Raw genomic sequence first — 288358 nt, forward strand, 5'->3', positions numbered from 1 at the left:
AGTCGACAAAGACGTAGTTCTACGTCAAAAGACAACAAATTATCGCCGACTTCGGTCATTGTTACCGAAATCTCAATAGCTGAAGTGTTCGGTAAAATTTAGGCAGATCAGTGACAAGATTTGATCATTTGAATAAGGTTGAACATGGGGCCTCCCTTAACTCAGTCGGTAAAGGTGCAGCTACAAATCAAGACCATGCAGGAGCCGACTGGATTCGATTCCCGATCCGGTTTAGGAAATGTCCCGGTCAAAAAATGTCTCGACTTCCCTGGGCATTGAGTATGATTGTACACACTGACCACACAATTATAAATCAGTCAGTCTTGTGTGTTAATCAAATGGAAGTGATCCAGAATTGTGAGGTGTACTTGTCACACAATAATACTAATGCAAAAATGGTACTGGTTTAGACTGATAGAAGTTTGCTGTCCTAGTTCTGAATGACAAGACTTTTTGTATCTAGCTCAAAAAAATAACTAACCACTAGTGCCTTTTTACACTAATGGCTTGCTTAAGTCGACATCTCGACTAGATAGAAGGTTGCTGTCAACAAGATCTGTTGTATAGTGGACAGCTCAGTTCTAAATTCTCACGCCAGGCCCGGCGAGTATACGATTTGACTTATAATTACTTGCTTTAAGTCGAAACCTCAACTAGCTAGATGGTTGCTGTTTTTGGCAAAGTTGATTTATTGTATGGTAACTAATTTAGTTGAAAATTTCTTAACCAGTCTACAAACTGACTTGCTACCTTTTTCCAAGTTGTTCTGATGTAAGAGACCTATTGGATGGTGCACAGTTTATTTCAGACTTCTGTCACCAAGTACAGGTGTCTTTGAAATAATAATTCTTTAAATCGAAATTGGTTTGTCTTTAACTTTTATTTCATCTGCTGTTTTGGGACTGCAGTCGTTACTTGTGGAAAGATTTATTTAAAAGATTACACAAATGTAACGTATTGGCTTGTAACGTATTGATTTGTCAGTATACGATTTCATGGTATCCATCAGCGAAAGCAAGCCGGACAAAGACTTATCAAAATGGTACCATAATTCAAATATAACCCTATGTCTTGTGTAAACGTGGATGGATCAGCTCAAACTCACAAAAATATGTTAATATGAAACAAATTAATTTACGTTAAATTTATTGAATTACAGCGTTCGCTATTTGATAGATGTTTGTTTGAACACATATAGAGGAAAAACTCAAATGAGATTCAGTTTATCTGTCATAATTTTGCAACATTGAAATTTAATAATGTGGTGTGACGTACTTATATGTATTATAAACCGGTTTGTTATGTGAAATGCATTTTAGATAGCGAATTTTCACTCCGGTTACTTTACAGAAGGACCTGAAAATCGGTTGTACATGTTTGGAACCTAATTTTGAATGGGATAGGAACTGTATTTTGAAATATAAAAATTCAATTCAATCATAATGAATGTCCTCTAATTTCAAAAATTTTGATTTGAATGTTTGTTTATTTATCCAAATCAATAATTTTGTCATTATTAATTAAATTAATTAGCAACAAAAACAAACTCGTAGTTCTACGTGCTTGAGACACAACCCTTAATTTTTTCAGTTCAAAATCTTTCAGTAGGGGGACCTTCAAGGGTAATATCTAAAATATATATTAAAAAAACCGTTTTTCGGAATTGATGTAGCATACCATAGATTTGATTGATTTTAAGAATTTCGTTCTACAACAAACTTTGCATGTTAGTATATTGCATTCGTTAAAAATCCCTATATTTTTACTTTTCTCTGAAGCTCGTCGAAAAAACTCCCCCCCATCATCGTCCATTGCGCTGAGGAAAAATGGCCTGCTATTCCAACTTGTATCCCAAGCAACAACTATTCCCATCGGGAAACCATACAATCTATCTCGGTCTCTGTTCGGTAGTCGGTTGCTTGCTTGCTTGGTTGGGCGTCTTCATCGCCATTGCTGAGTTGCAATGTAGCCAGACCCAGCAGAAGATGAATGGCAGAAGTTATTTTGAGTCAATTAGGTTTTTCCATTGTTGTTGCAGGCGCTTTTTTTTTTCGATCCAAAACCTTCCCCACCATCGCCGCAGTCAGTCAGTCAGTCGATAATTAATCCACGGAAGGAACCTCTCCATCTCCATGACGAAGCGCTAGTGCTGCGGCCGAGTGCCGAGTGGATAACAGTAATAAAGTGATTTGGTTTTTTCCTGCTTCTTCTGTCGCTCCAATAGTGAACTATGTATTGCGTATCGATTCTGAGATGAGCCGAGGCAAAATTGATCGTTAACCATGACAATGGAATTAACCCCTCCAATCTAACGCTGGCTTTAATGGGTAATGGGCTGCTGGTTCCCCCTTTTTTTCTAGTCCTATCGAAAACTGCTGTGACGTTGTTTGTTCGCTCCAGTGGAGCGTCATCCAACCTTCCCACTACCATGTTTTGCGCCGCGCGTAACTATGGATGCTGGATGTGGATAATATAGCAACCCCGGAGGATGATGAGGCACCGTAAACAAAGCCAGCGTTAAATGATACCAATAAAGAAGTCACCTCCGGTATTGTACGACGGTCGGACGGACGAAGGCACCCAGACAAACCAGAAAAAGGCTTTGACTAAAAGGTCTGAGTGCGAACAAAAAATAAATAAATAGGAAGGCAGAATAAACACAATAAACGTTAACCTTTCTTTCGTTTGAGAAAACAACAACTATATGTAGTAGGCGCTGAGAGGAAACACGTTCACATGTGACAGGCCCCAAAGTTTGCATTGAACCTACAACAACAACAACAACAACACGGCAAGCTCGCGCAAAAGTTGTGCTGTGCTCATTTGAAACCCATCTCGCCGGAGAACGAAGAAGAGAGAAAGAGGAAGAACAGGCAAAAAGCCACCACAACACACAGCTCTAATGCCAACTAAGATGAATGTTAGCTACATATAACGCTTCATACCTGCCTCGTGGATCATTGGATGGATGTGTGCCGCCGAGATATAAAGGCATAATAAAATCGCATTTGTTTAAACACACACCTCATGTTACTGACGTTGGTTGGTTGGTGGTGGTGATTTGTTGACGTTCGGCTTTCAGTTATTAACATTTTACCTTCCTTGTACCTGTGTGCACAATTATTGTGGCTGTGAGCCTATTTTTCTCGGTTGTTTTGAAAAATGTGAACATCTCTAGCTGCGTGTGCGAAAGGTTGACTGTTTGCAAACGGAAAGTGCGGTTCTTGATGTTGTTAAGTGGGGTGGGTAGGTAAGCGAATCATGGATCTGTTTGTTTGCATAGTAGGTAGTTGGATGGTCGAACACTTTTGGAGCACATGAAGGTGTTCACAGCACTTGGTTATGGAATTTTTGAGTTTAAGACTGCCGAAGAGAGACGCATTAGCCTTCCGAACAGCTCTGGCACTCTAGGCTGACCTAGACTGGTGATTGTAGAAAACCGAAGGATTTAATTTTGAGGTTTAGACAAAAATAACCTCAAGTATTTGAGGTAATGTAATGATGATAACAAATCTCAAAATGCCATTGAGAGAATCTTTTGGAATTTTCTTGGGATTATCATAAAACTCTCCTTAGAACACTTCAATTAACAAATTCGCAAGTATAAGGAGTCGTAAACAGGGTTAGTGTATTCAGTTTAAATGTGTGTTAACATAAAAGCAGGTTAGGCTATTCTCTCTTCGCTCCGTCGCTTCATTGGTCTTTCTTTCAAGCTTCGGTGAAGCGGACGAGTGGAAAAACGCTTGACTTTGATAAAGCCCGATTCAAAGTAAATTTGGACGCATTCAAGTGATCATAACTCAAGATTCAAACAACATACACGGTTGATCAAAACGTCAAACAAAAGGGTATTTATTCAGCTTTCAAACGATATATAACAAGTTATTACATTTTACCGTTTCGAACGAACTGTCGCACTTTACTTGTGATCGATGCCATCATGATCTGCACAGTCGCTTGACACTGTACCAGCGAACTTATTCCACTTTAAACGTATTTGTTGTGCATAGCATTTGTCACTTCTTCCTCAAAGTTTTCGCTTGACAATTGCCCTATATTTTTCGATCGGTCTAAACTCAGGGCAATTCGGAGGATTAATCTCTTTGGCGACGAAATTACCATTGTTTGCAGCATACCATTCTAGTACCTCCTTAGAGTAGTGGCAGCTGGCTAGATCCGGCCAAAACATAACGTTGGTCTTGTGTTGCCGAATGAAGGGTAAAATCCGGTTTTCCAGACACTCTTTAATGTAAACCTTCGACGTCATTGTGTGAGATGTGATGAAAACCTTGGTTTTAAGGCCACAACTGCAGATTCCTTGCCAAATCATTACTTTCCGAGCAAACTTATCAGCAAAAACAAATTTATACCTGGAAGGGACATCCCCACGACCAGTTGGCAGGTAAAATTTTCGTCCGTGGATTTGTTTATAATCCATTTTGACATATGTTTCGTCATCCATTAAAATACAGCCATCAAATTTCGTCAAAACTCGTTCGTATAGTAATCGTGCTCGCTTTTTGGCCACTGAATTTTGTTGCAGGGAGCGATTCGGATGTTTACTGGCACAAAAAGACTTATATCCTTCTCTTGAATCTTGATCGTACCTGTTACGCACGGTGGAAAAGTTGGAATCGTATTTCTTTGCCAAATCCCGTATGGAGACACCTGGGTTGCTTTTCACGTACCTCAATACCTTTCTCCTCAGCTCTTTGTCCCTAGTGCCACTTTTATGATAGATGCAACGTTTGATTACAAGACTCACCGTTGACTTTGGGAATTTTAACACTTTTGCTATTTTTGAGGCAGACCTCGAAGGGTTCTCTAGATGTTTGTGCACAAATAATTTTCTTTTCTCAAGTTCCATGATCCGTAATTTCGGGATGCGTCGATCAATCGAGAAAAATTTCACCAATTTCTTCGTCAATAAAACATCAACAAATGCCTGTCAAACGTTTTTTGCTCCAACCAACAGGGGCGCGCGGTGGTGTATTAAACCGTGCGTCCAGATTTACTTTGAATCGAGATTTAGCTTCGTCTTTCGTGAAACACATCAACAGAAGTTTCATGACGTAGGGGAAATGGCTCTAATGTTGGCCTATGGATCTAAGATTGGGCCCATCGCTAAAAATCTGCTATTTATCAATTTTATCTCGTAAACGCGCCATTGGGTCGGTACTATTTTTTGGTCGCTATTGAAAATTTAGTCGATTGCTGAATTTATGTATGGGCCCAAATTAGGGGCACTTAGGCCGACATTACATCTATTTCCCCTATATGGCGGAAAATGAAAATATATATTTAAAGCATTTCTCACATGAAAACACTTGAAGACTACACGATGTTTGTTTAATTTATCTTCCATCCACACATTTACGTAAGAAAAATAGTAACGATAACGAGACATAACGCATATTAAACAAATTGAAAGAGCGGTGATAGAGTGTCGGTGAAAGGGATTGAAAGCCATAATGAGGTTTCGTTGCAATTCGATAATCGACGTTACTTTCATTGAAAGTGATGAGCAAAGCAACGACGCGAAAATCCACAACCAGCTTTTCGTTCTAAGCGTGCTTCTTTTTCATTTTCGTTTCGTGCTGATAGCCTAGCTAGGCGTTATAGAAATGATGGGTTGAACACGTTGTATTTAAGATACAAAACTCCGGTTCATTGTAAAGCTTCGGCAGAGCACTGGACGCAAATACCTAGTTTTATTTCATGTGTTCTAGAATCCGAAGATTGATGTCAAATCATAGGGGACCAAGGGTTGTTAAGACGGCCCTGGTGTACTTATTTTTAGAGCAGGAGTCCTACCAGGTGCGAATCTCTTGCAATAACTCTGTAGTCTGAACTAACTAGACTAGATCCCGGTGAAAACAAATCATCTCTCAAATCGCACAACACTGCCATTGTTCAAAACTTCGCTTGACTTTCGGTTTGAACACGTTTGTTGTTATTCGAGGAAAATTATTCAGCGTTTTTGTTTTTACGGTGAATGGATTTTGAGTTGGTAATCAATTTACATCAAACGAATTTATAATTTCATTGCGCTTGGTGCTGTTAGAGATCGTACCTGTAAATACTTGAAAAACTTGATGGAGCAATACTTCTCCGATTACCACCTCGTGTTTGATTGAACTAATTTAGGTACACTTATTCTGTTATATCTTGGTATTTTTAAAGATAAATAGATAAATTGAACTATACATTCAAATATTGTAGAAATCATCTACCTTTGCCATTGATCAATAAAATATGTTTTAAACCAATTTGATCTTCAAATTTATCAAGTTGCATCACAAGTATTTGAGTACATTTTGTAAAAATTTCAGCCTTTTTTATGAAGGTATTCTGATATATCCGAATATTTTTAAAGACAATTAGATAAATTATACGATTTATGAAATCACCCACCTTTGCCATTGCTAAATAAAATATTGTTTAAATCAAATTGATCCTGAGTGGTGCCGGTTGTGTAGTGGTAAGCGTGATCAAATTTCACCCCAACAGGCCTGAGTTCAGTCCCAGTTGACGCCACCGGGATGTTCTGAGGCATAACATCTCTGAAGGGAAGTAAAGCCGTTGGTCCCCGGCTCATGAGTTGATGGGTCAATAGGTAGGGTCCAGGTGTGGGAGCTGCCTCCCTGGCGTCGGAAGCATTGGTGCTCAGCACGGAAAACAAGATCGACGGAAAACAAATCAAGAACAAAATATGATGCTTGATTTTCACAAGTATTTCATGATGTTCTGTGAAAATTTCAGCCTTTTTGATGAAGATATTCTGATATATCGTGGTATTTTTAAAGATAATTAGATAAATCCACGAACTTCGGCAGAACTTCCCTGAACTTCGCAGGACTTCGCAGGACTTCGCTGAACTTCAGCAGGAGTTCCCTGAACTTTGACGGGCCTTTCCTGAACTACGGCAGGACTTCCCTGAGGTTCGGCAGGCCTTCCCTGAACTTCATCAGGACTTCCCTGATTTCCAAGATTTTTTTTTTTAACTTTATTAGTAGAGGGGTTCTGCCAACAAATTTTGTTACGGAGTTGGCTTACAATTCACATGTACTCAAATAGAAGCAATTAAAACAGATTCCAGTAAAAAGACTAACAATACAGGCAACGAGAAAAAAAAAACAATCTGGTACATCAAAGTTAGGTAGGGTTTTGAAAGAGTTCGGAGCTCCACCGTAGGAGGGGTAATCCCCCGTCCGGTAGAGATGTACCGTCAGCCAAAAGAAAGTTAAAAGGACCTAAATGTTGTTGTATAACCCAGCGTCCTTGAGGAAATAAATAACTGTCGCTAAAGTGGAAGGTTCGTCGCCCAGTATGAGCCTAATGCTGTTGAGAAGTGCGTACTGCTCCCGTAGTTGTTTGTATTGCGGGCACAGGCATAGGATGTGTTCTACCGATGCAGTGGTTCCGCAAACGTAGCACATTCTGTGGAACTGCGTCCCACCAAAACTATGTGAGATCCTTGTATGGCCTGTCCTAAGACGAGAAACCACCTTCTGGTCCCGTAGTTTCGACATATCCATCCACTTGCTCGTCGTTCCTTTGATTCTTCGGATGAAGAGGGATTGGGATTGGCACCATTCAGCTTCCCAGGCTTCCCACATTTTGCTGACTATCCATCGCTTTATGTCCTGTAGTGGCACTTCGTCGGTGTAACGGGGGCCAGCTGGTCCAGACCCTGCAAGACTGTCGGCTTCGCTGTTTCCTGGGATACCGCAGTGCCCAGGGATCCAGGAAAACACCGTGTTCGGAGGTGTGGCCTCCACAATACCCTGTATCCAGGGGTGAGTCATGGTCTCCGATGTAAGGGCTTGTATCACTCTGTACGAATCGAATAGCACCAGTATGGGCCGGTCCGAGGGTGTTGTAACGGCAACAAAGATGGCCGCAGCTTCGGCGGAGAAAACCGAGCATTGTGGTGGTAGGCTGCTACTCATCGGTGCTGAAATTCCAGCTACTCCAATTCCGACGCCGGCTCGGGAAAGTGATCCGTCTGTGTATATGTGGGCATGGGTTGGGTGTTCTCTTCAGCGCTGCAGAGTTATCTCCAGCCTTGAAACAGCTTTTTATCCGACTATCGATTTTTGGTGGAGGTATGCGCCAACTTTTGTCTCCGTACCAGTGGACCTTGGCCACTGGGGGGAGCTCCGAATTGGCAGTCATGCGGAGAAGTCTGTTCCCCTCATCGAGGAGAAAGATCCTGTCATTTCCGGAGATCATTGCGGTAAAGGCAGCGGCTTTCGTTGCAATTGCTGTGGTTATACGATGGCGGAAGGGCAGAATACCCGCTTTGATGCATGCGGCATCGGCGGGCGTTGACGGAAGAAGACCGGAGACAATCCGAACGTAGGTGTTAAAAGTTGGTGCTAGTATCTGCACGAGCTTTTCGGTGGCGATGCACGTCATCTCAAGACCGTACAGTAGGCGACTATCGATGACGGCTCTTGCAACCCGGAAACGAGTGTCACGATTGTTAGACTGGTGGGGGCGATAGATAGTGCGGATCAAGTTGATCCTACTGCGGCAGTCGTTCTTGATCGCCTTAAAGTGCTGCTCGAAGTTGAGGGACCGGTCAACAAGTAACCCCAGAATACGGACCGTTTTCTTCAGTGGTATGGGCTGGCTTTGAACTTTAATAGGTGGCCCGCTGACACGGTGCCGGGATGGACACACGTGGCACCTGACGCTTTTGGTGGCCGAAAGCTGGAAACCTACCGCGCTGGCCCACCTGGCTACAGCAGAGACTGCTGCCTGGGCCTTGATCCTGTTGCGTGCTGCTGTTGGGCTGGTAGTTACGATAAGTACATCGTCTGCATACACGAAAATGTAAACATTTTTCGGCAGTCCTCCGAAAACTCCGTTCATGGCCACAAGGAAGAGGGTAACGGCAATAACTGAACCTTGTGGGACGCCCGTCTCTTCTCTGAAAAGCTGGGACCTCGTGTTGCCCACTGCGACTCTGAAAGAGCGATCGGTCAGGAAATTTTTGATGAAGTGGACCATGGGTCCACACAGCCCCCAGTTGACAAGCTGCTCTAAGACGAGGGGCGTCCACGTCCTGTTGAAGGCCTTCGATATATCCAGCGAGACGATCTCGGTGTGGAGACCGCTATCGTTGGCACTCTTGAGGACCTCCCCTAATGTTGCAAAATAAGATGACGTTCCGTACCCTTGACGGAAGGCGTGCTGTCGATGGTCTAGCAGGTTTTCGGCTTCAAGGAAATGCTTTAGTCTCCTATTGACCATTCGCTCCAGGACCTTGGCCATACAGCATGTCAAGGCTATTGGCCGGAACTTGCTAGCTTCACGGGTTGTTTCATTGGCTTTTGGGATGGGAATGACTAAGCTCTGAGACGCTGGATACGAGTTGGTGAGCCAGAGCTTGTTCAAAAGCTCCAGCATCCGTAGCTGGCCTGGCGTTGGTAACGTCTTGAGTAGAGGGTACCCGATTTCGTCGGGACCCGCTGACTTTCCGTTGCTGCAGCGGAGGGCATGCTGCAATTCCTGCCAGGAGAATGCCTGGTTGATGTCCGAGTTTCCAGCGTCAGAAGAAACAGAAAAACTTGCAATGGATGACGTCGAAGGCTTAGCTTTCCGCTTGAATTCGTCTTCGTACCTCTCGATGGCTGCGAGATCGGCAAAGTACGAGCCGAGTTCGTCCGCTACAATTGCAGGGTCAGAAACAGCTTCACCGTTAATCTGTACGTGGAGCGGTGTCATGCGCCGTTTCCCACTGAGGGCATAAGTCGGCCGAAGACTGTGACGAATTCATTCCTTCCAGAAAGTCCATCCAGCTGGTTCGTTTGGCGGCACGGATTTCTTGCCGGCATTGATTGTGCGATTCATGGTAGTGACGGAGCGCGTCCTCGCGGTCGGGATGTCCGATAGGAAGGCGCTTTACACGGCGAAGTGCTTTACGCCGGGCTTTAACGGCTTTCGTATCTTCATTCCACCAGCGTAGCGCTTTTCGCCCCAATTTCAAGAATTGAAATGAAAAGACTTCCCTGAACTTCACAAAGACTTCCCTGAACTTCGGCAGAACTTCCCTGAACTTCGGTAAAACTTCTCTGAACTTCGGCAGGAGTTCTCTGAACATTCGTAGGACTTCCCTATAGTTCGGAAAAACTTCCCTGAACATCGGCAGAACTTCCCTGAACTTCACAAAGACTTCCCTGAACTTCGGAAGCACTTTCCTGAACTTCGGCAGGGCTTACCTGGACTTCATCAAGACTACGCTGAAGTTCGGCAGGCCTTCCCTGAACTACGGCAAGACTTCCCTGAGCATTAGTCAGACTACCCTGAACTTGGAATCTTGGGATTGAAGTTGTCATTTCAGTAGTAGAATTATTATAATTATACAATAATATTGTGTTTACGAATATGTTCAAAATTTCAATACTTTCCAATACTTGTTGGTATTGGTGCATTTCGAATTTGGATGTGGTTTGAACGGGTGTGGATTCAGTGTCAATGGAAAGTATTAACTTCCACCTTAAGCGGCAGATGACGCGATTGTACCGGTCTCATAGCGTTCGTATGAGAAAATGGAAGAGTTGTAAGTCTTCTTGATTTGTTGTCTTCGCTTATATCTAAATATGTAATGTATTATACATACATTTGTATCAGTTTTATGGCTATCAGAAAAATCGCCTATTCACTTTGGTTTTAACATCTTTAAAAGATTTAATTCTTAATCTGTTGACACAAATATCATCACCGATTTTTTTTAAAGTCCGTGCATTTCGTAGTTGCTCCTCCGTGATTGATCAGAACCACGTAGATGGTGCATGGGATTAGTTTCTTCGATGTACAAGCTCACTAATTCAATCTATTTATAGATCAATCACAGCGCCGGCCACGTCCTTACGGTCTTTTGGGGAGGAAATGATGATTAGTTCGATGTCCGTTGTTAGTTGTTACATCGAATACAACTCTTCATCTCCACGGCTTTCACGGGGAGGATAGTTGTGTTAGTGAGGTGGGTTATTTTTAGACCAGGATTCAACTGTGGTAAGTGATGCGATCGGTTGGTTAAAGCAGAATTCGTTTTTCATTTAAATCTAGTGGGGATAGAATAAGGCAAAGTGAAAAATTGCAAGGAAGGGGACGGGTCTGGGATTGAACTCCCGACCTTCTGCTCAGTAATCAGAAACGGTAACCACTGTGATGTTGACGTAGGACTACGTCTGTGATTTCTATATGGGGGTACACTTTGTGAAAGTCGAAAATGGAACATGTAGCAAAATTATGAAAGATTTTGAACGTTAATAACTCAGCTGCCTCTGGACCAATTTCAATAATGTTATCACCAATCTATCAGAAACATTTCCACGCATCTGTTAAATTTAAGGTTTTATCATTTTTCAAAATGTCACTACTGAAAATTGCATGAATGTGTAACTGTTTCTATGATAATTAAAATTATCATCGATTGCCTGCGAAAATCGATTTCCCTAACACAGATTTCAAAGCTGAATCCCATCCATTCTCACCAAACGGTGTTTATTCAATCACCGCGTGGTGAGTAGTGGTGTTCTCCAGTACACAACGAAAGGCTGCCTGCAAGCAACGATCTGCAGCTCACATGAGCATCCACAGAAGGAGGAAGAAGCCGCACCGCTATTGATCGGAATCAGTAGCTCTTCGTGAGTTGCTGTGAGCCAGCTATGTCATACTAAAGAGTATAAACATGGACAGACCGCTGACAAAACCGACATGAAACTTAAACTTAACTGTTGTTCGAGAATCCATAACGGCCGATTCAAATATGCAGCGATCCCATCTGTCAAAACCATAGAATTCTTTTATCTAAATCATAATAATTTGTCCGCGAAAGATTAGACACGAACCAACTCATACATTTGTACGCCTGCTCGTGGCTAGGATACACATTTTTCGCGAACACGGCGGCAGATGTCAGTTTTGTGCTTTGATCAGAAATGTCATGGTAATTTTAAAGGTTATTCATGTCGGTTTGGCGGTGAGAGAACCCCGCTCAAATTCCTATTCCTACACAAAACGCAAGATCCTGCTGCAGTTAACATTACTTATTGGAGCTTTGAATAGATTTTTCTCCTTTACTTAAATCTTGGGTTATTAATAGTTAGGTAGGTCCCGATTCTACACGTTGCAGTTTCATTTTTATACCTGTAATCTTGACATTTTTACCTAGGGGATGAGTACTTAAAGGGGTTAGGTTTTTGATAAGTCTTTGGTGAGAATGACACTGACAGCACATTGTAGTCGAAATACGCATCCGTCATGGATTCCAAAATTAATTAAGTGGAATTTAATGTAAGATAACCATTTTTTGCTGTTTTAAAACAAATAAGATTTATTATATATTAAGACCACGTAGCCCTACGTCACCATAGCGTACAACCTCATAGGGCTGTCCCTTGTAGTTTTTTGAAACACTGTAGGCCGTGCGTTGATCTTCTAATTCATCTAATGATTTTTGGTAAAGCGAACAGAGAACTGTATTGACAAACATTCACAGGTCACTATGGAATAAAAATAATTTTTAAAATCAATGCTCAATTCTCATCAAAGCCTACTGCTGCTTGTTGCTCGGGTGACTTGACCAACAAAAAAAAAACACCGATCCAATCGTTTATTGGTAGCGATCCGTAACGGATTGAATATGGTATTGCGCAATACGCGAACTTTTTTTGCCACGGTGACCGCGTTGACAACTCTTTTTTTCTATGCTAATCACATACTTTTTTTTTTGCTCCTCCTCCACAGGTCTCCTTCCAAACTAGTGCCGATCCACCATCTGTGCAGAAAAAATAAAAATATAAATCCCCATGACAGTAGTAGTGGTAGTGTACTTTCAACCCCTAATCGAAGCAGAGCCACTACGTGAGTGCGTGTGTCCACCTGGAAATTAAAGCAGTGAAACAACGAAAAATGCAATTTGTCGTTTGATCGATGTGTGACAGGAATAAGCGATGACCAAAAGCGACGCGATTATTAGCTCTTGAGTTGACAGGCACCAACCAAAACACAACGACAACAAAGAAGAAGAAAAATGCCCGTTTCTGTGTGAACGTCCAAAAGTGAAAGACCGCGCGCGGCTCGCTTTCACTGTCCATTTAAGTTGTGCATAATATTCTGGCCATCGGAATCGGTCGTCGGTTGGTTCACAGGTTTTTCGGTTTTTGATATTTGCCGTGTGACAGGTCGTTTTCCCGGTGAGAAGAAGAAGAAGAGGAAAAGTGAAGGGCGCGGCGCAGACCGTGGAAATTGTTAAATCGCTTCGAGCGCGAGGGCGCACACTTTGTCATCATCTCAGTGACAACTTAATCGTGCACTAATCGCAATATAGCAAGGAGTGACGTAATAATCCCAGGAAGGGGTTGCGTGGTGAAGAAGATAAAGGAAGAAGAGTTTCGAAACAACGGAGCATTGATTAGTTTGGGCGCCTGTGTGCGTACGCGTGTGTGTGTGGTTTGTTTGTGACCGACGGTCGTGGTGGTAGTGGTGAGCAACATTGAAGAAGACCAAGAGGAAAAGTTCAGGAAGTGTGTTGAATGTAAGTGCGACAGGAATATCGAACGCAAATGGGTTTCTCGTCGGCGCTGCAAGGGCGGGCGGCGCACGAAGCGCTGCTCAACCGCCAGGAAGCCGAGCTGAAGTTGCTGGAGACGATGAAACGCTGCATGATACAGAAGAGCAAGTGCGACAAAGAGTATGCAGCATCCCTGGTTGCCGTGACCCAGCAGGGTCTCAAGATCGACCGGACCGATGATCTCCAGGGTTAGTACACAAAAGCATGCATTTGTTGCGTAATCTAATGTGTCTGGGCGTGATTAGTGAACCAGCTGGTCTGGTCATTAGTGCGGCTTAGTTCCGTCGTCAACGGGTTTGCCCAAAACCGGTCAATTTTTTGCAGCCAATTTCAAACCAAAAACAACCTGTTATTCAATAACTAAACTCAACTTCGTCGTGGCAGCTTTGGATGCGATCCACTAACAACAACAACAACAGCAGTGCGACGGACCACCTCGACAACCTGTTTCATCTAAAGCGCATACACAATCATATTATGTTGACTGGGTTCGCACATGTGGCAGCCCTCAAAAGTCGAAATCGGATGTGTGTAGTGTAAACAAAAACAAAAGAAAGCTATGAGGGCACGATGAATTACAACCCGCTCGCTGTCGCTGTGGCACTGATTTGTTGTTTTTAATTTTTGATTTTTTTTTCAAGTTCTAAACCGGAAAAGTGGACGCGATTAAAATTAGCTCAACTGGTTGTAGAATGCCAAATGCTGCGCTGTTTGACTCTGCATCGGGTGTTGATTTTTGTTTACCTTTCAATTCTGATGTAACTTTAAACAAATTATTTAAATCACATTTAATTATTCAACAAAAGAGTACACTACCCATGATGGCATAACAGTCTCATTAGAATAGGAAATCAATCAAAGATGTGATGTGCTTTCATGGGCAGTAAGCCTATCCTTAATTATTTTGTCTATCCTTTGTGGTGGAAAAATGCTAGCGTTGAGACCAGCATGACAGCAAATCGAAATCAAATTTAGACATCAACATCGAACTGAAATCATAATTTGACTTCAATTTACGCGATTGACAAATTTTATAACAAATTTTGTTTTCATTTTGCTGAACATTTGCTCTTCAAAAATATGTTGTTGCAGCTTTGTTTTGATTCCATTAAATTCAGGGCGGGTAGCGAGTCACTTTTTTCAAGCAAGTCACTAAAAAGTCTCCTCCCTTTATTTAAAACTTTTTTTTAACATGAATTTAGGTCAAGATTGATCATTTTTCTTGCAGTGTGTAGGCCTACATTTTTGAACAATTCGTAGTTGACGACCTTGTATAGAATATTTTGACGTTTAATCGTCTTTCTTTATCTACAGGGTGTCCACTCATTTGACTAAATAAAGTTCCCTGAGTTTTCCAGATTTTTCCATAACTTTGGCGGATAATCTCCAGGTTTATAATAAGAAAGCTATTTATGAAATGCGTTAAAAATATCGAGTTAAAATCTCGAACCCTTAAGATGTTCCGAAGGATTAAGTACAGAGACCTTCAGAAAATTTATGAAAACTTAAAGGTGAGAACCGAGATCTTCATTAGAATTGAGAGCTTTAGGGAAGCTCGGAGAACATCAAGACAGATCATAGAATTAAAGGGCATGTGGCATCGCCCGGCAACACTGGTCAGCCTGGCTTCCATCGGGTCGTCGTCGAAGAAAAAGAACTCAAGCTGTCAATCTTTGCTACGCAGCTATCAACGCGCGAATGTGGTTGTTTTTCTATTGAAAGTAAAAATAAAGATTTTAAGTATTTCGTAACTAATCGTTCTTTATTCCGTGTCCGATCACTACATTGGTGACCCGCGACGTCGCGAATCTAAAAGTTTCGGTCCGATTTCACGGTTATTCGCCGATATTCGATCTCAAAGCCGAAACTAGCCTCAAAATGCCGGACGATAACGGGAGCAACGCAGCAGCATCTGTCGCAGTAAAACTACCGGATTTTTGGAAAACTGATCCGGCTATGTGGTTTGCGCAATCGGAAGCGCAATTCCACCTTGCGAAAATCGTCAATGATGAAACCAAGTTTTACCACATCGTGGCCAAAGTGGATCAATCGGTTATATGTCACATAGCCGATTTGGTAGCTGCTCCTCCAGCGGAAAATAAATACAAAACAGTGAAAGATCGCCTAATTGCTCGCTTCGCCCTGTCTGCTGAAAGCCGCTTCGAACAGCTGCTGGGGGCCCACGATCTTGGCGATATGCGCCCAACGCATCTGTTAGCAAAGATGAGAGAGTTGTCGACGGGTTTGGGCGTGGATAACAATCTGCTCAAAATGATTTTCATTCAACGCCTCCCGGCAAACATTCGACCAATTCTCACATGCCACGATGGTACCATCGAGAAGTTGGCTGAAATGGCAGACAAGATCACCGACGCCTCCAACGGTCAGTCCTCCGCAGTTGCCATGGTGCACAACAAACCAACGTACAGCAACAGTGGTGAAAGGAAGCTAGCAGAGCAGATCGAACTTCTCACAGTGGAAATCCGACGCCTGAAGGCTCCCAACCCTGAGCGAGGCCGTTCGTTTTCGCGAAACCGAAGTGGTTCTCGTTCGTCATCACGATCCGGACTGTGCTGGTACCATAGGAAATATGGAAACGATGCTCAGCGGTGCCGAGAACCGTGTTCATGGAGCTCAAAAAACTAGCATCCTCCCCACCATCATCGGCGGTGGTGGCCGGAGTGTCGGAAAGTCGCCGAATGGTAATTTTTGACAGGACGAACAATACACGCTTTCTAATCGACACTGGATCGGACGTCACAATATTGCCTGCCTCCAGGAGAGATCGATTGAACGGTACCGTTATACAACAGCTCCACGCAGCCAACGGAAGTAGAATTCGGACATTTGGAACGAAATTTATTCCTGTTGACCTAGGATTGAGACGAAGATTCACCTGGAATTTCCTCGTTGCTGAAGTGACGATGCCAATAATCGGTGCTGATTTTTTGGCGCACTTCGGCATACTCGTCGATTTGAAAAACCAAAAACTGATAGATGGCCAGACAGGATTGAAGTCTTCTGGAGGTATGATGACTGCTGCTCTGCACAGTGTAACACTTGTTGGTGCCGATCATCCGTTCCACGATTTGTTAATGGAGTACCGGGAAATAACTCTGCCATCGACGCTTCGTTCTGTCACGCAGTGTGACGTAACCCATCACATAGTTACTCGTGGACCACCCGTGGCGTCTAGAGTTCGACGAATGCATCCGGACAAAGTTAAAGCTGCTAAGGAAGAGTTTCGCCTTATGTGTGACCTAGGAATATGCAGACCATCGAGTAGCAGTTGGGCAAGTCCTTTGCATTGTGTGCTGAAAAAGAACGGGAAATGGCGTTTCGTTGGTGACTACCGTCGCTTAAATCATATCACTACACCTGACCGTTATCCGGTACCGCACATCCACGATTTGCTGCATTCGCTTCATGGTAAGTCCGTTTTCACAACTCTTGATCTGGAGCGAGCGTATCATAAGGTTGCGGTGGAGGAAGCAGACATTCCCAAAACGGCGGTCATCACATCGTTTGGCTTGTTTGAGTTCACCCGCATGCAATTTGGGTTATCCCCGGGCAGGATCTGAAGAAGTGGGTCACCAAGACCGTAGACCAATCCTGGAGCCGGGACTGGCTCGCCGGAAGTATACTGTTTATACGGAAGATAAAAGGGGACACCAGCAGATGGGAGGATCCACCCCTCCACCGTGAGCAGGTTGTTTTATCGCGACTCCGGTCCGGCCACACAAACGTCTCCCACAACTATAAGGGGGACGGACCCTTCCGGAGGATATGCGACCACTGCCGCATCCCACAGACCGTCGAGCACTTCATCTGCATATGCCCGAAATACGATGGAACCAGGAGAAGCTACGACATTTCCGGCAGCATCCGGGATGTCCTCTCCGATGATCCCGTTCGGACTGCTACGCTGTTTATCTTCCTGAAGGAAACCGGACTCTTCAATATGATCTAAACTACTCGACCCACGCAACCCTCAATGACTAGCTCCAACTACCGGCATACACGATACGTTTCAACCCTGAACCCTGATGACAACTTACCGCAATCCAATTGGAAGTCCAACTGAATTAACGCAGATGTACCACGCCAGTTCTTATTTTAATATGTCCTTTATGTTTATACTGATTTGTGTTTTATGTTAATGGTGTTAATGGTTATACAAACACTGTAGCAGCTCTTACAAACCTTTTGGAACTCCCTTCTGGAGTTCCCAAGGCGAACCAGCCAATGGCTGAAAGCCTTGTAAATAAAGGAAAAAAAAAAAAAAAAAAAAAATTTGGGTTATGTAACGCAAGTCAGACGTTCCAGCGCTACATGAACCGAATCTTTGGTGATCTTGATTTCGTTGTTGTCTTTATAGATGACATATGCATCGCTTCTGAATCCCTTGCTCAACACCAGGAGCATCTACGCATAGTGTTTGACCGCCTACGCCAGCACGGACTCGTTCTAAATTTGGGTAAGAGCGTGTTTGCCCAAAAGGAAGTGGAATTTTTAGGATACCTGATCAGCAGTGATGGAGTGCGGCCGCTCCCGTCACGCGTCCAAGCCATTATGGACTACGAGAAACCGACAACAGTCAAGGAACTCCGTCGCTTTCTGGCACTCGCCAACGGCTACAAACGCTTCGTTCGTCATGCATCCGACATCCAAGCTGAGTTGCAGAAGCTTATTCCCGGGAACAGGAAAAACGACATACGTAAACTACAGTGGACAGATGCAGCTTCATCAAGCTTCGAGCGTTGTAAAAAATCATTAGCGGAGACAGCACTGCTTCACTATCCTGACTCGTCGAAACCATTAGCTCTGATGATCGATGCCTCAAATATTGCTGCGGGGGCTGTCTTGCAGCAGCTAAATGGTCAGAATTGGGAACCACTCGGATTTTATTCCGAAAAATTTTCGATGTCCCAAACGAAATACTCTACTTTTGGCCGTGAACTGACTGCGATGAAAATGTCTGTGAAATATTTTCGGCACTTCCTTGAAGGACGCAACTTCACGATCTTCACTGACCATCGCCCACTAACATACGCGCTAACAACCGATTCCAGCTCTCGGCTACCGCATGAAGAACGATACCTACGTTTCATTTCGGAATTTACTACGGATATACAACATGTCAGTGGAAGTGAAAATTACGTCGCCGATGCATTGTCTCGTGTGTAGAGTATACTAGCGCCTACTTCGGTGGACTATGAAGAAATCGGACGAAAGCAGAAAAACGACGCGGAGCTTCAGCAGTTGATGCAATCCAAATCTACTTCGCTGAAATTTGAAGCAAAACGGATGAGTGGTTGTTCTCAACCGATCTACTGTGACGTCTCGACCGGAAAACCACGACCTTTCGTTCCAAGTACTCAACGGAGAACCATCATGGAATGCCTACACGGAATTTCTCACCCAGGAGCTCGAGGCAGCAGGAAGGTAATCTCCGAGCGATTCGTTTGGCCAGCTATGAACCGTGAAATAAATGAGTTTGCCAAAGACTGCGTCGACTGCCAACGGTCGAAGGTGCATCGACATACCGTCTCTCCGTTGGGAAAATTTGACCTATCAATTTGCCGGAACATTTGATAAATTTAGAGAAATTAAGGTAAGCATAGAAACTGGCAAATGACTGGGATAATGCGTACCACCGGTAGTTCGCGTACTTGAAGGTTATAAAATAGACCCGTCACGCAAGTGAAAGTGGTCCTTAGCCTCTTGCCCAGTAACTCCTATCCCTTCCTCCCCGCGGCGCCGGCTGGGGTACGAGTAAACTAAGGGAAGATCGGATAACCAACCCCGGTGGGAACTTTGGTCGTATGCTGACAGGGAAGGGGGAGCTGCATCCTTTTCGGAGGACGTGGCTTACAAAACCCGAGCGACTGTTCTCCATGTTAAGGGCGGCTCAAACAGCGTCTGACTGGCATCCAGTGGCTGAATACGAAAGCTATACCGAAGATGACAGTCCCATCACGGCGGATAGGAGACCACCTACTATCTCCGAAACCTTCAAATTGTTACAGAAACCTGTAGTGAAAGATTACGAACTGATTTTATGGCAACGACTTTTAGCGCTGTAAATTGGTAAACTGGCACAACTCGCCAGTGAGGCCCGCCGTATGAAGCTAGAAATCCTGGGACTTAGTGACGTCCGGTGGCCGAACTTTGGAGAACACAAGCTGCCTTCGGGACAGGTACTTTTATATTCTGGTATGCGAGGTGAAAACGCTCCGCGACATCGTGGAGTTGGCTTTCTGCTTAGCGCCCAAACACAAGCTGCGCTCATCAAGTGGGAACCTATCAATGGATTATTCTCTCATTCAGAACACAGGTTCGAAACCTTACCATAATCCAATGTTATGCGCCAACCGATGCTGCCGAATTGCAGGAAAAAGAGAACTTTTACAGTCAACTGAATGCTGTCGTGGATAAGACTCCAAGAGATGATATCAAGATCTACACAGGCGACTTCAATGCGAAGATCGGCTCCGACAACTCGGACTATGAGCGCATTATGGGACGCCATGGTCTCGGAGATATGAGCTGGAACGGCGAGCTGCTTGCAGAGTTTTGTGGCAACAACGACATGGTGATCGGGGGTTCGCTCTTCCCCCATCGCCAGTACATAAAACCACATGGGTCTCCCGTGATGGATATACAGAGAACCAAATCGACCACATCTGCATCAGCCGAAAATAGAGACGGAGCCTTCTTGATGTTCGGAATAAACGCAGCGCTGACATCGCGTCCGACCACCATCTCTTGGTCGGTGAGATCGGCCTACGCATTGCGCGGGTTCTACGGCGGGAGGAGAGACTCGGGCGGCGATTCAACACACGGCGACTGGAAGACCCAGCAGTGAAGAGATCGTTCGTCGAAGAACTCGAGGCTCGCGCAGCTAATATTCTGGAAGGTGGCAGCGTAGTAGAACAGTGGATGCCTTTATTGAAACAAGCGAGAACAACCTGGGTGAGCTGCGCACTCACAGGAAGGATCACCGATGATACCTGGAGGAAGATCGAGGAGCGGAGAGAAGCAAAAGCCGCTATAGAGCGAGCAAGGACCCGAGGAGCCAAGAACGAGGCCCGTCAGCGGTATTCGGCTCTAGAGAGGGAAGTTAAGCGTTCCTGTACACGGGACAACGAATGGTGCAGACCTTTGTGAGTTCATACGTTAAAAAAGCTCGTTTTTTTTCTTGGTTTCCTCGGTAATTCGTACGTTTTTAATCTATGTTTTTTGTGTAATTGGAAGCTCTGGCTCTGTAAAATACGGACATTGTGAAGATTTATGGACTGCTTCAGTTTCCATAGTGCTATATCGTAAAAACTAGTTTCCAGATATTTTCTAACAGTGAAACAAAACAAAAGCGATCGTATAATCAACCTACCACATCTTCACGCCCGTCCCAGGGCTAAAGGGGAAGAGAGTGTATACTATCATGACGTCAGTTGTTTGCAGTGTGCGAACAAATACTCCATACGCGCTGCTCTGATATCTCTACAGCTGCAGCTACCGCAATAAAGGAGAATGTGGCTGTGAAGTATTTCTGTTTTGAATGCAGGAAAAAACAAATCTCGTTGAACGATGTCAACAAGAAATGCACAGAGCTATCCCAAAGATTTGATGCGATGCACCAGCTCCTGGTAAATCTAGAATCAAGTGTTTCTGCTGTGGTTGAGGCTAAATTCAATGTACTGACGAATGAGCTTCTACCTTCGAGTGATACGAAGGCAAAGGACACCTATGCTGATGTAGTTGGAGGTAAAAAGAAGCGAATAGAGAGTGAGTCAGGTAATAACAGACCCAAACAGAAAGACAACAATAAAGATAGCGACGATGAAGATGGTGGTCTATTGAGATCCGATAAACGTAGAATCAAGAAAAAAACGGAACCGACCCGTCCTGACGTGCCGGGAAAGAAGCCTGCAAAAATATTGAAAATTGAGAAAACAGTTGTATTTCAACCAAAACGAAGCCAAACAGCTGATATCACCCAAGCTGACATTCGCAGTAACTTGGATCCCGTCACATTCTCCGTGAAAGAAGTGCACAAGAAAGCAAACGGGGAAGTTGCGGTGAGATGTGAAACACACGAAAAAGCAGCACAGCTATTATCCTCTGCAAACCAGTCGTTGTCGGACAGGTACTCGATTGAAGTTCTCAAGCCTCTCAGACCTAGGATGAAAATCATTGGCTTTTCGGATACGATTGACGAGCAGCAACTAATCGACAAGCTCAGAAAGCAGAATGATCTCGCAGATACGGTTTCGCTCGAGGTCATTCGACTGATGAAAAATGTGAATAGACCATCAAATCCAATGAGTGCGCTGATCGAAACTGATTCTGGGATGTTTGACACTCTGATGAAACGGCAGAAAGTTAAAGTTGGATGGGATCGCTGTAAGGTTTTGGAGGCAGTTGATGTTCTCCGGTGTTTCAAGTGCTCCGAATACGGACACAAAGCTTCTTCATGTCCAAATCCGTCCTGCTGCCCAAGATGTGCGGATGTCACCAAGCCAATGAATGCATCTCGGATTACGAAAAATGTGTTAACTGCGATAAACTTAATAAGCGTCAACGACTGCCAGCTGATGATGCGTTGGAAATCTCCCACGCGTCTTAGAGTTCAGACTGCCCCATCTACCAGAAAAGGTTGAAGAATGCGAAGCAGCGAATTGATTACTCCAGCTAGCAATCATCAGCGAATGGTGCATACATTACACCACATGAGCTTCCTGTTTCTCCAGGTGAGCTTACGAATGGTATATGTCCCGCCGAAGTCCGGCAGGATACTGCACCAAATTTGAATGAGCCTTCTTGGTTACAGTGCAATGAAGATATCAACCTTTGCCGCACATCTCTTAACGACAACGCAATCATCACCTCGGCCGATGACGTCAACCACTCAGGAGCGGCCTTCCCTGTTCTTCCAGGTAAGGCAAACAGTGGTATATGTCTCGCCGAAGCCGGGCAAGATGCTATCACGAAATTGAATATTGTTCCCACGTTCCAGCCCGCTGTCGACTCAGTACAAACCTCTGCTAACACAACGCCCTCTGATGGCATTGAAGATATCAACATCACTGTAAACACCGCGCCTTTCGGCACTGGGGATTTTTGTGCATATCACTCGGTTGCACTTCCTGTTTCACCAGGTAAGCTAAACAGTGGTATATGTCCCGCCGAAGCCGGAAAGGATACTGCACAATCTCTGAATAGTAACCACCTATTTCAGCCTGTCCGAGAAGAGTCCACCTGGTCCTCACAAGTTCCTACTTCACGCCTCCTCGAGTCATATGATAACAAAAGACTACCAGCTGAAACATGGACACAGCTGGTTGGCGTAGCCTGGGCAATGTTGCCAGTCCGGCAATAGCAAAGTGAAGAGGTGCGACGCGAACACTGGCGCGGTAACCATAGTACGGTGATAGAGGAAATGCTTCACCAAACCTGAGCGTCTGCTCACCATGGAGGTGCGGCTCAAAACGGCGTCTGTTCTCCATGTTAGGAGCGGCTGATCACCGTCCTAGTGCCAGCGTGGGACTCTAAACAGAGCTGTGCACGATGGTCCCCCGGCGAGACAGGGGGTTGGGGCAGGCCCAACAAGCCGCCCTGGAAAAAAAACAAAGTTGCAAATACCGAAGAAAGAAATACGGATCGGAACAATCGGCACAGACCTACGCGACGAAATAAGGACTACGATTGGAAACTCGGAACATGGAACTGCAAATCGCTCGGCTTCCCGGGTTGCGATAGGTTAATCTATGACGAACTTCAACCACGCAACTTCGAAGTCGTAGCACTGCAGGAACTTTGCTGGACGGGACAAAAGGTATGGAAAAGCGGGCATCGAGCGGCTACTTTCTACCAGAGCTGTGGCACCACCAACGAGCTGGGAACCGGCTTTGTAGTGCTGGGTAAGATGCGCCAACGCGTGATTGGTTGGCAGCCGATCAACGCGAGGATGTGCAAGTTGAGGATTAAGGGCCGTTTCTTCAACTACAGCATCATCAACGTGCACTGCCCACACGAAGGGAGACCCGACGACGAGAAAGAAGCGTTCTATGCGCAGCTGGAGCAGGTGTACGACGGCTGTTCGCAACGGGACGTCAAAATCGTCATCGGCGACATGAACGCTCAGGTAGGACGGGAGGCAATGTATAGACCGGCAATCGGGCCAAACAGCCTGCATGCCGTATCGAACGATAACGGCCAACGATGCGTGAACTTTGCAGCCTCCCGAGGAATGGTAGTTCGAAGTACCTTTTTCCCCCGCAAGGATATCCACAAAGCCACCTGGAGATCACCTGACCAACACACAGAAAACCAAATCGATCACGTTCTAATCGACGGGAAATTCTTCTCCGACATTATCAACGTCCGCACGTACCGCAGTGCGAACATAGATTCGGACCACTACCTAGTTGCAGTATGCATGCGCTCAAAACTCTCGACGGTGCATAACACACGTCGAAGTCGAACGCCACGACCCAACATTGAGCAACTACGGAACACCGGAGTTGCCCAGGACTACGCGCAGCAGCTGGAAGTTGCACTACCCACGGAAGAGCAGCTTGGCGCAGCTTCTCTTGAAGATGGCTGGAGGGACATCCGTTCAGCCATAGGTAGTACTGCTGTAGCGGCACTAGGTACTGCAATCCCGGACCGAAGAAATGACTGGTTTGACGGCGAATGCAAACTGTTAGTAGAGGAGAAGAATGCAGCACGGGCGAGAATGCTGCAACACCGCACGAGATTGAATGTGGAGCGATCTAGACAAGCGCGGAAAAGACAAAACTCGGTTTTCCGAAGGAAGAAGCGTCAGCAGGAAGATCGAGATCGCGAGGCGATGGAAAATCTGTACCGCGTAAACGACACACGGAAGTTCTACGAGAAGCTAAATAGTTCGCGCAAAGGCTACGTGCCGCAAGCCGATATGTGCAAGGACTTGGACGGTAACCTTCTCACGAACGAGTGTGAGGTGATTGAGAGGTGGAAGCAGTACTATGACGAGCACCTCAACGGTGAAGCAGCAGAAAACGAAGGTGGCACGGCAACAGACCTTGGAGCACGCGCAGAAGACGACAGGCTACCGGCCCCTGATCTTCAAGAAGTTGAGGAGGAGATCGGTCGGCTGAAGAACAACAAAGCAACTGGTGTAGATCAACTACCAAGTGAGCTATTGAAATACGGTGGTGAAGCACTGGCTAGAGCGCTGCACTGGGTAATTGCCAAGATTTGGGAGGAGGAGATATTACCGGATGGAAGGTGTCGTATGCCCAATCTACAAAAAGGGCGACAAGTTGGATTGCTGCAACTACCGCGCGATCACACTGCTGAGCGCCGCCTACAAGGTACTCTCCCAAATTCTATGCCGCCGTCTGTCACCATATGCAAGAGAGTTCGTGGGGCAATACCAGGCGGGATTCATGGGTGCCCGCGCTACCACGGACCAAATTTTCGCGATTCGGCAGGTTCTGCAGAAATGCCGCGAATACAACGTGCCCACACATCATTTGTTCATCGATTTCAAATCCGCATACGACACAATCGATCGAGATCAGCTATGGCAGATTATGCACGAGTACGGATTTCCGGATAAACTGACGCGATTGGTCAAGGCGACGATGGTGACGTGCGTTGTTCGAGTATCGGGGACACTCTCGAGTCCCTTTGAATCTCGAAGGGGGTTACGGCAGGGTGATGGACTTTCGTGTCTGCTGTTCAACATCGCGTTAGAAGGTGTGATCAGAAGAGCCGGGATAGACACGAGTGGCACGATATTCAGGAAGTCCATCCAGCTCCTTGGTTTCGCCGATGACATTGACATTATGGCACGGAACTTTGAGATGATGGCGGAAACGTACATCAGACTGAAGGCTGAAGCTAGACGGATTGGACTTGCCATCAACGCATCAAAGACAAAATATATGAAAGCAAGAGGTTCTAGGGAAGACAATGTTAGCCTCCCACCCCGAGTTCAGATTGACGGTGACGAAATCGAGGTGGTCGATGAGTTCGTGTATTTGGGCTCACTGGTGACCGCCGAAAATGATACCAGCAGAGAAATTCAAAGACGCATTATGGCAGGGAATCGTGCCTACTTTGGACTCCGGAGGACGCTTCGGTCGAATAAAATTCGCCGCCGCACGAAGTTGACTGTCTACAAGACGCTGATTAGACCGGTGGTCCTTTACGGCCACGAGACCTGGACTATGCTCGTGGAGGACCAACGCGCCCTTGGTGTTTTCGAACGGAAGGTGTTGCGTACCATCTACGGTGGAGTGCAGATGAATGACGGAACGTGGAGGAGGCGAATGAACCACGAATTGCACCAGCTGCTGGGAGAACCATCCATCGTCCACATTGCAAAAATTGGGCGACTACGGTGGGCTGGGCACGTCGTAAGAATGCCGCACGACGACCCAGTGAAAATGGTTCTAGAAAACGACCCAACAGGAACAAGAAGAAGAGGCGCGCAGCGGGCAAGGTGGATCGACCAAGTAGAAGGTGACCTGCGGACCCTTCGCAGACTACGGAGGCGCGCAGCGGGCAAGGTGGATCGACCAAGTAGAAGGTGACCTGCGGACCCTTCGCAGACTACGAGGCTGGCGAACTGTGGCCATGGATCGAGTAGAGTGGAGACGACTTCTTCGGACAGCAGAGGACAACAAGGCCTTAGCCTGATTGGTAAGGTAAGTAAGAGAAGAGTCCACCATCTCTTTGCTTCAGCCTACTACTACCACCTGCGACGTCGAAACCCACGAAACTGGTCGCCCACGCTGTGTTATTCGTTCCGACAATATCGTAAGCTTCTACTACCAGAACGTTAGGGGCCTCAGAACCAAAATAGAAGACTTCTTTCTCGCTGTCTCGGAGATGGACAAATCTTTGGGCCACAGTATCAAGTGTACCGTAAGGATCGCGATCCCATACGATCTGGTAAGACAAGAGGTGGTGGGGTACTAGTAGCTGTGCATACTCGATTGAGCTCCAGCATTTGTTCTGTCGCAGTGGATGCAGATATAGAACAGATTTGGGTAGTTATAGATGCAAGAGCTAGACATATTTACGTAGGGTCCGCTTACATTCCTCCTGATCTGGCAGGCAACGTGAACATTATTAGTAAGTTCGTTGAATCAGCTGATAGAGTTCTAAACTCGGCTCAAGAGCTGGATTTGCAAATGGTATTTGGAGATTTTAATCAACCTTCACTTGTATGGTACCCAACCCCGGATAGATTTGCCCTTACGGATCCCCACGAATCTTCGTTTCCACAATCCAGTATTGCTCTACTTTGTACTTTGTACAAAGCAGTTGATTTCGATCAAAAATGTAGGAAACAAAACCTTAGACCTTTTGTTCGTTAACGCAGACACCAGACCATTATGTGACGTCTCTGAGCCCCCTGAACCACTAACAAGCGTGGATCAATTACATCCGCCATTCCAAGTTCTACTGCAGTGTTCTCCGCCCACCAGGTTTGAAGAATTAAACGACGACAGAGAGTTCAACTTCAGTAAAACTGACTTTGCCGCTCTGAATCTGGCTCTCTCTTCCATCGACTGGTCCCGACTGTATGAGTCTGTTGACGTTAATGAAGCAGTTGATGTGTTCACCATCATCTTGCACCAGTTGTTCCGTGAACATGTCCCTCCACCACGTTCTCGCCCATCACCGCTATGGTCAAATAGCCATCTCCGACAACTCAAACGTGAGAGAGCAGCAGCACTGAGGAAATACTCGAGGGACAAGAACCCCTTCTCCAAGAGAAATTTCTGTGTTGCTAGTAACAGATACAAAAAGTATAATCGCTTTTTGTATGCAAGACATGTTCGTCGGCTTCAATCAGATCTCAAAGAAAACCCGAAAAGATTCTGGACGTTTGTTAACAACAAAAGAAAGGAAAATGGCCTTCCAACGAACATGTTCCTGGGAGACGAATCCTCTGACTCTATTGATGGTGTATGTAACCTGTTCGCTGAAAACTTTGCAAGCGTATTTGACGAACTTATGGTGGACGAAGATCAAATAAGAATTGCTCTTTCGGATGTTCCAGCGAATGCTCTCAACTTCCGCGTAGGTGACATCGCAGATACGGATGTGCCGGAAAATGAAGCCTTCGCTGTCAGCTGGACCAGATGGAATTCCTGCTACCGTTCTGAAAAAATGTGCTGAGAATGTCTGTGGGCCCTTGAGATTTATCTGCAATAAATCACTTTCAGACTCTGTATTTCCCGATAAATGGAAGGAAAGACAAAAGAGATATCGCAAATTACCGTGGAGTATTGTGTGCTGGGTCGAAGCTGTTGGAGATACTGGTGTACAACATGCTAATTCGTGCTGCTAAGATGTACATATCCCCGGATCAACATGGTTTTTTTTTCAGGGAGATCCACTGCCACTAACTTGATTCAGTTCACATCTAGCTGCCTTCTAAGTATGCACGATGGTCATCAAATGGATTCCATGTATACGGACTTAAATGCCGCATTCGATCGTGTCAATCACCGAATCCTGCTCGCAAAACTCGAACGCTTAGGAGTTGAAACTCGGTTTGTCAAATGGATGGAATCTTACCTTGTGAACCGTCGTCTTTGCGTGAAACTTGGCACTTTTGAGTCGCACACTTTCAGCAACAGCTCAGGAGTTCCACTAGGAAGCAATCTTGGACCACTGTTATTTTCCCTGTTTTTCAACGATGTCTGCTCTCTCCTACCAGACGGATGAAAAATCTTGTATGCAGATGATCTAAAATTGTACTTGATAATACGATCTATAGAAGACTGCCAGAAGCTTCAACAGTATATTGATCTCTTCGAAGGCTGGTGTGTCAGGAATCATCTCGTTATAAGTGTGAAAAAATGTGCCGTGATATCTTTCACCCGTAAGAAATCTCCAATCTGCTGGCCATACACGATTCGTGGAGAAGCATTGGAAAGAGTCACAAGCATCAGGGATCTTGGAGTGGAGCTTGATTGCTTCTGTCGTGTGGAGTCCTCACCACGAGGTCTGGATAAAAAGGATAGAAGCAGTTCAATCACGATTCGTAAGATACGCGCTCCGGTTCCTGTCTTGGAATAACCCAAACGATTTACCACCGTACGAGAGTCGCTGTCGCCTGCTAGGAATGACAACTCTGGAAAGCAGGCGAAGCCAACAGAAAGCAGTCCCCCTTATTCTGCGAGTAACGTGACTCTCTGTCACCGGTGAGGTGACAATTGTCACCTCACCGGTGAGAGAGAGTCACGTGACTCGCAGAATAGGGGGGAGTATTTGTTGCGAAGCTGCTGTTAGGAGAAATTGACGCTCCCTACATACTCTCTCGAATAAACCTTGGTATTACACCCAGACAACTCCGTCAACTTTATAAAACTTAAGGAAAATTGTAGAACTCAAAGGCAATTCAATCAATTCCAGTAAAATTGTGGGTTCTTTTAAAAAAATCCTAAGATATTCAGGGCAGTCTAGAGAATTTTAAGGAAATTGGGAAATATTTTGGGCGGTTTTGAAAACATCAGGAAACTCTAGACTATTGAAGAAGGTATGAATTAGTTTCGAAAAATTGACAAAGTTCTCAAAGTGAAAATCTATACTATATTAATTATTTCGTCGAAATTTCAGAATAACTTCGAAATCTTCAAAGAAGTACAGGGATCTTCAGGAACATTTCGAGAACTTCATAAAAGTCTATGGAACCCTAGGGAAGATCCGAGAACTTCAGGAACTTATATCGACATTTCGGAAGCATTTCAAATAAGTTTAGTAAAGCTCCAAAAACAAGGCTAATTTCAGGGGAGTTCAGTTCCATTAGTTTCACTAAATTAGCGGAAAATTTCAAGAAGTTCCCAAATTTTCAGAGAACTTAAGAGTTTTCACATAAGTCTAAAAGTTCACGGGAGCTTAAATTTTGTTTAGAACAATTCAATTAAATTCAGGGTAATACAACAAGCTTCATGAAAACTGCAAACACTTTAGAAAAGTTTCGAGAACTTCAAGAAAGATATTGATCTCGCTGAAAAAAAAGAACAGATATCCTCAGAGCAGAGATATTCCAGAGCAGCGAAATTACATAAATTTTAAAGAAGTTTAGAGAAATTCAGTGAATTGTTAAAACTTAAGAGAAGATTCATGACTGTTAGGAAAATCGTGGAAACTTTAGAAGGTCCGAAAAAGTTTAGAGAAGTTAACAACAAAGCTGAGAAGTATTTTGAGCATCGGGCTTGTTTCTCAAACTACAAAAGAGCTTCAAGGCAGTTTCATTAACTTCAGGAATATTTTGGGAACTTTCAAGTTGTTCTGCAGACTTCAGAATAGTCCATTACATATTCAACGGAGATTTCTCATGAAAATTTGCTTGGAGTTCTCCTCATCATTCGCTCGTATTCTCCCGAAACTCTTATGGAATTATTTCAGAAATTAACTTGAAACGCATCTCTGAATTCTCTAAAAAATATCATTAGAATATAGTTAGAATACTTCTCGCAATTATCCTCCGAATCAATTTTATTAATTTTTTCTAGGAATTGCCTTGAAATTCTCCTTATTAAGAAATCCCTTTCCATGGGATTTCTTAATGAGGATAATTTCAAAGCAATTCCCAGAATTTTCAATAAATTCATTTCAGATTTCTCAGAATTTTCATTAAATTCATTTCAGGTTTCTTTTTGAATCTCACTCCTTCCCTTGGAATTCTACTCACATTGAAAGCGTCCTAAGAATTCATTTACAGTCTCCTCATAAATTCCTTAGATTTCTCCCCTTAATTTGTTTGGCAATCTCTTCTGGAATTACTTTTTGGAATCTGTTTGAAGATCTCCTGGAGTTATTCTCAGATTTAATTGTAATCCTCCTTTTAGCATCCCCTTCACCCCCTAATTATTCTCAAAAAAAAACAATACGAGGACTTATGCTCCGATTTCAAATGTGTGAATGAAAATAACTATGAATATTGAGTAATAATAAGATTCCCTGAGACTTCCAGGTATTTTCAGGAGAAATTGAATTCCCTGAGAATTCCCGGTTTTCTGTTTTTTTTTTTTTCAGGCAGTAGACACTTGGAGGTTTAGTCTTTCTATAGAATCTTTCGCTTTAAAGGTTCCTATCGTACATATTTATATGTTTTTGAGGTTCTAATTGAATTAGTCTAAAACATCAAACATTCATTTGGTATGCCATCAGAACGACTAGTTTTATAAAATCACTATTTTTGACAGAATACTGTAAATTGAATACTCGTTTTGTGATCAAGTAGAAAAATGTAGTTGAGTTTTCAGTTTCCTTTTCAGTGTGATGTCACATCGGGCCTATCGAGCAGAAAACATTAAGTAGATCCACGATTTCTGCGTTAACAAGTAAATTAAGCGTTTGGAATCATACTTTAGTTCAAAAACTACCGAACGAAGACAATAAGAACACGAGATATGTTTTTCAGGCCTCCTTTAGCTCAGTCGGTAAAGGTGCAGCTTCAAAGCAAGACCATGCTGGAGGTGGCTGGGTTCGATTCCCGGTCCGGTCTACGATTTTTTCGGGTGACAGTAGCTGCAAACGAGCTTACAAACGGTCAAAATGCTGCGAGCTTGCCAAATCCATCAAATTAATACGTTTAGATTTAAAAATTCCAACGACATTCTTTTCTGGAAATAATCTTCCGACACTGGCAATGCCACGAACCATTAATGAGCGTGAAAACTAATTCCATCCTTTTGACCGTATACTCCAATCACACAGGCAGCCACATCACCCGGGCCTGGCGGACCTTCATGGAGGAACTGGAGCACACGGCCAAGCAGATCAAAGCCAACGCCGAACAGCTGGAGTCGGTCTGTCTGGACAAGTTGGCCCATTTGTACCAGGACAAACGGCGGGTGCGAAAGCAGTACCAGGAAGAGCACACCAAGATTGCAACGAAATTCAGCCATGTAAGTACTTTCTTCTCCTACTATACCGTAGAACCCCGTTGGTTTGAAATTAAATGGCGCTCTGGGTTCTAGCGTAGTGCATTTTTACCCAAAGCAACAAACATGTGATTCTGCTGATAAGGCACGTGTGTGATCAACGATTAGATTAAAGATGCATATTTGATGTTAAATATTGGAGAGATCCACGAACCACGGGAATTGCGTGCCTCTATTGAATTACTACCGCGCAGTGAATCACTGCGTATGGAAGCTATTAGTGTGGGTACGGAGATATGGGTATGACTAATTTGCTGTAAATTGCCGATTTAAACGAGTTTTCGCTTTCGCGCGAGGAAACAAGCAAAAACGCACTGTGCGATGAGATTTGCACAAATTCGCACGATGAGCTGTCATGCGTGGAATTCAGCGAACGGGAAGTAATTAGGGTCAATGAGGTCTCTGAAATTGCTGAGAACGTCATTTTCCAGAATGCTTCTGGATCTTCGGCAGCAGGTTCCGGACAGGTCCCTCTCCAAAAAAAAAATCCCAAATTGATAAATTCTTCGGTCGATCGCTTGTCAGCACTCTACGTACACCACCCCAAAGTAGTTATGACGACGGACGGATGTTTGCCCTTTCTGGCTGTGCGTGTGTGGAGCTAGCAGCTGGGCATGTGAGAATGAGAAAACAGTGCGCCATCAGTTCAAGTGTCCAGCACTCACAACATGCAACATTTATAGCTTTGTTGGTGCCGGAGCCAGAGCCAGCCAGGTCGTGTTTGTCGTCGTTGGAACAGAACTCACATCGACGGCGATATTTACCGTTAGTGGTGGGGAAAAACGATGGGATAATTCACCTACTAGTACCAGTAGTAATGACACTAAGTTGGCTCTATGCTTGTCGGACAATTAGGACAAGATTCATCATGGAGAATTTGGGAATATCTCAGATACGGTATAACCGATTGCAGTAACTTTCATAGCATTTGTGCTTATTTTAAAGCAAACTTTGATACCCTTCCCACAACGTCAAAGAATCATACAAACAAGCGTTGAACAACACTACTCTTTACTGCAAACAGCGAAAGCGCAATGCGCCCATTCATGCTGCCGAAAAAAGAAGCTAGAGCAAAACATTCAACTCCTGTAGGGTGACAGCGGCAATTTTCGGCATATGGTTGGTTGTTAATTACTGTCCCACTCGAACGATGCGGAAGATTTTCCGTATACATATCTATATCTATGTGAGTCACTGTCCTGCCGCGGAGGGAACAACTGCAACCCGGTGACAACGATGGCGACGACGCTCACAATATGACATTAGTAGGTAGCAAATAAATATACGTCGACCCATTTTACTACACCCGGTATTATTTGCTGTCCGGATCGGTCGGCGGACAGACAGACACGCGAAATCCACCAAGCGACGGCGACGGTGCCAAACAGTCCTCGGCGCTGCACACGGTTTGAATTCAAAGGCCGGGAGTGTTCACAGAGACACTGGTGGAAGATTGGACATTGGGTTCTGCTACAAGGGGGTTGTCAACGTCGGGCATTGCAAGCAATAATTGCACTTTTTTGTTGTTGAAAAGTGAAATGGGTCGCTCTTTGAAGTTTGTTTTTGGTCTACTTCGGTCACAGGTTGTGTACATTGGAATCAAAACACTGTTTTGGTGTATGCATAATCGTTCCTAATATATCTAATATTGAATATAAAGTATGCATGCTGATTACTGGAACTGAGTCCACGAACTGCTGCTCAGTAATCAAAAACAGTCGCCATTATGGCACCGAGCCCTTCTCATTGCGACACACCACTTATCATCGAGTTGAAAGAGTTTACCATTGGAGGGAAGTGATATGACCATAATGAAATAATGTGAAGAAGCCTGGGACTAAAAGCACAATCTTGTGTGCATTGAGAAATCGAGTAGAGGAGAGTTTAAGATTTGATAGAGAACTGACTTTGACTCTACTGATTTGGATCATTTATGATCTCCAGAATAAAACCTAATAAACCAGAAATCATAAAAATATAAAACAAAATCCAGCGGGCGAAGATTATTGATTAGATGGAAAAGTTTATGAGAATTCTGGTAACATGTGAGAAGATTTAAGCATTGAGATTTCAATTGTTGATACACCTGATCCAAGGCCTTGCAATATCCAGTCAAATTGATGAAAAACTTTGATCTTCCAACGTGGCATGACGGACAGTTAAAATTCATAAAAAAAATCCTGACCAACCTGAAGTCTTGAACAAATATCTAGACCTCTAAGAAGTCGTCAGGTTATTTGTTCAAGATTTCAGCTTGATCACGTATTATTCTGAAGATCTTTAACTGCACAACAATTCAACTCACATTTTCCAGCTATTCTCCTAAACACCAGGTTGCTCAGAAATTATTCCAAAGATCCCCAGGTGATCATAGATCGCCAAAAATTCCTCAAAATATTTGATCAAGACTTCAGCTTGATTAGGTTGATCATTTTAACGATTTACAACTGCTCATCAATTCAAATCACATATCCCAGCTATTCTCTCAAATACCAGATTGCTCAGAAATTATTTCAAAGACTTTTAGAGATTAGAGATTTCCAAAAGGTTCTCAGGATATTTGTTCAAGGCTTCAGCTTGATCATGTATGATTTTGAAGATCTTAATCTGCCCAACATTTCAAATCACATATCTCAGTTATTCTCCCCAAAAGCAGGTTGCCTAGAAATTATTCCAAAGAGCTTCAGGTGATCAGACATCTCCGAAAGTCCGCAAATATTTGTTTAATACTTCAGTTTGATCAGGTATCATTCTCAAGATCTTCAACTGCACAACAATTCAAATCATATCTCCCAGCCCAGCCAGGATTTGGTCAACCGTCCCAGAGCAGTATCTGAAGAAGGCTTCAGAAACCAGTTTCCTACCTAGCTCCTTCCAATCGAAATTGTTACCCATTAACCTCGAGCCCGCCACGAGTAATTGGTACCCAATACTAACCTAGAACTACTGCTATTTGAAATGTAAATTCAAATATTACTGATTTTGGCTCCGCAAAGTGTCACATACGACTGAGCCTAGTAAAAAAAAATATCTCCCACATATCCTTTCAAGATACCGGGTTTCTTAGCATTTATTACAAAGATCTCCAGGTGATCATAGATCTCCAAAATATCCTCAAAACATTTGTATAAGACTTCAGCTTGATCAGACATCATTCTGAAGATCTTCAACTACCCAACAAATCAAATCACATCTCCACCTCAGGTTTTTTCAAGATTTCAGATTGATTAATTATCATTTTAAACATATCCAGGTATTCCGTAGTCCATATCGCATTTTTCAGATTTTCTCTCATATGAAACACGGCAGCTTAGAAATTATTCCAAAGTCCTTCATGTGTTTTAAGATATCCATACAGTCGTCTGGATATTTTTTTCAAGATTTCAGGTTAATCAGAAGATCTCAAACTGTTCATCAATTCAAATCACATCTCTTGAAAATTCTCTCATGACGCAAGGGGGCTCTGAAAATATTTCAAAGACCATCAGGTGATCAGAAATCTTTGTCTATCCAATAAGTCACCTCATAGCTCAGAATGGTGTGGTATGGACGCATAACCTTTCTATATCACTTTGTTTATCTCTATCAAGTACAAATTGGCTCAATGTGGTTAGAATGCATCAATAGTTATTGCTTCTTGCTTTCACTTACTCTTACTCTTACTACTTACTTTACTACAGAGAAAAAAATATGACTCCGGATAATCTAGCCATTTCCTCTGCATAATTCAGCCCCGGATAATCGAACCCTCGGCTAATCGAACCCCTGGATAATCGAGTCCGACCTGTATAGCATTTCCTCCCAACGCTGAGTTTTTTGACGAAGGACTACGTCTGTAATTTCTATATGGGGGTACACTTTGTGAAAGCCGAAAATGGAACATGTAACAAAATTATGAAAGAATTTGAACGTTAATAACTCAGCTGCCCCTGGACCAATTTCAATAATTTTATCACCAATCGATCAGAAATATTTCTACGCATCAGCTAAATTTAAGGCTTCATAATTTTTCAGAGCGTCACTACTGAAAATTGCACAAATGTGTAACTGTTGCTATGATAATTAAAATTATCACCGATTGCCTGCGAAAAGCGATTTCCCTAACACAGATTTCAAAGTTGAATTACATCCGGTCTCACCAAACGGTGTTTATTCAATCACCGCGTGGTGAGTGGTGGTGTTCTCCAGTACACAACTAAAGGCTCCCCGCAAGCAGCGAGCTGCAGCCCACATGTGCATCCATAGAAGGAGGAAGAAGCCACATTGATCGGAATCAGTAGCTCTTCGTGAGTCGCTGTGGGCCATCTATGTCATCCTAAAAAGTATAAACAGAGAGAACCACCGACAAACCGACATGAAACTTAAACTCAACTCTTGATCGAGAATTCGTAACGGCCGATTCAAATATCTGTCGAAACCATAGAATTCTTTTATCTACATAAAAAATAATTTGTCCGCGATAGATTAGACACGAACCAACTCATACATTTGTACGCGTGCTCGTGGCTAGGATACACATTTTTCTCGAACACGGTGGCAGATGTCAGTTTAGTGCTTTGATCAGAAATGTCATGGTAATTTGTAAGGTCATTCATGTCGGTTTGTCGATGAGAGAACCCCGTTCAAATTCCTATTCCTACACAAAACGCAAGATCCTGCTGCAGTTAACATTCCTTATTAGAGATTTGAATAGATTTTTCTCCTTTACTTAAATCTTGGATTATTATTAGTTAGGTAGGTTCCGATTCTACACGCTGCAGTTTCATTTTTATACCTGTGGTCTTGACATTTTTACCTACGGGATGAGTACTTAAGGGGGTTAGGTTTTTGATAAGTCTTCCCAAGCAACATTGCCAGTTTTATTGAAGTTTTATAGCATACTACAAGTCTAAATCATGGTATACAGAACCCTCATAAAACCCAAATTGTTACTTGGGTTTAGTGAGAATGACACTGACTGCACATTGTAGTCGAAAAACATATCTGTCATGGATTCCAAAATTAATTAAGTGGAATTTAATGTTAGATAACTTTTTTTGCTGTTTAAAAACAAATAAGATTTATTATATATTAAGACCACGTAGTCCTACGTCACCATTGTACAACCCTTGTAGGTTTTTCTTAAACCGATGACCGCCATCTTGGATTTCAAATTGTCAGTGGCATAGATTTTTAACCTGTACATGTCGTCCCCGTTCCCACAATTTCTATATTGTAGAGTATTTGAAAGCTCTTTATTCAAAAACTGATGTCCAGCATCTTAAGTAATTTTATAATCTAAAAAATGAATACAGGCTCCGCAAAGCTACAGCAAATGAGCCTTGAAAAATAAACGCATTATATAAAAAAATCCAGATTCCAAAATGACACGGGACGTTCCGAAAATTGGGTATTTGACAGTTTTTCTAAAACCAGTGGCCACCATCTTGGATTTCAAAATGGTGTCCAAAATCGATATTTGACATCTACACACGCCATCACCGTTCCGGAAATACCCATATTTTTTGGGAATTTGGCAGAATTTTAAAACTGATGGCCGCCATCTTGCATTCTAAAATGGTGTCCAACATCGACGTTCGACCTTTACAAGTCGTCCTAGTTTCAGAAATTCCCATATTGTAGCGTATATGGCAGTTTTTTTTTTCAAAAACCGACGGATTTAAAAATGGTGGTGGACATCGTATTTTAACATCTACAAGTCATCCTCGTTCCGAAGATACCCATATTGTTGTGTATTTGACATTTTTTTCTAAAACCGATGGCCGCCATCTTGGATTTCAAAATGGCAGTGGGCATAGAATTTTGACATCTACACGTCGGTCTCTTTACGAAAATACCCATATTGTAGGGTAGTATTTCTAAAACGGATGGCCGCCATTTTGGATTACAAAATGGCATCTTGCATCAATTTTCAACCGCAAATCGTCGTCCCCGTTCGGAAAATACCCATATTGTAAGGTATTTGACAGTATTTCTAAAACAGATGACCACCATATTGGAATCCAAAATGGCGTTTTGCATCGATATCCGCCCCATGTTCCGGAAATATTCACATTGCACAGCAACATCCTATATGAGCAGGCTTTCGAGACATAGCATATTCAGGAAGTTCACATGTACACTAGTGCCTCGTAGTGGGAGATTTCTGAACTAATATGAACCCCATCCGGAAGACCGTTGGCATCTGAGCAACTTTGCTAAAGACAGTAACCTTCTATATGGAAACGATCTAGATAAACAGGTTGTACAGGAAGTTCACGTGCACAACAGCGCCGCGTAGTGAGTGAGTTCTGAACCACCACCCGAAAGGACTTGGTCACTTGAACAACTTTTCTGCAGACAGCAACTTTCTACATGACCAGGATCGAGAGATATTCTATTTTGGACCCAAATTCCATGTAATATACCGCCCTTGATAAATAATATGAAAGTGAAGCGCCTCTGAATCGAATGAGACAGGCTTGTTGATCTACCCCAGTACAACAACTATGTCGAAGACAGCTATATTGAAACAAATGACCACAGCCCCTATTAGTGAAAATCCCATAATCTGTGAGTATCCTTATTCGCGGTTCCTTATTCACGTCCCCATTACCTATTACCAATAAGGATTCCTGACTGAACCTCCCTCCCTGATTCCCTCTTAAAATATCTATTCAGTATTTTGAAAAATTCCTGATCCTGAATTTTGACTAAGGGGCGGTCCTTCAAGTACCGTAGATAGCTTGGGTGTGAGGTGGATGTGTTCTAAGGTCCATACAAGCTATATTTTGTTTGATAATCTGTATACGTAGTTTATGGACAGCCCAGAAGATTGCAACAAATTATTCGAATTTAATTGCAAAGCTTTTCATATTTAGTCTCTAAAATTTTAATTTTGGGATTTTTCGTAAGCTTTTGAACGGTATTGACCTTTTTGGGTCATTTGTGTGTATTTGGGGCATAGAAATTATTTTAGAAAATGTTTTGATTAATTTACATCTAAAGACATCTCACAGACAAGGATGAATCTTAAAGACTGGGGAACTCTAAAAAAAAATCGGATGTGTAGTTAGAAATTTCGACAATTTTCCACGATCACAGATTTAAAAACAAACAAAAATAATTGGAAAATTCTCAAGGTTCTTGAACTCAAAAGTATTTCGATGATAATTTTCATAGAATATTTAGACTATTGTGCGACTTATTTAGAGAATTCTAAAGAAACTCTAAGAAGTATACAAATGTAAATAAGGAGAACTACAAGAAAAATCTGTGGATTACTTTCAAAGCTGTTAAAAAATCATCCTAATTCCTCCTTAGAATAATTCCAAGGAATATGCAAGGAGAGCATGAATACTAAGGGGAATTTCAAGGTAGAACTGAGAAGAATTCCAAAAGTATCCTGAAGAGAATTCTAGCAGTATTCAAATGGAATTCTGCAAAGAAATACCACGGGAGTTCAAAACATGATTTAGCGGGAATTTCAGAAAAATTAAAAACATTTAGGGAATGTTTAGAAAATTTAGTAGGAGCTATAAGGTGAATTTTATGGATAATTTTAAAAGAATTCTGAAATGTTGTTTATTAATTTATTTGATAAAGCTCTAACGAATTAACTTTACAGAGCCGAGGATTCTAGGTCACAATACAATACATCTTAAAACTATAGTCAAAATGTACAACACATTACATTACATTTTTACGATTGAGCAATCCTGTTATGCCACATTTTTCTTCAATTTAAATATACGCTCTACAAAATGCAGCTGATGTCGAGTTGCCAATAGTAGAACATGATAATTCCATGTGAATTTAGAGGAACATTTCACAGAACTCTTGAGCAGAAATCAAAGGTATTTCACAAATAAATTACATTTAAGTTTTGGGAAAATACTCTTAAAACGCTGGGAAATATTCCAAGAGAATTTTCGGGAGAATTCGAAGGAGAGTTTGTAGTCAATACCTAGAGTGTATGCAAAAATATGAATGGAATACTAGAGAAAGTAGAAAGTGACTAGAGAAGAGTAACGAAGTAACGAAAGATTCAGATTTGAGAAAGTTCTCAAGATTTCGAGGCTTCGAAAGCTTTGTGAATTATCATGATAACAAAAGATTTCAGGTCATCAAGACTCTGTGACTGATATTTGAAATGCCGGACTTTTTAATTTCTAGCTTAAAATAAATCAAATGTCTGAGACTAAAGATTTCAAAAAATTTCAAAATCTTGGACTCAAACAAAATTTTGAAACCAAAAGACATTCATTTGCGGTACTTTGAACTGAGAAAAATTTAATAAATGTGGCCTTCAATTTTTTTTTACGTGCAATGCGACCGTCACGAAAAGGTGTTCGGTTTTGAACGATTATAACTTTGTCCTTGATAGATGAAATTTAAATCAAAATATACCAATCGATAGGGAATAACTCTACAAAACTGCTGAATTAGAACCAGTCAAGCTTTTGATTTGATTTTGAAGTTGAATAACTGAGCCTCCCTAATGTCTCCCTCTTTTCAATCACTGTCATTATTGGTCACCTTTTTTTTCATTTAAAGTCACTATTTGGTTACTATTTTTGTTATTTTAGTCACTAAAATCATTACTATTATGTCACATACCTACTACCGGCTCTGTTTTCTTTGCTTCAGAGACCTAAATTAAAACTAGTGATGGAGCTACTGGTATTTTTTGGGAATTGTTTCGTGAAGCCACATCCTACATTTCATTAGACATTTTCTCTGCGGCCGGACCTTCCAGGTCCTAATCGGGAACCACCACTCCTCAATTGGAGCGGAAGATGTGGTCACTATTTTCCTGGTCGCAATAAACGGGACCTATGAGGCTCCTTTTCCAAAGGAGATTTATATTTTCGTTTATGCAGACGACGTAACTCTCTTGGCAATTGGCCGTACCCTCAAAGCCCTTCATAGGAAACTTCAGGCAGCTGTATCGGTCACACAAAGATGGCCGTCCCAGGTGGGATTCGTGCTCTCAACCGACAAAAGCGTAGTCTCTCACATCTGCCGGTCCTCACACCGTCCATTACAATCAGCCATTAAGTGTGATGGTATCACAATACCTTTCCGGAAGACGGTCACTTGGGGTGCTCTTGGACCGGACGTTAAGCTTCGCTCCCCATTTTAACTATGTACGGAACAGCTGCCGCACAAGACTTAGGTTATTGCGGACACTTTCCAGCCCTCATCTTAGTAACAACAGGAACATTATGCTTAGACTTGAGCTTGAGCTTGAGCTTGATTGACCGCAAACGGTTGCTACTCTGTTACTGCCAGATCAGCTGTAATTACACAGAGAACCAATAGACGATACTTGGGACTAGCAATCATCCTCAATGTGTAAAAACTGGTGATCTTGAATTAGGCAATACCAGCGCTGGCCGCGCCCGAACACAGGTCAAGAAAGGAATGGGAAGGATTGTGTTGACATGACACTCGCTTTGATGGAAGCCGAGAACACCTCTGCACTTCCACGAGGAATCACTGGGATGTTGGATAAGAGGGTTGGGTTTGCAGCAGGGTTCGTTTTGGTAAACGATAAGCGGAATTGATGTCCTAACGATCATATAACGCGAAGGAGCTTGGGACTAAACCCACGGTCTACTGCTCAGTAAGCTAAAACGTTTGCCACTAGGCAGACGAGCACCTTTTTAATCACCGAGTTGCTGTTATTACCATGTAGTCATATTAACAAATAAAACGATTGACGAATCTTGAATGTGGATGGGCCTGAGATTAGACTCATGATGTTCTGCTCAGTAAGCAAAAACGGTTGCTCTAAGGCCACCGAGACCCTCATATCACATAATACCGTTGCTCAAATTTGTGTATCCACTCAAACCCGGAACCAACGACAACAACGAGTTTCGCAAAATACACGATACACAAGCGATTTTACCATAAATCTCTTTGATATGTAAGGACCTGGGACCGCGTTTTTCTGCTCAGTAAGCAAGCCACTGTAACCGACGATCTTTCAAATCCGAAAACTAAAACCTACGAAAAAGTACTTAGGCCTTCATTAAGTTCCACTTTCACGCGACGTTCAATGACAGGGTCCTATCCAGGATTACATCTGAAAAATCCAAATCTGGCCAACGCCCACCTAAACCTGTTCTAATCCACCTGAAATGACTAACGAATAGAAGACTTTGACTACCCAGCCATGCAATAGTCTCATTCCGTGCCTTATGGCAACTTGATGATTCTATTGCGCTCATCTTTTGGCACCACCCAGGGGTGACTTGGTCCTGTACCCAATGCTTAACTTATCTCCATTCCACTCAGCTACTCGCAATTTCTTGTGATATGCAGACGTCTTTCCAAATTTGGTAGATCGACAGGTAATCGGTGAGTTACCACGATAGTTGCTATTCAACAACTCGACAACGTCCCATCGTCAACGCCTGCTATGAGAATTCCCCATTGCAGACGCCAACGAAATGACGTCATCGAGCTATCGATCAACTACCCTGGTTATCGCCTGGTACCTTATAGCACGATGCTAGGAGGCGAACCGGAAGAATCGATGAGCTACCTCTCCCCCCAACAGGAACCAACAGAGCCATCGTCAACAGTAAAATCTTCTTCATTGTGCGGCTAAGTCCCACTTATAATCAAGCCATCCGTATTGCAGCTGGGCTCCTACCGTCCACTCCTGCGGACTCGGCATGTGTTGATTTCGGTGTCCTGCCTTTTCGGTACCAAGTTGCCGAGACCCTGGTAAGTCTGTCTCTTCAGAGAGGGGAACAGAGCTCTAAGGAACCTGGCCCATCAGGAGCTCCCCCCAGTGTCGAGACTACATTGAACCGGAACAAAAGGATGGGCAGAACCAAGCCTTCACGTTGACCTCTCGGTTGCTAGACGATTCCAGGATGGTAACACTACCTTCCTATGGATCCCCGGGTATTGCGACATCCGGGGGAATTATGAAGCAGACCATCTTGCGGCTACGGGTCGATCTGGAAGGCTCGCTACTAAAACCGTTCCAGGACCTGATATCAAGACTTGGATGAAGTTCAAACTTCGGAATGCTTGGGCCCAGAAGTGGACCAGAAAAAGAGAACCGTTCCTCCGTAAAATCAAAGGGGAACCACCAAGTGGCAAGATTCCCCAAACCGTAATGACCAACTGATTCTTTCTCGTCTCCGCTCAGGACATACTCGTACTACTCACAATATGCGAAGTGCGACTTCGTTCCGAAAACACTGTGATATTTGCAACACAACGATGACGGCAGAGCACCTCTTAGTGAATTGCCCAGGTTTCCAGGGAATTAGGGATCTTTATGGGATCCCGACGAACATTAGAAACGCCTTGGCCAATGACCCTTTAACCGAAGCAGCTGTTATATGTTTCATCAAGGACGCCAACATGTATAAGAACATCTGACCTAACTCACTGACAAGAACCTAGGGAGGTCTTTTCTGGACTGTCAATTTCTCTTAATTAGTGGGTTCCTTCTGGATACCCCACCTCATTAACTCTATAACTAGGGGGCCCCTTCTGGCTCCCCACCGCTATTTAAAACTCTGTCACTAGTGGGGACCTCTTCTGGGTTCCCCAATATTCGTCAAGAGATGAACCAGCCTCTGGCTGAAAGTCTCGCTAATAAAGATAACCTAACCTAACTTTCGTCAAAAAGCCTCCACAAATCAAAAAACTAAGGTAGGGAACTTGTTTAAATTTCGTCATATGTTCCTAGTCTAATATTCATATCTGATTGAAATTTGGGGACGAAATGTAAAAGAATAAATATGCACTGTTTCTGAATTTGGTCAAGTTTAACTAAGTACGATCCAAAATGATAGGTTAATATCAATGTCTAGAAAATTCACTAAAAGTTCACTAAACAGCTTAACGTAGTCTACGTCAACGATAAGGTCGAGTAATAAGTGCTAAATACGAGCTCCTAGAAGTTCGCTTTATCGCACTATGCACGGGTTCCAGTACTGTAGCCATATTTCTTGATAATTTTATGAAACTAATTTCATTTGCAATCAAGTTTCTGCAACTTTTTTTCTGACCTACGAGGAGTGTTTTGTATTTAATCACTTGCGTTGCAGCCAAGTCACCGAATTATCTTACACTGATTTACGATTATTCAGCAAAAAAAAGGCAAAGTTCCCTCTCGCAGTCAGTAACTCACAACCCATCGTATGAAGAGAGCATGATAATGGCGTTGAAGTATTCGAACGAACTTATGAGCACAAAAAATAGTTTCATGACGCACGTTGTGATATTTAAAACCGCAGAACGAAGTGCCTCCTACTCTCCGATAGGGAAGTTATTTTCCCATCAGTTGATATGCCCTTTAAGAAAACCTATGCCGGCATATCAACACCTACCTCAACGGAAAAAAAAGAGTCCGGAAATGGGTGCACTGGGGGAAAAACTTTTCACATTAAGTTTTTATCAGTTGTTCAAGGCATTTTACTCGGACGAAAACGATCGATGCTGCTTTTTTGTTGCAAGTGACGACAACGCCGACGACAACGGACGAGCTTAGTAGGGTTTTGGTCATTTTCTGCCCCGATATGGTGGAACGGAAAATTGCATACATTCCAGTGCAGTGCAGAGCCATCAGCATCTGCATCTTCTTCTTCCGTCTGGGTGTTTCCCTTTTTCTTCGTCGATTTGAATTTTTACAACCATCCGGTTCATCATCCGGTTCGTTCGCCAGATGACTGCCGGTGCGACGAGGGATCTTCTCAGCGTGGCCTGTTGTTCAGGTATTGAAAATTTTCGAACATTGACCAACCCCTCGCTCGGAGTCGAGACCCATAAACTCTTCCACTTTACCAGACTGGCACACGTATGGCACGCTGGAAAATCTTTTATAGTTCGGAAGGACTTGTTTTCATTCCTCCCATCCTCCTGGCTGCTAAGGAAATTCCCATTTGGGTTCGAAATAACCGGAACACCCAGACTGATACCATTCTTCTTCTTCTTCTCCGCCGTCGTCTGGAATGCAGCAAGTACTCCTGTAGCACCACTTGACTCTCTCTCTCTCTCTCTCTCACCATTGGAAGCAACGAGAAAGATGGAGCAGTTCTATTAGGAAATCGTAAAATCTTACACCCCCTCCCCCGAACATACTCCGACGATCCGGCAGTGGAAAGATATTTCTTAATTCCGGTGGAATGATTCCCGACCTCGCCAACCGACGCGCACTGGTGCAACTACAGTGCTGATGTAATTTCCACTTTTCTGGGTAGACAAAGACCAGATTCGAGACACGAGTCACTACCGTCGTCGTCTCTATCGTGGCAGGGGGGGGGGGGGGGGGTGTAGTTTTATCTATAGCAGTCCAGAATTTCTGTTCGTCTCCGGAAAGGAATCCAAGCGAAAGGGACGTCAGCTTTTCATTCGAGACGAGCGCACATCGGTGTAATCTGTCTGGCTTTCGTCGTCCCTGATCTGGTCGGTCGAGGAAAATATATGGGGACACACCGACAGCGAACCGACGGAGATTGAGACTGATGCATGATGGTAGAAATAACTACTACTGGGCTGCTGGTCGCCTGTGATCTAATGCTGTAAATCGGACGAGACAAAAGGCGAATTAAGCTTTCGGAAAGTGAATCATGATGGTGATGTCCCGGGAGGATTTTTGTCGAAAGCTACTCGCTTGGAAGTGCTCAGAATTGCGGATTTCCGTTCCGAATTAACGGCACGTCTCGTTACGTTCTAGGATTTGCCAAAGTCCGAAAATCTCATCAGACATCCGGTTTTTCGATTGGATTTCGGAGCATTAATACCGCAGAGATATCTTAACCTGAAATTGTAAAGGATTCAATAGATAGTAGATGATTGGTATTAGTTATCAGCACTGAATCATGAGTTTTTAAACCCTTCGTTCTCAAAAACAAAAGAAGTACTGCAAGCGAATCCATTTTTCCATTCCATCTTTGTCTTCATCCCGTATGACGAAGTAAATTCAATTGTGATACTCCTATGAGTTTGTACGAAATTGAAACCCTTAGGCCGAATTTGGAATCAAGATGCAGTGACTATTTATCAAATCCAACGGTTCATATGGAAAGGTAAATAAATTTAGAAGCCATCAGTAGTAGAAACAATTAATTTTGTGTGAAAATTCGATCGGGGGACAGCCCTACAAGGGTTGTACGCAATGGTGACGTAGGGCTACGTGGTCTTAATATATAATAAATCTTATTTGTTTTAAAACAGCAAAAAAGGGCTATCTTACAATAAATTACACTTAATTAATTTTGGTATCCATGACAGATGCGTTTTTCGACTACAATGTGCAGTCAGTGTCATTCTCACTAAAGACTTATCAAAAACCTAACCCGCTTAAGTACTCATCCCCTTGGTAAAAATGTCAAAATCACAGGTATTAAAATGAAACTGCAACGTGTACAATTGGAACCTACCTAACTAATAATAACCCAAGATTTAAGTAAAGGAGAAAAATCCATTCAAATCTCTAATAAGGAATGTTAACTGCAGCAGGATCTTGTGTTTTGTGTAGGAATAGGAATTTGAGTGGGGTTCTCTCACCGACAAACCGACATGAATGACCTTACAAAGTACCATGACAATTCTGATCAAAACATAAAACTGACATCTGCATATTTGAATCGGCCGTTATGGATTCTCGATCAACAGTTAAGTTTAAGTTTCATGTCGGTTTCGGTGAAGCTACTGATTCCGATCAATAGCGGTGCGGCTTCTTCCTCCTGCTATGGATGCACATGTGGGCTGCAGCTCGCTGCCTGCGGGGAGCCTTTAGTTGTATACTGGAGAACTCACCACGCGGTGATTGAATAAACACTGTTTGCTGAGACCGGATGGAATTCAACTTTGAAATCTGTGCAAGGGAAATCGCTTTTCGCAGGCAATCGGTGATAATTTTAACTATCATAGCAACAGTTGCACATTCGTGTAATTTTCAATAGTAACATTTTGGAAAATGATAAAGTCTTAAATTCAACAGATGCGTAGAAATATTTCTGATCGATTGGTGATAAAATCATTGAAATTGGCCCAGGTCCAGCTGAGTTATTAACGTTCAAAATCTTTCATAATTTTGTTACATGTTCCATTTTTGGCTTTCACAAAGTGTACCCCCATATAGAAATCACAGACGTAGTCCTACATCAAAAAAAAAATTCAAAGTGCGGGTTGCGCTTAGCAGGCCGGAAATAAGATCTAAACCCTATGTGGATTAAATATTGTGGAATCTATGACAAAAGGTCAAATAAATTTTCTTAGGAACTAAATTGGATTGAATTCAAATAGACTTTCAAGCATTTTAAGTTTAAGCGTTCAGTAGCTTTTATCTGTTAAAGAGCTGCTCATGCTTTAAAGACGATTGTGAAGTGATTGAATAAACACCGTTCGGCGAGACCGGATGGAACTCGATTTTGAAATATGTTTTAGGAAAAGCGCTTTTCACAGGCAATCGGTGATAATTTTAATTATCATAGCAACAGTTGCACATTCGTAGCCTTAAAAATACAGGGTATGTTAGATTTAAATTGATGGGCACTGACATTCGATTGATGACCTTGACAAATGTCCAGAAAATGCTCTTCCACAAGTTGATGGTGCCCCTGAAAAGGACCGTTTTGTCGTGTTGCTTGAGTAATGCTGAGCTGTTAGGGTGTTCTTCACGGTCACGGATGAGGCTGGAACGAGGGTGACGCGTTTGGCATAGATGGCCCACAGCGACTCACCAAGAGCGACTGAATCCGATCAGTAGTGGTGTGGCTTCGTCCTCGTTCTTCGGTGAATGGACGCTCATGTGTACTGCAGCTCGCTGCTTGCGGGAGCCTTTCGTTGTGTACTGGAGAACAATGTTCAACGCCACATGCCGAAAGCACTGCTGCTGCTGCTGCTGCTGCTGCTGCTGATAATGATGACATCCGACCGGACACCACAATACACGGTGATTGAATAGGCACCGTTCGGCGAGACCGTATGGAGTTCGATTTTGAAATCTGTGTTAGGGAAAGCGCTTTTTGCAGGCAATCGGTGATAATTTTGATCACACATGGATGCGATAATTTTGATCACATCTCATTTTTTTCTACAAAATATGCGTATCGTAGAGCATAAAATTATATGATTTACTCTAAACGGTTATTTTTAAACAACTTTTTTGTATAAGACAGGGGTGATGTTTGAGTTTGTTTTATTATTAAATAACCGGGAAAAAACCGGGAATTGAAAAATTAGATTTGAATGGACACCCTGTTTGATGCCATGCAGCGTGCTTCATAAGATGGAAGAGGGAATATAACCTAATTTACGACGAGCAAATAATAGACATTGCTTTTGTACTGATTCTAGTCGTTCTTCGTGCGTCCCGTAATTTCATTTGAATAGTTTTATGCCGGGCTTGACCGATCGTCAATCGTAGTGGATTGTTGCGGTGTAAGGGGCTCGATGACCTGGTGGTGACCGTTTTTGTGAGGCCTTCTCCACATCCGTGAGATGATAGTTATTTCTTCAGGCTATTTAACAATTTCTTCTTCTTATTCGCATTTCAAGCTTATTGCATATCGCAAATTAGTATAATTGTGTGGCAAGTACAATCATACCCAGGGGAATCGAGAAATTTTCCTTCCCGAAAAATTCCTAGACCGAACCGGGAATCGAACCCAGCCACCTCCAGCATAGTCTTGCTTTGTAGCTGCGCCTTTACCGACTGAGCTAAGGGAGGCTTCCAATTTTTATTTAACAATTTAAAATTATGGGATATTTTTGAAGATAATAAGATAAAGGAAAAATTCAACGAAATCCAAATTTGATGTTTAGAGATAAAGTATTTGACATTCAAACTAAATATCAACTCTCATGAGTTGGTTCAGAAGAATTAAAGTGGACATTTTTTTAAATAGGGGAAATGGCTCTAATGTTGGCCTATGGATCTAAGATTGGGCCCATCGCTAAAAATCTGCTATTTATCAATTTTAACTAGATGAACGCGTCATTGGGACGGTACTAATGGATGTTTTTGGTTGCTATTGAAAATTTAGTCGATTGCTGAAATTATGTATGGGCCCAAATTAGGGACACTTAGGCCGACATTACATGCATTTCCCCTATATGAGTAGGAGTCACTATGGAAATCAACCGGGATGTACGTTTTCAGGACAAACTATGTATCCGCTGTTTGTGGGAACCCCAGAAAAGTTCTGCAAGCTTCAAAAGCCTTCTACGTCAGGCCTAGCGCAGGGCCCCACAAAGTCACTTTCAATCGAAAATCGTCAAGCGACAACGAAGCTGTCAACCATCACTTTCAATTGAAAGCCATTCTGTCTTCTCTTCGAGCAGATCCCCCTCAACATCAACAGAACCACTTTCGATCAGTTTTCATGCTGTTTGTTTTGGCTTGACTCGTGTTCACTTCTTCTTTCATTGCCAAATGAACTTACTTTTGCATGCTTTGAAGCAAAGCTGTTCGATCCAAATTCGTGCAGTTTTTATGACTTTTGTGGCTTGTTCACTCGGTTCATTTCGGTTCAGATCTGTGCACGTGGATGTAAAAAATAAATCATTGTTTGTTTACCCATCAATATGGGTATTTTTAATCGGGGTGACGTCTAGAGATCGAAAATTGAAATGCTTCCACTTTAAGAAAACGTGGGAAATGCTGTCAAATACTTATCAATAAAGGTATTTTGGGAATCGGGATGATATCTAGAGGATGAAAATCGATATCCGGCGCCATTTTGAATTTGAAGATGGCGGCTTCCAATTTACGAAAAAGTGGAAATACAGTCACATACACATCAATATTAGTTTTTTTTTTGTAATCGGTATGAAGTCAACTGAACGAAAATGGATATGCGACGCCATTTGGAAATCCATATGGGTATTTTTGGAATCGGGGTAACGTCTGGAGATTGGAAATCAATATCCGACGCCATTTTGAAATCCATGATGGTGGCTTCCGGTTTGAGAAAAAGTTTTAAATTCTATCAAATACCCATACAAACGGTTTTTTTTTTAGCATCAGGATGACGTCTAGAAGCCAGAAATCAATGTCCAACGCCGAAATTCAAGATGGTGGCTTCCGATTACAGAAGAAGTGTCAAATAGCATGATGGGCAAAACACCGGTACAGCACCGGTACGGATTTCTAAATCATAACCAATGTGCTGATCTGTTGTATCGAGAGTTTTGGTGTTGAAAACATAGTATCTCAAAACATAGAACCTCAGTAACGACATCTCTCGGGCTTCTCGCGGAAAACAAGCTTGTTCGCCAACTCGCAAACAATATTGCATTAAAGTTCTATAGAATGTATAGAAACGTCAAAGTGATCCGATGCCAGCGCTGCGGCGAGTAGTTCGCGGAACTCATAATATTCAAATCAACCGTTAAAGGCGTGCACGAATATACACGATGAAGAGTTACGTCTGTTTGTCTGTGGTTTGGTGCTGCTTTCGGTTCGGTTTGGTAGTTGCAAGCAACACCGCACCGTGTTCACCAGTTCGCTGCACACGGTGCGGTTCTGATTTTCCAGTAGCGGTGTTCTGTGTTCACAAGGATGATGTTTTGAATTCAAGAACCGATCCGGTACTGTTGTATGTTTATATGCGTGGTGCGCATTATTCAGAATTGCCAGTGATGGCAGATAACTAAACAGAATTTGTATTTGATGAATAAAATTTTGCAGTGTCAAGTCGAAATTGCGGTTTTTGAATACAGAAAAACTGTGAATTCAAATGATGTATTACGCAATGTGGGTATTTCCAGAATCAGGGTGACGTGGAGAACGGATATCGTCGACCAACGCCATCTTGAAATCCAATATCCTTCAATATGGTTATTTTTGGAATAAGGATGACGTATTTATACCGGAAATCAATGCCTGACGCAATTTTGAAATCCAAGATGGCGGCTTCCGGTTAAATAAAAAACTGGGAAATACTGTCAAATACCCTTCAATATGGGTGTTTCCGGAATCGGGGTGATGTCTAGAGACCAGAAATCAAGGTCTGACGCCATTTTTAAATCCAATATGGTGGCTTCCGGTTAGAAAAAAAAACTGGATAATAATCCCAATATCCTTGCATATGGGTATTTTTGGAATCAGGATGACGTATATATCCCGGAAATTAATATCTGGCGCCATTTGCAATCCAAGATGATGGCTTCGGGTTGAAGAAAAAATGGGAAGTCTGACAAAAAACCTTCGATATGGGTATTTTTGGATTCCGGGTGACGCCTATAGCCTGAAAATCGATAACCGATACCTTGAAATCCAATATGGCGGCTTCCGGTTGCAGATAAACTGAGAAATATTGTCAAATACCCTTCAATATGGGTATTTTTGGAATCGGGATGACGTATAAAGACCGGAAATCAATGTCTGACGCCATCTTGAAATCCAAGATGGCGGCTTCTGGTTGTAGGAAAACTGGGGAATACTAGCAAATACCCTTCAATATGGGTATTTTCGGAACCGGGATCGAGATGGGGATGACGTATAAAGAGCGGAAATCAATGTCTGGCGCCATTCTGAAATCCAAGATTGCGGCTTCCGGTTGTAAGAAAACTGGGAAATACTAGCAAATATCCTTCAATATGAGTATTTTTGCAATCGGGATGACGTATATAGGCCGGATATCAATGTCAAACGCCATCTTGAAATCCAATATGGCGGCTTCCGGTTATCGAAAAACTGGGAAATATTGTCAATTACCCTTCTATATGGGTATTTTCGGAATCGGGGTGACGTATTGAGACCGGAAATCAGTTTCAGATGCCATATTGAAATCCAAGATGGTGGCTTCCGGTTGTAGGAAAACTGGAAAATACTAGCAAATACTGTTCAATATGGGTATTTCTGGAATCGGGATCGAGATCGGGATGACGTATAAAGACCGGAAATCAATGTCTGGCGCCATTCTGAAATCCAAGATTGCAGCTTCCGGTTGTAAGAAAACTGGGAAATACCAGCAAATATCCTTCAATATGAGTATTTTCGGAATCGGGGTGACGTATAGAGACCGGAAATCAGTTTCAGATGCCATATTGAAATCCAAGATGGTGGCTTCCGGTTGTAGGAAAACTGGAAAATACTAGCAAATACTGTTCAATATGGGTATTTCTGGAATCGGGGCGACGTATAGAGACCGGAAATCAGTTTCAAATGCCATCTTGAAATCCAATATGGCGGCTTCCAGATGCAGAAAAACGGGGAAATAACTTTTGCTGGAGTTCAACATAGCATCGGATATCGTTTTTCGGCAGCCACGCGTTGTCTCCGTTCCGAAAATATCCATATCTTAGGGTATTTGACACCAGTGGCGTCGCGCGTCCACATGTGCAACCTGTGCACGACACAGGTGTAAATAATTTTAAAAAATACGTTTAGATTTTTATAGATTTTAATTGTCACATTATAGCTGTACTTCTTTACTCCAGACCACAAGTGACCATGAATACACTATTTTATAGTGTGGTTCAATTAAATCTTCGACCTTGGTTTGCTACAAAAAGGGTTAAATTCAGTTCGGATGGTCTGCCTAATCCCTAATGCATTGATTTCTCAGCATGTCGATATCACTACCATGGAAAAACTCGTTAAATAGTGCACCTAAAAGCGAGCTTTTTTGGGTGGTGGGTGGCAAGTTTGTGAATGGTCAAATGTCTGATGTAAGCCAAGCAGACCTTCTATCACTTCTTGAGACATACCAACATTTTTCCACAATATATGGCGGTTTGCACCACTAATTGTAATTGAAACTTTCAGCAGTCACGTGTCAAACGGGAGCAACACGGAAACAGCAGTCTGGTACGCTTTGGACGTTATCATACTTGCAGACCGGTTTGAATGTGTGAGTTTAAATTAGAAGAACATTTGTGATGTATGGGTGCCCAAAGTGTGCATTTCTCGCTGTGCACTTGGATATCTGATTGCAGACAAAGAGAGTAATGGAGAAAGAGAGCGCAAAAGCCGCTCTCACTCTCTTGTCAGCTGTGAATCTCTCAATTACCGATAGTTGCGCCGGTGCGCCTGTCAAAACTTATGAGCTTCCCCTGGTTTATTCTGATAGTGTTATTCTGATGAATAAAGAGTTGATTAATTCAAGTTTGCTACCCAGGGGACCATGAATTTTCTCTAGATTTTGACACTGTTTTGTATCAAAAAATGTTTTCGGAACTGTTTGACGGATATTCTTTATTACACTTCAGTCGAAAGAGTTAGCATTGTGATAAAAACGAGAATTCAAGCTAAACATTGCATTAGTTCCTAAGTAACATTGACAGATTATTTCCGTCGACTTTCTCTTTGTATATCCACGGCCATGTAAATACATTCCCAGGTAGTTTCAGCACACCAATCGATAAAAGAAGCTTTTATCAAGCATCTAATACGACAAACACAACAAGAAATGGTTATGTGCTCAAGTTATTAACGAAATAGAAAGTCGACGAAGAAAATCGATCAATATTACTTAGAACCTAATGCAATGTTCAGCTGGAATTAGTTAAGTTTTGCAATTCCTCCTACTTCGGTTAGCGCGAAAAGGGCCATAGAAGTTTTGTTTATACAAGATGATAGGCCCTTCAAATGTTACGTTGATTACCCAAGTAACATTGCAAGCTTTAAAGAGGTTTTATAGCATTCTACGAACCTAAATCGTAGTCTACAGAACCCTCATAAAACCAAAATTGTTACTTGGGTAATATAGTAATGGAGAATATGTCCCTTGAATTCATGGAGCATTGAAAAATAAAACAAAAACTAATAAGTGGTGGAATACTATAACGAACAAAGCTTGGTGCACAGGTAAACAAATGAGGCACGCGACGCCTCTGTTTGACACGATTTATGAAACTTGATGGCCACCATCTTGGATTCCAAAATGGTGTCGAATATCGATTGTCGGCATCTACGCGTCGTCCCCGTTCCGAAAATACCCATGTTGTAGGATAGATGACACTTTCTGAATCCTGATGGCTGCCGTATTGGTTCCGAAAATACCCATATCTTAGGGTATTTGATACTTCATAAAACCAATAGCCACTATCTTGAATTTCAAAATGGCGTCGGATACCGATTTTCAGCATCTACGCGTCGTCCCGTTCCGAAAATACCCGTATTGTAGGGTATTTGAGACTTTCCCTGACCCCGATGGCTGCCATCTTGGACTCCAGAATGGCCTCGTTAATTTAATTTTTGTTTAATATAAAATAATATATTATTACTACATATAATCCGGATGCCATCCCTATCGGTCGTCAGGTCGTGACAAGTCGAGTGAGCCCGAATTGAAGTGAAAGTGCACAAAACGGAGGAAGCAGTTTTCGAGTCATTCATTGTGTCAATTGAAACAAGTCTTTGCTTCAAAGGAAATGATTCGAAGCACTTGACGAACGAAACAAGTGATAGTCCAGTCATGTTTGAAAAGAGCAATGTTCATCGTGACTCGATAACAAGAAACACGATGACTTACACGAAAATGATATTGCTCGAAATGAAGCGATTCTGCGGAGAGTTCATTTTCCTTTCTTTGTTTCGAAAATGCAGAATCCTGGACCTAGGCAGTTAACCAATCTTTCTAAACTTGATTTTTTTTAAAGTGGCTGTATCTTTGATCGATCAACATGTTTCAAGATGCATTTTGCTTATCTCATTCATTCTAGACTAAAATTCATAATGATGGATAAAATTGGGCTAGAATGATATTCTTGCTGAGATCCAGAGACCACGTTCGGCCCGTGGGCCGCACGTTGGGCAGCGCTGTTCTACGTGCTTCAGAGAAATCGTGCGAACATCAAAGAGTTTTTCGAACTTCAGAAAAAAAATGTTGACTTGTGTGAGCTCTGCTAACTTCAGAAAAAATAGCAATTTTTGAAGAAATTCTGCAAACTCCAAGAAAGATCTGCGAAATGGCTATTCCTGAGTTTCGAAAATATTTTTTTTTAATTTCTAGCCGGTCATGCAATAATATAAGAGTTGAAATATCCATAATTTCTTCTTAAGGAAATTTTGAAATTCGCAATTTCAGAAACTCAAAGAAATATTTCCGGAACACTACAATGGCCATAGGAACCAGTGTTGGCAAAATCGTCAATGAAATGATATTTCTCCGCTCTCATACACTCTCAATATCACGCGTGATATTGGAACAAAATATCATGCTTGATATTGATTTTACAAGCTCCTTTGATATTGCGAGACTATTCACAACGTGCAAAAATCAAGCGGAGAGTTGACTCGATACAAAAATGATTCCGTTGCACATCGTTTTCTTTGAAAGAGAAAGTATAATTTGCTATCTCTTTTTACTATTCACCGATGGCAGACACGAAGTGACTGCTGCCAGCCGTTAAGGAAGTTTCGGTTGCGCTCGGGTGTAAAACAAAAATCATGAAACTCAATCTCACCGCAGTTTGTTGAGATTTGCAGCTGGTGAGTTTTGTTAGCTTGATATTCCGAGCTGCGATATTACAGCTTGCAAAATCAACCACAGTTGTTTGCTTGTTGATTTTTGTCTACGAAAAAATCAAGCGTGATCTTGAGGATTCGTGAGATTTGATTTTTTGATATTTTTCCAACACTGATAGGAACCATCAAATACTTTTTCGGAACTTCTCATGAGAATTGAGGTTCATGTTGACTTGCATCACTATTTTCAAAAATGCCAAATATGCTGAAATCGGTTGTAAACTATTTCAAAGATGGCGGATTCTGATCATTGCACATGTTGAGAACCACTGCACTAGATTGTTTGAAGTTTGAGAGTTTCAGTTTGGAGTAATTAGAAAGGAATTGCAAATCGTGACTTGCCTTGCCAGCTTGTACATTGAATAGTATGCAGCATCCCACCATTCGCACTTGATTGGAAATGTTTGTTCCCTACGCTCATTGGCGCATGCTAAATGCTTTTTGATTGGAACACACAAATTGGCCGGCCGGAGATGGAAAATAACAACACATCGATTCAATGTGGCAGAGGAGGCACGAGAAGAAAAAAAAGCCGGTGGCGCTCCATTTTGTTCGGTGTAAATTAATTATTGATTTGTTTATGCTCGCATGCGGGTGTTGGTCATTGTTGTCGTCGTCATCATCATCATCATCATCATCGGTAATAAATTGACGATCAAAACGAGACGTACCAATTGGATGTATATTTTCCAATCGATCGATTTTTCGTTTTTTGAATGATTGAAGTTTTGCCTCACGGATCCGAACGCCGGCAGCTAGCTGCTCTTGGTAATGACCGTTGCTGGTTCAGTTCGATAGAGGAGGTGGATTATTATCAATACTCATTGATTGTATGGCGTGTGTGTGTGTGTGTGTGTGCCGGTAATTGGAAAGTCAATTATTGATGATGTGTCAGGAAACAATTTCCTTTTGCGTGTCAAGGTTGCCACTGTAGATAATCGAACAGACAGAGTCGTAAATTTGAACTGCCACATTCCTTTAGATATACAACAATTCAACAATTGAATAGGGCGGATCAACCATTTGAAATTTCTCGAGAAGCAAAACACACCTACGCCAACTAACAAAACCATTCGATAAAGAAAGTTTGCTCTTTCAGATGCTGGAGCTATATTTGCGTTTGAAACCATTGTTTACTAATGGTTGATCTGCCTTTTTCAATTGTTGATGCGGAATAAGCATTAAATCAGCATTTCCCTAATGCTACTATATGTTCTATTCACGTGGAATTGTGATAAAATTCATGCTACTTAGAAATTCGATGTAATGAACTGTCCTTTGAAATCACTTTAATAAAGTTTTTAAATAAAAGCTTCGAAATTCATCGTTGCTCTATGTGCTTTATAGAAGCATTTTGGCCGAGAAAACAAAAACGATTTAGAGCTGAATTTGGCACAAACGATGACTGCATGTCTCTGTACAGGCGAGTCAAGATGGCCAGTCGAAATCCACACACAAAGAGCTCCGCTTACAATGTAAATAAACACCTCTCGTGAATTCATGTTGCAAAATCCAACACCGACCCGATTCTGCCATAACCACGTGTACACGTTGCTTACGTTCTGTGCAGATGTTTATTTTTTTTCTTCGGAAGTAACGCCAACACATACATATATGACCTGTAGGCTGTGCAAACTTAGTTCCCAGTCGAATATTCAAAACTGTACGTCGTACATGTGTAGGAACATTGTTTGAGTAAATATTTGATTTTTCCCTGGCACATAGATAACTCTTGGAGAGCTCCCGTCACGGAACACGGGGTAAACAGAAGTGGTGTAGCTTCTGGGAACTATCCTACCGTGTGTGTGTGTGTGTGTGTGTATAGCCAGGCTAATTCACTCACGAAGATGGGTTACTTTACTAACGCCTTTTAAACGAGTGACGAAACGAAAACAGGTGGCAATTTAACTCTGTTTGATCGATATCGCAACAACTTTAACCCCGCACCAAATCGATGTGTGTTTGTTTACTTGAGTTCAGTTTTTGAAAAATTAATTGAAACTGCATTCGAAATTCATTTCAAGTACCGATCTTAAGGAGAAAGCTGCGTTGAAACAAATTATTCCTCAGGCAGACTCTTGAAGTACGTTTCTCCATCCGTTCTTCAAGTGGCCTTTAATTTGATGAAAGCAATCTAAATTATCTATACATGTAGGATAGTGCTGCATGTATCCGACGAAGAAGCAAGGTAAACCTTTTTCCCTGGGTGGTGTGAGATGTTCCCAATTCGATACTGCTGCTGCCCCTTCATTCCTCACATAAATAATACCGCCATACCCATAAATAGCAGCTCGATGTCTGGCTAAGCTGCTGTGTGTATCAATCCGCCCATATATCTGTGCCGTGTTTATTTGTAGCACTCTTGTCCGAGTACAACAGCGGCAACAAACCGGGCTTGAAACAATTAGGGTAAAATCCGGTTAAGCGCACCTAGCAAAACCGTTTTTCCGCATCAGCTCTCACCAATACCTACCGACTACGTACTGCGTTTGGTCTAAGAGAAAAATGGTGCTGAAATTGAGAAGCCCATTTCCATTAAATCATAGATCCAGATAAACGCCGATGTTGAAACATGAAGATTACGAGGAAAAATTAAGGGAAGCTTTTAGCAGGGTGGCATCTCTCCCAGTAAAACCATTTTGCAGCAAAATAATTGAAATTAGATCAGTTGGTATAAGTGCTCAAGCAAACCCAATTTCAAATTGTAACAAACCAAGATTAAATGACTAATTTCTATCACATTTTAGTTGTTGTTGAAACCATTTGAAACGATAGCTAAGTATATGTATTATTTACATAGATTGTGCACAAACTGCGCATTAGACTCGGTGGCCACCCAATTGGGAAAGTCGGGAAATAATCGGGAATTCGAAAAGTAGCCAGGAGAACCGAGAAGAACCACTAAACCTTAACATATTCCAACAAACATTGAAAGTTGAATAGTTATTTTTTGACGTCAAAATATTAGGGGTGTAATCTAAAAAAAACCAGAATAATTCTAAACAAGCCACAAATGTCCAACTGTTGCAATGGTGATCAAAATTATCACCGATTGTCTGCAAAAAGCGCTTTCTTTAACACAGATTTCAAAATCGAACTCCATCCGGTCTCGCCGAACGGTACAATCACCGTGTGTGGTGGTGTTCGGTCGGTCGTCATCAGCAGCAGCATTGAACATTGTTCTCCTGTACACAACGAAAGACTGCCCGCATTCCGCAAGCAGCAGTGGGCTGCAGCCAACATGAGCGTCCATTCAACGAAGAAGGAGGAAGAAGCCGCACCGCTACTGATCGGATTCAGTAGTTCTTCGTGAGTCGCTGTGGGCCGTCTATGCCAAGCGCGTCACCCTCGTTCCAAACAACCTTCATACAGGGTGGCCAGCGAACCGGGAAATATCCGGGAATTTGAAAAGTAACCGGGAAAAATCCGGGAGTTCGATTAGAGAACCGGGAAAAATAAATTAATCACACCATAGGAATAAATTTTTCACACCAGAATTTCAGAATTAACCATTAAAACAGAGTGGTTTTTTACCAAATGAATGTCTTTCTTTATATGCTGCATAATTTTCTTCAGATTCCCGCCTTATTGTTTTAGAATTTAATCACGCAGCAATATTTCAAATTGATTTTTGCGATTCAATTTCAGATGTAAAGTGCATGGGCCTTAACACAAAATATTGAAGATACTTACGAAACAAATATTTGTAAAAACTAAAAATGAACTATTCTTTTCCCGAGTTTTAATTTTATTAAAAATTCTCATGATATGATTTTCGGAATGAACTTTGAATTCTGCGCTGAATTATTAATTAATCAGAAAACACTCTGCGTAATAATTACCAGTGAATTCTTTTTGGAATTTCCTTGAAACCCCTTCTAAGAAATTGTTTAGAATCCGTCTTAGAATTTCCTTAAACATATTCGGAGACTTTGATTTCATTGAAATCCTTTTCAAAATTTTCCTCTAACTCTAGCATAAATCTTTCGAAATTTGGAATTATTTAGAAATCCCTTGGAGTATTTTAAAAAATGTCTTCCTAATTATTAGCATTTTTTTTTAAATAAATTTTGTTGGAGCTCTTTCATGAATCATTCACACTAGGGTTGAAATTATCGCCAGAACACTCTGTTCACACACACTAGAACTCTGTTTCTTGTTGAATTCTCATCATATATCTCTTGGGATTCTTCAAAAATTACCTAACAATTTAATTTAGAACTTGCAATCTTCTCCACAGAAATCCCTCCAAATTCTTCTAACAACTTCTAAGGACTTCATGTCAGAATAATTCTGGAATTCTGCTCAGAACTTCTCCTTCGAAAACTATGTGGGATCCTCCTCAATAGTTTTTTGAAATCAACACTTTTAATACTTTTAAATTTTACTGAAAATTCCAGGGTTTGTCCGCAAGATTCTATCGATTGTTCTGTAATTTGTTTTAACTCTTAAAATACTTCCAAGTCTCAGAACCTTGACAATTATGACTGCACGACTATTTAATAAATATGATTTTTTTTTTCAAATCTGTGATCTTGGAAAAAAATTTAAACTCTCATATTTTAACTATTTTTTCTCCAAATCTTGCATCATGAAGATTGTTATTAATTCCAAATTTTGAAGAAACTCTTAGACCCTACACAAATTTCAAGCCCCAGAATCTTGGGACTCTATCTTTTTAGTAAATAATCTTTCAGTGATTTCAGTGATCACATCTTCTTTATCCGACATCACTATCAATTTGTTCTTATTCATTTTTTTTAAATGAAATCTCTTATTCTTCACAATTCACCTATTAAATAACCTATTCATCCAAATAGCATTTAGCCCGGTAATCTTTATCTCTGTCACTCAATAAATTCTAGAACTTGAATCATAAGATGTATCGATCATAAAAAGAGGTAGAATTCGATTTATCAAAGTATCTCGAAAGATCAATAAATTGTTTTGAATACATTAAGTGACACATAGAGTTAAATTTTTCCTATAGCTTTAGAAAACACTTCCTGTAATTTGGCTTTCATTTTTCCCACAAATAACCACTGAAAATTTACAGTTGGTCACGTTTTAAAAAATGCGTACAGTTTCGTTTTTTGTTGATTATCAACAACCGGGAAATTTTTAAGATTTGAACCGGGAAAACCGGGAAAAAACCGGGAATTTCAAAATGAAAAGTTACTGGCCACCCTGTTACTAGCTCAGCATTACTCAACCATCACGACAAAACGGTTCTTTTGTTTAGGAGTTAATTTTAATTGAACGTTCGCTCGCCTTGCTGCCAGCCACATCACTCTCAAAGCTCATTGATTATGTACTCAGCAACCAAACTTTTATGGTCAAATGCGTAACAGTATTGAAGTGGTACATAAATATTCTCGCAATGACCGAATACCACATGACCTTGTCAATTAACCAGAAACACTTCGAATTAAAATAAGGTTTTCTCCAAGACGCTAGAAAAAAGAAGAAAAAAAATCTCGAATTTAAATGATTTAGAAAATTTTAGCAAGAAATTCCTCCAATCAAAATGCGTGATTTTGTCATCAGAAAACGAGGCGTTTCCGTGACGGGAAAAAGTGGTTTCCCCAACACAGTCGCCGAATATTGATACCAAGCACGTAATCCAGGATTGGGCGATCTTCAGAGAAAGATCGATCTTGAAATATCGATCTTATATTTGGCTCCAGAATCGATCCACTGATTAAATCTTTGGTATGGTTTTTATTTTAATTGATCTTTCTGACGTTTATAACTCGTACACTTGCATAATCGCATTTCCAAGTGCTCAGTTAACTATCCTCACTTTCACTCTAGCCAAAAATGTTGGTTTGTTATTGTTATCATCACTTTCGAAGCATCAATACTCTTGCATATAGACTGGACGATATGCTTGTTTACCTTGTTGATACCTCAAGAAATTATTTCCTATATAATATTCAATTAAATGTTGTCGTGACGGTTATGAGAAATGAGCACAGGATGGAGGTAGCGAAAACCTTCAAATGTTAAATATCGGAAACGCAAATAGTGACATCATTGTAGGGAGCGATGGTGATGTTGAAGTTACATTCGTTAAATTTACCACGCAGTCTGGGGTGAGAGTAAATCGTTTTTTTAATGTAAACATAATTACAAAATTTAACACCTAGGGGAAATGGCTCTAATGTTGTCCTCTGGATCTACGATTGGGCCCATCGCTAAAAATCTACTATTGATCAATTTTATCTAGATGAACGCGTCATTGGGACGGTACTAGTGGATATTTTAAGACGCTATTGAAAATTTAATCGATTTCTGAATTTATTTATGGGCCCACATTAGGGGCATTTAGGCCGACATTACATCCTTTTCCCTATTTTTTTAAATATCGAAAAGATCAAAATAAGAGATCGATTTTTTGATCTTTCTGTGGACAAAGAATCGATCCGAAAAATCGGAGATCGGTATGAAAAAGATCGATCTTCCAAAGATCGATCCATGATCGCCCAATCTTAAATCCTACGTTAAATCTACGGTCGTTTCCAGAGCTGGTAAATATCATGGCCCGACTTGAGCTTTGTGCTTGCGTATTTGCTGCGCATCTGTATCACCGCATCAATGAGTCAATCAACGTCCACGTGTCAGCATTGTATTTCTGGTCAGATTCTTCAATCTGCATATACTGGTTTCGCGCACCTCCTAGCTCGTGGAAGACATTCGTGGCGAACAGGGTATCGGAAATCCAACATTACACTCATGGTGGCAGGTGGAACCACATATCTGGCTCAGAGAACCCTGCAGATCTCGTCTCACGTGGGATGTCAGTTGAGGAATTTGTGAAGAACGAGGCGTGGAAGCATGGTCCATCCTGGTTGGCCGACCCGCAGCAGTCCTGGCCGATTTCGAATACGTCTACCGTTGCTGAAGTAGATCTGGAAGCAAAAACCGTCGTTGTGTCCGTCCAAACGATGCCCAGCATCAACCCATGGTTCCTTCGGTGGTCGTCATACAATCGCTTGCTCCACACCATCGGATACTGCCTGAGTTTCGCTACTAAAGCTCGATCAAAGACTAGAACCCAGCCACTTGCAACTCCAGAGAATGAACTCAGCCGACAGTCGCTTACCGTCAAGGAACTTACCAATGCCAATGCCCTTCTAGTCCGCTTCGCCCAGCAGGATGCCTTTCGTGAAGAAATCAGGGAGCTTCAGCGAGGAAATCCAGTTCCAAAAGGTTCACCAGAGCGCCGTTTGTTCCCGTTCATGGACCCAGAGAGAATCTTGCGAGTTGGAGGTCGGCTTAATCTTTCTCAGCTTCCCTACCAGTCAAAACACCCTGCCCTCCTCCCAAAGAACCATCCGTTTACTCGGCTAATCGGCGAGCACTACCATCGGAAACTTGTCCACGGCGGCGGGCGTCTCCTCTTGTCCACGATTCGCGAAGAGTACTGGCCTTTGAATGGTCGTCATTTGGTCAAAGGCATCGTACGAAATTGCTTCCGTTGCTCCCGGCAGCATCCGATACTCGAACAGCAGCAAATCGGTCAGCTACCTGCTTCAAGGATCGTTCCAAGTCGTCCGTTCTCCAACACAGGCGTGGATTACTCTGGTCCGTTGTACATCAAGCCTATTCACAAGCGCGCCACGCCCGCAAAAGCTTACCTGTGCGTATTTGTATGCTTTGTGACAAAGGCCGTTCATTTGGAATTGGTTGGGGACCTTTCTACCCAAGGATTTCTAGCGGCTTTGCGACGGTTCACCTCAAGGCGGGGAGTCCCAACCCACCTATATTCCGATAATGGGAAAAATTTCGAAGGAGCAAAGCGCGAACTGGTTGAGCTATTCGCCAGATTTAGGAGCAACAACGAGCAGAGCATAATCGTTTCAGCCTGTTCCGAGCAAGGGATAATGTGGCACTTGACTCCTCCTAAGGCACCACACTTTGGTGGCCTATGGGAAGCAGCGGTCAAGACTGCCAAGCGGCATTTATTTCGCCAATTAGGTAGTACACGCCTCTCGTTCGAAGCTTACTACACTATTTTACATCAAATCGAAGCAGTAATGAATTCTCGACCATTGCTCCCGATGTCCGACGATCCAAACGATCTTGCTGCACTGATGACGCCGGCACGCTTCCTCATCGGAACGTCTCTTCAAGCCCTGCCCGACCCAGACCTCCAGCACACATCGGTGGGCACCCTCGATCACCTCCAAAAGCTCCAGCAACACATCCAGAAATTTTGGAGTCACTGGCGATCAGAGTACCTGCAGGAGTTAACGAAGGACACCAAGCTTGCTGCACGAAACGACGAGTTTCAACCCGGACGAATGGTCATCTTAATCGACGAAATGTTGCCGACGACCCGTTGGCCGCTTGCCCGCATTACGGAGTGTGCAACTTACCTTGTGAAGAGCTGGTCCGAAAGTCAGTGGAGAGTTGCCCGTGTGTGTTTATGAAGCGTTGCCATAGATACCTCTGTTTACCAGCATTGAACTGCTGCGCTTACAACGGAGGGCTGCACATATGGCTTGCTGACTCGTTAAGCGTCAAGTTAAGACCTGCTTACACTAGCGCTAATATATGCCACACACGGAGGTGCACCCTGGAAGCGATAAGTTAATTCGAGTTGTTAGCCTACGAACTGCGAAGGGTAAGAGACCAATCACCAAAATTTGTCTGCTGCCGCATCCAGAACCGATTCCCGAAGAAGAACGACGCGACGATCCCACCGCTGATTTGCATGCCAGCTCACCAGGAGTAATTCTCACCTAGAAATATAAGAAAAACCAAATAGTTAGGAGGAAATTACTTACCTGTAGATTATGTTCACGCTCCTTCAATGTTACTCAAAAGTGAGTAAAAATCTACTCTCTTTCGGTAAAAGTGGAACTACTCTAAAGTGAGTAAACCTATAGTTACTAACTTTTGAGTAATGCTAACATTTGTCAAAATCAGAGTAACTTGTACTCAGTTCTGAGTTGCGGTAAAAAAGCATATCTGAGTAAATATTACTCAGTTCATATATAATTGAACGTTTTTCGAAATGAGTAATTAATTCATTTTATATTGATAAAATATGAAAAATTAAAACGATAGAACAAACAATTTTATTAAAATATAAAAGAGAAGACGTACATTTATATTTAAAAACAATGTTTTCGGTGTCTTATGTGGCTTCTCTAAATGCAACGACGAGGCTGGTGACGGACGCTCTTCAGCGATGTCTAAAAATGTTGCATGGCATTATCATGGCAATATGAGTGAGCACAGGGATCCCAATAACCTTCAGAAAACGCAGATGTTCCATCTGCATTTCTATGCTGTCCACTACGTCCGATGTAACTACGTCCCACATCAACATTTCCTAGATAAACCAATTGTTTTTTTGATAGGATTGAATAAGGTGCTTTTATTTTCAAATACTTCATTTTTCTTACCCTTCCAATTTACGAAACGAATCCTTATCTACCTCTGCAGTCACTTGATGATCATTCCTTTATTATAAATTTTCAAAACTTCAAAGGGAAATCGGAAGTTTAATCACCAACAAAAAAATTCACTTTTGTTACAAGTATTTGACATAAGCATGGTGAGTAGCATTTGTGCAGGATTACTCAGAAATGAGTAAACAATGTTTTTAAACAAACAGAGGAGAAGTTACTCACTTTGCTCAATCAATGTTACTCAGATTTTGACATTTTGTACAAAAATACCAAACTGAGTAGAAGTTACTCACTTTTGAGTAACATTGAGCGAGCGTGTTGATCATTCGTTTTGTTTTTGTTTGCGTTGACGTTTGTTTGTTGATAGTTAATCAAGGCGGCGGGTATGTTGGTTCTGGCCGCACGGAATGCAATTTCCTTCACCCCCCCCCCCCCCCCCCGCGATCAGCTAGTGGTATAGCAGACGCCAATTTAGACCAGTTTCTCTAACCATTCTGGCAACCGCGGTTGCACAGCTGATTGTGTGTGAGGTAAAAACGAATATTGTAACCGAACCAACGATCAGATTTATTTGAACACCCGAGCAGTGAAGTACAATAAAGTGCAATTGTAAAGATTGTGAAAGTTGTCTTCAATAAAGTTCTTTTTGACTTACCACTTAACGTGAGTTTGCTGTCCGTCCTGTTAAAGAAAGTGAAGTGAGTGAACTTACCTGTGCATCTGCTGTGCTGCTTCCTGCCGGTGTCATCTGCTGTAAGTGGCGGCTATCCACTGTCACTGCCCACCACCAAGTGAAAGTATAAAAACACAACGTAGGATAACTATTTTCGTGGTAAGCGCCTACAATACTTTTTAAAATGATCAATGTTACCCCGTTTTACGGTATTTATTTTCCACCAAAAAGCTCAAAACTACCACTCACTCATCTGGTTATATCTCAAAAACTATTTGTCCAAACCATTTGCCCTTGGAAACACATCAAGTGGAAGATTTTTCCAAAGTGTGGTGAAAATTTGAGCCCAAAATATTAAGAAATAAAAAATCCCGCCCTTGGTGAAAATAGGCCATTTTTCGACAATTTGGATACCTGCTGGTAATCAGTCTGTTTACTGTAGTTAACTGACGTTCTAAGATCACGAATAGCTTATTTGGTTGTGGAGTAATCTCTTCTCCAAGTTGAAATGTTTAAAAATCTCGAAAATACAGGGTTGTAGCCCAGAAGGATCTAGGCACTTTAGAGCAAAATCAAAAAAGGCATTTGCTCAGAATGCTAAAATAAGCGTTTTGGTCAAGTTTGCCTCAAATCCATGACATCGACCACAACTTTTTTAAATTCTGTACCCACTTGAGCTGGAATGACCCATAATGTATGTGTTTGTTTGTTTACATTTGCTTGCTGTGTTGGCTGCTCTATCCATTCCAATCGATGAAATTGCCAAAAACTACAGTGAAACGTTTCTACAACGCTGCAAACATCTCAGCTGGGTGTGACTATTGTCGGCAACCAGTTTATATTGGGAAACCTTTCCATTTAAACTGCGTGTTGGACAGCTAACCGGGAAAAATTTGTTTAAGCCAAAAAGCAATTGCAGTTTCTTCATACATCTGAAAATGTATAACTTTACACGCGTAACAATTGCAAACTAACTTGCAGCTGCTGCTGTTGCTGCATCATCTTGATCATTGCCCAACAGATCCAACAGACACTTGAATACCTTTTATGCCGACACGATTCCGACCGCATGCGGCAGCCATCTTCGATCAGTTTTTCCGGGCCAGGGACCAAGCTTACGTCTCTCTTGATTCCTCACTTACATTGTATTTACTCAGGCAAAGCGGCAAGCTGCACGCAAGTGCTATCTACGTGTGCACGATGGTCAGTGTGCCGTGAGGTGCGGTAAGCACGAATGAAAATCCTAATAAGAACCGACCACCAAAGAATGCTTAATGCCCATCCCAGCGATCCCCACGAGACGAGAGTACCTCGGTCGGACAGCAGACGCAAATTCAATTAATATCAATTCACTGTTAATTGATCGTAATTGTTTTGGAAGCGTCCGTCCGCGCCGGTTGAGCTCCCCCCGACCGCAGCGCATCGCTGCCGCCCCAATCGGTCGATCTGCCGTGGTGAGTTTTTCGGGTCCAGTGAACATCGGCGATTAGTTTTCATTTTCGATGTTTGATTCGATGGAAATCCCCGCCACAAGCAGTGATGCCACATGTACAGATTTATCTGTAATGGTACAGATTTTACGGAAAATGTTCCATGCAGAAATCTGAAACTGTGACATCACTGGTCTCAAGCATTGTTTCGATTTATTTCGGTTTTGTTCGCAAACAACACCTGACATTTATTGGCCAAAAGTTCCCATAAAACAACGCACCGCTTCACTGCGTCGCAGCAGCCCGCCCGGGGGCGGATATGAAAATTCATAAAAACCAGCCTCCATTTTTGCGGACGGACAAACAGCAATAAAATAAAAGTCACAAATTTCTCTCCTCCCGGCCGGCGGCTGCTGGCGGCTACTGGGGGGAAAAAGGAACGAGTGCACTTTTAAGTGAATTTTTTTACGGCTCACCTTGCCCCGTTTGCCGTCTAGGGAGGAGCGTTGCGTGTCGTAAAAATCAAAGCAACACGTGCAAATTCGTTTGATAGCGCGCTAGCTGCAAACGGCCCACTAGGATCGGTTTCACATGTCACCGAGCAGGGCACAAAGAGCACTCCGACAAGAGGATGGCAATTTTCCTCTGCGTGCGAAATGGCTATATCGCATCGTCTGCGAGTGTTGTTTGACCTAATTGGCGCTAATAAATTCGAATATATGTTCTCATTTGCGTTCCAATTTTATGCGAACGCTTTCATTCTCCCTGGGTGAGTCTGGCGAGTCTTCCCCGAACGGGTCTCGTTGGTGTTGTGGAGGTTGTTCAAAAATAACTTCATGCTCGTACGATGAGAGCTCGCCTATAGGGAGAGATAGCTACCCAAGACGTATCATAGAATTTAGGGTAATGGGTGAACGGACAATTCTTGTCAGCTATTGAATTGATATGGCAGCGAGAATATGGTTATGGGATTTCTATTTCCTTGGACGGTGAAGTTTCATCTGGATTTATGGTAATGGAAAACATGTCACTTTGCCAGATTGCTGCTGAATATTATCGATGATACTCTTGAAATGGCTGAAGAAATTAGATTAGTTTAATTTTTATTTAAAACAAATACCGTCCATCTTGAATTAATCTTCAAAACGGCGTTATCTTGGTTGGTAGAATTCATTGAAATGCTGGATCATTCTAAAAATCATACTGGTGTTTAAAAGTTCTTTAAGAATTCTTTGGCAACACATTTTAACAGTGGCGTCGCGTCCACATGTGCAACCTGTGCATTTTTGAATCTTGTACAATTTTCAAATGTCTCCCTTGAAATTTTTCTAAAACTTGTGGCGCGAAAACGGCATTTCTGATCGAATGATGTCTGAGACTAGGTTTTTGAAAAAAATAATGTCTTTCTGGAAAAAATATTTTATTTACTTTAAGTAAAAATTCAATAATATGTTAGAAACCCACATTTCTCAAAATATCCTTGTCCAACTGTTGATAAAAAAGTTTATTAAAATAGCTTATGTAAATGCAAACTTTTGACATGTGAAGCTTTTGGAATGATTAAAATTATGAACACTTAAAAATTCACAAAAATCGTATAACAAGAACTTTTGGTTAAATTTTTGAACTTTTTGTGAAAATGATTCAGAAAATTACCAAAAGTTCTTGTTATACGATTTTTGTAAATTTTTAAGTGTTCATAATTTTAATCTTTGCAAAAGCTTGCATTTTTCATAAGATTATTTAAAAAAAAAAAATCGGACAAGGACATTTTGAAATATTTAAGTTTTGACATGTTTTTTTTTAAATTGTTACTTAAAATTACTAAAAACAGTTTTTTGTATATTTTCCCAAAAAACACTATTTTCTTCTACAACTTTGTATCTTCCGTGCTACAATTTTTTGAAAAAAAAAATCAAAGACGCCATTTTGAAAATTTTACTAGATCAAAAATTACCGAATTTTAGCACAAATGTGAACCATTGTCCGTAGCAAACAATTATGCAAATCGGAGAAGGTCGAGTTTCGTCTTTTAGCGTGGAACTGCTCAGTAGAAATATCTAAAATCTCGCAATCCAAACCTTGCACCTTGCAATGAAAGTTTGGGTGTCTAATAAGATCCTCTGAAAATGTCTGCTCATTCGGTCCACGGGAAGTAGTGCCGCAAATGGCTCAAAGTTTGTATGACTAGAGTTGGCCAAATATATGGAGAAAAGTGACAGTTTCACAGCTCTAGGTGGCGATGTATCGGATGTATCGATGAAGACCCTTTTTGTAATAAGGGAGGGGCCCGTAAAGACCGCAAATAAATCCGTTAAGAAATGACAAAGTTATAATTGAAGGCTTTCCTCCCTTTAGCACAGTGCGGTCATTCGAAGCAAATGTTCGCTTTTTTGTTTTTGTCTTTGGTGAGATTGTAACCCTAAAGCGAAGACAACAAATCAAGAAGACTGGCAACTCTTCCATTTTCTCATACGAACGCTATGAGACAGGTACAATCGCGTCATCTGCCGCTCAAAGGCAAATGCTTCGAACGACTTTGATAGCAAAGATAACATCCTCAGAAGAAAGGTTTGTATATTTGCTCATTTTCCTATGCGTTGGTTCCACCTTCACTCAAGCGCAGCGCTATTGTATCTGTCGCTTGGATTCTGGCAAAGTTGCAAGTTGATGTCTTCGCCTAAAGGCAAATGTTCGCGTGGTAGGCGCACTTGCACGTTTGGAAGGGTATTGTCTACGGAAGTTAAGGAGATCCAGAGCTTTCAGATGGTGGTCAGATTATCTCGGAATTCTCTCCCCAGGTGGCGCTAGTGAGTATTAAAGTTCCTAAATTATTCAAAATTTATCAAAGCAAAGTTGTTCAGGAGGCAAAGGACTTCCTATTAGTTTGGAATTCTCTCAGTATGCGGCGCTAGAGAACATACAATTCTAGTATATTTAATTTATCTCGTGACCCTCATCGCCTACATGAACGGCTTTTTCAGCAAAGTTGTTCAGGGAGCAAATAACTTCCGGATGGTGATCCGATTAGTTTGAAATTCTCTCAGTAGGCGGCGCTAGAGAACATAGAATTTTAGTATATTTAATTTATCTCGACATCATCGCCTACATAAATGGCATTTTCAGCAAAGTTGTTCAGGGGGCAAATAACCGATTAGTTTGAAATTCTCTCAGTAGGCGGCGCTAGAGAACATAGAATTTTAGTATATTTCATTTATCTCGAGACCCTCATCGCCTATATGAACGGTATCTTCCGCAAAGTTGTTCAGGAGACAAAGGGCTTCCAGATGGTGATCCAGATAGTTTGAAATTTTCTCTGTAGGCGGCGCTTGAGAACATACCATTTTAGGGCATTTAAACCTTAACCGATCCGGATGGATTTTGATTTACTCGGATGGCTCGTTCGCGACGACTACGTATCTAATTTGAAATCTGCTTCATGTGTCATCAAGGGGAATAGTATAAGAGGAACATAGCATAACGCACGTCTCTTTACGACCCTCCCCTTTTTTGTGGATATGAGTGTGACGTTTGTCATATTTCTTACTAACTGCATGCAGTCTGCAGTAGATGAAATTTGTACCATAAATCATTTAACTTGTAATATGCCGTCAAAACCAAATATTACATGATCAGTACATCATATTACAACTCATTAGACATTTGATGGCCCCGGAACATGTTCTAGAAGCCCTGGAGGAAGTGGCCTGTTTTTCACAACAACAGAAACCTATTGAGTAACATACACCGTTCGAAAAATTCATGTAAATTTCTGCAAGAAATAGCACACATAAAATTTACGCTAGATTTGGCATAAATTTACGCGATATTTCGTGTAAATTTAAGCGCAATGTCGCATAAATTAGCAATATTGTATGCAACCTTGTAAACGATTTTGCGGTTTTTGCCAAGTATAGCTCAAAATTAAACGAAGGGAGATTTTACCCGGTAGTTAAAATTCAGATTTTTTCTGTGTATCATTGTTCTCAGAATTTTGTGAGTAATCCAGAAGAGGCCATATCATCTTCAATGGATCACATTGGCCATCTGGTGGCCACAGAACTGGTTCCTAAAACCCTCGGGAAGTGCCCAGTATTGCATTACATCAGAATCCTTTCGAGAGACAAAATTGTGTGAACAATCCGTAAGAGGTCATATAATCTCTTCTGGATCACATTGCCATCTGGTGGCTCCGGAACAGGTTCTGGAAGCCCTGGAAGAAGTAGCCATTTTTTCACTACAACAGAAACCTATCGAGCGACATATATCATTATTCTCAGAATTGTGTGAGCAATCCGGAAGAGGTCATATAATCTCTTCTGAGTCACATTGGCCATCTGGTGGCCCCGGAAAAGGTATCAGAAACCCTGGGGGAAGTGTGTAATTTTTCACTACGTCAGAAACATAGCGAGCAACATATCATTGTTCTCAGAATTTTGGTGACAATCTAGATGAGGCCATATCACCTTTAATCGACCGCATTAGTCATCTGGTGGTTCCGAAACAGGTTCCGGAAGTCCTGGTGAAGTGCCCAATTTTTCACAACAACAGAAATCTATCGAGCGACATATCAATGTTCTCAGAATTTTGTGAGCAATTGAGAAGAGGCCATATCACCTTTTCTGGATCACTTTGACCATCTAGTGGCCTTAGAAAAGGTTCCAGTAGAGGCCATATAATCTTTTATTTACATTAGCCATCTGGTGGTTCCAGAATTGGTCCTGAAAGGCCTGGGGGAAGTGGCCAGTATTGCATTACATCAGAAACCTTTCGAGCGTCAGAGTTGTCAGAGCATCTCTAATAGATCACATTGGCCATCTGGTGGCCTCGGTACAGGTTTCGGAAGCCCTGGGGGAAGTGAACAATTCTTCACTACAATAGAAACCTATCGAGCGACATATCATTGTTCTCAGAATTTTAGAAACAACCTAGAAGAGGCCATATAATCTTTTTTTGGATCACATTGGCCATCTGGTGGCCCTGGAACTGATTCCGAAAGCCCTGGAGGAAGTGGTCAGAAATCTATCGAGTGACATACCATTGTTCTCAGAACTTTGTAGACAATCCAGAAGAGGCCAAATAATCGTTTCTGGATCACATTGGTCATCTGGTGGCCCCAGAACAGTTTCCGGAAACCCTGAAGGAAGCGGCTATTTTAAGTAAGTAGTTAATGAACAGCCCCTAAGTAGTTTGCAATCCAGTTTTGTACAACTTTGTCTCAGACATGAATTCGATTAGATCAGTCGTTTTCTTGCTATGATTTATCTAAAATATCGATTGTGCTATTTTGATAAACTAGGCGAATTCCGGCAAAAAATTGGTTAATTCCCCCAATTCTGCGAAGTTTCAGGGAATTCAAAATAAAATCAATTCGTCAGTTGCTGTGGAACTGCTCAGATGTCGTATTACATTAGTGAACAACTATCTCCATGTCGGCTCAATGAGCCATTCGGCCTAGTGACCCATCAACGGCATCAATAGGCATGGTCGCTTTTACAACCGTTTTTTACCCTTCTTACAGAGAAGGGTAGACATATCGCTTGAAAACCCCACTTTCGATCCGAGGTTGGGAGGGCCTAGTGTCATATTCCAACCGACTCAACTCGACGAGATCGGAAAATGTCTGTGTGTTTCTCAACATCCACATGAAAGATATTGTTTAATAATAAATATTTTCGGAATCGGTCAAACCGATATAGCCGGAACATGTTCCGGTCAGTATGGGTTCCGAGAGCTTAGCTAAAACGTGCAAACCCGTCATGCGATACCTCTAATCACATGGGAATTCAATAACAAGTTCATTGGTGATCATATCGAGTGCGGAGGACCACATCCGGCCATGTTCAGGGTAGTGGCCAGTATCTGACTTGACTCAATCCCATCATATGACACCTCAAATCACATGAGAACTCCAAAAAAATGATCCGCGTTCCCTCGAAGAAGTCATCATTTTCCGACTAGGATCATATGCGCATATCAAACTACATCAGAATTTTAAAACAAGATGAACACAGCCAAATCGAGCGCCTTCAACCCTTCGTCTGTACCAAAAAAAGCTTACGTTGTCTGTACCTTGTAAATTCAAATTGTTATACTTAAGCGAGCTGTTGCCGCGGGTATTGTGAGTGTCCCAGGTACCCGGTTCGAGCTTCAGTTGGGGCCCTTCCATGAATAGATTGTGCGAATAAGGGCGTCTATGTGATGTTTTGCTGTACCTGTAGTGGACATTAGTGCATCTTTTTCCTTAAACTTGTTGAGGTCACCTTGTCTTGCCTTGTTATCCTACTGTACTGATCTTCACGACATAAACGGCACCATTACGGAGCATTAGATTTGATCAAATTATTCGCAGTTCTATTTGTTAAACGCCTCCAGCTGGGATAGAGGATGACACAAAAACACACCTCAGCGAAGGTTCAACGGATTTTTTAAGTTTCAAATGTTTTGTAAAGTAAGTTTATTTTACGGGGCGGATCTCTGATGTTAGAGATGTTCAGGAATACACGGTCTTCAAAACTATGGATAGTGTATGACAGAATATACTTACTAGATGGCGTTAAAATGAAAATGATCAAGTTGCGTCCTTCTTAAATACACATTATATAACTCTATCTACAGATCCTGCTCATAATGATGGCTCCCGTCTTTAGCCAAGTTGTTAAAATGTACAAGATCTATCTTAAGGAAACGAGTTTATTTCAGAATTCACTCACCATGCGGCGCTAGTGCGACATTCATTTTTCATTGCTTGAACTCAGATGGACTAGATAGAAGGTTTCCGTCTTCGGTAAAGTTGTTCAAATGGGCCAGACCAATCCAAAGGTATAGAGTTTATTTCATAATTCACTCACCAGGCGGCGCTAGTGTTACATTCATTTCGTATTGTTTGCCCTAACTTAACATCTTGACTAGATAGAAGGTTTCCGTCTTCAGTAAAGTTGATCAGATGCTCAAGACGTATCCTAAGGTTCAGAATTCACTTACCAGGTGGCGCTACTGTGACATTCATTTTGAAGTTGTTACCCTAACTTGGCATATGGACTAGATAGACGGTTTCCATCTTGCGTATTTCTTTCTAAATATGGATGACAGGAATCTTCTGAGCAGAGTTGGCAACTAATTGATTTTTTGTTGACCAAGATTGCTGAAGAGAGCGATGTTATAATTAGTTAAATGTCAAATAAAAGGGTGCCTCAACAAGTTAAGGGAACAGGATGCACTAGATGTCCACAACAGGTACAGCAAAACATCACATAGACGCCCTTATTCACACTAACTACTCAGAGGGTAGAAGGTCAAGAAGAGCCACCACCGCCAACTAAAGCTTGAACCGGGTACCTGGGACTCCCACGATATACCCGCGGCAATGGTCAGCAGACGATGCCCTGTGCGTATTTAGTATGTAATATGTTTTATTTGGAATACAAACTGTATGAAGCCATGCGTCATCTAAACCATAATTTGCATCACCATAAATACACTTTTCAACAATCTTGAACTGGAACGTACTCACCAAATCACTACACCCGGAAACGCATTCCCGATGCTTCGACGCATATTTTTCTCTAGTCATTTTTAAACAATTCCTCCTCCAGCGATTCCAACCACACAATAACTGTGCACAAAAGCAATGCACATCGCAAAACCCTAACAATAGATCAACGCCGTTCAAATCAAATTATCGCACCCGAGACACAAAACAAACGTAGATGACGACATTTCTTCTGATGCTTGCAGACACGTTTTCTTTCTAAAACTTCCACCAATCACACACGTATAACCGTCCGTCCGGGAGACAGAGTACCAGCGCTAATCAGACAAAAGCACCCGAAAACTATGGAAGCAAACGCACGCACAAAACAGAGAGCAAATTTACAACACAACCGTGTCCGAAGGGGTTCGAAACAGGACTCAAATTAAGTGGGGAGTGAATTCTAAACTATGATGATTACCATATAATTATGTTAGTTCATCTTAAAACCCTTCTAAGTAGGCAAGGTGTGTGTGTGAAACCAAAAAAAAAATCGAAACAACGTGAAGTAACAGTGCGAAGTAAATTCTGAGCTAAACTGAATACCAAGAGACCAATAGTTCATCTGAACAACTTTACCCAAGAGGGGAGCCTTCTATCTAGTCAAGAGGATAAGTTAGGGCAATCAATTCAAAATTAATGACACACGAGCGCTAGCTGATGAGTGAATTCTGAGCTGAACTTTCTATGACAAAATATATCTTGTACATCTGAACAACTTGGCTGAACACGAAAGCCTTCTATCTAGTCCATCTGAGGGCAAACAATTCAAAATGATTGTCACACTAGCGCTGCCCGGTGAGTGAATTCTGAGCCTAACTATTTACCTTAAGATAGGTCTTGTCCATCTGAACAACTTTACCCAAGACGGGAACCTTCTATCTAGTCAAGATGTTAAGTTAGGACAAACAATTCATAATGAATGTCACACTAGTGTTGCCTGGTGAGTTAAATTTGAACTTAACTCTTTACCTTAGTATAGGCCTTGTCCATCTAAACAACTATACTCAAGACGAAAACCTTCTATCTAGTCCATATGTTATGTTAAGGCCAGGCTTGATGGAGCCTCGCTCGCGAGTTTGAAATGAGCCGAGCGTAGCATTTTTCTGAGGAGTAGAATGCCTACTTCCAAATCATTCCACTGAGCTTCAGAGCTTGTGAGCGAAGGGGGATAAAATGAAAGTGAGGTTTGCTGCCATTCTGGGAGATCTCTGAGCTTCTTGAATTGAACAAAAAAGTCATCCGAAGTCTCGAAAAGCGCACCTCACGTCAAATCATTATCTCGCTGAAGTTCACTCTCCCTCTCTCTCGAGGAGTTTTTGTTTACTTCTTTCATATTCCTGCCACAACTCACTCGAGGTGAGGGCTGGCTAAACTCGCAGGGCAAGAGTGTTTTAAAACCTCCAGTGAGTTTGAGGAGTTTCAGCAAGCCTGGTTAAGGCAATCAATGAAACATGAATGTCACACTAGCGCTGTCTAGTGAATGAATTATGGCCTGAATTCTTTACCATAATATAGCTCTAGTCCATCTGAACAACTTTGCCCACGACGGGAACCTTCTACCTAGTCAAGATGATAAATTATGGCACACATATAAAATCATTGGGTAGGGATGGGACCATCAGGGTGCTTGATTGAAGCGATTTTGATGGGGAGAGTGGAATTGCCAACTCTCTGTTGTTAACATTTCGTGAATTGAAGGTGGGCTCTTTACCACACTCATTGGGACATCCCCTCGTATGATGACTTGTTCTGTATCGGGTTGGAACATTTTTATCATTGGAAGGAGATTCTTCTTGCTGCCGTAGATCACGCGTAAGTGTCTCTGCTTACGGCTCCACCCTCCGTTTTTGGCCCTTCATACAATGGTAAATAGAATACAACGAGGTATCGTACTTGATCAAGTCATAAGAGGTGGTCAGTTCACTGTCTAATGGCTGCAACAATGAGTGATATCCTTTACATGCATGCATACATACATACAAGATAGGTCTTGTCCATCTAAACAACTTTGCTCTAGACGTGAACCATTAGACTGATGCAAAATTTGACCTTTTCACTCCACAGTGCTTAAATGGTTTCAAATCGGGTCCTGATTAGCCTCCCAAAGTTACATCTCATCTGGTTAGAAACAGACTTCGCACAAGCCATTTGAAGTTTACATGTAAATTACTATGGGAAATCTCAACTTTTTGTTCATTGCCTTCTAGTCTTTTTCCATATTAAGCTGCGAAACAGTTCGATAGCCATTCTTATAGAAAATTTTCTCAGCTACAACTTTGCTGAAGATCGTTTCTATGTAAAACGAGACAGGAAAAAGTTATTAATTATTTAAGAGGTTGGTAAACTTTGGACATGATCAAGCAGCTACTCTGTAGGCAACACTGTATTTTGCAGTGTGACATAGTAGCCATGATTTTTGTGTCCTATTCAACGCCCCAGAAACACCAATGCATGAGCAGTTGATTGAGCATGATCATAAGACATCAGCGCATTGAACCATTGATAACTTTCGATCCTTGCATTTAATCAAAAAACGGTCTTGGGCAAAGTTGTAGCTGGGAAAATTTCCTACAAGTACAGTTGAAAGCTTTTGAAGCAGACCGATATGGTGAATTATTAGATAGACATGAACAAAAATCTTGGTTTTACCATAGTAATTCCCATACAAACTTCAAATGGTTTGTGCCATCTCAGGTTCTCACCAAATTGGTTCAAATTTTGAGAGGTTAGTCAGGGTCCGATTTGGAATCGTTTAAGTATTGTGGAGCGAAAATTTCAAATTTTGCATCACTCTAGTGAACCATCTGCATTGAATTCTTAAATATCTTTGCAGAAGGAAGCAACATCCTATTGGAATTTCGTGATATAAACATGTCTAACAACCTCGGAGACGAACCAACCCAGGGTTGAAAGTCTCCTTAATAAAGATATAAAAAAATGTCTAACACAGGGCTGGTAGCAGGTCACTTTTTAGCGACTTGGTCACTATTTTGAAGCCAGTCACTAAAAAGTCACTTTTTCGCTAAAAATAGTCACTAAAGTCACTTTTTCACTACTAAAATAGAGTGAAATTTGAAAATATCAACAAAATGTTTAAATTGAGTACTTGGCACTAAGAAAGTCTACAGTAGTTTTAACAAAATATACATATCTGTTAAAAAATTGAACATTTTAACCAGGGTGACCGGTGAACCGCAAAATTTTAGAACACCAGGAAAACTATTGGGACATGCCTACATTTTCGATTAAAAATCGAGGAAAATATACCTTCTTTCCCAGAAAATAAATTTTACAAAACTTTTCAAAGGCATTTGTCTGTGATAGATTTTCAAAAGTCTTTTAACGATGATCAAGAACTTTAAAAAATCCAAAGTAAATTTTAAGAGAATTTTAGAGGATTCTAGGGATGACAGCAAGATATATCAGAGAAGAATACCAAAGTACAGACTACGAAAGTCTCATGTAAAATTAAGTGCACTGCAGTGTTCGGAAAAACTCAAAAACTCAAATCTCATGCATGAGTTTATGCGCCTATGAGTTTTGCCTTCCAAAATTCAACATCGCAAAAATCAGCGATGAGTTTTCAGGTTCAAAAATTCATTTTTGTATATGTTGCCGCTATTAATTGTTATTACTATTGTTTGTGCAGAGGATTTTATGAGTTTAAAGCTGGAATGATTTTTCGGCGTTGTGAGTGTGAGTGAGTGAATATGCATGAGGCTCAATGAATGGGATTTGAGAATGATGTTCCGAACAGTGGCACTGAGGACCGATTTCTTCTTCTCCGCTTAAATCTTAAGCCAGGTTTGCCTACATAGTTAATCTTGGCTTAACACATACGAGCGTCGCTTTTGAGTATTGTTTAAATTATTAGAGACGCAAAATTCAGCTTCGAAACAATTTTGGAAATAATTGAGTGCATTTTAACGAGAGTTCTGGGAAGAATTCTATGATGATTGGATGAGGATTATATGCCCAATTCTAATAAGAATTCAAAATTAGTTTTGAAATTTTGCTTAAGGGGGCTCTGATGAAAATTCCATGAACATCCCGTTAACTCCAAAGATGGTCTCTGCGGATGGTTCTAAAAGAATGCTGGGGTAATTTCTGACGGTACTTCCAAGAGAATTCTAAAGAGTTCGAAATAAATTCCGAGAAGAATTCAAATGGAATCGAATTTTGAGGGTTCAATCTCAAAGGAATTCTAAGAATAGTTTCAAAGTCTGTGATGGACTTTTGTTTTGAGAATTCTGAGGAAATACTATGGGGATTCTAAGGAGAATACGAATTGAATTTCCGATTGAATGTAGGGGAGAAGTCCAAGAATATTCTAAGCAGAAATTTTTATGAAATTTCTGAGGTTAATTGCATGGAAATTCTAAGGATGAATTTATGGAAAGAGCCTTCTGGGAGTTCCTAGAAGAATCAATAAAAAATCGAAAATAATCTACTTCAACTAATCATGTGTTATTACTTCATGCGTGAATTTAACGATTTACACAGTCGGAGATGCGTAACGTCTCAAATATCAGACTTAAAGTGGACATTTTATACGATATATGAGGAGATTCAATTATAGAGTTATTATCAGTTCCGTTATAGTACGGCAGTGTCAGAGCTGGTAGCAGGTCACTTTTTAGTGCTTTGGTCACTATTTTCAAGTCAGTCACTAAAAAGTCACTTTTTTCACCAAAAAATCACTATAGTCACTATTTCTTAAAATTTAGTCACTAAAGTCACTTTTTTACGACTATTAATGTCAAGAGTAAATAATTTTCCTTTAAAAAATCACATCAAATAACAGCTCGATTTGGTAAAAAAAAAATTTGTTAAAAAGTTTTATTAAAAATCAACGTGTAAAGTCCGACAACGAAGAGTTGCGAACAGACCAGCACTGTCCAATTGGTGCTGATGGAATCACTAATATTTTTTATTTATTTTTTCATCCGTGATTTATACATTCAGATCCGTTCTCTTCGATTTTTTTTTCCAGACAAAATTATAAAATTTCTAAGGAAAATTTAATCGCAAATTTTCTGAGGTTTCGATAAAAAAATCTGATTTCAACATCCTGACTTCTTTACTTCGTGATTCCAAGTCTTAGATATTTCAAAAAATGGTCTAGGAAAATTTACAAATTTAAATTTTTCAAGGACTGTGAACTTACATTCCCTATATTCAAAATATGAAAATTATTCCGGGCCGCACAAGTTTCTTAGCTTGTTTGTCTTAGAGATTTCGATATCCCGGAATGTTTCAATTTTTTTTTTCGATTTCCAGATTGTTAAGTTCGAGACGCATGCAAACTGTTTTACACAGCAAATAAATCTGACTCATATAAAAGTCCCGTTCACTAAAATTCGCATTAGAGTAAATATTTGAATGCCATTTATTCATATATGATTGAAAATTACGCATCTTTGAGTAAAAATTTACTCATTTCTGTGACTTACGTTTTTGCGAATTTAAGTGAACTTGACTCAAATATGAGTTAGATTAATTTGCCGTGTGTATTCACGATCTCTCCATCTTGGAAAATTTTCCTCGTTCCAGAATAATGAGATTTTTTCTTGGACCGCTATATAGAAAAGTTGTGTAGCTGCTAGAGCATACAAATCTGAGGTGTTTCAAAAGTTTCTATATCCGAGGTCTTTGAAATTTATTGTCTAAAAATTGTCAACATTTGCCTTGTTATTATTATTTGATTACCTAATAAGGCATAAGGCAGATGCAAATAAAATTTTCATTTTTTTGTCCGACATCACTCAAATAAACGGCGCCGGTGGTGTAGTGGTAAGCGTGATTACCTCTCACCCCAGCAGGCCTGGGTTAAATCCCAGTCGGCACCGCCGGGATGTTCTGAGGCATAACATCTCTGATCACGCCTTCCTTCGGATGGGAAGTAAAGCCGTTGGTCCCCGGTTGAGTTGATGGGTCGATAGGTAGGGTCCAGGTGTGGGAGCTGCCTTCCTGGCATGTCGGTAGCATTGGTGCTCAGCACGGAAAACAAGATCGACGGAAAAAAACAAACCAAAGGAAAAAAAAATCACACAAATAGGACGAGTAAGTAACTCATGTAATGATAAATTCATAAATCAATAACGAAAAAAAAAATGTGTGCTTTAAGGATAAAGCGTAGAGTGGAAAATAATTTTAAAAAGAGCTAAATTTTCAAATTTTGAGTGACATAAAACAAAAATCAAATTAGCATTTGTCATAATCATGGTGACCAGCAAATCCCAATTTGTAATTTCCCGGGGCTTTCCCAAAATTTTGGTAATTTTCCCGGTTGATTTGAGCCAGGGAAATTTTTGATAACTAAATTATAACCCATTTAGCTTAGTGATCTCTTCGGCTCAATCGCATATATGCTTAATTTAAATGTATATTTCACAACAGGGAAATACCCAATTTTAGGAATTCTCATAAAACTTTAGAATTGGAATTCCCAAGTAACCACCAAACCCGCTAACTACGCTCTTTTTGCGATATAAGGTAAATATAGGGTTTCCGAACTTTATATCAGTCGTATACTGCCGCTATTCGCATAACAGTCCTATGTAGATAGGAAATCCCTAGGACATGCAGGGCTGTTACAACAGGCGCGGATTTCGCGAATTTCGCGGATTTGTCACGGATTTGAACTTTCAGCCGTGAAAATCGCGGAAACATTAAATGATGTCGCAAAAATCGCGAAGGGACTGATGTGCTGTCACAAAAATTGTGGAATTCATTGTAACTGTTCCGTCCCGTATTATAATTCCCTGAGGTCTGTCAAATGTGAGACATTTTCCTTTTTTCCAATATGAACATAACAATTTTCGTTGTCAAATCATAAACGAATCGTATAAATGCAAGTAATTGCCATGTATACCGGATATTCTAGGTTCTCCAAATCGTCCTGGAGTTCAGTTGATTTGTTCTACTATATCAACCAAGACTCCAATAATGTCTGTAGTATCGAAATATGTCCAAACCGATTCAAAATGTCTATGTGGATTGTAGCCGACCTATTGCTACGTATTCAAGATGTTATATAGGTTCTGAAATCATTCTGGAGATCAGATTATTTTTCTACTAGATCACATAAGACTAATCCAATATCTGTAGTATCGAAATATGCCCAAACAAAATGGCAGTGTCTATGTGGATCATGCCAACCTATTTCCGTGTATGCCAAATGTTCTAGGATTTCCCAATCGATATTTCGATACTACAGATATTATCCTAGCCTTTGGTGATCTAGTAAAACAAATCATCTGAACTGCAGGACGATTTGGAGAACCTAGTTCATCTGGTATACGTGGAAATAATTAAACATTATCCATATAGACACTATGAATCTGTTTGGACATATTTCGATACTACAGACTTTATCCCAGTCATGGTAGATCTAGTAGAATAAATCATCTGAACTCCAGAACGATTTGGAGAACCTAAAACATCTGGTATACATGACATAGACACTGTGCATCTGTCTGGAAATATTTCGATACTAAAGACATTATCTGAACTCCACGACGATTTGAAGAACCTAAAACATCTGGATTACTCGGAAATAGATCATGCATGATCCACATAGACGTTTTGTATCTGATTGGACATTTTTCGATACTACAGACATTATTGCAGTCTTGGTTGATCTAGTAGAACAAATCAACTGATGTCCTGGACGATTTGGAAAACCTATAATTTCCGGTATAGGTACATAGTAATAAGTCGTACATGATTCACAAAGTCACATATATACGATTCGAATATGATTTGACACCGAAAAGTGCTAGGTTCGTATTAGAAATAAAAAAAATATGAAAATGTCTCACCATTGGACAGAACCCAAGGAATATCCGTGTAAATACACAACCGCGACGTAACCAACAAGTGTGACTTACGAATCTCTGATAATTTCTCGATTGTGTGCAGGGTGTTTGGTTTGAATCAGAAACAAAGTGAGAAAACTAGAGCCAAATTAACTACAACATTTAGGACAGCAAAATACGTCAGGACGTAAAGGTTAATTTTCAAGAAAATTTTGCATTTCAAATTAATATGCATTATTTAAAAAAAAAAATGTTTCATCAAATCTAGCCCGATATTATTCAATAGAATCTCATAATGTAAGGGTGTTTTATTATTTTCACTAATTACTAAGAATTTAAACTATACCTAAATAACTGAAGATGATACAATGCTATTAAAAAAAAAAATCAAAAGTTACAAAAGGCGCAGCTACAAAGCAAGTCCATGCTGGAGACGACTGAGTTCGATTCCCGTCCGGTCTATTAATTTTTCGGGTTGGAACATTTCTCTACTTTCCTGGGCATAGGATGGTATAGGCATAGAAGGCTCTCAATTAAAATGTGCAAGTACTTCAAAGAACACTAACTTGAGAGCAGGCAAAAATCTAATATGCTATAAGCACTAAGCTTGTAATGCTATTTTTTGGCAATGAAAACACTTTTTTTTGTCGCGGATTAGTACTTGAAGTCGCGGATTTCTTTTAAAAAATCGCGGATTTCGCGGATCAAATTTAGAAAATCTTGTAACAGCCCTGGACATGGGACTGTTATGCGAATAGCGGCAGTATAGCAGCCTTATATACCAAAAAGGGCTTGTTGGTTACTTGGCTTGTTCCCTCAAAATTCGACTCCCTTGGTTTTTATTGTGAGATCCATGAAACTCTCTTCAGAATTCGCTTTTTTCTTTAAATTTTCTAATAATTTCCTTTGAATTTCCATCCCAATTCTTCTAAGAACTTATTTCGAATATTCATTTGAAATGGACCTGGAATCCGCTTCACAAGCGTCATGAATTTTCCAAAAGAACTACCTAAATATTCTACTCTGAACGTTTGAAGTCCCAAAACAAATGATTTGGAGTTCTAGTGAAGTCTTTCTTAGAGTCCTTAAAAAAATCTATTGTTATTTTTCTCTGAAAAACATTGTTGTTATCTGCAGAATTCATCCTAAAATCTTTTAAAAATCTCATAAAATTTAGTTCATTAAAGTGACTGTATCCTGGAAATATTTTCCGGTCTAGGGGCCTTGCAATTGTTTAACGGTCCAGAATCTTATTTTTCCCGGTTTGTCATCGAAATTCGCGGACTTTTCCCGATTTTTTTCCGAGTGATTTCGAATTTGCGCCTTTTTCCCGGTTTTCCTGAATTCCTGGTTCCTGTAAAATAAATAAATGATAATTTTTCGAGGCAAATTTATGGGATCGGTAAACCATTATTTGTTTTATTTTAAAGGAGCATGAAAAATGTTCAGGATGGGTTGTGATTGTGAGTTTATAAAATTTCACGAAGTAGGTGTAGGTCGCAGTCAACGAAATACTGTAACCATTTTTTTTTTTCGATTAATAAATGTCACTATTAGTTACTTTTTTATTGCTTTAAAGTCACTATTTGGTCACTATTTTCATTATTTTAGTCACTAAAGTCACTACTATTATATTACATATCCACTACCTGCCCTGCAGTGTGAAAATTGTATATACAAAGTAAAAAGCGAGCAAAGGACAATTTTTAGGAAAGTACGAATCGTTTAGTTGTTTACGTCAGATGGCGACTTGAGTGTGAAGCAATCTATAGAACTGTTTCCGCACATCAGAGGTACATGAGCAAATCGGCGATCATCCTTTTTGCCAGTGGTGGCAGGTGGAAACACCCCTAACCATCCCTCATCAACGGATGAGCTTGGTAAAGGAGATGCTCCACCCTATTCGTACCTTCCTCAAATGGGTGACGATTTATTTCCTCCTGTGTCCGAAACTTCCTTAATCCTTCCGAACCGCTGAAGCCTTGGAAATCCTGTAAAATGCAGGCATTTGATAAAAAATTTCCTTTACATCCATATAATATCGTATTAAGTAGCAACACATGCCCCAATATAACTCCATTTCGTTAAACTGTAATTTATTCTGGATTATCTATCGAACCATACGCCGCCGATCGCATCGAGTGAGATCCCGACAAACGGGCGTGCAACGTGAAAATTGATTACATGTAATGTCTGTTATTGCAGCGCACATAATCCTACCGGCAGCCCTCTCCTGTATAATCCCCGTCCCGGTGTCTCTCGTTCCCTCTGGTGTGATGTAAATGAGTTTAAAATTTAATTATTGTGCTTTTGCTTATTCCCACTCGAACCCGAACTCGTCACGTCGGTATCGGTTGCAGCATCATCGGAGCAAACAGAAGAAAAACCCCGTCACTTCAATCTGTTGCGTGATTTGCATTGGAAATTTTTCCCCGACGAAAGTACTCCAGAACTATAGCAAAACTTTTGAATAACGCCGAAACTGAAAGCAGCAGCACATTTATCGCATTTACTTCCTCCCACGCGCAATTATTCTCTACACCTTTCAAGTCGGCACCGCGGATAGTCCGTAATCAATGATAATTGAATAATTTTCGGCGGAGAACATTACTTCATCGCACACAACAAACAAAAGCCACACTTTCCGCACGGGTAGCAACTTGCAGTTTCGCACACCTGCCTCTGCGCTTGCCAATGCCAAATGCGACCGAAAGAAAAAATTTCCTCTCGGTGTCTGGGTGATGCATTCGAAAGAAAATTGCATTGCATTCAAATGCAGCCACTCGCCCACAATCGATGCTCTAATGATGGGTACAGTAACCACTTCCTTGTGCAATTTTTGAATGGCACACATTATTTCTAAGTTGCGAAGGATGTGCGTGTGTGCGTCATGAGTCCGTTGTATGCGAGGGTGTTTTTTGTTGTTGTCTATGGTAAGGGGTCACACGAGCTCAACTCATTTGGAAGATTTCGCCATGGGTGCAGCGAGCTCCGATAGAGCATTGTCGCTTCTGGAAGGTCAAGTGTGACATTTCCTTCGTGGTTATATGAGCAATTTGAATGATAATGACAATTTTCGGTTGAGTTTTAACGAGGCTCTGCGAATATTCACCGCGATGACGATATGGTATGAAATACGCGAACGACAAGGTCAGTGTACCGTGGGAACGTGAGTTCTAGCTTGGTTGTAATAATTGGTTTGTATCTAGCTTAACCGTCGAGACAGGCTACGATAGACACGCTGATGAAGGTACGTGTAAGTCTTAATTTCATCAGCAGCAGCAGCAGCAGCAGATCCTGACAGACTAGTTGATGATGGTGTTCGCTGGAAGCAGTGCATCATGAGCTGACGAGAACTTCTCCTCACTCGTGCCTCGGCGAAGAAGAACATGAGTCTGGCAATTATCCGTCCCGTCCGTAAGCCGTGACTAAGCACACAGGTAGCTCTAATTGATGCTGCTCGCGCTCATCTGCATCATCCCGCTTGGTCGTGCTCCGTGTGGGATGCATCTTCCCATGTTTTAAAGTGTTTGCATTGATCGGCGAAGTATTTTTAAATTGTACATTGGAGCAACCTTCGGGTGATTGGCCGGACAGTTATTAAAAATGATGTTTTACAAGATGGCGTTGCTGTTTTCTCAAATGAATATCATTAAAATCAGTTAAATCTGCATTAATTACTGCTTGCCATCTACCATCGAGGGTAAGTGACAAGTAATTAAGATAAAGCACGACTTCGTCATATCATTACAGCAGATCAATGTCATGTCTTATTAACAGGCTGACAAAAGATGTGCATTGTTATTGAGTACGAACTTGCATTTTAATTTTACTTCATTTGTTATGACGTATTTTTTCATCTCAAAGCTACACACCTAAAATTGTGGTGACAAAATTTTCAGTACAGAAATCTGACTTAGTTTACACAATGATCATTCCTATGAGAAGTAGAAATAGTTGCCTGCAATCAGATGTGGGTCTCCGCGCCAAGTGTCGCAGGCAAGTGAAATTGACCTCTTTCGATTCGGACCAAATTTGCAGGAAACATTTATTCCAGACCAAATTTAAAAAAATCCAAATTTTTTGGCGATCGGAGCCCCCTCTCGCACAGTGGGACGAAATCAAAAATAGTGGGACATGGCTATTGGAGATGAAACTAGTGTAGCATTTTGATGACCTTTAGAAAGTTGATTAATTTTTCAGTACTTTAATTGAGTAGTGAACTTTTTTGATTAAGGGGGGTATACACTAAGATAAAAAAAATAACTTTTTTATGTCTTATTGAAATTGATGATCATCTATGGAAACTTTGTAGATGAAGTCATTTTAAGAAACTTTGTGCAAGACGTCAATTTGCTATCTCTCAAGTGGACGAAGATATAGGGTAAAAATGGAATATAGTTGCATATGCAACTATAGAGTAGAAGATGCTGAACAAAATAACGTTGAGATTAGCTGCTAATAACTGCTAACCTAGAAGACACACCCCCTTACAGATGGTGTTAAAAAATTATAAAAAGGGACTTAAATCCTTAAACCAAAAAGATAGCAGCAGTGTGCAGTTTTAGAGCACTTACAACTTTGTAGAACATTGAAAAAATTGAAAAATTCAAACTAAAAAGTTATGATAAAAAAAACCGTTTTTAAGGGGGTACTACCGTTTGTACTTTATTTTCACCCTATAACTTCATCCTCTTGAGAGATGGAAAATTGATGTCTTGGACAAATTTTCTTAAAATGACTTCATCTACAATGTTCCTATAGATGATTATCAATTTTAACAAGACATAAAAAGTTATTTTTTTTATCTTAGTGTATAGCCCCCTTAAGCAAAAAATTTCACCGGTAAAGTATTTTAAAATTGAAGAAACATTTTAGAAAACATCAAAATGCTACACTCAATAGTTTCGTCGCAAATGGCCTTGTCCTTCTTTTTTTGATTTCGTCCCACTGCACAATGGTGCAGAATGCAGATTTAGGTGGAATGATATGTTTTGAGCCTGAAAGTCTCTTCTACAAAGTTGTTCCTTATAGTTAGGCCCTCATTTTTATGACAATGAACTCTAGGGTGGTTCCTACTATCATTACAATGAAAAATCTAACTTTTTTGTTTGAATAAATTAAGATATACATTCTTCGGCAAAGTTATAGCTGAGCTAATTTCAAGCAACTTTGTTGGAAATAACTTTTTTGTATCTCTTAAATTGGCTGATTTAGAGCTATTTTCTTGAATTGAGTTAGGGTGGCTCTTAAAAAAAACAGTTGTTTTGCTCTAGTTTTCTTACTTCGAATTTCTTAGCAAAGGAGTCTTGGAATGACTTTTAGATCTTAAGAAGACGCAAATTTTTGCTGAACAAAGCTTGTCAATATCTTTCGCCGATCAAGAGTTATTGACGTTTTTATACTAAAAATATGCACTTTTCAAATGTTAATATCTCTGGTTGGGGCAAAAAAAAAAGTTTTTTTACGGCATTTGAAAGGACGTATGTTCTTCTCAATAATATGAAAAAATTGGAGGTATGTTATTTTTAAACTCGTATCTCTTCCAATAAAAAGATATACCCAAATATAGTAAAAAATATGAATAATTTCAAATTTATTTTATACGAGTTTAAAAATAACATACCTTTAATTTTTTCATATTATTGAGAAGAACATACGTCCTTTCAAAAGCCGTAAAAAAACTTTTTTTTTTTGCCCCAACCAGAGATATTAACATTTGAAAAGTTCATATTTTTAGTATAAAAACGTCCATAACTCTTGATCGGCGAAAGATATTGACAAGCTTTGTGCAGCAAAAATTTGCGCCTTCTTAAGATCTAAAAGTTATTTCAGGACACCTTATCTGAGAAATTCGACGTAAGAAAACTAGAGCAAAACAACTGTTTTTTTTAAGAGCCACCCTAACTCAATTCAAGAAAATAGCTCTAAATCGGCCAAAAACAAAAAAGTTATTTTCAACAAAGTTGCTTGAAATTAGCTGAGCTATAACAATGCCCAAGAATGTATACCTTAATTTATTCAAACAAAAAAGTTAGATTTTTCATTTTAATGATAATAGGAACCACTCTAGAATTCAAGGGTGCGAAGGCCGGCAAAAAGGGGACTACCCAGTGCAAGAGTACTGGGGTTGGTGCTAGTCCACCCGCCGGTCTTACGCAAGTTGCCACCAAGAGTGGAAATACTACTGGTAGGCACCGACCCCTTGCCTGATGCCGAAACACCAACCGATAAGGACAAACAGCTCCTGGAAAAGTTGGTGGAAAGTCTACGTAAGGAGGTCGCCCTTGGCAAGGGGAAGATCAAACAGCTCAAGGAGTCCAAGACTCGCCTTGAGATGGAATGTGCTTCCCTTGTTGGACAACTCGAAAGAGTTGGCGTTAACCTCGACTCTGATGAGAGCGAGGTTACTGCTCCCGTGACCCGTAGGAAACGGAAGCAGACCGCCGGCCTCGAGGACACTCGAGGTAAGAAAAGCCGGAAAAAAGGAGAAAATACAGCACCTTCTCCCCCTATTGACTCGGTATCGGAGCGCGAAAGCGATGCTGTTGCCGGTAAAAAGTAGTTACCATGTCTGATGTCCCACAACAGAATGGTAAAGAGCCATCGAACGTAATACTGCAATGGAATGTCCATGGGTTGCGATCAAAGTTATCTGAGATCCAGCTATTGACAAAGAAACTGAACCCTTGTGTCGTCGCTCTCCAAGAAACGATGGCCAAGGTAACAGATCTACCTCCAAACTATCTCGGTGGTAGATATAAGTGGTATATTAAGCCTCACATTAATGCCTACATCCACGGCACTGGATTGGCTATTAGAGAAGATATACCACATAAGGTAGAGCAGTTGGATACTGAACTGGAGGCCACCGCGGTCACCATTCAGTTTCCGTATAAGCTGACTGTTGTTAGCTTATACATGGCTCCGAGGAATAGGGTTGGCAAGGAAGTGAACGTCATCGGAAAACTGCAAGATCTCATCTCGCAGCTGCCTGTCCCTTATGTGATAGTGGGCGATCTGAATGCGCATCACCCCTCCTGGGGATCACATAAGACTGACGTTCGTGGTGAGAGGTTGTATCAGCTACTGGACACGTTGGGTTGTTCAGTGCTGAACGATGGCAGACCGACTTGGTTCGATCCCACCACCGGGGTAGAGTCCGTGATTGATCTGGCCATAGCCTCTTGGGATGTAGCCAGCCAGTTGGCGGGTTGACGATGACTTACACGGAAGTGATCATTTTCCTATCTCATTGTCACAGGCTGTAGACCTCCCGTCTACTGTGACAAGGCTGAGTCTGTGACAAGAAGTCTGTCGCCAACTGCCTGGTGATGACAGGATATTGAGACCAGGTGACTGGACCCAAATTTTGAGTAAGGCCGCTCATCGTCACATCCCAAAGGCTGGAGGGATAGGAGGTATGAAAACTGTCCCTTGGTGGGGGACAGAAGTTCATACAGCGATTAAGGCTAGACGTAAATGTCTAAGGGCGCTGCGTAGGTTGCAGCTTGATGATCCTTCTAGGGCCGATAGATTGAGGGAGTTTCAGCTTGCTCGATCTAAATCTAGAAGCGTAATCAAAGCTGCAAAGCGGGATACATGGTCTGCTTTCACCGCAGACATATCGGAAACCACTAGCTCTGGTGAGCTATGGCGAAAGGTAAAGTCTGTCGGTGGTAAGAACAGACATGTTGAGAGGGTTATTAAGTTGGATGGCGATTACACGAAAGACCCAGGATCAATTTGCCAAGGTGTCGGCAAACAGCAATCACAGTGATGAGTTCCTGCGTGTAAAGTCATTGGCTGAGGGGGAGTACCGCTACTCCCGTGACAGGCAGTGTAGTCTAGTTAAAGACTACAACAGGGTAGTCGTGCTTGAAGAGCTCAACTGGGCCCTGCGCCGCGGCCTTGGTAAGGCTGCGGGCCCTGACGACATCGGGTATCCCTTGCTTAGGAGATTACCCCTTGTCGGCCGATTGGCTCTTCTTGCTGCTACTATGAACGAAGTCTGGCTTTCTGGCCAGATACCGGACGAGTGGAAAGAAGGGTTGGTTATTCCTATTCCCAAACCTGGGAAGGATAAAACCCTAACAGAGGGTTATCGACCGATAACCCTGCTGAGCTGCATGGGAAAAACACTCGAGCGGATGGTTAACCGTCGTCTGTCAACCGAGCTGGAGAGGCAAGGACGGATCCACCCACGGCAACACGCATTTCGATGCGGCTATGGGTCGGAGACGTTCTTCTCTGAGCTCGATCATTTATTGGACAAGGCCTCGTCGGAAGATTTGCATGTAGATGTAGTCTCCCTCGATTTGTCCAAGGCATATGATATGACATGGAAGCTTCCTATCTTGACTTCCCTCAAGAGCTGGGACTTCCAAGGATGTATGTTTAACTACGTAGAAAACTTTCTACAGAACCGTAGGTTCCGAGTATTGAACGCTGGCGCAACCTCTACCTCGAGGTTGCTGGAGAATGGCATCCCGCAAGGGTCTATCCTCTCGGTTGCACTGTTTCTCATTGCGATGAACTCAGTGTTTGAACGCATTCCCAAGGAAGTATACATCATTGTATACGCCGATGATATTACCCTTATCGTGTTAGGTAAATACGGTAGGGTGGTTAGGCACAAGATGCAGGATGCAGTTCAGTCTGTCGTTGACTGGGCAGATGGTGTTGGGTTTGTGATCTCCCCCGAGAAGTCCAAACTGCTGCACGTCTGCTTTGGTCATCATCACAGATCGAACCTGCCTTATGTTAGTATGGGTGAGCATGCGGTCAAGGCCGTACGCGAGATGAAACTGCTTGGTGTGACTATTGATAACAAACTCAGATTTGTTAAGCACGCCAAGTTGGTGAAGGATAACGTCAACAACAAGTTGAATATCCTTCGGACCTTAAATGGTCGCTTCTCTGAAGCCCATCGTAGTACATTGACCAAAGTTGCTAGGGCTCTGGTTGTCCCTAGGGCCGGAACTGTGGAGCAGGGGTGGTGTCTCCCTGCTCAAGATTCTGGAACCTCAGTACAATGAGGCGTACAGAATTTGTAGCGGAGCGCTGAGGTCTTCACCAATAGCTTCTCTGTTGGTGGAGAATGGAAAGGTTCCTTTGGTGAATGTTGTCACCGAAGACCTGGCCACCAAGGCGCTAAGGCTCCTAGAAAGGGATCCCATTCTCAATGACAGGCCCACGGTTGCAAGGGCGAGAGACTGGTGGAGCGACTTGACGGGAGTAGATCTTCCCACGTTAGCCCAGCGAGCTAGGCTGTGGCAACGGGCATGGGATGCTACTGCCCCGAAAGTTGATTGGAGGGTTAAAGCTATGTGCGGGGCGGGGGTTAGCTCTAGTGTGGCGAAAGCTGCATTTAGGGAGGTCGCTGCCTCATACGAGGGAAGGCTCAAGCTATTTACGGACGGTTCATTAATCGAAGAGGAGGTTGGTTATGGGGTGTCTGGGGAGGACATAAGCCGCTGCGGCCGGTTACCCGGTCTCTGTGGTATCTTCTCAGCTGAGGCCTATGCTCTCCTGCAAGCTTGTAGGCTAGCAAATGGGTCTCAGGCTGTTGTATTTTCTGACTCTGCGAGTTGTCTCTCTGCCCTTGAGCATGGGCAGGTTGGACACCCGTGGCTGCTAGAGGTGCAACGGTACGCTAACATAACCTTTGTATGGGTACCTGGACACGCAGGTATACCAGGGAATGAGGCTGCTGATAAACTAGCTAACCAGGGTCGTCTTGCTCGACTAGAGGCCACTCCGGTGCCCTATAGTGACGCTACCCGCTGGGTGAAGCAGACCTCGCGATACGCATGGAATGTGTCTTGGCATAACAACCGTGATGCATTCCTGCGTCGTATCAAGAACACTACACGAGAGTGGAAGGATGCACCTAATTCTCGAGATCAGAAAGTTCTGACTCGGCTGAGGATTGGTCATACACGGCTCACTCATGGACCTCGTTTTAGCGGCAGTGTGGCCTACTGCCAGGGATGCGGAGCGGTATTAGATGTAAATCATCTATTGGTGGAGTGCCCGGCATGAGCATGAGCATTGACGACCATACATTTCAGTAGTTGCTACTCCGCGATTGACCAGATTTGCACAAAGAACCATATGAATGGGGCTTGGGACTAGCAATCCATTCTCAGTGTACAAAATCCGGAGAATCCTTATTGTTGAGGTCAATAACGGCGCCGGCCATTTGGGAGGGAAAGGATTGTTATTTCAACAACCGTTGTTACTAGAAACCGAGTATACCTTCTCTGCATCTCCACGGTTGTCACGGGAAGGACGTTTTTGTTAGTGGGAAGGGAAAGTTAGATCTGGATTCACATTGGGAAGTGATGCGATCTTTTAAAGCCTGTTACCAAATGACGCGACCCTATCAACTCAGTAATGTAAAGAGGCGATCTTCTGCTCAGTAAGCAAAAACGGTCGCTCTAAGGCCACGGTGCCCCTTACATCACAACAAGCTACGACCGACGATCGTTCATTATCAGTTACAAGAAGCTATTACAATGAAATGAAGAATTTAAAAATGTCTTCCGAACCGGATCAGGCGTACGTCTTAATATACTTATTACTTTTCTGAATCGTTCCTCCAATTTCTGTTATTAAAAATTTTCTACAATAGTGGCCTGGATGATAGATCAACTCAGTAATGTAATGAGGCTCGGGTTTTAACCCATGATCTTCTACTCATTAGGGGTCGTCCATTAATTATGTCACACATTTAGCCATCCCTTAAGCAAAAACGGTTTCTCTATAACCACCGAACCCCTTACATTACCACAATCTACGACCGACTTAACAAACAGCTATTCAAATGAAGCGACGTCTCTGAAAGCAGCCAACAATGTCTTTCAAACTAGATCACGCATACACACTTTCCAAAACTCATGGTTTAAACAATTCAACTATTGGTTATTAACTGCGCTTCATGCTCTCGGAACTCAACGATGGCGGTTTATTATGTTGTGGGAGAGCTTGGGATTAAACCCATGATATTCTGCTCATTAAGCAAAACCGATCCCTCTAGGGTTATCGAGCATCTCAAAACCACAACACTCCACTGAAACATATGATTAAGTTTTCACTTGGTATGTAGTGAACAACAGAAATACGCGACAATTCATATAGTTTCATACTAGTTTCGACTACGACGACGACAACAGCGAATTTGTAACATACCATTTGTCACTTAAGCTTCATGTCTGCTATCTGTCACTGTTTGCAAAAATATCTTATAGCAATTATCTTTGTTGTAATACTTCCTTCAACGGAAACTAATTTTCTTGCATTGCCATGGTCGTCTGGGAGGAGGTTCGCGTTTAGTACTTTCCCCAGGAACCGTTCACGGCCACCAGCTACCGCCCGTTGAGTCTTGGGCGTATCCAGCGAGGCATCCTTCAGCTTGCTCACAATCTCCGACACTGGCGAAAGACCAGCAGACGCGCACCTTTGCAAGCCGTAAACTTGCTGATTCACGACAACGTCGGCCACCGAATCACCACCAAAACTCGCGACGGACACAGCCTTGGCTAATTTGCAAACCGGATTGTGTTCAAACTCGCACACGGTGATGAGACTCTCGATAGAACTATACGCCGAAAGCGTGACATCCGAACACGGTGAACCGGCCTCCCGGGAGGCAATGAAAGTCACAAGCACACTTACACACCGCTGGTTACAAAAAAAAAAAACAACCAAAGTCACTTCCTGTACCATTGCATTTATTTCCAGAAGCTATCTGAACAGCAACGGTTCGAGTTCGTAAAGTCGAAGAAGTTATGTTCCAATTGCCTCCGTAGCACAGATCACTTTGCCAAGTCCCTTCAAAGCAAACCGTGTGACCGCTGTCCGAAGAAACACCATACTCTTCTCCATGGGACACAGTTCGTACAACAGCACTCTCCTGGTACTCAAGCCAGTGGATCTGTTACTCTTGTTGCACAATGTTCTATAGCGCCAACAGTTCCTGCAAACCTGCATTATGCCATGATGGCGAAATTGGAAATTGAGGATGCTCGAGGTCGCAAAGCTCTTGCCCGTTGTCTACTCGACTAAGACTTCCAGAGCCATTTCATCACGAAGGCTCTTTGCGAGAAACTACAACTCTAGTGTTTGGCATAGGTCAATCAACCACCGCCACGCAGTCCGTTACCGTCAAGGTATCGTCAAGAGTTTCTCCGTACGTTGTGGAACGGCAACTTCTAGTTCCACCCTCGCTCACCATCAAGCTGCCAGGATCAACAATCAATTCACAGAAATGGCAGATTCCTGAAACAGTGCACCTTGCTGATTCAACGTTCCACGTGTCGATTGAAATTGACCTAATCTTAGGAGCTCAATTCTTCTTCGATATCCTCCGTTACGGTCGTATCCTGCTTTTTTGGAGACGAACCAGCCTTTCAGCCTGAGGCTGGTTCGCCTCCAAAAAAGCGGCCTCCTTAATAAAGATCCAGATCCAGAATTCTGTCCTCGGATGGGTCGTGTCAGGTCCTTGCATCGTTCGAGACCACGATCATGCTGATCCTCGTTCCTGCCTAATGAGTAGTGCAGTTCTTGTAGAAGAAATGCTTCGAAAGTTTTGGGAGCTGCAAACCGTCCATGATACCAAGGGTTGGTCAACCACGGATAAGATTTGTGAGGAGCACTTTCCGCCCAACACCACACGGACGCCGGAAGGCCGATACCTAGTCAGGCTACCAAAACGTGAAGTACTCGTCGCTCAGCTTCTATTCGTTGGAACGTTCCCTAATGTGTTCATGAGTTCATCGCCCAATACATCACTTGTGTGAAGTGGCAGAAGAGGAACTGAACGTCAGACCGCAATCACGAAACTCAGAGCCGTGTTTGACGCATCCTGTAAATCACGTTCGGGATTGACTCTTAACGACGTTATGATTTCTGGTCCCACAATCCAGGGAATCCTAGTGCTACGATTCCGATTGTATCGTTTCGTCGTGACCGCTGACATTGAGAAGATGTTCAGACAGATTCTGGTGCATCTCTTGGATCAACCGCTACAGCGTATATTGCTGCAGGATGAACCTGGACTCCGTTTGAAAGTGTACCAGTTACTCACCATTACGTACGGTTTGAACAACTCGCCTTTCCTAGCAACTCGTGTATTGCAACAGCTATCCACAGACGACTAACAACGATTCCCGCACGCAGCAGGAATTACTTGAAAATGACGTGAAACAGCTGAAGCTGATTGTGAAGGAGATGATCGGCCTGCTGGATGTTGTTCCAGAACACCTACGCTGCTAGAACTAGTTCAAGATACTTCTGTTACTGCTCTTGGTCTACGCTGGGAACCCACCGCCGATCAACTGTCATTCAAACCTCCAAAGTGAAAGGATAGCCAGCCAAATCACTAAGAAAACCGTTCTGTCGCAGATGAGTAACCTGTTTGACCCACTCGGGCTGCTAGACCCAACAGTTGTTCATGCGAAGATCATAAAACAAGCCCTCTTGAAGCGTCATCTAGAATGGGATACACCGCTTCCAGTGAAGTTCGTGGAAGAATGGACGTCGTATCAGCGAGATATACGTCACCTAGAAGGTCTTCGCATTCCGCGGTTGGTCATGCTCTCACCGAACCAAAGGTTGGAAATACATCGGTTCAGCGCCGCCTCCCTGCAGTAGCAAGTCAATACCGAGACTGGAGCTCTCCACCGCGCTACTCCTAGCTCATCTCCTGGCTCAAGTTCTAAAGAGCACCTCGCTCGTGGCTCCAGTTTATCTTTGGACAGATTCAACCTCTGCTCCGCCGTCGACTCCGGAAGACTTTCGTCAGCAACAGAGTAGCAGAAATTCAGAAATTGACCGCTTCAGCTTCCTGGAATCACATACCCTCCGACGAAGATGGCTAACCTGTTGTCGAGAGGAACCAGCCTAGAGATGCTGTTCGGAATTACTCTATGGTCGAATGGACCCATCTGAATTAGATCGTTAATTGGCCGTGGCTGCCGAAGGACGTGTCGCGTAAACAGAACCGCGATGGTCCAGAATTACGGATAGTTGTGGCGCTGCCTGTCTTTACAGAGCCAGAAGACATCATCGATCGCTATTCTAGCCTCACCCCTCTCGTTCGTGTGTGCGCGTGGTGGAACCGTTTTCGTGAGAAGACTCGTCGGGTGAAGAGTTAACGTGTAACCGGTCCGTTGTTGGCGTCGGTAATCGATCATGCGTTACTCGGTCTCGTAAGTCGTGTGCAAGAAGACGCGTTCGGTTCGGAAATGAAGCAACTCGCTCGAAACGAAACCGTAAGCAAGAAATCCAAGCTACGTTTTCTGAAACCGTTATCTGGGAAGCGTCGGTGAAGTCAATGAAGTTCCATCTCCACCGTATCATGGGAAACGCTAAGCTGACAGAAACTGAATTCAGAACCGCCCTCATTCAAGTTGAGGCTGCGTTGAATTCAAGACCAATAACTGCTACCCACTAAGATTTTCTTTTCGTTTTCGGTCAATTTCACCGAAATCAAAACAGCTGAACGTTCGGTAAAACTTTGACCTTCATTTTAAAGGCTATTGAATTTGAAAATAATTTCAAAACATGTTCAACCTTGTTTAAATGATCAAATCTTGTCATATTAGTGGAGATTTAGTTTCAAAGTAGCTGAAAAGCAATTGAATTGCATTGCATAAATTTTACCGAACAGTTCAGCTGTTCAGATTTCGGTAAAAATTACCGAAGTCGGTGATAATTTCTAAGCGTGTAAGTCAGAGACTTGCAACCCTTTACTCCAGCATTTTGAAAATTGTATCTTGCGATTTTCTAAAAAAAAAACTGTCCGGGATCTCAGAAGTCCTACGCGGAATAGGTTTTTTAAAGAGTTCTAACTATAAGAATTTCTGAGTATATTCTATCACTGCATAACATTCGGTTCAATTACTCACTCACCCTGTAGTGTTCGAAATTTCAACTTTTAAAATTTCTGACTTTAAAAATTTATTAAATTATGGAATTTTACAAAATAATGCGACCTTGGAGAATAAACCATTTTCTACGTTCTGATTATTTTTTTTTTCAAGGGGCATGTTTTCCGGTTTTCTGCGTTTAAAAAAATTGACGTAACTTTTTTCCCAGCGACATCTATTGCTGAAATCAACCATGCTTTATCAAATTGTGCTGTTTATTAGCATTAGCGATCGTTAGTCGTTATGGTTTGTTGAGATGAAAGGAGCTCGGTGGCTTAGCAGGGACCGATTTTGCTAACTGAGCATAATATTGTGGATTCAATCTAATTTTTGGATCATTCCTATTTTTTTTAGAGCGCAAACTTGATTTTCTATGGATCAATTGCATTAGTTTATGGTTCATTGTAGAACGTTCTATGGATTGCAATGTGTTTATGGGTAATTCTTACAATTTCAATGCTCATTCTTTAGAAATTTAGGGATACATTTTTACAATTGTGTTGCTAAATTTTACATAAAATATGGATTATAGTGACATTTTTTATGGATCATTCACACTTTTTTAGGAGCGTTTATCATTTTTTTTATGGATCACTTATTAATTTATATATGCAAAAGTATGTTTGCCGTTTTAACCTCAAGAACAACAATGCAAAAAAAATAGCAACTTTGTATATAGCAAAGATGTCGAGATATCGACCCAGCACGAAATTCATAACACCACTAGTGTCACCTAGGCAGAGAATTCCGATCTAATCTGTCCACAATTCAAAAAGCCTTGGCCTCCTGAACAACATTGCAGAAAACAGCAACTTTGTATCTAGCAAAGATCTCAAGATGTCAATCCAGCATTTACACGAAGTTTATAAGAATACTAGTGTCACCTAGTGAGAGAACTCCGAGCTGAGTTGTCCTCAATTCAAAAGAACCTGAAGAGAGAAAACAGAAACTTTGTGTATAGCAAAGATCTATATATATCGACCCAGCATTTACATGAAATTCATAAGAACACTAGTGCCACATAGTGAGAGAATTCCGAGTAAGCTGTCCTCCTGAACAACATTGCAGAAAACAGAAACTGTGTACCGTGGATTCCCGTTAATCTGACCGTTTTTAAACTGAACACTTTTTAGTTTGAACCCCGCTAATCTGTACGCCATGCAAACTAAAAATTGCTCAACGTCATTTAGCTCATTAAATGGAGTAAATAAAGCGAATTGGAACGATGCGAAACGGAGCGCAGAATCAAAACAAAACAACAAATAAGGCTACCAGAAACTCGCTTTTCTGATGGTCGCAAGGTTACTAGAAGTTCAAATTAAAAATGAGTCCGGTTAGTTAGCACGAAGTGTCGCAAAGATCTCGACGCTGCATAAAGGGTGATACGGTCAAAATTTGGTCAATATCAACTTGACGTATTTCTTTCAATTTTGCATTTAAAAAACCTGAACACCCCTCATTTTGAAGGTGTGTGTGTGTAGAATGTTGCTCCTATTTTGATTTTGGAATTCACTCTTCAGTTGTCAAAATGCCGTCCAAGCAAGAAGAGCAGCGTATTAAAAGTTTGCTCGCGCATCGCGAAAATCCGAGCTACTCGCACGCAAAGTTGGCAAAATCGCTAAAAGTTGCCAAATCAACCGTTACAAATGTAATTAAAGTGTTTGGGGAACGTTTGTCGACAGCCAGGAAGTCTGGATCGGGGGGAAATCGAAAACCGGAAGCCGCTGAGACGACAAAGAGAGTTGCCGGTAGTTTCAAGCGAAACCCTAACCTCTCTCTCCGAGATGCCGCAAATAAGCTGGGTGTATCGTCTACAACCGTGCATCGAGCCAAAAAACGAGCCGGACTATCGACTTACAAGAAGGTAGTGACTCCAAATCGCGATGATAAACAAAATACGACGGCCAAAGCGCGATCCCGGAGGCTGTACACGACGATGCTGACGAAGTTTGACTGCGTGGTAATGGTCGACGAAACCTACGTCAAAGCCGACTACAAGCAGCTTCCGGGACAGGAGTTTTATACGGCAAAAGGAAGGGGAAAGGTAGCAGATGTTTTCAAGCAAAGTTCGCAAAGAAATATCTGGTTTGGCAAGCCATCTGTACCTGTGGCTTGAAAAGCAGCATTTTCATAGCTCCCGGGACTGTCAACCAAGAAATTTACGTGAAAGATTGTTTGAATAAACGTCTGCTGTCTTTCCTGAAGAAACACGGTTGTTCCGTACTGTTTTGGCCGGATTTGGCATCTTGCCATTACGGTAAAAAGGCCATGGAGTGGTACGCCGCCAACAACGTGCAGGTGGTTCCCAAGGACAAGAACCCTCCCAACACGCCAGAGCTCCGCCCAATTGAGAAATACTGGGCTATTGTCAAGCGAAACCTAAAGAAGACCAAAAAAACTGCTAAGGGCGAGCAGCAGTTCAAAGCAAACTGGCTTTCTGCGGCGAAGAAGGTGGACAAGGTGGCTGTACAAAATCTGATGGCAGGGGTCAAGCGTAAGGCCCGGCAATTCGGATTTGGAAAAGCGGAAGCCTAACTGAATATTTTTCCTGAATTTTATACTAATTGAACTTGAAAAAGAAATTTAATTTGATTTTTTAAATAAACGATTTCACCGATTTACACGCGTTTTCCCTTGACCAAATTTTGACCGTATCACCCTTTAAACATAAAATTTTTAAAGACACTTGTGCGACCTAGCGAAAGAATTCCGGACTAAACTAAAGGTCTTGGTCTCCTGAACAACATTACAGAAAACAGGAAGTTTGTACCTATATAGCAAAGTTCTCTAGATGTCGACCCTGCATTTACATGAAATTCATATATACTCTAGTGTGGCCTAGTGAGTGAATTCCGAACTAATCATTCGTCAATTCAAAAGGTCTTAGCCTCATGAACAACATTGCAGAAAACAGCAACTTTGTATCTAGCAAGGATCTCGAGATGTCGACCCTGCATGTACGTTAAATTTTTAAGGACACTAGTGCGACCTAGCTAGAGAATTCTGAACTAAACTGCCACTGATTAAAAAGGTCTTGACCTCCTGAACAACATTGCAGAAAACAGCAACAGGCTGGATCATGATATATTGCATGTTCACAAATTTCACATGAACCTTGTGAGAGAATTCTGAACTAAAAAAATGAACAGTAGTATTGGTCTTCGCTATCTAAACAACATTGCAGAAGACCGCATCCTTCTATCTAACACATATCACGAGAACATTGTTCTATAAAAGTTGATAAAACGAAATTTTCTGCAAACACTAGCACCACCTAGTGAGTTAATTCCGAGCTAAATTGTTTACCATTTACCAGAGATTGGTCCATAGAACAATATTGGTGCAGGCATGTATAACTTTTGAGCTGTAGTTTCTCGACAGTACTCAAAAATTAACTGATCTATGTACAGATCACTGGGCGTTAATGGGTTAATCAACAAACTTAGTTCGACAAGTGCATCTCCATCGTTCTGAGCGTCCCATTTCACAATAACTGCCAAGTATATCAATTCGCGTGAAACACTGTTCATACCGCAAAGAAGTTCATGAATACTGGACGGTAGTTATTCCTCCTCTCATGAAAACAAACAGCACTGCAGAAGAACCCTCCCGGAATCACCCAACTTGGTCGGAAACTAGGTCAAAGTGCAGTTTAGAATTTCAAATGAGCGAAATCGTTTCGACTCCAGCCGGTCTTCTTGACCACAGCCGCCACCATCGGACACAGTGCAATGAAATTAGTTCAGCACCAGCCAAACGGGAACTCCCCTAAGGGGAGGGGGGGCTGCAGAAAACTCTTGCTTTCCGGCGTCTTTTTCGAGGAGAAACCGGATCGTGTCCCCTCTTCGTAGTTATGCTTGGTTACTTCGGAGCCGCTAGTGGAGCCAAAGTGTTTCAGGTTGCGGTAGGTCATCATCTCACTGCCCGGATTTTTCTCCGGTTCAGTTAGCAGCTTGTTTTAACGCGTTTGTTTTGAGAGGGAAAGCTGGAATTTGCCATTTCCTGGGATCGGGTCTACTGTCGTCGTCGTCGTCGTCGTCGTCTATTAAGTGTGTCCCGCATCTAAGGGGGAAGTATTTAGGTTTTGGGGAAATTTATGAGCAATCGGCTGGGGAGGAAAAGTGTGCAAATGGGTTGCATTTATGCATGCATTTTTTTCCTCGCCTGTAGAACACTAATTTTGCCTTTGCAGAGAAGTGCTTCTAAACCAATAATCTTCGACGCCGTCGTAATCGTGTAACGGTTTCCACTTGCTTTACATGTGCATTATTAACAGGTGTACGAGAGCACATAAATAGCTGTTTGCTTTCTTGAAACCAGAGTAAGCTACATTTGCCACTTCACCGTTTTCACCATGACATTGAATCACTTACTCACTCACTCATTCACGGTGCAACGCAAAGCGAAGCAACCATTGACATCCTTCTCGTCGTCGTCGTCGTCGTCGTCGTTGCCATGCTTTACTTGCATCACTGAGGCATGGCTTGCTTTGGACGTTTATCACTGGGTTTTTTTTTTTCTTTATAGCCTCTAGGGCATGCAATCACGCGAGCTCGGCGACGATGATGATCTTCATCATAGTCACCGAAGACAGAGAAAGAGAGAGAGAGAGAGATCATCCGCGACACTGACTGACCAGCCCAAAGTCTTGCAGTTGGTATTTTTTCGCGGAAGTTGCGTCAAAATCCGCGTCGGCGCCGAAGGGGCAACAAAGTTGAAGGACTACCTTTTTTGATGTGGATTGAAAGGTGATTAAGACTGGAAACAGCTGATCGTTCCATACAGTATAGAGACACTTTCCAAACGCGAAGTGATCAGTCGGTTATGCAATTGCTTGGATCAGGTTAGGTGACGAAATTTCGGTCACGATTATTGAATTTATGGGGGGGGGGGGGGGAAATAACCAACCACCTGCCTTTATATGCAGATTCCTGACAAGGGAGGAAAAACAGGAATCGCAGTAGGCACTGGTGATAAATTTTACATTTTCCAGTCCATTTCACATCGGGGACCTATTTCCGATCTGGCCAGCTTCGAAGAGCGCCAGTCCGTGTCAGTCCGTGATGGAAAACTGGTTCTGCACATTCCGAACATGCCCTCATACACGAACACGTGAAGTGGAAATTGTGATACTCTCTGCTCGTTGGGATTATCTAAATAAATTCGATTCCTGTCCGCTGCTGCCTGGCTGGAGAGAGGACGACGGGAGGACGAGAGGATTTTCGTGTCAAATTGATAGAGTAGCAGCGAGCCATCCGGATTTTCCTGTCCATCGGGAGGGGGCTGGTAGTCGATTAATGTTGCAGAATGCGGATCCAAGTAGGACATGGGAATTGGGAAAAAGCTTCAACTCGTTTCATGACCTACTGACTGCGGACTAGTAGCGAATTGATTTGGAATTTGTATTGAAATACTGAAATTATGGACTAGTTTTCCACAATCGTACAGATCCGTTCCCCAAATGTAATTCCAAAATCACAATTCGCGCAAAGCTGCAATCTATATTCAGTACACGGTACAGCCACCGCACCCCAAAAGCTCATAAAAAAACATTAAGGTCACAAGCCACGAGCCGAGTGCAGTGAACCTTATCCCTCGAAAATGGCTTGCTGCTACACAGTGCCATCAAGTCATGCATGTTTGCAATGCTCGCGGAAGACTAATGCTAAAAGTTGTGGAGCTCCCTCCCAGAAATGTCCCCACCATGGAGCACTTGTTCGTGGTGGCATGGGTGGCTGGTGGATGATTTATCATTTTCGTTGTTTCGGTGTGCGGTGTTCCTCATACTGCACAGAACCACCAACATACCACATTCTCGCAGGGCTGCACTTTCAGCCTTCCGAGTTCTGTTCATTTCCTAAGCATAACAAAATTCAACGACATTTGTAATTTCGTTTGCGTTCATCTCCCTTGTTTTTTTCTTGGAGGAAAATGGTCCTTAATTTCCTGTGAACAACAGGGAGAATCTCCATTTTCCAGCTAATAACGTTGTTGAATCACTGCCTGCCACCCGCATTCCGAACCACCCAACATCTTCAATGGAGTTCCAGATCCAGCTTCAGCACAATGAACGTCTCCCTTTGCTGCAGTCACCCGATGAAGCTAAGCCCGTGCGATTAGCGTGCTCTGTAATAAATGTATGTTGTGCCCTTTTCCATGTTTCTTCATTAGGGATGCTTCATTTTTCCTATGTTTTGCTTTGGAAATTTTATTCCACAGCCCGACTTGAACCCACAGCAAGTTTTATCGAGGTTTTAAAGCATTCTACTCCTAAATAACTCAATGTCACAGAAAATCCAAGGACTTCCAAAAATTCCGAGATACTCCGAGAACATCCCAGATTTGCTGAGAACTTACCAGCAATGTTTAAAATTTTCATGTTTTCGGAATTCTCGGGAGAAGGTCCTGAGATTTCTGGGAAGCTCTTGAATCTTCTAGGAAGTTTTCAGGATTTTTAGAAAGGTCATGAAAATTTTTGGAAGACCTTCTAACTTCTGAGAAGTTTTCGCAATTTCTGAGAAGTACTTGGATCTTCTGGGAAGTTCCCGGAACTTCTAGGAAGTTCTTGGAAACTCTGGGAAGATCTAGCAAAATGTGAAAAATTCTCGGAATTTCGTATGATATCTTACATTCTGGGTAATTCCCGAAACTTCTGGAAAGTTCTCGAAGATGCGAGGAAAATTTAAAAATTCCTGAAACGTTCTTTGAATTATTGTAAAATTCATTGAACTTTTGAGAAGTTCTTGGGGATTTCTAGAAAAATTGCAGATCTTCTGTGAACTTCTCGGCAGTTCTGGGAAGTTCTCTGAAATTCGCCGATCTCCTGGAAACTTCTCGAAATTTCTGAGATATTCAAGGAACTTCCGAACAATTCATGGAAGGAACTTCTAGAAAGCTCTTTTGAGAAGTTTTTGGGGATTTCTAGAAAAATTGCAGATCTTCTGCGAACTTCTCGGCATTTCTATGAAGTTCTCTGAAATTCTTGTAATTTCTGTAAAATTCGCCGATCTCCTGGAAACTTCTCAAAATTTCTGAGATATTCAAGGAACTTCCGAACAGTTCATGGAGGGAACTTCTAGAAAGCTCACAGATATTCTGTGATAAAGTCTGGTCCCCTTAGAATCCGGACACTTTATTTATTCTATAGAAGTACCCCTAGTGGTCAAAATTAGAATGTTTTGACAGCGATTTATTTTGAAAGTACACGAGATTCAGTGGTGGAAGTTTCAAAATTTGTAATTAAATAGAAGTTTAATCTGGTCACAGCACAGCTGCCGACTCAAAACCAAGCTTCTTACCACCAAAGAAACGATGAACTCGAAGCTTATACTTACTTATGCAGTGCCTGGAGGAATGTATACTACCTTTCATTATGGCTCACAAAGGTCCAGAGAAGTTCTGGATTTCGTCGACAAGGCTATCAATCCACCCAACTGCCCGCAATTCCGCCCAATCGAAAAGTATTGGACAATTATCAAGCGGAAGTTAAAGAAAACTGGAAAGATGACTCAGGACGCTGAACAGATAGCTCAAAAAATGGCCGCTGAGGTTGACTAGTCCACTAGGCGGCAGATGATGGCGGGAATTCCAAAGAAAGTTCACGAGTTCATCCGAACGCCGTCGGAGTAATTTTGTAATTTTTCTTTTTGAAAGTTTCTTACGTCAAATCAATCCCGAGAAACACTTGGTTTTATGCGTTCGGATTTCTAAGTGGACCAGACTTTAGTTCTTAGGATGTTCTTCGGAGTGCACGCAGCTTGTAAGAATCTGTCGGAACTTTTGGCAAGTCCTCAACATTTCTAGTAAGTTCCAGGATCTTCTGGGTAGTTCACAAATCTTCTAGGATAGATGCACCAGTTATGGCTATACGTTCCTATTATGGTGTGTACCAATTATGGCCTATGGGATTCCCATTTGCCATAATTGGAACACACCATAATCGGAACGTATAGAGGTTCCCGAAATTTATGGCAAGCTTTCTAAAATTCTGGAAAGCTCTCAGAACTGATAGGCAGTTCTCGTATCTTCTGGAGAAGTTCTCGGAATTTCTGCGTAGTTCTTGATTCTTTTGAAAAGCTTATGGAACTTCCGGAAAGCTTTCGTTGTAAATGCACGGATTATTCTCGGAACTAATGGGAAGCTCTCGTAAATTCTCGAAAGCTCTTAAAATATCTAGGAAGTACACGGATCTTCTAGGTTCTGAGACCTTCTCGGAAATTCCAGGATTTTTTTGGAAAGTTTTAGGAATAAGGAAGGTCTTCTGGGAAAACCGGAATTTCTAAGAAGTTCCGAGATCTAGAAGATCTAGATCTAGTAGTACTCGAATTTCACAAATATTCTTGGGTAGATGGACCAGTTATGTCTGTACGTTCCTTTTATGGTGTGTTCCAATTATAGCATATGGGAATCCCATTGGCCATAATTGAAACGTGCAGGCATAACTGATGCATCTACCCAAGAATATTTGTGAAATTCAAGTACTACTAGATCTAGATCTTCTAGATCTCGAAACTTCTTAGAAATTTCGGTTTTCCCATACCCTTGAACTTCCTAGCAGATTCTAATTCCTAAAATTTTCCAAAAAATCCTGGATTTTCCCAGAAGGTCTCAGAACTTATCAGAAATTCTAAAAACTTCCTAGAAGATCCGTGTACTGGTGCATCTACTCTTAGATGTTATCGAAACTTATGGTAAGCTTTTTAAAGTTCTGGAAAGCTTTCGTAACTGAAGGCAAGTTCTCGGAATTTCTGGAAATTTTATGGAATTTCTGGAAAGCTCTCGAAATTTTTAGGAAGTTTCGGAATTTGTTGTAAATGCACGGATTTTTCTCGGAACTAATGGAAAGCTCTGGGAAATTCTCGAAATCACTTAACATTTCTTAGAAGTATACGGATGTTCTAGGAAGTCATTAGAATTTCTGATAATTTCTGAGACCTTCTGGGAAATTCTCGGATTTTTGTAAAGTTCTAGGAATTAGGATCTGCTAGGAATTTCGAGGGTCTTCTGAGAAACTCGGAATTTCTAAGACATTCTGAGATCTAGTAGCACTCGAAATTCTCAAATCTTCTAGTGTAGATGCATCCAATTATGGCCTATAGAATTCCCATATGTTCCTAATCGCAACGTTAATCTTAACTGTTGCATCTCGAAATTCTGGAAAGCTCTCAGAACTAATGGGAATTTTTTGAAATTTTTAAGATGTTCTCATAATTTCCACGAAGTTATTGAATCTTCTGGAATACGCTCGGAATGTTTGGGAAGCTGTCAGAATTTGATGTAAATCTACGGAATTGTTTGGTAAGTTCTCTGATCTTCTGAGAAATTCTCGGAACCTATAGGAAGGTCTCGAAAATTCTCGGAGGTTCTTAAAATTTCTGGGAGGTTCCGGGATCTTCTAGAAAGTTTTTAGAATTTCTGATAAGTTCTGAGACCTTCTAGGAAATTCCAGGATCTTTTTGGAAAATTTTAGGAACTAGGATCTGCTAGGAAGTTCGAGGGTCTGGGAAAACCTGAATTTATAGATCTAGATCTAGATCTAGTAGTGCTCGAATTTCACACATATTCTTCGGTAGATGCACCAGTTATGGCATATGGGAAACCCATTGGCCATCATTGGAACACACCATAATCGGAACGTATAGCCATAACTGGTGCATCTATCCTTAGATGTTCTCGAAACTTATGGTAAGCTTTCTAAAATTCTGGAAAGCTCTCGTAACTGATGGCAAGTTCTCGGAATTTCTGCGCAGTTCTTAGATCTTCTGGAAATTTTATTGAACTTCTGGAAAGGTCTCGGAATTTTTAGGAAGTTCCGGAATTTGTTGTAAATGCACGGATTTTTCTCGGAACTAATGGGAAGCTCTCGGAAAATCTCGAAAGCTGTTAAAATTTCTGAGAAGTTCACGAATCTTCTAGGAAATTATTAGAATTTCTGATAAGTTCTGAGGCCTTCTGGGAAATTCTAGCATTTTTGTAAACTTCTAGGAATTACGGTCTTCTTAGAAACTCGGAATTTCTAAGACGTTCCGAGATCTTGAAGATCTAGATCTAGTAGTACTCTAAATTCACAAATCTTCTAGTGTAGATGCATCAGTTATGCCTGTACGTTCCTTTTATGGTGTGTTCCAATTATGGCCTATAGAATTCCCATATGTTCTTAATCGGAACGTTAATCTTAACTGTGGCGTCTCGAAATTCTGAAAACCTCTCAGAACTAATGGGAAGTATTTGAAATTTTTAAGAAGTTCTCGCATCTGCTGGGAAAGTTCTCAGAATTTCTGTGAAGTTATTGAATCTTCTGAAAATTTTCTGGAACTTCTGGAATTCTCTCGGAATTTTTGGGAAGCTTTCAGAATTTGTTGTAAATCTACGGGTTTGTTTGGAAAGTTCTCTGATGTTCTGAGAAATTCTCGAAACTTATGGGAATCTCTCGAAAATTCTTAAAATTTCTGGGAAGTAACGGGATCTTCTAGGAAGTTTTTACAATTGCCCACAATTGCGGAGATTGGGAAATTCTTGGATTTTTGGAAAGTTCGAGGATCTTCTGTGAAACTTTCGAAATTTCTGGGACGTTCCGAGATCTAGAAGATCTAGATCTAGTACTACTCGGAATTTGTGAGAAGTACACACAGTTTCTGGGAAGTTGTTGGATTTTCTGTGAAGTTCTTTTGAGTAGTCACCGGAACTTCTGGAAAGTTATCTAATAGTTTTGGATTTTTTTAAAGCTTTTCGGATCTTCTGGGCAGTGAATTTTTAGAGAAGTTGTCATAAATTGTGGGAACTTTCGGATATTCTGGGAATTTTCGGTAAATTTTCTAAATTCTAGCAACTGCCTTAAAGCTCTTGGAACTTCTCTGAAAATTCTCGGAACGTATGGGGAGCTCTCGAAAATTCTGGAAATTACTCGGATCTTCTAGGAAGTTTTTATAATTTCTAACAGGTTCGGATACCTTCTGGGAAAGTCTCGGATTTTTTTGGAAAGTTCTAGGAATTTATGGAAAGTTCTCGGATCTGCTATGAAGTTCGAGCGTCTTCTTGGAATTTCTGAGACGTTCCAAAATCTAGAAAGTCTAGATCTAGTAGTACTCGAAATTTGTGAGAAGTACACGGAACTTCTGGGAAGTTTTTGGGTCTTCTGTGAAGTTCTCGAAATGTATGGGAAGTCCCTGGAACTTCTCTTATATTTTTGGAATTTTTGAGAACTTGACGGATTTTCTGGGAAGTTCTAGGATTTTTAAAGAAGGTATCGGAAATTGTGCTCTTGGTAATTTTGGGAAGCTTTCGGAAATTCTGGGAATTTCCGTCTAGGAAATTTTACAATAGCTGACAAGTTCGGAGACCTTCTGGGAAATTCTTGCATTTTTGGAAAGTTCTAGGAATTAGAATCTGGAAGTTCGAGGATCTTCTGCGAAACTTTTGAAATTTCTGGGACGTTCCGAGATCTAGAAGATCTAGATCTAGTACTACTCGAAATTTGTGAGAAGTACACACAACTTCTGGGAAGTTGTAGGATGTTTTTATAAGTTCTTCTGAGTAGTTACCGGAACTCCTGGAAAGTTATCTAATAGTTTTAGAATTGTTTAAAGCTTTTCGGATTTTCTGGGCACTTCTAGGGTTTTTAGAGAAGTTATCATAAATTGTGGGAGCTTTCAAAAATTCTGGGAATTTTTGGGAAATTTCCGAAATTTCTTGGCGTTTTGTGTCTTCCGGAAAGTTCCAGGATTTTTTGGGAAGTTCTTAAATCTCTAGAATATTGTGCGAAGTCCGAATACTTCTGGGATGGTCCGAGAAAGAAATAGAAATTATCCTGAATTTTTCGAAACTCCTCTAAAGACTCGCGTTAAGCTCCCTGAAATTCGTAGACCTTGAATTGTTTTAAATTTCAATTAAGGTTTCGGCCTTTCTTTAAAATTCTAGCAACTTCCTTAAAGTTCTCGGAACTTCTCTGAAAACTCTCGGAACTTATGGGAAGCTCTCGAAAATTCTGGAAAGTATTCGGATCGTCTAGAAAGTTTTTATAATTTCTAACAGGTTCGGATGCCTTCTGGGAAAGTCTCGGATTTTTTGGTAATTTCTCGAATCTGCTAGGAAGTTAGAGGGTCTTCTGGGAAACTCTCGGAATTTCTTAGAGAAGATCTAAATCTAGTAGTACTCGAAATTTGTGAGAAGTACACAGAACTTCTGGGAAGTTGTTGGATCTTCTATGAAGTTCTCGAAATTTATGGGAAGTCCCCGGAACTTCTGGAAAGCTCTCTTATATTTTTGGAATTTTTGAGAACTTCTCGGATTTTTAAAGAAGTTATCGAAAGTTGTGCTCTTGGTAATTCTGGGAAGCTTTCGGAAATTCTGCAGTGTGGAGCAAGCCACCGGTGGTGAAGACCGAATCCGATGGCTGCTGGAACTAGTACTAGATCCTGGGGTAAGAAGAGGTTGTTTTTGTTTTCTCCGATCAGAACCAGAACCGGGTTTCTTCATTATGCAAGCAGTTCATTCATGATGGTACAATCCTCGTTGGTTGGAAAGTGTAGAAAGTTCTCGGATCTGCTAGGAAGTTCTTAGACGTTCCAAGACCTAAAAGATCTAAATCTAGTAGTACTCGAAATTTGTGAGAAGTACACATAACTTCTGGGAAGTTGTTGGATCTTCTGTGAAGTTCTCGAAATGTATGGGAAGTCCCCGGAACTTCTGAAAAGTTCTCTAATATTTTTTGGAATTTTTGAAAACCTCATGGGTTAAGTTAAGTTATCGGAAATTGTGCTCTTGGTAATTCTGGGAAGCTTTCGGAAATTCTGGGAATTTTCGGAATTTCATGGAAGTTCGTGGGAAGTCTCAAATGTTCAGGAAAGTTCTTGGATTTTCTTTAAATTCTCGGAATTTATGGGAAGTTTTAGTATTTTTAGAGTGTTCTGCCAAGTCCGAGTACCTCTGGGATGGTCTGAGCATCCTTTAACTATTCTTAGATTTTTAGGTTATTTAAGAGAACTAGTTATTTAAGAAATTGGCTTTTGACATGTTCCAGGCCAAATAGGATAAAAACTTGTTTGTAATTTTTAATGAGTTTCATTCAAAAAATAATTTATTATTATTGAAGATACTCTTTTCGAGATATCTCAGTTTTTAACACTTTATTGGAATGATTACTCAAAATTATTTAAAAAAATACCGTTTATATTTCTCCCAGAAAGACTTATCTTTTCGAAACAAACGGAAAAACTGCTTTTGAGATTCACTGTTTCTTTATTGAATTCCTATCGCACACAGGAATCAACGTTTTTTCGCATTCTTTCAGTTTCTCTACTGTTTCTTTCTGTTTGCTGCTGTCGGGTCTCCGAGTCAACGTGCTAAATCGCTTGCTTGGTAGATTTTACATTCGTTCGGGTTTTTTTCTTTTCTATAAATGTACATCCCTAGTCACATCGATTCATCTGCTCCGCGCGTTTACACTGTGCATCTTTCCGCGTTGCATTTACTACTACAGCACCACCACCAGCAGCAGCAACTATCCTTCCTAACGATTTAGACAAGCTGTGTTTATCCTGCAACTTTGTAACCGTAGCTAAGCTGGTGACTGTGTGACTCACAGGAACCCTCTTAGCTTTTAGTCATCGGGTCTGTTTTTTACCCTTTCTCGCTTCTATAAAAGCTTGCCCAACCAATCGTGACAATTAAGATAACGTTTTGTGAAAAACTGTTTTCCTTCAAGGCAACCTCTTGCTCATCGTCGGGGGTAAACAAACTTAACAAAGTGCCTGGGATGAAGGGATAAAGTAACTTTCGACCGACGTGAAATAAATTGTGCTGGATCGTCGCCGTCGTAGCACATTCACTATTTTACAGTTGGCGAAATTGGTTTTCAGTGGAATTGGAAACAACACAAAGAAAAAAAAAGAGGTTTCCTCGGGAGCATATTTTTATGGCACCATCATAAAGTTGTAAGACACTGCAAATCGGACATGGCAGTGAGTGAAATAAGTTTTTCGTGAGAATCACAAACACGTTCGAAGCGAAATTGGAAAATTGCTATTTGGGAAAAGGTCATTCATCGAATCGATCCAGACGGACGATGTAATAGTTCGATGAAACTTAACTCATATCTCCAAGAGCGAGAACAACTCGAATGGATCTGGAACAATCGATTCCCATCAGGGATTTATGAAAAACCAGTATGCATTGTCTCGTCAGTTTTTTTCCATCCTTCCTCCCAGTGGACCATTTCCATTCCTAAATGTCGAACAACGGCTATATCTCATCCCGGATATCCTGCCTGCTGCAATGTCGTGCTGTCGTGCCACCCCCAATCACAACCGTCATCGTCATTGAGTCGGAATAACACAACAACCACTGCTCTGGAACAAGCCATCCAGATATGGACAGATTGCATACCAAACGACCAACCAACCAACTAAACCAGCAGCGGAACCTAATGCTAATATTTTACGGCCGTCTCCCCCTCGACGATCCTTCCCTTCTCTCTCTCCGAGTGCGCTGTTGTGTTGTTCAGCCCGTAGCATTATGCCAAATCCAAAGAAGGAGCAAATGTCATAATCTGCTGATTTATGGAATATGCCTGGCTGTAGTTCCGCAGACATTAAATAGCTCACTTCTGAGGCCGACGATTTTAGCTTTAATCGAAAGAAACATCCCCGAGAGAGAGACGACGACGACGACTCAATTAGCCAGGATTCAACTGTAAATGCCCCCGAAAGGAGGGAGATGATGGTGAGTACACACAGGACTTGGGAGCATTTCCTTTGTTTCCTTTGTTGATGACGGCGTGGCGTTCTGCAGCACTAGACTAGTGTCGACATGGCGCTCTATGTATTCAATCGACTTCAATTATACTCCGGAGCAGTCCGGAGCAAGCCACCGGTGGTGAAGACGGAATCGGATGGCTGCTGGAACTAGAACTAGATCCTGGGGTAAGAAGAGGTTGTTGGTTTCTCCGATCAGAACCAGAACCGGGTTTCTTCATTATGCATGCAGGTCGTACATATGATGGTACAATCCTCGCTGGTTGGAAAGTGTAGAATGCATGCCGTTATTGTGTGTGTTGTTGGGTGCATCGTTTCTGGTTGGAACAGGTGAATTGGCTGGCCTTGGATACGTGAGTATTATCAGCCATTTGCATATACCGGGTGAAAAGAAAGTTCCGTTCTTCGGTAGACACATCCTCTCTGAGGATTTGCCAGTAGCGCAATATGTTGAACGCCACTCGCTATTGGAAAATTGGAGTTCGAAAGATATTACAAAGTTGAATAACTTGTGCAAAATTTAAGCAGCACTAACTGAGTGGGAAGTGGGGTATCCCTCTAGTTAGAGCTAGTGCCATTAACGTAAGTCTAATAAGCTTTGAGACAAAGTTTTTTAAATCCAGAGGATTAGTAAACCTCTTGCCAATTAACATCTCTGCTACTGGAGTCATTCCGTGTCTCTACCAAAACAAAGTACATGATCGCCTTTAGACAGCGTGGTACCAAAATTTGTATTCGATTTGATTTGTATTTGATATTTTTTTTATTTATTTGATATTTGTATTTGTTTTGATCGATTATTTTGTATTTGATTTGTAGTTGATTTTGATTTGTATTTGACATATTTTGATTTTACTTGTATTTGATTGGTTATTTTTTTTGTATTTGATATTTGGTTTGTATTTGATTTGTATTTTATTTTGTATTTAATTTGTATTTGATTTTGATATATTTGATTTGTATTTGACATTTGATTTTGATTTGATTTGATTTGTATTTGTATTTGATTTGAATTCGATTTTAATTTGAATTTGATTTTGATTTTTAATTGATTTGTATTTGATTGGTTATTATTTTGTATTTGATATGTGGTTTGTATTTGATTTGTATTTTATTTTGTATTTATTTTTGTATTTAATTTGATTCAAATCGAATCAAATCAATTTTGATTTATTTTATTTGTTTTTGACATTTGGTTTTGATTTGATTTGTAGTTGATTTTTATTCCATTTGATTTAATTTGTATTTGTATTTGATTTGAATTTGATTTGAAGTTGATTTTTACATGTATTTGATTTTGATTTGTATTTGTATTTGACTTATTTTTAATTGATTTGTATTTGATTGGTTATTATTTTGTATTTGATATTTGGTTTGTATTTGATTTGTATTCTATTTTGTATTTGATTTATTTTTGTATTTAATTTGTATTTGATGTGATTCGATTTTGATATATTTGATTTGTATTTGACATTTGATTTTGATTTGATTTGTATTCGATTTGATTTGATTTGTATTTGATATGTATTTGATATATTTTGATTTGATTTGTATTTGATTGGTTATTATTTTGTATTTGATATTAAATTTGTATTTGATTATTTGTATTTGATTTGTATTTTATTTTGTATTTAATTTGATTCGATTTTGATACATTTGATTTGTATGTGACATTTGATTTTGATTTGATTTGTAGTTGATTTGTATTCGATTTGATTTGATTTGTATTTGTAGTTGATTTTGATTTAAATTTGATTTTGATTTGTATTTGATTATTTGTATTTGATTTGTGTTTTATTTTGTATTTGATTTATTTTTGTTTTTATTTTGTATTTGATTTGATTCGAATTTGATTTATTTTATTTGTATTTGACATTTTATTTTGATTTGATTTGTATTCGATTTGATTTGTATTTGTATTTGAATTGTAGTTGATTTGGATTTTTTTTTTTTCCTTTATTAGAGAGATTTTTAGCCTAAGGCTAGTTCATCTCTTAACGTTGATTTGGATTTGTATTTGACATATTTTTAATTGATTTGTATTTGATGGGTTATTATTTTGTATTTGATATTTGGTTTGTATTTGATTATATGTATTTGACTTGTATTTTATTTTGTATTTGATTTATTTTTGTATTTAATTTGTATATGATTCGATTTTGATATATTTGATTTGTATTTGACATTTGATTTTGATTTGATTTGTATTCGATTTGTTTTGATTTGTATTTGATATGTATTTGACATATACTGATTTGATTTGTATTTGATTGGTTATTATTTTGTATTTGATATTTGGTTTGTATTTGATTGTTTGTATTTGATTGTTTTTATTTGATTTGTATTTTATTTTGTATTTAATTTGTATTTGATTTGATTCGATTTTGATATATTTGATTTGTATGTGACAGTTGATTTTGATTTGTAAATGATTTGTATTCGATTTGATTTGATTTGTATTTGTAGTTGATTTTGATTTGAATTCGATTTTGATTTGAATTTGATTTGTATTTGATTTTGATTTGTATTTGACATGTTTTTAATTGATTTGTATTTGATTGATTATTATTATGTATTTGATATTTGGTTTGTATTTTATTATTTGATTTGTAGTTTATTTTGTATTTGATTAATTTTTGTATTTGATTTATTTTTGTATTTGATATTTCACATTTGATTATGATTTGATTTGTATTCGCTTTGATTTGATTTGCATTTGGATTATTTGTATTTGATTTCGTATTTGTATGTGATTTACATTTGGCTATTAAATTTTATATTTGAATTCGGCACAACTGACACCCACAGCATACTATTAAAGCTTATAACCTGACGCCAAATGCATTTTTTTTCTGAATTGGCAATACATGATCGCCGGAAGACATGGTTGGCAGCAATAATTGCATTAGAAGTGATGTTATATTGTGTTTTGTACATTTAGGGGCTGTTCATAAACTACGTTGAGAGGTTTTAGAGACTCTCTCCCACGCGTAAACAATCGTCCATACGCATTTTTGTAAATTTGTATGGAGCGTATACCATATATTCTAGATGGAGCTGGAATTAGGGCGTAACAGCTTTTGTAAACAATGACTTCTCTCGATGATTTCTAAAAAGTCAAGACTTGCCCATGCAAATCATCATCTTCATCGGATAGGGGAAGACTTACCCTACCCGATGGTTTTGTTGGTTTGCGTGAGCGTGCCTTGAATTCCTAGAAATCATCACGAGAAGTCATTGTTTACAAAAGCTGTTACGCCCTAATTCCAGCTCTATCTAGATATTGTATCATCGTATACCTTGTTGAGTATGTAGAACTTCAAGATCAGATATCCGGGATAATCCAACAATGTTATTTTTAAACACAATTAATAATTTTCAATTATTTTATGAGTCTCAGTGAAGTACGAAATGCTCAAAAATTCTAAGTAGAAATCGAACAAGATTTCGATTAACCTGTGAAATATCTCCAGGAAAATTTGTAGAATGATAAATATTTTGGTATTCTTTTTGTATTGACTTATAGACTTTGACATCAATATGGGTATTTTTGGAATCGGGGTGTCGTCCAGAGATCAAAAATCGATTTGCGACGTCAGTTTTAAATCCAAGATGGCGGTATCCGATTTTGGAGACAGTAGGAAATACTGTCATATACCGATTAATATAGGTATTTTTGGAATCGATATGATGTCTAGAGGCTGAAAATCGATATCCGACACCATTTTGAAATCCAAGATGGCGGATTCCGATCTCAGAAGAGTAGGAAATACTGTCAAATATCCATCAATATAGGTATTTTTGGAATCGGGGTGACGTCTAGAGGCCAGAAATCGATGTCCAACGCCATTTTAAAATCCAAGATGATGGCTTTCGATTTTTAAGAAAGTGGGAAATACCATCAAATACCCATCAGTATTGGTATTTTTTGGAATCTTGATGACCGAAAATCGATATGCGACGCCATTTTGAAATCCAATATGGTGGCTTCCGGTTTAAAAAGTATGAAAGACTCAAATACCCATCAATATAGGTAATTTTGGAGCAGATGTCCGACGCCATCTTTAAATTCCAGATGGTGGCTCCTGGTTTCAGAAGCTGCGTCGAATGCCCTACAAATGACATCGAATATTAATTTTCAGCATCTACGCGTCGTTCCCGTTCCGAAAATACCCATACTGTAGGGTATTTTACGCTTTTCCTGAGCCCTGTCGACTCCAGAATGGCCTCGTTGATTTAATTTTCGTTTAATATAAGGGATAATATCCAACAATAGATTGAATAATGGATAGATTTAATGTTGATGCCAGTAAGCCGTCGGAGAAACATCCGGGAACTACCAAGACAAGAATTGAGAAACTTCTAGTGAATATTCAAAGAAACCATCGGAAAAAAATCGAATGTCACATCCAAAGGAAGCTAGAAAAGTTTCGGAAAATGGAAGTAAATTCCAGAAGTAGTCAGTTCTAGGGGAAACCAGAAGAAGTTCGGAAAAACCTTCCAATAAAAGACAAAAACCTATGGCTTATGGACACTTCCAAAAGAAGACGCTGACAGACACTTCCTAAGGTAGATTGCAAGAAACTTCTGGAGAAATTCGGAAGCAGAGTGCCTTCGGAACAGTCGAAAGACACAAGGACATAATTCCGGAAGAAAGAGATTTCTGGGGGATGTTCTAATGATCCAGGCCATTTTCCTGATATTAATAAAACATCCCTTAAGACCCCACAATGCCCCTGAAGTTTTCGGAACATTCCTGAAATGCACTTAGGAATATTCAATAATTCCACGAAATTCTTTAAAAGTTCTTGTAATTTTCTTGAAGTTAATGAGGCTGTTTTCTCTGATCATCCTCCAAGTTCTCGAAACTTCCCTGATTATAATGAGGCTACTTGAATATCTATAATAATCTTTGAATTGGAATTTCTTGAAGATTACGAAATTTCTTAAGTACTCTCACTATTTTCTTGAATTTATTGTATCTATGCTTTCAATGCTAATTAAAGATCTCTGATCTTCCCAATTTTTTAAATTTTAATTCTTGGCACTGCCATTAAAAAGCACGGAACATCCCATAAAATATTCTCACAGTGTTCTAATAATGTTCATGTAACTTCCCTTACGTTTCCTAAATTTGTGGAACATTGCCTGAGTTTCTCGGAAATCTTTTAAAATATCAGCATTTCCTTGAAATTAATTGATCTGTCCTGATGTTCACAAATGACAAATGAAACTATCCTGAAAATTATTAAATTTCCCTGAATTTGTTTGAACTTGTGAAGTTTCCACAATATTTCTGATGTTTTCGTAAGTTCACTGGAGTTCGCTGGACTTTCCTGAAATTTTCGGGCTTTGGAATTTGAACAGAAGTTAATGAAACTATCTTTAATTTATAGGAACTTACTGAAAAGTCTAGACTTTTCTGAAGTTTCAGAACTTCTTAAAAGTTCCTGCAGCTAGTGTGATAATAAATATATAGAAATATCCCTGAAGTTCAGGGGAAGTTGAAAAAATGGGTGGAAGAAGACGGAAGAACCATCCGAGCGATGGCTGAAAAAGCTTCCAAGGGAAGTTGAAATAAGCTTTCGGGAGGAATCGAAAATTAAGTTATGGTGTAAGAAAATTCCAGGCGAAAGTTGGAAGAAAATTCAGGAAGTAAAAAATGAACAAAAACTTTAGGAAGTTAAATATTGTTTAAAAAGTATTTCGCAATTCTCTAGGAATAACCGGAAAGAGCCATCGACAGTTTCTCGATTCATGGGTAGCCAAAAACGGTGAAGAAATGGAAACATTAGTCAAAAGAGTATCAAGCATATGTTATTTTCAAAGATGATTTTTTTTAAGAATTTTGAGTGTTCAAAAATTTGAGTTATTCAAAAAAATACGAGTCTCTCACTGTAATTTTCCCCGGAATTCGAGCGCGAGTAGGCAATAATAATTTTGATAATCGGTAATACAATTTCAAAAATCGGTATTCTGAGGTATCTAGTTCGGAAATCGATATATCTGGCAACGCTGGAGCCACCTACAAGTCAACCTGCAAAGTGGACATCGCTGATCCCCTCGAACATCGATAGGTCGACCGATTCTGACAACCGGTTGAAGGATGACGTTAACGGCCCTTCGGAAATGGCAACATGGTGGAAAAAGAACATCCGATCACCCCTCGGATATAAGAAGCTCGATTCGTCGTTGGTGTGGTCTCTTGCTTCCTGAAACCGAAACGTCATCGGTGTAAAATGTAAACAGAACAGTGAGGAGTTGGAACCAGTAAACATTTTGGGCGCAGCATGCCGGCGCCGGTGGTGTAGTGGTAAGAGTTACTACTTTCACAACCCAATGGGTCTGAGTTCAATCCCAGTCGAGGTCGGTGGGATTTTTCTGAGGCATAAAAACCTCTGGTCACGTATTCCTTCGGAAGCATGTGTGTTTGAAGGTGTGGTAGCTGCCTTCCTGCACATTCGATTGCCGTCAATGGATGGCAATCGATGTCCGTCGGTTATTGGCACTAGATTGTGGAACAGAGACCGACGTTAAATAACGGAAAGAAGAAGAAGAAGAAGAAGAAGAAGAGCGCAGCATGCTGTATGGCGATCAGTTTGTCTTAGTCCAGAAGTGGATACAAGCTCTTGATCCTTCCAATATCGATGCTTACTCGTGGTAGATTGATGTTGTTAGCTTGCTCATTTGGAAACATGGAGAGACAGCAGCATTGACGTATCACCTTTATGCGAAATTCCTTTCGTCCAGCAGTAGGTCACAGGAGATATTGGACCACTTAGTGCCATTTTTTCAGCCAGCTCTGAAGATCTTTCGTCGAACAGATCAAATTCGTCCAGAACTGTACCTTCACTACGAATTGTAACTTTTTCGACACGAAGAAGAGTGTTTACGTTTCTACCGTTAACATGGTAAAGATCTTCGATAGATTTCTTCTCGAACTTACGTACAGGTTTCTAATGTTTCTTATCTGAATGTACTAATTCATGATGATTCTTATCACACACCGAACATGTTTTAACAGATCGGCTACCCCGACGGGAATGGTCCTGCTTCAAGCATACGTAACATATTTACTCTACAGGATCTTGCAGCAGATCGACGTTGTTATACGGAACTGAACTGTTCACACTTGATCAGGCTCACATGATCGTTTGAGTTGCACAACGGACTCTTTCCTTTATGCTCTGTTTCACGAGTGATGATATTCAGGACTGGTGGCTGCTGTTCCTTGCGATCCTTTTTTTCCCAGGAATTGATACTTGCCAATTGGTTTTCCATTTTATCCTCCAACCGACGCAAAAATGCTTGGAAATATCGACGATCTTTTCCTCTTGCCACAACGACGCCTTATGCCTCACCCACATTTGCTTGCTTATAAACACTGGTAGCTTGTCGGCCAAATGGGAGATAAGTTCAGGGCTCATCAGGTACGCAACCGCAGTTCCGATGACAGTGTTATAGAATGAACGGAAAGATTCGATATTACCGTCCTTCACACATTCTGTTAGCCACTCACCTACTCGGTGCGCCCAAACTTAGATTTAAGCATCTTCATTATCAGTTCAACGTTTTCAGGATCAGATAGCAAGGACTCCACAGTTCTTTACCCTGCAAAGCGTTGCTCAGCCTTCTCAGATTATCTCTGTCTGTCAGCTTACACTCAGTAGTGGACGTCTTGAACTCATTTTCGAAGATTGGCCAATCCATAATGTTCCCCTGAGGACTGCGGTAAATCTCTTACATGCTTGACAAAAAACCTCGTTCATACCGTTAGGCTGGACATTTTCAGGATGATCAGGACGATACTCGAAATCACCTATTTGATACTCGTTTGCATTCACCCAGTGTTCGCGTCTCAGTCTCAGAATATCGTATAGAGTACTCGTTAATATGTTGAAAAATCATGGCAGTAAAGTAAATAAAGTAAGTAGAGTTGGTTGGAAATGCTAACATGAAGCTTTAGTGTGATAATTTATTAGCTAGAGAATGATCTTTTAGAAGAGAGTAGGTGGATAGTTCCGTTAGAGTACGGCAGTATGAAAATTGAATAGAAGTTGAAAATGAGCGAAGGGCCATTAATGCGACAGTTTTTCAAGATAGACGCACATTTTTGCCTAACCCGTACGATGTACGCGGGGACTTGAAGTATGTCTCCAAGTCCACAGGCAAAAATGTGCGTCCTTCTTTTGCTCATAAACTGACTGCGGCTGTGGAATAGTTCTAGCGACGTTTTCATCACTACCTAAAGCCCCACGTTGCGAGAGCATTTCCAGTCGATGGTGTGTTATAATGCAATTCTTCTTTACCCAACTATTGTGTTGCTCCTCTCGTCATGACCAACGTGATCATCTCAGAAAGCTCTAGACGCGTCGCTAGAACTATTCCACAGCCGCAGTCAGTTTATGAGCATTGCTGAATCACCTGCTGCTCGTCTTTGTGCTACCGACAAATTCATTATTTGACCATCCAACAGAACCCTGGTTCAAACCTTGTCTTGTTTTCAATCTCAGTTCCTCGGAGACTCTCGTCAACAAGAAGAACTTAGGGCCAGAGTTCGATGTGGTAGATTTAAGATCCGGATTTCCGGATAAACTGACCATTGGTCAAGGCGACGATGGATCGAGTGATGTGCGTTGTTCGAGTATCGGGGACACTCTCGAGTCCCTTTGAATCTCCAAGTGGGTTAAGGCAAGGTGATGGACTTTCGTGTCTGCTATTCAACATCGCGTTAGAAGGTGTGATCAGAAAAGCAGGGATAGACACGAGTGGCACGATCTTCAGGAAGTCCATCCAGCTTCTTGGCTTCGCCGATGACATTGACATCATGGCACGGAACTTAGAGACGATGGCGGAAACGTACATCAGACTGAAGGCTGAAGCTAGGCGGATTGGACTTGCCATCAACGCATCAAAGACAAAATACATGAAAGCAAGAGGTTCTAGGGAAGACAGTGTTAGCCTCCCACCCGAGTTCAGATTGACGGTGACGAAATCGAGGTGGTCGATGAGTTCGTGTATTTGGGCTCACTGGTGACCGCTGAAAATGATACCAGCAGAGAAATTCAAAGCCGCATTATGGCAGGGGATCGTGCCTACTTTGGACTCCGGAGGACGGTCTGGTCGAATAAAATTCGCCGCCGCACGAAGTTGACTGTCTACAAGACGCTGATTAGACCGGTGGTCCTTTACGGCCACGAGACCTGGACCATGCTCGTGGAGGACCAACGCGCCCTTGGTGTTTTCGAACGGAAAGTGTTGCGTACCATCTACGGTGGAGTGCAGATGGATGACGGAACGTGGAGGAGGCGAATGAACCACGAATTGCACCAGCGGCTGGGAGAACCATCCATCGTCCACATTGCGAAAATTGGGCGACTACGGTGGGCTGGGCACGTCGTAAGAATGCCGCACGACGACCCAGTGAAAATGGTTCTAGAAAGCGATCCAACAGGAACACGAAGAAGAGGCGCGCAGCGGGCAAGGTGGATCGACCTCCGCGACTTGCGGACCCTTCGCAGACTACGAGGCTGGCCTTAGTCTGATTGTTAAGGTAAGGTAAAGATTTAAGATCGACCACCAGTAACACCACGGAAAGGTGATCTACCTGCTTTTCGGGGGAATTTTACTTGGGGTATTTTACCGTATTTAGCTGTTTCCATTAAACCGGAAAGACTATGTTAGACAATCAGGAAAACTGAAAATTCAAAATATCTAAATTCAGTGGCCACCGTGCGATCGATAAAAAACGCATTTTTGAACACGGAAAATAGCTTTCGAACTACCTCTTTTAACTCCGGGTTAAAATTCACTCGGTAAATAGGACTCAGCCATAATATTCTAGATAGAGCTGGAATTAGGGCGTAACAGCTTTGGTAAACAATGACTTCTATCGATGATTTCTATTAATTCAAGGCACGTCCACGCATCAACATAACCATCAGATAGGGGAAGTCTTTCCCTACCCGATGAGGATTTTGGTTTGGGTCATTGTTTACAAAAGCTGTTACGCCCTAATTCCAGCTCTATCTAGATATGTAACAGAATCATAAAATGCTTGAGTTTTCATTTTTACTGAAAGACAATTATGAAAACACCCCAAATTGCTTCCCATCATCCAATGCATCAAACCGTCTCTATCTAATCCATCCAAGCTAGATTACCTAGAAAATGTTTCAACCCCTGCAAAATACCCCCTTTCCCATCTATACGCTTAGCAAAATCCAAACCCATTATCACGTATGTAATAAAAACCTCTACCGGGTGCCAAACCATGGCTCACAGTATATTTCTGATTTCTGAACCGGCAACTGGTGGTGGGTGACAAACATCAGCGATCAAAATGACGAAGATGATGTGTCTACACGACGCCGGCGTCCCGAACGCAGCAGCAGAAGCAGCTAATCATGATGACGTGAGAATTGCTACCCTTCTTCTCCATGGCTATTACGTCCCAACTGGAACATTACGCCTGCCCTCAACCTGGTTGTCCTTTAGAGCAGTGTCCGGTCAGAAAATCCCATCGATCGTGAATCGAACTAGTCACACTCAGGTTGTGCCAACTAGTCGAAAGGAGGTCCCAGAATTGCTACCCTATCCACATGGCAACGCATATACGTGCATTCGTTCTACTAACATCGAGAAATTGAGCACGGTCGGTTAGAGCAACAAGAACAATAAACTTTTCATGTTATTATTCTCCGGCAAAGTTCACATTAATTGACCTGTTTGAAAATATGGTACACGGAGGAGGTTCAGCTCTGCAGCAACAACATCAACAACAACGATCTGTGTCGAAATGCGAAATTGTATCTAGCGTACATGAAAGCTCAGATCGAAAACATTCTTCTTCTTGTTGTTGCAACCTGCAACTTTCCGACGACCTGTGCTTGTGATAATAACTTTGCATGTTTTCGCATTTAATCAACATGATATGGGTGGTGGGCAACCGTGGCCGGGGCAGGGAAGATGCATATTTTGATGATGTCGGGAAAATACTTTCACGTTGTTTATCTTTCGCACAAGCGTATCGTAGACGGTGCATAAAGTAGCGAGTTACAAAATGAATGTGCAAACATTCGCGGCAGGCGAGATTGTTTTATTGTTGGAATTACGCATAAACTGCTTCCCGTTAGTTGTTAACAGTGGATACTGCAGTCAACAATCCTAGACATCCCTATCACAGACTACTAAATAGAGTACCTGATACTGCAAAACATGTCTGGTATCTCTATATATGCATTTTGATTCACATCCTAAGGGTACCGACAACAGGTACTCTATTCTGAAGTCTGTGACAGGGAAATCACAAATCGTGTGTCATCAAAATACATGGCATGTTGAGAGATTGAGCTTGTATGAGAGATAATTGTGCAGTAAGGTAGAAAGTATAGTTTATGTAATTATTAATTTTACAGTATATTAACAAATAAATTTCAAAGTAACAGTTCCAAAGAAGGTATTTGGCAACGTGAATTCTTGATTACTGCTTGCAAATATTGGAAGTACCTGATTTTCTCTCTTCTACAAAGTAAACAGCTCCATCTCTGGGAAAATGTTCTGCGCGTTATGCACCACATTCACATGCACCACAGTTGAAATCCCTCGACAAAGATTCTCAATCAATTAATCGGTTTTTCTACGCAATCCTTTCCCGTTCACAGCCTAAAACAAAACAATTTTCTCGCCTTTAACGCTCGATTGCAGCAGAGGCAGCAGCGGCGGAGCATGCTTATCAATTGTTCGAGATTTGTAGCATTTTTCCAGCGCGTTTTTCGCAAGATCGCACTGCTTGAAGACAGGTTAATTACCCGTGCCCTCCGCCGCAGCCGCCGCCGCCACTACCCTCGAACAATGTACACACGTGTAGTGTTTCGGCATAAACATGCACGTCTATTGTTATTAGATATGCCGCATACCTACGACCACTATCTCCGCCAAAGTTCGACGGCAGTGTGAGCCGCGCGCGGCATAATTAGATTAACATTGTCTGTATGACATAACACAACTAATGAAAGTCGCTGTCGCCGGCATCTCATCTTCGGTTGGTACCTATGCTAATGATTATGCGAAATATAATTCATCGCCCGAACGCTGCGCCCTCTTGATACGTGAGATTGGCATTTAATGGTCGCGTATTGCACGCATAAATTAGCCGGCTGCCAATTGCCATGCCTATGATGGCACAGCGTTGCGAAAGGGTGGGTGGGAACGGGCACACCTGTTTCCAATGATAACAACAAATAGGCTCTCGAATGTTTGCAATTTGCCTACCTGTGTTGCAAATTGGAAACCCGACTCCTACCCATGCACTGCGGGTGGGTGGCGAAACTGACTGAATGATGTTTATGAGTGAGATTAGAGTGTGCCTTATGTGTGCAGTGAGAGATGGGCATTATGAAACTAATTGAGTGTTTTCGATCTTATTGCTATATTTGCAGATGACAGAAGATGTCGCCCGGAAGAAAAGCGAATACCAGAAGCATTTAGAGTACTACAAACTGCTGCGGGGGCGGTTTGAGGAAATCATCAAATGTAAGTATTGAATGTGGGGATTGTGGATGTCAGTTTCGGAGCTAAACAGTAGACACGATCTTAGATTTACCGTAGGATTCCGTGCTCGGTATCAAAATTCGGCGACTGTGTTAGGGAAACTTTTTTTTTTCATCACGGAAACACCTCGTTTTCTGATGACAAAAATACGCATTTTCGTTCACAAAACGCATGGAATTTTTGGTTTATTAAATAGATAATAAAAATAGCGAAAATTTATTGGAGGAATTTCTTGCTAAAACTTTCCAATCGTGAGATATTCACGATCAATCATATAAGTTCGAGTGTAATAATTCGAAGTGTTTCTCATGTACATTATCAAATAGCTCTGGGGGGTGATGTGGCTGGCAGCAAGGCGAGCGAACGTTCAATGAAAATTAACTCTTAAACAACAATAATCTATGGTGGTCCTGAAAAGAACTATTTTGTCGTGATGGCTGAGTAATGCTGAGCTATTTGGATGTTCAACACGGATGAGGCTGGCGAGCTGTATATTGTTTGGAACGAGGGTGACGACGAGCAACTGAATCCGATCAGTAGCGGTGCGGCTTCTTCCTCCTTCTTCGGTAAATCGATGGCTCTTGAGGGCAGCTTTGATAGCTAGCTGCTTGCGAGGAGACTTTCTGCTGTGTACTGGAGAAAAATGTACAACGCCACGCGTCAAAAGTACTGCTGCTGCTGCTGATAATTATGACGACCGGACACCAGCACCTACCACACGCGGTGATTGAATAAACACCATTCGGCGAGACCGGTTTTGAACTCTGTGTTAGGGAAAGCTCTTTTTGCAGGCAATCGGTGATAATTTTGATCACCATTGCAACAGTGCGACACGAATGTCACAGAAGTGATAAAGTGTCACTAATAAATGATAATAATAATAATAATTGCAACAGTGTGACATTTGTGTTATTTTCAATAGTGACCTATTCAAAATGGATAAAGTGTTCATTTTATTAGACTTGTAGAAAAATTTTCGATCGTTTGACTTGTTAAGAAATAAAATCCATCCGCTATTGACAGAGTTATAAGTGGTCAAAACCTGACCACTTTTCGTAACGCGGTCGATTTTGGTTTTTTTTAAATTACACCCGCAATATGTTGCCGAAAGACGTCACGATTTTTTGGTATGATCCAAATGGCATCCAAATTATTTTGAAGTTTAGACCTTTATCTTTAAAAGTACAACAGAGACTCAAAAGAGATGTTCTGCAAAGATATGTTTTCAAAAATCCTCGCAAAGCCCAAGCACACCGTATGAAATCAAGAACAGTAAACACGGGGCACAATAAGATCTTCAAACCATGCTGAATAATTGATCGGATAAAAAATAATCATCCTGGAGTTCAGATTTTGATGTTCTGCAGACTTAAAGAGATATTGTGGCTAAATTTTGGCATCCATAGAGCCCTGTTGGTTTATGTTTATTAGTGTTTCACTGGCGTACACAGGGTGGAGCAAGATGGAGCAATTGACCCCCCCCCCCTCTTATGAATAAGATAATTAATTTTCACATTTACAAAATTAGAATATAAAATAACTTGATTTCTTGATAACTTGATTTGAAGGTAAAATAACTTCATTTCATAATATGAGGGCACTGAAAACCTTTTATTGCGTCAATTCCTTTGAGATGGTGTCTGAAAATTGCACCACAGTGGTGCATACAAAAAAATTCTGGTGTAATTTTTTAAGGGTAAATTTAAGGTTGAAAAAATTCACCTTCGTGGTGGTAAATCGAAGTAAAAGCTTTTTATTGAATATTAGTGTAAACATTTCATCGGGGGAGAAGTAGCTCATCGATTCTTCCGGTTTGCCTCCTAGCATCGTGCTATAAGGTACCAGGCCATAACCAGGGTAGTTGATCGATAGCTCGATGACGTCACTTCGTTGACGTCTGCAATGGGAAATTCTCATAGCAGGCGTTGACGATGGGACGTTGTCGAGTTGTTGAATAGCAACTATCGTGGTAACTCACCGATTACCTGTCGATCTGCCAAATTTGGAAAGACGTCTGCATTGAATTGTCTCATATAATAATATTCCGCCCACTATATCACAAGAAATTGCGAGTAGCTGAGTGGAATGGAGATAAGTTAAGCATTGAGTACAGGACCAAGTCTCCCCTGGGTGGTGCCAAAAGATGAGCGCAATAGAATCATCAAGTTGCCATAAGGCACGGAATGAGACTATTGCATGGCTGGGTAGTCAAAGTCTTCTATTCGTTAGTCATTTCAGGTGGATTGGAACAGGTTTAGGTGGGCGTTGGCCAGATTTGGATTTTTCAGATGTAATCCTGGATAGGACCCTGTCATTGAACGTCGCGTGAAAGTGGAACTTAATGAAGGCCTAAGTACTTTTTCGTAGTTTTTAGTTTTCGGATTTGAAAGATCGTCGGTTACAGTGGCCTGCTTACTGAGCAGAAAAACGCGGTCCCAGGTCCTTACATATCAAAGAGATTTATGGTAAAATCGCTAGTGTATCGTGTATTTTGCGAAACTCATTGTTGTCGTTGGTTCCGGGCTCGAATGGATACACAAATTTGAGCAACGGTATGATGTGATATGAGGGGCTCGGTGGCCTAAGAGCAACCGTTTTTGCTTACTGAGCAGAACATCATGAGTCTAATCTCAGGCCCATCCACATTCAAGATTCGTCAATCTTTTTATTTGTCAATATGACTACATGGTAATAATAGCAACTCGGTGATTAAAAAGGTGCTCGTCTGCCTAGTGGCAAACGTTTTGGCTTACTGAGCAGAAGACCGTGGGTTTAGTCCCAAGCTCCTTCGCGTTATATGATCGTTAGGACATCAATTCAGCTTATCGTTTACCAAAACGAACACTGCTGCAAACCCAACCCTCTTATCCAACATCCCAGTGATTCCTCGTGGAAGTGCAGAGGTGTTCTCGGCTTCCATCAAAGCGAGTGTCATGTCAACACAATCCTTCCCATTCCTTTCTTGACCTGTGTTCGGTCCCTGCCGGCGCTGGTATTGCCTAATTTAAGATCACCAGTTTTTACACATTGAAGATGATTGCTAGTCCCAAGCATCGTCTATTGGTTCTCTGTGTAATTACAGCTGATCTGGCAGTAACAGAGTAGCAACCGTGGGCGGTCAATCAAGCTCAAGCTCAAGCTCAATATTAGTGTAAACATATCATCAAGGTGGTGCATGGTGGGGACTAATCAAAATCAATAACTCTGGTGGTAAAATTGAATCACGCTAAAAATGTGGAGGTGCACATTTAACTGAAAATTTCTGGTGCACTATTTTGCATCGTTCTGATGAATGCAAGCTTCATTGAAAATTCATGATGGAAAATTTACACCATTCTGGTGCATGAAGCGGCAACGCCTGAAAATTGCACCACAAGGTGCATGGTGAAACAAACTTCACTGACAATTTTTGGTGCACCGTTCTGGTGAATGGAGGACCATGATTTATTGAAAATTTCTGGTGAAAAATTTGCATCGCTCTGATATATGAAATGATCAGAAAATTTCTGGTGGAAAACTTGCACTGGTCTCGTAAATGAAGGTACACAAGCTTTATTGAAAATTTCTGGTGGAAAATCTGCACCGTTCTGGTGAACGAATAGGCAAGCTTTTCGGAAAAATTTTGGTCTTAAATTTGTATCCTTCTGCTGAATAGAGAAACAAATTTTAATAATAAGTTCTGGTGTAAAATTTGCAACATTCTGATGATTGGAAGGGAAGCTGCTTTACTGAAAATTTAGGATGATAGGAGAAGCCAGCTATATTGAAAATGTCTGGTAGAAAATGGAAAAAGGAAATCTGCACGAATCAGAAGATTGGATAAGCACCCGAGCAGGAACGAATATCTCGATACCTTAAATTGGTATGGATGAGAGGTAAAATACCAAAAAATAATACCAAAAAAATGTTCCCACAATACCATTCCAATACCAAATTATGATAATGCTATACCAAAACAATACCACCCAGGTATTCTTTTGGTATCCAAATATAAATTTTTGGTATCTACAAAGTATTTTCCATGTATTTTTTTGGTATTATTCTTTGATATTTTACCTCTTATGTCATGCTGGTCAACACCAAATTTTGGTATCAGATCAGAATTGGGTATTCATTAGTTATTTTCTCCTGCTCGGGTAACGGTGGAAAATATGCACCATTCTGGCCAATTGAAATTTTTTGGTCTAAAATTACCTGGGGGCAAGTTTGTATTGAAAATTCCTGATGTAAAAATTGCACAGTTCTGGTGAATGCAGGGGCAAGCTTTATTGAACATTTCTGGTAGAAAAACTGCAACGTTTTGGTGAATGGGTCGACAACTTAAACTTTACTTCCGAGAAGAACCTCAAGGATATTGAATTCTGAGGACTGTTCCACAAGAAAAGATTTCTGGGGATAGTTTCATGAAAATTCTGCGAATAATTTCTAGTGAATCCTGCAGATAGTCCCAAGATAATTTCGAAAAGAATACCGAGAAAATCAAATTTTAAATAAAATTCCAAAGGGATGTTGAGGAAAATTTCAAGGGAATTCCGAGGATAATTTCAAGCTCATTCCGGGAAGAATTTCTGGAGAACACAGAGAAAATTCTTCTGAAACCTTAGGGGAATTTCAGTTCCAAGGTGTTCTGAGAAAAAAAAGTTCATATTCCGAGAAGAACCTCAAGGATATTGAATTCTGAGGACAGTTCCAAAATAATTCTGGGGTAAATTCAAAGAAAATTCTACGGATAATTTCTAGTGCATCCTGCAGATAGTTCCAAGATAATTTCGAAAAGAATACCGAGAAAATCAAATTTTGAGTGAAATTCCAAAGGGATTTTAAGAAAAATTCCAAGCAAATTCGGAGGATAATTTCAAGCTCATTCCGGGAAAAATTTGTGAAACTCTAAAGGAATTTCAGTTCCAAGGTGTTCTGAGAAAAAAATCATGAAGAGTTCTAAGTATAATTTTAGTGGACTTCTGAAATGAATTTCAAAAGAGCTCTTCGGAGAGTTATAAAAAAAATCCGAGAAGAACCTCAAGAATATTGAATTCTGAGGACATTTCCAAAGGATTTCTGGGGAGTGTTCCAAAACAATTCTGCGAATAATTTCTTGTGAATTCTGCAGATAGTTCCAAGAAAATTCCGAGAAAATTAAATTTTGAGTGAAATTTCAAAGGGATTTTGAAGAAAATTTCTAGGGAGTACCGATAATTTCTAGCTCATTCCGGCAATAATTTCTGGATAATACTGAGGCAATTCTTCTGAAACTCTAAGGGAATTTCAGTTCCAAGGTGTTCTGATTAAAAGTCAAGAAGAGTTCTAAAAATAATTCCAGAAGACTTCTGAGAAGAGTTTCAATAGAGCTCATAGAGTTCTAAAAATTTCGAAAAGACCCTCAAGGAATTCTGAGGATGAACTTTTTTGCAACTGTATAAAGTTTAAAGACAGCTTTTGGATTCCCTAATTGAAAAGTGGGCATTAGTTTTCGATTGAACCTTGGTCTATTGTTGTTTTACTAAATTAAATTAGCTAAATTAAACAGAAGGGAGTGGTTGGTGGACAGCACCATCCACCACGCACTTTGGAGTACTCCCCATCCCCAGATTAAATGCACCATAGAAAAAAATTGCCCCTCCATAACAAGCTTCATGTGCACGGTTCTTCAACATTGCGAAGAGATACCTGCTCTTTTGACATAATATATATAAAATATCAAGATATATTCAGAATTATCATGATAGTATCCTTAAGGTGAAAAGGGACGTCATTAATTTTCTAAAATTCAAAACCAGGATTACGTTCGTGAAAATGTGTTCATTACATCCTAATTGCCTATCGGAACACAGAGAACACATTTTCGTTGACAGAATTTTGATTTTTAACGTCCTCGTTCCCCTTAAACTTACCAGTAAATTCTCTAGCTACTCTCCTCATAATTACCTTCGAATTTTTTTTTGAATTCCCTTAGAATCCTTCTTCAAATTCCTTTGCAACTACATGTTTCAAAAATTAAATCCGTTTGAAATTCTTCTCATCCCTTAAAACGCTCCTCCGAAATTCTTTGGAATAATCATCAGAAATCTGTTGGAATTCCCTTCTGAATTTTTCTGAAACATTCCTAAAAATTGCATTTAATTTGCGCTCTATTTTTTTTTGGAACTATGTTTAGAATTCCCTTGAAGCTATTTTCTAAATCTTCTTCAGTATTAATTTGAAATTATCGTCAGAAAACCATTTAAATTCTGTATATAAATCTCCTTAAAACTCATCTGGAGGATCCTCACGAATCTTCAGAAAAACGTAGGAACTCAATTCAGACCTTACTTTCCTCTCCACTTTGGAATTCACTTCAGAATTTCCTAGAACTATATCTCAAAATTATCTTGAAATTATGGACAAAGCTCCTTTAGATTTTTTCCATGGATCTTTTAGGAATCGTCCACAGCGTTTTCTTTGAATAAACACTTCAATTTTTTTTTTAAATTTACCCTGTAGTTGGTCTATCTGTTAAGATTGTCTTCATTTTCAGCTAAGTTGAGTGTAGGCGAATGATTTTTAGCAGCACTAACTGAGAGAATATTCAAAAAGTGGTTCTTGAAAAAAATTAAGATACCAGATTTTCCTCCTAAAATTTTTTCTAGGCTTTGGAATTTGAAAGAACTTTCAGGGATTGGTTCTTGAAAAAAAAAATAAGATCCAAGATTTCCCTCCTGAAATTTTTTTTAGGCTTTGGAATTTGAAAGAACTTTCAGGGATCTAACAATTTAATGATTTTCTATAGAATTTCGCCAAAAAAAATTCCATAGGAATTTTCGGCAAAATTCTATAGAAAATCATTAAATTGTTAGATCTCTGAAAGTTCTTTCAAATTCCAAAGCCTAGAAAAAATTTTAGGAGGAAAATCTGGTATCTTAATTTTTTTCAAGAACCACTTTTTGAATATTCTCTCAGTCAGTGCTGCTAAAAATCATTCCACTCAACTTAGCTGAAAATGAAGACAACCTTAACAGATTAACCAACTAGCTGCATGAATTTGAATTTTGACATAAACACATTCTCTTGATCAAAGCAACCTCTGACTATCGAAGTCAACATTTGTTTTTCTTCATTCGTGGCTGGATGTTTATTATCGCGCCTGTGTTGTTGTCAATATCAATATTCATCGTCATCTTGGTGGGGATGATTTTGAGGATCAAATGGAAAATGATTATTTTCATATTACACAAATATAGCGCTGTAGAACGTGTTGTGTTGGTTTTTATACATAAATTGATGGAAAATTATTGCCTCATGCTGAATTGATGATAATATCAAGGTTTAGGCTCTGGAGTGGACAGTATTCAAAATAATCATGTTGCCCAAAATGAATTTGATTATTTTACTTTTGAGAATCGCTTCTGATTTTGACAATTTTGGGTTGGGTAATCAGGCAGTGGTGAATATCAACAAACGCGTATTCGTCGATGTATAATGAACTCATTTGTTCGTTTCTCTCGTACGTCACAGCAATTCGACAGTGAGCATTCATAAGGGCGAATACGCGATGATCGATTCTCTTCATCGATTTTCTCTTTGCATTGCTACTGCTAAGCGAAACAATTTTCAATAATTTGTTCAATACAGAGTAGTAACAAGATGTATTGGCTATCAAAAGCAACAGCAAACGAACCGAGAAACGTTAAATCTAGCGAGTTATTAACAAAAGAGAAAATCGACGAAGAGAATCGATCATCGCGTATACGCCCTTATGCATGCTCACTGTCGAATTCATCTACACTGGGTTGAAGCGCTACTCCTTGTGTGTGATGGTAAATGATAAAAAGAGACACTGCTCTCAGTCCCAGATTGATTTGTTCTAAAATAATCTAAGACTCTAAACATATGTCGAAACCTATCTTGGCAATTTCCCTAAATCCAAAATTTACTGAAAACTTTCGTTTCTTGCTGAATATGAACAACCGGGAAATGTTTGAGGTTTGAACCGGGAAAACCGGGAATTTCAAAATGAAAATTCACTGACCACTCTTTGTATTTTTTTTAAAAGTAGACCTGCTTTTTGTAAATCATAGGTCTTTGATGTTTTGGTTAGCATTTTTTTTTAGTTAGAAATTTAGAGATTTTGAACAATGACGAGAGGAAAGTTCAGATCTATAGTGTAGTAACAATAAGTTCAGGGAAGTTACATTTTTTAAAAGTCTTCTCTTACAGGGTAGAATCTTGAAGAATTAGTTCTCATAAATTCAGGGCAGTTCCATGAATTTCAGTAACACGTTTAGGACTTCAGTGGCAATCTTGAAACGGCAATGAAAATTATTTGGATTAAGAATTTCTGGAAAATTAACCTTAGAGAAGTCCTGATAGTTTCAGGGAAGTCCAAAGAAGTTGAGAAAATTTCAGAAAAGATTAGGGAACTTCACAGAAGTCCAGTGTTGAAGAAGTTCCGAGAATTTCAGAAAAGTAACTGGAGGTACAGGTAAAAGGTATGAGAAAACCACAATTCTTCCTTTCCACATCTAGGGCAAAATTTCTTCTCAATCCTAAAGAGTATTCAAAGGAATATATGAGGACATCTTACATAAAAATCGAAAGATTGCTTTCATGACAGTTCTACTAAAAGATAATTCTTTTGGAATTTGCGAAAAGAGCATCAAATGAATTCTAAGGGGTATTACGTAAAGGTAAAATCTTGCTCCAATTTTCCATTGTATTTCTCCTTAGAATTCCATTAGAATGCTCGAAGAATTCTTTCTAGGATTCTTTCTAGCAAAACCTAATTGAATTTCAATGGAATTCTGAAGAGAACTCCAAGGGAAGCCTGACTATAATTCCAAGATCATTATGAGGAGAGCTCTAATTTTATTAAATTAATTGAAAGTACTCCAAGTATGTTTTAAGGAGAATTCCAAGGTAGTTCTGAGTAGAATTCCCGGATAATAATGTGGAGAACTCGATGAAAATGTTTATGATTATTCGAAAAGAATTACCAGTAGTATTCCGAACAAATGCAGAGAAGAATTCCTAGGGAATTTAAAGGAGAGCTCCAAAAGGAATTAACGAAACAATCAAGAAATTAACGGAACATCAAGAGAATACGTGAGCAGTTTAAGTAAAGTTCCGTAAACTTCAGTGCAATTTTGAAATCCTAATAAAAAAAATGTAAGATTTCAGCAAAGATCAGAGAACTTCAAGGTAGTTCCATTAGTTTTAGACAACTACAAAAACTTATAAGAAGTTCCGAGAGCTTCAGGGTACTTCAGACAACTCCTGAGATATTTAGTGGAATTAAGGGTAAATTTTATTAACTTTATAGAAATTTAGAGTATTTTGGGTAAGGTCAGTAACTTAAAAGCAGTTACATTAATTTCAAGACGTTGCAGGAACTTGCAAGAAGTTCCGAGAGACTACGGAAAAACTGAAGAATTGCATGATCTTCAGGAAAGATTCATAAATTCTAGGATGATTGCCGGGACATTAGGCAAGTTCCATAAACTTCAGGGAAGTTCAGAGAAGTTCCGGGAAATTGAGAGATTTTGGACAATGAAGAGCGGAAAGTTCAGATCTTTAGTGTAGTTATAATATCTTCAGGAATGCCTCGAATTTTTTAAAAGTCTATTCTTACATGGTAGTTTAAAAATCCTGAAGAATTAGTTCTTATAAATTTAGGGCAGTTCCATGAATTTCAACAGCACTTTTAGAACTTCAGTGACAATCTTGGAACTGCGTACATGATTTGGATTACGAATTTCAGGAAAATTAACCTTAGAGAAGTCCTGATAATTTCAGGGAAGTCCAAAGAACTCCAAAGAAGTTAAGAAAAATTCAGGCGTCTAGCGTTTAAGAAGTTCCGAGAATTTCTATAAGATTACGGGAACGTCAGAGTAGGATTCATAAATGTTAAGAAAGTTGTGGTTACTTAAGTGAAGTTCAAAGAACATACAGTAAATTTTTGAAAACTTCAAAAAAGTTCAAAAAAGGGAAATTCCGTTTGCATACTTCAGAGAAGATGAAAGAACTTTAAAACAATTCTATTAACCTCAGGAAAAATGTGGGAACTTTTATTAAGTTCTGTTGGATTCAGGGAAGTCCAGAGAATTTATGAAAATCCAGATAATTTCTGGGAAGTCCAGAGAATTTCAGGGTAATCCAGAGTGCATCGAACAGTCGATGAAAATTCACAAAAGCTTAAAAATCTTTACACAAATTTAGCAAAGTTTGGAGAATTTCCGAGAATTTCAGAATGTTGATTCCGATCCATGAAAATCTGAAAGATTTTGGAAACCTCTGGAGAAGTTCCAACAACTTTAACGAAAATTCCCACTCAAGAACTCCAAAGAAGTTAAGAAAATTTCAGAAAATATTAGAGAATTTCACGGAAGTCCGGCGTTGAAGAAGTTTTTAGAATTCCTGTAAAATTAAGAGAAGTTCCGAGAATTTCAGAAACATAACTTGAGCGTCAGATAATATTCATGAATATTAAGAAAATCGTGGCAACTTAAGAGAAGCTCCGAGAACATACAGCAAATTTTGAAAACTTCAGGAAAATTCAAAGAAGTTCTAAAAAGTTTGTAGATTTTAGTGAAATTCCGTTAGCAAACTTCAGAGATGGTCAAAGAACTTTAAGACAGTTCTATTAAACTCAGGAAAGTTCGGGGAAGTTCCGCGAGTTTCAGGAAAATTATGGAATCTTGATTCCGATCAATGAACATCTGGAAGATTTTGGAAACTCTGGAGAAGTTCCGTCAACTTTAAATAAAATTCTCACTTCAGAATCTTCAGAAAAGATTAGGGAACTTAACAGAAATCCAGCGTTGAAGAAGTCGCGAAAATTCCTGTAAAATTACGGGAACTACAGAGAAGTTCCGATAATTCCAGGAAAGTGACGGGAGCTTCAGAGATGATTCATGAATATTAGGAAAATCGTGGCAACCTAAGAGAAATTCCGAGAGCATATAGTGAATTTTTGAAAACTTTAGGAAAATCCAAAGAAGTTCAGGAAAATTGTGGGAACTTTTATGAGTTGTGTGGAATTCAGAGAATTTCTGGGAAATCCAAAGTACATCGAAAAGTCTATAAAAAATCACCAAAGCTTTAAAATATTTACAGAAATTACGTGAAGTTTGGAGAAGTTCCGCGAATTTCAGGAAAATTATGGGATCTTGATTCCGATCAATCAACATTTGGAAGATTTTGGAAACCCTGGAGAAGTTCCGACAACTTTAAGGAAATTTCTCACTAATTGGCATGTGATTTGATGTGTCGCATAAGGGTGTTGGTTTAAGAAGAATCTGACCACGTAAAATAACCATGTCGGGATAGAACAGTGGTTGAGGGTTTGCCTTATCAGGGTTAGGATTTGGATTCACATCAAGTTTACGAAAGATTATAACGAATTGATTGGAGTGTAGGAATGACTATCTTCGCTGTAAGTATTTTTATGTTTTATGGCGAGTTGATAACAAACAACCTATACCCATACCTCAGTGTCTATTAGAAAGAACTAAATTGTGCTTACATGTATTTCTAGCGTTCAGAATCATAAGGGCTTAAGTACGATGATCGATTCTCTCTTTTGTTAATAACTCGGCTAGATTAGCATTTCTCGATACGTTTGGTGGTGCTAACTAATACTACACTGTATTGTGATAATTTCGGAAAATTGTTTCACTGAACTGTGGTAATGCAAAGAGAAAATCATTAAAGAGAATCGATCATCGTAGTTAGGTCCTTATGACTATGAACGCTAGATGTATACGTTCCTCCATTACAATTATTATGGACTCTCGTGAAAGGGAGCGCATGAATTTAAGGTGGTCGGAGGCGCATGTCCCACACTTCCAAGATCCTGCTCCACTTGGTCTAATTCGCTGTGCTCCCCTTCGTCTTGTACCGGCCGGATTCGAGGCAAACACCATTTTTGCGGAATTGTTTCCTGGCATTCTTAAAACGTGTCCCGCCCATCGAACCCGTCCAGCTTTCGCAACTTTCGGGATACTGGGTTCGCCATAGAGTTGCACCAGCTCGTGGTTCATCCTTCGCCTCCATACTCCGTTCTCACATACCCCGCCAAAGATGGTCCTCCTAAGCACCCGTCGTTCGAAAACACCCAGTGCTTGCAGGTCCTCCTCGAGCATCGTTCACGTTTCGTGCCCGTAGAGAACTACCGGTCTTATCAGCGTCTTGTACATGGTACATTTAGTACGGAGGTGAAGTTTACCCGAGCTCAGGGTATTGTGGAGTCCATAGTAAGCACGACTTCCGGCAATAATACACCGACGAATTTCTATGCTGCAGTTGTTATCCGACATCACCAATGATCTGAGGTACACAAATTCATCCACCACCTCGAACTCATCTCCGTCGATTGTCACGCTTCTGCCTTTGCGAGCCCTATCCCGCTCGGTTCTTGCAGCTAACAGATACTTTGTCTTCGACGTATTCACCTTTAATCCAACCTTCTCTGCTTCACGTTTCAGCCTGGTGTACTGCTCCGCCACGGCCTGAAACGTTCTTCCGACAATGTCCACGTCGTCAGCGAAGAGAGATGAACTTAAAGCCCTCACATTTCATAACACCTTCTAGCGCAATGTTGAACAGGAGGCAGGAAAGACCATCGCCTTGTCGAAGTCCTTTGCGAGTTTCAAACGAGTCCGATAACGCACCCGATATCTTCACGCAGCACTGTACACCATCCATCGTAGCCCTGATCAGTCTGGTCAGCTTCCCGGGAAAACCGTTCTCGTCCATAATCTTCCATAGCTCTTCACGGTCAATAGTGTCATAAAGTGGCCTTGAAATCGATGAATAGGTGGTCCGTAGGGACTTGAAATTCACGACACTTTTGGAGGATTTGCCGCAACGTAAAGATTTGGCCCGTTGTCGATCGCCCGTCCACAAAACCGGCTTGATAACTTCCCACAAATCTGCTTGCTAGCGGCGATAAACGGCGAAAGATGATCTGGGAAAGCACTTTGTAGGCCGCATTTAGAATAGTGATAGTTCTCACATTCTAGTTTGTCGCCATATTACCAACAATCAATATGAAACTAACGATTTTAAATTGGCTCACTACTTGACTAGCCTATTGGTCCCAAGCAAACGATTAACGTACCCCATTCTAGTCGAAATTCTAGTACTACGCAATGTTTGTTTTGATTCGCTATGAAAATTTGACAGATAAAATGAGGGGTTATTGGTTTTTCCTATGTTTCGAGGGGTGAATCGATTAGCTTGGGACCGAAGAGAGTACCAGAGCTGAGCCAAAAAGTTGAGCACGTTTCTTCGGGACCTTCTAGTCTTAGAGTTACCTCTATGATATTACTCCCTCTTTCCACTCCTCTGGTATCTGTTCTGTATCCCAGATTCTGACTATCAGTCGGTGTAGACAAGTGGCCAACTTATCCGGGCCCATTTTGATAAGTTCCGCTCCGATACCATCTTTCCCAGCTGCTTTGTTGTTTGTTGGATAGCATCCTTAACTTCACCTTTCGTGGGAGCTGGCATGTCCCCCTCATCCGCTGTACCGACGAAGCCATTCCTCCTGCCGCCTTGGTCCTCCGCCTCTGCGCCGTTCAGATGTTCATCGTAGTGCTGCTTCCACCTTTCAATCACCTCACGTTCGTCCGTTAAGATACCCCCTTCCTCATCCCGAAACATTTCGGCTCGCGGCACAAAGCCTTGGCGGGATGCGTTGAGTTTCTTATAGAACTTGCGTGTTTCTTGAGAACGATACAGCTGCTCCATTTCTACCGAATGTTGTTGGCAACGGAAAGTTTTTGGCGCACCTTGACCATTAGAAGGTCGTGGTCCGAATCGATATTTGCACCGCGATAGGTCCTGACGTCGATAATGTCCGAGAAGTGCCTTCCGTCGATCGAAACGTGGTCGATTTGCGATTCTGTCTGCTGCGGTGATCTCCAGGTGTACCGATATGGGAGGCTATGCTGGAAGTAGGTACTACGTATGGCCATGTTCTTAGAGGCGGCGAAATCGATGAGTCTACGGCCGTTAGCTGAACTTTCCTATAACCGGTCTGAATTCCTCCTCCTGGCCGACCTGAGCCTTAAGATCTCCGATGACGATTTTGACGTCATAGCTTTGGCTGCTGTCGTATTCCCGTTCCAACTGCGCGTAAAAAGCGTCTTTATCGTCATCGTCACTTGCTAAGTGAGGGCTGTGCACGTTGATTATGCTGACATTGAAGAAACGGCCTTTGATCCTCAACTTGCACATTCTGCTATCAATTGGTCACCACCCAATCACGCGCTTCTGCATTTCGCCCAACACGATGAAAGCACGTTTCCGTTGCTTGGGTCTATGCCGATTGTTCCGGTCCGTATTTACATTGCTTGCTTCCTGTACTTTTGTTTTTTTTTTTACGGCTGGCTTGTAGGGCCTGCACCAACCCCCATTGTTTCGCACTGTTTAGAGTCCCACGCTGGCACCAGGATGTTGATCAGCCGCTCCTAACATGGTGAACAGACGCTCGAAGAGAGGCTCCAAAGCTCGGAGAGAAGAGTCCCCCCCTTCCCTGTCAGCATACGACCAAGATCCCACCGGGTTTGGTTACCCGATCTTCCCTATGGTTACTCGTATCCCAGCCGGCACCGCGGGGAGGTTGGGGAAGGAGTTACTGGACAAGAAGCTAAGGACCGCTAGTGGGGTCTATTTTATACCTGTAGATACACGAAGTATCAATGGTACGCATTGTCCAGTCGTTTACCAGTTTTTGAAGTAGGTGTCATACATAAAACTACGATTTTATCTAAAACAGATTATATATAGATAGAAAGGAGATCGATGAAGATTTTGAAGGTGTCCTGCGAAAAGATGTAGCACGATACTTGTTGGACCTAGATATGATAAATGATAGAAGATTTTTCGTAGATTGATATGCCCCATTCGATGATATACGGAATGACGATCAGCAGTCAAGATCCGTACATTCTACGATCTACAACAAATATTAGAGCGTTGAACATGAGATGCCATCAACTCTTCTTTTACATATTGATAGTGAGTTCAATCCACACTCTGTCGAACTCCAGACGAAGTTGAATCTAGAACCGCACTATCGTTCATATAATGTAATGAGGACAACGTTCTGATGAGACAACGAAACCTCACCCTTAAGTTCCTCCTATGATCCTATCCTTCGGCAATGTACCCGTCTAACCTAGAGTAAGCCGTGAGTATTCAACCCAACTCAGACTAGACATAGAATTAAGTAAATTTGGTTTCAAAACAATGAATTATCGGCTCCGGAAAGCTAACGCAATTGAGCCTTTCAAATAGACGAGCTAGATAAAAAAAAACTTCAAAACAGAAAGCCACGATTTTTCGAATTCACGTACTCATATCACATCAATCATTATATCAAATCCAATTAAATACTTGCTGTATACTTTTATGCAAATCTGTAATAGAATCTAACATTTCGCGGATGGAAGTAGGTATTTAATAGATGAATTTCACGTCAATTCGGCTATGGAGTTTGCGGCAGCCTCTCAGATTCCAATGAAATAAAGATGTTGTCTACTTAAGCAACTTTGCATACTTTCCGGAGGCGAACCAGCCCCAGGTTGAAAGCCTCCCTAATAAAGAAAACCTAACCTAACTTTGCATACTTATTTTCCTTAAAAAAATCTAGACTACCATTTGAACAGGACAGAACTTTTTTAATTTATTTTTTATTTTTTTTTTTATTTAAAAGATATAACATAAAAATGCCGAAGAGTGATTTGCTTTCATAAGAAAATGACAAGCAATTAAAATATCATTTCTACACTGAATAATTTTTTTCTTTTAATTTAAAAATATTTTTTTTTAAAACGTCATTTGTGAAAATTACAGTGGCGTCGCGTCCACATGTGCAACCTGTGCACGACACAGGTGTAAATAATTTAAAAAAAAATGCGTTTAAATTTTATAGATTTTAATGGTCATATTATAGCTGTACTTCTTTACTCCAAACCACAAGTGACCATGAATGCACTATTTTATAGTGTGGTTCAATTAAATCTTCGGCCTTGGTTTTCAAGGGTTAAATTCAGTTCGGATGGTCTGCCTAATCCCTAATGCATTGTTTTCTTAGCATGTCGATATCACTACCAAGACAAAACTCGTTAAATAGTGCACCTAAAAGCGAGCTCTTTTGTGTGGCGGGTGGCAAGTTTGAGAATGGTCAAATGCCTGATGTAAGCCAAGCAGACCTCCTATTACCTTTTGAAACATACCACAAATTTTCCACAATATATGGCGGTTTGCACCACTAGTTGTAATTGAAACATTTAGCAATCACGCGTCAAAGGGAAGCAACACGGAAACAGCAGTCTGGTACGCTTTGGACGTGTATCATACTTGCAGACCGGTTTGAATTAGAAGAACATTTGGCATGTATGGGTGCCCAAAGTGTGCATTTCTCGCTGTGCACTTGGATATCTGATTGCAGACAAAGAGAGTAATGGAGAAAGAGAGCGCAAAAGCCGCTCTCACTCTCTTGTCAGTTGTGAATCTCTCAATTACCGATAGTTGCGCCGGTGCGCCTGTCAAAACTTATGAGCTTCCCCTGGTTTATTCTGCTAGTGTTGTTCTGATGAATAAAGAGTTGATTAATTCAAGTTTGCTACCTAGGGGACTATGAATTTTTGACACTGTTTTGTATCATAAAATGTTTTCGAACTGTTTGACGGATATTCTTTATTGCACTTCAGTCGAAAGAGTTAGCCTTGTGATAAAAACGAGAATTCAAGCTGCACATTGCATTAGGTCCTAAGTAACATTGACAGATTATCTCCGTCGACTTTCTCTTTGTATATCCACGGCCATGTAAATACATTCCCAGGTATTTTCAGCACACCGATCGATAAAAGAAGCTTTTATCTAGCATCTAATACGACAAACACAACAAGAAATGGTTATGTACTCAAGTTATTAACGAAATAGAAAGTCGACGAAGAGAATCGATCAATATTACTTAGAACCTAATGCAATGTACAGCTGGAATTAGTTAAGTTTTGCAATTCCTCCTACTTCGGTTACCGCGAAAAGGGCCATACAAGTTTTGTTTATACAAGATGATAAGCCCTTCAAATGTTACGTTAGGTAGTGATTACCCAAGTAAAATTACAAGCTTTAAAGAGGTTTTATAGTATTCTACAATCCTAAATCGTAGTCTACAGAACCTTCATAAAACCAAAATTGTTACTTGGGTAATATAGTAATGGAGAATATGTCCCTTGAATTCATGGAGCATTGAAAAATAAAACAAAAACTAATATGTGGTGGAATACTATAACGAACAAAGCTTGTTGCACAGGTAAACAAATGAGGCACGCGACGCCTCTGGAAAATTATTAAGACTAAATTAAAAAAATATACTAGTTATCTACAAGTCGTTCATCAATCCCAAGATGGGCACTTTTAAAGGAAAAAGGTTATTCTAACAAAAACATTTTCATGTTTGAATAAAGCATTTTTTTTTTTGGCTGATTCAAGACTAACAATCGAAAAGGCCTCAAATCCATTTTGCAAACAAACCTTGTAAGGCAGTTTTCTCACGAACCGAAGTCCGCCAAGGCAAAACAACAGAATGCACAGGTAGGGGAAATTATCCTCTACCCGTTTGTGGTTTAGGTTTGAGATTGTAGGTTTCGGATCGCGAGAAATTGGTTTGTTTACAAAATGGAGTTGAGGCCACTTCAATTGTTGGTCTTGAATTATTTAAGCACGTTAAGCTAAGTATGCTATAATTTTTTTTTCAGTGTAGGTATGGATTTTTTTTTAATTGTGAGATGTGTTTCAACCACTAAACCGAATTGGACTCAACCGCGTCCAAACGAAAGGTTACATGGCGTTTTAGAATGCCTTTGAATATTTTATGGCTGGAGCATGTTCCGATAAATACATCTCCTTTACTTCACGACTATAATTATGTTTGACCCGGAAAACTCGGGTTCGGGCCATTCTGGTTTCAACACATTCTCAATTCCAGTGGAACCGATTAAGCTTTAAAATTCAAGCCTTCTCCCCATAGCTGTTATTATTTTGTTTAGCTAGATATGAGCCCAAGCCAAAGCGTAATAATGACTCGGCGAAATTCGTTCTCATTCCTATCCCCTTTCCAGCGGGTCGCTCCGGTCGCAAATTGGACGACGTCATCGACAAGTATCAGAAAGCCTGCCGGAAGCTCCACCTGGCCCACAACGAGTACGTCCTGCTGCTGAGCGAGGCGGCCGAAATCGAAAAGGACATCCGGACGATCCTGATGCCGGGTCTGCTCGAACACCAACAGTCCCAGCAGGAGGGCTTCATTCTCACATGGTGAGTTACTCAGCTGAAATTCGATGATTTGATGAAGGCAATCAATCAATCAATCTTAATTCCCCCTTTTTTTTTGTCTTGCCCCAGGCGCAACCTGCTGCAGGAAGTGTCCAAACTGGGCGATACCACGTCGGACAAGTTCAGCGAAATCCAGCAGCGGATAGAGACCAACATTAGCAGTATCAGCCCGGCCGAGGAGTACCGGGAGTTCACCGAAAAGCACAAAACGACCCCCACCGCCCCAGTGATATTCCAGTTCGACGATTCGCTGATCGAGGACAGCCTAGGGAAGTTGCAGGCCAACACCCTGACGGTGGACAATCTGACGGTGGACTGGCTCAAGGCCCGGCAGACCGAGCTCGAAGCGTCAATCAAGGATCTCCAGGAGGCACAGACCAAGCAGCAGCAACAGGACCAGAACGGAGTGAACGGGACGGCTGCCAACAACACCAACAGCACCAACGGAAGCGCCACGAAACCATCCACGCCGATCCTGAACGGGTCCAACGGAACTAGCGTTAAGGATAGTAGTAATAAGTAAGTGTGTGAAAATGGGTTTTCTTGAATTGGTAATTGGTATTGGCTGTTTTTTTTTTGTTTTGCGTCAGGAATTCCAAGGAACTGATAGCGTTGCGATGTCAGGAACGGCAGATGCAGAAGCAAGTGGAAATGATCCGAGCCGCCCTGAATGACGTGGGCTGTGAGGAACTGCCGTCCGGGTGCGATGACCTGTCCACGATGGAGCATCTGATAGAGAACAAAAAAGCCGTTAGCCAAGATCTGTCGGTAAGTAGTCTTCCGGTAAAAGTAGCCTTTGTTTGGGTTTCTGGGAAAAGTTTCCGGTGGTGCTTATTGTTTCCTAAATTTTCCATTGGTTTTCGGAGGGCTTGACTGTTGTAACACACGGTGGTTGGTGGTGGTCTATATTCTTTGTTATTTTCTTCCTTGCCCGAAATCGGGCCTTCAACCTGTTCAACTAAGGAGGACTCACACAATGCATCGACGACGCCGTTCTTCTCGACGAAGGGCGGTACGGCCAGCGGGGTAATATCGCTGCTCAGGGACCAATTCCGTCGTAAGTCCGGCCCTATTGCCGGCGCCTCTTTGCTAACCGTCAAGGATTCACCCGCATCGACGCCCCGGCCTACCCAGAAGCTGCTGTTGAAGAATGGCAATCATCAGGGTTCATCAACGGTAAATGAGTGTGAACCCCCGATGAGTGAAGAGAATGTGTACGTTGAGCCTGTTGAAGCGAGAGTTGACGCTACTAACCGCCCGGATCCGGAGTATCCGGAAAACCGTGTGTCCACTAACACCTATGTTGATATGGAAGCTAACCTGCTGCAGGCTGACGCTGCCGATACTAACGACGTGGTGGGGCTTAGGTTTGATGAGGGCTTTACTAACCACCATAGGTTGTTGAGTTGCGACGATGGAGTGGCGAGCTACAAGCGGCTGAAGGGAAGCGAAGAAAGTGAGGTTATGTTGCTGAATTCGCTGAACTCGCCGGAGAATCAATCCACCTCGGATGAGCTGTATGCGAACGATATGAATGATTCGAAAAATAATCTCCTACAGGAAGATTCATACGAGGAACCACAGGTGATGCTAAATTCGTCCATTGATGCCCATTTGGACAGCATCGATGAGTTGAATTCCAAATTGGATCAGAAGCTGTTCTCGAAAGCGACGGAACAGAATGAATACAGCAACGTCCCATCGAATCCGGATGTCGTATCCAAACTGGAAAAAGGCCCGGAGAAAGCTAGTTTCCGCGATAAAATCAAGCGGAAAATCAAGATCAAAAGTTCCAATTCGGAAGCGGCGGACCGGGACCAGCGGCTGGACGAAGTGGACGAACCGGGCAACAGTTTTGCCGACCGCCTACGCAGTAAAGTGTCCAATCTGAAGAAGAACGATAACGATCAGTTCAAACTGATGAAAAATGAATCCGGCTCGGCGGCGGAAACCCCTCGGGGGGAGGTGGTGGACGAAAGGAAGAAGAAGAAGAAAAAGAAACGCAACAACAAAAATCGCAATCAAACGTTCTCCGAGGACGAACTGCTCGGCGAGGACGGGGACGAATCGAAGCTAAACGAATCGGGACACCCACCGTCTCAACCTCCCGGTGCCGGTGGCGGCGGGGAGGAGAAAATGACCTCCTTTTCCAACACGGTCATGTCCACCTTTCGGGAGATAATGCACTCCACCAATAAGGTAAAAGATTCCTCCCTAAACATGGCACTGCGCCAGCACCATCATCATCAAGCCGGATCGGCGGGAAGGGAGGAGAAAGTAGATCTAATTAGCAGCAGCAGCAGCAGCAACGGCAAGGACGCCAATCGACTAACGGCGATAAAATTCATTTTCTCCGACAACCGCCAAGACTCTGCCGGTTCGACACCGACCACCCCGGAACATACCATTACCGAAATGAGCGAATCCCATTACTCCCTTCCCGCCAACAATGGCAGCGTGATGGTGATGGGTGCGAACGAAAGCGTCGAGCTGAAGCAGCACCCCGATTGCAGCAACAAAGGCGCAACAACGGAACATACGTCGTCGACGAAGCTTTCCTCGCTGTTGAAACATAACCTTAAAAATCGCTTCAATAAACTGCACCAGAAGATGCCGAAACTGCTGCAAAGTAGCAGCAGTAGCAGTAACAGCCCGGCAGGGGAGCAGCGCCAGCAGCAGACTGATCCGAAATTATGTCGGGCCTGCAGTCTTCGCTTCCGGCGGCTCCATCCCAGCAAGACGGTGCTTGATTTTACCAAAGAATTCCCCAACGGAGGCCGATTTTGTCGCAGCCACGGCGGTGTGTACGGTCCCGATGAACCGGTGGATGACGATGGAAACGGGGAGGACGACGACGGTGAGGATTGGTGTGGTGTGTCCGAGATGCTTAATCTCGACTATGAGGATATTGATGTTATTACTATTAAGATCCATAACAACTATGCTACAACTAATACCGCTGCTAGTGATGATGGTGATGATCGTGATAATGGTGTTAATGATGATGATGATGATAATAATGGCGATGGTGTGAGTATTGATTTTCGTTGTGTTGGCTTTCGCCTAGTTGCACCTATGCTTCCTTTTCTTTAATGCTCTTCCGCTGTTACCTTTAGTGATTTGGCGTAAACTGTAAGAAAATGCATGTGTAGTTCTACACGCTCGGTGATGTCTATTGATACTTCCAAGGCGCTCACCGAAGTTCTCAAAGATACGATCTCTCTCCATGTCACGTTGGAGGGAACGCGTGGTGCTTTACATCACACCCAACAAACGGTCGGACAAAGTAGGCTCGCATGAAATCAACCGAGTGTCTCCATGGAAAACTGTTCAAATCATCCGGTCCTAGAGTGGCAAGCTAGTTTGTTTCGGACGCCACGCTAGAAGCGAGAAAGAGTGTGATTAAACATTTAATAGGAAAACACGCACTTGTTGTTCTGGTAGGGGAAAGTGGGGCAGTTTGGTCACCTTATGAAAATCATCACCAATGACACCAAATTCAGTGGAAAATTCGAATGATTTTTAACCAAATGGAGGGGCTTAATACGGATGAAAACTTGTCATTTGTCATCACGGTGAAGTGATTCCCATTTGATTTGTACGGAAATCACGGCTCTTATTCTGAGAATCACTTCCTTATCACCGTGTAGGCCCGGATAGTTTCAAGCCCTATTTACATCATGAATACAAATTGAATATTATTGTTTTATTGTTTTATTGTTTTATTGTTTTTTTGTTGTTTTACATCAACAGGCTGGATGAAGCCCCAATGAGTTTAACCTTATCAACTATGGTAAAAAAAATACACTCAAGCATGGTCATAACATAAAAAACATGCCGGCGAAAAACAGAAGAAAACTTTCAACGAAGCGCATCACGGGAGAGATGAAAGTCGAAAACAGATGCAACTCTGTTGAATGCTTTCTGCAGTCCGCAAATCGTACCGTACGCTCCATAATTTGTGCGACGTAAAGGCAGTCTTAGCATAAGGTTATTACGAAGCGGTCGGGGTTGAACATTCAGGTCAATTTGCCTCAGGATAGCCTCACAATCTGTCCTTCCTTGTAGGCTATCGGCCACGGTTAGGGCTCTGTTTGTGTCTCTTCTAGGTCGATGAGTTGACAACGGCTTTCGTAACTTGGTAATCGAAACGGATCATTCCAAGGCAATCTACGCAACGCAAAACGAAGAAAGCGACGTTGAGCAGATTCAATTCTCTCGGCACCGTTGTTGTAGCGTCTCAAGCGTCGATCGAACAAGCGAACAATAGAGAGATTTTAGACAGTAGATATCAGTGAAGTTTTTAGCTATCCTAAAAATAAACCCTAAAGTTCTTGACGCCTTATCAACAACATATGCAATGTGTTGCTTGAATGAAAGCTGCGAATCCAAGATCACACCCAAGTCTTTCACCTGAATCACGCGTTCGATTGTCGAGCCAAGCAGGTCATAGCTAAATATTATCTGTTGTTGTTTTCGTGAGAACGTAATAGCGGAGCATTTGGCTGGGTTCACTAACATTCTGTTTAACCTGCACCAACTAGCGAATACATTCAGTTGACGTTGAAGAAAGTGACAGTCAGCAGTCAACGTTATCTGGATCAAGGATGTTCTCCCATACCATGCTAGACAATACATCTATGACGCTACGGTGGTCAGCTTTACGGAAGTCATAAGAAACCGTAGCAGTTTAGTCGCCGAAATCACGCACGAGTTTGTCCTCAACAGTGACAATTAGAGGAGGGTGATGTGGAACTAGCTTAGTTAGTGCACAAGGAGCCGAGGAAATTGATGGAGCCCTGTCCTGTGTGCTCACGAAGCAGAGGTCCAAACTACGACCATTTTCGTTAACTACATGGTTAATTTGAGAAAGCGTCGCTGCGCTGTAGTTGTCGAGAAGGCTAATAGCTCCTGCGTGAAATGTAGAGCTATCAGGATCTGGATACAGGAATCCGCTATGAGATGGACTCCACAAAACGCCTGGCAGATTGAAGTCACCAAAAATGAATATCTCATCAACTGGAGTGGAACTTTCGACAACTGTGAAAACTGACCGACAGTGTTTATCGATGAGTTCATTGTCGCGGACTCGATCGGGTGGAATGTACAGAGCGCATAGAAATAGTGTGCGATCACCCAGATTGATGGCTGTCCAAACCTGCTCCACATTGTTCCATGAATCGTTCTCGATGGCCTTTGCCTCCAACCCGCTACGGACAGCTTCAAGGACACCTCCACCAGTAGATTTACGGCTGTTGTTAGGATTCCGATCGCAACGAAAGACCTCGTAGTCAGGACCGAAGACTTGACTGGAAAGCGTTCGATAATCGAGCCACGTTTCGCACAGGACAATAATCGATCCGATACAGCTAGGCGGTACTCTTCAACATCAGAATTCATTCCACCGGCGTTTTGGTAGAAGATCACGACGTCCTGCTTGCGGCAAGGAATCGAACGACTGCTCTCCCTGGAAATCACAGATACATCAGGCAATAACTGACCATCATCAAGTCTCATAGGATACTCGCCATAGTGAGTGGGTTGGAAGACCCCCTCTCCGCATCCGACAGCAGGTCCGGAACGACTATGATGAACGAAGGCTGCTGATGGCAGGACTGAGACGGAGGGATTGGGGGCTTCCATGGGGCTTTCTACGGCGCGTTCCGGGTTTTCAGGATTAGGAGTTACAGAGGCATCATCACAATGACTACCATAGTTAAAATTGCTGAAAATTTGATCGGCATCAGGCAGTGAATAGTTAATATATTGATTGTACTTGCTTGTAGAGGCAAAGTGGAAGACTCCTGATTCATATCCAGCCACAGGTCCAGGACGACTATGCTGAACGCTGGCGGGAATCGGCACGACTGGGCTGAAGTAACCAGGAGCTTCGAAAGAGCGGTCTATTGTGCGTACCGGAGATGAATAAGGATTGTTCGAACAGTAAAGCGGATGTTGTGAATGAGCAGTATCAGAAGTGCTTCTCAACTGGAAACAGCCGGCAGGTGCTTGAAGCGTTGCACTGGAACACGGAAACTGATCAGGCAAATGACTGTAACTAATGTATGCATACTTGCCTGAAGACGATGCTTGGGAGACCCCACCACCGAACTCGACCGCAGGGCCAGAACGACTCTGATGACAGGAAATAGAACGACTTTGATGGCGGGAAACAGCTAGCGCGACTGGATCGAGTGGTTCGAGGTCTCCCATAATGCGACAGGCATTGCGTTCTGGTCTACAGCGCTCCGATTCACAACGCAAAATCCAATTCTGAATCAGCAGACTGGGTCTAGTCCGAAAATGGGAGTTGAGAACTCGGAAGGTCCCGTAATAGGAGAGATCGTGATGGTAGGCGTGTTCAAACGAGTCAACCACATGTTTTTTGAACCGTATTCAAATTCACGGAACAAAATTCCTTTCGGCCATGTATCCGATCTAAGAGCAGCTTCGCGTAGTTTGGGATCCATTCCGACTTTGTACGAGATGAAGCTCATACGGCTGATGTCGGATCCTTTTTTGACTAGCGGCACAACCTAAATCGGATCTTCGCACTGTACACAACCTTTCACCAGCTTCTCGATTGATTCCGATTTCACGCTAGGATGAATACGAGAAAGGTACAGCCAAAACAGCTCGGTGGGTTCAGGGACAGTAAGGACCTCGGTAAAGGCATTGTCACCTGTTACTGCTTTAGAACCACCAACAAGTGGTTTGCCTGTGAGCGAGCCTTCATCGCGGCGCCGTTTTAATGGCGGTTGACACATGAAATCAGAGTTTGTCGGAGTTGTCAATGCGATTCGTTTTGATAGCTGAGCGATCTGCTGTTCTTGCTTAGCCATTTCCTTCCTAAGCTCAGCGTGTGCGATTTCCTGTCTCTCGGTGATAGAATTAATCACACTGCCAAACGACGAGACGGCAGTTTTGAATCGAGCACATTTCATCAGCTTCGCGCACTCGTTACACATCCAAAACAGGTTCGGGCTAGTGTGGACAATGTTCAGAAAAGCCTTATTCAGCTTTGTGCCGCCACACTTTAGGTGAATCATCCTGTCGCAAAAAGCCATGCAGAAGACGGATTCTTCATCGCCTTTAACTGGTTTAGCGCATTGGTCAGAGGCGGAAGTCATGCTGACTCAGTTTCCAAAAGTGATTTAGAAACAGCGGTGGAGATGCTCTAATACGCAAAGAGGAATTGGATTCTCGAGATCGCCCAATGCTAGTTGTATACAATATGTCCGATTGGATAATTTTTTCACTGTTTTCACAACACAAAATATGCTCTAATTAGCCGATTATCGTAACGAACTACACTTTCCACTAACAACCAGTACAATATTACAAGCATACCGAACGGAAAAAAACGAATAACGATAGCCCGTGTGATAAAAAAATGACAAATTTAGCAGCGCAAAATCACGACGATGTGAATAACAACAGCTCTATATTTAAATTAAACTTTTGATTCTTATTGATTTGAAAAATGTTCGTTTTGTAACTGAAATAAAACCGTTGGGGTAAAATGAGCACCCTTGTAAACACTCGGTACGAATATTATGTTCTCTTGAGGCTTTATGGAGGGTCAACAACGAACAATTTTAGCATACAAAGATTTAAAGGAAACAATTATTTTCTGTAGAATATATTAAATTTAAGAAGTACTGCTTATTTAAGGCTCTATTTTGTCAATGTTGTGAATGACTGATTTTTTTTAATAAAGCAGCTGCTTCAAAACATGATTTGAAATAATACAATCATATTTATAAAAGGAATAATGCAAACTTGGTGAATTTAAGTAGAAAATGTTTGAAATATTTTGTTAAGAAAAACTTTAATGTTCATTGAAAACATGAAACCAATGACCATTTATATAGCTGCTACACTGCCGTTATACGCATAACTGTCCCATGTTCTATGCAATCCTTATGCACCGTGGGACTCTTATGCGTATAACGGCAGTACAGGAATTAACCAATTTCTTAAGTTAGTTATAAGATTTCCTAAGTTAGTAAGTATACCAATTTCCTAAGTTAGTTATAAGTTATAAGAAACTACTAATAGACATTACTTTCTGATTCAGAAATCTTATAACACTTTTAACATTTTTCGAATATTCGCACTAGAGAAAAGTATTTTTTTAAACTAAAATTAAATGGATTGTTCTAATAGGCTTCAAGCATTAAGCATGTAAAATATGTTCAATAAGTTGATTTTTAAGCAGGTAGCAACATTTCCCCAGTGGCGAAATTGCCCCACTTTCCCTTGCCTTCCTGCAACAACGGTTTATATCCCATTTTATGGGCGTTCTTACTGGCTCTGATGGTGGGTTAATTTCTCCCACTCCCAGAAAGATCAGCTTTAAATGTTTACTGCTACCACTGCTACTGCTGCTGGAGCTGGTCCAAGCCAGTGAGAGATTAGTATCTACGTGATGAGCATGCTAAATTCTGCTCGCATCGCAGTAGATCCTACTGTTGAACAGAGAATCGAGAGAGAATACGTCAATTTTATCGAATTTGGCCTTTGCCCGGTCGGTGTCTACGTAGGTAGTGATGACCGTCGTGACGATGATGATGATGATACTGACTTTCGACATTATGAAATTGTGTTACGGGCACACTGTCTGGCGCTGTGAATGAAAGTTTTCCTTTCTCAACAGCTGAGAACAAGATTTCTGAAAAAAGTCCCACTCGACTTAAAGGAAATCCTCTCATGATAAAAGGATCATGCGCCCAGAGATGATCATGCTTTTACTTATTTATATGGTTGAACACTTATAGTGGACGGCACTAAAGTGTAATTATTAGGCCTTCAAATTTCGGTCATTTTGCAGATCCAAACCTTGTTTTCCAGTTTCCGTACTTTTACTAGGAAATGACGATCGCTGTATGAAAATGAAATTTAATGTAGATTTAGGACGGAAGATGTTCCTGCAACCACTTCTGAGTGCGGTTCAAGGTGTGGCACGGAGCCTCATCTTGTTGAAATACAACATTTGGCCTCGGACCGTACTGTTCTTTGATCCAAGGAAGAACATACTTACTTAAAATCCCGATATAGACCTCCGTGTTGACCTTGTCGCCTTCTGGAAGGAACACCGGGTCAATTTTTTGCCATCGGAAGCCACCAATCCAAACACCATAACGCTAGCAGGATGCTTGGTTTGATACACGTTATTGTGCTCGTCGGCCACGTCTTTTACCGAAAGAGAACTAATATACCGGTCGGTTCTGTAATTTGATACGGGATCGACGGTAAACATGCTCTCGTCGGTGAACAGGATTACCGGATTTTTTCGCTTAAGGAAGTTCAAGATTTTCTTGCATCGTTAGACTTGTAGCTCCCGGATGCGGTTGGTAATCATGTGAGTTTTTTCTCCGTGCCCTCGACTTCGCCCCGCAATCTTCCTTTACGATCTTCCGTGCCGTAAAGTCACTGATCCCGTATTCCTTTGCCATTTTCCTTATTGAACGCACTGGATTCACTAGAATCTTCCTTTTGGTAGCAGCGATAACCCTCGGAACCCGAGCTGACATCGGACGACCTGTGGCCACCTTCGCGGATAGTTGTCCTTTCTTTTCTCGGTCTAAAACCCTTTGACGGTCCATCGGGACACTCCCACGGCGATCTTTTTGCGACATTTGCGCGTGGGACAAATCACGAATACGCTGCCACTTCGCCATGGTTCAACTGTCAAACTAAGTAAATCATTTTCTTTTATACACAGCCTACTACGGTATGAGCTATATGTTACGTGCATGCAAAGAAAACCAAGGCATTGTATGGACAGGTGAAACGGGAACCTTATTTGTACGATGGTGCAAACATTATCACGCATACGGTATGTGCCCATAAGGCCTCATGGTTTTGGAAAGTTTCTTCAATTTCTCTATGGTTGAAGACAAAACGTCGAAGAACATAAGGTCAAATGGATAAGAGCAGTCCTTTAGGAGTATTTGAATAGTATTTTTTTTTAAACTCTGATCGATAACTTTCTTAATCATATTTTGTCCATTTCGGACATTTGTCCATCTAAGTTCAATTCGAACCCATCTCCCTTTGACCTTTTGTTTACTCGACCATTTATCACTCTAAGTTCAATTCGATCTTTTGTCTCTCTAAGTTCAATTAGACCTTTTGTCCATTCGACCTTATATCACTCTAAGTTTAATTCGAATGTGTGTCCATTCGACCTTTTGTCCTTCCAAATTATATCCGTCGACTTTTTGTCATAGATTCTTCTCTATCTCGACGGTCCAGTCAATATGGAGATTTGACTGTAATTCAAATGTATGCACTAGTCTGATGACCACAGTAGCTGAATCAACCCTACCACCCGCATAAAAGCGTGAACGTGTGAATCTCACTCATAAGTGTCACGCATCTGCCAACACAATCCTCCCAAAGGCATAATGTTCTTGTTGGCATCTATTTCCCACACGCTTGTTACACCTTACAATGTCAAAGTCGCCCTTATAGCAGCATTTACTTTCGTAATAATCCACCATGGCGTCGTCACCGTCGCCGTCGACAATGTCGGCGGCGCTGGCTGCCGCAGTCCCCAATATTTTATTGAGACCGGATTCCGAATTATTGGGAAATATGTCGTTAACTCTGCCGTCCCCTTCGAGAGTTGCCCGAAGGAACGGAGAGCAGTGAGCGGAAAACGCACTGTGGGATAATTTGCCATTGAAAACTTCCAACAGTTATCATTTCGACGATCCTAATTATCTGTTTTGATCAACGAACTGAAACCCAAATCCCACTATCCCCCCACACCTTGGTGCACACAGAAAAACTAAACTACCCACCGCTTGGGTTTTTTAAACTCAAATTTGAGTTATTTGACCTCTGCCCGTTTCATTTCCTCTCGCTATTGTTGTCAAAAATAGAACGAAAGATTCGACTCATCCGTCTAGTTCCGTACGAGAAGCCAAAATTGAGTAATATGCGATATACCCAAATTTGAGTTAATTGAACTTAATTTTGGGTAGAAAAAATTGAAAATAACTTAGCGATGGGTAATTTTTTTTTTTGCCGTGCTTAAATGCAAACTACTTTGAGCCGGTTTACCCAAATTTGGCTTATCGTACGGAACATGGGAGATGAGTGAAAAGAACTTAATTTTGGGTTGTTTTGAATTTCTGTGCAGATCAGAAATGTTCTCTCCCGAATTTTCCCGCACAGATTTTCGCTCGCTCGCGCAGCACCACCGGCTTAAAATATTGGATTTCAGTTTTTCCTTTCATTCCCGGTCGAGCACGAGCCCCGAGTAAGTGTTTTACAAAGCGTCAACGCGTTTTTTCTTCTTTCAATTCGGGGTTCGGATACGCGTGTTTCCCTTTACAAATCGACCTTGATTTTCATAAGAGAACATTCTCGCAGTTTACAAGTTACTTACGTCTCGCAGTCGAAGTCGATTTTCAGTGAAAATTCCTTTAAACGACAGTCGCTAATGTGACGCTGTGGGTGGGTGTATGTGTGTGTGTGTGTGTGTGTTCAAGTGCAAAGCAATTATCCCACGCTAGTTGAGCATTTTTGAAAGTGATGTAATTTGTGATTTCCCCCGCAAAATCGTAACAGTTGAAAGATGAGCACCACAGAGATTAGCACCACGGCGTCCACCTCGTCGTATGATACCGACTGCCACTACAGCAACTACCAACCGAAAGCCCCCGTGAGGAAGAAACGCATCATGTCCATACTGATGGTAATATGAGGAGAGAAAAAAACGCTTTCTAGTGCTTGTTTTTGATGTTAGAAATGGACCGACTTCGCTAAAATGTTATAAATAATTGTTCTCGAGTTTCGGGTTCGGAACTGGGGTAAAACCGAAGAAAAATTCGCTTTGAAGAGCGCCAAACCGATTGGTCACCTACCTGTTAATAACATTGTATTTTCCTTTCTTTTTGCATTAACGATCGTCGTTCGCTCGCGCCAACGCTGACTGACCGAAAATGTTGGTGAAATTGAACAGAAAATAAGCCAAGCTACTAAATCGTTGGTAAGCCTCGTCTGCCTGCAGTTGAAGTTTTGCCCCGAAAACGATATTCCCTTGTCATCAGAAAAAATAAAAGAATGAACTACGATTATGACCGTTGCTCCTCTCATCGCATCTTTTCCAAGTGGAAAATCATCATCATAAACACGCGCGATTGCAAGCATTCCATGAGTGAAGATCGTTTTGTTTCCATTCACAACTCATCAGTTGAGTGACCCCGAATGATGAACCCCCATTGAAAATAAGTCATGATTTTGTTCATTCTCATCACCGTCAAATGACTGACCCAGGATACTCAGGTTACTCCGATCAATTATCATAGGTAATACTGCTGTTACTGACAGTTTCATCACATTTATTTGCAGATGTATAATTTTGTAAGACGTTTTTGTTACGGGGCACAGTGGGATGGATCTTGAAAAAAATCAGTTAAAAGTATTAAAAGACTACCTTATAATATATAAAAAGTACTTTTGGCAAGTTGCTTGATAACAACCAGGGAATTTTGTTATTACATTTTAATACGTGAGAATAGTTATGATAATCCTCGATTATATTCTTTAGACCAGTGTTTCTCAATTCCTCCTGTGGGTCGGGTCTGGGAATACACGTCCAGATATTTCCAAGGTTTCCAAGGACACATTTAGTATTGTTACACTTTTCTGAAATGTCAAGCCCCATAATCTTGAACAGATTTCCAAGACCTGAATATTGAAATTTGTTCTCAACCAAAGTCTCAGAATCATGAGAATTTTTATTAACCCTGGATCTTGTATTTCTGTCTATGGAATCTGGGTTTTTTTTTTCAATGTTACCTGTTGGGAAAATATTAAAAAAAAAAATCATTTCTCACTAGAATTACTCAGAGGGAGAGACAGGCGAAGAAAACAAAATACAATTCGGCAGCAGGGATTTGTACCTAAATTATCTTGCAACCCTTGCTAGAAGCCAGCATTTCACATGACTTTTATTTTTGATTCGATTTACGTGCAAAATAATAATTGATTGCATCGCAATATTTAGCACATTTCTTGGTGCCAACAATTAACCAACTAAGATCAATTAATCAATAGAGTTAGAATATTGTTTTTTGATTCCAACAACTAGTTGAATTTGAGAAGCGCACGAAACATAAAGGTGATTGAATTTCTGTTCGATTGCAATACTCTTAAATTTAATCTAATAAGAACAAGAAACCCTCGGATAAAATCTAATGGGAATGTTCGATTGGCTCAGATTTTGGCAGTTCATTTGTCTCAAATCATTCTCTCCGCCCATCTCTCCCTCTGAGTATTTCTATTTCTCACTATAGAACAAGATAACGCTTGATTTTCGAGGACAAAAATCGACTAGCAAATAACTGCGGGTGATATTGCAGCTCGAAATATCAAGCTAACAAAACTCAACAGCTGCAAATCTCACCAAACTGTGGTGAGATTCAGTTTCATGATTTTTACTTTACACCCGAACGCAACCGAAACCTCGACCAAAACTTCCATTGGCTGGCAGCAGTCGCTTCATGTCTGCCATGGGTGAAAAGAAAAAAGAGGTAGCATTTAAACCGGTAAATTCATCGCACATATCTTGTACACGGTAAGAAAAAAGTACCCAACGGCCAGTTCACTTTTACCTACTTTTGACTAGTTTGGCTCCTTTTCTCCTTCTAATGTTGTCAAAAACGGAGGAGCAAAACCACCCAACAGGGGTAGTAAAGTGTGGGAACCCAACGTTGAGTATAATCATATTTACCTACTGTTGAGTACAACTAACTTACTCTTGGTTAAAAAGCCAGTGGAAAATTCCATACGAACTGCACACAAGGAAATGAAAATTACTTTGACCCGCTTTACCTACTTTTGGGTTCCTGCACTATAGTGCCGAGATGAGTGAAAAGAACTTAATTTTGGGTACTTTTTTCTAACCGTGTACGTGTTATAGCAAATTTGTTCATTGTCCAGGTTGGAACCAGTTCCAACCCGTGCGAACATCAACCCGAGCCAGATTACAAAAACAAACGTTAACACTGACGTTTGAAAGGCAACAAGCAGACCCAATATTGATACCCGATCCAGGTTGGAACTGAATCAAAAAGAAATTCGTTATTAGGCTGTGTTCTATTTGGTAAATTTTCACTTACATTTGACAGATATATTTTTTTTAATAATCCGCTATTATACCAGACTTATTCCTGACAGACCAGGAATCAATTTTGACACCATCTCGAAAATCGGATGATCAACAACAGAAGGATTTTCGAACATTATCATTTATTTTCGAAGTGTCAAATGTAAGTGAAAATTTACCAAAATTTGATTACCATTTAATGGAACACAGCCTTAGTTGACCTGGGGGAGGGGGGGGGGGGCGTGCTGTCAAATCAGCCTACTGATCATTCTTGCATGAAATTGGTTCCAAACGTAAACAAACCCTGTAGGTTTCTTATGGGTTGTTTACGTTTGGAACCAGTTATGCGAGGTAGTCGACGATTGTTCGTATTTGACACCACCTCCCCCCTGTAGTTGACAGCTGATGACAGATACTTTTCTCTTGAAACGTGAACCATAACTTGACCTTACTGATAATGGTTAAAAATTGTTTATAATCCCTCCTAAACTTTAACTGAAATGGTTATGGAAATTTACTTGAACGTTTGTGTGATAAAGTTTTAACCTTATGTATTATGGTTTTTGGAAGTGGACCTTACAAATAATGGGTTGTTAAGAACCCTTACTATTCTAAATTCTTGTTTTCTTCATACATATTCGGAAAAAGAACTATGTTAGAACCTTTTAACTTGTGGTTTGATAACTTTAATGGTAATGGTTATGGTAGTCAGTAAGGTCCATAATTTACAGGCAACCAATGCGCGATGTATTCCACATAAAGTAGATCGATATTACAAACCCATGCCCTGACTACTAACCATTATCATTAAAGTTATCAAATTATAAATAAAAAGGTTCCAATATAATTTATTTTCCGAAAATTTATGCAGAAAACAAAAATTTGGAATGCTAATGGTTCTTAACAACCCATTATTTGTAAGGTCCACTTCAAAAAAACCACAATATATCAGGTTAAAAATGTTTCACACAAACGTCCTTGTAAAGTTCCATAACCATTTCTGTTAAAGTTTAGCAGGGATCATAAACAATGTTTAACCATTTTCGGTAAGGTCATTTTATGGTTCGCGTTTATGAGGGAAGCGCGCCCTTCAAATGTTGCTGTATTCGTAAATATCGGAAACGCAAATAGTGACGTCATTGTAATCCAGCTAATAACATGCTGATTTTGACGTTATGTTAGTGAAATTTACGACGCAGTCTGGGGTGAGAGTAAATCGTTTTTTTCGATGTAAATACACTTACAAAATGTAACACCTATTTTTTTGGAGATCGAAATGATCGAAAGAAAAGATCGATGTTTTCGATTTTTTCGCAGGCAAAGAATCTATCCGAAAAATTGGTTATCGGGATGAAAAAGATCGATCTTCCAAAGATCGATCCAAGATAGCCCAATTCTACTTCACTTTGACAATATTCTGATTTGCAATAAACAATAATTATAATACTGTTTGTTTACAAATGCTGATGGGCCCTTTTCTATTGTTGATCCAGGTGACGAAAAAAAGCGAGAACACGGGCGATTAACGATAGCTACCGATTCTAGATAAAGCTGGAATTAGGACGTGACAGTTTTTGTAAACAATGACTTCTCTAGATGATTTCTCGAAAATCATGGCTTTCCTTGGCAAATCGACATCACCATCGAGTAGGGGAGGCCTCCCCTATTCGATGGATATGTTGGTTTGTGTGGGCGTACCTTGAGTTCATAGAAATCAACGAGCTGTTACGCCCTAATTCCAGCTCTATCTAGAATTTGTAACTGTGAAAGTAATAATTATTGGTTATGGAAAATGATAGTCATCATGAACTTTATAAATCAACATGGTTTGCTAAAATCGTAAAAAATACCGTGTTATATCGAGTGGTTCTGAGCAAAACTATTTTCAGTTACCGCCGTGCGTTTTGTGGGATGTTTACATCTGTGCGGATTTGCTAGCGCTAGTGTACTCGCCAAGTAGCACGAATTTCAGTTGCTCCTGAAATCTCATGCTGGTAGACGCTGATGTCCTGTTTACATTATGCTAGTGAGCTTTTTTGCTAGTGAAATAGCATAAGTGTAAACACCCCATTGGTAAAGTGGTATTTTTGTTGAGCTGAACAAATTATAATTGAAAACTATTTCTCCTGTGGAAGAGCCAACATGGCCGCCACGGTACAATACAGAAGCTAGGATCGATGTGATAAGGGTGGTATCCAGTGGAAAAGATCGAAGAAGGAAATTTTACATTAGTTTCTAAATAAAGGAAAATAGTTTCAAGGAAGAAAAAAATGAAATTAATTTTTAGTAAAAAACCAAAAATCTACGGTGAAAGAATGTGAAAGAAAAGATGCCGCAAGTAAGCCAAAGGGTCGCAAGCCGGTCGCAAAGTGGAAAGGCTGGTCATCATCAACAGGAGGTGCAAGACGGGAACCGTCAGGCTTACATACCGCAGCAGGAAGAGCGGTAATCAACGCAACCATAGATGCACCCCATCCCAAGTCATCCAGCAGCAGTCAGAAAAATCCTGAACGACGCCGGGTTTGCGGGGTGTAGCGAAATTACGAAGGTTTATCAAATGTCGGTTCAAGCTGGAATCAGTAGTGGACTTCTTACAACTGGAAAGAATCGATATGAAGCCAAAGAACCTGAAGATCTTCATCCCGCAGGGCCACAAACAAACGTTGGTCTTCATCTCCAATGTGCCTCGAGACTTCACGGAGGAGGAGATGAGTGTGTCTATCATCGCCAGTGTTCCAGTTAAGAAGGCCGAGCGGATCAGAAAAAAAGGACAGAGAAGGCAAGCTAGTGGACACGAGTAACGTTAACGTGACCGTGCACGGGAGAGAGGCACCTGACTCGATCCAGCTGTATGGAGTCAACTTTCGTGCAGACCTCTACAGCTTCCCTGTAAAGCAGTGTACTCTTTGTTGGAAATTCGGGCACACGAAGACTAGATGCACAGCACGAGCACAATGCAGGAAGTGAGCTGTAGCCGTAGAATGCTACAACCCTCTCGCTGCACAAATTGCCAACAAGACCACCCAGAAAATGATAGGAACTGTCCTGAACACAGAAGAAGAAGTAGGATTTTGTAGAAAATGCTGACAGATCGCGTGCCGTATGCAGAAGCGGAAAAGGAGTTCCCGATACTACAGAACTGCTTCGCACTGTTGGAGGATGAGTCTGAATTTCCAGATTTGGATGGGCCGGACACGAATCAACACCGGGGCCATTTCAAAGGGCTCAGTCAAGAGCAGAAGGTGTGGAAGATCCGGAGAAAATTGGAGAATGAGACAGGATGAAAACAGAATCGATGAGGGGAGTCTTGACGAAGGATGGTGGTTCGAAAACAGGCAGGAAGTGAAAAAACCAGGGTGAAGTTGTCACAGCGAGAAGGCAAGGATGGTCGAAAGAACGTGGCAGAGGCTGAAACTTCCATAAAGCTACGGAACTGGAAAAGCTCATCGCACAGATATGGAAGGATCTCGTGCGGTTCTGTCATGGAAGGAACTGGTTGGCCCCTATAATCGAGCTCGGAAGGAAATTGAGATCCCGCATAAGCCTGGAGATTGAGGTCAGCATGGACTTGGTAGACAGCACGGAGCAACAGAATAGACTAACAGGAACAAACAATGGATTATAAAAACCTAAAAATAATGCTACACACTATACAAAATATCAGACAAACGGAAACAAGAGAAGAACTCTACATGCATGACTTCGAACAACATAGAAATAGAGCGTTCCTACAGGAAATTTGGCTAAAGAAGGACGTGAATTTCAGGTTGAGTGCATTTACTTGAAGCAATCGGAGTAAAAATCAAAAGAGGGTTTCAACAGATAAACCTTTTCTCAGTCTACTTACCACAAACGAGGGGCTCGAGCGACGTGAGCAGAAAGGAGATGACGAGCTTTTTTTCATTCCTTCAAGAATTGGATGGAGAGTCGGTACTTGGTGCAGATCTCAACGCTCACCACATTTCCTGGAGGAATTTCTACGTGCAGTCGCGGAAGACTGCTAAAGCCCGATTCAAAATAAATTTGAACGCATTCAAGTATAAACAGCATTCACGGTTTATCAAAACGTCAAACAAATAGGTATTTATTCAGCTTTCAAACGCTATATAACAAGTTATTACATTTCACCGTTTCGAACGAACTGCCGCACTTCACTTGTAATCGATGCCATCATGATCTGCACAGTCGCTGGTGACACTGTACCGGCGAACTTATTCCACTTTAAACGCATTTGTTGTGCATTTGTAATTTCTTTACCCCATCCTCGAAGTTTTCGCTTGACAATTGCCCAATATTTTTCGATCGGTCTGAACTCAGGGCAATTCGGAGGATTAATCTCTTTGGCGACGAAATTAACATTGTTTGCAGCATACCATTCTAGTACCTCCTTAGAGTAGTGGCAGCTGGCTAGATCCGGCCAAAACATAACGTTAGTCTTGTGTTGCTGAATGAAGGGTAAAATCCGCTTTTTCAGACACTTTATAATGTAAACCTTCGACGTCATTGTGTGAGATGTGTTGAAAATCTTGGTTTTAAGGCAACAACTGCAGATTCCTTGCCAAATCATAAGTTTCCGAGCAAAATTATCAGCAAAAACAAATTTATACCTGGAAGGGACATCCCCACGACCAGTTGCCAGGTGAAATTTTCGTCCGTGGATTTGTTTATAATCCATTTTGACATATGTTACGTCATCTATTAAAATACAGCCATCAAATTTCGTCAAAACTCGTTCGTATAGTAATCGTGCTCGCTTTTTGGTCACTAAATTTTGTTTCAGGGAGCGATTCGGATGTTTACTGGCACAAAAAGAATTATATCCTTGGTGGAAAAGTTGGAATCGTATTTCTTTGCCAAACCACGTATGGAGATACCTGGGTTGCTTTTCACGTACCTCAACACCTTTCTCGTCAGCTCTTTGTCCCTAGTGCCACTTTTATGATAGATGCGCTGTGGTCTATCCACACTCAAGGCCCACGCAGATTAGATCCGGATTGGACGCTTTGCGCAAAGTGACAGCTAAATCTATTATCTAACTGTCAAATTTACGTCAACGCAACGCCAACGGATCTAATGTGCGTGGCCCTTCAGAGTATCCTTGCAACGTTTGATTACAAGACTCACCGTTGACTTTGGGAATTTTAACACTTTTGCTATTTTTTAGGCAAACCACGAAGGGTTCTCTAGATTTTTGTGCACAATTAATTTTCTTTTCTCAAGTTCCATGATCCGCAATTTCGGGATACGTCGATCAATCGAGAAAAACTTTTCACCAATTTCTTCGTCAATGAAACATCAACAAATGTCTGTCAAACGTTTTTTGTTCCAACCACCAGGGGCGCGGTGGTGTATTAAACCGTGCGTCCAGATTTACTTTGAATCGAGCTTTATGCGATTTAATCGGGGAGTCAAATATTCTGTATTCTGTTAAACGATGATCTCCCCACCTGGAAGCAGAAGCTCAGCTATTGACGATACACTGGTGTCCCCCGGACTGGTCAGTGAACGAGGAAGAACTCGGAAGTGTACACATTAGCTTTCATCTGGAAATCAGAAATGAAATCCCAAAGGTAGAAAGAACGATAAAACGGATCAACAAAGAAGTCCTTATTAAGCAGCTAAATACGATACGACCGCAGTTCTTATACTCCTCGGAAGAAATGGTTACAGTGTTCAACGAAGCGGTAGAAAAAGAGTCGTTCAGCTTCAAAAATATGAAAGCAAACTTCCTCAAAACCTGGTGGACGGATGAGATAGCAAAACTGTACACAAGCAAGCGAGAAGCTCTCAGGCAGTACAACCAACAATCAATACGAAACTAACGATTTTAAATTGGCTCACTATTTGACTAGCCTATTGGTCCCAAGCAAACGATTAACGTACCCCATTCTAGTCGAAATTCTAGTACTACGTAATGTTTGGTTTGATTCGCTATGAAAGTTTGACAGATTAAATGAGGGTTAGTGGTTTTTCCTATGTTTCGAGGGGTGAATCGATTAGCTTGGGACCGAAGAGAGTACCAGAGCTGAGCCAAAAAGTTGAGCACGTTATTTTTGGACCTTCTAGTCTTAGAGTTACTACTTCTATGGTACAACCGATAGAAGACAACCTCGAATTTCATCCGGCTGAAAAAGGAAAGGGCACTGTTCAAGAAAGAAGTAAGGAAGACCAAGCGGAGATATGGCAGGGAGTTGACCGAGAAGATCGATCGGAAATCACAAACAGTCAGTCGAAATCACCCGCGAAGAGGGGGTAAACTTCATGAACCACTACTTCCAAGGAAGATACAAGGAGATAGGGGAAATGACGGCTGCGGCATGACAGACTTTTTTCGGCAACCCAAATTGAAACGCTAATTTCACTGGATTTTCTTACGAAAACAGTTCGCGGAATGCATTCTAACGATTCTTTAGGCTTTCAGCTTCAATTTGATTATATTTTTATCAATGAGAAAAAGCAATCTAGCAGGGTTTTCTTGTATAGAAACACACGCACTACAAAATGCTGCTGATTTCGAGTTGCCGATGAAAGCACAGCTGTTTAACACGCAGCTCAAATAAAAAGATGTTGCCCGCAATAGTCGCTCTCACTAGAGAAGATTGGAGCTTTGTAGAAGCGTTTCAAAACAGTTTTTGACAATTCTTTCGACTGAAATTGTTAGAGCAGCTAGCAGCAAAAGATTTCAAACAAGCCAATACTGCATATGTGTGCGTTCCTTACAGAAAAAGGCTACAGAAAGATGGTCGCTCCTTAGGTTGCCGAGAATACGTAAATTCCCCCACCACTGCCTGTAGTGTCCACCGAACGTTTTCTCGAAGGATACGAGATGGCCATCAAGGAAGGGGAAATACTATCCGTCCTTCGACAACGGAAGAACCATTCTGCTGCAGGACCAAACGGAATGTTGTATGCCGTGATAAAGCAACTAAATCCGAAAATGCAAAGAAATATCCACGAAATGCTCACCCGACTATTCGTTTCTGAGGAAATCCCGGATCAGTGGAGGTACACCGAGATCAAGCCAATCCCAAAGAAAACTGGAACTTCCCTAACAGCATGACAACAATTACCCTGAAGAATATCGATATCAAGCTAATAAACTCTGCGAACAAGAACAGGTTTGATAATCCCTGAACTGTTCTTTGGTTTCCGGAAGCATGTCTCGGCGTCGACTTGCATCAACTACGTGGTCAACTTGATACACAAAGCAAAAGAGAAGCACAAGAAGCCTTCGTGATTTTTCTGGTTGTGTGCATGGCGTACGACTCAGTCGACTCAGCAACCTCAACACTAGCAAAATTGAGAGTACATGACAAGATTATCTCGTGACTCAACGAGTATTTGATATCTCGGATACTTTTACTAAGAACGGAGGAAGGAACAATGGCAACGCTCCTCGTACGGTGGCAAGTTTGTTGGGTCACGCCAGTTGAGGAAACGAAGAGCATATCTCACAAACTTGCGTTGAATGGATTCAATTCTAGTGATCCAGCTAGCATGGAAAGGGCACCAAACAACTAAACTTGACTCCAATAAGAATCGCACAAGCGAGCAATAGAGTGACCTGAGGCATAGCGAGTCACGGAACTCGTCGGCAATTTTGAAAATAAAGCCCAATTGTCGATTAGCTCTGGAGATGATGTCATTGTAAAGGATTCTGAAAGTGACGTACCGAAGCTGTAAGTAAATATTTCAGCTTTTGAGCATGTGACAGCTCCAAATAACTTCGGGTGTTATTGCTTGTCCCGCTGAAGGAATCGGTCTCCGTGCTCCCCTCAAGCAGTGCTGATATTTTTCATTGTCATTGACATACTTTTGTGTTTCACATAGTCACTGATTGACTCGATCCTCAAAAAAGCCTTCGTCAAAATCTCTTTCATTTTTTCGTCAATGACACATTCACCTGGTAACAAAAACTGTAATTTCGTGCATTCTGTGTCACATTATTGTTATCCAAGCAGTTCAGATCGTAGATGCTTGTTCACTTTAACGGCTCCACCATGTAATTGTTTTGCTCATGTCACTTAATTTCGTTACAAATTTAGCTAACAACAAAAACTGCACATGTTCGTCACTGACAGCATTGTCACTGACAATTGACATGGTTTGCCTTGACGATGACTGTTAGCTCAAATGAGTGACCAAAGCAGAATTTTGAATATCGCCGTGTATTGTCGAGATTTTGCAGCACTGCCCTTAAGTTCTGTTTTTAATAAGCATGATACTTTGCTCCAATATCGTATGAGAGCGGGACAATATCAATTTGCTAATGATTATGCCATCACTGGTATCAAGGATTTCCTTTCGATTATTGTAAAATGTTTTTGTTTTGAGGATTACTCTCAATAATCTTATAATGCTGTTTGGTATTCCTTAGAAATTTGTTCCATAACAGTCTCGGAATTCAGTGTAGAACACTTAAGGAATTGCCTCCAAAAAACTCCCGAAATTCACTCTAAGTTCGATATTTTACTTTTCAAAATTCGGCCTAATGAGTAATTCGGCCTAATGGCCCTACACCGTAGTCCCTATCATCGAATTCGTCGTCTCCGGTTTGGTAATACCGTACCTTTACTGACTAGGCTATCTGAGGCCCCTAGACTGCGTAAGGTGGGGCAAGATGGGTTATCTAATATATTTATAATTTATTCGATTGTTAAAATCATCAGGTTCAATGCAACCCCAATGATGGTTTGCTTTTTCAAACCATCATTGGGGCTACATTAAGCTCAATAAAATTAATAAATTAGGTAGATGACCCATCTTGCCCCACCTTAGCCTACCTACATATGCAGCCGCTGGAGGCATAACCGTGGAACAGTTATGTTTCCACCGGCATTATAATATGCATTCAATCGTATCGTATCATCAAACATCGAATAGTAGGGGAAATGGATGTAATGTCGGCCTAAATGCCCCTAATTTGGGCCCATCCATAAATTCAGCAATCGACTAAATTTTCAAGAGCGACCAAAAATTTCCATTAGTACCGTCCCAATGACGCGTTCATCTAGATAAAATTGATAAATAGCAGATTTTTAGCGATGGGCCCAATCTTAGATCCATAGGCCAACATTAGAGCCATTTCCCCTATATCAAGTTACGACTGTAACGCTAACGATCAAAGCCAAATAATCTGTCTACCAACAGAAGTTCAATGATTTATTAATTCATGCAATGCACGCCAGGTTTCGGTGCCAAGGAAGCACATTGAGACGGAATTTGCCATTAATTAGCAGGTGTGCAAATCGCCAGACAATCCCAGTATTGGTCAAGTTAGTTCTACTATTATAATCCACTAAGCGTAGTTCGATGAAAGCTATTTCCAACTTACTCAAAGAGTCTAAAGAAAAAGTAGGTCTCTTCAAATAACGCCAAACAACGATTTCCTCTTTTTGCGTAGGTCTCATTGCATACAACAGTCAGTAGCAGTAGGTAGATATGTAGACGCATTCGAATGGACATACATATTGGCACTAGTGTAAATATAGCCTCATCCTTCGTCGTTCGCACACGACAGATGACGTTATTTACCCGCAAAGAACGCTTCCTCCGCACTCCTCCACACGCACACACACACCTTTTCCACAATTCCTCTGCTGCTCATCAGCTGCTTCTGAACTTGCTTTTTACTGTATGTGCATGCATATTGGTCTCCGTATGTCGCTTCTGTCCCTCTATTCTCGTAGATGTTTAGCTAGGCTAGAGCAAGCAACCTTTCGATCACGATTCGTTCCGAGAATGTAATTGGCAGACATGCTCACTTCTCATCGCATACCCGATTTGCTCTTTTCTCTTTTCGGCACGCGACATTTGTAGATGACCCTATCGACGAACCGGCCGCTCTACGAAGAGGAATGGTTCCACGGGGTGCTCCCCCGGGAGGAGGTTGTCCGATTGCTGCGCAACGAAGGCGACTTCCTGGTACGGGAGACGACCCGCAACGACGAGAGCCAAACCGTGCTCAGTGTCTGCTGGAACGGACACAAGCACTTCATCGTGCAGACGACGGCCGAGGTGAGTTCTGGTCTGATCTTGTTCAGTGTCATCGATAATTGATGCCTGTTGTGTTTCCCTAGGGCCACTACCGCTTCGAAGGTCCAGCATTTCCCAGTATACAGGAGTTGATCCTACACCAGTACCAGTCGGAGCTACCGGTCACGGGGCGTTCCGGAGCAGTCCTTCGCAAACCAGTATTAAGGGAACGATGGGAGCTTAGCAATGACGATGTGATACTGTTAGATAAGATCGGAAGGGTAAGTAGTGCTGAATTGAATATCCTATAATAGCCCTATGCTAACTGTCTATTTCCACTCCAGGGCAACTTCGGCGACGTGTACAAAGCCAAGCTCAAGTCGTCGAAGAATACGCTGGTCGCGGTGAAAACCTGCCGGATGACGCTACCGGAAGAGCAGAAACGGAAGTTCCTGCAGGAAGGCCGAATCCTCAAGCAGTACGACCATCCGAACATTGTCAAGCTGATCGGGATCTGCGTCCAGAAGCAACCGATCATGATCGTGATGGAGCTGGTTTCGGGCGGTTCGCTGTTGATGTTCCTGCGCAAGAATACGGCGACCCTGACGCAGAAGCAACTGATGGCCATGTGCCGCGATGCGGCAGCAGGTTGGTCCCTCCTCGCCGTCGTCAGCTGTGATTCCAATTCAGGACCAACAATTGAAACGGCCTCGACTCCATTTTATAAACAAACCTTGTAAGGCCATTTTGTCGCGAACAAGTCCGCCAATGCAAACCGGCAAAATGATCGGGAAGGGGAAATTCTCATCTACCCGATTGTGTTTTCGGTTTGCGAATGTAGGTTTCGGTTCGCGAGAAAATGGTTTTACAAGGTTTGTTTACAAAATGGAGTTGAGGCCTTTTTAATTGGTTGGTTTTGAATTTAGAGATTAATTATTTTGAGTGTCAATCGGAGACTTGCCGGACTTTGGATCACATGTCATGCGATTGAATTTGGTCTACAATTTCTCTCTACTTGACCACGTCATCTCCTAGGGTTTGACCTCGACGTACCCCTATCACAGTTCACAGCCAGGTGTTTTTGAGAAACAGTCCTCAACGAGATCGAAAAAAGGGGCCCCAATGCTTATGCAGTTGAATATCGCTCGTTGGGCTCCCATTAGTTGGGCTGTAGCCCACCTAAATCGAAGTCACACGTCATTTCTGACAGTGCTGATTCCTTTTCAAGGGGCTCATGGATGAACAATTTGGAAAGTTGCTATACGATTTGGATGATAATACATAATCGGTGTATCCCTCAACCATTTGTCAGCTTGACAGCACTGCTCAACCAGCTCAACTAACGAAAGCCTTTCACAGGTTTAGCCACTGTTCGACTGTATATATTTTTTAAATTGATGTCATTAATAATCTGAAAATCATAAATGAGAAATACTGGGGGAATGCTACCCCTAATACAGTCAAATTTAGCTCGTTGGACTATGTTTAAGTGGGCTACGTTTAAGTTGGGCTCCTGTTAGTTGATCTGTACCCAACCTAAATCGAAGTCAAACGTCATTTCTGACTGTGCTGATTCATTTTCGAGGGGCTCATGTATGAACAATTTGGATTGTTGCTAAACTGCCCATATAAGCATAATTGTCCCATCTTTGCTTGATGTCCTATTCATATGGGATAGTTATGCTTTTATGGGCAGTAAAGGATTGTGATGATAATAAACAATCGGTGTATCCCTCAACCAATTTTCAGCTTGACAGCTCAGCCCAACTACTGAAAGCCTTTCACTGATAGGACTACGGGCTTAGCAACAATGAATACGAAACTAACGATTTCAAATTGGCTCACTACTTGACTAGCCTATTGGTCCCAAGCAAATCGACTAACGTACCCCATTCTAGTATAAATTCCAGTACTACACACTGTTTGTTTTGACTTGCTATGAAAGTTTGACAGATAAAATGAGGGGTTCGTGGATTTTCCTATGTTCCGAGGGGTGCATCGATTAGCTTGGGACCGAAGATAGTACCACAGCTAAGCCAAAAAGTTGAGCACGTTTCTTTGGAACCTTCTGGTCTTAGAGTTACCTCTATGGTATAGGTCCGAATTAAAAAAGAATAATCCAAGCTTGAATCAATTTTCAGGATTCTGGAACGAAGATTCAGATGTCGGATCTTGAAATTTTTCCAAGATCCCAGATTTGAAAACAAATATAATGGATCTTAAAAAAAATCATGGTTCATGGGCTTGAAGAAGATATTCATGATTCTGGAAATTCGTGGCATTATCATAAGAATTTCTGAAGAATTTAGATGCGAACTTAAAGGGAATTTTAAGAAGTAGTCTGGCTCTGACAGAAGTAGGCTCTGACTTCGGACTGGAATTCCATTTTAGTTCAGAGGAGAACATCAACCGAATTCTATGGTATGCTTCCAGGGTAATTCTGAGGACCTTTGCCAATGTTGGTTTTGTACCTAAAGAGGTCAACCCTCCGAACACGCCGGAACTTCGCCCAATTGAGAAATATTGGGCTATCATGAAGGCAAAACTCCGCAAAACCCCTAAGGTGTTGGAAAATTAAATGGATTTAAAGAAAGAGTGGTTGAAACCGTCGAAGCAAGGCTCCATCATTCAGGCATGGAAAATCATTTGCATTCATTTCATACATTCATTTACATTCATTTGCCTCTAACTTTTTTCACCAACAGCATTCCGCAAAATGGTGCATACAGCTTTTGTAGGTTTTGTTATTAACTACAAGTTTTGCTCATAACTCAAATCTGTATCTCTTATGCATCACGAACTAAAGCGGGCAGAACTTCTTACTGTTTTTCAGTGAATGAAAAATACATTCACTGAAAAACAGTAGTGGCTTCTGTCCACTCTGCTTCGTCATACATAAGAGATACGGATTTGACTTGTTGTAACTAATGGCTAAACCTACAAAAGCTCTTTGCATCATTTTGCGGAATGCTGTTGAAGAAAAAAGTTAGAGGCAAATGAATGTAAATGAATGCACGAAATGAATGCAAATGATTTTCCATGCCTGCCATCATTGCCCAAAATCTAATGAGCAGTGTCAAGTCAAAGGGGTGGGCTGATATGGAGAAGAGGTTCAATAAAGTAATGATGTTGAAACATAATCATAATGTCATACTTTACTTCATGAAAGTCAGAAGAGAATCGACATTAAACAGAATTTTCGACGACCATTTTTGTGTGTCGCATTTTTTGACGTAGGATTACGTCTTTCGGCAACATATTGGGCGTGCAATTTAAAAAAAAAACCCAAATCGACCGCGTTACGAAAAGTGGTTAGGTTTTGACCACTTATAACTCTGTAAATAGCGGATGGATTTTAATTCTAAACAAGTCAATCGATTGGAAGTTTTTCTAAGAATCTGCTAGAATGAAAACTTTATAAAATTTCAATAGATGACTATTGAAAATTACACAAATGTCCAACTGTTGCAATGGTGATCAAACTTATCACCTTCCCTTGTTGCAAGTGCTCCTGTAACGGTAAAGCGAAAGGGCAAAGGTTCCAACAAATCCAAAAATGAACTCCAAATGCATTTTTATACTTATGTTTTGAATCCCCCCATTGGTCCCTTACATTGGAGTTGTTCTTCCTCCTACTTTTCTACTACCTTACTATTCTGCTCTTACGGCATCTTGGTGTCTCCTATTATCTTTCCAATCATATTTTCTCTTCTTGTGAGTACTCACTGTTACCGGCCGGGTGCACCCTTACCGCCGCTCGCTTTTCGATGAATCGCAGCAATCAGACGCCGAACCCTTGGGTACTTCCCATCCGTCGTGTCCGCCTGCTTCGTTGGGTGTCACTCGAAACTATTGGTCCGACAGATTGCGTATGCTGCGTCAGTCCCGCGAAGGGCCACGACTTCGTTTCGTCCTCGAAGTGACCGCCTCTTGGCGGTTGTTAAGAAACTCGCTTTCTGGTCAGCCGCTTGGCAACGGTGTTCCTGACCATCGTACGTGCAGCTTCATAGACTGCCCTCGAAAGATGGCTGCAAAGCCGAAACGTGCCCTGTCGATCGAATAACCTTCGTCTGCGCCACTCCGAATCGATGGGATAATCGAACCTGCAAAACACAAAGCGACCCGCCCCGCAATCACGTGTCTCTTGTCAAGGTGCCCGATTCCCAATCTGTGTAATTGTTTGACACATTGTTAGTTGCAGCACCGCATAAATCTTAACTGTAGTCACTTTACCGTGTATTCCAGAGGTAGGGTAGTTCCTCGCTCTCTCGCCGGTTGTCGACGACCGATTTCGAGCAATTCCCTCCAAGAACCGTGCACTGGTGTGTGCCGATCGTGTGACGCGAAGCTGTATCGAAATCCCCGTGTTAATTTTGGTATTTGATTATCATCATTTTCCTGGACTAATTTCTTCTCCATAGTCGTCAAATCCCTCTGTTTAATCCGCATTTCGGCTCGATCTGCGTGGCAATCCTAACACCCACTCTCGAGAAGATGAGTTTCCAAAGCACGGCAGTTTCGGTTTGCTTGGAAAACGGCTATTGCAGGTTACCTGGTACTGCGCACTCGGACGGTCTTCCGAACAACGGCTTTTCCCCACGCACTTCCTGCGTGCTATCGGACCACGGCAATCCGCACCACGAAGAAAAATAACTCCGATCTCCAACAGCAGCACTTACAACGAATGGAATTCGAACAATCGAATTTTCACACGGCACTACAAACCACGCCGTTTCGCGTGCTATTCGGACGAGGACAAGCAAACTTTTGCTCTGCCGGTTTCTCTGCTTCGCATGCCGGTCTATAGTGTGTCGGAAGCGTTGTCAGCGGATGCTGTCGATGACGTTTTCGTTGTTTGGTTCGTTTCCAATTTAAGGCCCATGCAGCATCATTGCTTGTGCACGCTCACGTGCGATTACTCACTAGTTGTGTCATCAGCTTGTACTTAATACAAATAGCTTCAAAACTTAATGCAAATTCTAATACGTTAACAACCTGCAAAAAGCGCTTTCCCTAACACAGATTTCAAAATCGAATACCACCCGGTCTCGCCGAACGGTTGTTCCAGATTTCCCAAGTGACGATAGAGCGTGACTACCTAGGATACCCAAAACTAGAACACAAAAGGCTTTTGCACCAAACAAATTATAAAGAGGTATTGAACTTCATTTAACTTATTTATTCACACCTCCTCTTGACCCCACATTCCCCTATTCCTTCTTCCTTGCCTCCTACCACTTCCTTATCTGTTCATCTTCTCTAGTCTGTTTCGTCCTTGTACTCTTAACTTTACGTTTATGAAAGTTCTACTCACGATGGGCCCATCTATCTACTGCTGAAGCTGCCGAGGGTAACCTTGCTGCTGCACATGAGAGCGGATTGTTCTCTACGGGGCTCTATCGACTTCGATGCATGGGCTCGACCAGAGAACTGCTGGGTTCCAGCTTGGATTCTACCGCTGGCTTCCCGTTTGGATCACGTGCGCACGGTTCTTCGTCTCGACCGTGTACGTAGGTACTCGTAGCCAACACGCTTTTGCCTTTGCCGTCCTTCCGTGAATCACACGTCACTTCCGTCCGGTTGGTCAGTGCACGATGCTCTGTCCCGGTTGTGCCCGATGCTTGTCCCACTCACAGCCGTAAGCCGTTGTTCTGCTCACACGCGCGGACTCTCGATCCTCGTCCTGTGCAAACCGTTCTCCGGCGCGCAGGAAAATCAGAAGAGCTTTCTGGTTGCTAGTTTCTCTCGGAATTCAAGTGGCGTGTTAAGCCTGCGCACTGACAATGCGCTGCGTGTCTTTGAGCGTGTGCTAGAGCCAATCCCGTGAATTCGCAAAACAATGGGGAAAACTTCCGAATCACCTCTCGGCTCCGCCCGTGTTCGCTCCGTAAGTTCCGATAGATCGAACTAATCCGATCGGATTTTGATCGTTCTCGTGCCTGTACTGCACCTCAATCAGGTAGCCCCAATATGGCTCTGCCCGTGCGAAGTTGGTGTCACTTTTTCTGCCTGTCACTGTCCGGCGAACGGTCAAGGTACCAATTCGATTCCACTTTGCCCGCTTTTGGGACCACCGACCGATTGTTTCCCCGCACGAGACGAAAACACCCGAGCACGGTACGGAACAAGCAAACGTTTTTGCCAGTCTGCGTGATTGCTTGCTTTCTCCTGTCATTTGCTTTCAGCGGAAGCCAATGTTACGGATGATATTCAGCAGCAAAATAATTAGCGGTGTACGGTGGCTGTCAAGCAATGCACTCATGCAGCATTTAATTACACCTCTTGGCCTACACTGAATCTTTTCCCTATGTGTTTTTTGTTGGAAAGTTTCCTTAACTATGAACTCAGTGCTAACATTTGAAAACGGCACAAAAGCCATTTGTAAACAAATGGTTTGTGGGCCCTTTACTCACTACTTGAAGTACACCCACGCGACACAACAGCAACATCGGGTAGGGGAAATTTTCCCCTTCCTGACGATGCTGTTGGTTTGTGTGGGCGTTCTTCGGGTAGCGAGTAAAGGGCCCACAAACCATTTGTTTACAAATGGCTTTTGCGCCGTTTTCAAATGTTAGCACTGAACTGTTCTAACATAAACTAAACTAAACGTAACACGGTACTTATTAAATCGCCGTATGTGAAGGCCCAAGCGCAATGGCAGCGGAAGCGGAACGGCAGCGGCAGCGGAAAAGCCAGATCTGAGTAAGCCTACATGTCGGATTGAAAACTAGTCACAACCAAATCGACTTCGGTTAGGCATCTTGATGTCATTTGTGACAACTGTCAAACTTTCCGTTTCCGTTCCGCTTCCGCCCACATTGCGTTTGGGCCTTGATGGTATCCGGTCCGTCGTCATCATCATCATCATCATCAGCAGCAGCAGTGCTTTTGGCGCGTGGCGTTGAAAATTGTTGTTGCTATTTGGTCTGTAACTGCTCTTCTTAGCATTTTAGGGTTCTATGATAACTTGAACTCAAAAAAAAATTTTGATTACGCCCCTGTTCTCAATAAATATTGTCTAGAAGCTACTTTAAATATGAAGCCAAAATCTACTTCAATTTCCAAATCGACAGTGAGCATGCATAAGGGCGTATACGCGATGATCGATTCTCTTCATCGATTTTCTTTTTGCATTTCTACAGCTAAACGAAACAATTTTGTAGAATTTGTTCAATGTAGAGTTGTAACAGGTTGTATTGTCTATTAAAGGCAACAGCAAACGCACCGACAAACGTTAAATCTAACGAGTTATTAACAAAAGAGAAAATCGATGAAGAGAATCGATCATCGCGTATACGCCCTTATGAATGCTCACTGTCGAAATGTCTTTATATGTCTTCAAAAAAGTCTTCACAAAACATGAAATGTCTTCAAAATGCATGTGGAAAAGACAAGTCTTCACGGGATTTCAAATGTCTTCAAATCTGGCTGAAGAGGTTCAGATCTAAATGATGAAATCGTTAATCAAAAATTACATTTGTTAGCCCTGATTGGGGTTTCAATGCACACTGAAAACGAAACTAACTCAAAAAGTGAGTCACTTTTACTCATTTGTTTCGAGAAATTACTAAAAGCGTATGTCACTCAGCGCTCCATACGAATGAGTAAAAATTGTCCACTCTTCGAGTAAGATTCGTTTTAAGTGCATAAATCTACCGCTTGGCGGCGCTAGTGTCCGTTTGGATTAACTAAACAGTGAAATATCTCTTTAACACTCCGAACACGATGCCTCCCGTAAAATGTGTAACGGCAAACCTGCAAGGTTTGAAGAAACATAGCTCAGCCATTAAGTGACGAATTTCAAATCCATTGGTATTATTTGAAACCACATACTTTAAAAATTTATTCGGTATCAATAGACAAATCTATCAATAAATTGCTGAGCAATAATTTTTCAAACATTGCCAATTTGCCGTTACGCATTTTACCGGAGGCATCGTGTTCCGTGCGAAAGCAGTGACAGTAGAGTTATCTGTGGAAATCTTCCTACTACTTGATGATTAGTAGAATTTGTACAACTGAGATTTTCTGCAATCCGTAAATCACATTTTTTTTTCAGGAATGCGCTACCTGGAGTCGAAGAACTGCATCCACCGGGATCTGGCGGCGAGAAACTGTCTGATCGGCAGCGAAAACATCGTCAAAATCTCCGACTTTGGAATGTCCCGCGAGGAAGAAGAATACATTGGTAATTTGCCACCTCCCCAACCCCCACTTTAGAATCCCCCCCATAAAACCCCTCTCCATTTTCTTTTCAGTGTCCGGTGGCATGAAGCAGATCCCCATCAAGTGGACCGCTCCGGAGGCACTCAACTTCGGCAAGTACACCTCCATGTGCGACGTGTGGTCCTACGGCATTCTGGTGTGGGAGATCTTCAGCCGAGGGGACACGCCCTACTCGGGCCTGAGTAATTCCCGCGCCCGTGAGCGGATCGACGAGGGCTACCGGATGCCAGCGCCGGACAATACCCCACCGGAGATGTACCGACTGATGCTCAAATGTTGGTCCTACGAGTCGGAGAATCGACCGCACTTTGACGAGATCTACACCGTGGTGGACGCCCTGATGATGTGTGCCAAGGACTAGCGAAGAAGGATCACAGCGCGGTCAAACGCGGCTCGGTCGAAACAAACGCAACGTTGTCTTTCTTGCAATAACAACAACAACAACAGCAAACCGGACGGGTCCGCCGGTGGAAGTAGGCCCACAAAACGACGACGACGACCCAAAGCGTACTTTTGCTCATCGGTGGCAATGCTTGCTGCCAAGACTTGAGGGATCATGCGAGCCGTAGACTTGCGTTGCCGAGCTTTTTCTAAACAAAAAATTCTCGTTGTTTTAATTTATTGAATTTTAACTTCTTTTGAGTTGCTGCAAATGTTTTTTTTTATTATTCGGGACAACGAACAAGTGGATCGAGATTTGATTGCTAGCTAGACAGAGAACCGAGTTTTGTTTATAGGGACAAGTTTAGGTGTTTAGGAGAATGAATTGAACGACTGTGCTGAATGTGGCCAAAAATCCCAAGGCAAGCGAGAAAGTGATTGTTTTTAACGGTGTACCTTTATAGAGTTGACGGACGAAGACGACGAGCGCAGTTGAAAGTTGAAGGGAACATGTTTTGTGATGTGCGAAGATTTTATCGATTAGTTAAGACACGTTAGCTTGTTAAGCGCAGTTTATATTTGAATTGATCTAGGAATGATAAAGTATATTAGAAACGAACACAAATATCACACGCTTATTCTAGAATGGCTTCGTTGTGCAGCTCAATTTGCAAACGCTCACAATTTTTTGTACATGCAAGCTTATTTATAGGGGATCTTATATTTAAAACAAACATAGTAAAAGTCCAACCATAGAAATCAACTCTCAACAAATAATAATAATAAAAAAAAAAGGTTTCTCCAAGAGCCGTGTGACGTTGCGTGAGAATGTTCCATTGCCATTTGCGACTAACTGCCATCCTTGAGCCTTGAGGGGTGGAATATTCTCGCCGGAACCGGAAGCGCGTATTTAACGGTTTATATACAACATACAAACACAGACACACACACGTATTTAAATATAATACTCTCTATCATCTACTTATACCTAAATACTGCTGACGTATATCGCGTAGCTAGCTCCGACGAGAAGCACATTTTGCTCTAGATATGAACTCTGTACTGCAACAACAACAACAACAACAACAACCTTACGGTAAGTTACGGACTTTGAAATCGAAAAAAAAAGCATCCTTCTGAAAATCAAAATATAATTGTAATATTTACATAATATTAAATAGTACGCTAAAAAATATTTTATAAAAAAACGTCGAAACGGCTACGGTAACTAGTAGATGAGTGTATCACATCCTTTTCAAGAACCTATACTTCTTTATTTTTTAGCTGTTCGATGGTTGTTTAAGACTCTTGATTAATGAAACCGGTATTTCGGACTTACGGTCTCCTCTATAGTCAAGAGACATCGACTATGGTCGTGAAGGACCAACTTGGTGTTTTTGAACAAAAAGTGTTACTTACCCTCTACGGTGGAGCGCAGATGGAAGACAGAACATGGAGAAGATGAATGAACCGCGAATTGCACCTGCTACTGGGAGAACCATCCATCGTCCACACTGCATAATTCGGTCGACTACGGTGGGCTGGGTGCTGTGTGGTGCACAATAAAAGTACAAAGTGTGCTGAACATTCGGCACATGCTGAGACAAGTCCACATACCGAAGACACGGAGGTTGGTATTTCACGGACTGGACAACCGTTGGCTCGGGCCTCATCTTCAATCAGCGACGCTGCAAGAGGTAAGACGTTCTCCTATAGGAACCGACGCTGGGTGATTACCAAATCGGCTTTGCGGAAACTCACAGGTACGTCGTAAGAATGTCAGACGACACTCCGGTGAACATTATTCTCGATAACGAACGATGAGGTGCGCAACCTACGTAGGTTGCTTATCATTTATACGATGGTATTTAAACACTCTTTTCCATTGGGCAATATATTTGAAGCTGTGCTAAAGTTAAACGAAAGTTACCCCTCATAATTTAGTGAATGTTAAAGATTGTACACCAACAGTTCTCAGTCAGGTACTTTTTTCAAACTGCCTACAATCGCATATGAATCCCATATGGATTTTCGTCAATTTTGGCATAACAACGCTATCCACTATCAATTGGCCTCTACTTTCAGATGAAGTGGTTTTTGAAGGAAAGGGGTGTAAGTGACTTTGATCGATTTGAGGCTGTGCGTGTGATCGAACCTGACATTTGTTCGGTTGCTGATCTGGCCAAAACCAGGCCCAGGAGACAATTTCTAGTTCCTCAGTCCCTATTATTTGCCGCTGAGAAGCTGTTCCGAAGACAAGTAGAACCTCTACAAAGCGTCCCATCATTCGTCCCATCATTAGCACCATCATTCGTTGAGTCGCAGCGTTGAACCTGACTATTGGCCACGAAAAGGCTTGCCAATGCACATCAAGAATCGACTACATACATCCGAATATTTGTTTATCTCAAATCGATGGAAGACACTCCGCGCAACTACCATAAACCGGACTAGTTCATGTTAAACTTCGTCAAGCTTCGTCTACAATTTGGACTTATACATCAACATATGTCAAGCAGCCTTCAGGTTCAATTGGCTAAACTTGGTGAGTTCGTTCCATTTTGTAAATTTTTATCTTTTCAAACCAGTAAAGTTGGGCGATCACCTTTTGGTGGTGCGTTACTGGTACAGTACTTCTTTGCTAACTGGGCTGTAGCCCAGTTAAAAAGTATGCCTTACGTCAAAAATAGACGTCACATTTAGAGCAACCGTAACGGTACGCTGCTAAACTCATTTTAGCAGCCCTCATCATAGCGCAGCTACCGTATCGGGGGTTGCCATACGAGTAACTAAAATAGCAGTCGGCTTCTCGGTGAGAAGCGCGCTACCAAATTTAGCAGCGCGATAGCAGCGCGGGAGAAAGGTTGCTATCCGTAGAAATGTCAAAATGCTCACTACCGGTACGGACAAAGGCGAGTAAATTGATAACCGCGATAGCAGCGACCGGTGTGGAGAAGAGTGTCTAAACTAAAATGAGAGCGCTGTGCGCTGTTAAAATAGTCGCGCAAATGACAACGACCGTTACGGTTGCTCTTAGGTTGACATTTCATTGTGAAAATTATTGAGGGGCATTCGAATGGAATATTAAGTGTTAATATAAATAAACTTAATTTTTGTTTTTTTTTTTCATTTCATGCTGAAATCAGGACTTTAATGCGTTTCTAAACTCGCGAAATTGAATGCTGTGAAAATAACAATAACAAACTTTACACTGCTTCAATTCAATGCACATTAAATTTTGTAACGTCGATCAAACAATTCATCGAAGTTCCCCTCAGCGTTTTTCGACGTTTGACAAGTCAGCCAAGTTAGCGAGTGGAATTCGCTAACTGGACTGCGCTTTTAGCCCAGCTAGCGAACAAGAACTGTATAAGATCTACAACCGAACCCTAGTCGTGACAACATCAAACTAGGGTATCAGGATTTTCCAGTAATGAAAGGATTACATTTTAGTGCTTGTTACTTTTTATGACTTGATAATAGTGACAAGACTCGGGTAGTTACCACCGTTGTTATGCATTTCTATATTGTATATTTCAAATCAAAAATATTGATTATGTTCGTAGAGTTTACATAATCCTTTTCCCTTTGTCCTTCTCCTTTTCCTTTCCGTCTTCTCTTTTCAGAAAGCGAGTAATGGCACTATAGCCATAAGCCATAAAAGGCTGGGACAAGAATTAGTGCTCATGTGCCAACCGTCAGAAGAAAATGGAGCATCACTTAACCTTTCTAGCTTTGATGCTTCCAACAACCAACCAATCATATAATTACCAAAATCCGAACGTACGGTACGAGATGTCCACGTTTCATCCATTTATTGGATTCTGAAGCATCGTGTTTAAATCTTCGATTTAAACAAGCCCGATGTTTTCTGAATCATCTTGCCCCTTAAATACTGCACAGTAGGCCTGGCCGTTTTGATATATGTGACGCATCTTCGATGTGCAACATATTTCAAATAGACAAGAAAAATTATGGAGGTATATCCATTATTTTCCAGGATCCTTTAAGAACTGGCTGTGTTGGTGTTAGATTAGATTAGATTGGATTAGATTAGATTAGATTAGATTAGATTAGATTAGATTAGATTAGTAAGTGACTTTGATCGATTCTATTCATCGACTTTCTCTTTCGTTAATAATTCAGCTGCAAACACATTCCTTGATTCGTGTGCCATTCTGGATGCTAGATGCGAACCTCCTTTATCGAACTATTTGGCAGAAATAGCGCAAAATCTGTTTATAAAGCTGTTACTATCAAAAGAGAAAGTCGATGAAGAGAATCGATCGAAGTCAATTACACCCCTTTCCTTCTAACCCCCTCATATTATGTGATAACACCATAGAGGTAACTCTAAGACCAGAAGGTCCCGAAGAAACGAGCTCAACTTTTTGGCTCAGCTCTGGTACTATCTTCGGTCCCAAGCTAATCGATTCACCCCTCGAAACCTAGGAAAATCCACTAACCCCTTATCTGTCGAACTTTCATAGCGAATCAAAACAAGCATTGTGAAGTAGTAGAATATTAACGTAGAATGGGGTACGTTAATATTTGTCTTGGATCCAATAGGCTAGTCAAGTAGTGAGCCAATTTAAAATCGATAGTTTCATATTAATTGTTGGTACTATCTTCAGCCCCAAGCTAATCGATTCACCCCTCGAAACATAGGAAAATCCACTAACCCCTCATTTTATCTGTCACACTTTCATAGTGAATCAAAACAAACATAGTGTAGTACTGGAATTTATACTAGAATGGGGTACGTTAGTCGATTTGCTTGGGACCACTAGGCTAGTCAAGTAGTGAGCCAATTTAAAATCGTTAGTTTCGTATTGATTGTTGATAAAACTATGGACTTCGATCATGAACAACGTGAACACAACATCAAAATATTAAAAACAAAATAATCGCATATCAAGCTGAACATTGCATTAGGTCCTAAATAACATTGAGAGATTCTCTTCGTCGACTTTCTCTTTGTATCCCCAAGGCCATGTAAAACAACGAAGTTATTAACGAAAGAGAAAGTCGACGAAGAGAATCGATCGATGTTACTTAGGACCTAATGCAATGTTCAGCTTGATATCTGTCCCATCCTGGAATTTAATCATCCATAGTTCAAGTTAAAGGTCTGCTTGTCAACAGATTTTAACCTGAAAAAAATATTAATAAATTTACTATGATTTTTCAAATATTTATATGGAAATTGCACTTCGTAACTTCGACTGTCAATGGCTACTTTTTTTCACATGTAACTGACATTTTTGATCACAATATAATTGTAGAGTTTTCATATAGTTTTACAGGTTTACGGACTTTGATCATGAAAATGTGAAAACAACATCAAGTCACTTATTCCCATCAAGCAAAGTATCAGTCCTATCCTGAAATTCAATCGTCCGAGGTCAAGGGGTGGCCACTCTGCACACATATTAAGCTTCAACTTTTTTCTCATCAACAGAATTCCGTAAAATAGTGTTCGAAGCTTTTGTAGGCTTTGATATAAGCTACATCTTTTGTAAACAACTCAAATCTGTATCTCTTATGCATGATGAATCAGAGCAATAAGAACCCACCATTGTTTTTCAGTGAATCTAAATTGCATTCACTGAAAGACAATAGCATGTTCTGCCAGCTCTATTTCATCATGCATAAGAGATTCAGATTTTAGTTATTGGCATAAGTAGTAGTTAATATCAAAAGCTACAAAAGCTTCATACATCATTTTATTGTATTCTGTTGATGAAAAAAGTTAGAGGCAAATGAATGTAAATGAATGCTCGAAATGAATGTAAATGATTTTCCATCCCTGGTGTCGAGTGTGCCAGTCATTGAACTGACTTTTAGCGAATTCGTTTATTATTCAGTTCCAATCTGGATCGGGTATCAAGATTGGGTCTTTATGACAAACGTTTGCTCCCCAGACAACCAGAATGCACGTATATTCAAAGTTGTTTTCGTGATATACAAACATATATACAAACAAACAAGTCGTATAGAATGCAAAGAAATGGCTTATACGTACAAAAGTGGAGGCCATATACGTTCATATTTTCGTTTAATTTTAAACGAGTTGATTTAACATCATATGCAATTTGATCTGTAATAACAAATCCATTTTGAAAAGTCTTACGATGTAATCCGATTAAATTTGTGATACAGTACGACGGAAAAATGAGTCATCGCATATAAGTCGGAAATTTGCATTCTATACGATTTAACTTAAACATAATGCGAGGTATGCCATTCTAATATGCGATTTTGACTTAAACTGTAGCAATTTACGATACTGTCTGTACATTGTTTTACGACTTCTGGTTGTCTGGGTCGTTTATTTTTGAAAACCTAGCACAGGTTGAGGTTCGCACTGACAAAAAGTTCGGTTTCGCACTGTTTTGTTTGTTTGGTTGTTGGTAATTGTGTGTTTGGAAACCGGGTTAATTTGACAGCTCAATTAAAGGTCCATGTTTTTTTTTAATGATTTTGACGAGGGGGGCGACACATCTAAATCTCAAGCTTAGATGCTCAACAAATCTCACACTAGCAAATCAATCTTCGAAAAATCTTCTTTCATTTGTCGCATCTACTTGCATCGTGCATCATCTTTTTGCAGGAAATCATCAGAATCGTCATTAATTTTCTTTCTATCTTTTCAGCGTGCGCGCAGCTAGCCACAGCCAAACACAATCTTTTCTGCATCGTAGATAGAGTCGTCCCCCTCGTATTTTGACGACATCCAACTGAACCCGGGACGCATTAAAACAGACTCAATGGGAGCCTCTTATCCTTTCGGCACAGTCGAGCTATCTCCAGTGAGTTCCTGTCGTAGTCGCCCCGGTCCTGTGTTCGAACTTGGAGACAGGGTTGCCCAGCCTGCCTTGTCATTCAAATACACCTGCAATATAGAACCATCGCTCTCTCACAAAACTTCGGTTTTCTGTAACACATCTGGTAAATCTGGGAACCTTCGCTCTGAGTACATTTCTCATTGCTGTCTACCTGTTTCATCACTCGTCTGCAGTCATCGAACACCACGTTCTGCCCCTTGACGCGCTTTAAATAGCATAATGGAAGCCGCTGACTCCTCCTACTCAGTCGTGCCACCATCGTCGACTCGCCTTCAAAGTCGTCTCGGCCCTGTGGTAAGAAGTGAGGATGGGGTCTTCCAAAATGCCATTCCAGGCAAGTACAACGTGGTTGAACGTCATCAAAATTCATCGCCTTCCAGTCTACATCATCGATTGGGTGCACCCAGCACAGATTCTGCTAACAGCACACATCGTTTTAGCTCTGTGTCTAGAACGCTCTTCTCCTGCTTCATCATGTAGGATCGGCAGTTGCAGAGTCTGCAAACACCGGGACGCATGTCACAAAGCACCCCCAGAACAGTCGAGACCGTCCAAACACTTTCATCCAAGTTCCTGCCGTCGCAGCCGTTCCGGTCTTGTATCTGTGGCTAAGGAAGGGGTCTTCCAGCCTGCTCTTCCAGGCAAGTACCTGCCGTCCGTGGATCTGTCGCTCCCTGATATTCGTTCCAGTCTCAGCACTGGGGTTCAGGAAGATGTGTCGACTATATCGACCGCAAGAATCAAGTATTCAGCCAGGGCTACCAGCGTTTCTTCCTGTAATATCAGCAGTGGCATTAATCAGCCAAGTAGTCAAACAGATCCCATGTTCAGCATCTACTATCATAACGTGAGAGGTTTACGTACGAAAACAAACGAACTCCAATTGACGTTATCATGCTACGATTACGATCTGGTTCTTACCGAAACCTGGTTTCGACCGGACATTCAAGATTGTGAGATTTCGTCAGACTATCTTCCGCTGTGACCGCAATCAAGCTACAAGTGAGCTCAGCAGGGGAGGTGGTGTCCTAATCGAGCAAAGCGGTGCATTTTGACGGTTCATACACATCTCACACCTATGCGCTAAAGACTATTTTTGCGAGATCACCGACAGCATCATGAGTCCTTCAGCTTGACTTCTGTAAGTTGTGCCCATCGTGCCTCGCACTGTATACGGACGGCTTGGTTCATTGCCTTAATGGCATCTTTTCCTGGAATACCGATATTGATTGGCGGATTATTTGGTGCTTCTCCGGCGAGTCGATCCGCTTCTTCGTTGCCACGGATGCCGGCGTAGCCGGGAACCCAACACAAGTTAATCGGACGGTTTCGAAGCAGACATTCAATTTCTTGCATCCAGGGATGCTGCGATTTGCCATTCTCTATTGCTGAAAGACAGCTAGCCGATTTGATCGCATAGGCCTCCGCCAAAAAAACTCCTGCTTCTACTCTGTCTTCACACCTAGAACCGTCGGTATCCAGCATTTTACGAGCGCTTATGGCCGCCACAATCTGGCTGAGTTTTTTGGTAGGGAACATATGATTTGACGTTTGGGTTGTGTCGTTTGACGTGTAAACGTTCAAATTTGATCGTATACACGTCAAACGACACAAGCCAAACTTCAAATCTTAAGTTCCCTACCAGAAACTCAGCCAGATTGTGGCGGCCATAAGTGATCGTAAAATACTGGATATATAGCCTTAGCACGGTGAAACCGGTTTGCCAGCAACTCCTGAATGATGGGACGCACTGAATCTGGGGGATCTCCCGCTTTCACCTGTCGTTTCACGTTCCAAACAATGCGTGGCTCGGGAGCATGCCACACTCGATTGGTGAAACGTGTCCGTACAGCGATGGTCGGAAAATTTATATCAACCGCCGCCAGACGATCGGATACACGTTGGAAGACTGGAAGGTCGACATTTCTGTGATCCTTTTCCAGCAAGCGAATGGCAACTCGAGCTGTAGCTTGAAAAACCAGGAGATCGAACGGTAATGTGTCCGCTTCAGCCATGATCGCTGGAATCGGGCTGGTGACGTACGCTCCTGAGGCGAACCGGACCATCCGGTTGTAGATGGGTGCGAGAGTTTGCACAACCTTATTCTTCGCGCTCTGCTGACAAGTCCGATGCCGTAAAGAATGCGTGACGTAACGATTGCCGATCCTATGCACAGAAGAGACTCGTGTTGTCCTCGTGAAAGTTTAGCCCCAATTAAGAATTCGCAGCCTTGAGTCGCATGTAGTTTTCACAGTCTTACAATGCTGTTTGAAAGTCAGTGACCGGTCAAGGGTGACACCGATTCGCCTTCGGTAAAACTACACGATCGATGCTGTGTATTGCTGCTAGGTTCTCGACGGGCGTTGGGACTGCCGTAGAAGATGTTCGATTCCGTAGCTGATATTTTGAACCCAACGCTCTTCGCCCACTTATCGTTCCTTATTTCTCCGTACCACCAGCAAAATACAACGTGACCGACAGCACTGACCCTTGGGGAACTCCGTTTTCCAATGCCATTTCACTCGATAAATGTTCTTCCACGTTCACTCGGAATGTTCTGTCGGCGATGAAACTGTTCTATACATTGAACATCCGCCCACCTATCTGCCACTTCCGCAGAGTGCGTAAAATGCCGTATCACCAGGTGGTATCATATGCCTTCGATATGTCGAGTGATGCTATCAAGCAGTGTTCATCACGATTGGGAAGCGACCTATTCAACTCCGCCAAGTACGTTTCAACCCCGCGTCCAGCTCTAAAAGCGTGCTGCCTTTTGTCTAATCGTCAACTGGTGCTGATTTTGACTTTGTGACTTAAGAATCATAGGTAAATAGAGTAGTGTATACGATTTATTCGAAGACGAACAAATAAATAAATAAATAAACAAGCAGTGAAATTCGAAGCATCTGAACCAAGACGACGATACTTTTGACTAGATTGACCATAATGCTGTCCAGGTAACTTTCTGGAAGTGCAGCACATTTTGTAAAAGTTCGGATAACTTTGTAGAACATCATCAAATTTGTAGAAACTTAACGATCATTACGGAAAATTGGCAAATTTCCTAGAAATTTGTGGAACTTTAATGAGGTTCCTATGTTTTTCTTTTACTGAAGTCCTCAACGTAGATGTTCAGGGAACTTCTTAGAAATGCAGCGATCTTTGTAGTAGCTACAATCAATACGATACTAACGATTTCAAATTGGTGCATTACTTGACTAGCCCATTGGTCCCAAGTACATCTATAAGCATACCCCATTCTCGTACTGGAATCTGTGTTTTTTTATTCGTCTTATATATTTGACAGAGTTGAATGAGGGGTTCATGGATGTTCCAAGGTTTCGAGGGGTGCTTCAACTGTCTTAGAACCTAAGGTCTGGTACTTCCTGAGCCAAAAGATTGAGCATGTTTCTTCGGAACCCCCTGGTCTTAGTGTTAGTAGTTTAGCGAACTTTGCAGAACTTTGGCGAATTAAGTAGGGGAAATGACGGCTTCGGCATGACAGACTATTTTCGGCAACCCAAATTGAAACACTATTTTCATTGGATTTTCTTACGAAAACATTTCGCTGAATGCATGCAAACGATTCTTTATGCTTTCAGCTTCAATTTGACTATATTTTTACCACTGAGAAAAAGCAATCTAGCAGGGTTTTCTTGAAATGAAACACACGCACTACAAATTGTAGCTGATTTCGAGTTGCCGATAATAGAACAGCAGATTTACATGCAGTTCAAATGGAACGGTTGCCGAAGAAAAACTGGTTGCCGACAATACTCGCTCTCACTAGAGAAGATTGGAGCTTTGTAAAAGTGTTTCAAAACAGTTTTTGACAATTCATTCGACTGAAATTGTTAGAGCAGCTGGCAGCAAAAGATTGTAAACAAACCAATATTGCATATGTGTGCGTTCCATAGAGAAAAAGGCTATAGAAAGAAGGTCACTGCTTAGGTTGCCGAGAATACGTAAATTCCCCTAGCAGTTCGTGAAACTTCATAGAAGGGCAATGAAATTTGTTAAAGTTCAAGGAGCTTCTTAGAAGTTCGCTAAACTTTGTTAAAGCTCTGCAAATTTCGGCAGACTACTTAGTGCCTAAGAGATCTTCGTATCAGTTCAATAAACTTCCTGGAAGATTTTATACCTTCATTTGATTTCAGGGAACTGTCTAGATGATCAGAAATATTCGAGGAAAAGGTTCAGGAGCTTCCCTAATAAAAAAAATCATAAACTATTTTACAAACCCCGAACACGTCGTTAAGCAAATTAACCGTACAATTTTTATTATGGTTCCCAGAAGTTCGGAGAAGTTCAAACATGTTTTGAGATCTTGGTAGAATTAAAACTTCAGGGAACTTTGAAGAAGCTGAGAAATGTCTAGCAGATAAGGGAACTTTTTAGATGTTGTTTTAGTTATAGGAAATTCTTACAAATTAGTAGAAATTCAGTTAACTTCCTGGAAGTTTAGGAAAGATTGTATAAACTATTGATAGATCATACAAGTTTATGGAACTTGTAAGAAGTTTTCGGAACTTCCCACAAGTTCAGGGATCTTCAGAAACTGGGAACTTATGATAAGAGCAGTTCCAGGCAAAATAGCGAAAAATGTTGAATTTTCGACTCGACCTTCTCCGATTTGCTCGAAACTTTGCATATTATTATGCTGTGGGTAATGAATCTGTGAAGCTGTGAATTTGTGCTAAAATTCGGCCATTTTGGATCTTGCAAAAAAAAAATCAAAATGGCATCCTTGATTTTTGTCAAAATATTGTTGTACGGAAACGGCATTTTCGATCGAAATGCCTGCATCTGAGATATAGATAAAAATAATGTCTGCTTGGGAAAAAATAAACAAAAAATGCGTCTAAATTGATTCATGAGCGAATTAGTAGAAAACTTGTGTACCTTTTACGTTGTTTTTCCTTTTAGTTCTACTACTATTGTATCACTTTTACTGTTGTATCACTTTCACTAATTCACTATCACTTTGTAACTTTCACTATGACTTTAAACTATAACAGATACGTATTTCGTTTACTACTTGCAAACTTCTTGTCTAGTCATATTCTATGACTAGACACTGAATAAGTTTGTAAGTAGTAAACGAAATACGTATCTGTTATAGTTTAAAGTGATAGCACAGACAAACAGACATAACACATTGAATATTTCTCACTGTAAAACATCGTCGCTAAAACATTACCACCATCTGTTGTGGTGGACAGTACGCTGAACAGATGGTGGTAGTGTGTAAACGTCAAACGCAAGGGAATTAACCATGCGTGCCACAGGTGGTGGTACTACCAACTAAGATACTTTTGGAAGGTTCCAAACCATGAACACCTAAAAACGACAAAAATCGTAGAATAAGAAGTTTCCGTCAAATTCAACAGTCGATTTCTCACAAATAAAAGCTTGCTTCTGCAAGTTAAAGATATCAGCTGATAGAAGAAACATTAATCTACCTGATGGTGTCGTTACTTTGCATGTGTTAGCTTTAATTCGTGAGAAATCGACGGCTAAAGCTATTCCCCCCTATTCTGCGAGTCACGTGACTCTCTCTCACCGGTGAGGTGACAATAGTCACCTCGTGTGAGGTGACTCTCCATTTGATTTACATGGAGAGTCACCTCACACGAGGTGACAATTGTCACCTCACCGGTGACAGAGAGTCACGTGACTCGCAGAATAAGGGGGATTGTTTTCACGGACGTTTTTTTTTCAATCAGAAGTAACATTTCTGTGCAACCACTTTTTTTAAATTTCAATGACGTTATTTTTAAAATTTTACAAGATCAAAATTGGCCTTATTTTATTACAAATCAAGGCCAACAATTGAAATGGCCTTAACTCCATTTTGTAAAGAAACCTTGTGAGGCCATTTTCTCGCGAACCGAAACCTTCATTCTCTACCTGTTCATTATGTTGGTTTGCCTTTGCGGACTTCGGTTCGCGAGAAAATGGCCTTACAACGTTTGTTTACAAAATGGAGTTAAGGCCATTTCAATTGTTGGTCTAGAAATGCCCATAACAAACAATTTTGCAAAGCACAGTAACCATAGTAGAACTTTAGAGAATGCGATTATTTTATTCGGATTATCGATAAGATATCAATCTCGATATCAATAAAGTCCTCTGGATATTTTTAAAGACTTTATTGGTATTCTGAAGATCAGCATTCAGCATCAAACCACCGACGAACCGACATGCCACAGGAGCATTTCGTTTGTCCACAATTCGAATTATTTTCAAACGAGCGATTCGAACTTTCAAACCGGCGATCAGATCTGTCAAACGAGATGAAACGCAAACCAAGGCAATATAAATTATACGTGGGTTCGTGTCCTTGCACATTGTATGACGTGGTGACGCGATCGGATGAGTAGATGTCGATAGTGTTTAACGTATTTTAAATATGGAGTCTTGGGCACGAATTTTAATGTAGCTTGTATGAGCTGTCACGTCGGTTCGTCGGTGATCAAAAATTCTAATGTTCAGATATTCTTCCAAACCGGCAGGTTAATCGGGAAGTATTCGAAAGATCTCCGGTTGATCGAAGATTGCAGTTAAGTCCTCTGGATATTTTTTTTCAACACTTCCGGTTGATCGTGTATTATTCTGAGGGTCGCATACTGTGCGTACATTCAAATGGCGGCGCTCACATATTCTCGCAAGGCGGCAGGTTGATTTGGAAGTATTCAAAATATCTCCTGCTAGTTGAAATTCTGTCATGTCGATCAATTCTGAAACAAACAAAAAACTGATTTTGATTACATTATTCCTAATTAACATTTTCAATAAGGAGTGATTTGAGATTTGGGCGTAATTGCTTTTGTAAACAAAGACGTCAATTGTCGATTTCTCTTGAATTAAATAAACAAATTATACCAAACGATAGAGGACATTCCTCAACCTCATAGTGTTATTAGTTTAGTTATAGTAGATTGAGCTTTTATTCGCGAGAAATGGGTGATTGCCGTGTTTCTATACAAATGCAATTTACCCAAATCTCAAATCACTCCGGATGACTGCTTAAAAAAAAATACACCTAACATTCAAATCACATTTTTTTCAATATGAACGACTATTTTCTCTCGGTCCTTTCTTTTCCGAATGCTTTTCATTCTGCTGCCAAGACACTTCGATCCGTCTCAATCAGACGTCCCTGCGCCATCAATCGTCTTACTGTCATCGCCGTTCCCGTTTTGCTCTCTCATTCCTTGATTCAGCTTGAGAGAATTCAAAACCCGAGGGATGTGAACCGTTCCATTTTGACTAGTAACCATGCGCCAGAAGGAGACGAAGCATCAAAAGCTCTCAACACACGCACACTACCCGACACACGCTGGCTGCGGGAGAGAGAGCCAATCGAGCTGCGAACAAACAGCCCAAAAGGGAAAAGTCAACTAATAGCTCTCAGTTTTCCTTCGCTGTGGGACGGAAAGTGGTTTTTCAGCGCTCGCGAGTTTGTCGTGTCATCAAATGGTTTTGCGTTTTGGATCGTTCCTCGGTTGTGTTTGAAAGTATCGTGTGTCGTGAAAATTACTTCTGAAAGGATTCCCAATTCGGTTGCGGACGGTTCCAAATCCTGGCGATAAACAGTCGTCCAGCAGGCAGAAGCAGCACGGAACAGAAAAAGGTAGGTTTCGGCAGGATTTCCGAGAAGCAAACAGCAGCCATTCCGTGTGGTGTGTGCGCGGCCGGAGCGGATCCGTAAAAATGGGGCTTCCATTTTCTTCACACAGTCGAGCAGCAGAGCAGGGTCGACTCGACGACGGAGGCCAAATATCAAACATGGCGGCGAAGATTTTTCTATACTTTTTTGTCGTAACTTTCCTGGTGGGGGCTGCGGGTCTTTGGTGGTCCGGACAAAAGCTTAGCAAATTCGAAGAATTATTGCAGGAAATGTGGGTGCAAATGGAATAACGTGTTTATGGTTGGTGGCTAATCAGAGGAGGCGCAGGAAACGGATCAGTGATGTCGCCCTTCGAGTTAGTATTTTTCTATTCAATTTATGCAATCAATCATCCAAGGTGATGGTAACAGGATCATTAAGGCAGGTTTTTCAGCGTACAACATCTGTTCGCTGTGGGATCAGTGAGAGTTAATACGCAATTATTCACTCCTGCATTGTTTTGTAATGGTTCTAAAATAAGCTTTAGTGCCTATTTTTCTAAACTCACTTCATAGCAATCCACTGCCAGTGGGAGTGAAGGAGAAAGGAAACCCTGCTGTCACTCAACTTTGCTGCTGCTGCTGTTGGATAAAGTGCGATGTGCGAACAATAATAACAAGGGCTAAAGGGGGAAATAGCAGTTGTGTTGTACAAACAGTCATGAACAATTAAATTTAAATTTATTATTCACAACGTGGTAGAAGTATTATTGAATACCTAGTATGTGTATATTTAAATTAAAAATAAAGTTTTCAATATCTACCTAGTACATACAAAAAAAACTATTAGACAGATGTTCAAAACTCTCGAATTCAATTATTTTACAAGTTTCAAACATTTAATAAAATCTAATCTTAGTCAAAGAAATAAAATTCAATATCCTAAGCTTAAGGGAAACAAAACGGAAATACAAGGCTAACACAAGATACAGAAAATGTTCCAATGGTTCTTTATGTATTTTTGGCGTAGGACTTCGTCTATCTGGAATATGGCTGAGGTGCAAATTAATCATGTAACGAAATAGTGTTAGGTTTTAAACGCTTATAACTTGGTCGTTTATGGATGCATTTTAATTTTAATTGCGCCCACCGATTCAGAATTAATGCAAAATTTGTTTGGTTTCAAAATTATGCTTGTTATCAATCGTAAACTATTGAACATTTCTTGATGAACATTTCAAATGGTCCTATCTGCTTTGATCGATTCTCTTCATCGACTTTCTCTTGTGATGGCCACTGTTATGCAAACAGATTTCACACTAATTTTACCACATAGTTTGATAAAGGAAGTTCTTATCTACCGTCCAAAACATCAAATAGAACAGGGAAAGGTTTTGCAACTGAGTTATTAACGAAATTGAAAGTCGATGAAGAGGTTGCATTGATCGAATCTCTGAACATTTCAAAAGGTCCTATCTGATTGGATGTAGTCTCTTCATCGACTTTCTGTTTCGTTGATAACTCAGCTGCAAAAACATACCATGTTGTATTAAATATCAATCAAATTTTGACGATCTGAGCGCTAAACAACTTCTGGTTATTCAAAAGAGAATCGATCAAAGTAGATAGAACCTCGTGAAGAATTCATGTAGAACTTTCAAATGGTTGCAATTAGCAAATGGATGGAGCATCATGTACTAGTCTCTATTTATGAATAGTGCGGACCTGCAAATTCCTGTACATAACAAATCAAACACTAATGTCAAGGAACGGCGCCGGTGGTGTAGTGGTAAGCGTGATTACCTCTCACCCCAGTAGGCCTGGGTTCAATACCAGTCGGCGCCGCCGGGATGTTCTGAGGCATAACATCTCTGATCACGCCTTCCTTCGGATGGGAAGTAAAGCCGTTGGTCCCCGGTTCATGAGTTGATGGGTCGATAGGTAGGATCCAGGTGTGGGAGCTGCCTTCCTGGCACGTCGGTAGCATTGGTGCTCAGCACGGAAAACAAGATCGACGGAAAAAAACAAACCAAAGGAAAAAAAAAAAAAAAAAAAAAAAAAAAAAACTAATGTCAAGGAGAAACAGAATCGAAGTAAAACCACTTAAATGCGACAACCAGTTTATAAATCATTCAATGGAAATACAATATCATCTGAAAGCCGACTAGCAAAATAAAAATGTGGCTGTGGCTGCCTTTTAGAAGGTTGTTAAAAGATAGACAAGACCTATTGGATGCACACTAGATTGATGCAAAATTTGAAATTTTCGAGTTCAGATTAGCTTCCCAGAATTTGACCTCATTTGGTAAGAAACTGATTGGGTACAAACCATTTGGAGTTTATATGGAAATTACCAAACTTTTTGTTCATTGACTTCTAGCCTATTTCCATTTTGCTATGTTACAAAGTTCTATACCTATCCTTATCGGAATTTTCTCAGCTACAACAACAACAGACAAACTTCAATTTGAATAGTTATTAATTATTTAAGAGACTGATAATCGTTTGGCATGGTCAAGCAGCTGTTTTGTAAGCAACACTGTATTCTGCAGTATGACATGGTAGCCATGATTTTTTGGGCTAAATTTTACGCGCCAGAAACACCAATGTGTCCGGTCGTCGGCATCAGCTGCGTGACGTTGAACATTGTTCTCCAGTACACAACGAAAGGCTGCCTGCAAGTAGTTAGCTGCAGCCCACATGAGCATTCATAGAAGGAGGAAGAAGCCGCACCGCTGCTGATCGGATTCAGTAGCTCTTCGTGAGTCGCTGTGGGCCATCTATGTCAAGCGCGTCATACTAATGAGTTTAAACAGAGAGAACCCTGCTCAAATTCCTAATCCTATACAAAACACAAGCTCCTGCTGCAGTTAACAAATCTAGATAGAGCTGGAATTAGGGCGTTACAGCTTTTGTAAACAATGGCTTCTCTCGATGATTTCTCGAAAGGCATGACTCTCCCTGGCAAATCAACATTACCATCGAATATAATTTGACGATAATTCTGAGGAGAATTCCAAGAAATTTCTAGGAACATGGAAAGGGATTTCGATGCATAATTTCATGAGACATTTCGGAGAATACTTAGGGTATGCTAAGGAGGAATATTATTAACTGTGAGAAAAATTCCAGGAGAACTTCAAATAAATTCGGAGAAGAATTCCAAAAGAGTTCTGACTAGAATTCTAATCGAATTTGGAAGAGAATTCTCGGGATTTGTGAGGAGAATGGCAAGTTAATTCTAAGGAGAATTCAAATTTTACAACTCCTAGTTTGAAGTCATCGAAAATTAATCGAATAAATCTAAAATAGCGGTGCCGCTGGTGTAGTGGTAAGCGTGATTGCCTCTCACCCCAGCAGGCCTGGGTTCAATCCCAGTCGGCGCCGCCGGGATGTTCCGTTAGTCTTCGGTTCATGAGTTGATGGGTCGATAGGTAGGGTTCAGGTGTGGGAGCTGCCTCACTGGCGTCGGCAGCATTAGTGCTCAGTACGGGAAACAAGATCGACGGAAAACAAATCAAGGGAAAAAAATTAAGCGTACCATATTTTCACCTAAAAGCTACGTGATTTGATTGATGGTTTTGACGGTATTTTCGGGTGTTAATTATTTCAAATCCCGCTCCCAAATGCTGTCATAAGTTTCATTATTTTAAATAGAGTAAGTGTACCAGTCATGGCTATACGTTCCTATTATGGTGTGTTCCAATTATGGCCTATGGAGTTAGGCCATTAATAGGAAAGTATAGCCATAACTGATACTGGTCTACCCTAGGTTTTTGAATGCTAAGCTCAAATCAGGAACTGACACTAAAGCTGCATCAGCGCCATATTGAATCGCACTTAAAAAAAATCGTTTTCGTAGATTCTACGTGAAGCTCTTAGCAATGATGGAAGGTAAATGTTTCAGGGGCTACGTGATTTTTCACGTAACATGGACGTGCATAAGTCTTACAGTGTAGATATCACCTCTTTGTGATATCTCGAGCAACATATGAAAAGGGCTTATATATCAAATGTAAACAATGTAGTGTTACTCTTGGGTCATTCGTAACTTGGGGATAAGCTTAAGGGGAATACAATTTACATTCCTCGAAATGCTGGGATTCTTCTTAAACAAAAAACTACAAGGGACAGCCTTATTGGGTTGTACGCAATGGTGACGTAGGACTACGTGGTCTTATATGATAAATCTTAATTGTTAACTGCAGCAGGAGCTTGTGTTTTGGAATAGGAATTTGAGTGGGAAGCTGTTCATACTCCTTAGTAAGAGGCACTTGACATAGATGGCCCACAGCAACTCACGAAGAGCTACTGATTCCGATCAATAGCGGTGCGGCTTCTTCCTCCTTCTATGGATGCTCATAAGAGCTGCAGCTCGCGCGTGCAATTTTCTGCAGTGAAATTTTGAAAAATGATAAAGCCTTAAATTTAACAGATGCGTAGAAATATTTCTGATCGATTGGCGATAACATTACTGAAATTGGTCCAGGGACAGCTGAGTTATTAACGTTCAAAATCTTTCATAATTTTATTACATGTTCCATTTTTGGTTTTCACAAAGTGTACCCCTATATAGAAATCACAGACGTAGTCCTACGTCAAAAATCATAGCCTAATGCTCCTTACAAATGTCAAAGCCTCAGAATCTTGGAAATACCATTTTTTAAGATTTGTGTTAGTACAGACAACGGAGTGTTCAAACATTTTCCTAGACAGGTTGTCGACTACACAAAAAATTAGGGTATTCATTTTTGGACCGGGAAAATCAGGGAATCTCAGGTAATTCCATTCAAATTCAGGGAAATATTTCTTAATCACAGAAACTTACCAGTAAGTATGACTACCCTCGCTAGTTGCAACCAACTTAATTACTCGGTGAAGTTTGATCATTTGATCTCGGTGAAGTTGATCATTTAAAATTTTTAATTAGAGTTGCAAACTTGGGTCTCTCAATAGATGTTTCACCTAGAATCTTAAAAAAATGTACCCCTTGATTTTCAATGTCGATTTTTTATAACAGAGCAACCCTTTCGGCTACCCCCAAGGATCAGAAAAGCACATCTCAGTAGCAGTCTTTAGGGAAGTCACCCTAAAATGCTACGTCATTTGTGCATTTTAAAAATCTGGTTAGCTCGGAAAATAATCTTCTCAGTCAAGTTTTAATATTGTGATGTTGTTGCTATTGCTGTTGAGATGGAATTTACTTACTGAATTTTAAAGGTGAAAGCGCTGTTTTACGATTTCCCACCGGAGAAAACCGACCGCGAATCGACCACTTTGTCAAGCAGTTTTGGTGTGACTTTCTACCAGCGATTTCACAAAACTGGACCAACTAATTTCTATTTTTTTGTGAAACGCACAAATGTTGGCTACTTTTCTCGAGGTTCTAGAAGAAAAAATCTTAAAATAATGTTTCATTTCAAAGTTCGAGTGGTAGTAAACGTCATTTTATCTGCTCGAATGAAGTGGTTAATTAGCGTTTGGTTAAGCGTATAATCCGGAATAATTTTCATGCGGAGCTGGGTCTCAACATGCTCTCATAAAAATAAAATTATAATGGGATTAAAGATAAGTGTTTCACATGCAAGATGTAGGGGAACTGAGTGCATTTCTGCCCCTAGCGTGAAATCTCGGAAACAGCTGGAAAAGAACTTCTAAGGGTGCGAACATGTCCATTTTAGGCTGATGCAAAATTTGAAATTTCCGCTCCACAGTGCTCAAACGGTTCCAAATTGGGCCCTGATTAGCCTCCCAAAATCTGAACTCATTCAGTGAGAAACTGACTTGGCACAAACCATTTGAAGTTTATATGGGAATTGCTATGAAGAAACCATAATTTCGGTTCATATCTATCTCAAAATTCACCCGTTCACTCTACTTTAGAAAATGACAGCTGAGCTTGTTGAAAATTTTCCCAGCTATAACTTTGTTGAAGACCACTTTTCGATCAAATGTAAGGAACAAAAATTATTAATGATTCAAGTCACTGATGTCTTATGATGATGCTCAATCAACTGTTCAACAGGCAACATTGGTGTTTATGGCGCGTAGAATAGAGGACAAAAATCATGGCTACTATGTCACTCTACATAATACAGTGTTGCCCACAATACAGTTGCTTAATCTTGCCATAAGATTATCAATTTCTTAAACAATTAATAACTATTTAATTTGACGTTTGGCTGAAAAACGATTTTCAGCAAAGTTGTAGCTGATTAAAATTCCCATAATAATAGCAGTAAAATTTGTCAACAGTATAACATGTAAAAGGGCTAGAAGACAAACAAAAAGTTTTGTTTGCCCATAGTAATTTCCATATAAACTTCAAATGGTTTGTGCCAAGTCAGTTTCTTATCAAATGAGTTTAAACTTTCGGAGGCTAATCAGGAGCCGATTTGAAACCGTTTGAACACTGTGGAGCGAAAATTTCAAATTTTGCGTCGATCTAATGTCCATGCCAATGACCTTTTAAAATATGGCTTTAACCGTATCATGGAGTAAATCCGAGGTACGAAACGGATCACGGAATTTGCTGAAAACGTTATGTGTAGATTGATATCGAGATGGTTGCATTTTCCTTCACACATCGCTGTCAATCATAGTAACCTCCCGGTTACTGCTTGAACTTATTACCTGGCGCTTACCACGTTTACAATTTGTGGATTTAGAAAAATGCGGTGCCTTCCCGTTTTTGGCAACGCGTGATTTTTGTCGTTTTCGAATTCTATAAAATTTATCGAACGCTTTATTCAATTTGAGATTGTACTAGAACATTCTTCATGGGTTAGAGCACAGAACAGAAGGGGAAGTGCAAACAAATCGGTGAATCAAAAAGTGCTCGTTTTTCTGCTCAACGAGCGATGTGATGTGGTAGTGTTCCACATGGGCTTTCTATGTGCACTCACACTATCATAGCATGCTGCCTATCTTAACTGCAGGCCGAAGATGCCTTCTACCGCTAGGTGCGCTAGTGTTCGCAAATGACCAGTGGAGCCACTTTCTGATTTGAAGTTCCACTCCTGTGGTTACAGGTCCATGTGCTATATCATAAAAAAAAAGTTCAGAAAACAGAGTGTTGCCAAAAACGGATAGGTACTGTGCCGGGAATTTTTTTGAAAAAGTACTGGAAAATCAGGGAATTTGGTTATCTTCATTGAGTCGACGCCCTGCTAGATCTAATTTGTACAAGTTCAAGATTTCGTAAACAATTTTTCAATTCATTCTCAAACTCTTTACACTTAGGTCTAAGGTCTAATGACATGGTACACTTAGGTCTAATGACCCTCGCTCAATTGCTTTCGGCCTAGTGACCATACAAAAATTCCATGATACTGTTGCTTAGTACGTTCGGGAGGATGCAAAGAGATGAGGTCTCAGGCTAAAAAAAAAAAATACAAATTGAGTTTGCTAAGTATTTTCGAAGGATCTAAGCATTGACTTTTTATGTATATGTGAGCCATTTCTCCATTTAAGAACGCGATTATCCGTTTCAAAAGGAATCAAACCAAACTTCGAACACGAAGAGGAACCTTTATTGGGACCAAGATATTCCATTGTTCGTCGTATTCGCGTCAAAAAATAGCAAGTTGCTGGACCTGATACTTGGCTACCTTCACTCGGATCCAGCAATCGACTACAGCCGATTATCTTCTTTTATCCCAAGCCGGAGGATCACTACATTTGGACACTTCAAACTGGTTCTACATAGGACGGGACTAGTTTATGTTGATCCCCATCAAGTGAACCGTCTTTGTTTGGAACTACAATGCAACAATAGCACGGATGCTTCCTGTGGATTCATTTGGACTAGCTTGGTGAGATCGTATCTGATTTCGTATCTTAAATTTGACAAATTCTTAATGGAGTTTTCTCCACGCATACCATTGTTTGTGTCTTTGAAATCATCATCGAACGTCAAATGGATTGTCTGCACATTTTTGAGCATGTGGTGGAACATTACTGGAAATCCTATATGTTAAAACATTATATACTGGGTTCGGGGACAGCCTAAGGAAATCAAAGGATTTGTTGACTGGATGAGGGTTCGTGGATTTTCCAGTCCCTTGTCAAGTGACTACAGATGGCCATCTGGTCGTTTTATCCAAAGGTCTTCAATGAAGCTGATTCACTTTGCTGCAACGAATTATCAGGCAGAACTTTACAACCGGTAAAGTATCTGCAGATGTTGGTAATCCTTGCACTGATGGTGGTTTCCATTCACATCACATCATATGTGAGTCATGTGGCCATTTATTAGTACCGCATAGTCAATTCCCTTGCGTTTGACGTTTACACACTACCGCCATCTGTTCAGCGTACTACCCACCACAGTGTATTTAACAGATGGCGGTAATGTTTTAGCGACGATGTTTTGCAGTGAGAAATATTCAATGTGTTATGTCTGTTTGTCTGTGCTTTCGTTTTTTGCTGAATATTATAAACCGAGATTTTCTTCTTAGATTTGATCCGGGAAAAAATGGGATGTTTTTTTTAATGAGATTTAAAGGAAAAAAATATTCCACTAGTTTCATCTAACCTCACTGTTTACCAGTGCACCAATTATAAAAACGTGATATTTAGCAATAACTACGTTCAAATCGATTGCAAAATGCACAAAATTTTCTAGTTTTACTGTACTTATGTATTGCAAATAATATGTTGAGATTAGTGTACGTTTTGAGAGCTATTGCACAGGTAGATTGAGGTTAGGACGACGCCTCTGGCAAATTCACTGGCCACCCTCCTGTTGATTGAATTGGAATTGCTCGAAACCGCCTTTGGCATGCTTGGCATAAGTTGTCGAGGCAGTTTGTTTTGAAACCGCTCCTTTGCAGGAGTGAGCTTTTACTTACGAGAAATCGGTTGTTGAAGTCAATGTCAAATTTTGAGGCGTGTCTGTCTATTTATGCTGATGATGGTCTAACCTCACCCCAAGGAGAGTTTGAGCTGGACGATTTATCATTAAGATAAAGGCTGACTATAAGTAAAGTGGTACGCACAAAAATACCTGTAATTCGTGATTCAATAAGTTTAAAAAGTCCATTAATTGTTGCTTAAACTTCAATGGGGGCGACCCCGGCGTAGTGGTTAACATCCATACCTCTCACGCCAAAGTCACGAGTTCAAATCTCACCCCGGACAAGTCACGAATGACCCAAGAGTGTTAAAGTGACTATAATAAAAAAAAAAAAACTTCAAAGTTACAACATTAGATGATTACATTTCTCCAGTTCGAACGAAATCTCGAACCTTCCTCTTGATAAGCCCATCAGCGTCCGCACAATGGAAACGAACACGGAATCAGCGCATTCCATTATGACCGCATTTGCTGGATGTCCTTGACTGCCCCGCCACTTCGTCGAAGTCCCCTTACTCCCCTATAAAGTGTACCCCGTACTCCCCTAATATCTCATGAACTGTTGTTTAAAGACATAGTATTCTAAAACCATGCATAAAGTGCTTATGTTTTACGAAAAATAGAGCTGTGAAAAAACATTTCCTCCAAAAAGTAGGGGAAAATGGGGTAAAATGGTCCAAAACACATACCTACAAGGCTCTCCGGTCTATGGGACCACGTGCAATCGATCCCCCGGACGATTTCCCTTCGGAAAAGTCGTTTTTCATGGCCGGAATTCAGCGTGCTGTTGAGTTATTGAATTTTGGGTAATTTTGGACCCATTTTTGCCCATAGTGCGCTGATTTGAAATTGCCCAGTATTTTTCGATTGGTCTAAATTCCGGGCAATTCGGGGGATTCATTAGCTTGGGGACAAAATAGATCTTATTGGCAGTCAGGACCACCTTAAAGTAGTGGCAGCTGACCAAATTGGGCCAAACGATGACTTTGCCCCTATGCTTGCGGATGAACGGCAATATACGCTTTTTCGGGCATTCTTCGATATGTAATCTTGGGATGGCATCGTCGAGGATGTGACGAATGGTTCCGTTTTCAGACCACTACTGCAAATCGTTTGTCAAATCATGGCCTTCTTCGCGAATTTGTCGGCAAACACAAACTTGAATCTTCCCGGCGCGATGTAAAACTTTGACCGAGAAGCTGCTTAAAATCAAGTTTGACGTATGTTTCGTCATCGATCAAAATGCAACACGGTCGTACAAGCAGGGCTGGTAGCGAGTCACTTTTTAGTGACTTGGTCACTTTTTTCAAGCCAGTCACTAAAAAAGTCTCTTTTCTAAGGTCAAGTCACTAAAGTCACTTTTTCTTGTAATAAGTCACTATTTCAAACTTTTTTAAACGTGCATTTATTTCAAGATTGATCAATCTTCTGGATAGGCCTATATTTTGTTCTATTTTTGAACAATTCGAAGTTGACGACCTGGTATAGAGTTTTTTTTATTACGTTTAATCGTTCTTCTCTATCTACAGGGTGTCCACTCATTTGGTTAAAAAAAAGTTCCCTGAGTTTTCCAGGTTTTTCCATAACTTTGGCAGATAATTTCCAGGTTTATAATAAGAATGCTTTTTATGAAATGCGTTAAAAATATGTTTTTAACGCAAACGTTTTTAAGACATGACAATCAGTTTTAAAGAAACAGCTTCAGCTCAAATCCATTAAATGTTGAAGTTGATCACTTACATCATTTTAGTGAGTCTAAGATCACAGCATGTTTTATGTATTGACGTTTCGTACTATCAAAAATGTGGAAACTTTAATGATCTCAGAAAAGCTAGATCTTGAGATCTTTGGGGAATTCCAGAGATCTTAAGGGGAAGTCATCGAAACTTTAGCCAAGACTATTGAATTGGTTTAAAAATCTATAAGCGTGAGTTTAGACAAATTCAAGATAGTTCCATGAGGTGCTGAAATAAAATCGAGAACCCTTAAGATGTTCCGAGAGATTCAGTATTTTCATACTTTCAGAAAATTAATAACAACTTCAGAAATATTTCAGGAATTTCACAGAAATCCAGAGAATTCCAGGGAAGCTTAAAGGTTTTTACTAGAATTCCATTTATTTTAAAGCAGAACTGAGATCTTCATTAGTTTAGAGTTTTAGGGAAGCTCCGAGAACATCAGAGAGAGACAGATCAGAGAATTAAACGGTAGTTCAAAAAATTTCAAGGAAATTGCAGAAAGCGGAATTTCCGGTTTGCTCAGAGAAAATTTCTGGAACGCTATAAAAATTATATGAACATCCGGAAAATGTAAGAGTATTTCAAGGGTGTTTTATCATGGAAATTTCAAGATCTATAGATTTTTTTTTAATTTAGCTAAGTTGATTAGAGAACATCAACGAAGTTCCATTAACGAAAAAAAAAGCTAGAACTTTTAGCAAGCACCGATATTTTCAAGAAATTCCAGAGGCAATTAAATCAATTCCAGTAAAATGGTGGCTTCTTTTAAAAAATACTAAGGCAGGGCAGTCTAGAGAATTTTAAGGAAATAGAGAAATATTTCAAGTAGTTTTAAAAGCATCAGGAAACTCTAGATTATTGAAAAAGTTATGAATTAGTTTCGATAATTTAAACTTCAGACAAATCTCGAGAACTTCAGTGAAAATCATATATTAATTATTTCGCTGCGGAGTGGAAACCTAAAGAAGTTCCTGAAATTTCAGAATAACTTCGAAAATTTCACAGAAGTACAGAGACCTTCAAAAAAATTTCAAGAACTTCATAAAAGTCTATGGAACTTAAGGGAAGATCCGAGAACTTCAGGAACTTTTATGGACATTTCGGGAGTATCTCAAATAAGCTTAGTAAAGCTCCAAAAACAAAGGGAATTTCAGGGAGTTCTGCTTAATTAGTTTTACTTAATAAGCGGGAAATTTCAAGAAGTTCCCAGATTTTCAGATAACTTTAGAGATGTTAAGAAAATTATTGAGGTTTTCACATGTGTCCAAACGTTCACGCAAGCTTAAACAATTTTAGAACAGTTCAATTAAATTCATGGTAGTACAACAAGCTTCATGAGAACTGCAAACACTTTAGAGCAGTTTCGAGAACTTCGAGAAAGATATTGATCTCACTAATATAGCTCTAAACTAAAAAAAAACTTCAAGAAAGAACGGATATCCTCAGCGCAGAGATATTCCAGGGCAGGGAAATTACATAAATTAAAAAAAAGTTTCGAGAAATTCAGTTAATTTTTAACACTTTAGGGAAGTTTCATGATCGTTAGGAAAATTGTGGAAACTTTAGAAAGTCCGAAGTTAAAAAAAAAATGATGAGATGTATTGCGAGCATCAGGCTAGTTTCTCAAACTACAAAAGAACTTCAAGACAGTTTAATCAAATTCAGGAATATATTGGGAACTTTCAAGTAAGTATGAACCTCATATTAGTCCATTCCATATTCAACGGAAAATTTCTCATCAGAATTCGGATGGAGTTTACTATCTTAAGCTTAAGCTTCATATGAAGTCTAAAATTCCTCAGAAGTACCATGAAAGCAGATTGCAGTTGATGTTTTTCTTATAGATTTTTTTTCTCAGAACTCCCGTGGAATGAGGTCCTTAGAAATTATAATGTGCAAGGAATTTGACTCCAGATTCTTGAAAACTTCTTGACGTATTATAACTGTTAAGTTCAGAATTTATAAATTTATGTATTTGTTACTGAAGATTACTCCATTCTGGATCTATAAAGTTCGATGGGTGAATGAAAATAACTAGGAATATAAAATGTTTTTATTTTAAAATGCATTCTTAGTAAGAAAATTGTTAAATTTCCTGAGAAATGATAAGATTCCCTTATACATCCAGGTATTTCCACGAAAAATAAAATTCGCTGCGAATTCCTGGTTTTTCATGTTTTTTACAGGTAGTAGAAGCTTGGATGTTTAGTCATAAACTTTCTATTTGATCTTTCGGTTCCTATCGTACACATTTAAGTGTTGATGAGAATCTAATTGAATAAGTCTAAAACATAAAACATTTATTTGGTATGCCATCAGAACGACTAATTTTCTTCCCTTAAGTCACTTTTTTACAACTATAAGTCACTATTTTGTCACTTATTTCTTCAACGTGGTCACTAAAATCACTCTTTTTGACAGCATTGATCGCTACCAGCCCTGTACAAGAGCCTTGCACGCTTTTTGGCAACGGAATTCTGCTTCATGTGCCGGTTCGGATGTTTACTGGCTTTGTACGACTTGTATCCTTCCCTGGCAAGGATGTTCCGCACCATTTGAAAGTTGGCGTTGTAACTTCTGGCCACATCTCGGACCGAAAGACCGGGGTTGGCTTTAACGCACCTCAACACCTTGCTGCACAGCTGACGATCCCTGGTTCCAGTTTTTTCGTAGGTCTGCTGATTCCTTTCCACACTCAGGGTTTTGAGCACTCGGCAAACTGTTGTTTTCGGCATCTTCAGCACTTTAGCCAGCTTGTTATTGGACAATATTTTTTCTTCTTTCGAGTTCCATTTGACGTTATTTCTGCACGCAATCGAATACTTTGATCAAACTTGCACCAGTTGTTCTCTATAGAAGTGTAAACAAACCACTCAAAGATTGTCGATTCCCAACACTAGAGGCGTGCTAGCGGCGCGCGAGGGGCGTACCAATTTACTTTTAGTCAGCCTTTCATTAAGTTTTAACATATTAATCAGATTAGCAAACAAAACCAAACTGGTTACAGTTACAGATATAATTTCCTTCGACAGTGTTTTCAGTTGCTCATAACTGTCCAATGTTCTATGCAATCCTAATAGACCGTGGGACACTTATTCCACCTCCTTGAAATGAACGTATTACCGTTTCTATCAAGAAATCATCAGAGCCGTTTACCAGTTTCCTTGCCTACGTTGTCTTCGATATAAGTGACGCATTCCGTGTTCTGAATGTAGGTAAGCCTGTTCCACTTTTTTCGCCCCAAACCTCAAGTGATCGACACAACAAGGTTCGACCGCAAATTGACGGGTCTACGTTGTGCTGTGCTGTACTGTTGTTTGATTTTATTCCAATCGAGTTCTTTGTTTTCTTCTCTTTTCATTTCAGCCCGGCAGTAATTTTCACGCAGTTTTCCCCGAGTACGGGTTATCGGTGAAACCGGCTGAAATACACACAGTGCTACTACACAGTGGTGAGTGAAAACTCGTCTGTTACAGTGACTCGTCGTTCGGTTCGGTGATTTCGAGAAAAGATTCACAAGAATAAAAGCGAAAAAAAAAACACACAATCGCGAAAGTGCTGACCTTCGATGAGATTCGAATCGCGTGCGATCTGAAGAAGTGTGTGAAAAGTGGTAAGATTTAGGCATGTGCGATTTATTTGGATACCTTCTACACATACCCCGAGATTGACTCATTCGGCGATCGTCGAGGAACGGTTGCATTCAGCGCTTTCAAGCAAGCAGTACGGTAAGTCGACACCTCTCTTTTCTGTCTATTATTGTCGTCTGCATGGATGTAGAGGAAATGTGAGTCACTTCTTCGCGTTCCCGCATATCTAGAAAGCCAAAACCATGCCGTGGGCAGCCGGTACAATTCCCGGTCCGGTCCAGGATATAGTGTGTTACGAATGCAAAAATGTTACAAACGTATAAAGCTTTCAATTAACTGTGGCAGTACTCAAAGAGCAGCGTAAATGTCCAGTTGGGACGCAATAACCATGAAAAGGAAGGGGGTTGTAATGCTCAAATCTAGACTAACATTTGAAAAGGGCGTAACTCCAAAATGACCTAATCGAGAAAATCGCTTCCGAATTTTGATGACCTAAACATTAATCCTTTTTCACGACTTTCCATTTTCTGGATGATTTTATAAGCTTGAAATATAGTTAATAGTGTAATCTATCATCATGCATAACTAAAAACTCAAAAAAAGTTTTCTTTGTCGTGAAATTGAGAAGAAACCATCATACGCCCTACATGTTGTTACCCCCCGGATCTTCCATCCTTTGAACTGCCAACACTGGTGATACGCTGTGGAAATACACCCTCGGGATTTTGTGTTCGCTGTTCCGCCTTGAGATTTTGTTGGTCTTCTTTTTGTTCGTTGTTTACACGTGAAATATCAATCGGATGCATTTCAAATGAATCGGGCGTGACTAGATACTACAGAATCAGTACGTTTGGCATATTAAAACAATATCATTCGTAGTTCTGGTGCAAGACGTAACAACCAGATGCATCATAGAGTTGAAAGTTGGAAATACGCCATGTAAGAAGAAACGTTTTCGGTGATTTGAAGCGATATTTTCTTCAAATTTTTCCTGTTTATCGTGTAGTTTGTGAACTGTTCTCTCTATATGTGGCGAAATATAGTTTGTTTACATTTTGGAGTTATGCCCTTTTCAAATGTTAGTCTAGAAATGAAAAAAACAAAACCAAACGGAGCATACCTGCTACAAATGGGCAGAAGCTGTTCTAATCCGATCCGAGTTGCATTTCCGAGCGCCTAGCAGAGGCGAACGAAACTGGATTCAGCCCCGTCCGGTCGTGCTCCTTAAATTACACCATAAGCCAATCGGAGCTATATATATAACTTTATTCGCGTTCGTCTTCCGTCATCTTCCCCTCTTTCGCGGGAACGAATAGCATGCCGCCTCAGTTCCAGTTCCAGTCGAGAACGAGAGACGAGGAAGTGTATTCCGACCGACCTCCCTACTAAAACTAACAGCTCATGAAGGCAGACGGTTATCAAATATGGTGAATGATTGTAATTTAAGATTTAATAACAGATTTTTCGTTATTATATCTTCGTTCACGGCTCTCGTTCCTGCTCGTTACGGAGCAACACAGGGTCCGACGACGACGGCGGCGCGGCGGTGGCAAGTTATATGGGACTGTGGATGTGCTTGAATTGCCGCCACAGGCGTTTGGTTCAAGTCCGGTTGTTTCGGTTGGGCTTTTTTTTAATTATAATAATGCGGAAATTTGGGTGGAAAAGATCATTTTCAATATGTGCTTATGCAGATAATCCATCCTAACCTAATTCTTTTCATCTAATGTGGTTCAGGATTGTAAAGTCGGATCTAAATCGACCGACTCCGACTATGAATCCTCGGATGAGCAGTTGCTGGCCAAATTGCAAAAAATAAATGTTTGATTCGATCTTCTCAAATTTTTATGAAACTTTGCAAAGTTTCTTCTAATGGGCGATCATTCACATTTTTGCTCAAATTCAGCCATTTTGGGTCTTGTATTTCTTATGGCTAGCAACAATGATCAAAAAGTTTTCAAGTCAGTTCCTTACCAAATGAGTTCAAATTTTTGGAGGCTACTCAGGACCCGATTTGGAACCGTTTGAGTGTGGAGCGAAAATTTCAAATTTTACATCAGTCTAATGTTCCACCCATATCTCCGGAACAAGTCGCCCGATTTCACGAAATTTCCGATCCGGTCGCATATCTGTTATTATCCTACGAAACGCGTTAATTTCGGTGTTTCGAATAGTGTAATTCTATTCAGCACGCGTCGTACGATGACCCTCTCGAAAAACGCAATACCTACTATGTAAGCATACAAATAAGACAAACAAAAAATGCAACACTTTGCGTGACTTGTCCGCTTGCAAAAATAATAACAAAGGATAATTTTCTTCGGCTTGTGATTGCTGCTGCTTCTTATATGCCTCAGAAGAAGCTGCCGCTGTAAATCACGTATCGTCTGCCTCGTGCCTTGGTTTTGATTACCACCTCCCCCACCCCCTCTTATATTCTTCCAGCCAACTGGGATGGGATCATCAACCAAGCTGCTACGAGAGCTGCTGTCAGACATACATTTTATGCTGCTTCGCTCTCTCTCTCTCTCTCTCTCTCTCTCTCTCTCTCTCTCTCTCTCTCTCTCTCTCTCTCTCTCTCTCTCTCTCTCTCCATCTCTCTCTGTCTTTTTTCGCATTTTTCTTCATTCGAGTTTTTGCGCTTCGCTTCGACATCGAAACCCTGAAAAAGAAAGAGGCCAAACAAAAACAACACACTTTGCACTGCACTGCACTACAAAGGCCGACCGAGGCCGGTGATCCTTTTCTCGGATCGTGAAGTTTTCTCTGCATATTTTTTAGGGTACCACTTCGAATGTTGGTCACGTAAATTTGCTGCATCTACTTACAGGCGGAATGCTGTTATGACTGATTTTGTACAAGGTTCTTGCAAAACTGTAATGGAATCTTACATTTTCGAATGAAAATCACCAAATCTTACAGCTTCGGACAAAACAACACTAAATTTGATTATCTCTTTTACGTGCACTCTCATTCGGGACCGGCAAGAGTCAGTACCGATCACACAAATAAAGAAAACTCCAACCACACGAGTACTGGTATAGCGACGGGGACGGGAGGCCATCGACCGCCTTCTTCTTCTTGCTTTCGTCCTGTTCACTGGCACTAAGACTGAGACTCTGAGTTCGTTGAGTTCGGCTCTGAGGAGATGCACTCCTTCTTCCGAAGAGAAGCGGGAGATTCGTTTTTCAACTTTTCTCATTCCACAATTCAAGCACTTTTTCAAAGAAATCGGTATCTATAGACGACGACGACGACGGCGACGACCCGGTCGAAGGAATCAAGAGCACAGGAAAGGGGTGTGAAAAGTGATAATCTCGTTGTTGATATGATTTATAATAAATTTTAAATGCTTTGGGGATGAGTTTCGTGGCTTCATTTCCATTTATGTTTAGTGTTTCTTTTTTTCATTGTAGTTGCAATTCTTTCCACTTGCCTGACGACGACGGACGGAGAATAACCTTTGCAGAAAGATAATAGGTTTCATTCACTTTATAGAAGAGCGTTGCAAGAAGGGAATTCACGTTTGTCATTTTGCAAGCTACACGTGAGGAGTTGAAACTGAAACTTGCGAAGGTAGTTGCTGTTAACGTCATACATCGGTCGGCGACAAGTTTTTCCACGTGCCAGTTACGAACATGCAGATTCGATGCGTTGGTTTGGTTCGTTTTCTAAAGGTGCTAGTTGCATTTAATTTGACATAATAGCATGATGCTTGGCAAGTCAATAACACTTGTAAGTTTTTTTTTATAATGGTTAGTTTCTAACTGTTTCTTCGAAGTTGAACCACCAGTCGAAGAATTGAAAAAAAAAAATGCAAACTTATGTGTACCGTAAAACGGGGTATCTTTGATAATGCGGGTAACTTTGATAGTAGAATATAATGATTAAATTTACTCTCTGTACTATTTCCGAATTGGAAACATTGGTTCCCTTTTGTAGCTGAGGTTATTACTTTTGGTATCATATAGAGTTTTTTTATAGTATCTGTTAAATATTTTCAATTTTCTTGTTTTTTGTCTGATTGAAAAATCACTTATTAAATGTATTTCCGATACAGCCATCATAATTTCAATGTTGTCTTCTTATTGCTTATGAAGTTTCTGATTTCTTTAACTAAATATTTTGTCCCGTAACGTGGGTAGATCACCTCTTCGTGGTACGTTACGGGATATAAGGTCTACCACCGATTCCTTGCCCTGACTACTTCAAACTAGGGGAACAGTATTTTTCAGTAATCCAAGGAACACATCTTAGTCCTTGTTACTTTTTATGCCTTGTTGATAGTGACAAGACTCGGTTTTGTCTACCGAGGATAATCTTGAAACAAGGAAAAATGAGTTAGTTAGTCTTCATCAATGTGATTCCTAATCTTCTATTCCTTGTTCTCTAGTTTGAAGTGGTTAAGACTAGGGTTCTGATGCATGGTCATTATCGGTGTGATAATTTTGTTGCTAAGGAATCAAATTTTGGAGGGTGTTTCAACCAGGCTTGATGGAGCCTCACTCGCAAGTTTGAAATGAGCCAAGCGTAGCATTTTTCCGAGGAGTAGAATGCCTACTGCCAAATCATTCCACTGAGCTTCAGAGCTTGTGAGCGAAGGGGGATAACATGAGAGTAAGGTTTGCTGCCATTCATGTTTAAGTTTTCAATCGCTCGCTCTTACTCTCACTCTGTGAACTCCGAGCTTCTTGCTTTGAACAAAAAAGTCATCCGGAGTCTCGAAAAGCGCACTTAACGTCAAATCATCCTCTCGCTGAAGTTCACACACCCTTTCTCTCGAGGAGTTTTTGTTTACTTCTTCCATATTCCTGCCGCCACTCACTCGAGGTGAGGGCTGGCTAAACTCGCAGGACAAGAGTGTTTTAAAACCTCCAGTGAGTTTGAGGAGTTTCATCAAGCCTGTTTTCAACACTCCGAAGGGTATAAATAGCGGAACCTTTCAATAAGAGTCGGATCCTTGCGATAAATGCGGAAATGACAACTGTAAAAAAATCGAATACTTCATCATTTGTCAATAGTGATGGAGTGATACAACATGCACTAAACTAAGGACACGCGATATTCTACAATCGATCGGTTAGGTCCCGAACAGAGGAAAAAAACTAAATATTTGAGGTTCACGCATTAATCGAGTATTATCAAAGTAAGCCCAAAACAAAACAAAAACTGATGTTCGGTGTCACAGACAAAGAAATAGTGCAAAGACAACCATTTCCGTTAGACATAGGGTAGAGCGCTACTTCCTCGTAATTGCCCATTTCCGTTCTATCGATCAGAAAATATCAATAATATCAATGATTTCACCATGCACAAATCAATAATAGATTTGTCCCGATGCGTTAGTTCATTAGCTACAACACAAATCCTGTTAGAGCACAATTGTAGGAATATTTCTAGACTAACATTTTAAAAGGGCGTAATTCCAAAATGACCATATCGAGAAAATTGCTTCCGAATTTTGATGCCCTAAAAATTAATCCTATTTCACGACTTTCCATTTTCTGGATGCTTTTATAAGCTTGACATATAGTTGATAGTGTAATCTATCATCATGCATAACTAAAAACTCAACAAAAAAGTTTTCTTTATCGTAATGATAATTTCTTACATGTTGGAAAATTTTATGAGAGTGGAAATACGCCCGGAGATTTTTTTTTTTGGTCTTCTTTCTGTTCGTTGTTTACACGTGAAATATCAATCGGATGCGTTTCAAATGAATCGGGCGTGACTAGATACTACATAATCAGTACGTTTGGCATATTAAAACAAACATGACAGAAGGGTCTAACTCGAAACGTAAACAATGACTTGGATCGTCGGTTTCTTACGAATGACTACATACTAGACTGATGCAAAATTTGAAAATTTCGCTCCACAGTGCTCAAACGGTTTCAAATAAGGTCCTGATTAGCCTCCCAAAATTTAAACTCATTTGGTAAGAAACTGACTTGGCACAAACTATTCAAAGTTTATATGGAAATTAATATGGGAAAACCAAACTTTTTGTTCATTGTCTTATACCCATTTTCCATATTGCTTTTTCGAAAATTTATATAACTATTCTTACGGGAAATTTTGCAAGCTACAGCTTTGCGGAATATCGTGTTTCCCCTGAACTGAAGCTGCCGAAGCTGAGTGATGACGATGAGTGATGACACCGCTTCGTGTTTTGATTTGCGCTGTACCCTCCGCTCAGTGGTGTGGGTTCGTACATGTATAGATGATGGTGTGCGTGTTTTCTTCCAACGCTGCAGTTCAACGTTGTATCGTCACAGACCAATTGGCGCTGTTATCTGTCTCTATAAATTCCAAAGAGTGAAGGGGGTCTGATGATATGGAGCCCAAATTTGTACTTCATATTCAAGAACACTACGGACCATAGAGCAGTACAGCGCATTCAGGGCGTACACGTCGTCGAATTGTGCAGTATTGCGGCGCAAAAATCCTAGCATGCAGTTGGCCTTTGCAACTGTCATGGATATGTGCACGTTAAACCGTAGTTTGCTGTTCAAGATAAGCCCAAGATCCTTAATGGCATTAACCCTTTCCAGCGGCGATTGATTCATAGAGTAATCAAAAATGATCGGAGAGTGAGAGCGGGTAAGGGTAATCACTATGTATTTGGCAGCATTGGCTTGCATTCCATTCATCTGACACCAGGATGACAATCGCTCTATATTAGCTTGTAGTGCGCAACAATCCACGATCGATTTGATCACACGGTACAGCTTAAGATCATCTCCCTTGTGGAACCCCCGATGGTATATGGAATTCCTCGGATCTGGAATCACGTACCTTCACGAAAGCTTTCCTGGATGATAAGTATGGTTTCAACCAACAAACGATCCCCGGTGGAAGACCAAGGCGGCTTAGCTTCATAATGGCTATGTCGTGAGGGACTTTGTCAAAAGCCTTAGAGAAGTCGATGTAAACGGAGTCCACTTGCTGACGCTTCTCAATGCTACCTATAAGAGTGTTCGTGTAAGTCATCAAGTTAGAGACTGTCGAGCGCTTTTTCATGAATCCGAAACTCTGAGATTATGGGTTGAACAGCTGGATACAACTTCTCATGCAGAAGACTTTCGAGAACTTCGGCCAAGCAGTTCAGGATCGAGATAGATCGGTTATTTTCCACTTTGTGCATGTTACCGGACTTGAAGATTGGTGTAATTGAACCGAGCTTCCAGGCATCCGGAAAAACGCCATCCTTAAGCGATCGATTGAAAATAGACATAACGGGAGTGGCCAACGATGCTGCACAGTTTTTGACGAAAGACGGTGGAATACGGTCCGGGCCTGGACCTTTCGATGGATCGACTGAGCAAAGGGCTTTGAGAATAGCGTATTGACTGAAGATGAGCTGCTGCAGGTGAATGTCGTGGAGGTTGTTTGATCGGGTTCGAAAACACTTCGGAAAAAGTCAGCAGAAGCGGTGTCGGTGGTGGAGCTTCCACTACCGTAGGTGACGTCCACGGGAGATTTGAATGATTTGAAGTGATATTTCCTTCTACCTTTTCGTGTTTATCGAGTAGTTTGTGAACTGTTCTCTCTATGTATGGCAACATATGGTTTGTTTACATTTTGGCTTTTCCACCCCTTTCAAATGTTAGTCTGGATTTACGCTGATTGTTCACCAAACAAAAGAAGCGCTCCTAGCGAATCCCCTTTTTCTACGTTTATCCGTAGGACGAAGAAAATCTAATGGCGTTTCAATGTATTAGGACAGAATTGAAACTCGTAGAACGAATTTAGAATCAAGATACAGTATTAGATTTTAAACAATATCTCAACAATTTGTGACTCTTTATCAAATCCAACGGTACGTATGGAAAGGTGAATAAATTTAGAAGTTATCTTTGACAGAAATAATCCATTTTTGATCAAACCCGTTCAGAAAAGAGAGGTGAAGTGGGGGTTGTGCTTAGTAGGACGGAAATTAGATCAAAAACCATATTACCAACAAATCGACTCTAGGATCGATTTAAAAAAAAAAAAAACAAAATTTGAAAAACTATCAAAGCTATCCCGTTTTACGGTACATGTTTTCAAATTCATCAAACGCTTTTAATTTAATCGTTAATATTTTATGGTTTTAAATAGTACTGGACGAATATTTTTAAGTTTAAGTTTCGAGGCATTTTAAATAATTGTCTGCGATAACATACAGAAAAAAAAAGCGTACTAACAAAAAGTTAAAAAATTTCACCAAAAGTTCTTGTTAACGATTTTTGTCAGTTTTCAATTGTCCAATCATTCCAAAAGTTTGCAAATATATTTCGAGATAGGGTTACGGGATGTAATGTCAGCCTAGTCCCTCATTTCGGTCTATCAAGCAAGTAATTCAGTAATTCAGCAATAATACATAATAGTAAGGTAAAACTAATACCACATTTGCTGTAAAATTAATTGCCTATTTTTGGGACAAATTTGGAACATTTATTGCTCTTTTTCAAAGACAAATTTTAATGAAATTACTTAATTTTAGATATCTAGACGTCATGATCTTGCCGCATTATTGCACTAACGAAAATCTACACTTCGATGGTCATCAAAAAACCTGATAATTTCATGAATTGAAAGGACTTACCTTTTTGTAACATGCTAATATTGATTTATTAATATGGCCCTTTACACTCTTACGGCAAATTTAAAATATTTAACGCTTTTAGCGCTTTATAACTATAGACCGAACATTAGGAACGTAATTTTGATATTTGTTCCTAACTATGGCCTGCGAACTTTATTTGATAGCTTTGTTTTGGTATTGGTGAAACCATTCGCGTTGAAAATGTTCACTCCTAAAGGAAACCCCCAGAGGCAAATGTTCAATTTCGTGAAACATAGCGGATCCTTTCACTCCACTGAAAAATCCCGTAGGCAAAAATGTTAATCTTTGCGTTAAAGAGGAGGTGTCGAAACGGCATACACGCTATTTCTAAACAACCCAAATATGAGAAGGATCTACTCGTATTCGTCAAACGTAGGGTACACCAAAATGAGTAAACAAAGTTTAGACTGACACGATGACGAATGGAAAACATCGACGTGAACCCGAACGATATGTTTCATTTGTCATCTTGTCAGTTGCAACTTTGTTTGCTTAATTTTCGGTAGCCTTTACTTTTGACGGATATGAGTAGATCTTACTCAAATTTGGGTTGTTTAGAAATAGCGTGCAGCCAATCCTCCCGCAAAAAAAAACCTTCACTGCAAATGAGACTCATATTTGATTACCGTTCACTCAAACTCGCAAAAGCGTACATCAATCGTAGAATGAGTAAATTTTTATCAAATACTAGCTGAGTGTGCCCGGTCTTGCTCGGGATTTAATATTAGCTTGAGTTTATGCGCCGATTTAAAAAAAAGCATGCTATATTGTACGTAGCCCCCCCCCCCTATTATCTAAGGGGCTACCCCCTATGATTATCTCCTTATACCCCCACACTCGCCCCCACATGCCTAATTTGGTTCCATTTGCTTGATTAGTTCTCGAGTTATGCAGAAATTTCTGTTTCATTTGTATGGGAGCCCCCCCTTACAGAAGGGGGATGGGTCTCGAACCATCATAAGAACCTTCCACGGCCCCAAAAACCCCTGTATACAAATTTTCACGCCAATCGGTTCAGTAGTTTCCGAGTCTATAAGGGTCAGACAGACAGACAGAAATTCATTTATATATATATAGAGGTAGTTGAAGATGCTAATTTCAAGTAACAGACTAAAGTGGTAATTTTTATACGATAGATCAGGAGATGAAAGTATAGAGTTGATAGTTCCTTTAGAGTACGGCAGTGTGAAAATTGTATGTAGAGAGTAGAAAGCGAGCTAGGACAACTTTAGGAAAGTACAAATCGGTTTGATCATCTCTTGATCATCACTTGAAAGTAGCATCTTCAACTATGTAAATCGTTGCCTTCACGCAGAAGTAATACAAAACATATAGTCAAAGTATCAAATATGATTAAATGTCGCTCATGTTTGAGTGAAATTTACTCATATATGAGTGACATTTAATCATATTTTAGTTAACATTTACTCATTCTATGAGTGGCTTACATGTTTGGGAATTTGAGTGATCGGGATTCAAATATGAGTTATATTCATTTACAATGCATTAGGTCGTAAGTAACATTCAACGATTCTCCTCGTCGACTTTCTCTTTCGTTATTAACTTGGATACAAATCCGTTTCTTGCCGTGTTTGCCGTATTAGATGCTAGATAATAGCTTCCTTTGTCGAACTATGTGTTGAAAATAGCTTAAAGTTTTTTTTTTTTTTTTTTTTTTTCTTTATTATAGAGATTTTTAGCCTGAGGCTAGTTCATCTCTTAGCTTAAAGTGTCTATACATGGCCGTGGGGATATACTAAGATAATCTGTCAATGTTACTTAGGAGCAAATGCATTGTTCGGCTTGCGTGAGAGGATCTATTTGGATTTTATTTTTTATTGTAAAAGCATCATGATTTATGCTATCTGGATCAACCGGAAAGAAAACTCTTACGGGAGAAGTGAAAGTGACGTCAACAATGTGGTTACGTATGAATGATAAGGAGTGAAAAAGAAGCGCGATTTCACATGCCGATCCTTTGTAGATCGAGGTTCATCTTCGATAGGATGAAGTTGCATCCATTTATAGACCCAATTTGAGTACAGTAGACCGACACTACATCCACATACCTGGAATGTTTTCATGTTAAAATGGTGAGGTTAAACAATTTTCAGTCGTGCCTAATCAATATCAAAGACTTCAAATCAAGAAGACTGGCAACTTTGCCAGAATCCAAGCGACAGATACAGTAGCGCTGCGCTTAAGTGAAGGTTGGAGCAACGCATAGAAAAATTAGCAAATACACAAACCTTTCTTCTGAGGATGTAATCTTTGCTATCAAATTCGTTCGAAGCATTTACCTTTGAGCGGTAGATGACGCGACTGTACCTGTCTCATAGGGTTCCAATGGAAGAGTTGCCAGTCTTCTTGATATGTGGTCTTCGTCAATATCCAAATAATAAGAATATCTAAGCTTACATGTTCACAGTGGAATATTGACTGCAGCTTAGTTATTACATAAGATAAGGCATAAAATGTAGTTGAAGTCTTCATATTAGATCGAGTTTGGGGAAATATACCCTATATGGTTTTTTTTTTAATTTTTACTTAAAACAAATAAAATACAGTTTTTGTTTAATTTTGCCAGAAAGATTTTTTTTATCTTTAAAGGCAAAATTTTTATAAAATCCAAAATGTCAACAATGTGAATCATTGTCCATAACAAACAATTACTAAAATCACAGAGAAGGTTGATTAAAAAAAACTGTTAAGCCTGGAACTGCTTATAAATTAAGTTAATGACTGTTGAAATTCAAACTATTTTTGAGTAGAGTTACAAAGGATTCGTGAGGAGACCTTCTTGTGGATTTTAAGGAAAATTGTGAGTAGAATTCTCAAAATTCATCTCAACAAATGAATTATAACCAGAATTTCAACTTAATTCCAGTTAAATCGCAGTCGTGCTTGTATGATTTGATTTGCTGCATTATTATTTTACTTCAAATTATACTATGGCCCAAAGGAACAGATTCCGGGACTCCAGGAACCGATAACAATATAGCCATATGTCATCGGATACACGATAAACTGACATGTCTATTACGCCTCGAATATTACGATGACCTTCAGAACCAAATTTTAGGACCTCTGGAACCGATGCCAATGTGGTCATATGTCGTCGAATACATTTCGATCTGCTTTCAATATAATTATAGTCTACCGTACCGGATTCACGAAATTGGATTCCGGAGCCCCAGAACCGATACCAATGTGGACTAATGTCAAAGGAATCACCTCAAATAGTCTTCATTGACTTATTTTATTATGCTGCTATGATTTGACATACTGCATGATTAATTTGCCTCGAATATTACGATGGCCTATAGAACCGGATTCCGAGACCCCCAGAACCGATGTCAATGTGATCAAATGTCATCGGATATACCATAAACTGATTTCAGAGAACCCATTGTTAGTTTGACATGATTTGACATGCTCCATGATATGGCTTCTTTGAACGTAATAATGTTATAACAAACCCTATATTGGAATTCACGGAACCGATGTTAAACTGGCAAAATGTCACCGGATACACCTCATATGGTCTTCATTTGTTTGATTCTACCTAACCTTACCAATCAGGCTAAGGCCTTGTTGTCCTCTGCTGTCCGAAGAAGTCGTCTCCACTCAACTCGATCCATGGCCACAGTTCGCCAGTCGCGTAGTCTGCGAAGGGTCCGCAGGTCGCCTTCTACTTGGTCGATCCACCTTGCCCGCTGCGCGCCGCTTCTTGTTCCTGTTGGGTTGCTTTATAGAACCATTTTCACTGGGTCGTCGTGCGGCATTCTTACGACGTGCCCAGCCCACCGTAGTCGCCCAATTTTTGCAATGTGGACGATGGATGGTTCTCCCAGCAGCTGGTGCAATTCGTGGTTCATTCGCCTCCTCCACGTTCCGTCATCCATCTGCACTCCACCGTAGATGGTATGCAACACCTTCCGTTCGAAAACACCAAGGCCGCGTTGGTCCTCCACGAGCATAGTCCAGGTCTCGTGACCGTAGAGGACCACCGGTCTAATCAGCGTCTTGTAGACAGTCAACTTCGTGCGGCGGCGAATTTTATTCGACCGGAGCGTCCTCTGGAGTCCAAAGTAGGCACGATTCCCTGCCATAATGCGTCTTTGAATTTCTCTGCTGGTATCATTTTCGGTGGTCACCAGTGAGCCCAAATACGCGAACTCATCGACCACCTCGATTTCGTCACCGACAATCTAAACTTGGGGAGAGAGGCTGACATTGTCTTCCCTAGAACCTCTTCCTTTCATGTATTTTGTCTTCGATGCGTTGATGGCAAGTCCAATCCGCCTAGCTTCAGCCTTCAGTCTGATGTACGTTTCCGCCATCGTCTCAAAGTTCCGTGCCATGATGTCAATGTCATCGGCGAAGCCAAGAAGCTGGATGGACTTCCTGAAGATCGTGCCACTCGTGTCTATCCCAGCTCTTCTGATCACACCTTCTAACGCGATGTTGAACAGCAGACACGAAAGTTCATCACCTTGCCGTAACCCCCTCCGAGATTCAAAGGGATACTCGAACAACGCACATCACTCGATCCATCGTCGCCTTGACCAATCGCGTCAGTTTATCCGGAAATCCGTGCTCGTGCATAATCTGCCATAGCTGATTCTACCTATTTGGCATGATTTAAAATGATGCATGATTCGATTTCCAGAATTATTACTATGCTTTATAGATCCGAGTTCCATAATTCAAGGAATCGATAACGTGGCCAAACATCGTTGCAACATTTAAATTCATTCGTTCTTTCCATATTTCATCTATTTGGTATTATTTAATGCACCAGATAACCAATTCGTTAGACAACAAATAGCATTTGGTCATACTCGTGGAAAAAACCCGAAAAAACACAGACATATTTGCATCCCTCAAATGTCAAAATTTAGATCCATTATTCTCCTTCAATAAAAATCCAGGTTTATGAAAATCGGTTGTAACATTGTTGAGAACGAGCATTTTGAAAAAAAAATCGTCTTGGTACTTTACGGGGTAATTCTAAGATCTCATAGAATATCAAAGCTTTACAGTTTCGAACTCCAAGTCCAAGATCTAGAAACTTTTCAAAGTGCCAAAATCCCAGAATTAGAAGAATACCATTTGATTAATTTAAAGTTCTAAATGTTAAATTTCAAAGTTTGGCATTTCAAACATGTTTACTAGTTTTGTTCCTTAGTCTTCTCCCTTATCCCTCCTCCATGTTACTCTTTAATTAGATAAGGCTCAATCGAATTAACTTTACAGACCCGATGATTCTTGTTCAAAGTTCGGCATTTCAAATATGTTTGCTAGTTTTGTTCCTTAGTCTTCTCCCTTATCCCTCATCCATGTTGCTCTTTAATTAGATAAGGCTCAATCGAATTAACTTTACAGACCCGATGATTCTTGTTCACTATACAAAATATCTTTAAAACTATAGTCAAAAGGTACAACACAATCTTTATCTTCCGCTATCCAATAAGCCTCCTCCAACAGAACGGGATCCGCTTCCAGTGGTTTCATTGAATAGCAGTATTGCCAACGGGGGTCAGAGCGCTTCCATTGTAGCAATGGGCGCAAAACGTGGTCAGCACTCACACATTCATCACGAAACGGTTGCTTTCCAAAGTCGACGACGCATCGACCGAAAGAACTGCTGATGAAGAACAATGTGGACGACCACACAATGGTTGCTGCCGAATAAACAGTTCCATGTTCGCAATATTTAATTTTATTAAAACACACCGAACCTTGAAGATTTTTCTAAATCCTGGATCATGTAATTTTCTAGGCATGAAATCTTAAAAGAATCTAATCCTCAGCATTTAAAATTTTTGACCACATCTTGAATCTTGATCGTTTTTCTGTGTCCAGAATCTCGATTTTTTTTTTATTTTATGGAAAAATTGATTCTCTTTTATTTTTCTCCATGATGTTCTCTGAATTCACTTTGCAATGCTCTTCATATTGTTAATAATTCTCTGACAAAAATTCCCGTGGAACTATCATAGGGATTCCTTTTTAATTCTGCTCAGAATTTTCTCTAATACTTGGAAATGCTCCTCATAATTTCATAGGAACGCTTATTTGAATTTTCTAAAAATTATCACCGGAATATCCTTAGAATATTCTTCAGAATACCTTAGAATCTTTCCTCAAAATATTGTTGAAACTATCCTCGGAATTCAGGATTCAATTCCCTTGGAATTATCTTAATATTTTCTTTAAAACTCTTTTGGAAATACTCCTAAGAAGCATTATTTCCAGTATTAAAGGGTGATACGGTCAAAATTTGGTCAATATCAACTTGACGTATTTCTTTCAATTTTGCATTTAAAAAACCTGAACACCCCTCATTTTGAAGGTGTGTGTGTGTAGAATGTTGCTCCTATTTTGATTTTGGAATTCACTCTTCAGTTGTCAAAATGCCGTCCAAGCAAGAAGAGCAGCGTATCAAAATTTTGCTCGCGCATCGCGAAAATCCGAGCTACTCGCACGCAAAGTTGGCAAAATCGCTAAAAGTTGCCAAATCAACCGTTACAAATGTAATTAAAGTGTTTGGGGAACGTTTGTCGACAGCCAGGAAGTCTGGATCGGGGGGAAATCGAAAACCGGAAGCCGCTGAGACGACAAAGAGAGTTGCCGGTAGTTTCAAGCGAAACCCTAACCTCTCTCTCCGAGATGCCGCAAATAAGCTGGGTGTATCGTCTACAACCGTGCATCGAGCCAAAAAACGAGCCGGACTATCGACTTACAAGAAGGTAGTGACTCCAAATCGCGATGATAAACAAAATACGACGGCCAAAGCGCGATCCCGGAGGCTGTACACGAAGATGCTGACGAAGTTTGACTGCGTGGTAATGGACGACGAAACCTACGTCAAAGCCGACTACAAGCAGCTTCCGGGACAGGAGTTTTATACGGCAAAAGGAAGGGGAAAGGTAGCATTTGTTTTCAAGCACATGAAACTGTCAAAGTTCGCAAAGAAATATCTGGTTTGGCAAGCCATCTGTACCTGTGGCTTGAAAAGCAGCATTTTCATAGCTTCCGGGACTGTCGACCAAGAAATTTACGTGAAAGAGTGTTTGAATAAACGTCTGCTGCCTTTCCTGAAGAAACACGGTTGTTCCGTACTGTTTTGGCCGGATTTGGCATCTTGCCATTACGGTAAAAAGGCCATGGAGTAGTACGCCGCCAACAACGTGCAGGTGGTTCCCAAGGACAAGAACCCTCCCAACATGCCAGAGCTCCGCCCAATTGAGAAATACTGGGCTATTGTCAAGCGGAACCTAAAGAAGACCAAAAAAACTGCTAAGGGCGAGCAGCAGTTCAAGGCAAACTGGCTTTCTGCGGCGAAGAAGGTGGACAAGGTGGCTGTACAAAATCTGATGGCAGGGGTCAAGCGTAAGGCCCGGCAATTCGGATTTGGAAAAGCGGAAGCCTAACTGAATATTTTTCCTGAATTTTATACTAATTGAACTTGAAAAAGAAATTTAATTTGATTTTTTAAATAAACGATTTCACCGATTTACACGCGTTTTCCCTTGACCAAATTTTGACCGTATCACCCTTTATTGTTCTTAAATTTGAAAATCTCAAATTAAATTTATTGCATGGTAATTCAACAAATTTTTATTTATTTTTTATTTTTGGGATTTGGATGTCATCATTTTTAAGTTAACTTGCATTTCAAATTAAAACGCATAAATGTTTTAAAAGAATGTTCCAGAGAAGCTAGGCCGCTTTTATTCAAAAGAATCTCCTAATGTAAGGGTATTTTATTATGTTCACTAAATACTTAGAATGTATACTACCAAGAACATAACGGACTGAAGATGATACAATCCTATTTTTAGAGGGAGATAGAGAGAGGAGGTGTTGCAGAAGGAAGCAATCGAGAACCTTTTGAATTAGTCTTGGAAACCGTGTCTGAAGTCTTAGCAAGTGAAATTATTAGTGCTATGAGTAATTAATTCCTATTCAAGCCACCATCAAGTTCAGACGCTGTTGTCTATTAGATAAAACAAACGTTTCAAATTTTAATTTCTCCAGAACCAAATGTCCAATCAGCAGGGTTCGGTTTATGGGAGTCAAATACGAGCAAAATGAAACTGGTTGCACTCAAATCGGTCCAGTCATCTCCGAGCTAGTGGGTTACACATACACACCCTCCGAGCCTGGGATGGAAACGTATGACAACAATTAACTGTGTATGACAAAGTAACGCAGCACCCCACATGTCAAGTTCAGCCGATGCTATCGAGTGCTCTTCACCAGGTTCTCCACTAATCAACACCTTTCAGTCACTTGAATTCTAAATTCATTAAATCCCACAATATGTTTCAGTGGGCAACGATTTCGGAAAACACCGCACCTAAAACAAGACTACCGACTGAGCTTGTGTCTAGCTGCCAGCAGCTCGATGAGCCCATCGAAATAATCCGGTTCCCATACATCTATGGAAAATCATCACCACACTGCAGATCATTCTTTTGCATGTCGTCATCAGTCACTCCCACCTCCCCACAGTGGCGGCAGCAGCAGCAGCACGAGAGACGACAGCAAACGGAGATTCCAAAGTAGGTACCTATGTATTCAAATAAGCGTGCGGATCGAAAACACAGTGCTTCATTTCCGCCTACCCTGCGGCAAAACATTCTCGTCGAAAACGTCGTCGTCGTCGTCGCCGTCGTCATCCGCAAGCCAAAACACACAAAGAATTAAACGTGTGCTTCTGTCACTTCCTAGAAGCGTGGTCGTCGTCGTCGCCGAACAGCAGCAGCACCTAGCCAGCAGAGTACTTATACACTACAAATACAAGCTTCTAGGCGAGTTTTACCGTTTGTTTACCTCGCTCTCCTTGTCGTTCCCGCTCGTCAGCTGCTGCTGCACAACGAACTTTGAAGGACCAAATAATTAAGCGCAAAAAACATATAACACTTTGTTGTCGGCTTGGCTTGCTCCGATAGTTACAAATTAATACCCACATGTAGTGAGCGCCTAGCCCATCATCGTCGTCGTCCATCAGCGGGCGCTGCTTGCCTCGCTTGTGCGCACACACGGGCACTACGACTACTGGGGATCATCATCCGGGGGATCGGCGGAGGCAGGGAAAGATAGATTGCGCTTGCTATAAAATAGACGATTTACCGCAATCTAAGTAGAAGGCACTGTACCATTCTCTCGCATTGAATGATAAATGTCGCACACGATCTTGAGACTCGTTTAAGAGGAATTTTCTAATAAAAACCTATTATCTCGGGCTTTCGGGACTCGGACTGCATCGCACGACTCAGTAGAACATTCTACGTACCTATACCTAATCTGTAAACAACTACAGACACTCGAACCAGTCACCCAGGTAGGATCCAGCAGCGTTGATTATGTGCATTAAATTTCCAAAGAATCGTGCCGAGCGAGAGGCGCTGTCTGTCGGAATAAGGCTCCACCGTTCTCCCCCCCCCCCAAACCGACATTTCCATTCATCGACAGAGACGGTTCACATTAAAATATGCAAATGTGACTGACTTAAAGTTTTGCATTGGAGATTAGAGATTCCTGCTTCCCGAGCAGGACCCAAGATGGCAACGATTTTCAGGATATAATTTACTTGACCGGGTTGAGCTAACTTGGAGACAAGATGGCGTCCCATCGGGTTGGCACCATCCCCAAAGCAACAACCGACAACAAGCTGCACTATTCGAGTATGCAGTTTTTGTCTATCTCTCTCTGTCGGCATGTGTTGTTGTACGCAGACTTACTAACAGAACAAAGATGTACGATACGAAGTTGTTTGTGTCTAATCCTTAGTCGTTCACCGTGACGGGGATTAGCCAGTCAGTCACGTCTGGTTAGTTGGGTGGAATTGGGTGTGATGGAGAAGCAAAATTATGCGGAAGCACTTCCATGTCAATCCGTGAGCAAACTGGATGTTTTTTGAAAGGAGCGTGTTTTGAGAATGGTTCCTTCTTTTGCAGAGTAGGTATCTATTATGTGTTTTAATTGAACATTTACGTCGGCCCTAAACTTATAGCGAATTCGTTAATTATTCAGTTCCAGCCTGGATCGGGTATCAAGGTTGGGTTTGCTTGTTTTCTGACGAACGAACGTTTTTAAAACCTAGCTCAGGTTGAGGTTCACACTGACAAAAAGTTCGGTTTCGCACTGGGTTGGAACTGGTGTTAACCCTGATAATAAACGAATTCGCTATTGATGTGCTGTTTTTAATCGGGGGCATTCTAAACATTGCATTGTACAACGGTGAAATCCAGTCTTTCGCTGTTTTCAATTTGGTCAAATAACCCACTCAGTCCGGTAGAGTTCGACCTAGTGATCTTAAAGTTGTCTTTGTTTCTCAGTAAATTCTGGGACTTCGAAAACTGGTCCGATCTATTATTTTTGAATGTATCCAAGAGACACACTTAGTTGAATATTCTTTCAACTGTAAAATATTGCTTCCTGTAGTTTTACAGCTGAAGATTTACTCACAAATAGCTTCGAACATTTGCACGTGGCCACGTTTAAAAAATTGTGATGATTGATTTCGTTTTTAGCTGAATAGGGAAAATGTCTCTAATGTTGGCCTATGGACCTAACATTGGGCCCATCGCACTATTTATCTGCTATTTATCAATTTTAACTAGATGAACGCGGCATTGGGACGGTACTAATGGATATTTTTGGTCGCTATTGAAAATTTAGTCGATTACTGAATTTATTTATGGGCCCAAATTAGGGACATTTAGGCCGACATTACATCCATTTCTCCTATTAAAAACCGGTTTGAAAATTTACTGACTACCTCGCTAAATGCATTTCCTTCTTCTTCTTCGCATTTTTTTACTAGTTCGTTTATTTACTAGGCTCAGTCGTGTATGACACTTTGCGGTGCCAAAAATCAGTAATGTTTGTATTTACATTTTAAACATCAGAAGTTCTAGGTTAGTATTGGGTACCCATTATTCGTGGCGGACTGGAGGTTAATGGGTAACAATTTCGATTGGAAGGAGCTAGGTAGGAAACTGGTTTCTGAAGCCTCCTTCAGATACTACTCTCAGACGGTTGACCGAATCCTGGCAGGGCAGGGGCAAGTAGCACAGAAACAGGAGGATATTAAGACTAGGACACAATGGCTGGAAGTTGTTTGGAATGGAGGGGATGGTCACATCTAACTCTAACATCAGACAAACCAAGGAATTCGTAGATCGCCTGCATGTAGGTAAGATCACGGGTTTCCAATATATGTCTTACTTCACGGAAGGGTTGTCTACCTCGGGCCACTTAGGTATCCAACAGTCGTGCTCTGGAAGCGTCATTACCTGGGCAATACCATACTGCGTGATAGATGCCATCATAACCGGTTCTACACCTACATATATTGCTGTCAACGAGGTTTATTCTGTAGAGATGTGCGTCTAGCGTGTAGTGGTTGGACATAAGTCTTGACATCATGCGAATGAATCCCCGACTTACATCCAGACCTTTGAACCACGCTCTCGAAGAAACATTTGGAACAATGGAATGTTGCCAACTTAAAATAGAACTCTGACGTACTAATGGGAACAATTCATAATGTGAAGTTCTTCTATCATAAATCTCGCCTTGTTGTGCGCTCACCTTTGCAAGAGAGTCTGCCTTCTCATTGCCTGGGGTTGAGCAATGTGAGGGGACCCATACAAAGGTAATCATTAGACTGATGCAAATTTTGACATATTCGCTCCACAGTGCTCAAACCGTTCCAAATCGGGTCCTGATAAGTCTCCCAACGTTTGAACTCCTTTGAAAAGAAACTGACTTGGCACAAACCATTTGAAGTTTACACTGGAGTCGCTTTTTACGCGGTTTTTTTTTTACACGGTTTTTTTTTACGCGGATTTCGGAATTTACGCGGATTCCGGAATTTACGTGGTTTTTTTTACGCGGATTTTGGTTTTTTTTTACACGGATTTCAGAATTGACGCGGTATATCGCTTTTTACGCGGTTTTTTCTTACACGGTCTTTTTTTACGCGGTTTTTTTTTACGCGGTTTTTTTTACACGGGACGTATCACCCGCGTAAAAAGCGACTGCAGTGTATTTGGAAATTACTATGGGAAATCCAAACTTTTTGTTCATTGTCTTCTTATCTTTTTCCATATTGCACTGTTCAAAAATTCAAAAGCTATACCTATGGAAAATTTTCTCAGCTACAACTTAGCAGAATATAGTTGTTGAGCCAAACGTCAATAAAATAGTTTTTAATTGTTTAAGAGATTGATCATGCCATAAGATCACGCAGCTGTTTTGTGAGCAACACTGTATCTTTTAGTGTGACATAGTAGCCATGATTTATGTGCTCTATTCAAAGCGCCAGAAACACCAATGTTGTCTGCTGAACAGTTGATTGAGCATAATCATAAGACATAAGTGGCTTGAATTATTGATAACTTTTGATGATTAGATTATATTGGAAAGTGGTCTTGCACAAAGTTGTAGCTGAGAAAATTTGCTACGAGCTCAGTTATCATTTTTTAAAGCAGAATGATATATGGAAAATTATAATATTATAATAAATGGAAAGATGGATATGAACAACACATTTGGTTTTCCCATAGTAATTTCCATATAAACTTCAAATGGTTTGTGCCAAGTCAGTTTCTTATCGAATGAGTTCAAATTTTGGGAGGTTAGTCAGGACCCGATTTTGAACCGTATGAGCATTGTGGAATGAAAATGTCAAAATTTGCATCAGTCTAGTAATCATATATGATCTTTCGACCAGCAAACTCATCTGCTCCCTTACCTTTTAAAGGAAATAAGATGAGTGCCTACCTTGTTTCATGCCTCAATCGAACTAAAACTATCCGAAAAGATGAAATAATGGTCTATGGGCATATCGGAAATCATCCCCAATGCGAAGTTGATTGCTGCTAGCTCAGCAACATAAACGGAACAAGGTTCCTGAAGTTTCCGAAAGGCGGTTGAGTATTCATTGAAGACGTGAAAAATCTTCTATTGCAATTGACTTGTTGGTACTTCTCAGCAAAAATACGAGGTATTGAGAAGATAGGTCGAAGTTGATCTGGAACTCCTTGAATAGCCTGTTTCATGGAGAGATCATAGTCAATGAGGGAACTCTAGTTAGTAAAGCATACACGAGGGGGGGTTTCTTCTTCGCATTTCAAGCTTATTGCTTATCGCATATTAGCTTATTGCGTGCTCTCAACTTAGTGTTCTAGATACACATCCACAGTTATTAATTGAGAGCTTTCGATTCCTGTATCAGTTTTGCATTAGTATAATTGTGTGACAAGTACAATCATACTCTATGCCCAGGGAAGTCGAGATTTTTTTCAACCCGAAAAATTCCTAGACCGGACTGGGAATCTCCAGCATGGTCTTGCTTTGTAGCTGCGCCTTTACCGACTTAGCTAAGGGAGACCCACACACTTACACTCCCACAGTTATTAATTGAGAGCTTTCTATGCCAACACATGAACTATAAATTGGTATATTGGAATGTCAGGGAATTCTATTTCTGATCTGGAAAGTCAGGGAATGTCAGGGAATTTTAGTGTAGGTCAGGGAAAAAAAATGATATTTTTGATTTATTCTAGCCAATTTAACATTGAAATTGAAACGAACCAAAATAGCCGAATTGAGTATTTTGCGTTAAAACACAAATTTTGTGTTGTTTCATTTGGCTGTTTTCTCTTTCGCTTCGTTCAGAAAAATAATCAGGCCTTCCTGATTTTGTAAGTGTAGTTGGTCCTTTACTAATTTGCCAGGGTATGCTGTGGTTGTCAAATACAATATACACTGGAGTCGCTTTTTACGCGGGTGATACGTCCCGCGTAAAAAAAACCGCGTAAATTCCGGAATCCGCGTAAAAAAAAACCGCGTAAATTCCGAAATCCGCGTAAAAAAAACCGCGTAAAAAAAACCGTGTAAAAAAAAACCGCGTAAAAAGCGACTCCAGTGTATAACCTTATAACGCGTCTACCTCACATTCATTTTTGTACTTTGCTTTTTGGTACACACTTTCTAGTTCGTTTACCCCAAAACTGGTGCAATGGGGCAAAGAGCTCGTTGACATGACTGTTATATAAAGAATGTTTTTCGACAGTCAAATCGCTGCTAATGTTGAGCTAGGACGTGACCTGGCTATGTTTGTCATTGCTCCGTACTATAAAGCAGAGCTGAAAAAAACACTGCAAAAGCTTTTTTGTTGTATGATTTGGCGAATCCCTAAATTAAACAACAAGTGGATTTGGATGCCCGATCCTGGGATGATTCGAAAAACGAGGTGGCAATTCGTTACATGACGTCAAAGTTTTTGGGAAGATCCCGGGCATCAGATCTACTCGCTGCGTTTATGGAAGCCTTTGCCGGTATCTCTTCGAACAAGTTGCTGCAAGTGTCCATGGATGGGCCCAAAAAGGTGGCGAGAAGCTGATAGATCTGGGAAGCTGTGGGCTCCATAAAGACAAAATCGAACCAACGTCAGCTTCCTACCAAGATGTTAAAAACTGTTTGAATGACTCGCTGCTGATGGCTAATAGTACGTTCAGACGACAGATTTATAACATGTTATAGCACTATCTTGATGGTGGTTTCTGTGTTGCATACATTTGACAACTGTTATAATATAACATGTTATAACTATGTAGTTGCTGTCGAAGTTGAGCCATTTCTATGCGAATTTCAGACGGACTACCCTATGGTGCCTTTTTTTGTACAACGCGATGTCTGAAATGGTTAGAGGCGTTATGAAAAAGGTTCATTAATATTGATCATCTGAACAATATTGCACAGGTAAATGCACATTCGATCAATATGATCGCAAAAAAGAACGACTGGACGTTTTCTTGGCACAGGTTATTGGTCGACGTATTCAGAACTATTGTTGGTTGTGAAAATGATTTGCTGCTTATCGCATGGCAACGCCAATGCAGAGAGATGTTTTTCGGTAAATGCAGAATATCTTTTTGAAAACACGAGGGAAGAGTCAAGGCCCAAGCGCAATGACAGCGGAACGGCTGTGGTAGCGGAAAAGCCCGATCTGAGTAAGCCTACTTGTCGGATTGAAAACTAGTAAGAATCAAATTGACTTGACTTGGAATCAGGCATCAGTAAAACTTACAAATCTTGGAAGTTGGTTGGAAATGCTATCTAATATGAAGCTTTAGTGCGATAATTTATTAGCTAGAGAATGATCTTAGAAGAGGGTAGGCAGATAGTTCCGTTAGAGTACGGAAGTATAACAATTGAATAGAAGTTGAAAATGAGTGAAGGGCCATAAATGCGACAGTACAAAGTCAAACGCACACCTTTTGCCTAACCCGTACGATGTACGCGGCGATTTGAAGTATGTCTTCAAATCTACAGAATGAACTTATTCAGCGAGTTCGAAATTCGCATTCGCTTTCTATGTAGACAAGGATCGTCGTATGAAAGAAGCTCTCGATTCCGACAAAGCGAAATTGTTGAAACGCCAGAGAGAAGCAGAAGCGAACATTTCGAGAATAAGCGAAGAAAGTTATTGAAAGATGCTCAAAAAGAAGCTGAGAGTTTGCAGGAGAAAATTGTAAAAAGTAATCCGAACATAAACACATATTTAACTTGTAATTTCTTGTTGTAATGTGAACTCACTGAGAGAATAAAATGTTAATGATAATAAAACTTAAATTATTTTGCCATGACTGCGGTTGCCATATGGAGTTCCAGAGAGTACGAAAACTTACTGACTTATTTATGAGCAGTGCATCCTCAGGTTCGGTTGCCAAAGCAAGAATAATCACTGCTCTGTTATTATACAACAATTTATATGTTAAGAGAAAGGATTGTCTACGGGTTGATTTGTATTTGGCTGTGAAATTATGAACACAAATTGAGAGCTTGGTGACATTGATTAAATATTTCTATTATTACTTAGTAATGAGTAGTGAGCCTAGTTGTGAGCAGTAGTTATTGATTATTATTTAATAATATGTATTTATAGCCCTAGGCCTATTCACATCCTTCGTAGGTAGTCGGTCATATGTTCTCTAAAAATTGTATTAGTATCAAGTTCGGTTGTATTTTCAAAAACTTACCCTGCTGCTGATTTTAAACTAACCTTAATTTGCACTACGGTATAATAAAGCACATCACGTTGTAGCTTCTTAGGTTAAAATAACGGAGGTTTGTGGACTGGAATTTTTCTGAAAACCGAAACTGGGAATTTTTTTTCGACTTTGAGTCGACACCCCGCACTTCCACAGTTATTAATTTAGAGTTTTGCATTAGTATAATTGTGTAGCAAGTACAATCATACTCTGTGTCCAGGGAAGTTGAGAACTTTTCCAACTCGAAAAAAATCCTAGACCGGACTGGGAATCGCTTTGTAGCTGCGCCTTTACCGACTGAGCTAAGCGAGACCCTCACATTTGCACTTCCACAGTTAATAATTGAGATCTTTTCTATGCCAACACATGAACTATAAATTGATATATTGTTTGCCAAGCATAATGACACTCTTTTGACCAGGAAAGTCGAGAATATTTCAGCTTTATAATACCGTGCGTTAACTAACTAGTCGATCTGATGGTGATGCCCCACTTTTTACCATAGATTCCGCTATTGAAGCGAAATGGAATCTTAAGTTTGGAAAACAAATGAGATCCAGAAAGTTATGACGAATCTATTTTTGAAAACAATAAATCAGGATTTTGTTCCCTGGAAAATCTTCAAGGACTTGGCTGAACTTAGATGCATAATTTTAAAGGGAATTGTGATGTGAATACGGTTATGTAAAGGTTTTATGACTCTAGGAATTCTAGAAAGTATTTTCTAGAATTCTTAAAAGAAATCTCTGGTAATTCTGATAAGAATTCCATGAGGTGTTTTATGAAAACTTCAGCTGAATTGTTTAAAGGAATCCAAGGTAAATGTAAGTAGAATTACACGCTATTTCTGAGAAGAACTTCATGCGGTAACGAATTTCAAAGACAAATCCAAAGGAAATTATGAGTGGAATCTGACTTGAATTCTGAAGATAATTAAAAAAAAATTGGGAGGACTCCTGTGTTTCGAAGGGAAAATTAATCTAAAAATAGTTTTAAATGAATTCTAATAAATTGAATTAAAATTTTAAGGAGAATTCAAATGAATCACTGACGGTATTTCCATGGTATTTTGTAGATAATTTAAAGAACATTTTGAAAGATTTCTTAGGGAATGCAGGAAGGCCACCGAACCGAGAAATAGCCGGACATTTTATTGGACCAATCAAAGACCTAGACCTCAATAAGTTTGGTTTATCCTGTATCTTGAATTTCCGTGCAAGGAATGTTGAATTTTGTTTAATGTTTGAATTTACTAACTTCCAAATAGCCCCGTAATGTGGGTAGATCACCTTTTCGTGGTACGTTACGGGATGTAAGATCTGCCACCGATTCCTAGTCCTGACTACTTCAAACTAGGGGAACAGGATTTTTCAGTAATCCAAGGAACACATCTTAGTCCTTGTTACTTTTTATGCCTTGTTGATAGTGACCAGACTCGGCTTTGTCTACCGAGGATGATCTTGAAACAAGGAAAAAATTAGTTAGTTAGTCGTCATCTATGTGATTCCTAATCCTTCTATTCGTTGTTTCCTAGTTTGAAGTGGTTAAGACTAGGGTTTTGATGCATGGTCATTATCGGTATCATTCCTTAATTTTGTTGCTAAGGAATCCAATTTTGACGTAACCTCCCTTTTTACCTGTGCACCAAAAGACTGCCGATTTTCAACAAGAAACTATTGCGGTCCGATTTGCTGATTAAGCTGCCTACACACTAATCCAGGCCTCCATCATTCGGTAAATTTTGAACTACAGAACTGTTCGGTAAAAGTTTAAAAATCAGTGAAAAATCCAATTATTAAAAAAATCATCCCGAATTTGTACAGAAGTTGTTCAGTTTACCCCATTTATTGATGAAAAATAAAATTTATGAATTTTCTTGATTTCTCACGTGTAACGGTCATTTGAAAATGTTACCGAGTTGTTCTGCTGTTCAAAAACCCGGTAAATTCCTACCGACTTCGGTGATCTGAATTAAGTGTGTATACGTTATCATCATCTTCCAAAGGCCTGTACTACCAGCGGCCCTTTTCAGGGCCACCAAGATTTTCCAAAAGAGTTAAATTTCTGAACATGTCCCAACTAAAATTCATATCAAAAGGTTCTTTTCGTGGCAATTATAGCCATACAAAAGAGTATTTTCAACAGAGAGAACCCCACTAAATTTGCTATTCCTACACAAAACACAAGCTCCTGCTGCAGTTAACAAATAACATTTATTATATAAGGCAACGTAGTCCTACGTCATCATTGCGTACAACCCCATAGGGCTGTCCCTTGTAGTTTTTTTTAAATGTTCAAAATTTCCTGCCAAACCCTCCCGGAAACTCTTTAAATTCCCATGAATTTTATTAGAAATTATCTTGAAACTACCTTCGAACTAGATTGAAATGTTGCTACTATTTTTTTTTTTGATTCCCATGAAATTATAATCCATATTCCCTTGTAGCTCTCCTCAGAATTTCTCTTTGATTGATTCATTAATCAACATTTAAGAGATTTACAGTGGGTGATGGGCGTAGTTCCAGGATTGTAATCATGTAGTCAAGTTTGCCGTAGGGTTAATTCAATAAAGGAGGCTCCGAATTCCCGTTCTGCCTAGTGCCCTTCGAACAATGTAAATTGACTGAGATACATTTCAAAATTCCCTTTGAAGACCATTTCCGAGATTTGCAACAATTTATCCTAGCTCTCATTTGTACCAAGTTCAGGTTTGTAATTCTTTGACGATTTTCTTTACAATTGGCCAAAATAGGTCCAAGGGCCTCTCAAATTTTATGAAATTTTGCCCACAGGTAGAGTTAACATTTGAGAAAAAATAAATGGAAATATTTGGCGTTGGGTTTCCCGGAAAATTTAAAATTCAAATTGTCAATTTCCTGGCCATCGCATACTCCAAAAAATTAAAACTCATAAAACAAGTATATTAATAAAACATTTGTTTTGTATAATACACAAAAAAAAACGTCACAACTTTCGTAAAAGAACATCTACCAATTCTCAACAATCTTCAATATATGCGTCTTCATATGTCCTTGAAGTCATTTGAAGATAGTTCTCAAAATGAAATCGAAATAAAAATGTTAGAACAAAATATCTTTTTTTTTTTCAGATCCACCCTAACTAAATTTTGAAAATTTGTTCATAGAATCATATGTTGATCTGATAGAATTTTGATTTCTTGGGAACAGTTGCTAGAAATTCAACTATCCCAAGTAACATTGCATGTTTTATCGAGGTTTTAAAGCATGCTACAAGTCTAAATCATGGTCTGCAGAACCCTCATAAAACCAAAATTGTTACTTGGGCTATAACGTTCTAGAAGCAAGTATTCATTTAATCTTTTAAAAAAAGTTATACATTTTAATTCTTAAAACAGAGAACCACTCTTTCTAGTCACCATCTGCGTCAAAAGGAAGATCTTTTCTTGTAGACAAACTCTTTCCAAGATGTCAAACGCTCTAGAGGCATAGTTTTTCAGATATCGATTTTTGTCGTGAAATTTTGCGTATTCGACCATAGTGGAGTCCGAAGATATATTTCGAAGAATACTGATGTTTCGACAAAATTGGCCAACAAATTCCAAATATTTGGCGTTTGGGCAAGTAGGCCGGTATCAGCTTTATAGGTTTTTCAAGATCCAAAGAAAATGGGCTTAACATTCCGTGCTTGAAGAAATGTTCATGAACCATGACAAGTTATAAACATTCCTAGGATTAAGAAGCAGTATGCAAGACGATAATCGTGGATATTCGAGAATTCGGCCCCTTGAAAATATTCTGCACTACGGACATTGAAAAAGTTCAAAGATTCCAGACAGAGATCAAATTTCAAGATCCAGGATTGGGATTAATATTTTGGAATTAAAAAAAATGTTTGAAGACTCTTCAAAGAAATAAAATCTTAATCATCAAAAGCAAAATTCTCTAGATTTAATACAATTTCCTTAGGATGTCCCAGAGGTTTGTTTTTCAAGGATCCTCTAGTATATTCTTGCGATTCCCTTAATAACACTCTATGAAATCTCAGTAGTGTCCACGTTTCATTCAGTTATTGGATTCGGAAACATGGCCCGATGTTTTCTGAATCATCTTGCCCCTTAAATGCCACACAGCAGGTTTGATCGAGTGAGAAATATACATCAAATATAGAGGAAAAATTAAGGAGATATATGCACCATTTTCCAGGATGCTTTCAAGAACTAGCTGTGTTGGTGTTAGATTAGATTAAAGAAAGACTTTATGAAATCTCGGTAGGTCACATTCAATTCTCTTTGAGCTGCTGATAATTTTCACTAGAATTATCTTAAATTTCACTTAATATTCCCTCAATTCCTTTAAAATATTCAGGTTCCCCTTGGTACAATTTTTAGAATAACAAAATTCTTTTCAGAAATCTCTTGGAATTCACCCCAGATTCACCCGAAAGGGTCGATCTATCTAAGATGCAAGGAAGATTTTTTTTTTGTAAATATAGAAAGAAGATTGATGACAGTTTTGAAAATTTCCTGTTTGTTTTGTAGATTTATTTGCTAGCGTGCGATTTTTCTAGCATCTTCTTTGTATTGAGATTTAGAGGTGACGTTCTGAAATTATTATCCTGAAAATTTCGGGAAAATGTAGAATGCAGGGTGACCAGTGAACCGGGAAAACGTCGGAAATTCGAAATACCCGGAAAAGCCCGTGAATTTCGATGATACACCGGAAAAAAATATACTAAGCCTCTTTTTGAAAAAAAAAAGATTCTGGGTCTTGTCAAGACCTTTGGATTGGACTAGATTTTCCGGGAGCAATCACTTTGAAGAACTAAATAGAGAATTTTGATGACAATTCCAAATGAATTTTAAAGAAATTTTAGAATTTATTCTAGAATTAACAGCAAGGTATGTCTGAGAAAAACTCAAAAGGAGTAATAAGAAGAACTCTTAAAGAGTTCTAATCAGAGCACCACGTCAATAAGGTGAGCTCAAAGTACACTGTTTAGGTGACGATTGTAAAGAGGATTACTGGTCCATAATTACATAATTCATATTCTTAATAAGTTCTGAGAAGAGTGTTAAAAGATATCTTATGAGAAATCCAAAAAAATTTGACGGTATTGAATTCTGAGGAAATTAGAAAGATAATTGCAAGTGATTTCTGAGGAAAAGTTTAGAATTGTTAGGCTATAATTCCAAAGGAATTTTTAGATTAGTTTTATCGGAATTCTGAGGATAGTTCCAAGGGTATCTTGAGAATTTTCTAGAGTATTCAAATAAGAATTCCAGGTGATTGTAAAGAGGAACTCCAAGATAATTCTGAGTTGAATTGCATGGAAATTTTAAGAGAATTGCAGCGAATTAAAAAAAAATGTAGAATTATCGAACGAATGAATCATAAACAGTTCAAAGAGAATCTTAGGATAAATTCCGTGATTTTTTTTTAAGTCTTCTGCAGACAATTTCTCACAGTCCAGGAAAAACGCAATAAAGACCTTTTGAAGAGACCAGAGCGAATTTAAAATGATTTATGAAGATTTATGAGAAAAAAGTCCGTGTAGCGATATGATTCTAATGTAAATTCTAGAGAATTTTCTAAAGATATCCTGCGTAGAGTTCTGAGCGAAAACTGATAAATTTGGAAGACTTCGAACGCAGAACAAATACAAGATCTACGAAAACTTCTGCTGTCTTACTAATTTAATATAGGCGGCCTCCCTAATAAAGAAAACCTAACTTAACCAATTTAAAGCAATGCTTCATTTGGCACAATCGCGTTCTGTTTAATGTGGAAAATTACCAAAATTCCAAGAAAAAAACGGGAAATTGCTAACCGGGTTTTGCTGGCCACCATGAGAATACTGAGGAAATTCTGAAATGCTCCTTCATACTTTTCTTTAAAAAAAATCCTTTATGTTGTCCTTGAAATTCTCCACGGAATTTCCTTCGAATATTCCTCGAAATTCCTTTGATTTTTTTTTCTTTAAACTATTTGTAGAATATAATTCCTTTGGAATTATGCTCAGAATTCTCTTGGAGTTTTCTCAAAATTTAAATTGGATTGATCTGAACTGCAATATCCTTCGAATACCATTTGGCCTGTCATTCGAATACGCCTCAGAATAACCTTTAATAATTAAATTAAGTGAATGAATTATTCTCCTCAGAAGTGCTTTGAAATTCTCCTTAAAGTTCACCAAAAATTCTCCATACAATCCACATTGATTTTTCTTGCAACCCTACTCCGAAGGTAGTATGACATGTGTCCTTGAATTCTAATCAGAACTGATTTGGAATTATTCCCAGCAATAATTTGGAGATTTGCCCTTTAATTCTTCTCGTTGGAATCATCTCTTGAATTCCCTTACATTTTCCTCAAAATTCATAAGAAATTTTCTTCCAAACTACCGTAATTGCCATATTGTTGCGGTTAATTGTGTTACCCATACAAAAATATATAATGCCTATCTTCATTATCAACTCAATTGAAATGATCCATCATAATATGTTCAAATCCCTAGTAGCAACAATTTCATTTTTTGTTTTCTTCGATTATAATAGTACATTAGCGGCAAGAATGACATTCAAAGCTTAAGTGAAGGAAAAGCGTAACGGAGGGGAGAATTGGTGCTGAATTTTGCGTGACTTAAACTCTGATAATTCCTGCAATCCTACTTATGCCACATTTTCTTCTTTTTTCTCCATTGCAGATTTTGACGAAATAATCATTGGATTATCTGATCAGTACACATTGCTGCGGTAAGTGAGTTTTAAGCTTAGTAAAAACATGTTATTATTCATCGATGTGAGGTTTCGCAACGTAGTCAACCGATAACACCCTGAAAACTCTGTTGCAATCAATTTCCGACCAGTAAGCAAACTAATGTCCAGTCAGTACACTAAGCATGATAACACGGTTTGAATGAATTGGTGTATTTTACACGTTATTTACGCTTACAGTCGCAACAGAAATTCGATTTAGATTAGCTCAACTGCAAAGCAACTGTTCATACCTGTAGTACAGTTCAGGTGCAATTGTTTGGCAACTCAGCAGCACTTCCTGTTTGTAAATTGTTACTTTTGGAAACCTTCCCTAGCGCAGACATCAACTTTAAGCTTAATCATCCCTAGCAGGGACATCAGAACAGACATGACTGGTCATTAATTAAATCTAATTCTATTTCTCCCTTCCGTTCGCTCGTTACGTGCACCCCAGTTAGTCAACGTTATCCACGTAATCATTCAGCAGACTAAACATCTCCAATTCAAGGTTTCCCGATTGCCACACACAGCAGGCAAAAGAGTAACATTTCCACATGTTTATGTTTCACTCACAGCCCTGCCGCTGTCATTCTTATCAGAGAGGGGCTACTCACGCTAAACCCGCCAATCAAGACGGGGCCGCACGTGTACACGGTTATTATAGCAATTACCCCTCGCGTCACACTCTTCTCAACTGACTGGCTCCGCCGTCGTCCGTTCGATGTTTATTGCTTATTTCAGCTTTTCGGCGTCACACCACACATGACGACGACGACGACGACGACGTTTCTTACAAACTTCGCATCGGAAATTTATATTACGTACCCACAATGAGATAGTTCGATAGTGTAGCGTGATAGTCGAGGTTCGAACAGTGTCCGCCACAAGGTCGATCAAATCGCTTGGTTTTCTTCATGCTGATTTTTGTCGCACCCTCGCGAAGATTACTATCATCACGGCGGACTAAAATTACGACGACTAATGATCCGTTTGTTTTGCCGTTAAATGTGCTTCAGGGCTGTTTGAGATGTCATCGTCGTCGCAGTTGTTGTTGCTACCAGCTAGCCGCCTGCAGGTGCATTATTTACTTGTTTTGTACTCGGGAGAAAGTTGTTTAAGATGAAAACACAGCCAACTGTCACGTGACGAAATTTAAAGATGGGGAAGAGATTTTCCGCTTTTCGAACAACGCGAACACAAAGACGAAGGAAACCCCCCCATAGCATAACCCATTCCAAGAAGTGTGTGCGGTGTGGGAGTGAGCTTTATTTGGCCATGACACCTCTACCCGTTACCCGACAGAAGAGTAGTTTTGCTTCCTTGTTCTTCTTGGTCGAACCGGTTCGAGGTCGGCAGCAGGTCACACCAACGTACGATGCTGGTTTGGTTCCTGGATGGACAAAGGAAAACTTAGTTTTTCCTTGTGCGGGGTCAGGCGCGCACAAGACAACTGACTGACTGCACAATTTTCCTTTATCGTCTGCACTCAGCTCCAGTATTGGTCGTGGTTTGGTTTGGATTGGATGACGGGATTGCTTTCCATCCATCGTTCGCTCCAGTGTGTGATGTGTGAGGATGGAACCCAGATTAATCTTCCTAGCGGGGGGGTCGTGTTTTTCTCGTTAAAGGTATGAAGAAAATGGGTACACGACATTAGGCAGAATGGATAGGGATAATTCATATTCAAATAAAAAATCCATTATTTCTTTCATGAGTTGTTCATGATTTCTGTTACTGAGCGATTCCAGACAAATTCGCAAATCCATTATTTATTTGTATTTTTGATTTGGCTGAAAATTTTCAGAAACGGTTCCTCATGATTAAAAATGCCATTTTGCATCTTCAGATTACCATTTTAAATCGAGCCTTAATTTTGAAAAGAGGCAGTATAAAAATGTTAAGCTTATCTTCATAAAACTGTTACCTTGTCCAATCGGTTACCATTGGAAATGTTGTCCGGAACATCTGGAACTATTTGAAAAAAAAAATGCTACTTTAAAATTTCGCTATTTACACTATTTTTAAAATTTGTATGGGCCGTAGATTTTTTAAATGTTGGTATTTTCTAGCTATTTTCGAATGTATTTCGCTGTTCTCCAGTTCCGACAATGTTTTTCCCCGAAAGATCCGAAAATTCTAAAAATTAAGGCTCGATTTAAAATGTTGATCTGAAGATGCAAAATTGTCATTTGTGGTCATCTATTTTCATACCAATGGGTCATTTGACCGATTCACAAAAATGCCCACGAGCTGTTCTTTGAAATCAACCTTAGGTTTGGTAACTTTTTAAGTCCATGTTGATTTCTATATGGGGGTACACTTTGTGACAACCGCAAATGGAACATGTAACAAAATTATGAAAGATTTTGAACATTAATAACTCAGCTGTCCCTGGACCAATTTCAATGACTTTATCACCAATCGATCAGAAATATGTCTACGCATCAATAGATATGCTTCCGAATGATGATTTTCAACAACAAACTGTTGAAAAAGTGGTAATGTAGTCACTATTTTTATGAAATAAACGTGCTTCCCAAACCCAGTCGTCATAATCGAGTACCACTCGATGCACATCATTCTGTTTTACCCTGAAAAGATATAAAAGCGCACTGTTGTCTACCCTCAACTCATTTTCGCTTCGGTGGTGGCAGGTTAGGTAGTGCACTCTTCTACCTTACAAGCAACAATGACTGGTTGTGGCAAAGGAGGAAAAGGTTTTGGTAAAGAAGGCGCCAAGCGTCATCGCAAGGTTCTTCGTGATAACCGCCATCCGTCGTCTGGTTCGCCGTGGTGGTGTCAAACGTATCTCCGGTATGATCTACGAGAAAACACGAGGTGTGCTGAAGGTATTCCTGGAAAATGTGATCCGTGATGTGGATGTGAATGCGGTCATGGATGTCGTTTACGCTTTGAAGCGACAGACGCACCCTGTACGGTTTCGGAGGTTAAATCATCACCAACTTTGACAACAGGTGTTGGAATAGAATTTATCTATGCCTGTTTGTCCATATTCAGAACCACACGCCGCCCCCAACGACCACACAAAATGCTCTCCAGAGTTGTAATCTTATAACCAAACTTGGAAGCAGAGGTGCAAGTGATTTTGATCGATTCTCTTAATCTTTCGTTAATAACTCGTTAATTGCCCTTTGCTTTGAAGGATTGACATTGGAAAACTACGCAAAGGGAGAGTGTCGCTACTTGATAGCGAACTACTCATGATGGGAGGCGTGTGCAAAAATAAAGGCAATCAAAATTTGATTTTGTGATTGTTTTCCAAACACAGACATCAAATTGAAACACCATATTGTTTATGCATTGTAGCATTCTCTGCAGTGTTGGGAAAATATCAAAAAATCAAATCTCACCAACGCCCAAGATCACGCTTGATTTTCGTAGACAAAATTCAACAAGCAAACAACTGCGGTTGATTTTGCAATCTGTGATATCGCAGCTCGAAATATCAAGCTAACAAAACTCACCAGCTGCAAATCTCAACAAACTGTGGTGAGATTGAGTTTCATGATTTTTTTATTTACACCTGAATGCAACCGAAACTTCCATAACGGCTGGCAGCAGTCACTTCGTGTCTGCCATCGGTGAAGAGTAAAAAGAGATAGCAAACTATACTTTCTCTTTCTAAGAAAACGATGTGCAACGGAATTATTTTTGTGTCGAGTCATTTCTCAGCTTGATTTTTGCACGTTGTGAATAGTCTCTCAATATCAAAGGAACTTGTAAAATCAATATCAAGCATGATATTTTGTTCCAATAATGAGCGCATGAGAGAGGAAAAATATCAATTGATTTCTGATTTTGCCAACACTGGTTTCCTTTACACGTAGCTTTCAATAATAGTAGCATCCCGGTTACTGCTTGAACTGCATACTTGGTGTTTACCACGTTTAAAATTAATCAAACGCTTCATTCAATTCGAAATTGTACTGGATTAGAGGTCCATGTGTTATTTCATGAAAAAATGTCCAGGAAAATTGCTGGAAAATCAGGGAATTTTGTTTTCTTTATTGAATCGACACCCTGATTCCCCTTCTAATTGAGGAAATTAAGCGAGGAGGGAAGCTCCTATTTCACGGCCATACATACACCTCGCACACCTGTGTACATGTCGAGGCTCAACTCCGCTGGGAATTTCTCCCGGATGGCTCGTTTCACTTTCCCATATTTCCCCAGCACGTCTATAGCTGGGTACTGCGGAGTCGAGCAATTTTATTTTGCAAGCTAATGGAAAACTGCTTGAAAATTTTCTCAAGTTTAAAATTGATTTGCTCTTTCTCAGTTGATTCCCGCTAAGAGCTCTGAGCCAGGAGTGCTCGAGCCCCCATGACTGTATCAAAGTTTGTTTACATACATGTTTCGCCAAAGTATGTTTTACTGTAATTGAAAACTCAGCTGCCTCATAAAAAATATGCTGGTTTTTAAACTTTCATCACTAAGCCTGTTGGTTTTTATCTTTTAGCTTAAAAATAAGAATGTGTTATGAAAAAGTATAGAACATTTTTATGAGATTACAATGCTTGACGGTAGATAAGAACAGTAACTGCATTTGCTGCTTCTGAATGTTTGGCTCCCGCTTGACAGTTAACACTGGCTCCCAAGTGACAAGCACCTTGAGTGAGTCCGCAGTACTCAGGTCTATAGGCCTGTTTATGTTGACAGATAAACAAAATAACTAGTAGAACTTATATGATTTTCGAGTTGAACTGTAGTTCGTCAGCTCGTTGAAGCTCTCAGAAGTTCTCCCAGCTTCAACCCTGTTTCTTTTCATTAGCTCCCTCAAATTTTAGAAAAATTTTCCTAATATCAACAAGTATCATTTATATCACTTCCACGGCTGGTGCAGGTCACTATTTTGAAGTCAGTCACTAAAAAGTCACTTTTCAAACCAAAAAGTCACTAAAGTCACTATTTCCCTAAAAATAGTCACTAAAGTCACTTTTTCACAACGAAAATAGAGTGAAATGGCAAAATATCAACAACATTTTTAAATTGAGTACTTGGCACTAAGGAAGTTATAAAAGAATTCTGGGATGATTTCTGAGGATACTTCCAAGAGAACTCTAAGAGTTCGAAATAAATTCCGAGAAGAATTCCAATGGAATCGGCTTTTGAGGGTTCATTCTCAAAGGAATTCTTCGAAGAGTTTTAAGGGTATTCTGAGGTGGATTTTTGTTTTGAGAATTCTGAGAAAATACCATGGGAATTCTGAAGAGAATACGAATTGAATTTTCAATATAATTCAGGGGAGAAGTTCAAGATTATTCTAAGCAGAGATTTATGATATTTCTGATGTCATGGAAATTCTAAAGGGAATTCAAGTAAATTTAAAATGGATTTATGGGAAGAACCTTCATGGAAATCCTGGAAGAATATAAGAATATAATTAAAAAATCAAATATAATCTACTTTAACTAATTATGATTTATTAATTTATGCATGAAGTTAGCGATTTAAATAGTTGGAGATGCTTAACGTCAAATATCAGACTTAAAGTGATAGATGAGGAGATGAAAGTATAGAATTGAGAACGGTAGTGTGAAAATTGTATATAGAAAGTAGAAGTAGAAAGCGAGCAAAGGACATTTTTTAGGAAGTTACGAATCAGGTAGATGCTTACGCCAGATGGCGATTTGAGTGTGAAACAATTAATAGAACTGTTTCCGCACATCGGAGGTACATAAGCAAATCGGCGATCATCCCTTTTGCCAGTGTGGCGGAGTGAAACACCCCTCACTATCCCTCATCAACGGATGAGTTTGGTAAAAGGGATGCTCTACCTGATTTGTACCTTCTTAAAAATTGTTTTAAGCTCGCTTTTTTACTTTCTATATACAATTTTTAAACTGCCGTATTACAACGGAACTATCAACTCTATACTTTATTAAAATGTCCACGTTCAGCATCACCAACTACGAAAATAATCTATTTCCAAAAATGTTGTCTATTGTTCTGCAAAGAATTTCCAGAATGCAATATTATTTTTGTTAAGCTTGTTTTAGAAGCAAAGAGGAGTGGAATAGTTCTAAAAAATTTATTGAGATCATTCTGATTTTTTTTTATGAAATATTGTTGTAATGATCTATTTACCCTATTTAACAGTAACATTTAAAAAAAAATCTTTGGGAAAATCCGGAAATTGCACTTCAAATGCTCTTAATAGGAGATTCCGTTGAGAGTTTCGAAATAATTAGAGGAATTCATGAAATGTCATTTTAAGTTTCATGACAAAAACAGTTTATTTCAATATTAAACCTTATTTGAGTTTCTGAGTCATCATATAAATGTAACTATTGGTTACTTATTTATAATTCAAAAGTCACTATTTGGTCACTATTTCCGTAATTTTAGTCACTAAAGTTACTACTATTATATCGCATCAGCGCTACCAGCCCTGCAGTTCAGTTCAGTAATCAGGTATGTCCGTAATCGCAAAAGAGTCTCAAATGGCACCCTGAAGACTCATTGTAAGTTGTTTGGTATTGTTGAGGATTAGGGTATGGCAAACTAGAGCGGTAAAAAATAATCATAAGAAGTGCCTAACCACCTATTCTTCGAACCATTTATGATATCGTTAGTATATGGTACCAGTTAATTAGGGTTGTCACTCAAATTAGAATTTTTCCCATTTTTGCGGGTTCAATAAGAATAGTTGATTGATGTTGTTCGCATGGCTTTTGGGACCTTGAAGTTTATAAAGTTCACGGTTAATCAAACTTCTTGATTGTTCAAAATTACCCCCTCGCCAAGATAGTGCGAATACCTCCCACTGAGTGCACCAACAGCCGTGACCTGATATTTACAGCCGAACAGCCGATCCTAAATGACGGATCATTTTCCGATGATCTATCATAAACTAGCTTTGTCATACTCCTCATCATTATCTCCGAATAGTGTGGTAACCTCGTTGATTAGCAGCAAGAAATCATCGACTACGAAATTTGTTATGCATGATGCGAATCGCATCATCTCTCGTCGTCGTCGTCGTCGTGGGGCGATTTGGTGTTTGTGCCTTGCCAACGGCCCCAGTAAATACGTGCATGCAAAAGCTAACGTGATAATAAATGCGAAACGACGATGATGACGATCATATTAGAAAATAACATAATCGTAAAAAATCAGCACTCACACACACAAAAAAAAACAACGTACAACGCCGACGATGACGGTCGTCACCTCCCAAAGGCCCCTCCTGATGTGGTGTGCGGAGCAAATGAAAAATCGCGAAAGAGAAAACGAACAATTTTCAATCTGCAAAATCACTCTTCTTCGAATTTCAAGATAGGCACACAAAACCGGCGGCCAAACGCAAAAAGCTCTCTGGGCAAATTTGGATTCGCATAAAAAAAAATACACAGAACTGCCTGCGCAATAACCCCGCCGCACTGAACTGTTTGCAACCGTAACTGCGCGTGAATGTGTATTTTGTTTGCTCTTTTGCTCGACTTCTGCGCCAGTGTTGGCTAGGTGCTTGTATTTTTCCCTGAATCACGACTTCGACATACTACCACTTAACCGTGCTGTTGCTGGCTGCTGACTGCTGGGTAATTTCTAGTAGCAACCGTTGGCTTTGACCATGACTCAGTTCACAGTGACGGGGCGCTCTTCAGGATGATCCGATGGCGTTTCGGCTAATCGTAGAGGCCATTTACTAAGATAGGCGCCGCCGTCATGGTCATGCGGTGGTTGCTAGAGCCCATTACCGAGCGCAGCAGTCATTTGCACCATTTTTTTTTTTTTTGCAACTGGCTGGATCTGCTGCAACCCGGGCTCCACACGGTCGGACGACGACAACGACGACGACACGAGGAGAGATGATTTATCGTGCTGACTATCGTAAATTTTACAATCTATATGTAAGTATACCCGTGTTGGTTGTTCTGGTCGGGATCCAGGAACAAAGGCACGGTTGCACGGACGATGAGAGTGACTCATAAATGAGTTGAATTCGACTCACAAAGTGAGTAAATTTTTCCGAGATTTTCCAGGAACAACTTCTTGGATGTGAAGAAAATCGAGAGAGGCAGTTTATTAGTAAGCTCAATTTTCCTCATATTCGATGAGTCTTCCCGCAAAAGCTAGACAAATTTTACTCATAAATCCACTGTTGACAAAATTGCGGTGAATTCAACTCAATTTTGAGTCGGTCTCATTGTCCGTGTGGCGACTACTGCAATCAAGTGCCCACACATACGCCCAGGGTTGTTTTTTAAATGTCGTTGTCGACCGTTGGTGGTGATTAGATTGAATATCTTAAGCCTGGCACAAAGGTCGTTTCTTTGTGCAGCTTTTGGTAGGGTTAATCGCGCTGCGTCAGGTTCTTCCTTCCAGCACTGTTTCTGCAGCATTCGACGTATGTGTGTTATTGTGTGGTGCATCGGTAATGTTGTTATTATTATCAGAAACCGACGACCAATAGAAACGGGTATTATCGCAAGGCACAGTCGGATGGGGCACGTTTTTGTAACTTTTCCATTCTACTCACAACCCACTGCAACGAAGTTGATGTGTTAGCGAAAACTTTTGCGCATACATGCACCCAAACGAGAGCGGTACAATTTTCACTAGAAGATTTACTGCACACATTTTGGAGGCAAAAGGTTCGTACTAGTAAGTAGACAGAAACGCTCCAATGAATGTCCAGTCTGGGGCGAATCTGCTTCTAAAATTCGCACCATCCCTTGGGTGTACATGAAAGTATGCATGCCTAAACAAACATCCACATACTACGCGAATCACCAGGAGAAGGCATAGCACGTGTGTCCATTAGGGTGGATCAAGTTTGGTGGATGGTGGATCACAACCTCCTGTTTCCCACTGCTCTTCCGATGTGTATTGAGGTCCCCGCGAACGAATTCGGTTATGATTTGGATGTGCGGAAAAAAATTAATTTTTGTATGGGAAACGAATCTATTCAATTGCTTTCCAAAACGTAGATTTAGAGTACTATACAAAACATCAAATCGATTAGACTTCTGAGAAAAAAGTTATTATTATATTAGTTTAGACCTATTGCTCTACGCATACCTACAGGCGTATATATGTACAAGCTTGTAGGTACGTGTGGCACACTTGGTTTAAACTGAAAGAGTAGTAACTTTTTGTACAAAGTTCAAATCGATTTGCAGTCTTCGACTAAATTGCGCTGCATAGTATTCTCAGCATAACCAAATTCGTTCAAATGTTGCACAGTTGTTGAGGACCTTAATACGCATTTGCAAGAACAGTGGGTAACAGGGGGTTGTAAAGTTGACCCACCCTATTGTCCATATACTCGATATATCACTGATACTCGGCAAAGTACTGAGTAAGGGTCACCTCACCCTCTACCCTACGATGCAGGTATGTCTCGGCAATTATAGAGTTCGCTTCGGTACGGATCGATGCATCTCTACCTCTAGGTACTGCCTAGTAAATACCTACTCAAAACGCGAGGTGGAATTTATGGAAGTGTTTTTCAACCCGTTTTCGCTTCCTTGCAGCGCTAAGTCGACTAAGGTGGCTGCCGCTGTTGATGTGCGTTGTATTGCTCCAAATAATTTGGTGTTTCTAAGAAAATTCGCGTTTGCTCTCAAAGTAATGTACGGCAGCACAGAGATTGGGCGACATACTTGGGACAGGAAAAAAAGTAAGAGGTTGTATCCAAGACACGACCGTAGATTTGACGTAGGATTACGAAAGGTAGTTATGACATCGAATAACCGACATGAAACTTAAACTTAACTTTGCTCGAAAATTTATAATGGCCGATCCAAATGTGCAGCGATCCCATCTGTCAAAATCATAGAAATTGTATATCTAGATAAAAATAACTTGTTCAGAATAGATCAGACACAAACCAACTCATAAATATTGCACGCGTGTTCGTGACTTGGATAAATGTTTTCCACTAATACGGAGACAGATGTCACTAGTGTGGTTTGAGCAGAAATTTCATGATAATTTCTATTGTCATTCATATCGGTGGTTTGTTTGTCGTTGGTTTTGATGTCACAGCAAAAGTATAGTACAGGGTGGCAAGCAAACCGGGAAAACCGTGAAAACCGGGAATTTGAAAAGAAGCCGGGAAAACCGGGAAAAAGCCGGGAATTTGACGGGAGAACCGGGAAAATCAATAAATTAAAATAAATAACAGCTTGAGCTTATTCAATCAAATATATGTTTCTTCAGCTCAAAAATGGTTTATTCGGCTCTTTATTATCTTTGACCTTTGAAATTATTTGACCTTTCACAAAACTCTCCTCAGAAATCATTTGGAATTCTCCTCCGAATACCTTGGAGTTCTGTGCTGAATTTTCGTGAAACTTTCTTAAGAATTTAATTTAAAGTTTTCAGATTTTTTCTTTATTTACCTCAGAACCCGATTCCCTCGGCATTTTTCTCGGATCTTGCTTAAAGTTGTCTCGTGAATTTTCCTCAGTATTCTTTTGAAATTATTATCAGAAAACCATTTAAATTCTGTTTATATTTCTTTTCCAATTCTCCCTAAAATTCACTTGCTTTTCTCCTCACAATCCGCATACAATCCTCTTCAGAATCACCTAGGAATTCTCCTTGAAAGTCCCCCTACAACTACGTTGTAATTCTTCTTAGAGTTCGTCAGGACTTAATCCTAGAATTAATTTAGGATTCTTGTCAGAGGTTCGTTGATTTTTTCTTCATGTTCTCTCAGAATTTCGAATTTTCAAAATTCTATAAAAAAAATTCTGATTAGAACCCTGAACATTTTTTCATGACCACACAATATTCCAGCGACTGTATTTTTCCAAATCTGGAATCTTGAAAATTTTTCTTAATCAGGGATCGAGGCAAATTTTCAAAATCCCACATTTTGACTATTTTTCTCAGTTTCATATTGTTGGGTAAAAATCCAATCCTGGTTTTAGTCTTCTAAATGTCTTCTAAATCTAGGATAGATTTTCATAAGTTACAAATCTCTAAAAAAAATGCCATATTCTCAGACTCTAAACACATGTCACAGCCTCAGAATCCTAGAAATTAAAATTGTTTTTGAGATTTATTTTGTTTCTAATATTTATTTATATTAGAATAGAACACGATACTTTTAAAAAATCTTGCTCCGTAAAAAGTTCAAAACAATTTCTTAATATAAACTCTCCCTCTAAAATTCGGTATAATGACCCATTTCAGGTCGATAGCGTTCGGCTATGCGACCTTAATGAATTCCTGACTCTAGTACTTTGTATATTCTGGCGCTTTACAATCAAAAGAGGACTTGAGTCTAAAAAAATTATTCAAATTGATTCTAAGTACCTCGAAAATAACGTGATATTGAATTCATCATTTTTATTAAATATTAAAAACCGGGAATATTTTGAAATTTTAACCGGAAATTTTAAAATGAGAATTCACTGGTGGCCACCTTGTAACTGGGAAAACCGGGAAATTTTTACACCTGAATTTCAGAATAAACCATTAAAACATAGTGATCCTTCACCAAATGAATGAATGTCTTGCTCTATTTGCTGCTTAATTTTCTTCAGTTTCCCATCTTATTTTTTTTAGAATTTAATTGATTGGTTTTTGTCGTTTCAATTTCAGATGTAAAGTGCATGGTCCTTAAAATACAATATTGAAGATGCTGGACTTTGGAAACGAATGTTTGTAAAAACCGAATCTGAATTATACTTTTGCGGGGTTTTAATTTTTCGTTGTTCAACATTCTCATGTTAGCGGCGCCGGTGGTGTAGTGGTAATCGTGATTACATCTAACCCCAGCAGGCCTGGGTTCAATCCCAGTCGGCGCCGTCGGGATGTTCTGAGGCATAACATCTCTGATCACGCCTTCCTTCGGATGGGAAGTAAAGCCGTTGGTCCCCTGTTCATGAGTTGATGGGTCGATAGGTAGGGTCCAGGTGTGAGAGCTGCCTCCCTGGCGTCGGTAGCATTGGTGCTCAGCACGGAAAACAAATCAAAGAAAGAAAAAAAACATTCTCATGATATGAATTCCAGAATTAACTTACAATTCTGCTCTGAAGTAGGTGAAATGTATGTAATGTCGGCCTAAATGTCCCTAATTTGGGCGCATACGTAAATTCAGCAATCGACTAAATTTTCAATAGCGACCAAAAATATCCATTAGTACCGTCCCAATGACGCGTTTATCTAGATACAATTGATAAATAGCAGATGTTTAGCGATGGGCCCAATCTTAGATCCATAGGCCAACATTAGAGCCATTTCCCCTAATAGAAATTGTTCTGAAATAAACCAGAAAACACTCTACGTAATAATTACCGTTGAATTCTTTTTGGAATTTCCTTGCAACCCCTTCTAAGAATCCAATTGGAATCATTCTTAGAATTCCCTTGAGTCCTATCCGGAGACTTTGATTCCTTTGAAAATCTTTTCAAAAATTTCTTTTAACTCTTTTCAAAACTGCAGAAATCTTTCGAAATTTTATTTAGAAGCCCCTTGGAGTATTTTTAAGAATTTCTTTCTAATTATCAACAATTTTTTTGCAATCAATTTTGTTGGAGTTCTGTTATGGATCTTTCGCACTAGGGTTGAAATTATTGCCAGAACGCTCTTAGAACTCTATTTCTTGTTAAATTCTGATCATAATCCTCTTGGAATTCTTCTTAAAATTCATCTGTCATTTTCCTCACGATCCCCATACAAATCTTATCATCAGAATCACGTAAGAATTTTCCGCAAAGTTTTGTTTTTCACAACTCCAACTAACAATTTAATTGAGAACTTGCATTCCTCTCCACAGAAATCCCTCTATATTCATCTAACAGTTTCTGAGGATCTCATGTCAGAATAATTCTGGAATTCTGCTCAGAACTTCTCCTTCGAAAAATGTGTGGGAATCCTTCTCAATATTTGTTTGAAGTCAACACTTTAAATTTTGCTAAAAAATCCAGGGTTTGCCCGCTAGATTCTATACATTGTTCTGTAATTTGTTACAACCCTTAAAATGTTCCAAGTCTCAGAGCGTGACAATTATCCACGACTCATAAGTATGTTTTGCCTTAGGACTACGTCTGTGATTTCTATTTGGATAATGGAACATGTAACAAAATTATGAAAGATTTGGAACGTTAATAACTCAGCTGCCCCTGGACCAATTTCAATTATTTTATCACTAATCGGTCAGATATATTTCTACGCGTCTGTTAAATTTAAGACTTTATCATTTTTAAAAATGTCACTATTGACAATAGCACGAATGTGCAACTGTTGCTTTGATAGTTAAAATTATTACCGATTGCCTGCGAAAAGCGATTTCCCTAACACAGATTTCAAAGTTGAATTCCACCCGTTCTCACCAAACGGTGTTTATTCAATCACCGCGTGGGGAGTGGTGTCCTACGTCACCATTGCGTTCAACCCTATAGAGCTGTCCCTATTAGATTTTTTTTTTTTAACTGTAATCTTGAAAATTTTCCAAAATCTCACATTTTAATTATTTTTTCTCCAAATCTTGCATCACGACGATTGTTATTAATCACACATTTTGAAAAAAGTTCTAGTTTTAGACTCTACACAAATTTGAAAGCCCCAGAATCATGGGAATCTTCTTAAATCACATTTTTATTTTTATCCTTTCAGTAAATGCCTTTTAGTACGTTCTTAAAAATGCGTTCAATTCGAGGTTCCATTTCGTTTTGTTGTTGAATATTAACAACCGGGATTTTTTAAAGATTTTAACTGGGAAAGCCTTTGATAGGTAGAAATTCGGAAGCAATTTGAGCGTTCTGTTTTTGAGGTGCTCTATCGATGTCCATGTAGTACAAGTCAATCCTGGACGATATGCCTTGGATGCAAGCTCTTACTCTTTAGTTAACTCTTTAAACAGTCATTTGTGGTCTTGAAAAGGGCCGATGGGTTGGAAGCTTGGCAGCCAGTTTAGAACAATGCTATGTTAATTTTTCCTCGATGTTCTTGGAGATGATGCGGAAATGAATTATTTGGGAAAACACATCAATCACATAATCTGAGCCTGCCGGATGGTACCTACGTTTATGCTTTTTGATGCAAATTTTAAGCCCCTTCTGTTAAGAGAATTCGTGAATTCGGTTGACACTGTGAATTTTAAGACCACAAAAAAATCTGTATGTCGCCAAAATCAATATGTAAATACAAAATTAACTTACAATTCTTTGTAGAACCCTTGAAAAAGATTCCATAGGACATTGAAACGTTGGGCATAGAGTACATAAGCCGTTTTAATCGCTGTATGACTGTTAAGCCAAAAAGTTGAGCGCAAGCGCTTCAGTTGTAACGTAACAGCTGAAGAAGAAGAAGAAGAAGAAGCCTAAAAGCGAAAAAAAAAATGCTGGAGGTGACCTACGCAATTCTGAAGGACGGACTGCCCCACAGTCAGCCCGCATTACCTACGCCAATGCTCGCCACCAAGTACCGTTAGGTTGCGAGTATCCCACAGCGAAAAAAAGTTTCAACCCTACACAAGCGAAAAAGCATCCAAGCTTCATTACACATCCAACCCAACAATGACGAGGAAACCCCAAAAATTACATCCTGCTCGACCCCCTATGTAAAAGCAAAAGCGCTTTCTGGCCGTCGTTCTACGGAGGCGACGGTCCCCGTCATGAAATAATGCACAACCTTCGCAAAACCTTAAAGCTGGCTCGCGAGTGTAGTCAATCTGCACAGAGCTACCCCCATCCCCCCGCCCCGCCACCACAACAACAACATAGAGGGAGATGTAACATCCTCCTCTGTTCTTCCTCTCTCCCACTCTGCACAACAAACTAGAAAAGCTACACCGAGCACTCGCTCGCACACTGATTCGACTAGGTCAGTGTCAGTGTGTTGGTTCCTTTGGTTATGGCGATGTTTACGTTATGCTTAGTCGTTTCTGCTAGCTCATCGTGATGTTTTTAAGTATTCACCAATACCTTGCTGGCAGTGACAGGGAGCAGCTGCTGCCAGAGATAGCGCGAGAGAGAGATCTAGCTCTCCTACGATTCGAACACTAAAATTGTGGAACGACGGAAATGGTTGGTGATGCTGCTGCTGCTGATGATGATGATTGTCTGACTAGATTCGAGTCTTGAAGAGGAAATGAAGGAGAAATAGAAGATAATAACAAACATTAAAGCCGATGGAACAAGGCAGCGATACACGCGAATGATTAAGACGTTTTGCCGTGGGGTGGTTAGTGAGCGAAACAAAGAAGTGTTTCTCTACAACGCAGTTCGCTGATCGTCATCGCGCAGTCATGACATTTTTTGAGCACTGCTATATAGAAGCTAGCTGCGTGACACTCACCAGTCCAGTGTCGGATGATATTTTTTCGGGCGAAAATTTCCTTTTGCTAATCAGAAAAGATGATAATGAAATTTAGATTGATTGAATCCAATTTTGCTGTACGAACGGGAGCTACCAATACACACGGGGGGAAGGAGAGAACGATTCGTTCGCTCTTTGTGTTTGCTCTGAGAGAGAGGATAGAGAGACGGAACAAAGAGAATTTACAATTGAGAGAAAATGCGGAGAATGGGAAGCACACGGTGGGGAGTAGATGTTCGCAAAACCTGTCAGCTGCCAGTGCGAGTTCAGTTCGAATTCAGCTTTGCGACGGGAAGCATCTTTTGGAGTTGCAGTAGCAGCAGTGGTCGCAGTGGAACCCTCTCAGCAGGAAGAGAAGTGAGTCTGTATACGAACGAGAAAGTCCCGCGAGTGTATTGGTGAATCGAATCGCGTTTGTGTGTGTGTGTGTGTGTTTGTGCACCATCATCGCAGGCTAACGTGCCAAGATTTTTTCTTTTGTGTGCTTTCTGGCAAGGAAAAGTAGTTCATGAAAAAGAGATAAATACGTAGAAGCAGTTTGTGTATGTGGATATAGAAGGCCCGTGGAAGTGAAATCGATGCAAGAAGAGCCAGTCTCCACTCGGATTGCTCTTAATTGAGGAAGCGCTCGAGTTCGCAGTGAACGACGACGGCGACGACTACGGCCAGTAAGCTGGGAAGCAGTAATCGATAGAAGTGAAGCAAAAGTAAGTGCTGCCTGCATGAATCCGCCCATGTTGTGTTTTGTGTGCACCCATCGTTACCGTCCTCGAGAAACGGAGTAAAAAGTTGGAAACTGCTAGACTAGTTGTGAAAGAGCCTGGTGCTGTTGAACACGATCGAGTTAACGAACCACGTCAGCTGTGGCTGGATTGATTGGACGAATGTTGAAGATATCGCGAGCAGTTCGTAGCAAGTGTACGCGAGTCGTCAGCTGTCTCCGATTCCGATTCCGAAGTCGTCTTGATCTACGCAGTTTAGTATCTGTCCGTTAGTCTTTGTGTTTCTGTGTTTGTTGGTATGTCCGTTTCCTGCGTGTATGTGTGCAGCGAGTGTTCGCATTCGATAGATAACAACCGAGGCGACCTCATTCTAAGTGGTGTCGCCTATCTGGTCGTAGAATCACGCAAATGTTTTAGATTGATGATTTCGCTAGCGCTAAAAAGGCACCTTGTGACCATCCGCGAGCGTGTGTGAGCGCTGTGCTGTGGTAGATGTTGTGCAATTTTTTCCGCTTTTTTTTTCCTCTTTATCACACAGTTAGGCAAGCAAGGTTTTAATTTGTTTCAAGCGAAACGGTCGCCTTGAATTTTGAGTTTACGAGCAATACGCGAGTCTGCTATAACAAAGAGCAAATAATATAGCAACAGCGCTGCTCGTGTGGCTTGTGCCTTGGCATGGCTTGCATTGTTGAAGCGTGTGTGGTGAGTGAGATCGGGGAAAAACACATCGATTCATCGAAAACGCGATGTGAGGAGAAAAAGTGTACACAAGCGAGTTGAAGAATGAAATAAAAATAATAAAATATATATGCATACATAGTTAGAGAGAGAGGGTACAGCAACAACCAACGCAGAAGACGGTTCAACAACAGCAGCAAAAGAAGAAATCAATTCGAAGGAATAATAATGCTAGAGGAAAAGACACAAACCTTTAACACACAAAGTGGAATTTCGAACCCAAAGCTCTCGGCAAAGGAAGAGAAGAAAAATTATACACTTCGAGCGCGTGTGTTGTTTGAAGACACGAACAAAGCGAACGACGAAGGAAGCTAATAATGAACGGATAGACGGACGAATGTTGAAGCAAAAAAAAAATAAAATAGTGAGATTTAGTGGGAGTGAAGCACCCTGGGGCTCCATCCTACTCCTCCGGTTGGTCGGTCGGTCGGTCGGTCTGTGCGAGCTGAAATTTGAAGACAGGAAACGAACATAATAAGCCAAACCAGGTCCGGAGTCGTCTTGCTGCTGCTATATTGGATTTATTAGCGAGGAGAATATGTTTGCAGAAATCACATAGTGCTGCGTGCGTGCGAGTGTGAGTGAGTGCGAAGCAGAATAATAAACAACGAAGAACATGCGGGTCATGGGTTGATGTGTGTGTGTGTGAGAGAGAATATGTGAAGGAAAAACTACTGACTCATTGTGGTTTCACCAAATCATTGAGTCGAAGCGCTCAAATGTGTATGCGATTGCTTCTTTTGTCCTGTCTGGCTTATCACAAAAAGAGTGTGATAACAGCGATGGGACTTTCGTCATTATCTACTCGTTTTCGGTAACCGCAAAAACCAACAAGGAAATGGGATTTCTAGGTCGGGTGCGGGAGGCGGACGAGGCCAGGAGTGTTAACGTTCTCCCTTGAACCCCTGGATTTCTGCACAGTGCGGCAGTATGGCACTATGTAAATGTAGGAGAGATAAGAAACCGCCGCCCGCTGGGAATCGTAATCAGTTCAAATCAAGCAACGCACCGCAGATGTCGGGAGTCACATGATCGTTTACAACAAACGGGGCGGAGCGAGAATGGGACAAGTCGATAACAATCATCTGTTTGCGTCGCAAGTTGTGCTAATTTGATGACATGTGACATTCGACGGAACAAAGATATTGCAGATATTTTGACTGAGTGCTGTTTGTTGTCTTGGCGTGTCTAGCTGTGAAAGGAAATTGCGAGTCTTACGAAAGCTTCACTTGTTCCTGTGAGCAGTTCGTGACTCAGTTCTCGAACTTTCTGCGTAATTCCCAGGGCTGGTAGCGAGTCACTTTTTAGTGACTTGGTCACTTTTTTCAAGTCATTCACTAAAAAGTCTCTTTCTTTAAAGCCAAGTCACTAAAGTCACTTTTTTCTTGAAATAATTAACTATTTTCAACTTTTTTAACGTGAATTTATTTCAAAATTCAGTGCCAACATTTCAAAGGGGCGAAATTGCTTTTGTAAACAATGACTTGAGCTGTCGATTTCTCGCAAATAAAAGCTTACCCCTCTAAACAGGAAACATTCCTCTACCTGTTGGTGTCATTAATTTTCATGAGTGAGCTTTTATTTGCGAGAAATCGACGGCGAAGCCATTGTTTACAAATGCAATTACGCCCCTTTGAAATGTTGGCACTGAATTGATTATTCTTTGCGTTGGGACGTTTAATCGTCTCCATCTTTCTCTGTCTCCTAATTTTTCTGGATAAAATTACCTTAGTTTTCCAAGTAAGTAAGTCCAAGATCTTAAAATATCCAATGTCTTGAAGTTTCGTATTCCATGCACACGTTAAAGATATTGAAAATATTCAAAGTGCCAGAATTAAGTAAAAAAAAAAGTTCGTAATTAACTTTATGAAAGACTAGAGATCTTCAATTGAGTTCCATTAACTTTACAACAATTGTAGGAACTTTGGAGAAGTTCTGAGGAATGAAAGGAAATGCTGAGAATTTCAGTGAAGCTCTATAAAAAAAACTGCAGGAACATAAGGGGAGTTAACACGCTGAAAATATGGGAAACTTCCTGGAAGCTGTAAGAACCTCAAAGCGGTTATTTTAGCATTCGGAACATTCCAGAAACTTTTATGAAGTTCCTCAAATTTCAGAGAACTTCACAAGTGCCAAGCGAAATTGAGAAATTTAGAAAACTTTAGGGGTATTGTGAATTTTTTTAAGAAGTTCTAAGCACCTCAGAGAAGCTAAAAATCTATAATCGTAAATTTAGATAAATGCAAGATAGTTACGTGATGTGCTGAAAAACAAATCGAGAACCCTTAAGATGTTCCGCGAATTTCCGGGAAGTACAGAGACCTTCAGAGAATTTATGAAAACTCCAGAAATATTTCAGAAACTTCACAGAAGTCCAGAGAATTTCAGGTAAATTTAAAGCTGTTTCAGCGAACTTCCGAGTACTTCCAGGACTATCAGATAGCTTCAGAATAAACTTAAGCAAATTTGCAGCGACTTACAAGGAGTTCCGTGGAATTATAGCGTATTACAAGAATTCTATGATTAATCCTAAAACGTCAGAAGCGTAAGGGAATTATGCATATATCTCAGAAAATTTGCTGGATTATTAAACAAATTTAGAGAACTTCAGGTAAGCATAGATAAGTTCAGGGAAAAGCGAGTGTTAATAATGGTTATAATACTTAAGGAAAATTTTCGAAACTTCAAGGCAAATTAATTAATTTTATTGAAGTTGCGGGTTCTTAAAAAATACTGATAAATTCAGGGCAGTCTAGAGAACTTTAATGAAATTCGGTTATCGTTTAGACACCAGGAAAGCCTAGACTATTGAAGAAGTTTTAAATTAGGGTCGATAATTTAAGGGAAATTTTATGAACTTCAGAAAAATCTTGAGAACTTCAGTGAAAATCATAGAACTATATTAATTATTTCGTTCTAATTCCATAAAAATTGCGGGAGCACAAAAGTTCCATAAATTTAGAAAAACTTCGGAAATTTTTCTTTAAAGATCCAAGTGTGAATGAAAATAACGAGAAAAATATAATGGTTGTATTTTAAAATTCATTATTTTCTTTAAATTATCCTTAGTAAGAGTTTTTTTTTAATTCTTTGAGACTTCCAGGTATTTTGAGGAAACAAGAAACTTCCTAAGGATTCCCGGTTATCCAGATGTTTGAAGTTAGTAACTAATAAACTACACGTGGGTTTGGTTATAAACTTTCTATTGAATCTTTCGCTTTAAAGGTTCATACCGTTCATAAGTGTTGAATAAGTCTAAAACATCAAACATTTATTTGATGCGCCATCTCTTAGGTCACTTTTTAGTCACTATTTTCACAACTAATAGTCACTGCTTGGTCACTTATTTATTCAACATGGTCACTAAAATCACTATTTCTGACAGCAGTGATCGCTACCAGCCCTGAATTCCCTGTGGAATGCTGACAATAATTTTTCGGCATAAGGAAGACATTCGAACAATTATGGATATTAGGTAAAACACTTGCTATGAAACTAACAAACTTTGCGATTTTTCATATTACATTAAAAATAAAGGAAATTCTTACATAATTGAAACCATTTTTGAATAAAATGTTAACAACATTTTAATGGATTACATTCCAAATGTCTATAAATTTTAAACTAATACTTTTTAATAAATTTAAATCAAGTTTGTGTTAAGTTTGACTGAAGATTACCACTAGAACGTATAATATGATGCTTGTTCGATCTGGGATTGAGAACATAACGCGTTATACGATATCCTGTTAGTTGACTTCATCCCGGATTCGACATTTCTTGGGTTGGTACTGTAAGGGCTCGGTGACCTAGCGTTGACCGTTTTTGCTTACAGAGCAGAATCGTTTACCAAGGCGAATCCTTGTCTATTACCTACCCTCATTTCTTGCCTATGATGCTCGTGAAGGTATAGAGAACTTGTTGGCTTCCATAGATGCGCGCCAATAATTTCCTTCCCTCTCTAATTGACCTGCATTCGGACGAGGCCAACGCCGATATTAGCGCAATACCACGGGCGGTTAATCATGCTTGTGATTATCCCGGAACTCCCGGAAGACTGTCGACACTGTGATATTTGAAATATCACTCAAAGCATCTAAAACGCTTGTATACTGTCTAGGATTTTTAAAAACTCAGAAAGCAATAGAAACTTCAGAACGTTTAAAGCCTCAGCCCACACCTAAAAGTCACAGTACCAAATGTTTTCGAAAAACCGTGGAGCTCTAGAATCAGTTTCATGGATTGGTCACTTTTACGGTTGTTCCGGATCTTGCGGAAGATGGTCCAATGGCCATCCAGGTCCATTTTTATGTCATGACCCCATTCCTATATCACAGTTCCAAGTGTATTCCAAAAACTGCGGAACTCTAGGATTTGTTTCATGCATTGACCACATTTATTGGTCCTACCACAATTTTAGAAATTCATCAAGAAATGCCTATGCTACGTCATTGCAAACTTGCCGTCACACGTTTTGTTTAAAATCAACAGAACACGTGCAACGACTCGCGTCACTTCCAGAACTCCAGCCAATCTCTGAATTTTTCAAATATTATTGCACTCCTGTAATCATACGAACTTAGAATTTCGATACCCCTGGAACACTCAAACTTCCAAGTGCTCACCTGAGCTCAATGAAACTATGAAGATTTACAAACTTCTGCGATGTGAGAGGGGCTGTTCACAAATTACGTAGACCGATCTACCCTCGCCCTGCGCAAACATTTTTTGGACATTTGTATGGACCATACTGCCGTTATACGCATAAGAGTCCCATGGTGCATAAGGATTGCATAGAACATGGGACAGTTATGAGTATAACGGCAGCATAGACATTCCCCAATAATCTCTCCTCCCCCCTAAGGTGTCTACATAGTTGAACAGACCCAATGCTAAGCAAAGCTTATAGCTGTTAGCTACCGGAGAGGTCGTGGGCGAATGCCTACGCTTCCTACATATTTGTTTAACAATGTGCAAGGATGACTGCCTAGGCAGCTTTTCGACAACCCAAACCTCTTATACCCCTTATACCACATCTAATCAGGGCTTGACATAGGTCTTCAGCTATAAACAATCAGAGGTTCGTTATGCTGCAAGCCCCACCAATTAAAAGCAAACGATTTACGCTCACACAACCCCCAGGCTTGTTTACTCACTGGACCTCCCCGTAAGCGTCACGAAATTCCACCAAGCTCACACACGTCACGTCCCTGCACGGCCTACCTACACAGCGCACGGAGACTGTAAACGGCAGCTGAAGAAAATCCTCCTCTCAAGGGAACTTGTGTCGATCGAGTCAATTTCATCATCAAAACGCAACATGACACCAACCAAAGACTCATCCTCACCATCAGCAGCCCCGCCTCCCCGCCACCGACCGCACCGAGTTGGAATCCTATTACCAAACGAGAACTGACACGGTGGCGGTGGTGAGCCATGAGAGCCATCCCCCACCACCACCAGCCGAGAGGGAGCTTACAAGTGCGTAGAAGAGTGGCGTCACTCCTCATCATCGGAATCGTCGTCGTCACCATCATCAAGCTTGTATTGAGGTTAAAAGCATTCGGCCTACATTCTTTTTTTTTTCTTCTGCTGCTGCAGCCCCTCGACCTCCACGCGACTTGCACCGAGAGACCAATCATCGCACACGGGCAGGCAGCTGTTATTTATTTATATGCTCGCTGAATTCATGGCTCTGCATTTTCATTTTACTCGCGATGGCAATGGTGGTTGGTGGCTATCGACGACGAACGACGCACTATGAGTGATCTACACTGGAGTCGCTTTTTACGCGGTTTTTTTTTACACGGTTTTTTTTTACGCGGTTTTTTTTTACGCGGATTTCGGAATTTACGCGGTTTTTTTTTACGCGGATTCCGGAATTTACGCGGTTTTTTTTTACGCGGATTTTGGTTTTTTTTTACGCGGATTTCAGAATTTACGCGGTATATCGCTTTTTACGCGGTTTTTTCTTCCACGGTTTTTTTTTTACTCGGTTTTTTTTTACGCGGATTTCGGAATTTACGCGGTTTTTTTTTACGCGGATTCCGGAATTTACGCGGTTTTTTTTTACGCGGTTTTTTTTTACGCGGGACGTATCACCCGCGTAAAAAGCGACTCCAGTGTATTTTTTTCCAATTCCAACTCGCGCTCGCTCAATTGCGGAACCAAAACATGGAAATGCGCGCATGAATGATGCGAGTGGAGAGTGAAAAACGAATGCAAAAAATGCTAGCTGAAAAATGAAAGTGACTTTAATGGGGATATGGTGGCTGCTTTGTGTATGGAGGACGACTGCAGACAACAGTGAAGTGACTAATGAAAATCATGGACGTGAAGAGAGGTTGGCTGAATTGTGAAATTTGCCATCGTCTCAAGTGAATATGAGTACCGATCAAATCCGTCCGGTGGAGAGATTAGGTACACGGGGTGTGGGGTGGAGGCGAATCCATTCAGAAATAAACAGTTCTAGCGCCTATTTTTAGATATCGCTTTATTTTGCAGCCAATCCGTCACGTTTGCTTGCAACCCGTCACGTGTTGCATGCACATGCTCGAATTGGCAAACAGTGTTTTTATTTTCGTTCGACTGCTCAACATGTAGATAGATGTGCGTCGGTTAACTCGAACGAAAGTAAGCCATTATGGCTCGTTTTAGCCTGACTCACTGACTGAACCAAATCGAGCATTCTATTTGTACCTGTACTGAACCATGGCCAATCGGAGCCAGTCCTAACGTTCAACTCTAATTGAGCAATATTGAACCAGGAAAAACAGAAGGCGGGTTGCTCCACTAATTGATTACTGCAACGAACCTGGTTGCCTGTTCGCCTACACACATGTGTAGGCAAGGGCTTTCGGGGCAGAGCCTTCTATTAATCGCTCTTAAGTACTTTCAGAAAAGGTAAAGGGTGGCGGAGAAGGAAGGTGGTTTGCTTCCGCTTTTAGGAATCTAGGGAGGAAAACTGGCTCATCATTCTTCCGTTGAACCGGTTCGAGCTCATGATTCATGAATATGACTGTGCATCTTCGTATTTTTCTTGGACTACGGCGTCCACACCGGAAACTTCCGCTGTTGTTAATTGAGAGCTATCTAAGCTTATGAAAAATATAGCGTTTCAAAAATATTTTCGTAGGTAGTTTATAAAGCAATTTAAGAGCTGTCAAACCCATTTTGGCGTGTTTTTAACTATAAGGTTGTTTTAGTTTCAAAGCCATTTTGTAGTCTGTAAGGCCATTTTGTCATGTTCTACCCAAAATTACTTGAATTTCGTTTACCTAAAATTTAATTATTTTGTCCTACAACTGTGTCTCAGACGTAATTCCGATTGGAAATGTCGCTTTCTAGATATGATTTTTTTTTTAAATTTCGATTAGGCTCCTTTGAAGTTGAATTTTAGCTCAAATGCGAATAATTGACCATGACAAGAAATTATGCAAAATTTCATTTCATGATTCTTGTATAATTTTAGCTTTTTCGAAAAATCCTAAAACATTTGAAAATCCCGCGGGGTTATTGGAACTTCAAAAACCTAGAATCCCTTCTTCTTTCTTCTTCTTCCTTGCATTGCAAACTGATAGCTCATCGCATATCCGGAGAACTTTGAGATTTGCGCTTAATTGCTTTTGTAAACAAACACGTCAATCGCCGATTTCTCACGGATAAAAGCTCAATCTCGCAAACAAACTATACCAAATGATAGAGGAATCATTCCTCTACCTGTTTGTGTTGTTAGTTTTTGAAAATGAGCTTTGATTCGCGAGAAATCGGTGATTGACGTGTTTGTTTAAAAAAACAATTACGCCCTAATCTCGAAGTTCTCCGGATATTAGCTTATTGCGTGCTCTCAACTTATGCACTTCAACAGTTATTGATTGAGAGCTTTCGATGCCTGTACCATTTTTGCATTAGTATAATTGTGTGGCAAGTACAATCATACTCTATGTTCAGGGAAGTCGAGAGAATATCCAACCCGAAAAATTCCTAGACCGGATCGGGAATCGATCCCAGTCACCTCCAGCATGGTCTTGGTTTGAAGCTGCGCCTTTATCGACTGAGCTAAGGCATACCGACATACCCACAACTTCTGAAACATTCGGGACACTTAAGAATTTGAAACATTAAATAGGGGAATTTACGTATTCTCGGCAACCTAAGCAGCGACCTTCTTTCTATAGCCTTTTTCTCTATGGAACGCACACACAGCTGCTCTAACAATTTCAGTCGAAAGAATTGTCTAAAACTGTTTTGAAACGCTTTTACAAAGCTCCAATCTTCTCTAGTGAGAGCGAGTATTGTCGGCAACCAGTTTTTCTTCGGCAACGGTTCCATTTGAACTGCATGTAAATCTGCTGTTCTATTATCGGCAACTCGAAATCAGCTACAATTTGTAGAGCGTGTGTTTCATTTCAAGAAAACCTTGCTAGATTGCTTTTTCTCAGTGGTAAAAATATAGTTAAATTGAAGCTGAAAGCATAAAGAATCGTTTGCATGCATTCAGCGAAGTGTTTTCGTAAGAAAATTAAGTGAAAATAGGGTTTCAATTTGGGTTGTCGAAAATAGTCTGTCATGCCGAAGCCGTCATTTTCCCTACTACAATAATTTCTTTAATCCTTCAGAGTGTTCCAGTAGTACCCTGATCTCTGATTTTTTTTAATTTTGTTAGTTGGGAAGGCTCCTTAGGTGTACCGGAAATTTCAGAATTTTTCGAAGTCTATGATGCTCTGGAACTTCATAGAAATTCAAGTTACAGAAACATTTCCAGTTCTACCTTCAATTCTCAGAGATTACCGTGGATTATATTCAAATCTCAGAGTTACTGGCTTTTTCTGGTGTAACTGAATTACCATGAATGCCACAAGCTGGTATTCCGGAAAATCCGTGAAATATTACCAAAGTTATGAAGCTGGCAGAGCTCCGAGACGGGGCCTCCCTTAGCTCAGTCGGTAAAGGCGCAGCTACAAAGCAAGACTATGCTGGAGGTGGCTGGGTTCAATTCCCGGTCCGGTCTAGGAATTTTTCGGGTTAGAAAATTTCTCGACTTCCCTGGGCATAGAAGTATGACTGGACTTGCCACACAATTATACCAATGCAAAAATGGTACAGGCATCGAAAGCTCTCAATTAATAACTGTGGAAGTGCATCTAGGACACTAAGTTGAAAGCACGCAATAAGCTAATATGTGATATGCAATAAGCTTAAAATGCGAAGAAGAAGAAGAGCTCCCAGATTGGTTCACATACACATAATACACTTGTAGTTGTGATAAATATTAGAATTATCCTGAAATATCCGTACTTGCATGCATGACAGTTTTAAATTCTTTCTATTTTCTCCAGTTCAAGATTTCTAAACTGCTCCCCAAGATCAGTTTCGATGGCATGATTCCGAAATCATGCATCAAATTTAGAATATTGTTTGAGATTCTGCTGTTACCTATTATGACTTTTAAACAGAAATTATGTTTAATCTCAGGCTTAGAACAAATTTAATGATCCAAAGCCAAAATTCTGTCCCATACTAAGAAAACATTTAAAAATCCCAGGAATGATTGGGCATATGTTCACGATCTGAAAATTTTCACGATTCTGGGTGGACATTGACATTTTCGTAATTCTAGAACATTCAATTAGCAAAATTCTCATATCATTCACACACAGCCTCTGAAAAACTGCTCAGAATTCTTGTAACAGTTTAAGGCGGGCGAGGTTTTGGAGGTTATAGTTACCTATCGCGTATTTCGTCCACTGCTTATAGATTTTCTCAGTGCCAGATACTCAGGCACCACTACTAAGACTCTAAATCCTAGAGGTTCGATAGAATGAAAGTTTAATGCTGTTTAAAAAATTGTTGAGTGTATTCCTAATTGTTTGTGGGAAATTCAATATTTTTTATGACGTAGAATTTGCCGATAAAAAATCGGGATTTGTGTAACAACCTTGAATTTAGTATTAGTTTAACTTAGCATTCGCAAAGCTTCCTCTTGGGATTCCCTTTAAATTCTCCCCATAATTTATTTGGATTACTTCTTAAATTCACGTTGACATTCTTCTAAACATTTGTCAAACATTCTACTTGGAATTTCCTTGTAATTCTCTTCTGAAATCCTTTGAAAACAACGTATCTTAATCTCACAACTAAAGACTCCTATGGGCAGGGCTGGTAGCAGGTCACTATTTTCAAGTAAGTCACTAAAAAGCCTATTTTTACAAAGTCGCTTTTTTCGAATGTCGAGAGTAAAGAGTTTTGACGTAGGACTACGTCTTTGATTTCTATATGGGGGTATACTTTGTGAAAACCGAAAATGGAACATGTAACAAATTAAGAAAGATTTTGAACGTTAATAACTCAGCTGCCCCTGGTCCAATTTCAATAATTTTATCACCAATCGATCAGAAATATGGTTACGCATCGATAATAATGCCTCTGAATGTTGATTTTCAACAAGAAACTATTGAAAAACTGGTAAATGTCCAGCATTGTTCAAAAGCGTCGAATTAACTAACAAATCCACCAATTACCTACATGCATATGCTGCTTTCCCAGCACAGTCGTCAGAGAGTAGTAAGTAGACGAAACAAGTCGAAGTGGCATTCGCCTCCGATCCTCGGGCGCGTGCGAATAGGGAGGATGGAATTGCGTAATATTTTGCACACTCATCGCCATATTCAGAACCAAACGCAAATTCTTCAAGATAACCACCATCCGTCGTCTGGCTCGCCATTGCGATGTCTGACGTATCTCCGGTCTGATTTACGAGGTGTGCTTAAAGTTGTTCTTGAAAAATAAGGTCCGTGATGCTGTCACCTACACTAAACACGCTAAGCGTAAGTGGCCATGGATGTCCTCCACAATAAAACGGCCCTTTTCGGGGCCATCAAGCTTACATCAGTAAAGAGTTGGAATAGAACTTATCTGTGCTTGTTCGTCCATATTCAGAACCACAAGCCCCCAACGACCATACAAAATGCTCTCCAGAGTTGTAATCTTGTAACCAAACTTGGAAGTAGGGGTGCAAGTGATTTTGATTGATTCTCTTAATCAACTTTCTCTTTGAAAAAGATTACTACAAATTTGGTAAGCCTACAATTCAAAAAGGAAGAGTTGAGATAATAGGTAATTGATCAATAAAAAGAACTAAATGCTCTTCACATTTATTCCGTCCACTAGCGGTCCTACGTCAAGCTTCCGTTCGTGCCCCTAGGCACAGACCCTTCTACTTTTTCTTTAGAAAATCACATCAAAACACCTTTTCTGATATTAAGGGCTCGGTTGCCTTAGTCAACCGTTTTTGCTTACTGAGCAGAAAATCGTGGGATCAAATCCAAACCCCATCACATTAAAAAGTTTCATAGTCACATGACTTGCTCATCAGGTTTTGTTAAAATTATCGTCGTTTCGTCGGTGCCGGGTTTGAATGGCTACAACAACTTGATCATAAGTGGGACTCGGTGGCCTTAGAGCGACCGTTTCTGCTTACTGAGCAGAACACCATGAGTTCAATCTCACGTCTCTCCACATTCAAGATTCGTTAGTCGGCTTGTTTTGTTTTTCACTGCAACACTGTTATTCAGTGTAACGTTTGCCAAAACGAGCCTTGCTGCATACCCAACGCTTTTATCCAACATCCTAGTGGTTTATCGTGGAAATGCACAGGACTCCTCGGCTTCCAACAAAGCTTAGTATCACGTCAACATATTCCTACCCAAAATATTTTCTTGAGCTGCAAGCGGACGCGGCCGGCGCTGGTATTGCCTAATTTTGGATCACCAGTTTTTACATATTGAGGATGATTGCTAGCCCCAAGCATTGGTTCTCTGTGTAATTACAGTTGAGCAAGCAATAAAAGAGTAGTGTCCGCGGGCGGTTAATCATGCTCATGCTTATGCTCAAATCACATCAAAACGCTTCATTTGGTAACAAAATTGTGTTAGACATATCATTAAAAACCAGCATTTGCTTCAAGTTAGTTAGCTTAAAAATTCGTCCAGATTATAAAATTTATTCTTTTTTTTTTCATTGCCTGGGTTCTCGAAATTTTCATAAACTTAAGTTCATAAATTTTCTGAGGTGTCATGCTTTTTTTACTTCGTGATCTTGAAAGTTTTTCAATCCTAAAATAATGACAAATAATTTAAGAAATTTTTCAAGCTCTAGAATTTTTTTCAAAGACCAAAATTGTGACAAATTTTTTAAGCCCGGTAGCTGTCTGTTCATCAAATTGAATTTTGTACAAGTTCAAAATATTTTTTTCTTCTTCGAAACTGATTTTATAAAAAAAAAATCCACAATGTCTTCTACTGAAAAGTTTGAAAATCAAGCGTTTTACTAAAATTACTCAAACTTCTTCGTACAGGCTCTGCCAGTAAAGTCAAAAACTATATTGATAAATCAATAAACAGTTGTCAACCACTAGCCATAATTTCAAAAAATGTATCTTTTAACAGTATTTAAAAAAAAAATCCATTCACATTTACACAGTTCGAAAATGTAGTGTAACAGCAACAATTCTGGCAAGTTTCTAGTGTGCGTGAAAAGAAATACAAGTTTACACGCATGGATGGTAACATCACCAGTATCATTCAGAATTTTTTTCTGAGATACACCGTGTGTCCAAGATCATGAAATGTTCCTTATGTTTCAGAAGCATTTAAATTTTCCTTGCATTCTATCGAAAATCATTCCAGGTCACACCGTTCTTCATTCGTTTGGCTTAGTGATTGCGAATTATCCAATTTATCCAAGCATTTAAAAAAAATGTCCAATGTCTCTAAATTAAATCCCAAGTATCATGGCAACTTTTTTCAAGATCGAGATTTCAAATCCTAGACGCATGTAAAAGTTTCACTGTTCCTAATCTGTCCCAGGCCTGGAAAGCGTTAGCAAAGCAACTTTGTGTATGCATCTCTCAACACTCGACAAAGAGTGTGTGGTTCTCCCATTGACTTCGCACACTCTTTTCCAACTTATCTGGGAGAAAGCGATCCGCACAATGAGCGGTACACTCGGTGCGGCACAGGGAGCGAATATAATACAACAAGCGCTAATATCTTCTTTGAATTCTTTGCAGATTTTGCTTACCACGACTGCATGCATAGGAGATGAAGAAGAGCATAACGAAGAAGAGTTTTGTCTTTTTGCTGGGTTTCCTATTTGCACTGAGTGGCGCTCTTTGCGTTGGAGCCGTCGGAGCGATGGCTACACATTGAGCTTTCGTTATTTCTGGGTGTCTTCTCTTCTCCGCTGCTTTACACTTGCGCAAGTTTGTGTTTGCTTGATTCTCACTTTGTTTATTTCAGAAAATCAGTACATTGCGCACATTCAGTGATCAGATGACAGCCCTGATCTGTCCAAGTGGAATAATCTTGGAAAATTTTCCTCGTCCCAGATTAATGAGGTCCCAGAGTTATGAAAGTTTGTCCTTGTTACAGCAGTTTCTATATTCAAAACCTTTCAAATTGTTTGAATTAATTTTCAAAGCTGGTTCGAGACTTTGAAAATTTTCCTCTGCGCCTCAATTTTCCCTAAATCAAAAATTTCTTAATAAATGTCTATGTTCAATATTCGCGATCTGCATCTAAAATCGATTTAGTAAATGGTTTGTTTAAACAAAAATCGAAGTAAATCGAGGTCCCCTTCCTCTCCTATCTATTATAGCATAATGTGACTTATCTCAAATCAAACGCTTGGTTTCCAATAAGTAGGTGCTATCATTCGATCAGACAGGCGGCTTTCTATTTTTTTATTTTTTATTTTTCAAAAGATGTTTAATGAAAATTGGAACTTATTTAGATTTGTAGAGTTATTTTCTAGCTTTCATTGTCTTCCATAGAAGCACTGTCAGTCAGTGGAAAATGGATTGTAGACCCACACAGCCCACACACATTTCAAAAACTTGGTGCAAACAGGGTTGCTTCGACTCACTTCGCTAATGATATTTTGTAAGTTACAAGAAAAGGTTGAACAGTATATGTTTGACACATATGACTTGTGAATTTCGCTTGCAGGGTGTCAAAATCAGCGATTTTATAATTCGTGAGCGTGAAGCGAGTCGAAGCAACCTTGGGTGCAAATAAGAAAGAAAGAATCCAAATTTGATAAAAAATTGATGATCTACCAATTTGAACTACATTTGCCAGCAACACTGACTGGGAGTATCCTATAGCTTACCTTCCCTACTAACATAATTCCTAAATTCCCGAGACATTTATGAGGGGTCGTAGAGTTCTCTGCATCTCTCTTATGTAAATGTTGAAGTAACATACCTTTCCTATCCCTACCAGTTGTACGGACGTGGCCAGGACAATCCTTAGCTGTTGGAGTGGGATATGTCTTTATCTGGGAGATAGTAATTATTTCCTACTTACTATCTGTCCAGTAATAGATATCCGTCTTGCTCTTAATAGTTTTGAATTCGTACCACCTACGATAATTGTGCAACTTGTTCGATGCTAATGCTAATTTGTAGAGTTATTTTCTATCGATTGGTGTATTTGGATTTTAATCTCATCTATAAATGACAAAGTTATAAGTGTTCAAAACCTAACACCTTTTTGTGACGGACGGAATTTTAGATTTTAGATTTACCCCGGTAAAAAAATTAGTTCTTTTTGACGAAATTGAGGTTAGAAATGAACCGTACAATTAATTACGATTTTTCGAGATCAAAAATACATGGGATCCTTAAACCGTTTATTTAATTTTAATGTTAAAGAAACTTCTGGTGCTTTGAAAACATGTCAATGGTGTTGATAGACCTGTGCGCCGGTCGATTAATCGGCGGCGTGACGCCGTTCACTAACAGCGATATATGTTCATATATTAATGACAGTTACTCATATTTGTGTAAACATTTACGAAGTATATGAGTGACCTACGTTTTTTGCAAATTTGAGTAAACGGGACTTAAATATGAGTTAGATTCATACGTCGTGTATTTCTTATCACACAAACCAACAACTTGCAAGCAATATTGCTTACAAATATGACTTACCTTACCAATCAGGCTAAGGCCTTGTTGTCCTCTGCTGTCCGAAGAAGTCGTCTCCACTCTACTTGATCCATGGCCACACTTCGCCAGCCTCGTAGTCTGCGAAGGGTCATAGATTAACCTATCGCAGCCCGGGAAGCCGAGCGATTTGCAGTTCCATGTTCCGAGTTTCCAATCGTTTAGAGTTCCACATGGAGAACAGACGCCGTTTTGAGCCGCAACTCCATGGTGGACAGACGCTCGGGTTTGGTGAAGCATTTCCTCTATCACCGTACTATGGTTAACGCGCCAGTGTTCACGTCGCACCTCTTCACTTTGCTATTGCCGGACTGGCAACATTGCCCAGGCTACGCCACCCAGCTGTGTCCATGTTTCAGCTGGTAGTCTTTTGTTATCATATGACTCGGGGAGGCGTGAAGTAGGAACTTGTGAGGACCAGAGCTAGGTATTCCGCTCTTTCCAGGTTGTCAAATCTCCATTGTGTAGCCCAAAATGGCTTGTAGGGATCCGCTTTCAGTGGTTTCATTGTATGGCAGTATCGCCAACGGGGGGCAGAACGCTTCCATTGCATCACTCATACGCTTTCTATGCCTGTACCATCATCACGAAACGGTTACTTTCCAAAGTCGACGATGTATTGACCGAAAGAACAATGAGAAGTATCACACACTAGTTGCTACTGAGTAAACAGACGATCGCGTGACACACATCGAGAGTGGCGAGCTTCTGTCGACAGCCGAAACTTGGAACCTTATATTGCAAAAAGGGCCCTTATCGGGCTATTATCTGGCATCGTGGTTACTTGGGTAATGCAGCTCTTCGTGAGGTATAAATGTTAACTAGTACTCAGAGGCCGTCCCCTGATCTTGGATTAGAAAAGTTAATAAAATTTTGAGACATGCAAATATTTCAAGCTGAACATTGCATTAGGTCCTAAGTAACATTGATCGATTCTCTTCGTCGACTTTCTCTTTCATTAATAGCTTGAGCACATAACCGTTTCTTGTTGTGTTTGTTGTATTATATGCTAGATGAAAGCTTCTTTTATCGATATTTGTGCTAAAAATACCTGGGAATATAAGCGATTTCGTTGTATAAACAAAATTTTATTTTCAATGTTGCTTGAATCGCTTAATAAACCGCCAAAATGAACGTTCACGTAAGATGGCCGTATGGATACAAAGAGAAAGTCGACGAAGAGAATCTGTCAATGCACAGTGGTCCAGAATGCAGATTTAGGTGGAATGATATGTTTTGAGCCTGAAATTGAAACTTTAGACTAAAAGTCTACAAAGTTGTTCCTTATAGTTAGACCCTCATTTCTATGACAATGAATTATAGGGTGGTTCCTATTATGATTAAAATCAAAAATCTAACTTTTTTGTTTTAATAAATTAAGGTATACATTCTTTGGCAAAGTTATAGCTGAGCTAATTTCAAGCAACTTTGTTGAAAATAACTTTTGGCCGATTTAGAGCTATTTTCTTGAATTGAGTTAGGGTGGCTCTTAAAAAACTGCTTTTTGCTCTAGTTTTCTTATTACGAATTTCTCAGCAAAGGTGTCTTCAGATAACTTTTAGATCTTAAGAAGGTGCAGATTTTTGCTGCACAAAGCTTGTCAATATCTTTCGCCGATCAACAGTTATTGACGTTTTTATACTAAACATATGTACTTTTCAAATGTTAATATCTCTGGTTGGGGCAAAAAAAAAGTTTTTTTACGGCATTTGAAGGGCGTATGTTATTCTCAATAATAGGAAAAAATTGGAGGTATGTTATTTTTTAAACTCGAATAAAATCAATTTGAATTTAATCATATTTTTTACTATATTTGGGTATATCTTTTTTATTAGAAGAGATACAGGCAACAAATTCAGCTATAAAACATTCGTCTTAACGAGTTTTAAAATTCATGAAAAATTTCAAATAAAAAAGTAATTGGCAAAAGATGGACTTCAGAGGACCACTCTAATGACAAATTGACGAAAAAAATGTTATACAGTCAGTCACTTTAACACTCTTGGGTCATTCGTGACTTGTCCGGGGGTGAGATTTGAACTCGTGACTTTGGTGTGAGAGATATGGATTAACAGTTGGTATAGAAAATCTCATGGATTTGAAATTTTCTCGACTTTCATGAGCATAGAGTGTAAGGGGTTGAAGAACACTAAGCAGAGGGTAGGCAAAACTCTCGCGTAAGAAATTACAAAGCCAGTAAGACTAAGAAGGAAAATGATGACTATCCATGGTATTTAGATTAATGCTCAACTGCCTTTATACGCATAAGAGTCCCACGGTGCATAAGGATTGCATTAAAACATGGGACAGTTATGCGTATAACGGCAGTCAATGTTTGTGAAGATATTGTCCGTCCGACTGCGTTAAACACTAGTACAGATTTGTGAGATACATATCACCTCAAGGGGTAAGTCACTCAGCACATTGTGCCGAAATTAGATTCGACACAGCTTGGGCACATCCATCGGCACAATCTCGTAAGCATTGGATTGTTCTAAATAAAATGGGAGCACTGCTGGACAACTGTCATTGAAGTAGTTCACAGCATTACGTGCTGTTTGACTGTATATTCCTATGGGGGAGGTGACTGAACAATCGTCGCCTATCTCACATAACTGGTTCCAAACGACAACAAAGCCATAAGTAACGATGGTTTGTTGATATTTGGAACCAAATTCCATATGGAAAATCAATGACCGTAAACAGATGAGACCCAATAAATTTGTCGTCTCTTTCGTTCTCCGGCTGATTAAATGGACGACGGAGTTTGATGTCACACTCCTTCAACCGTTTAAACAGCGGGAGAACGAAAGAAATGGGAATTCACTGAGCCTTAAACATTTACATCTCATTTATGGATTTTCAGTAGGCCGATTTGACAGCACATCACCCCTGGTATATTCAGGAACATCCTCTAGAGCTTCTTGACGTTTAATCGCCGCACACTACTGTACCATTTGAAGCGAACGAGTGCGAGCAAGAGGGAAACAGATTAGTGGGAAAATAAACCGTCCATTCATCCATGTGTGCTAGATAGAGAAAGATGATTATAGAGACCTTTTTGACGTTGAACGTTGAATATACCAGAGGCACCCAGACCACCAGTTCACTAATAGATCTAACTACGAAATGTAGGTCCTAGAGTGGTCTCAAGAGAAAGAGGCAGCTAATCAGAACCCATTAGTACCCTTAATTCAGATAAAACTACAGAAGTCTATTCATCATCCTCTATAGTTGGTCTCCAACAACAACTCTTTCCGGCCGCTGATAGACCGTTGCTTTTCACATCACGAAAGGCTAGGTTTCTGGTTTGCCTTTGAGGGCATTTTAAAACCCTAAAACACAGGACTTTTATTATCATATGAACACAAAACTCCAAAATTTCGCGCACCCGCCCCTTCCCGCATCATCCTCAATCCGATTTATCCGTCCCGGATTTATCCTTGTGATTTCAAACCAAAACATTCAAGGTGTCAGAAATACCGGGTTGCCGGGATGGGTATTTTACAAACAATCGTAGCTAGCTCTACGCACACTGACAAAAAAGATGACCCAAGATTGGTGTGCGGAGTGACCTTCCCCTTGCATAATCTACATTTTCGGATGTGCCCAATGTGTTGAACTCTCAATATGGCTAACATCAAACTATGGTTTGCTATTTCTTCGTGATTTGATATGTCATGTAATGAGCTTTTAGGAACTTTTGGCCAAACTCAATATTACTGCCATTACCTTTTTTTATAGAATTCTCATATGATTTGAGGTGTCGATTGCTATGTTAAGGTTAAAGTTTGAATTTTTCCCTTCCTCGTGGGCATCCGGAACGTATATCCCATTCACTTGGTTTGTATTGTGTATTGTTTTGTGCAGTGGTTGGCAAGAAACACGTCTTCCAAAATATAAAACTGTAAAAAAATAAATTTCATTGTCGGCATATCAAAAATGAGAACAGCGGCGTATCAAATTTCATCACGATGGTAATTGAAGCTTTCTAAGAACATATCAAAAGTCTGATACTCCTTACATCAGCTTTAAAAAAACAATATCCTTCCAACAACTGGGTCAGCCAATTGGTCAGAAAACGAGCCATCCAACAGGAAGATGCCCCAATGAACGGGGAGAAGAGCCCGACCTTTATCCAGGAAATGTTAGCAACAGGGAGTTGACATCTTCACTCTCCCCATCCAAATCGCTTCAATTGGGTGCCCTGATGGTTCCTCCTGATCCCGAATTGTTGATGTATAGTAATATGTAATATAATAATCAGATAATCAGAAGCATAACGTCTAAAAAAATATGCGAGTCGATTGAAATCTCCCGAAAATAAATGAGGGCTGAGTTGATTTTTAACATAGAAGCGTAGATGCATAGATTAAGGATAAGAGAAAGGAGAGTCAAAGGTGTTGACATGCAGAATTAGAAGTCGTCGAAATTGAATGTGCATGTTTAAATATCGTTGATCCATTTATCTATCATATAAATTTGCATTTCATCTAGTTATGATTATTGTCAATAATGCGTAGACCAGGTCCATTAACAATACACTCGATCCGAGAAGGGGCTCTACGGTAGACATCTAATTCCTCTTCAAGGTTCGCTCACCACCCGGACTGAACGCCCGGTACATCATAGATTTGTCTATAATTCTTCGAAAACACCCATCAATTTTTTATAATTGTTTACCTAAGACCTAATGGCTTCGGCCCAATGACCCATCATCAAAAAAATTGCCCCCCTTATTTCAAAACATGGCAACACCCTTGACTGCAAATCTAGTTTGAGCGGGGACGGTTCCAGCGTAATGGTAAGCATCCATGCTCTGGAGGTCACAAGTTCAAATCTCATCCCCGCACAAGTCACGAAACACCTCAAATGTGAACTACAATACAAAATAACAGAAAATCTTGTTCGAGCAAATGATGGTCACACGTCTGTTGAATCTTCCATTTTGCCAGCAACCAGCATCTCCGCCAACCGTGATGATGATGCTGGCATGGCAGGTAGGTTATTATCTGTCAGTCTGTCTCTGGTGCCGTGTTCCTCCTGCCTCAGGACTCAGTACGTGCATAGCAGACAGGGATTATTTTGTCGAACTTGCTGTTTCAGCCTCATTCAATCCGTTGCAACATGCAAACGTATCGAAACGTTCGGTCAATCATTGCAATTAACGTTTGTAAGCCACGCGCAGTAACCTATTTTCTTTCGAATCAACCCACTTCAACACCGAGCAGAGGCGCAGCAGACGCATTAATTCATCTCTTCCGCATTTTGGTTGAAAGTGTTTTCTTTTTCTAGTGTGGTGGGGTGCGATTGAGACGCAGACCAGACAAGACGCGCAATTCGCACATTTTCAATCGGCATTGTTTTGCCTTCCACACTGTGCGTCGCTGTTATTACGATGATGACGATGGTGATGGCGATGTCTGGCGGCCGGTGAGGTGGTTTACATAACAATAATATGCTTTTTTGGATTTGCTTGTCGGTGGAGAAAAGTTTCAATGCGATGCACAATAGAAACTCTTACTCTCGAAGACCGTGGGACCGCGAAAGGGGTGGAGGTGAAGGTCTAGACGCAACGCCACCACTACCACTAGCACCACCAATACTCGCTCACATAATGAGTGAAAATGAAGCCATTCGGTTCGGGTTATGTAAATTCCTTTTATGCTACGAAGCGTGCATTTTTTCCTACTGTTATGGTTTATTTTTGGGTTTCTGGGTAAGGTGCAGTGCCTAGCAGCAGCAAGTAGGATTTCCTCAATCGGTTTATGGGTGGGTTTTTCCGTGCGCGCTGTTGGAGTTACATGAAAGCTGTTTTGTGTAAGCAGAGCTTAATCACAGGCGAGGAACATGGAGAACGGAGTCTCACTGGATGTTTGCTTATGATTCATAACCTGTATGTTGTTGTAGTTAGCGCCGTGTCGCGCTATCATGTTCCACGAGGAGACTATGAATCATCCTACTAGCTAGGTGGGTACTCATCGATTTTTTGCATTTATCAAGTAGCTACCTACACATTCCCATGTACCTCTCTCGCTCTCATTTTCGCAACAGCGCGCCCGGTCCGGTATCTGCGGTAATAAACACCATTGTTGTTACGAAACTGGCTACCACCCATGTGCCAAGTCGAATTTCCTTCTTCGCCACCGCCGACGACGACATCCGGGAAAAGCTTCGCTGTACGCTGTGTGTTTCAAATGTGAGTCATACGTCGTGCTCTGACATTTCGTTTTAGTATCTAACGGTAAAACGCTGCATGGTTTTTGTGAGACACGATCTCCAAGTAATCCTTCTCCCACTGCCCGTCACCCGAGTCACGTAGTCAAATTTTCTTCAAGATCTCGGTAGAACTTCAACTCCACTCATCAATATGCCCCATTTTTGGTTCGCTGAAGATAACTAAAATTTCAATCGAAATCGTTTTGCATCAGCCTCTCCCCCCTCTTCTCATCATGCATGTAGGTTCATATACAGGTTCGTTCCGTCACGCCGCCTTATCTCGCAGTTCCAATCAACCGCCGCAGAGCCACAACACAACAACACTTCTATCTCTCCCACCTCGAACTGGATGTTTGAGTGTCTCGTATAACAGCTCGAAAATGAATTGCTTTTCATTCCGTCATGCTCCTTCTCGTGTTTCGGAGTTTGCCTGCGTTGGAATATGGCTGTTGTTGTATTGGCATCCGATATGGCCGCCGCCACCACCACCGCACTTCTTCATCGCCGCGATCCGGGATGGATTTAAGGTTTCTCGCTGGAATGTCCACTCACTCCACCCTCTTCTGTGGTCTCTTCGGCGGACAACGTCTGTCGCAGCAAAGTGTACCTGCTTGCTTGCCATTGCTCTCGATCTGTCTTTGTCCAATCATCCTGCTTCTGCTGCTGGTGTGATGTTAATATTAATGATGTTTTCCAGAGAGCTGCCCTGCGTGTATGGAGAAAGGGAGATGACTTTCGTTCCATCAGGCAGCGACCTCAATCAATCATACCGGGACCCGGTGGCAGTGCTGGTGGTGGTCAAATAGATCCGTTGCTCCATGATTCTTCCTTGAAATTTAAACGAAAATCACTGAAAATTTCTTCAGTTTTTGATGTCTCCGAAACCAGAAGTCTAATTTGAATAATACCCCCACGAGTTCAATTCTCATCTCAGAAACCAAATGTCCCATTCCCGGCTTCAGGATGAGATCGAAATTTAAATTCAACACGTACGGATGCACAGAAAAGCTCCTTTCCTAGTTGTTCGACGTAAGAAGATTAATGACACTAGTTTGCGGTGTGTACAAAAGAAAACGTTAATCAAACTAGTTATTTTTTTTTCGCCGCAGCTGCTGCTCCACTTTCCTCCTTTTTGTATCGAGCCAAAATCCACTTTACCAGCAGTTGCTGAAAATCGAGACGAATAATCAAAAAACGTGTAAGAACGATTCATCCATAGACGAGACGAGACGAGAGTTAGTTTAGGATCGAGAGAGAAAGAGCTAATGACCGCTCTCCGCCTCCTTCCAGCAATTCCCGAGCCAAGTTGCGTTGCGTTGGCTTGGCTGTAATTCATACGATTTTTTTTATTTTATTTCGTCGAACGCAGCAGCAGACGCAGACATTCTTCGCCTTGGTCTTGTTCTTTGGTGCTTCGTTCCTACGACGTCCCGCGTCCCGACACCACCCATCATCGACGTGGGGTTAAAGACTTCCAGAATGATGTTTTTGTCCCCTTCGATCATTTTTTTTTTACGTTTTAGATTTGGTTCGGAATTTCGACGGCGAACCAGATGAAGACGGAAAAAGCGACTACGGCGGAAGTTGTCTGGAGAGAGCGACCGGCTGTTTGAATTTGGATTGACGGATTAGACGGTGAAGCTGAAACCAAACCGAAATCTTTTGAAGCGTTTGGCAGCCGAATTGACAACTTGTATCGATGTTATGCATATAAGTATTGTATTTTGCTTTGCAGAATTATATGCTGAACGAGTGCAAATTCTTTCGAGCAAGTGATTGATTCTGCACGTAGGCTCGGAACTGACAGCAGTGAAACGAAACAGGCGAGAAACTGAGAGAATATGAAAACGCTCTCTGCCGTGTGTAAACTTGAATTAGGGTGTCTACTACCTTTAACAATCTGGAAATACCTAGAAAACCGGGAATTTTATGTTTTCTGAAAAAAACAAACTAGAATTCTCAGGTAATTTTGAAATTCTCGTATCAAGCATCAATCAATTCAAGCTTTGAATAGAATAAATTAAAATACACCAAGGTACCTTATCGAGGATTTCAAAAACATTTAAAATACAGTCAACTCGTCCATAGCTTTTACTCTTTGAACATAATAATTATGGCGTGGATTTATCATCAGTAAGAACATATATTCTGAAACTTGAATTGTCTTTCTAGGGTTCTGAACCATTGCCAATTTCTACAGATTTTAATTTTCAAGAATCTGGAGCGAAAATAAATATTAAACCTTTATCTGTACCTTGAGGTCAATTTGAAAGGTTGTAACTTTTTTATTTGTCGATGAATTTTAAAAAATTCATTCGTGACAAGGTGCGTCCACCCTGTAATATTAAATGGAAGCTGCTACAAAAAAACTTGAAAACATATTCACACTAAATTTCTGGTTTTATTGTCAAAATCACACTATATTAACAACTGGGAATTGAATCCTGATGAATGTGGGCGTCTTAGTGGAATACCTGTATAATGAGAGAGAGAAGGATTAGTATTTTCCATTTAATTCCACTATTTTATTTGCTTATCCTTGACAGATACGCGTATTTCGTCTACAATGTGCAGACTTCTTCAGTGTCTTGTGTCTTGTACAGTCGAGTATTAGTTAAGGATTTTGTTTTGGACTTGAATATTTTTTTTTTTTATTTCCTGAAATCAAGATTCCGACGAGGACAAAATAATCTTCTAAACGCCAAAAACAGCTTTCAAAAGTCTCAATAGCCCAATGGCTTGAAAATCGCCATAGCTAATAAAAAAAAAACTACAAAATAGGGAAAAACAGTAAAGCAGGTCAAAATGGAATTTGTCAATTAAGGTTCTACAAAGGGTAAGTTGTGTTCTTCTTCTTTTTTAAATATCATAAAATCATCATCATTAGTTTACACATACATTCATATATTAAGAATACGAAAATTTAAAACATGTATTTCGTGGGTAAAACACAAAAATTTCCTGGGTAAAACACATTCACTGTATTTACTTACTTGTGTTCTTCGAAGTATAGCACAATTAAACGCAGTCGAATACACGAAACTTAAAACAACTGCTTCACAAAACTCTTGGTGAACAAAATTCATCACAAAGAAAACCATTTCTACTTTACTGCTTTGCTAGCAATCGTGAAAGTATCATTGAAACAGCGGTGCCAGCTGTATTGCCTCTAGCAATGAATTTAAGTTTATTAAAATAATTAATTGCGAAGTCTGCCTTATTAACATAGATGAGTGGATGTATTTAATGGTGGATAAATATCAAAAATTGATTTAATAAAACATAAATGACCATTTTAAACATTTTACCGGTCCAATTAAAAAAGTCACAGAAGATTGAATTCAACACTAACAGGGTTGATGGCAGCAGTGCACGTAGCCTGGTATACACTTTCCCGCTCAGGGGTGTAAACAAACTTGCATACAGCGCAGTCTGGCAGTGCTTATGCTTTGTCTGCTACATTCTTATCCTCTAGATAGTGTGACATCACATTTGCTGTTGTATTGAAATGAAGGAAGAAAAGAGAAGGTTAAGTTTTCCTCACCATACCAGTTGATATTTATGAAAAATGGGCAGTTTTGGCGTGGGGACATGCACTTTCAATGAATTTTACCAATACATTTAGAAAATGATGATCGAAGAATATTTCAAAAAGAAGAAGTAAAAATAATGAATGACCCTTTGTAGAACCTTAATGAAAGCTCCAAACTTGTTTGAAAATACCAGCACATTCATCGAAACGCCTGAATGGTCATAAAACGGAAAAATAGAATGGCTTAAAAAACTTCAAAATGTCGCAATAACTTCAAAAACAACATCAAAATGACTTTAAAATACCAACATTGCTTTAAAAACAACACCAAAACGACTTTAAAACACCGAAATTGCTTTAAATACAACGTCAAAATGGCTTTTAAAACATCGCCAAACTAACTTTAAAAAGAACACCAAAATGACTTTGAAAACAGTGCCAAAATAACTTTAGAAACAATGTTAAAATGGCTTTAAATAAAACCAAAATGGTTTAAAACAACATCAAATGGCTATAAAAACAACGCCAAAATGGCTTGAGAAACAATGCGAAAATGACTTAAAAAACAACGATTTTATAAATAAAGCCAAAATGATGTTATAAATAACGCCAAAATGGCAGTAAAAACAACACCAAAATGGCTTGAAAAACAAAACCTAAATGACATTGAAAACAACGCCAAAATGATTTTATAAATAACGCCAAAATGGCATTAAACAACTCCAAAATGGCTTTAAAACATCGTCAAATTGGCTTTAAAAACAACACCAAAATAGCTTTAAAAATAACGCCAAAATGATGTCATAAATAACGCCAAAATGGCAGTAAAAACAACACCAAAATGGCTTCAAAAACAACACCTAAATGACATTAAAAACAACGCCAAAATGATTTTATAAATAATGCCAAAATGGCAGTAAAAACAACGCCTAATGGCTTTAAGAACAAAGACAAAATGACTTTAAAACATCGCCAAAGTGGCTTTAAAAATAACACCAAAATAGCTTTAAAAATAACGCCAAAATGATATCATAAACAACACCAAAATAGCTTTAAAAATAACGCCAAAACGATGTCATAAATAACGCCAAAATTGCAGTAAAAACAACACCAAAATGGCTTCCAAAACAACGGCAAAGTGGTTTTTAAAACAACACCAAAATAGCTTTTAAAAATAACGCCAAAATGATGTCATAAATAACGTCAAAATGGCAGTAAAAACTACACCAAAAAGGCTTCAAAAACTACACCTAAATGACATTAAAAACAACGCCAACATGATTTAATAAATAATGCCTAAATGGCAGTAAAAACAACGCCTGATGGCTTTAAGAACAAAGACAAAATGGCTTTAAATCATCGCCAAAATGATTTCTTAAATAACGCCAAAAGAGCTGTAAACAACTCCAAAATGGCTTTAAAACATCTCCAAAGTAGCTTTATAAACAACACCAAAATAGCTTTAAAAGTAACGCCAAAATGATGTCATAAATAACGCCAAAATGGCTTATAAACCATCGCCAGAATGGCTTCAAAACAACGCCAAAATGACATTAAAAACAACACCAAAATAGCGTTGAAAGTAACGCCAAAATGATGTCATATATAACGCCAAAATGGCTTTAAATCCATCGCCAGAATGGCTTCAAAACAACGCCAAAATGACATTCAAAACAACGCCAAAATGATTTTATAAATAATGCCAAAATGGCAGTAAAAACAAGGCCTAAATGGCTTTAAAAGAACGCTTAAATGATATTCTAAATAACGCCAAAATGGCTATACACAACTCCAAAATGGCTTTAAAAGATCGCCAAAATGACTTTTAAAACAACGCCAACACGGTTTTTAAATCAATGCCAAAATGGCTTTAAAATCACCAATGGGACATTCCAAAATGGCTAAAATGGCTCTAGAACGTCACAATGGTTTTTAAAATCGCCAAAACGGATTTAAAATGGGTTTAAAAAAGCAATGATTTTAAGTGTCAAAGTGATTTTAAGTGGCTTCAAAAACAACGCCCAAATAAAAATCCAAAATGGCTTTAAAAATAACATCAAAATGTCTTTTAAAAAAACGCCAAAATGATTTCTTAAATAACGCCAAAATGGTTGTAAACAACTCCAAAATGGCTTAAGAACAACCATAAAATGGTTTAAAAAATAACCAAAATGATTTCTTAAATAACGCCAAAATGGCTTTAAAAATAACGCCAACACGGTTTGTAAAACAACGCCAAAATGGCTTTGAAATAGCCAATGAAGCATTCAAAAATTTAAAATGGCTCTAAAAACGCCACAATGGTTTTAAAATCGCCAAAATGGCTTTAAAAATAACGCCAAAATGGCTTCAAAACCAACGCCAAAATAAAAATCCAAATGGCTTCAAAAAACAACGCTAAAATGGCTTTAAAACAACACTAAAATTACTTTAAATAACGCCAAAATGACTTAAAAACAATGCCAAAATGGCTTCAAAAACAAAGTCAAAATGATTTTATAAATAACGCCAAAATGGCAGTAAAAACAACGCAAAAATGATTTCTTAAATAACGCCAAAATAGCTGTAAACAACTCCAAATGGCTTTAAAACATCGCCAAAAAGGCTTTAAGAAACACGGCAAAATGGTTTTAAAAACAACGCCAAAATGGTCTCATAAATAACGCGAAAATGGCTTTAAAAACAATGCCAAAATGGTGTCATAAATAACACCAAAATGACTTTAAAAACAACGCCAAAATGATTTCTTAAATAACGCCAAAATGGTTGTAAACAACTTCAAAGTGGCTTTAAAACATCACCAAAAAGGCTTTAAAAACAACGACAAAATGGTGTCATAAATAACGCGAAAATGGCTTTGAAAACAATGCCAAAATGACTTTAAAAACAACGCCAAAATGATGTCTTAAATAACGCCAAAATGGTTGTAAACAACTATTGGAGGCGAACCAGCTCCAGGCTGAAAGCCCCCCTAATAAAGATAAATTAATTAATTGTAAACAACTTCAAAGTGGCTTTAAAACATCGCCAAAAAGGCTTTAAAAACAACGACAAAATGGTGTCATAAATAACACGAAAATGGCTTTAAAAACAATGCCAAAATGACTTTAAAACAACACCAAAATGATTTCTTAAATAACGCCAAAATGGTTGTAAACAACTTCAAAGTGGCTTTAAAACATCGCCAAAAAGGTTTTAAAAACAACGACAAAATGGTTTTAAAAACAACGCCAAAATGATGCCATAAATAACGCCAAAATGGTTGTAAACAACTCTAAAATGACTTTAAAAACAACGCAAAAATGATTTCTTAAATAACGCCAAAATGGTTGTAAACAACTTCAAAGTGGCTTTAAAACATCGCCAAAAAGGCTTTAAAAACAACGCCAAAATGATGTCATAAATAACGCCAAAATGGATTTAAAAACAACGCCAACACCATAGAGGTGTTGCTAACGAGCTAAACTTTTTGACTCAGCTCTTGTACTATCTTCGGTCCCAAACTAATCGATGCACCCCTCGAAACATATGAAAATCCATGAGCCCCTAATTTTATCTGCCAAACTTTCATAGCGAATCAAAACAAACATAGTGTAGTACTGGAATTTCAACTAGAATGGGATACGTTAATCGATTTGGTTGGGACCAATAGGCTAGTCAAGTAGTGAGCCAATTTAAAATCGTTAGTTTCGTATTGATTGTTTCCAACACCGGTTTTAAAAACAATGCCAGAATGGTTTCATAATCGCCAATGGGGCATTCAAAAATCTAAAATGGCTCAATGGTTTTAAAAACCGCCAAAATCTCTTTAAAAACATCGTCAAAATGGGTTAAAAAAAAAAGCCAAAATGATTTTAAATGTCAAAATGGATTTAAATAGACCAACATTTTTTTTTTAAACAACGCCAAAATTAGATTCAAACCGCCGGAACGACTTGAAAACCTCTCAAAATTACTTCAAAATGGCTAACTGATTCTAAAATCGACAAAATGGGGAAAGAAAGAGCCTTAAAAATATACTACAAATAGGCTTACAAAAGCGCCAAATTGGCTTTGAAACGGTTAAATCAAATGGCTTGGACAATATGCCAAAATGGGCTAAAACACTAGAATGACTAAATTACCATGAAATCGCCAAAATTGGATTTTACAAACGGCAAAATAGCTTTAAAGTGAAAAACTACCCTTCTCAACACTAAAATGACATGAGAACGTAAAAGTGGCCCTTTTTAAAGGATAAAAACAGCCTAGAAAAGGCCCTAAAGAATAGCCAAAATAGACCATAAACTAGAGATGATCGGGTGCGGGTATTTTGACCCGACGGGTTCGAGTCGGGTACGGGTATTCAAAAAAATAAATTTTCGGGTTCGGGTATCTAAAAAAATATATGTCGGGTTCAGGTCGGGTACGGGTAACAAAGTAAACGAACAACGGGTCGGGTTCGGGTAATATTCGTTTTTCGTTCACATGAATAAGCGTTTTTGGCCTACCAGTAATTAATGTTTACTCTCTCATATTCACTCCTTTATTCTGCAAAATACTGAGTACGAACGATGACTCGAAAATACATAAATATGTTGTTAGTTTCAATTTTTGAATAGCATTTCGAAAATTTACGTTTTAGTTGGATATTTTGGATTGGGTTCGTGATGGGTACGGACGGGTGTTGAGATTTATGATTTGTCGGGTTCGGGTCGGGTACGGGTTTTATACCCCGTTCACATTACAGCCTATATCACGTAATATAGGCTGTCTTGCAATGAGCACTCATACATAGGATTTCCAGTGAAAACTAGATGTATGAGTGCTCATTGCAAGACAGCGTATATCACGTGATATACGCTGTAATGTGAACGGGGTATTATACCTCGTACAGATTATAGTTTATATCATGTAATATAGGCTGTCTTGCAATGAGCACTCATACATAGGATTTCCAGTGAAAACTAGATGGATGAGTGCTCATTGCAAGACAGCTTATATTACATGATATAAGCCATAGTCTGTACGGGGTTTTAGAAAATTTAATCGATCGGGTTCGGGTCGGGTACGGGTAATGGTATGTATTTTAAAGTCGGGTACGGATTATTGAAAATTTAATGAGTCGGGTACGGGCATTTCAATTCCTCTATAGTCAGTTGACATATTGCTCATCATGCGATTCTTTGAAACTGATCACCAGTTTCGAAATACGTGGTTTTGAGTTTCACCTGACTGTCAACCACAGCACCCGGTGGCGGCAGGCAGTAATTTCCCGGATATTCGTGACTTCGACATGCTCTTTTTTCCCATGTTCGAAACTGCTGCCAAAACTCTCATATCATGCCAACTGGACAAACCGTCGTACATGTTTCCCTCTGAAACAGCACGCGCAAAATATGTTCACACAAATCTCCCCAACCATCATCATTTAAAAAAAAATAAAGTACAGTTGTTCGTTCGTTGAAAATCGCCATAATTATACTGCTGTTGCCGCTGCTGCTGGTTGGGTTGGGACCAATACATTCCGGTCGCCTTGCAGTTTTATGCAGGTCCACAACCTGCTTGTCGGACGGATGAAGTGGGCACAGGGAGAACCTGTTTAGAACTAACTGTCCGCTTGACACCTCCTCACCTTCGAAGGCGCGAGATCAAACAGATGAAACTGGTCACCAACCACCACCAACACGCATCAGGCAATATTTATTCGAAGAATGTGTCTCCCAAACTCCACGGGAGTACAATTTTGTCGTCGAAGCAGATAGTTGCCGGGAAGGGGTGGGGGAGGAGGGATGACCTTGCTTGAAGCTTGAATATCGGAGAAGCCCCCACTGCCAGAAGTAGGTTATTGCCGATGCACATTCGGAACGGACCCGAGGTGGAGGAAAAATACAGCAACACCACCGGAAAATGAAAGAGAAAATGTGTTTGTTTTATGTACTACTGCCACCGCTATGATTATGTACTCCATTTTATATTCCTCTGTCTGTCTGTCTGTCGGTCGGGGTTGGTACAATCGGTTTTATTTATTTTTTTCGCTCGCACAAGAATTCGTTTCCTACCTTTAAGTAGAGTGACCTGCTTGCTGAACTGAGACTATTGTTTTCACTTTCCCATGGGAAAACAACCTGCCATGGGAAAATCTGTGGCTGCTACTACCGTTTTCAAGAAATCAGAATAAATTGTATCACAAAGTAATGTTACGACGATGGCAAGGCGCCACCACAAACATCCACGGCTAACGGCTAATTGAGAGCTCTTGCTGATGTTTTGTTCTGTCACTTTACCTTAATTATCATCAGTCGGTTGGTGCCCCAATTTTCCGAAGCACCTTGACTCGCGTACATCCGATCCAATTGTTTCGTGTTCCTCTCATCATGTTTAAAACATTTCGAGCCGCATTATTTTGGCTGAAATCGTTCGTTCATTCAAAATTGCGTCAATGTCAGTGAATGTCAGCGCGCGAATCGTAGGGAGCGAGAGAGCTATGGGCTATTTTAAACTCATCACTCACCCGCTTCGTCTGCGAGTCGGCGGAACTTTCCGCCGCTGCCTCCAAACAATCCACGACGGCCATAGCACCCATTAGGACCAGCGGTGCACAGTGGGGCGACTCCTTGCAGAACATGGACAAAATTCTGAAATATATTTAAAATTATCAACAAGGGTTTCCTGCGATCAATTGCAAGACTAAGAACCAGTTTCAGTTTAATTGGCTACATTCGCTACATTTTTCGCATTTGTGTACTTTGAAATTCTACCAAAAATATATTTCTTCACCGATTGGGCTGAAAGCTAGAATTTTCGAATAGAATTGAATGAATATTATGGGAAAAATATTAAAAGACCCGAACTGAATGATTTTTTATTTTATTTTATTTATTTTTTTCAATTATGTCCACCCTTGCCCCCACTGTGCGGGAGGTAAATTGAACGTCAAATGATGCAAACTGTTTATAATTTGATAAGTCTTTTGCGCGCGATGTTTTCTCATGCTACACGCGCATCTAGATGGCGCCACCGGTGGAAAAAAGGACTATACATTTGCTGTTGGACCGAAAGTGTTAGGGGGCCCTCCCATTAGTGTAGCTTCTGTCCGTTGCCAGAGGCAACCGACGTCACTCGAGCTCTGTCCGTTCGACGAACTTCCTTTCAGCTGTGTACAGGCTTCATTTCAGGGAATGGTAAAAATAAACAGTACGCAGGGTACACCGTGTTACGACAACTGACAGGACAGACGTCGACTCTCTCGCATAAGTACACCTACTCGAAAAATAGGGGTGCACTGAGTTCATACGGAGTCTTTATTTAATATTACTCTAAATTGATTGATGAGCGTTTTAGTAGAATAATTGGATACCTTATTACGTTGTTTTTCATTTTAATTAAAATACTGTTGTATCGCTTTCACGCTGAATTTCAAGAGTTTTCTGGAAGGAATTCCTAAAGTGTTCTGCACAAAATTCCGAGACTGTTATGGGGATTGCTCAGACTTTTTGGAATCATCCTAAACAAATCCTGAGTGTTTACTCTGCTGTCTACAAAAGCAGACCACTCTCAATGTGTGTCACGCGATCGTCTGTTTACTCGGCAGCAACCATTGTGTGGTCCTCCTCATTGTTCTTCATCAGCAGTTCTTTCAGTCGATGCGTCGTCGACTTTGGAAAGCAACCGTTTCGTGATGAATGTGTGAGTGCTGACCACGTTTTGCGTCCATTGCTACAATGGAAGCGCTCTGACCATCGTTGGCGAATCTGCCATACAAGTAAACCACTGGAAGCGGCTCCCGTTCTGGTAGAGGAGGCTTATTGGATGGCGGAAGATAAAATGTTTATTGTGTTGTACCTTTTGACTATAGTATTAAGAGGTATTGTATAGTGAACAAGAATACTCGGCTCTGTAAAGTTAATTCGGTTGAGCCTTATCAAATAAATAAATTAATAATTAATTAACTGAGCAAATCCTTGCCAAATTTGCAAAGATATCCAGAGATTGGGTCCCTAAGGAACAATTTAGTGAATTCAACCATTGAAAACATTGTATGGTTGCGTGACAGAAATTCAAGATCCAGGATTAACCAAAAATTCTAAAGATTCCGAGAAATCCATTTGCGATCCTGGTTCCTGGTCTTAGAAAACTGTTGTAGATTATGGAGCAAGAAATTTCAGATAAGTGTAACAGTGAGGTATGTGAGAGAAATCCCCTATGGACGTGCATTCAATATCCCAACAATTGGATTTTTTTCGAAAATTTGTGACGTAAATTTTTGCAAGGTTCTAAATTTATCAACAATATTTAGGTGCTGTTCATTAACTACGTAAACAGTTTTGTTGGGATTCTTAACCCAACCTCGCTCTTCGTAGACAATTGTCCATACATTTTTTTTTTAATTTGTATGGGCCGTGGACAGGCATGGAAAATCATTTGCATTTATTTCGTGCATTCATTTACATTCATTTGCCTCTAACTTTTTTCATCAACAGCATTCCGCAAAATGATGCATAGCGCTTTTGTAGGTTTTGTTATTAGCTACAACTTTTGCTCATAATTCAAATCTGTATCTCTTATCTTGTGCCACACTGAACCTTTTCACCAAATCACGACCGGAGATCCCCGGATTCTTTTGGACTACCCTTATGAGCTTCGCTCGTAGTTTTCGGTCATATGTGCCACTTCTACGTTTGTTTCGTTTTGCACGATCCAACGCTAGTGTTGCCCGGTAACGTTTAAGCACGGTATTTACAGTCGATGAGCCTTTACAATCATTCCTCCTGACCACGTTGGATTTTGTACGTGAGTGTGCAGAATTTTTTCACGTCTGCCACGTTCCATATTCGATAACCTTTGAACAAGTATATGAATCCTGATGAAAATAAACAATCCATCCGGATCAAAACGCTGTCAATAGTTTCTTGCTACGACAACTAGAGGCGCTAGTTCCTTTAACTTTAAATTTAAGACAGTAATAATGTATAACGCAAAGGATAACTCGGCTCTGCAAAGTTTATTCGATTGAGCCTGTACAAATAAAGTAATTATAAAAAAAAACTAGAGGCGCTACAGTATTTAAAAAAAGCGGCCAAATACTAACTGGAACAGACTTTACTTAGTATTAATTTGAATAATTTTGTTAAAATCGAATCCTTTTATGATGTCTAATCGCCTGAATTTGCAAAATAACAAATGCATGGAAATATTTAAGATCACATAGCCGACTGCAATGGAACTGCATGGGTCATTTTAGAGTGAGAGATTAAATGAAGATTTTTTTTATTAATCTTGTAGTGGAACTTACGTATTCTCGGCTTTCTAAGCAGCGTCCGCATTTCTATTAGTAATTTCTCAGCGTCACGCACACATATGACGCATCTGTTTGTTTACATTTGTCTGCTGCTTGCTATTCTATCCATTCCAAGCGACAGAATTGACCCGAATGGTTTGAAAGCGTTTTTACAACGCTCCAAGCTTCTCAGGTGAGTCGGCAGCTGCATTTTCTTCGGCAACCTTTCCATTAGAACTGCAGGTTAACCAGCTGTTCTATTATCGGCAACTCGAAATCGGCCTCATTTTGAAATTCGTATATTTCATTTATCGAAAAATCTGGCTTAACAGGTTTGCTCAGTCGTAAAAATGTAATCTGATTGTAGCTTATAAAGACTAAGGAATTGTTTGAATATATTCAGCGAAGTGTTTTGGTGTGAAAATACAGCGAAATTAACGTGTGAATTTTGGTTGCTGAAAACAGTCAATGGGTTCCGAAGCCGACAATTACCCTACTTGATACAAGAATCTCCGAGCAAGAAAATGTTTTAACACACCGTTATCTGTAATTACAGAAATCATAAGAAAAGAAATATCGATTTTCTGAGTCTTTGACATATGTTAAGAGTCTTACAGTATGTTTTTTTTCTTCGATTTACGTGATCCTAGATTTAGAAAAAATCAGAATCTAATGTAAGGCTTAACAAAATTCACAAAATGCGGATTTGGAAAAATTGTCATATTGAGATTTTATGGTCCCTGGAAAAAATTGATGACTAGGAAAAGTGTTCAGGGTTCTAATGAATTAAAGGTTTTTTTATAGGGTTTAGATAGGGGAAATGTCTCTAATGTTGGTCTATGGATCTAAGATCTAAGGCCCATCGCTAAAAATCTGCTATTTATCAATTTTATGTTATCTAGATGAACGCGTTATTGGGACGTTACTAATGGATATTTTTGGTTGCTATTGAAAATTTAGTCGTTTGCTGAATTTATGTAAGGGCCCAAATTAGGGACACTTAGGTCGACATTACCTGCATTTCTCCTAATTCCAAAGAAATGCGGAATTATTGCTACCAAAGTCTGAGAAAATCTCGGAGAATAAGTCGAAGGGGAGTTCTGACTTGAATTCCAAAATAATTATGAGACTAAATCCTAAATAATTCTTAGAAGAATTCCAAGGGAGTTCGAGGAGCACTTCAAGTAGAATGTCTGGGTGATTGAGAGGAGAATTGTGTGGGGATGGCGAGGAGAATAGTAGGTGAATTTGAGCGAGAATATAAACATAAATATAAATAGTTGGAGATGCTAAACGTCAAATATCAGACTTAAAGTGTTCATTTTATACGATAGGTGATAGATGAAGAGATGAAAGCATAGAGTTGATAGTTCCGTTAGAGTACGGCAGTATGAAAATTGTATACAGAGAGAGTAGAAAGCGAGCAAAGATCAATTTTAAGGAAGGCACGAATCGGGTTGATCATCTCCTTTACCAAACTCCCCTGTTGGGGAGGAGGGATGGTGAGCGGTACCCTCCCAACTATGTAAATCGTTAACTTCACGCGTGAAGTAATTCAAACTTGATTAGTTAAAATAAATATAATCAAAATTTGAGGGTGTACGTGAATTTCAAAGAAATACTGAAGAAAATTCAGAAGAGATCTTAAGGGAATTTCGGACAAAATACCGTATTTTGAGGTAAATAAAAAAATTTAAAAGAATGATAGTTTCAAAAAAAAACCCAGAAGAGAATTCCAAGGTATTCTGAGGAGGGTCCGACGAATTTCTGAGCATAGTTTTACGTCAAACTCAAAGAAACTTTTGAAATAATTTCAAAGAAATTGTAAGGCTATGCTCATTACATCTCGATGTAGTACAGTGTTAGGAAAATATAAAAAAATCGAATCTCTCCAATGTCCAAGATCACGCTTGACTTTCGTAGACAAAAATCAACAAGCAGGAAAATGCGATATCGTAGCTACGAATATCAAGCAAACAAAACTCACCAACTACAATTTCAGTCAAAACGTGGTGAGATTGAGTTTCATGATTTTTGCTTAACATCCGAACGCGACCCGAAGCTGGCAGCAGTAGCTTTGTGTCTGCCACCAGTGAAGAGGACAGAGAGATAGTAAACTATACTTGCTCTTTATAAGAAAACGATGTGCAACTCAGCTTCAATTTTACATATTGTGAATAGTCTCGCAATTTCAAAAGAGATTGTACAATCAACAAAATCACTTTCAATCGAAAATCATCAAGTGACGATGAAGCTGTAAACCATCACTTTCAATTGAAAGTCATTCTGTCTTCTCTTCGAGCAGATCCCCGTCAATATCAACAGAACCACTTTCGATCAGTTTTCATGCTGTTTGTTTTGGCTTGACCCGTGTTCATTT

The 288358-nt window shown here is 40.5% G+C and overlaps 2 protein-coding genes across 9 annotated transcripts in view; both read left to right on the top strand.

Annotated features, from left to right (window-relative positions):
* The first annotated feature begins 13277 nt into the window (after positions 1–13277).
* FER (tyrosine-protein kinase Fer) lies at positions 13278–176338 on the top strand. 7 transcript variants are annotated; one of them, XM_065218194.1, is made up of 14 exons: positions 13480–13776; positions 31325–31515; positions 123991–124084; positions 142210–142405; positions 142493–142942; positions 143014–143191; positions 143387–143609; positions 153077–153096; positions 154401–154427; positions 166368–166565; positions 166628–166804; positions 166868–167171; positions 174583–174711; positions 174782–176338. In XM_065218194.1, the coding sequence occupies exons 1-14, from the start codon at positions 13581–13583 to the stop codon at positions 175108–175110; spliced, it is 2712 nt and encodes a 903-aa protein (XP_065074266.1). In that variant the 5' UTR covers positions 13480–13580; the 3' UTR covers positions 175111–176338. The 7 variants fall into 7 exon arrangements, with proteins under 7 accessions (XP_065074259.1, XP_065074266.1, XP_065074260.1 ...); XM_065218187.1 differs by lacking the exons at positions 153077–153096; positions 154401–154427 and having other exon boundaries at positions 13278–13776; positions 143387–145453; XM_065218188.1 differs by lacking the exons at positions 153077–153096; positions 154401–154427 and having other exon boundaries at positions 13481–13776; positions 143387–143599.
* Positions 176339–189390: 13052 nt separating this feature from the next.
* Positions 189391–288358, top strand: part of drn (doctor no) — a 137960-nt gene continuing 38992 nt past the window's right edge. Inside the window, exons 1-3 of one of the 2 annotated variants that reach the window (XM_065218243.1) lie at positions 189391–189614; positions 203552–203913; positions 235150–235198. The gene's annotated coding sequence lies outside the window, so the exon portion shown is untranslated. Of the gene's footprint in view, positions 189615–203551; positions 203914–235149; positions 235199–250767; positions 251209–288358 lie in introns of those variants that run through there. The other variant, XM_065218244.1, reaches the window with a different exon arrangement.

The sequence above is a fragment of the Ochlerotatus camptorhynchus genome, unplaced genomic scaffold (assembly GCF_037179485.1).
Source record: "Ochlerotatus camptorhynchus isolate MF236.1 unplaced genomic scaffold, CSIRO-AGI_Acam_v1.1 ptg000084l, whole genome shotgun sequence".
Classification (NCBI taxonomy): domain Eukaryota; kingdom Metazoa; phylum Arthropoda; class Insecta; order Diptera; family Culicidae; genus Ochlerotatus; species Ochlerotatus camptorhynchus.

Coding starts and splice junctions, on each gene's coding strand:
- FER (XM_065218187.1), top strand. CDS start 13,581: ATGGGTTTCTCGTCGGCGCTGCAAGGGCGGGCGGCGCACGAAGCGCTG. Junction 13,777..31,324: donor CCGGACCGATGATCTCCAGG/GTTAGTACACAA, acceptor CCAATCACACAG/GCAGCCACATCACCCGGGCC. Junction 167,172..174,582: donor GTGCCGCGATGCGGCAGCAG/GTTGGTCCCTCC, acceptor TTTTTTTTTCAG/GAATGCGCTACCTGGAGTCG.